General features: G+C 45.0%; 2 protein-coding genes across 5 annotated transcripts; both read left to right on the top strand.

Moving 5' to 3' along the window:
- The first annotated feature begins 8,337 nt into the window (after positions 1 to 8,337).
- HSPB8 (heat shock protein family B (small) member 8) lies at positions 8,338 to 21,972 on the top strand. Of its 2 annotated transcripts, XM_059713550.1 has the most exons (4): positions 8,338 to 8,355; positions 9,468 to 10,070; positions 15,456 to 15,519; positions 20,659 to 21,972. In XM_059713550.1, the coding sequence occupies exons 2-4, from the start codon at positions 9,686 to 9,688 to the stop codon at positions 20,816 to 20,818; spliced, it is 609 nt and encodes a 202-aa protein (XP_059569533.1). In that variant the 5' UTR covers positions 8,338 to 8,355; positions 9,468 to 9,685; the 3' UTR covers positions 20,819 to 21,972. The 2 variants fall into 2 exon arrangements, with proteins under 2 accessions (XP_059569533.1, XP_014449123.1); XM_014593637.3 differs by lacking the exon at positions 8,338 to 8,355 and having other exon boundaries at positions 9,039 to 10,070.
- A 76,219-nt stretch (positions 21,973 to 98,191) lies between these two features.
- On the top strand, positions 98,192 to 248,385 carry CCDC60 (coiled-coil domain containing 60). Of its 3 annotated transcripts, XM_014593638.3 has the most exons (17): positions 98,193 to 98,749; positions 161,119 to 161,190; positions 168,888 to 168,979; positions 201,501 to 201,680; positions 218,167 to 218,289; positions 220,764 to 220,868; positions 222,461 to 222,551; positions 224,490 to 224,748; positions 234,390 to 234,477; positions 236,650 to 236,742; positions 237,905 to 237,991; positions 238,453 to 238,542; positions 239,350 to 239,472; positions 240,900 to 241,031; positions 243,187 to 243,376; positions 246,415 to 246,510; positions 247,655 to 248,385. In XM_014593638.3, the coding sequence occupies exons 1-17, from the start codon at positions 98,444 to 98,446 to the stop codon at positions 247,784 to 247,786; spliced, it is 2,259 nt and encodes a 752-aa protein (XP_014449124.2). In that variant the 5' UTR covers positions 98,193 to 98,443; the 3' UTR covers positions 247,787 to 248,385. The 3 variants fall into 3 exon arrangements, with proteins under 3 accessions (XP_019349311.1, XP_014449124.2, XP_014449125.2); XM_019493766.2 differs by lacking the exon at positions 220,764 to 220,868 and having other exon boundaries at positions 98,192 to 98,749; XM_014593639.3 differs by lacking the exon at positions 246,415 to 246,510 and having other exon boundaries at positions 98,194 to 98,749.
- The last annotated feature ends 23,597 nt before the right edge of the window (positions 248,386 to 271,982 follow it).

The following is a 271,982-nucleotide window of genomic DNA, read 5'->3' as shown; positions in this document are numbered from 1 at the left end:
CCCCACTTTGCCTATACACCTCACTCCTCCTCCTATTCCTTGCTGGCAGGTCAGCAAATGAATCTCCTGACCAGAAATACACACAGTATTTCAAGAGTGGTTGCCATTCAGCTTGGCCCACGTTCTTTGGTTCTGACTTGCAACACAACTCAGCTTTGCCAATATAGTTATTTAATCAGGGAGCTGACTAGAAGCCCTCTGGAAGTCCCTTTCAGTCCTACCATTCTTTGATTCTCTGATTCTAATCCTGACACACTATTACCCTAAGGTCCCAGTAGCATCCTCCAAGTCCTGCCAAAGGGTTAGCGTTCCAGGATCTTGCAAGCACTCCCTGCCCACCTCTATCCATGCACATGCACCTTTCGATGGTATCACACCATTGAATAATACCTCCCCTCCATTCCACATCCAGAATCCATCGGTACACTTTGGGTAGAATACAGATGTCCGAAATGCTACCAGCACCAGCAATACAAACTATCAAAGAACAAAATGCTCTAAATAACCAAGTCTAATGTGAAATATTTGGCAGCCCTCCATGCCCCTTAGTGTTGCTGTGTCTAGGCGGATTATGGGGGAAATTATCATCACCCAGCACAATGGATTACACAGGCTACACCCATTAGCAATAATGGGAGTTACAAGTTTAATCTGCTGTGCTGTACAAGGAGCCAGAGTTGTAAGCCAGGGAGGGATATTTCCTCTCTTCTTATCCTGTTACAAAAACATGATTTATGCTTTAGAGAAGAGTGAGCCATTTTATGGATCTAAAAACAGCAGTCTGCCTGTCAGAGGTATTTACAAGGCATCTCTTCCCTTGCTGCTGTCTGGAGCCTTGCAATCCCACACATTTTATAGGAAAGGAATGTCTCCCAGTCAGAGGAATCCATTTTCCAAGCCAGGAACCTCCTACAGAACAGGTGGAATGGGCAGGGTTTGGGACTGTGTATAAGCTCCAGCCCTGGACAGGGTCTTCCTACGCACCCTTCTCCCCAAACCATCATTGCTACCATTATTCCAGGCCAGACTGACAACCCTGAGGGATGTCCTGCCAGTGGATGATTCTGATTTTCATGGCTTTGCTACATTCTGCAAGCAAAGCCATCCATTCTACAAGCCCTGCTGGCATGACAATTAGAGATAGCCCTGCATTTATTTGGACATCACCACACAGTGACATGTCAATAAAACTGTATGTCCATGCAGTACAGCTGAAAAATATTGTAGGGGCCTTCTGTCAGTGGCTCACATTATGCTGCAGTGAACTGAGGGCGCAAAGTCACTGTGCTGTGATGCAACCTTGGCCATTCATACATATATATCAGGATGTAGTCCACAATGGTCCGGGAAGATTATTCTCCAGCAAGAAAAATGCAATTGGACAATTGCCCTACAAGTGGCCATGGCTGGCTCTAGAACCAGTTAATACTGCCTCTCCAGGCAAATAATCTGCTGTCAGAGACAAGGCATTCTCCCTCCTCCCCACCAGTTTTGGAGATGTGTGTGCTGCCTCTGCAGTGTACCTCTTTTGCACCAACATATGGATTAAAAGCTCTTGAACAGGAAACAGAGCTGCCTGTCCTGGACAGGAGATGTGGGGCCTTGTGACTTGAACCTCAGAGTTGAGTCCTGTTCCCTGCTTTGCCTCCAACCTGGAACAGGACTGGGCTCCCCACAGTCTCCTTCCAGCTGAGTTAAGGCTGGCGCTCAAAGAAGTTTCCTTCCTGAAGCTGACTGGCAGGTACTGTCTTTCCCCTGCTGCCTGTGGACATGGTGCTTTCTGCCTGATGAGTTACATGGGACTGGGCAGTGCCTTTTATTGCCTGGTGCATGCCTGTCTCACGTTCATGCCCCACCAACTGCATGAGGCTCTGCAACCTCCACCCTGATACCTGCAGCTATCCCTCCCAGCAGCACTCACTAGCGTTGCACCCAGCTGGCAATAGTGGTGCCTACCCCTGATTTACACACACCTCATAAAAATGTCATTTTGGCAAAAACCAGGGGCTGCCAAGCCAAAGATAAGTGGCAGAAAGATACAGAGCAGAGATCCTCTGCTTTGAATTGCCAGTAACACAGAACTTAGTTACATATACTGGCTAGGGACTGAGACTGAAAGAGAATGGATTCCATCCCCCTTCCCTTTCCGGAGTTATATTAATAAGGGTCGAGTTCACTGGGATTAATGCTATTAGCCTGAATGAACTTCAGCTGAATTAAGCAATGATTAATGATTTAGAGCCTCCTTCTCTCCTCCCTGCAGATAGAAAACAGCCAGCACTGTATAGCCAAGTCAGGGATGGTTAAGATGAGAAGCCAAACCTAATGCTCTAAGAACCTGCCCAGTTGTGGAGTTCTGACCCCAATGAATAGGTTAGAAGGCAGTCAGCTATGCCAGCTGGCTGGGCACAGTGAAGGAGAACAGCACCCACCACTTGTGGGTGCAAAGGGGGCTGCTTTCCCACATGCCCATCAGTTCTGCACATGCTAAAGCAGTTTCCATATGAAACAACAGAGGTTTGCTAGATTCCCCCAGGATTCCCTTGGTCATTGGATAAATTCTTTTAGGTAATGAATGCCAAGTGCCAGAGGAAGTGAGCTCCAGGGTCAACACATAGAAAAAGCTCTAAAAAGACTGAAACTGTTTGAAGAGTTGAATGGGCAAATGATTCCTACCACTGGGACAGACACATCTGCACACAGAGCTGTCTCTGATTCTTCTAAGCTGGCATTGAGGTATGAGATAGCTGATTTTACAAGAACTCCATTGGGACTTGTCAGAATCCTACCCAGCTCATCTGACAAAATGTGTGAACAGGTGGCTGGGGAGATCAGTAAAGTGAGAGGTCATGCACTTTTGACATATTGCCATTAGGTAGCTGTTGATCACTGTTTACTTTAGATACAACTAACCCTTAACGCTAGAAGGGAAGGGGGAAAGGACAGAGATGGGTCCAAAACTAACCCAAAAGCTCCAAACCTCAGAGAAGTTGGGATATGGGCCTGTCTAGATCCAGATATCATTGCTGGACCGTAATGGACTGAGTGCAAAACTGCACTGAACTATGGGAAAAGCTGGAGAGCAATAGGTCCAGATCTGAACGCCGTAGGTGACCTATCTAGGAGTGAACAGACTTCTCCAAAGAGCCTAACTGGCTTATCAGGAAATGTTCAGTGGGGAAGACAGGGATGATACAACCCCACTCCCCAATGATTTCTTCTATAAACAAACCACAGGGACTAAGGTAAAAAAGGGCAGGACTAGCATTATGGGGATTGGGGCCACCTGGGCACAAAGGGCAAGGCAGGGGAGTTTTATTGTGAAGGCACCCAATCTCATTGGTTAGCAGGAAGGCAGCAATCTCATTGGTTAGCAGAGCACGGAGGGCAGGTATCATTAATTTGGTGTTGCAGTATCAATGATTTCATCCCTCCAGGTTGTTCTGGCAGGATCAGCTCCTGCTTCTCAGGAAGGGGGGTTAGGCAGCAATGCAAGGGCAGTTTAGCATTGTTACCCCAGAGACGCACACCACTCTCCCTCCTCCTACCTCCTGCTAGGGTTTCCCCAGCCAGCACCAGCCTCTGCAGGGAATGGACCCAAGTACATTTGATCTGGTCCTAGTCTGGAGCTGCAGCCTTTCCTAAAGACAAAGAAGCTGTTGGGATCCAGGCTATAGATGCAGGGCCATTACTAATACATCTGCAGAAGCTGTAACACAGAGCATGTGGTCTGTCAGCAGCAGCACATGGCCTCCCACATGGAAAATGCGGTGAGTCTTATGAATGGGTTTATGCCTCGGTGAGCGGAGGTAGCTATCTATTCATTCCCTGGGCCCAAAGAGCAGGAGGAAGCTTTAACATCTCCCTGAGCTCTCCGGCTCCCTGATATGTGAGGTGGAGCAAGCCTGGTGAACTGAAATGCAGCAGTTTGTGAGTGTGGAGCTAAGGGAGCTAAATCTAGGTACCACTGAAAAGCCAAGAGCCAGTGGGAGGGGAACTACAGATCAGTTCAGATAAGTAAAAGGAGCATTCCTGGCCTGGGAGGGTTAGGGAGATCTGGAGCAATGGCCTAAGGCTGAAGAAGGAAAATACTGAAGGGGGGGCATCCTGAACTCCTAACAAGGACAGCAATTGGTAGTAAAACAAATGAGTAAGGGAGGCAGAATTTGGAGAACAGGTTAAACAAAGCATTGAAGTATTCAAGAGTCCAAGAAAATCCTGATACCAGACACAATGACCTAAGCCTTGTAACTCATCGACCTTTTTCTTCCCCTCCCTATTGTCATGCATTTGTTATCTCCTTTTCACAATGCTCCTGAGCCATCTTTTCCTTTACCTCCTGATTTGTCTCTTTTTTTTGCCCTGATGATGCTAGCGCTGATCCAGCTGTATGGAAATAGTTCCCTAGTCTGGCTTAAGGCTTTCTTTAATAACGGCAAAGGGTCTTGGGGCTGATTCTTCTAAAGACCTTTGTTGTTTTCTTTGGGAGCTGTTGTAAGTTGACCTCTTTTGAAAATCTAGATGCGTGGCTAAAGGTTTTTTTCTGCAAGTAACAGACATCATAAGCTTTCTTGCTGCTTGCTAGCCATACTGTTTGAGGGGGCAAAAAGCCTGTGATGAACCCAGCAGACAGCTAGTGCAAAGGAAAGACAGGCTCCCTTCTGATGAGAGCCAAGAGGGCAAATCATGCCAAGTATTGTCTCAGAAAGAAAGAGCAGTCGTAACTGAGCAGTTTAGTCAAGAGCAGATAAATGGAAGTTGTCACAATTGTGGGTGTCTTGTTTTTCTCTTGCTGTCCCTTTCCCCTTTGGCCTGGGGCAGGCTACAGACATAATTCTATTCTCTCGCCAGACAGACAGATGTCTACTACAGGCACAGACTATGCTCTAGCACAATTATTTAATCTTCACTTCTCAGCCCTCACAGAGCACAAATCCTCAGCAAATACATGAGAGTAAGTGGACACTATCCACAAAGTCCAACAGAGTTTAGGCAGGCCACTTCCTGAGGCTGTTCTTCCAGGAGCAGAGAGAGGTAGTTGGTTAGCTGTGCTAGCCTGAACTCAGGCAGAAGGCAGGATAGAGTTGCACCTTAGACTAACTAAATCAGAGATGAATAAGCTTCCGTAAGCAGTGGCTGACTTCGTCAGATGCTATCATCTGAGTCATCTTCCTCAGAAGCATCAAGTGTTGCCCGTGGCCGGCAGCAGGATGCTTTGGTGCAACTCTGGGCCGTTTCCACCCAATCAGTTCCCTGGCTCTCCAGTTGTCTACTCCCTACTGTTCCTTCTGTGGCCTCAACACTTTAGCTTAGGCCTCCCCAGCAGACCTTATTCCAGGCTGTCAGCATCACAGAAGGTTGCTTTGCAACTTTCCCTCCCAAGTGCATTAAACCCAGCTTCCACATGTTGCAGAAAACCTTTCAGGATATAAATCAAAGCCCCCTCTAGGCAATGAAGAAACTTGGTGACTAGTACATGAAATAACTGTTCAACATGCCAATGGGATTGTGCTCACTTTCCCATTAATACCACATTAATTCATTATGATTAATGTTATTACGGTGACCACCAAATGAATTAATGATTGCCCTGCAGTACATTAAAATGTTACTGGTATAATTAATTCCATCAAGTCTATTAGAAAAATTGTAGATGTTGGGAGCAAGGAGCAGAGAGCACAGATACAAGGAGGATAAGGTATGGGAAGTGGTTCCATCATCTGTCAAAAGCATTAGCATCTGTCACAGGCTTCTGCAGGGCCTATGCCTGGGGCACTGAGCCAAGGAATGTACAGTTGAGCTTTACAGATATGGGGGCAGGTTCTCTCTGTCCAGCTTGAATTATGCTGCCCTGGGGGCTAAGGTGATGGTAAAGCCTGAGAATAGTGCATATTGACCCAGAAACCCTGATAAAACAGCATTTGCCCACAACATGTAGTGATAACAATGCCTTCCTCCAAATGCTTACCAAAAGAAATGATCTCGGCTCTTCCAGAATTAACTGGAGCAAGTTTGCTTGTGTTTTGGGTCAAACAAGCAGAAATCCCACATGCTCTCACTTGAGACCCCTCAGGGAAGATGAGCACTTGCCCATCACTAGCTTGGCAGAACTCTGAAATGCAGAAGTGAACAGGACGTCTCATCCACATGAGCACATGCCCCAAGTGAATCAACAAGACTTCCTTGCCAATGCTACTTACAACTGTGGAGGTCCCAAAGGGGCAGCTGGAACATCTTGCCCTTCACCCATAGCTAAAGTACATCCAAGTGAGGTTGTTAGCCATCTTAGTCTGAAGTCAAGCAGTGAGCTAGTTCTTGCTCATAAAAGTTAATGCATCTCTGACTTAATCTATAAGGTGCATCTCTACCCTGCCTTCTGCCTAAAGTACATAAGTTAATTCCATACCTAGACTGATCACAGGCTATGATGGACTAGGGAAATCCAAATGTGGTCTCCCCACCCCCCTCCCCCCAGCCTGTCACTACCTCAGTTATCATCCTGGTGACTGGGACCTTCGAGAGAAGCCAGCAGGGTTAATATATTGTGAGTGGTAACAGTACCTGTCTTCATTCACAAATGGTATAGGTTTGGCATAATGGCCTCACCACTGTCTGGCAGAGGGCCAAATTCTGATACCTGCCTGCATGTACAGTCCCACTGACTTTCCAGGGACCATATACAGGGCAAGCTACTACCCAGCAGGACCACATCTTTTGGAAGCCACCCAGAAAGCAAGTATTCATGGACCCAATCGCTAATGAATATGTGGGAAACAGAATCAGTGCAATCTTGCACCCCTGAGGAAAGAAAAGGTCGGGGATAAGACAGCCACAAAAGCCAAGGGGCAGAGGAACCGCTGAGCCCACATCCTCGCAGTGCTCCCATGGGAGGATGGTGGTGTGACCCCATTGAAATCCAAGGGCTTCCATCAGGCAGCATATGGATCATGTGAAGGAACTCAGGCCCTGTGATTATTTTTCCTTCCTGTTTTTATCAACGGCCTTCAACACAGGGTCTCTAGATGCTGCTGGGAATGGTTGATTGATCAAGTCTAAAAAGTAGCTCCTTGGACTAACTGTGAATTCATTATGAAGCTGGGAGCTACCCTGCCCTGAGCTTGTGCTGAGAAGAAGCGTCTGTGTGTGTCTTGCTCCATGTTTTATTGCTGGCTCCAAGCGTCTTCCCCTTTAATTAGTACCAAACCTTATGTACTATTAGAAGTGACTCCTAACATCACTGCCTCACCCCCTCAGATGTAGCTAGTAAAGGATGACTCCGGGGAGAAGGTGGAGAACAAAGCATCTGAGGGAGGGGAGCAGGTAGAGTAACGGGGTGAAGGGACATTGGTAAACTAAGATGGGACATCAGAAAGAGTTTTCTAGCAGTGTTGGTGATTCTCAACCTCGTTAGGCTCAGGGCACTCCTTGGAAAACGTCAGCTCTTAGTCTTCTCTTGTTTTTTGACTACAGAAAAATAATACAGCAATCCTTTGGTTGGAACGAACTCAAAAAGCCCACAACAATTAGTATGTTCTTAATCCAATGGATTCCCATTTGTAACCTCTGGGTTTATATTGTGAATTATGTTTGCACACCTAACAGTGCTAACATCATGTGGCACTGTGCAGCACCCTGGGAAGGCTTTCAAGGCACCCCAAGGTGCTGCGGCACCCTGTGTGAGACAGCTGGTCTAGAACAACCCAGCAGGGAAAGTGGAGGGAGCACAGCTTAGAAAACAGTAAGAGAATCCTTTGCTGGCAGGAGGAATGGACTGGGTAACCTAGCAGGAACTTCACATGGTTAATGCCTGCCTTTGTAAGGACTGCTCTGCCTTTTATAACTATGGGCTAATTCTGGATGAGCAGAAACACAAGGGCCACATAGGCCCCTCCTGCCCCTCTATAGTCACCTGCATGCATGCACGCGCGCGTCCCTGCCAGTGACGGGCCCTGTGTGGAGGTGGCTGTTGTTTTGGCAAGGCCTCGGCAGGGTCTGATGCATTCCAGGCGAGTTTCAACAGATTTTTCTTTCTGCTTAACACAACTCTCTATGGGCCCACACCCCAGTGCCACGGGGAGTCTTTCCATTGATTTCAAAGGGGAATTGATCAGACCCCAAATTAAAGCACTTGAGTCAGGAGAGAGATGGGAAGACACGCGGTGAACTGGTTGTTGCTCCCTTCTCACTTCAGGGAGGCAGGGAGGAGCCTGACATGTCAGGCCTCATCATGTGTGTAATTATAGAACGTATTTGCTGCCCCCGGAATTGCAGACGGCCCAAGCATTACAATCTCCTGCTGGGCCAGGCATCTCTAGGGAGAGCAGGGAAACGAGGAATGAAAAGCACCAGTACCAGGTAGGTTAATATTCCTGGATCAGGGCAGATGATCGCAGGGTATGCTACAGCCAAACTCCCCCTTTTCCTCTCTTTACGCCGACTTCAGCACTTTAGGCAATCCCAGTCACTTCACGCTGCTCCTGAGAACAGATCCTGGCTCCGTCCTGAACAGTCGCGCAGAATATCCCAGCAGCCTCAGCTGGTGCTAGCAGCAGAGACTGGATGAGCCCTGAACTAGGAGGAGCCTAAGAGATGTGTGCCCTGTGCGCTGGTACCTGCCACACTCCCGACAACTTCCCTAAGAGCGCTGGCATCTGTTACAGCATCCCCCCGATATGGCCACGAAACCACAGGGGAATAACAAGCAGGGGCGGTGACACATACTGTGTTGTACAGTGCATTTCTAAATCAGCTCCTCACACGTGTCCTGTACAGTGAAGGGAAGGCCTCTACAAGCTCCTGAGTGAGGGAGTGGGTATTTTCAAATGGTGACATTATGAAGGGAATAGTCAGGCCTGAGCCCCAGAGCTATTAATAGGGTGGCCTGTATTGCTGGCTGCAGGCTGCCTGTCCACTGGGTAGGAGCGTGGTGATAGAGAGGGAGGGTGGGAGCAGAGAGGGAGGAGGGGCAAGTGAGGAAGGCTGCCTAAACTTGGATGTCCCAAGTACGTAAGTATCCCGGTCCCGGAGGGGGAGGTCAGCTGTCGCAGCACAGATTCTCTGAGGGTGTTTCATCCCCTCTAAAATACTCAGCTGACAGGGCAAGGATTGCAAAACACAGCCCCCATCACTCCACTACCTATAAATAGAAGGCACTCAGCTGGTTGGAAAGTTAGAGAAGTTTCTCGGCTCTGAGCACGAACATTTATTTAGGCTCTTTCCTGAGACCCAAAAGGAAGGTTGGAGAGACGGAGAGGAAACAGGCTTTGTAACCTCAGAAGTTCTTTTTTTCCTCTGCTTCTGGAAAGTTTTTATTACCAAAGTTTTCTTTTCTCTCCTCTCCTTCCCTTGTGTGCAATTCAAACAAATAAGAAGCTGTTTTCTCTCCGCTGCCTCGCTGCCTGGAGACTTCTTTTGTCCCTCTGTTTTTAAACTTTTGAATGATAAAGCCCTGATTTTTGTTTTTTAAGCTTGTTTTTGGAGAGAGCCGAGATTCTGGTATAAGCAGCCAGAAGCTGAAATTCCAGTCCGCCCAGCTGCTGGTGAGTGGATTTACTGCATCACGTGAAAGTTTACAGCCAGGAACGTCAAGGCAAACATTGACATTTCAGAGGGGAACGTGCAGCCTAGAGCCAGAGAAAGTTGGAGGACTTCTGTTTTGCTCTTGGTTTTGACTTAGAAGAAAACTATGGCCGACGGCCAGATGCCCTTTTCCTGCCATTATCCCACCAGGCACCGAAGTGTCCGGGACCCATTCAGAGAGACTGGCTTGACCTCTCGCCTGCTGGACGATGACTTTGGCATGTCCCCATTCTCTGGGGATCTAACTGCAGACTGGCCAGACTGGGCACGACCACGACTGACCACGACATGGCCAGGCCCTTTGCGATCAGGAGTGACCCGAAGCAGTGGCATGTCCCCTCCTGGATACGGCACCAGATTCAGCAGCTACCCTGAGAGCCGGAGTCCTACTGCCTTCTCAAGGGAGCCCTGGAAGGTGTGTGTCAACGTGCACAGTTTTAAACCTGAGGAGCTGACAGTGAAGACCAAGGATGGCTATGTGGAAGTGTCAGGTGAGTGAAGGGTACGGGACAAGGGAAAGTAAGAGGGGAGGAAAGGAACCCAGGGGAAGGAAATTAAGGTAGGTCCTAGGATTTAAAAAAAAAAAAAAAAAAGCCTTCACAACAACTAAGTTTCAAAGCAAATACCTGAAATGCCAGTATAAATGTTGTTTGAAAAAAGACTGATTTCTGCAGAGTTTGCAACCCAAACAACAGAGCCGGGTGCCTCTTCCCAAGAACATGAACCTAGAACAAAAAGCAGTGTGACACTATTCATGCTGTGGGAGTTATTACTTGCTGACACCCATGCAAGTGAGTGGACACCCAAGGCCGGGAGGTTTCAGTGTTCTTCGTTTCACCAATCTAGGTGGCTGCTGAGAAAGGAAAGGTGTTTTCTTAAACTAGGCACAATTAAAGTCCAAACACAGGGCAAGAAGCAACTGGGTTTTCAAAGTTGCCTCAGGACTAGCAGCTGAGCTCCCAAATCACAGAGGGGAGCTTTGAATATCTCGGTTCACAGCACATAAAGTGAGCACCTGATCCTGCTTGCTGCTGTGACGAGGGCAGAGGAATCAGTCCCAAGCATAGGATAACAGATCATACCCACTTCTGCACTTTGCCTACAGCTGCACCAGTCTCACTGGATTGAACTGTATTGATTAGTCTCACCAGCCCCTGTGGGACCACCCTTAATAGCTAGAACTACACACAGAAGTCTGAGTTTGCAGGACCAGACCCCAATTGTATCCTGTTAATTATAGATCATTACAGAGACTTGGTAGCTAAGGGAGTTTCCCTTAAAGGGACAAAGTCCTCAGGAACTTACCGGAAGTCAGGAATGGTGCAATACTCTTTTGACCCTCCCCTAAACACTTGCAAACAAGGGGCAGAAAACCATGCCCATAAATGGTTAAGAAGAGGTTTTAAAATAAGGCAGGAATAACAACCCAGGAGGAAAACACATGCATGTGAGTGCAATTAAGTTAGATAAGGGTGATGGAAAAAGAACATAGAGCTGGGGAACAAAGGGAGAGGTTAGCAGAGTAGAAACAACAAAAGAAATAACCTGGGAGAAAAAAAACCCCACCTCTTTATATTGTGTCTAATTGTTAATTCATTTAGCAGCCCCTACAATAACATTAATGACAGAGCAAATTCAGCGGTGCTGAATAAGAAGGCCATAAGCACTTCCATAAAAATTCAATCGTGATTCCCCAACAATTAATGTAGCATTAAAAATAATGTGTTGCCAGGAAAATATAAAACAGACCGAAAACGAATAAAAAGGATGAGATTGCCTTTGTGCATCCTTGCTAACAAGCACCAGGGGAAGGAAGCCCTTTCTTCTCCTTGTGACAAGGTATTTAGTGCAATTTGCAGATTCATTGGAATCTGATGGGGCTGTGCTGGGGGTACTTTTGCTATGGCCTTGAGCTTGCAACCTCTGGGCTGTCAACTATGCACCTTAGCACCCCCCTTCCCCCCCAACCCCCCTCCAATGGGTTGAAGAGCCTAAAAAAAAGAGGAGGGAGAGATGTATGGGACCCAGGGCTAGAGCTTCAGCTGCCATAAATAAAGGGAGGTCCTGTGACTTCAGAAGAGCAGTGCCAGTCTACTGCAGCTGAGGGTGTGACTGTGCTGAGCTGTAAGTGCTGTAGCCAAGAGCAGGATCCCTGGGGGTGGAGGCTAGAGGAGGGTGATGGTGGGAAAGGAGTGGCTGGGCTGCCAGCATAGGATTCAGTCTGAACTTTGAGGCTGGTAGTGAAGAAAAACAACATGAAGGCTGGTAAGGAGCAGACTCACAGCGCCTGCCGGCAGTCACAGCACAGCGCAAGAGCCTAGGGAAGCAGGACACACCTGCTCCAGGCACAGGGCTCCCCAGAAGAATGCAGTGTAACTGCACTTAGCGTGGCACAGAGCCTGGGCCAGCTAGCGCACCTCACACAGAGGGCTCTTGGCATGTGCCCAGGGCCACACTAACATCCTCTGTTCTGTGTGCTACACGCCACGGCTTGCCATACTTCGCTGTATGCTCCTCAGTGCTGTCCTTTGATGGTGTGGACAAGCATAGGTGACACGTAGGGAGGGCACGGGGCGGGGGGGGCACATACCCCTCACCTAAAGTGCTGGTGCCCCCCCTGACAGCGAGCCTTCCTGCTGGTAGGGGGGCACAGAGAGCGCTATTGGCTCCCCTGAAATTGGCTCCACCAGCAGCTCCACCAACTGGCTGCCATGCCACCAGTTGGCCACTGGGGGACCCCCATGGTCATGCCCCACTGGTGCCCCCCAGACTTGGGAGGCACAAGTCACCCATGTGGACAAACCTGCAGATTTAGAGCAAGCAAAGCCTCAACACAGGAATGGATCAGTCTAACCTGGGGCTCTTCTAACTTGGACCTCTATGATCCAAAGAGGGAGGTTTAGGGACTCGACAAGAGTGACCATGACCAGGACAAATCTAGTGTTACCAGCTGCTTTCTCATAAATCCTTCCAGAGGAGCAGGGTAAACTAAGGGAAAGGGCCTTTCCCCTTCCAGGGAGTTCAGTGCAAGGAACTCTGCATTAGAGGGGGGATGAGCCTAGAATCAAAGTGAGACACTCTCCTCTAAAAAGCCACGTAATCTTGGGATAGATTTTAGTCAAAGGAAACGCCACTCTCCTCTCTCCCAATCCCTCCCCACCTTTGGACAGCAGGCTCTCCATGTGCTTGGTAGCTCAGCTTTTAATTCGCGGTTGACATTCCTGAGCTGCCGGCTGGTGACAGCCTGTCTCGTGGAACATGAGAGGGTGCCTGATACTTGCTCTTTGGGCTGCTCCAGCCTGGAATATAAAAGCTGTGTCTCCTACAATCTGAAGCCACTGGCACTTCCATTCATTTACACAAGAGCTGAATCTGCCTTGAACATGGAGCCCAGGAACAACACCTAAAAACCAGTTTCCTTTCTAACTTTTGCTGAAGTTCTTTCTCACCCCCATAAATAGAGCTGGGGCTGAATCCTGAGGCTGGGGTGACAGCAGTGAGAGACGTGGCTGGGTGCTGATTCTGGACATGCATCAGTATTGTACCAGTGTATGAGCACTTCTGATTCACACACACTGACTCATATAATTTTATTCCTTCCTCCAGACTGTAGCATTTTTATCATAAGAGATATACATCTCTACCTGGTAAGAGAGAATATCTAAGCACCTACTTTGATTTTAAACTTTCACCAGACAGAAGGCTTTCAGTTATTTTATTGCCTTATACACACACCCAGTGTTTAATTAGAGACCTTTCTCTGTGACAAGTAGTAATAACGCTTCACCTTTACCACCAGTCTCTGGCTCCCACAGTCTAATTAAGCCAGAGTCACCCGGAATGGAATTAACCCTGTGGCTGCCAAATGAATATTGTGCATTATGTAGGACTACATTCATTATGAATATTTAAGAACAAAAAGTATGCTGATTACAGACAAATAAGGGAATGAAGTCTCTGCCCTGTGTTAAATAAAGAGCAATCCAGTAAAGGGTCAAAGAGAGAACATTCCCACCTCTTAAAATTTTTATCACGAGTCTTGCAATATTTTGTGGGATTTTTTTAAAGCCCCAGGTCTAGGAGCCATGTGATTAAATAAGACTCTCATCTCAGCCTTCCTTTCAAAATAAAGTTAATTGTCCAAATATATTTGTGAAAGGAAGTCTGAAAATACCCTTCCAAAAGCTTAGAAGGCAAAGAGAACGAGCTTTTCTTCTTTACTATTTCAGCAGTTTTAAGCTGACATCATGACTTCTGCATCATGTTTTTTCAAACACTAGGTACAGACAAATCATGGTTATTAGCATGGTCATCCCATACCTTCACCACCCACAGTGCAGGTTTGTGCACTAAAAAAATAATTGTTCCTACTAGCTGAAAGAGACTGTTGAGAAGAACCAGGGCTTCATACAAAGAAACTGCCTGCTGTACAGTTTCTAAAATAACCTAGTTAAGGGAAACACAGTTAGTTCCATGTGTTGGGCTGTATACTGAATGATTCATTTAGCAGCCCCTGCAATAGCATTATGGAAGGTCACAGGGACTACAGTCAAAGGTTTTATGCAGAAAGTGACTTTAGGGAGGGATTTTAAATAGAACATGGAAACAGTGCAGGCACCAGAGGCACAGAATTCAGCCTACTGGTTCCAAAATCCTTCCACTTAATTTATAGCCACATTTCTTGAACTACAGCTACTTCCCTCACAGCAGCACTGTTCCTTTCGGGATCATTCTCTGTAAGGCACTGGGAAAGAACGCCTCTGCATGGTAATTTACCGGTCATCAATGGGGGCACAGGATGTGCTTTAAATTCTTCAGCTACATCCACTCTTAGATGCCATCAGATACTTCCCCAACTGCAGGTCTGGAACTTTTCCCAAGATATGACATTCTCTGCTCACTACAGACATATCAGGCAACCAGCAGTATCAGACAACTGGGATCTGCAAAGGCCCTTCCTGTCAACAGTTCTTACTTGCCTATGACTTCTAAATAGCTATTTTTAGCTATTTAATTGATCTGTCCTAACTGGAAGCAACAGCAAAGCTCTCATGGACTTTTACATCCTCAGGTAGCTTTGACTTCTTAGTTATCTCATTGCTGTTTTGGAACTTGAATATTGTATGGGGGAGGGGGGGTTGCCATTAGAAAAATAAGTTCTAGGTTGTGTGAAAATATGGTAATACTCAACATGAATGCTACTAATGTGGGTGGATGAAAGCAGGTTTTATATTTGGCCTATCTAGCGCCTGAATTGTCTTCATGCTGTCGATATTAATAAGCTTAGATCTTTAGCAAAGGTTGTCATGAAGTAGTGGTTCATGACCTCTTCCAAACCAGGAATTTTTCCTGAGCCCTCCTTTCCATATGATCAGGACCATCCTCCTTTTGGCAATATAGGAAGTGCAGACTCACCATGACTCCATGATCCCTACAGATGACTCTCTGGGAGTTGCATGTCTAAAGATGAGAATTGTTATCTTAAGTTTCTCTAGGTCTGATTTTCTTCCCAGACTGGCATAAATCAGAAGTAACTCCACTGAAGCTGTAAGGTATACTTGCGCTGAAGTATACCTACCTGGTCTAGGCAAGATATAACCCGAAGCAGAAGGCAGTGTTCCTTCTCTCGTGCTGCCTGTTTACTGCAAAATGCAAGGCTTAGTACTGCAGGTTCCTTTGCCATTATCTTTTCAGATTATTTCCCTCCTGGAAGAATTCTTGCTGGAAGACAAATGCAAACACTCTGCTGGGTTTACTTGTGAAGATGGATTTGAACTTGTGGGAAGATGGGAAAGCAAAATCCAAATAGAGCTATTTTTGTCTGCTTAAAAAAAATAGACTGTGCAATAATAATTGAATGTTCTCATCCCATCCAGGCAAACATGAAGAGCAACAGGAAGAAGGAGGGATTGTCTCCAAGAACTTCACCAAGAAAATCCAGTACGTACCATACTATATATGCAGCTATTACTTTGTGCTTTCTAATGGGGCTTCCTCGTTCAGAGAGATTCTCATGGGAGAGAACAGAGGTTAGAAATGACAGCAAGACTGTTCTTAAGAGCACACAATGATCCTCTTAACAAGCCATCAGGTCACCCTGCTGTCCTCTCTGTGCTCTCAACTCCCTAGGATCTGTGAAAGGATTAGCAATTCTTCTCCCAAACACACAGGGTCCCATTGACATAAATGGGATTAGCCTAAAACAGAATGTATCCCTAATGTACATCCTCCTGATATCCAAATAGAAGGGATATGGATGGCTAATGTACTATCACCGGCCTGTGCTCATAGGGAATCTGCTAACCTTGCTAGCTTGAAGTGGTGACTTGTAAGTGCATGTATGAAGCCAATTACAGAAGCTTCATAAAATTCCTTCCTAACAGAGAATTTAACCCTACGAGATGCCAGGTGCCAGCATCTGCATGGACTCAAGGTGAGGACCCTGGCACCTCACAGGAACAAAACAATAAATAGATAAGCTCAGAATTTTGAAACAGAATAAGTGATTTAGAGCTACAGTTTCCATTGAAATCGAAGGTGTGCATCTAAATCCTCCTAGCAGCTTTGAAAATCTCAACTATAAAGGCAGGTTCACTTGGGAAGATGGGCGGGAAATATTCATCAGGTAAGGTGTGTTTGAAGCACACTGGAGGACTCCCCGTCTGCAAACCACATTCCTTAAGGATTTATTATTATAAGCCTGAGTGTATGTTTATGCGATAGATTACAGGGGCCAAATATATCCCTGACAGACTCATAGTATTACTTCAGTAATATTACATCATGACTGACTCCACAATATATTTATGTGTATGTGAGTATTAAAAACTCATTTACGTCCTCAATATTTAGATTACACGAATGAGTGACACTGCAGAACCCTTGCCAATTGATATGAATCAGTGTGTCTTAGCCCAGTGCCTAGTGAGCGGGTATCTATATAAAAACAGGTCCCCTTTCTGTCAATCTTGAGAGAGGCCACTTGGTGAGAAACCCACGGAAAACAAATTCCCCCTTATTATTTTTTTTTTTTTTTTCAATTTCGTGTCTCTGGACAAATCAGCCAAATCAGTTCTGAACTCCCTCGACTGAGCAGAGCTCAATCATTCAAATCTGTGTGGCACTACCACCAGCAAGCATCCTCCCTCCCAGACTCTTCAGCCTGGGGCTTCAGATACTCCAAAACCCATGGCAGGCATCTTATGTGCAAGCCCGGAGCCTGGAGGCCTTGGAGTTCAGATGCCTCCTAGTCTCGCTTGCCCCTAGGAAAAAGGCTGAAGGAGCATGCTAGAGGGAAAGCCCAAGAGCAATCCTCCTGAATCACTATAAATTGTGTAGCCAAGATCCTCCCATCGGGATGCTATAGTAATATCTCATAGGGGTGCCCACCCACAATGCAAGGGACAGGTCTCCACTTTCAGTTACACCAAGACATTCAGGGCCAGGAAGAAGGGGATCTCCCCTGCCAGGTACAGTTAAACCACCTGTCCAACATCATCCTCATGGTATCTCTTCTGCCCTCTTAGTGTATAAAGTGATCTCTGATCTCTCCTCTAGCCCCAAACAGTCCGCAAATTCACAGCCAGCTTCTAAAAAACTGAGACAGGTTTCAGTTCAGAACCCAGATCCAAATTCCCCCCATTGGTGAATCAATAGAGGAAAATGTAATTACAATTCAGTTTGGATGGCAGGAGCCCTGGCTTCTATTCCCTGCTCTGTTATTGACTTGTGTCACTTAAGCACTCTATGCCTCAGTTTACCCACCTGTAGAACAAGAGTAATGCCACATGAAGCTTTGAAAAGCATTTTAAGGTCTATAGATGACTAGCTCTACAGAAGGACTAAGTATTAGAGATCAACAGGCATCAGACAATGCCAAGCTAAAGCTGACAACTCCACTATTTTAAAGTTTCTTTCCCACTGCAAAGAAACAGATCTTGGCTGGGTTGTCTGTGTTTAACTTCAATGCACATGCTTTGGCTTGATTGTGTACACGTGTGTATTACGTAGGCAGAGATAGCCCTGCACACTGCAGTTTGTTTTTCCGTTGGCAGGAAAGTGAATGCTGGATTTGGAGAAAAACAAGGCTGGGCAAGGCAGAGAGGGTACAGGTGGTGGGTGTTTTCATCTCACAGAAGGACTTGACAGATTTATTTCCTGTGATATTTCTGGCTATGGATGATCTAGTCCTGTGGTGGATCTGTAATGCACGGCAAATGCCTCATTGGCTCATGGTGCTTATAAATATTTCATGACTGGGGCAAAACAAAAGATTGTTTTGTAAGGTTTACCCAGCCATCATCCCAACTGCATTCATTGTGGCTACCATCTACAATCGGCTGGTACATTTATGTTGTGGGTGGGAATAAAGGAGAAGGGAAAATAAGCAAGGAAATCATGTCAAGGAATGGATTTATAAACTCCAGGGATTAACTGGCTGGGTGGAGCTAAAAGTAGTAGGAGAATGACTGTCAGACTCCAAAAAGAAGTTGCCAGTGAGATGTTTTGATAACTCTCAACAATTGCTCTCTCTTAGAGAGACAATGAAAAAAGGCCCTAAATAGAAATTAAAGTCCCAGGCCAGGAAAACACAGAAGGATGTTCATAACTGAGTGGATGAGTAGTCCTGTAGAGTCAATGGGACTACTCATGCGTTTTGTCATGCACATGATTTAATTCTTTGCTGAGCTGGGACTAAATCTCTAAATGCACCAGATATTTGCATTAATCTTCCAGTTGGGCCATGGTATTTTTTTAACCAAAGTGAGAAGCAGCAAGTATGCTGATTTTTTTTTTTACAGCCCCCAGTTTATCTCCTGGCAAAAATGTCTGATCAAAACTAGCCAAAGGAGGATTCTTTCAGGATAAAGCAAAAGAGTCAGGATGGCTTATGAATCTTAACTGAGCTGAAATCCACTAGAAAAGCCAAATACACCCATTCTCCAAAGTCAGAATCACCTCAATAAGCGTGTGCAGCTGTGATTGCACAGCCAGTCCTCCAGCCTGCCTGCCCTGAGGGCAGCTGTAATGGTGCAGCCCACTTCAGCATAGTCCCAAAGAAAGCACCTTGGGAGTGAAAGCACTGATGTCAGTGGAGTTTCATAGTTTCGTAGTTGGTAGGGTTGGAAGGGACCTGAGCAGATCATCAAGTCCGACCCCCTGCCATGGGCAGGAAAGAGTACTGCGGTCAAACAACCCCTGCAAGGTGTCTATCTAGCCTCCTTTTGAAGACCCCCAGGGTAGGAGTGAGCACCACTTCCCTTGGAAGTTGGTTCCAGATCCTAGCTGCCCTGACTGTGAAGTAGTGCCTCCTGATATCTAGCCTGAATCTACTCTCCGTCAACTTATGGCCATTATTCCTTGTTACTCCCGGTAGTGCTCAGGGGAACAGGGACTCTCCTATTGCCTGCTGGTCTCCCTTGGCAAGTTTATAGACAACCACCAGATCCCCTCTCAGCCTTACCTGAGATCCTGGGGGCCTTCTGGGGCAGCAGCAGCAGTAATCTAGGCACGCAGGACCTGGCCGGCAGCCAGAGCATGACTTTGGCTGGCCAGGTTCTGGTTTCTGACAGTGCACATTGCAGCCACATGCACCGCCTGCTTTTTTCTGCTGCAGCTTTTTAGATACTGGCATTTCCCAGTATCTAATTTTGTTGCCGTGCTGCAAATACGCAGCACAGCAAACATTCACAAGTGCTGCATGTGTTTTGCAGCACCTCAAAAGGTTTTGAGGTGCCGCAAACCTCACATTCCCCCTTGTAGGGACGCAGTCACAGAGTTCATAGTAAAACCCTACCAAACTTCCCACGGAGGCTTTTCTGTCCAAATATTAGCAGACTGATGTGTCTGGGTACAAACTGGCTGAGTGAGACTGGAGAGGCTGGTACCAAAACAGAGCCTGCAGAGATCTCACCTCCTTACCAATCCAGGGCAGCTATTTAATAACAAGGCAGAGAGGCTCCTTATATGGACATGGGTTTTTTGCCATGACGCATGCTGCCACATAAAAATGATTTAACTTGTGCTTTGCAGAAGCTCTGGCTGCAAAAGCTGTGAGTGACATCCAGTCAAACATATCTGCAGAGGAGATTAAACAGAGAGCCTTTCAGAGAATGGGGGACAAAGAAACCTCTTTAAAAATACACAGAACATCCACAGTCTTAAGCATAAGAGCAGCAGACTTTACTGATTTCCAGACAGGTAACCCGTGGGCAAACACAAGCCTGCATATTTGAGTTATATTAATTTAACATTAACAATTCTTTGCACTTTACAAATAGTGCCTTCCAGTCCCCTTAAAACACTACCAGCATGAATTAACTTGAGCCCACAACAGCCAATAAAGTAAGTACATATTATCATCATCGTTTTACACATGGGGGACGGAGACGGAGGACGGGGGACTGAGGGCAGGACAGATCTAATTGACTTGACTGAGGTCTCACAAGAAACATGAGGTAGAGGTGGGTAGGAAGTTCAGGATGCTTGAATGCCAGTCCCATGCTATAACTTGTCTTTGTAAACAGGGCGAGTCTTCATAAACTCATTTAGGGCAGCTCACAGAATATAGTGATCTGTAGGCTTCTGGGTGAACAATAAAAGGGTTGTTTGCCAAGAAAAAATATATAACTGAATAGCTGAAATGTAACCCTAAGCATTTCATGGAAGTTTATTAGGAAACGATAGAATGTCCCCTGGTGCTTCTTCATGTTGAATAAGGAAGCTATTTTCCTAGACATAGTGATCCATGCAGCTAAACAATTTATCTTCTGTTTATGCTTGGGCTGCTACCCTGAAAGATTTGTATCTGCTTTTCTTGTGGAACAGCTGTGTTATCTAGCATCTATTGTGGCCAGTCCCAGGTATGCTTTTTCAAGTATAAAGTACAAAGAATAGACAGGTAAGTAGTGTGTAGGAGCCATTATGGTGCTGTGCCAAATGTCCAACTTGGGAAATGTAACACAGGCAGCATCCGTTAGTGCCTGTATGCCAAGTGCAGGGCAAAATGGTTTGTACACACTGAGGAAAGAGTGGCCTGGAGAATATCAACACTATCTCATTTTCTGTTCCTCTTTTCAGACTCCCCTATGAGGTGGATCCTGTCACAGTTTTTGCATCCTTATCTCCAGAAGGGCTGCTGATCATCGAAGCGCCACAGATACCTCCGTACCAGCAGTACGGAGACAGCAGCTGTGGTAACGAGATACCAATGGACAACCAAGAAGCAACCTGTGCTTGATGCATCTTCCCTGCTTCCATTTTTCCCCCTCTCCCTTCTCAAAAAGATTTCTCTTTGATTCCAGCTGTAATTTCATTAGCTGAACAAACATGTACATTGGATCCTGTATATTCTCTTAAAGGGGCTCTGCTTCATCACATCCTACAGATGTATTCCCTTGTCCTACTCCTGTTCTAATCAGAGTAAGTTTGCACTTAGACAAGGTGGTTGACTGTAGGGCTCCAGTATCATCACTATGGTTGTTGTTACTTGTATTACAGTTGCACTTAGAGGGCCCAACAGAGGTGAAGGCCCCACTGTGCTAGAACTGTACTTATAGTAAGAGACAGTCCTTGCCCCAAAGAACTTACAGTCTAAAAAGACAAGATAAATAAAGGCTGAGGGGAGAAACAGTGGCTCAAGCAAGTGAAGTCACTTAGGAAATAATTTGCAGAGCCAGGTATAGTACCCAGGTCTCCTGGCTCCTAGGCCAATACATTATCCTCTACACAACACTTCCTCTTGTATTACTTGTCATTTTTTTCTCTACTGGCTGAAAACAACCAGGATATGGTAGAGAATTTATCATGGCAAGATCCAAAGAGTGGTTGAAATTCCCTAACAAGCTGCTTATGGGCTCTGCTGGCTCCAAACAAAATCAAATCACAGGGCCTGGGAGAGGTGACTCCGTAACTCCAGCTTCTCTTTGGCATTTCTCCCTTAGTAGTGTCCCAATATGGCCCACAGTTTCACCAAGGTTTTATTGAGGTCTTACATGCGCCAATATCGTTTATCTGTATATCGTACATAATAAAACAGATGTCTTGTTTGTTGTTGTTTTTTGCTATAAGTTAATAAGATGGAATATTTATGACACTCACAAAACTTTCTCCTCTTAAATTAAAGTGCAACTCTTAGAGTCATATTCTACATGTGTCTCTTTCTTTTCCATTTCATGAATGATTGCTCTTTAAACAGCCTCTTACCAGTGTCAAGATTAGTTTTTTGGTGATGGAAAGACTGGCAAGTATTGTTTTGTAGACAGACAACCTGAAAGACCAGACATTCAGAAATGTAACTTGTCTGCATGTTTTGACCCTCTTATTTTATTATCCAGAAAGGATTTGTGCTTTTATTTGACAAACATGATGAATAAAACTTAGTGGATGTTCTTAGCTTTTGTGTTTGCCTTTCTGGAATCAAATCGAGATCTGATAGGTTTGGTTTGTCACATAAAGCCTAGTTTCCCAAGTGGAAGGCTAGTGCATGCAGGGGGGAGGTACAGAATATGTCAGGGAGATGATAGTTAAATACAGCTGTTTGAGACTTTCACTGTGAATTTAATTTTAAATGAAAAATTAAGTGATTGAAAAATTGAAACTTTCCACTTGGAAACAAAACATTTATTTTGGGGTCAGTGTCACATTGACCTGCACCTGTGTAAACTGTCACAGGTCCTCATAGTAGCGGTAATTAATGTAGTCCATAAGGTGCCTCGTTCTTAATTTATTAGCTGGACTATATCTCCAGTTACACCCTCTTTTCCATTCTGGTCAAATCCATGGCTGCAGTGCATCATGGAAAATGCAGTCCAATCAAGGAAGATCCCCCATAGAGAAAAACAGGACTCTCGCACAATTGTCATGAAGTGGTACCTCAGCAGTTCAGGTAGAAAAAAAGTTTGGGTCGAATCAAGCTAAAACAAAGCATTTCAGTTTAGCCCAACAAACCCAAATGAAATATTTTGACATTCAGAGGCCTTCAGTTCTCTGGAGCATTTAGATATTTTGACTCCTTATCCTAATTTAGGATGGAAACGCATCTCAAAATATGAGAATTTCTTGCAGGATGGAAACAGATTTTCAACAAACTCTACTGCTGCGGTTTGTGAGTGGTCCCAGGATTTCCTTGTTTCATCCTACAGCCAAGCAAAAGAGGAGCATGCTTCTATTACTGTGACTATTACAGTAATTCCCAGGTCCCATAACAATTATGCTGAAGTCTCTGAGGACAGCGCATTCCCAGCAGTTAGTTGCATATGTTGTGCCTGCACACAAGATGATTAATAGGACTACAAACCACAGTGGCTAACTAGGTGCTGCCCTTACCAATAGTCCAGGCTGCAACATGTCCCTCTCCCTGTAGCCCAGACACAACCTAGGTTTGTGTATTTTGGCTAGATCTCCTGTGTTTCTGAATTCAGACCAGTCATTTGACCTTCCTCCCTGCTCCGTACACAACAAGAAAGCCCAGAGCTTAATGCCTTATTTGCTGCTGAAGCCCCTCTCTGTGCCTACATCCTACTCAAGCAGTGATTGGGTACAGAGCCAGGCCCATGAATGGTGAGGAAACAGTTAATCCCTGTTTCCAATGATGATAGGTAGGAATAGCTGTTCTTTTGCTTGTTTGTTGTTTTTGTGTGTGTATATATATGTAGCTTTCCGTGCCTATCTGCCCAAGTGTCGTGCCTCTGGGTCTCCTTTGAACCTTGCCATTGCCTTTCGGGCTGTACGGTCAGGCTACTGGGAGCGGCCTTGGGTCATCTCCCCCAGGGGTCTCTCCTGCCACGTCTTTGCTGGTAATTAGTCTTCTAGGAGGAAGGTGTTTGGTCCCGTCTCCCCTGGAACCTCCCCTCGGTCGTCCTCATGGCCTTTGCTTCTCAGGGCTCCACCTCCCCTACACCCTGCCTAACGCTAACCATGATGTTAACTGTCAGGGCTGGTGTTATGGCCCTCACTGACGCCCAGTTTCTCAAGGGCTATGGCTGTGGGCTACAGATCGCACTGGTGCTGAGCATCGACCGCCGCCCTTCAGTGCTCCCTGGTTCACGTGGGATCTGGCTGCACCCAGGCTTCGGGTCCCCTTGGCAGGTTCCTCCCTCCCCGGGTTCAGTACCTGTTGCCCATCGTCCGTGTCCAGGTTCTGGCTTTGTTGTCTCCGTAGGTGTCCCAGTCACTGCTACTGCCGGCCTCTGTCCATGCCGATCTTGTAGGTGACTCCTTGGGCCCTCGCTGGCCTGACTTGTCTTCCATGGCTCCGTCTCTGGGGTGCCACCACATCTCCTCCGCTGCAGGACCTTTGGTCCTCCCCAACCCCTCCGGGCTGGTTGAGGACGCCACTTCCTTTTCCTTTTCCTCTTCTGCTGCTTCTTCCTCTCTCCCCGGCTTCCTTCCTGCTGGGCTTTTTATCCCGACTCTAGGTGGCCACCTGGCTAATTGCCCTCGGCACGCTCTAACAAAGCACGGCCAAACAGATGCAGGAGCTGTTCCTGGCTCCTCCTGGCTCCATCACGGGTTTTCCCTTTGATCTTGAACCACGGCAGCTTCCACCACCACGGTTTCACTTCCGCTGTTGCCAGCTGCCAGCGCAGCATCCCGCTGCCTTTCTCCTGCCACAGGTAAGTTTTCTCTACAATATATATATATATGTGTGTGTGTATATATATATATAAGATTATATATATCTACACTCCCAAGTCTCACACCGCAAAAAGAAAATCCTTCACCCATTACAAAACTGCACCCGCGCACCTGTACAAAGGCCCACTGGCCACCCGAACCCATTACAATATCCGCATCACGGCAACACACACAAAACAAATAAGTCCTTCCTGGTCCCTCAGTCCAGGCAATGCTTCCTTTCCATCCCCACTCTGTTTGCGGGGTGACATACTCAGTTCAAGTGTCTTCATCATTGTCGTTCCAGCTCCTGCTGGAGAACCCGCTGCTGCTGCTGTCCTCTGTTCCACTTGTCCCTTCCTCTTCTTTGCTGCCTTCACCCCCCCTCTCCACTTAGGGGGGAGGGCAGGGGGGAGTTGTATGATCCTGTGCCACATGTCTCTGTGCCAGGTGACTTTGGCTGCCTCTTCCCCATCCTCCTCTACCAATTTCTGGTAGTAGGTCTGGAGTTCGCTCAGTGCCATTTTCACACAGCCCACTACCTCTACATCCATTTGCCTGTAAAACAGGAGGTTCCTGGCCTTCCACAAGGCACTCCTGATGCAGGATGCAAACTGGTCAAAATGGGGCACCAGGCTCCCCTGATGTTTGGCAAGGTGCCCATACAGCACCGCTTCTCTGGTTAGCTGGCTGATGCTGGTCACTGCTTTGCAGAGCCGCTTCACCCTTTTCCATGCCTCCTTGGCGCAGGTGCAGATCTAAAGGAGGTGCTTAATTGTCTCGGTGGCCCCATGGCAGTTGGGCCATGGGAAGCTGGGTCTCCCCAATTGCCCCTCTCTATTTTTCTGGGCCCTCACTGGTAGAGCTCAGGGGGCTATGAGCCAGTTCAGGTCCTTGTGATTTTTGCGCAGCTCCTTGTGGTGGATGAGCTCCCACACGGCCTGGCATGCGCTGCCCGGGAGCAGGTCTACGGGTGATGTGATGTCCCTTAGTCTCACCATCTCCTGGATCTCCCTGTGGCTTCTCATGGTCACTGGGCTCACGTTCTGCAGGCCATACACACTTTGGTGCTGGTTCAGGGTCTTATAGAACCACAGTGAACCCATGATCCACGGTCTATGGTTGGTCAGGGTGAATACCCCCCAGTGTCTTAGGATGTACCCTGCAAAGTACCTCACAAGGCAAGCGGTTTTGGCTTCTGCGTCCATTGCCAGCTTGCAGATCATGCTCGAATACTTGGCCCACAGGAACAGGAAGATGTCTGGCATGCCCCTGCCCCCAGCCCTCTTGTCCTTGTACAGGGTCTTCGGGGTGACTTTTTTCCATCTGGAGCCCCAGAAGAAAATGCACACAGCCCTCTGGATCCTGTGGGTGACACGCTCGGAAGGGGGGGAATACCAGTGCTGCGTACAGAAGCAGTAATAACAATACTGCCTTCACAAGCATGACACACTCCCACACGGAAAGGGAATGCATGTGCCACAGCCCCAGTTTCTGCTTTACCTTGGCCTCTGTCTTCTCCCATGCTGTCCTGCCGCTCAGATCCAGGTCGAAATCTATCCTCAGGATCCTGACCTCTTTGCAGGGGACCGAGACCCCCCCAGGAACTCCAGGTCCCTGCCCTTGCCCATGGCTAAGCAAGTGCTCTTGCTCACATTGAGCTCGGCCCCCGCTATCACCTCATACACCTGCGTGTGTGTCAGGGCTTCCTCTACCGAGCCTCTGTTCTGGCACAGGATGACCAAATCATCCATGTAGGCCAGGACCTTGGCCTCTCGGTTGCTGCTTCCTGGGATGTGGACTCTGCAGATCCCTGGGTCCTGCCTCATGCGCTGGGCCAGGGGCTTGATGGCGCAGATGACCAGGATCAGGGAGAGTGGGCAGCCCTGCTGGACTCACGACTCCACCGTGAACCTGGCACTCAGGAAACCATTGATCTGCACTTCACTGCTCACTTCTGTGTACAGGGCCCTGATCCATCCGACGCAGATCAAGGGGACTCCCATCCACTCCAGGGTCTGGAACAGGAGCCAATGGGACACTAGGACTACAGCTTTGCATCTTCATGCTAAAGACCCTCAGGAGAAGGTGGACACAGCTATGATGGAAGGCCTGCCTTCTATGCTCTCTATAAGCAGCCAGGAGGCTGGGGCGATTCAATTCTTTGCACGTTAGAGCAAAGAGCAAGACGTCTCCTTGGAAGGATGGGGTGTTTTGTTTACTCTCTTCTATAAACTAAGTTGAGACAAATGTTTTGTAATTCCAGATCTTCAGAGGACCAACACCCAGAAAGAAGCACTGGAAGGAGCGGTTCTTTATTATAGCTCTTTGAGGGTGTGGATGAGGTAAATTAGACTTTATTTGAATTTACAGGCTGGGTCTTTGAAAGTACAGGTCTTTGTTGAAACCTGCAGAGCAGGCTATCATAAGTAGCTTATCATTTTTTTTAGATGCTTACCTACAGGCTTCTTAGTTTGTTTTTAGATGGTGCTAAATATCTGCTCTCTGAAAAAAGAATTCTCTAATATCTCTTAGCTGGAGCAGAGTTGTGGCCTATACATTGTGTTAGCCCAACTCACTTAAAACTCTAGCAGAACCAGGGTCCTATAGTGGGGAAGAAGGAGGGGGCAGAACCCATATCCTGCCACACTACAGGGTTGTGGTATATTCACCTTGTGTGTCTCTAGTTATCCTTTCCCAGATATACTGCCTTAGAACAGGTGGTATTTGATAACTGCCCAGAGATTTTCTTTTCCCAGACTGCACCCTTATAAGCACGGCTGTGCAACGTCCCAATGTATACACTTGCTCACGTACATGTGTTGAAGATGTTTTGTGTGGACAAAGATCAGCTACGTGTGGCTGTCATCAAATCAGGCATAAGCTGCTAATGAACGCGCGTGCACATGAAGCTTTTGCAGCATCTATGTTTAAGCTTTTCCAGTGTGCGTGTGTGTTGGGGTGGGGGGGATGACAGCACCCTACACCCTCTTCAGTATTCGGTTCCACCAGGGGCTGTTGCTATTTTTTCCTAATCAGAACCAGTGAACTAGGCAGGATCTGGGAGCAACAGAACATCCTTTAAAATGAAGGGGCATGACCCACCCCCTGTCCTCCCTTGCAGCCTTTCTCTGAACTTGAGCCTCCCCTTGGGTCAGGGAGACTTTTCTTCCCTCAGTTTCCACAGGATAAAAGAACTTACTGCAACCAGCTAGTTGCTTATTAGAACAGTTATTATTTGACATGACCCTGGAGGCAAAACTTGCATTAATATTGCCATGGCAAATCACATGCTGCTTTGTTTCACCTCCAGAGTCTCTGGTCTCTCAATATAGCTACAGCATCGGTAGTGATCATGTCTGGAATCCAGCACCCTGAACCTACCCTGATGACACTTGCTAGTAGTATATGGTATGACACAAAGCTATGGGGAGATGTGGAGGTGCCGGAGGGCAGGGAACAGCTGCAGGCAGACCTGGACAGGTTGGACAAGTGGGCAGAAAACAACAGAATGCAGTTCAACAAGGAGAAATGCAAAGTGCTGCACCTAGGGAGGAAAAATGTCCAGCACACCTACTGCCTAGGGAATGACCTGCTGGGTGGCACAGAGGTGGAAAGGGATCTTGGAGTCCTAGTGGACTCCAAGATGAACATGAGTCGGCAGTGTGACGAAGCCATCAGAAAAGCCAATGGCACTTTATCATGCATCAGCAGATGAATGACGAATAGGTCCAAGGAGGTGATACTTCCCCTCTATCGGGCGCTGGTCAGACCGCAGTTGGAGTACTGCGTGCAATTCTGGGCGCCACACTTCAAGAGGGATGTGGATAACCTGGAGAGGGTCCAGAGAAGGGTCACTCGTATGGTTAAGAGCCTGCAGACCAAGCCCTACGAGGAGAGACTAGAGAAACTGGACCTTTTCAGCCTCCACAAGAGAAGGTTGAGAGGCGACCTTGTGGCTTCCTATAAGTTCATCACGGGGGCACAGAAGGGAATTGGTGAGTATTTATTCACCAAGGCGCCCCCGGGGGCTACAAGAAACAATGGCCACAAGCTAGCAGAGAGCAGATTTAGACTGGACATTAGGAAGAACTTCTTCACAGTTCGAGTGGCCAGGGTCTGGAACGGGCTCCCAAGGGAGGTGGTGCTCTCCCCTACCCTGGGGGTCTTCAAGAGGAGGTTAGATGAGTATCTAGCTGGGGTCATCTAGACCCAGCACTCTTTCCTGCCTATGCAGGGGGTCGGACTCGATGATCTATTGAGGTCCCTTCCGACCCTAACGTCTATGAATCTATGAATCTATGAATCTATGGTGCGCACAGTGTGGTCAGACTCCAGAGCAACTTTTCAAGGCATTTCCCCAAATGAAAACAGTTGACACAGTCTATGTGCAGGTTGATGACCCTTGCAGCATGCTACATGGCCTCATGTGAGTGCAAGTCCCACACTAGAGATCTAACCCAAAAGACTAGAATGCTGATTAAATAGGATCCCTCAAAAAAACAAGGGATGGCAAGAAGTTAGGGTGTGGACATACAACATGTTCACATCAAATTGATTTACAGCAGTTTGTATGCTGCTGCAAGTTACACTAGCTCTCTAAAGGTAGCTACATGCAGTAGATATTGCTATGGGACTTACTACAGGTAGCAGGGGAACTGATATGCGCCTGTTTGCAGTGAACAAATGACCACTCCAAGATGAGGCTGACTAGAGCTGTGAACACACAAGCTGGATATCAGTGCAATTTATGCTGGTCTATAGCTGCTCTAACTTTATCCTGGAGTAGAGCAGATCACAAAGGTGTAAAGCAGTATATCAGCTCTCTTCACACTTTGTTTGCATGGAGGCAGGCTACACTGATGTGAACGTGTCATGTGCCCACGCTCGCTGTCATGGAATGTCCTGAGTGACATCTGCATTGAGGGCTGGGGACAGGGTTGCTACAGCAAATGACTCCCTGAGATAAACAAAAGTGTATATCTAGGCCTCCTCTGCCCATAACATTACTGGAAAGAATTTGGAGAGGAGGGGTAAAAATATAGATGGGAGCAAGATCTTGCCAAACTTCCCCAAGTCATTTAATTTTTTCCTGACTGAGAGCCTACTCCAGCTCCCACTGCTGTCAATCAAAAGACTCTCTATTGACTTCAAAGGGGCTTGGAGAGGGCTTTAGGGCAAAAAGAGTCAGGTGTCAAATCATATTTCAGCAAAAGGATCTGATGAAGATCTATTGCAGCTGGTTGGTATTAGTATTGACCCTTTATATTGTGGCAGTGCCAGGAGACCTTGAGTAGACTAGGTTCTTTGCAAACCTGGAAAACAACAGTTCCTGCCCCCAAAAGCTTGCAGTCCAAAAGACAAGCCATGAGTTGGAAGAGGCAAATGAGCAGGTGGCTGTGGGGTGCCGGAGGAGGAGAACAGGGTAACAGATGTAACAGGATGTTTTAACATGGGCAAACTCAGTGCACTATTCAGAGCTGATCAGAAGCAGCAATTGTAACTCACTGCCTGCCAAGCAGCAAACAGATGGCGATTTTCTGTATGCGTTATGGAAGAGGTAATTTTAAGGAAAAAAACAGAAGGGGGAATGTGGTTCTTCTGCAGACAGTTAGAAGCCTTGCTCTTAGTGGAAAAGTGTCCTCAGAGCAAAAAAACCTCCACAAACCCTTCCTGGAGAGAACTGACTCCTTACTGGAAGTCTTGGCAAAGGAATGAAGTCTGGAAAGAACTAATCATAAACTGAGCTCCACACAACCAGGGAAAGTGCTTCATTCTAGTTTGGAGTCGAGGCACACACACAGCCCAACGTGGGAGAGAAAGTTTGTGACTCAAGCTGTTCACCCCTACCCCACCTGGGACATCAGTGCAGTAAGCCTATGCATTCCCCAGTCCCTAACCTGTAGATCACATTACCACTGTCTGAAAATGAGTCTCTTGACACTTTCCTCCACTCAGGAACAATACAAGCTCCTTTTTATTACTCTGGTACAGGTGCAAAATGATTCCCTACCCTGTGGTACAAAATCAGCTTCTGGACTGTGAATTGCAACAGCTTCCTGTAACCAGCAGGACAGCAAACCCTCTCAACTCCCATCTCTTCTTGCCCCATTGATAGCTCCTGTGGATGAAGCAATTGCCAGCTAATTATCTGGCTATAGTATTGACAAATGATTTATGCTGGAATCTTGAGCACCTCTATAAAAACCTCTGTGGAGGTGGAAGCAGTAGCTAAGATTTGTTAATAGTACTTTATGAGGAATTGGCACACTTCTCCCCCTGTTCATCTCCTTCTAGTGTGTGCTGCTTCTGTTTAGGAGCCTGCTGATTTTATTTTTAATTAAATTGGAGGACACTGAGAAGAAAGCAATTTGGTTTGTTACAGGTAAAGGACTGCTCGAAGAGAACCACTTCCTCCCATCAGCATGGATGTGAATTGGTGTCCTTGCCTTGAACTTCTCCAGACAGACTCATGGAATTAGGTTTCTTTCCTTGTAATCACTTAAAAGGTTTGTTGAAACCCACTTCTCAGCTAAAGTATTTTCTCACAAGACACATCACATGATCCTTTGCTTATTTAAATAATGCTATTTTTCCTTGTCCTGCCTATATTGAATGGAAGGATTTGTTGCCTGAGATTAGCAGCACTGGGATTGTTTTCACTGAGAAGCTGTTGAATCACTCTTCACTGAGCCAGATTGCCAGCTGATGTAAACTGCCTTATGTTCACTGATGTAAACTGAATTACACCAGCTGAGCATCTGCCTCATGGTTTTGCAGAGAGAGATCCTGGACTGAACTTTTTCTAGTCTTTGAAAAAGAGTAGATTTTTGAAGCAAACTGCTCCTTTGAGGTCCCTCTCTCTCAGCCTGAATCAAAACAGTTGAGAAGATGCCACCCCCACCCCCCAGCTGTCCCCCCCCCCCCCCCCCCCGAGCACAACTTCTCTGCAGCCGAGGGCTGCTCTTGCACCTCCCGCCCCGCTTCTGGCCTGAGCCGCTGCAGGCATGTGCCTGCATTTCCTGAATGTCTGTTCATTTGCAAATTGGTTCAATCTAGGCAGGATAAACTAACCTGCAAAGACTGAATCAATTCAAGCTCTGGCTTTTTTGAATGTCTGTCCCTAGCCCAAATAGTCCTTGCCAAATTTTGTGTGAGACCAGTGTAGGAAGGGGTGGGGGGGGGGGTGGGAGTTGAAGCCATGCTGCGCAGATACCTTTGCAGCAGAGCTGTGATTAATAAACATGATTTTTATGTATTTCTGTAGCCTACCTTTATGCTTCAGGTTAAGCTGCTTGCCCCCTCCCCCTCCAGGTAAGCTAGAGGACACTACCCTTTCCAAGCACAGAAGATCTGTCAAGCACAGAGCCTCTGTCCTTTGATAACTAATGGTAACTGCTTCTTGTCAAACAATGTGTAGCCATGATAATGAATAACAGAAGTGAGGCAGCATGGTCCAGTGGCTAGACCAGGGGCGGGCAATTATTTTGGGCGGAGGGGCGCTTACCAAGTTTTGGCAAGCTGTCGAGGGCTGCAGTGGTAGCCCCACCTCTTGACAGGTGCCCCACCCCCTGGTCGCCATCTTGTGACCAGAAGTCCCACCCCCTAACCCCTGACCTTTGTCACCAGAAGTCCTTCCCCATGCCCCCAGAAATTCTCCTTTCAGCAGGGGGTTTTGCAATCTCAGAACAAGAAAAATACCAACTTATATTCTAAAAATTGAACATGTACAACATTCATTAATTCAATTAAAAAATATATTTTTGTCCTGGTTTACATGTGTTTGTGTAGTGTACACAGAGGGGATTGCACAATAGCTTAAAATTAAGTCCTACTCTTGTATATTGTGGGGGGCTGTTAGTGTGTGGGTATGTGGAGGAGGATGTGGGGGTGAGTGTGGGGTGATGGAGCAAGTGGGTGTGTGTGTGGATATGTGGGGTATGGGTATGGGGTTTGTGGGGGGTTTTGTGTGGGGGGAGGGTGGCTGGGGTGTGTGAGGGGGTATGGGTGTGGGGGTCTGCATGTATGGCAGTGCGAGGGTGGTGTGGGTGCACATGTATGGTGGAGTGTGTGGGTGGGACTTGCCCTATTAACACACACATAGCCTCTGCCCCCTCACCCCACACACACACACACACACACACACACACACACAGCTTCTCCCTCCCTCATTGCTCTCTCTGTCTCTCTCTCCCCCTCCCTCATTGCAGGGACACACATGCACATACATGTGCGCATGTACCCGCACCCACACCGCCTCCCACTTCTGGCCCCAGAGTACCAGCAGGGTCCCATGCTCCTGTGGTCCGGCCACGCAGCCGGGGGCCATGTGGTGCTGGAAGCAGCCCATGTGCACAGGGAAGACAGAGACTTCTGGGTGGGGGTGTGGTAGTAGGGTGGGGCCCAGCTGGCTTTGTTAGTGAGTGCTGCTGGCTTCCCCTGGGTCCTACTGCCCCTGGTTTCTGTCATCTTTGACAGGCTGCCAGGAGCAGATAAATATACATTCTCTAAATTTTTTAGGGGCCCCGCAGCCTGGATAGAATGGCCTGGCGGGCTGGATTCGGCCTGCAGGCTGTATTTTGCCCACCCCTGGGCTAGACCCTCTGGGGACCTGAGTTTTAACCTAAGCCCTGCCACTGACCTGGTGTGTAACATTGAGCAGGCCACTTCACCTCTTTGCGCCTGTTTCCTTTCCCATTTCTCGTTGTCTTTTCTAGTTAAACTCTGGGCTTTTATTAGGGTATGCACAATACCTAGCCAAATGGATCCCAGTCTCTGAGATCTGTCGTTGCTTCTGTAATTCAAACAGCCAAAATAGAAGGGAAACCACTTGGCTCAGATTGGTATTGTTTGCTGTTTGCTAAGTCACTGAATTTGCAACCCAGTTCATTTCTGTCAGTGGTCAGTTCATTTTTAAAACTGTATTTCAGGGAGGGTAGCTGAACTCATCTCGTTACTCAGAAGCTCATCAAGCCTTGCCCTTCTCCCTGCTGCAAGCCCCTGCTTTGTATCTGCACAGGGCCTGGAGATACCTCCAGAGCCCTAGACCTTTGTCTAACCCCTTAGCTGGGTGGCTGGGATTAATGCTCAGGTTACTAATGCCATTGTTTATAACTTCTTCTCCTGTTAGTTCTCATGCTTGTCCTATCCTGTGGCAGCCACTCTTGGCATCCAATAGTCTGGCTCCACTTGTGCCAGGATCATAGTGGTCATGCAGCACAACATCCGCATTAGGTTACACTGGAGACACTGCAGCTCTTATTGTGGGAGGTAATGGTTAGAAACAGGCTCAGTGTTTCCTCAGTGTTCATCTGCCGGCTGTAAAGTCTGTGCTTTGCATCATCCTAATCTCCTTGGTTGTGATATTGCAACCAGTTGCTGTGGAGATGAGTGTGATGTCATATACACAAGGTGGAATATTCAGCTCAGTGGAAACAGGGCTCCTCTGATCTCCTCCTCCACCTTTTTTCACTACAGGGGCTCTCCCAGGTCTCTTCAGAGTGATTGCTTTGTTTCTTTCCACTTCCTTTCAGTCTGCCCCATGGGTTGGGAGTGGCAGCCTCCCCAGTGGCATCTGCTAATCATCACCTCCCCTCTCTCTTGCAGAAACCTCCTAAATACTTGCCCCGCCCCAGGCAGTGTTCTGATCCAAGGACCTCACCCCTTGGTGAGGTAATGCTGTATATAGTCTGTTATCTAATTATACTGTATGCCCATGAGGGTTTTTACTGCAACATATTTGGAGCAAGGATGCTGATTTTTCTGATTAGCAACACCTAACCTGATAGTGTTGTAAAGATAATCAGAGAGCCTTTCGTTCTGTTCAATATAGAACACATACGATAGAAGCCTGATTATGAGCTCCTACTACTTTCTTCAAATGTTTAAATCCTCCTCCTGAGGAAGGAGTCTTCTCTGTTCAGTGTCTCTGTTTCTACTACTTCTTAATGAAGTTCCCCTCTGTGCCCACAAATCTTGGGATTATCTGTGATGCACAACCTTATTTTCCCACTGACACTCACTGTGTCTTTAAGTTGCCTATTTGCTCTTCTGGAACAGTGCTGGCACTTGTCCTTTCCATGACCCTGCTGGGTGTCTTCACTATCCACTTTATTCTGGGTCTTAATCGCTTTTCTGTTCCGTGGGTGCAGTTTTTCCTTTTATGATCTGACCATTAATAGTCTTGTTTTGATGAACCTTGGCTCATGCTACGATGTTGCTTTGTAGTAGTTGACATAGACATTTGGAAAAACATTATCCTAATGTGATGTTTTCTTTCTCAGAAGTTTGAGCCTGGATGATTGTTTTTATAATGACCTAAAGAGTGCTCCTCTGTGAGCTCATTCAAATCCTGACTGCCAAAGAATAGCTATAGTGACCTAGAGCAGTGGTTCTCCACCTTTTTGGTACCGGGACCTATCTGTAAACACTGAAGGCCAGTCCTGACCCAGCGCCTCTCACTCATGACCCACAGCCCCCCTGCCCCCAGGTACCAACCCCCCAGTGTGCAGGGCAGCGGGTGGGTGAGGCAGGGGGAGCCCCAAGCAGCCCCTCGCAGGCTGGAAGTCTGACAGCCTGCAAGAGAAAAGCCAAGGTTTCCCACGTTTTTCTCCTTTAAAAGGAGAATCCATTTTTAAAGTTTGTTCACCTTTTAAAGTTTGTTGACCCTTTCCTATATTCTTGCGGCCCACTTTTGGGTTGCGAACCACGGGTTGAGAAACACTGACACTGAGATCTTCTCTGTGCCTTCATTCCCACATTTGTACACTGAGGATAATGCTTTACCTACCTAATTCCCAAAGAAGCTATGAGATTTTTCAATAGTAAATGTTCTGTGCTTCCCTGTTGCAAGAGCTAATTTACTGGCTTCCCTGAGTCCGTGTTGCCTACTGAATAGACTATGCTTTATCCAGGACTTGGGAAAAGACAGCTCTGTTCCTGGCCTGGTACGTGCCTCAGGTATCTTTTTTTAATGGATTTGTTTTCTTTCCTGTAAAATGGGGACGACAATATTGATTTCTTTTGCAAAACATTCTGAGTTGTACTGATTACAAGTGCCACCTAAGAGCATCGCTCATTTGTAGTCTCATGTAGCTGTGACACAATGCCTGATAAAACAGAGTTTTACTTTGAGATTTGGAGTTCGGTTAGTGTTACCATAAAGGGGCACAAGCTCTCTCACAGAAATTGAGTAAAATGATTGTGAAATGAAGCCAATGAGTCTAACATGCTAAGAGTGAAAATTCACCACTAGAGCAGTGGTAAGTGAGTTTTAATTGTTCAAAGCTTCTTTCAAGTTGTAATCCTGTTGTTATTAGTATTGCAGTAGCAACTGAGGCCTCCGCCCCATTGCACCAGGCACACTGTACAAGCTTCTCAATTACTAATTAGCTGTTGGTTACTGTAAGAGTACACTTAGTAGCGCTGTGTGAAGCAGCTAGTATTCGTTTCGGATTCAGATTTGGCGGATTCGAGGGACAGTGATTCAATTTGGGGATTCGAATCACTGTCCTGATTTGATTTGGGTGACCTGCCCAGGCCAGCTCCAGCCCTTTAAGAAAAAAAAAAAGAAAAAACCCTGAGACTCACCACTCCTGCCAACGGGGAACAATCCCTGCTGCCCCCCATTGCCCCACACCACATGGGGGGGCTCTGCACAAGCCCCCAAGGTGCTGCAGGAACGGTGAGTCCCAGGGTTTTTCTTGGCTTTGTTTTTTCTTAAAGGGCTGGAGCTGGCCCAACCCAGGCAGCCATGGGGGGGGCTGCAGGAGTGAAGGCAGGGTTGGGGGGCTCATGGAGAGCCCCGCATGCAGCATGAGGGAAGCAGCGGGGATCACCCCCCCTCCCCCCACCCAGCAGCACTCAGTGGCTTTTTATTAAAGTACCGAGCTGGGGTGGGTAGGGCAGCCATGGTGGGGGCTGGGGGAGCATGGGGGGGTCAGCAGGGTTGGCAGGGGTCCCCCCATGGTCCCCTCCCCCAGCCCTCCTCTCCCGCCCCTAGTACTTACCAGCTCAGAGTCAGCTGCAGCTCCCTGCTGCAGCCACCGGGAACTGTCCAAATCATCAAAACTCTCCAAATCATTTCTGAAGATTTGGAGAGCTTTGAATCGATTCGGACCTTTAAATTGGTCCCCTGATTTGATTCAGATTCGGCCACCAAATCAGGCCAAATCTCTTCCAAATCACATCACCGTCTGAAGCTCTGCACAGCCCTAATGTTTAGCCTTCTGGTTGTACTATCTGGTTGCCATTCAGAGAAAAGGTGTCCATGTGGTGCCTGATCCAAAGCTCACTGAAATCAAAATAGGAGCCTTCATTGACTTTAAGAAGCTTTGGGTCGGGTCCATAGTTTTTTTCACATCATCAGAAATTCTGAGTTAAAAATAAGCCTCATAAAATTTATGACATGGTTACCAACACTGAAAATTGTTTGCTGTAAATAAAGTCTTTAGCATCCGCTCTGCAAGACTTTCCTTGTGTTCTCCTTCATTTGAGTTGCCTAATTGAATTCAATGGGAGAATTCTGGTGAGTAACAGCTCACAGACCTTTAATTTTTATTCAATGGTTTATACAACTTTTAATCTTCATAAAAGTTTGGTCCTCCACTGCAGCGTGGATAATGCAGTTCATTTATAAAAATATGGGTTCTGAATGTGACATCACATCTTGTGTTAATATAGGATGTGACAGTATGACTTGGGAAGATATATTGTAACATCACAAGAAAGTACATCATACTGTGAAATGCATATGTGTAAAGCCTACTATGTATAGAGCGCTCTCATTTACAGGTGCATTTTTCTAATGCCAATATAAATCATTGTTGTCGGTTTATAAGCCTATGAGAAACAGGTTATGATTTCCTACTTGTGTACATATAATCTTTATTTATAAAAGCAAATAGCTTTAATATTACATTTCAATACAAAAAAAAAGAACTGAAAAGAAAGAAGGCAGGTTACATATGAGACGTTTCCTTTGGGATACTCCAGGTCATTCAGTCCCAGAGTTGACATCTATCCATCACAAACAAATCCATTTTTTCATCATATGAAAGTCAGAATTGTGGGATTTGTTTGTTGTTTTTTTTCTTAAATAAAACCCACCAGCAGCCTTCAGGATCCACAGTTCGGAGAAACTTATCTGAGTGACCAACAATGTTTTCATTGAGATGTCAGTAGGACAAAATCTACCTGCCACATTCAGCGGACTTAACTATCTGTCCAGAACTAAGAAGATGAGTAGGTCTGCAAGCCCATAGGAATACAGATTGAGCTTTGGTACAAGGAAACAGGGTTTAATTGGCAAGAATCAGAAGCAGCTATTAGCTCCCAGGCTGCAGTATATATAAGAAGGAGTAAGAAGCTGACTGATGGGAATTTGAGCATCTGTGCTGTGGAAAGTCAGACATTTGCAAAAGGAAGGGCTGCTACTCTTGGTATACCTGGGGTATTTGTTGTTTTCTTGTGTTTTTTGTTTTGTTTTGTTTGTTGTTTGTTTTTTTGGGGGGGGGGCAGGGTTGCTGAAGGACGGTACAAGCTAAGAGACCAGTTCCTAATCCACCCTTGTCTCCCATCACTATTATTTTATAATTCACTTTGCTTTGACCACCAGATGTCCCTCCTATCCATTACTTAGTACTTCCACATTTTTGGATCTCTGCCTTTTGGACTTCTCCCTTGACTTTGTTGTTCTTGACTTAATAACAGAGCTCAGCTTTGCTATGGTTACTGCCTTGTTGTTTTAGCCATGTCTAAGGATGCTGGCATGGTTCTTGTGTAATTCATGCTCATGTTGCAGACCAAGCGAGCCTGAGATTTCTTGCCTTTGGGAGGCGCTGATGCCAGTGGGAACTGGAGGTATTTGCAGTTGTGCAGAATTGTGCCCTTTGGTAACCAGCTCTAGCAAAAGAAGTACTTTGTAGCATCATGAAACACTGTAACAGCTGCTGCTGCTGTTTTTGTTAGTAAATTTTGCTGCAGTCAAATGATGGACTTGGTGATTTTAAACCTAGATTTAGGACCAAATTCTGCCTGCAAATATACACAAGTAGCTCTCCTAGAAGGTAATAAATGCTGTGAATTGAACATCTGCAGGCAGAGCATGACCCTTCCAATCCAGCAAATGTTCCTTATGAGATCTCAGTTTTGAAGCTGTCTAACTGCTGAGCCTGATCTGCAAGGCAGTGACTCTTGCAATATTTTTTTTATGATTACATATTTATGGGGGGGACTCTTTTTTTTTAATCAGCACTTCATGTCATCTTTGGTTTTACTGTCTGACAAATTCCTTAATGTATTATAAGGCATGTTGTAAAATGCATTAGCAATAATATCTTAACAGCTGATGGTAGCATTAGCAATTAGAAATAATAGCCTAGTATATAGGCATTGTGCACTGGCCTGTTCAGTGTGTGACTTTGTTTAGCATAGTATGGTATGGGATGTTATATGTTCAATAATAAAATATAAATGAAGCTTGTTTTTAACTGTTACCTAATTACTAAACAGATACACCTTCTTAAAATTCCCCTTGGTACAGCAACAAATGTACAAAGGTGTTTCAAACATAGTTACCTTCCTGATCAACATCCACCAGTCCCATCCACAGCCTTTCAACAAGATGTGGGTCCACAAAGCGACACAAGTCAGGTGTTCTGCATGACTTCAGCTCTGTCTTTTCCAATAGCAGAGAATATGAATTGTTTGTCCTCAACCATAGTGTAAGATAAGGGTTTCAAACAGTTCCAACCGTAACAAAGAAAGATAATAGCCGCTATGCCAATTACATTACATTTTATGGTTTTATAGCAATTACATTGCATTTTATGGTGTCATAACATATTACATTTTATGGCTTAATATCTGCTTTAATATGGAGATGCTGATGCACAGAATTTTAATGAGGGGAGCTTTTCATATTTGGAGAGGAATTTGGCTTTCCGCATGATGGGATTGTTAAAGATAGAGCTATAGTGGAAGGCAATCAAGAGAGAGTGATTTCTAGTGGCCTTGCCATCTTAAAGCCACAACTTCCAGGTAAATTCAGTTCATATTCCTTCCCCACATCCAAACCCAACAGGAGCCTCACACACACCAGAGGAAGCAAAGACTTGTATTGGCAGTTACATCACATATGGCACATCAGATGTAGAGACTCTTCTCTTTCAACCAGTTTAAATTATTCCAAGAGGTTAATAAATAAATAAACATTAGTCTGCCAAGCATCTATCTCCAATAGAGTTGTATTATATTTATCAGTATTCATATCCCAGAAAGCAAAATAATTTGTACTGCCAAAGGATGCTGAAAAGTGATCCTAATTAGGTCTTTCAAATCTTGCTTTATAATAATAGTCCCAGTAGTGCACATGCCATATCCTCTGTCAATATTGATATGTGGCTGCATCCTTTAAATCCAGCTATAGGAGAAAGACCAGATGTTTGGAAGGTTTTTTGTAAAAAGCCGGTGCTAGTGATATAACCAATCGCATCTAGAAAGAAACTGATGTAATTGAGCAATTTTTTGGATGCCGAATGATTTACATTATGCTCTTTGTTGCTACTGTTGGCAAGTGCATGCTTTGTTGCTACTGTTGTTTGTACCATCCATTGTATTGCTTGTAGAGCCTTTGTAGAGGGGAACCCCCGTGCCCATTTGTCTTAGTGCAGAGTTCTGAACTCAAAAGAGGAAGCACTTCCTGCAAGGTGCAAAATGTGATACTGCAACCTTGGCTTCATATATAGAAAGAGAACTTTCCTGTACAAGTGGGAGGAAACTTGGCTTCCTTGCTTATTTTTTTTGTTTTCAGTAAAAAATGTCAGACTTTCTTTCATTCCAGAAACCAGCTCTGAAGAGCAGTGTAGCACAGTGCCCTTGTAAGAGGGAATTTCTGACTCAGTATCTCTGACGCGCACAGTAAATGAGCCTGGAGGTGGCTGTTCAGTTACCAGACTTGTGTGGGTGCTGTTCTGGCTAAAGCTGCCAAAGAATGTGAATAGACCCAAGTGTACACATATTTCATGCTTGAACCCAGCAAATAAGGAAATTGTGTCTTAGAAACTGGTAATTAGTTAATCTACAAGCTATCTATTTTTATTATGTGAGGTAGTAGCAATGGGTTTGTTCACTTAGCCAATGGCATTTGGAGATGCATACAATTTCTTCTGTGACTCCAAGTACAGATGTTTTATACTCACTGACATCAGTGTGAGTTCTGCAAACAAAAAGAGGCGCAGAATGCCCTGGAGATGCATGTAGCAAATGGGAGAGGAGAAGCCAGTCTGAAAATCAGAATGGGACCAACTGGGAAGTTGGATCTGGATGGTGATCGTTTTCCAAACAAGTGCTTGTTTTCAGCAAGATAGGGCTTTGGCTACCAAAGTCTACCAGTCCACCCTGATTGTGGACTCCTGGAAAGACCAGCAATGAGATGGTCTCAGAGGATGAGAGCCACAGTTCCTGGGAATCATTTGACTTCAGGGTGAGGTTCTGCACAGTAGTGTAACTAGGGGTGGGTGAGAGGGGTACCTGCGATGGGTGCCAAATTAGGCGGGGCACTGGACTTGCCCCCTCCCCACTCAGTCCCACAGAATCTGCATTTCAGCAACATAGCCATGCTGAGAACACCAAAACAGTCCCTCCCCACTCTTCCTGGGACTACATGTTCCCCCCCTCTCACTCTGAACCCATGCACCCTCCCCCTACTCTTGGAACTGTGCGCCTCCCCTCCTCCCCCACCCTCCAGTCTCCCCCCAAGGTTCGCCCCAGGTGCCAGATCTGCTTATTACACCACTGGTTCTGAGCACGGGTCAGTAGCAAGCTAGGATTTAGACACTTAACATTTGTAGGGAATAACAATTGGGAGACATCAGTAAATGTTGACGTGACTTTACTCCATGCTCGTCAATATATGTTGAAATACATATGTTGGGAGACAAGGGAGAGAGGAAAAGAGAGATCACCAGGATGGGAGGAGACATCCAGAATGCTGGGCAGTGGAGCTTCAGAAACCATTATTTTTTTAAAGTGAGATCAGACCAGTAGTGCTCTATGGGTATAAGCAGAGATGGAAATGTTGTTTCTGCCTCCAGTGAACTGATGAATCTGATAGCAGCATAGCTAGGCACCAGCCATCATGCCTATCCAGACTGTTGCTTGCTGACTGTTGTGGTGGATATGCTGGAGAGTAATATCATGGGGGATGGGACTGCGTGGAAGTCTATATGGAGCTTGTGGAGAAAGGGCTTCTCCGTCACTTACTGGAGCCTTGACCTGGTTGATAACAGGAGATTCTGTGGTCTTAAAGACAGACCCTGCCTGTAGCCAGTAACATAACTAGGGGTGGGTGAGAGGGGCGCTTGCCCCAGAAACCAAAATCATGTTCCACACCCATAGAGTCCATGCCCCAGTAGTGCACCCATGCCAGGAACTCCAAAGAGTCCTCAGGTGTTGCTGCTTTAAGAAAAGCAGGCAGAGCATGTGCAACAGCTGCAGCAGCTCAGCCAGGGACTATTTAGGAGTTCCTAGCATAGGCAATACTGCTATTTTTTGCACACACCCCTTTACCCCCTCCTGCAATCATCATGCCCCCTCCACTCTCAGGTCCCCTCATCCCCTGCCCTTGGAATCTGTGTCCTCCCGGTCTGCCCTGGGCACTGTCTCTGCTTGTTATACCACCATAACCTAATGCTCAATTGCTTGAGCCCCTTCTAGCGCTCAGGGGCCTAACCTGAACAGAGAGAGCCTCTAAGCACAGCTTTCTATGGTAGCCTGAGGGCATGGCCAGATGTGCAGTTCCCTGGTCTAACTCATGGTGCTTCACAGAAAACACCATGAGTTAGACGAACTCAGCAGGTTGCCACCCAACAGGGGTTCCTTGTTAGGTCAGAGGGGAAGGTTCAACCTCCACTTTGGAGCTGATCCAGCTGAAGAGCTGCCTGCCTGAGGCCTGTCTCTCCTAGCCTGCCCTCTACCCCCACACCAGCTCAGATGCTGCCTGCAGGATGGGAGGGGGAAAAGGGAAATGGAGGAAGCTGCCAGCTGGAGTTTGCACAGCCTGAGCTGGAGCCAGGACAGGTAGCTTCAGTTCCCTCCCCTTCCCATCCTGCAGACAGCACTGGGGGCGGCGCTGAGCTGCATCAGGCCAGCCCTGCTCCTGTGCAGGGTCATACAGAAGTTAATGAAGGTGCTCCACTTTGAAGCACCTCTTTCTGAACCCTCATGTAAGGAGGGTTAATTTGTCACATGATGGGGCACTTTTAAAGCACTCCGCAGCCGTGCACTTCTGTCAGGGCATGGCTGTAGAGCGCTTTCAAGGAGCCAATCACGTGACAAATACTACTTCTGTCAGTGAGTGTCCTGAGGACCAGTCAGCCTAACAAATGGCTCCCTTGCAGGGCTGTTGGATTCCTGCATGTTCCAGAGGATTTGGCTTCAAAATGAAGGGAAACACTGTGCTGCTTTATTTCTGTTTTCATCTTAAAAGCTGAGGTTCCTGGCCCGTTCTCAGCTTCTCTTCCCCTGCCTGTTTCAGAGCAGCATGGATACTATACAAGATGTCTCTCTTCAGATTCTGCAGTGCTCCCTGAGTGTTAAGTCATCAGTGGCCAGTTTATTTTTGCAAAAGGAGCAAGTCTTGGTTTGGAGAGCAAATTGAAGGAATGCTGAACATGTGGACCAGTTACCTACTAGCAATGCTTAACAAATTGTGGAAAAATGCCTAGTGATTTCCCCCACCCCTTGCTGCTTTGTGTATGCACAACATATGAAGTAACCACTATGGGGTGCGCAGGCTGCTAAAAATTGCATATAATATATTAGAAACCGATGTTCAGATTCAGTACTTCACCAGCTGTCTAGTTTAAGGTGTCATGTTGTGTCATGTCAGTGTTATGCTCTAAGTCAGGATTAAGCTCTGAAACAATAGTCTGGAGTTTAGCTGAAAAAGAAATAAATTTAAATTGTGTAGCCCCCCACAGCCACATGTTAATAATAATGTCCTTCCAGTTAGTTAATATTTCATATTTTTAGCTGTAAATGTTTGACACAGGGCAGAGAAAGAGTTAATTGAGCTCATACCTGTTCTCATTGCTTAATAAATTCCCCCTCCTTTCCCTCCCTCCCCCCACATTGGCTTTTGAGATCTTGATGCACCTTTTAAGGAATGAGCTGACAATTTACTGGAGGGCTAGATAGTATGTGACCATACAGTATATCAACTACTCCACAGTAACTGCTGCTCACGTACATGCTCTTACACTACCCTAAGCGAGAGGTACTTATCCCATTTTCACTGAGAAGTAAGGTTCCTCATATTTCCTGTGGGCTAAGGATGTACGTAGTGTAGTGATCATAGGGTTCAGTAAACACAGGCTCACATGAATGAGAAGAACCATCCAATTTATTGTGCAACAGACAAGCCGCTGCAGTCCCTCTGTTCCTAACTAACTAAGGGAACATCTCCCAATTCCCAACTCTTCTAAATTAGGGAGCATCTCTAAATTATAATTTTACCACTACGCATAAGCAGTTACTCTGGGGTGGCTGACAGGACATGAACTCACAGTGGATCTTGTCCCATGGTGACATGCCTGTGTGAGAGGGGAGCGTCTCTGGGGTCAGCAGACTATGGAAGCAGAGTCTTCTGCATTAACATGAACATCCCTGTATTTTTTGCTGCCTCTTTGATGTGAAGACCTCTGTCAAACTCTGAAGAATAGCTTCTAGCACCCAGCCTTCCTTCATTCGCTCATGCCCTGTAGGATGTGTGGGGCAGGACCTACACCAATAGCTACAGCCCCCTGCTAGCCCACCCCTGTGGTGACCTCCCTGTCCCCATGCTCTGCAGAAGTCAAGCCTCCTTTGCCACTACCATATGTTTCTTAGGTCAGTCTATCCCTGGAGTGTGGGCATGTGGGATGTGGCCAAGCACAGAAAGTTTCCCCTCTCACTGCCATCTCTCAACTTCTTGCTCCTGCCTTTGGCACCCCACTTCCTGTATCTACTTCTTATAAGTGGAGCCAAGCACAGATGGCATGCACAGGTGCCTGCAAGTGGAAGAGCCCATCCTGGCAGGCAGGGAGCACACAGTGTGGCGGCTTCACTACAAGCCATAAAGTGAGATTCAGGTAGTGAGGGGCAGCTCATGTGACGTGAGTCAGGTTGGGGTAGACCCTAGGGGCAGCCCTGAACAATGGTGCAGGCAAGTCCTGGGGCTGTATCTTTTCATATCTGTGGATGCCTCTTGGCTGATACCTGCACCCAGAATCACTAAAGCTACTTGATTTCTTCCAGTTTGTGCTACTTCAGTTGTCCTGCTCCTTCCTGAAAGTCTGTGGCTGTATGTTGCCCTCAGCCATGTCATTTTCCTTGGCTTCTCCAGAAGGCTTATAAACCTCAATGGATTTATCATTTTCTTTACAATACCTTGGACCTTTTCTGGTTTTCTGTGACTCTTCCATAGCGTATGGCATCTTCACTGTCTTCTGTTTCCTTCTGGGGATCTTTGGGAGCACATGTTACCTCCCTTCTAGATGCACTCAGACACACACAAACACGTACACTGGTAGTTTTGAATGCTGGTTGGGGAGCAGTGTTGTTATTTCCTATAGACTTTTTTTTTTAGGATATCCGAGCATTCTTTGACTGTATAAGAGTATCCCTGTAACTTGGACAATCCTTTACCAGTTCTGATGGTCATTGCTGTTGCCTCTAGTTCTTAGAGGCTGAGTAAATAGAGTTTTCTGACATTGTACCCTTAGGGTCTCTTTTTCCTTTAGACAACTCCATCCTCTGGAACAGGGGTCAGTAACATACAGCCCAGAGCCACTGGATCTGGCCCACAGAGCCGCAGGGCTTTGCCTGTGCCCATGCCCACAATAAGGCTGAGCAGCAAGGAGTTGAGTCTGCACTGCTGCTGCTTCTCTCTGCTATTAAATCTTCTGGCTGAAGGATGGACTTTGACTCATACTGATCATGCTCTTGATCAAAAAAAAGTATTGAATAATCAGTTCCTGAAAACGCACTGGATCTGCAGCTCAGGGAGTTAGCATCTATCAGATCTGGGTTAAACTCTTTCATTCCTACAAGTGCCAATATCATGGAAATTCCTCACAGAAATGAAAGGCCTTATATAACCTCTCAGGAGGCACCAATTACCTAAAATATATTTAGTTATGTAGTTGTGTATGCCCATCTCTACCTTGGGGAAATAGAAGCAGTTAAAATGATCCAAACTGGTAACTAATGTTCAAGTTGTGGTTAAGGTCTAGAAAGTAACTAGGTACAAAGAGAGACTTCCTACTTGAAGATCTGTGTTTCTGTAAAGGTGAGAAAAGTATGTAGTATTGTCTCTTTATTTTTACAGAGGGGGAAATCATGGAACAGAGGCAAGTAACTTGCCTGGAAACTCAAGTTGATCTAAGAGAGTTTCTCTCCTTAGTCTCTGCCAATACATGTGAGCCTTCCCCTTGAAAACCCTGACAGCCTTTAAGAAGCTATTGCAGATTGGAGTAATTCCTCAAGTTGAATCAGCCCTTTGCTGAATTGGATCTGAGCAGTGCACATGTGTATTTAGCGTCTTTTCCACCACCTTCCTGGGCTTTTTCTCTCATGTGCTAGAATAGGCCTGTTCAACTGGCAGCCTGTGGGTCACCCACCCCTGATCCATGGGCTCCTGGTCCAGGTGCTGCTCTTCTTCTCATTTCTCTTACTATAGCCTCCCTTTCCCTTCTCCAGCTTCTGCTTCCTTCCCTTGGGGGCAGGGTGGCCCAAAGAGCCAAGGTAGCTTATGGCTGGGAGGGCTCAGGAGGACCTAGGAACATTGGCATGGCATGGGGGGGCACCATGCAGCGTGGAAGGGGTGCAAGGGGAGCATGACATAACGTGGACTGTGCCCCCCCACAGAAGTTAGACAGACCTGTGCTAGAACATTAACACCAACTTTCCTCTCTGCAAGGGAAAGAACTGCCTAGTAGCAAGGGCAAGATTTTTTTTCTGACCATCCAAAGACTGAATATAGTCTGTAAACTACATTTTCTGCTAATGAGCAGCCATTAAACTAAACCACGAAGACTGACAAGTGGCACCCACTTCCTCTGGGGTGAAATAAGTGGTGTATATGTTTCCTAGCTGTGATTGTGCTACTAAACTCCCCACTCACCAAAAGAGGTCCAGACAAACTCTGTAAGGCTGAAGCCCCTCAAAGAAAATAAGGAAAAGTCTTGATTTGCCTCTAATAGTCCAAAAACCTATTCTACCTTTTAAAAGAAGAAGGTTTCAGAAGTCTTTATTAAGAGACCTCCTTGAAGTGCATTATAACAGCTGAGAAGGATGGTTATGAAGCACATAAAGCCGGTAGAAGAGCTCATTAAAACAATAAATTATGGCTAATTGGAATAAATCAAACTAAATCATCTCCAGCATGAAGGTAAAATGAGGTGTGAGTGAGTGTTTTAATAAGGCTGGTGCTAAAGTGGAGCCTGAATGAGACAGCTAGTCCTAACCAGCACCCACTCAGATCATACTACCTGTAGTTTGTACCATGCTAGAATATAGACACATAGCAAGGTAACAGTAAATCAGAGATAATGGGTTTTTTAATTGTTTCCAAATCTGAGCTAGGTGTCTTTAATTGAAGTGGGTGTGAGGTTTACAATAGGTGGCAGACTGAGGTGTTGGGTTTTGCTGCTTTTTAATTTGCAATGCACAAGGTGAATTTTGGTCTGTGTCATGTTGCTTTATTATACACAGTGGAAGCAAAATGATTTCTGTGCATAATTAGCAGTGAGATCATTGCTTCTGAAATTGATTTGAAGCTTTCTCCCTCTCCTCCCAGAAAGTTTCAGTGTAAGGGGCAGAAGTCAGTGTAACAAACAGTTGAGTGTTGTATGTCCCCTCTGCGGCCAATTCCCCAGAGGATAAGCATCAAGTACAGACACAGCCACAGGCTAAAACTGTATCAGCTCATGCATTTAGCTCTGAAAGCACCCACTTACAGTTTCTAGTGTGAGGGCCAAGATGGTGTCTGGTGCACGTGTGCATGTTCTAAAGCTCAGTTTGGTCATAGGCCTAGCCACACGTATATTGGTTGGTGCCTTTTGCTCTCAGACCATTATAATGGCCCTCATCAAACTTCCACACTTGCTTCATCTCCAAGCTTTCCCTTTCCTATGCGCTTCCTCCCTACCTCAGTCTACTTGCTTCCCAGTCTCTGTCTTTTGCCATACAACTATACCATGTACATCTACCAGACAGACCCCTGCTACATCCCCTTAGGGGCATAGTTTGAAAGATGGTGAGTATTGTCAACTCTCAGGGTTTTCAGGAGGAATTAGAGGTGGTAGAGCACTGTGTTGGAACCTTATGCTCTGTCTTATACTTTGGTAGCTTGTGCCGTGGGAGGCTCTAGTCCAGGGGTCAGCAATGTTTTTGGGCAGGGTGCCAAAAAACACCCACAACCTTGACTTGTAAGATGTCGGCGTGCCAAGGGTGGACAGCGGAGAAGCCATGAGGGGCCTAATCCTTGTTGTGGCAGCATAGCCCTGGCTCCCTCCCCACCGTCCACCCCAAAGCAGGTGTGCCAAGCAAAATACCTTTGCATGCCACATTCTGGCACTCATGCTAAGGGTTGTCTACCCCTGCTTTAGTCCCTGTACACTGCCTCCCTTGCAGGCCATGACAAGCAAATGTATTCAGAGGTCAGGTTAGAGAAGCGTTACTTGTATGTGTTACTATGGCGATTCTGATCTGGTTACATTGCTTTCAAGAGGCTTTCAGGAGGCTGCTTATGAACTGGAGCTACCCCTAGCTGTGTTCTAACTTTTGGGGGCCACAACAGCCAGCCAAAAGTGAGCTAGGAAAAGCTAGAAAGCCCCATCTCCTGAGCTATGCCCCCTTATGCCAAGGATATGCCAAAGAACTAGACCCTATGGGTGCCTATACACGTGCTCCGATGCGTTGTGATTAGAGCAGGTCAGAGCAGACCCATTTACTTGAGTCTGCCGGAGTGATCTGCTTAGAGCTCTGCAGGGTGCTGCAGTCTTGTGTATTCAGAGTCCCACATTTCAAAGTGGTGGCAGGGGTGCCTTAACTAAAGCTTGGCAAATGAGCTTTAGTTAAAGTGCACCCACCGCCATTTTGAAACGTGGAACACTGAATACATGAGCTGCTGCAGCATTTTAATTACAGTGGCTCCTGAAAGACGCTATAGTTAAAAAGCTCCACCTCGTCACCCCGAAACATGTGTATAGGCACCCCAGAAGAATAGGCTATGGTATTTCAGGACTCTGCAAGGTGTATATTTTCACACAGTGGCTCCCCTCCCAGAGCTCTGGGGCTTTTGAAATGCCCCTTTCTGGGACTAGGCAATCTCCATGTAAAGTTACTCCCAGCTTTATAACTTTTATCTCTGCCAGAACCAAAGTCTGCCAAAGTTTTCTTGTGCTTCAGCATTAGAAAGGAGTTGGATGTCTGAAATGTTCAGGTTCATTTTTTGCTCCTTTCTTTCCCCTTTGCTGCTAGGGGCTTGTCACCAGAACTTGAAGATGGAGTTTCTTTGCATTATAGCTCAGATTTGTTTGTAAGAGTTAGAAAGCTTTTTCTTTTTGGGGGGAAATGATTTCTGCTCGCAATTCTTACTCTAAAATTCACATTAGATTGACAGCTCAGCCCATCCATTTGTGGTTAAAAGAAACAAGAAAACATATGATGGAGTGCAAGAAGGCTGAACTAGCACCACCTTCATGCAGAACAAAGCTCACAATTGATGGGTCATCAAGGGTAGAAATCTACCTTCCCCATACTACATTAAACACCAAAATATGACACACCTAATTCAAAGATGCTTCAAATTGTCACTGCAACTTGTTTCTCCCTGAGCAGAGAAAGCTGCTTCTGGGTTGTTTATTCTTGCCTATCCCTCCGTTGAAAGCACCTGCCAAGGTATCCAGCAGAGTATCTTTTTCATCATGCTTTCCGAAGAGCACATTGGACACAAACACTTTATGGCTGCCTGTTAGGATGCAATTGCAGAGAGTGTTCATCACATAGCAATGGATTTTACTGACTTGCTAATAGCCTTGTACACTGAGACAGATGTCTAATAGGTAGAACTGGGGACTGTTTTTGGAGGCCTGGATTCTGTTTGGAATTCTAAGGCTGACTTCTTAGGCAAGTTTCCTGTTTTATGCAATAGAGCTGTGTATAGAAGTGGCTTTTTTCATCATTAAAAGTGCTGTGACTTAACAAAAGTGCATGGCTTTACAGCACTTTAAAAATGGGGACAGCGCTTTAGCAACTTACAGCGCTTTAAATAACTTCTGTACGCTGTTCAGATTTCTGGCAATTTCACCAGTATCCCATGGGCTTTGTGAGCTGCTGCCAGTCCCCATGGCAGACGTGGGGTCTCAGTGAAAGGGACATGCTGAGGGTAAAAGGGAGGCACACACATGCACACTCTCATGCATGCCCGTGCATACACATGTGTGCACACACACACACGCACGCATGCCCACACATATGCACACCTATGCACACGTGCATGCACATGCACACACACTGAGATCCTGCATCGAGCCAAGCTGTCAGTGTGGATGAGAGCTGCCTTTTCCACTGACCTGCTGCTGTCCGCAATCTCCTGCAGCTCCAGGAGGCTGCAGAGCACCCCCTGCCTCCTAGCCTGGAAAGTGCAGCGAGGCTCAGAGCACTACCTAACCCACCCCCACACCCCGCTGCGCCCCCAAACACTACACTTCTGTCATGTTTAAGAGTGCTGTAACTGTATAGTACTATTAAAAAGTGCTCTAAATTACAACGCTGTAAAACATACACAGAGCACTTCTGTATGCACCTTAGTTTCCCTACCTGAAAAGCAAGAATACTTTTACTTTGAGATGACAGGTGCTACATACAGCAATAGAATAGTTTAATAAAAAGGGGAAGAACAGTACAAGGCAAGAAAATATATATTTCAATATGATATGATTGGAGGGCCTATGAAAAGAAAGAAATCAAAATGCTTCCTGTCTTCCTGTAGAATGTTTAGTATGAACTACATTTTACAAGTCAAGAGCTAGACCAAGGCAATGCGCTAAACCAGTGGTAGGGTGAGATGTAGCTTCTGAGCAGTACGTTGGGAGTGATACCACGACCTCTCACTAAGCAGAAATACTGTTTCGATATGCATTCAACAAAGAAAGGGTACCAGTAACTATTCCTTTTGAAATGTATTCATTTCATTAAGTTCAATAATGATACATAATTGGCTTGATTTTTATTATTCTCTTGTAAACAGTAATGTATATCATTAATAACTTTAAACCATCTTACTTGCATTGTTGCTAATCACATTCAAGCCTTCTTATGCTTAAGTCCAATTAGCAGCAAATAAAGGGAATCTACATCTGTGGAGAATCCTTTGTCTGTGCATTGGGAGGAAAAAGTTGTGCCTAGATCTCACAGGGGCTGTGACAGAATCTAGGAAGCACTGACTTACAGCTGACATCCACCTCCTAGCCTTGGCTTGTCTCTAGAAAAAGGAACCAGAAAATAGGCACAGCATCATGCAATAAGGGATGGGGAGGGGGAGAGGGTGCTTTAGGTATCCCTGGTGTAACTCTAGGGGCCAAATACATTACTTTGAATCTCAGTAAAAGGCTAAGCAAATAAGCTGCAAGGGTGCACCTGTATATTGCTCAATGCTGTAATTCTGAAATAGCATGAAAAATTGCTTTCCAGTATTAATTACCCAGATAAGGCCCTCCATCTCCTCGAAGGTTTTCTTCTATTGAATCATAGAATCATAGAAAATTATGGTTGGGAGGGACCTCAGGAGGTCATCTAGTCCAGCACCCTGCTCAAAGCAGGACCATCCCCAGCTAGATCATTCTAGCCAGGTCTTAAAAACCTCCGAGGATGACGATTCCACCACCTCTCTAGATAACCTGTTCCAGTGCTTCACCACCCTCCTAATGAGAGAGTTTTTTCTAATATACAATATCCAAGCTAAACCTCCCTTGCTGCAACTTGAGACCGTTGCTCCTTGTTGTGTCATCTGCCACCACTGAGAACAGTCTCACTCCTTGGAACCACCCTTCAGGTAGCTGAAGGCTGCTATCAGATCTCCTCTCAGGCTTCTCTTCTGCAGACTAAACAAACCCAGTTCCATCAGCCTCTCCTCAAAAGTCATGTGTCCCAGCCTCCAAACCATTATCCCTGCTCTCTACTGGACTCTCTCCAGCTTGTCCACATCCTTTTTATAGTGGGGGGCCCAAGACTGGAAACGGTACTCCAGATGTGACCTCACCAGTGCTGAATAGAGCAGAATAAATAATTCCCTCCATCTGCTGGCAGTGCTCCTACTAATGAAGCCCAGTATGCTGTTAGTCTTCTTTGCAACAAGGGCACACTGTTGACTCATACCCAGCTTATCGTCCACTGTAACCCCCAGATCCTTTTCTGCAGAGCTGCTGCTTAGCCAGTTGGTCCCAAGCTTGCAGCAGTCCATGGGATTCTTCCATCCTAAGTACAGGACTTTGTGCTTGTCCTTGTTGAACCTCATCAGATTTCTTTTGGTCCAATCCTCCAATTTGTCTAGGCCAGGGGTTTTCAACCTTTTTAAACAAGTGTATCCTTCTGCCTCAAGTGTCAGCTTATGTACCCCTTTATATTTTTCTCTTGTTTTTAAGTGGGGGAGGGCAGATTGAGGCCCCCGTGGTGAGGGAGGGAGTGGAGCTGGGGCTGGGGCAGGGGTAGGCACTGGACAGCTGGGGTGGAGTACGGGACAGAGCCACAAGAGCAGTTCATCCAGGGGAGTTGGTGGGGGGGCAGCTCCCATCACTGCACAAACCCCAGCAGAGGTCCAGGGGGCATGTGCCCCCCAGATCTGTGTGCAGGGTGGAGGCAGCTGCTGCTGCAGGCTGGACTCTGCACCGCACTGCTGCTGCCCCAAGAGCTGCGCAATGCCATGTGCCTATTGCTGCCGGGCAGGCAGGGGACACACACACACACACACACACAGATGCACACACACATGCAGATGCACACACACCCACACACACAGGTGCAGAAATACTGACAGACACCCCCCTCCAGAGGTTGGGGGGGGGTTGGGAGTGTGTCTCTGTGCCTGTTCCTAGGACCAAGCCCAGGGGACAAGAACAGCAATGCCCCTCTGTGGGCCGCACACACACCGCCCGGATGGCTAGACAGGGTAGGGCTCAACTGTGGCGCCTGCTACCACCACCATCACCGCCCCTGGCCACTTTCTCACTGTTGATCACCCATTCAGCTCCGTAGGCTGCTGACAGGCCTTGCACCCAGCCAACCACATGCCTCCTGTCACCAGCCCATAGAGCTGCACGTGCAACCTGCTGTGAGAAAGCGGTACAGGGCAGCGATGGCGGTGGCAGCAGCTGTCATGTTTGAGCCCCTCCCCTGCCCCCAGTCTGGCCACCTGGGCAGTGTGTGTGCAGCTCACAGAGGGGTACTACTGCCCTTGCCCCCTGGCCCTGCTCCTGGGAACAGGCACAGAGAATGAGCTGAAGTGGGGGGCAGGGAGGCACCAAGGTGTACTGTGTGGGGCCAGCAGTGCCCAGTGTGCCCCCCCACCCCACCCCACCCCCCTCCCCCAGGTAAGAAGCAAAGTATGAGAATGTGCTGGGGGAGATGCTGCCGCAGTGTCCCGGGGTGCGCTCCATCCCCACCTGTGCATACCCCTTACGGCCTTTCTAAGTACTCCCTGGTCTAGGTCACTCTGGGCATATTTACATGAGATGCTTTAAAGATTAGAGCTAATTACTGAGCAGTAAGTGTCACCATCTACGTGTGCAGATGCTTATTGCACATGAATTTGCTCTAATCTTGAGTAAATTTGCTACCTGTAAATACAAGTAGCAAATTTACTCTAGATTATCAGTAGCACATGTGTAGACAGCCAACTGGGAGCAAATGCTCCCAGGCAGCAGGGAGTGGGAGATTGCTCCCTGCTGCTGGGGCAGGCTTTGCCACCAGAGCCCAGGCAGGGATTATGTCCCCCTGCCCTGGAAGCAGGGAGCGCTCAGCCCCTGTTTCATGATTGGTGAGCAGGGGCTGGCAGATCCTTATCTCCCAGCCCTATGGATAACAATCAGCCCTTATAGATAAGAATCTCCCAGCCCCATGATCATGGGGCTCAGGCTGGGAAATAAGGATCTTCCAGCTCCGACCCCCGTGACTGGGGGGCTCAGGCTAGGAGATGAGGATCTCCCAGCCCTGGCCCTATGAACACAGAGCAGGGGCTGGGAGCTCCCTGCTGCCAGGGCAGGGGGACATTGTTCCTGCCTGGGTGCCAGTGGCAGACTCTGCCCTAGCAGCAGGCAGCTCCTGGAGGCAGGGAACAACGTCCCAGCCCCCAGCAGGAAACAGTTGACTTCTGATCCTGTGCTCCCTGCTAGCACCCAAGGTGAGCTGCTGCAGGAGCCAGGTGCAGGGCTACAGAGAGCAGAAGTAGCCTGCTGGTAGGAGCAGCAAATTTTCTCCTGCATCCCTGCACGTGTAGGCTCATGCCCCGGAGAGCTTACTCTAGAATACTTCAAAATAAACTGCTTTTGAATTATTTGCACATGTAGAAACATCCTGTGAATCCTAGCCCTACTCTCCAGCATATCTACTGCTCCTCCCAGCTTGGTAGGACCAACCCCTGGGGCACTCCACACGAGACCAGCTGCCATTGATCACTACCCATTGAGTCCAATGATCCAGCCAGTTTTCTATCCATCTTACAGTCCGTTCATCCAACTCATACTTCCTCAGCTTGCTTGCAAGAATTCTGTGGGAGACTGTACCAAAGGCCTTACTAAAATCAGGGTATATCATGTCCACTGGCTTTCCATGCATCCATAGAGTCAGTTATCTAATCATAGAAGACACTCAGGTTGGTCAATAGTCTGGATTGGATTACTTGTTTGGCAGCTGGGGACCATATCCACAGTTTGCATGCCATAGACTGACCCTCTTATTGAGATATTGCTGGTGCTTTGGTTCCAGATTCAGTTCCTTCCACTTCTGCTATGGCTGCACTGTAGTCCAGGGTGTGTGTATGTGTGCAAGTGAGAAATTTGTTTGCCCTCAAGCATATACTTATTTGCATTTTCAGCCTGTGCTTGTTTGCATGGTTCAGGGTATGGGATAAAGCCTCAGCTGTGTTTTTGCTTGGGGTGGAGCCTACCACTTTTCAGTGAGAGGACCCTCAAGATTATACGGCTGCTGATCATCCTTTAATGCCCTTCCAGGAAACCCTCTCCAACAAAATAAACAGCTCTATGCACATCTTGACAGGTTTATTCCCACCAAAGAAAGATGGGATACACCTCCAGTTACACATGGGTGACTGCAGAGCTGGTAAGGATAAAGTTACTCAGGAAAGGGTTTGCTGTAGAGATACTGGCATTTGAGCCAGGCTAACCTGAATTCTCAAACATGCACGTTAATAGCCTGAACTATGTAGTATAGACATAACCTCTGGATGACTACACAAATCACAGAAGACTGTGTTTTTTTCAAAAGAAATTGACTTCTATTTAATGATCAGATCTTGAAAAGAGTACATATCTGTATCCCCAAAAATAGAGTCTAAAGTGCAGTATTTAAGGCCAAGATTTTTAAGTGCTCAAATCTCTGTGCTTCATTAGTTCTAATGCAACACAGGGATGACACTGCTCCCTTATAATTGATTTACATTATAAACAAAAGGCAACAGATTGCAGTCCACAGAGTCTGAGATCCTATGGTGAGTGAGAAGTTATAGATGCATAGGAGTCAAAATGTATGGAGCATATAGGAACAAGACTGAACAGCTCCCAAGATCTGCGTTTCTGTCAGCACATATGAGGCACTAGGCCCTCTGGAATCTTGATCCACCTACAGACAGGACTGAATAAGCATTGGCAATAGTAAAAGGGTTAGAGGTGGGTATTATTTGCAGTTCAGAGCTGAGGAAAGATGAAGCATGTAGCAACTGCCCAAAGGTAAACGGAATTGAGCTGATACAATTGTACTATTGGCCTCATGGCTGAATGCTCTTTGCAAATGAATAACGTTTTTCCTTTCTTCACTTGGAATCATTCACATGCCTGGAGGTGCAAGTTAATGCTTTGCATCATGGGAGAACCAAATGACACAGCTCAGCCCATACAGAAGCTTTCCTACAATCCCAGCTTGGAAGCTAAATTCTCAGCAGCCTGAAAGACTTGCTCTCAAATAAAATTAAGTCCTGTAGAATTGTTTATGCAAACTATTTTCGGGAGTTAAATAAGCCTTGTACTAAGCCTTTGGATGACAAAGTTCCTCTTCCTTTAAACCTGCATCTCCATCTACTATTCTTAAGCTTTATTGGTTACTAACCTCCAGCACCCCTACCCCTCACTCTTCCAGCAGTTCTTTTTAAACACAAATTTTCCAGCAACTCCCCTTCTGTTTCTTTGCCTGTGGAGCCTAATAGCCTCCCTCTCCTGAACTATATCCCTTCAGGTAGGCTTGCACTGCAGTCAGTATTGTGACCAAGTAGTGGTAGACGTACCCAGACTGGCTTTAGTTTAGCAGGGGCATCAGTAATAGAGTACCAGCTACAAAACCAAGGAGCAGCCAGGCTGTGACTAACAGCCTGAGTGTCTATACCCTGCCTCTCACCACGGGCGGCAAAGCCCACCTGAGTTTTGCTGTGCCACAGAACAGTTGTGCTGCTAACAATGCCTGCCCTAGCCTGAAGCTGACTTGGGTAGATCAGTGTGAGCTGCAGTCACTGCAATGCTTTTTGTGTTAGCTTTAAGTGATACAAGGTAGACTTCGAGTACCGAGTGCCATTATTTCCCTTGATGTCAGCAGGAACTGGGAGTGCTTGGCTCTTGAGCAAGTGGCACTCATCACCTCCCTACACCAGGCCTTATGTTCACAAACGACCAGGGAGATGAATGGTTTCTATTAATAATCCTGGCTGTTTCTATTATTCAAATACTCAAGCTATCAATGGAAGAAGCCGGATGGGAAGGTCAATCTCTGGATGGATTTTACCGTTCTTTTCACCTAGGCCTGACATTTCCATCTGACTTTAAAGACAGAGTGAGCATAGGCACTGTCATTATAGACTATGGAACCTTTGCTTTTTAGAATGAAAGCAGAATGCTGGATGCAACCAGGCTGATTTGATTCTGAAAGCCCTTGCTTCTGTATGAAGAGTATTACTGGATGCCCTAGAAGATGGAGCTATTGCCTGCCCTGTCACTCCTTGCTCCCTATCAGCCAGGAAAGGAAAAAAATGAGGGGTCCAAAGCCCCCCTCTCTAAGCTATTCTTAAATGTTGATGTTGCCCTTAAAATTGGCTAAACTTCATTGCCTTTGTCTCATTCCTCCCAACCAACCCCTCCCTCTGTCCTTCTTGCTCTTGCAATTTGATTAATCCATTAGGATTAACCTCCCTTTAACTCCTTGATTAGCTGCATTTTAAAACTCCATTTGTTTTCCTTTTACATCAAGCCAGAGCCAAAAAAGAGACCAATTTAGAGCTATACTGATTTACTGCAATTTCTGAAAATCAGTGCAAACGCTGGGAAGGCGTGATCAGCATTTCAATTCCACCTTGGCAATCTGCAAAACTCTTGCTTGAGCAACAGACAGCTTTGGAAACTACCAAAAAAGCATAAGATAGGAAATGATAGCAAGAGAACTCTAGATGCTGTGGCAGCACGAATACCAACCACTGAGACTCATCCTGCATCCTTACTCATGCCAACAATAAAAATAACCAGCTTTTGTTAAAAGTCAGTCTCATTACCCTTATTTACAAGACAGTAAAACTGAGGCACAGAGGCTAAGTGATTTCCCCAGGGTAAAGCCAGAAGCAAGTCCCAGAGCCATACTGGATAAAGCTCCTAGCTCCCCTGAGTCCTAGGACAGTGCACTATCCACTAGGCCATGCCATTTCTTTCATGGTAGAGGTCTGTACTTGTTTGAACAGTGTCAGTGGCATTACGTGCAAGCCAGGCCTGCATAATCAGGGTGGTTTTGTTTATCTGATTTATACTGTTGAGGCCCAGTCCTGGCTCAGACCCTTTCATTCCTTGTTGCAGAACATTTAATTCTATTAGAAAGTTAGTTAATTTTAATAGCACATTGTTCTAATTCTGCCCAGAGAGCACTTACAACTGCTTTTGTTTTCCTCCACATGGATGCCATAAATGGTGAATGTGCCTATTAATATTTTAAAATAAGTTAACGTATGACCAGTGTGGGGCTTTTAGCAACCTGCTGTCCCTGTGAATTCTGCTCCCTAACCCTGGCCATGTGGTCTTTGGAAAAGAAACTGCATGGAGAAGTTGGCCAGAGTCAGAAGCTGGCTGTGCCATCACAGAAAGCAGTTCAAACAGCTTGTGTACTATACTAGGAGCTCTTTAGGGAAGGCTTTTTCTATGTGTAAACACAGAGCAATGGGTCCCTTTCTCAGTTGGCCCCTAAATGCCACCCTAATAAACATGATTGATAACAATTGTTTGTACTCTTGTTCCGTATTGCGCTCTGTCCAATAGTAGAGATGCTAAAAACCCACCTGAAGTGTGTGTGTACCACCTCCATGCCATGCCTGAGAGCACCATGATGAAACATGCCCTGCCCACTTGCTTCTGCTCTCAGAGCCAGCTCCCAAAAATGAGGCGAAACTGCTGCCTCCGAGAGATGCTGAACATTCACACAGCACCACACTTAGGCTCCTTTCGCAAGCATACTTACTGGCACATGCTCAGGGCCGTTCTAAGGCAGCGACGTTGCCTCATTTCTGGGAGCTGGCACATACAGGGCACGAGCAAGTGGGTGGGGTTTGCTTCACTAGTAAGCTGGTGTAGACATGCCCATACGAAAACAAAAATAAGGAACTGATGCGCAAACAACTACATGTTCTGTCAAACTGTCTGTGGGTGGTTTGAATAAAGTCCCTGTAACCAGAGGTTTTTGGCTTCTGTCAATAGTTTTATGAATTAACAACTGATGCAAACAATGACTTCTAAATCTCAATGTAGAAAGGCAGCAGATGGGAAATGGAGGCACAGGGGCTAATGATGACTGGCCTGAGGTTGCACAATGATTTGTCAGAACTTCAGGGGCTGGAAATTGGGTCTAATGACTCTGTCTTGCACACTTACAATTGGCCATGCTTGCTTTTCCTCTTCCCAACCTTTCCCCCTACCTAGATTTATTTTCTTTTTTTTTAAGCCATCAAGCTAACCCTGAAATATTAGGGAAACTTGTGGATTTCTAATGCCTTCCATCTTATGGCTGTTCAAACCCCCAAAATATTACTGAAGTAAAAGAAAACAATTAAAGTTTTCAAAGGCACTGAGCTCCTATAGCTCCAAATGAATCCAACAGGGCTTGTACCATTTCTAAAAGTTTCAAGGGAGACCTGGAAGCTTTTCTCTCTTCTAAGGTGTTCTGTTGTACCTGAGACCTCAAAGGTAGCCCCTGTTGTTTTTAATTGTAATGTATTTTGGTCTGAAAGTGCTCACCTCCAGTTTCATATCTCAGCTGCAGCATGCAGCTGCAGAGCTGCCTGTTTAAGGGTAGTTGCTTTCCCAGGAAGAGTCCAAGGGTTAAGCAGAGAGATCCAAGCCAAGTGGAAGCAGGTGGGCCCCTTGCACATTCCAGGGCTGGATAACTGGAGAAACCCCTGCCTGAAGAAACAGCCCCATGTGACTGGTTCACAAGTGGTTTTAGTCTCTGTCCCCTCTGGGGCACTGGTGGTAAAAAGAATCAATGCCTACCATGGCAGTGAAACAGTTAAACATGCAGCGGGCCAAGTCGCTGACAGCAGAACTGACAAGAACAGCAATTCCCTATTGATTTGGGGGTTGTTTTATTTAAACTGTGAAGCAGTTGATTATGGTTCGTTTCATCCGATTAGTAAGGTATAGATTATTGCCTTGCTAAACTGGCTGTTCCAGAGCTCGAGTCTCAGTTTATTTATGTAATCATTAAATTTTAAGCCAATTAATACTTAACACTGACTGGCAACAATAACTACTCAATTTATTCTATGGTCAGCTCCTTTGGAAGTAAGTTAATATTTCTAAGTTCCAGGGGCTTGCGGTAGCAATTTATACAGTGCACTCTGCCTGTTTAGCACTTATTGGGTGTTAATGACTGCCTCGTGATGACAAAGCTAAATAGGTAAGAAAATTGCTGGTAGTGTGGGAGATGTGCCATTGTTTAGCATTTTCAGACTGTGGATGTATTTAGAGACTGTGCAGGGATGTTAATTTTTTTTTTTAGTAGGTAAGATTCTGTGTGGCAAACACCAGCTTGTGCCAGCAGCCTGCCCCTGTTTCTGACAGGATTTGTAGCTGATTTCAGATCAGTCATCTCCTTCTCTTGCTCCAGAGATCCCAAATAAGAAACAGTAACTGAAGCTGGTTGGAAACATTTAGAGAACATTTTTGTTTTGTTTTGTTATAGTCAAGAAGTGTTGGCCTAACAAAACTGAAGCCTTTTGTGGGAATGTACATTCCAGTTTTCACACAGATGGACTTTCTGATCCATTCACCCATCTCAACATAGCCACTAGCCCAGTGCATAAAGCACTTTTCTGGGATGTGGGAGATAAGTCCCTCTGAACTATATGGAGCAAGGGCTTGAACTTGGGAGTATAATGTGCCCTGGCCACTGGGTTATTAGTTATGCTGCAGTAGATGAAGGTGTCACTCTCTCTCATTTCTTTTTTTCATTTTAGAAAGTCTTGGCGTCAAGTTGCTATGGAACAAGAACATATTCAAACTCTTTGTGGGACAGGAAAATGGTTTTCTGCTCAGCTTAATAATAACACTTGGCATTTCTGTCATTCCCCTTGCCAAAGGATCTCAAAGAGTTTTATACGTGACATTGATTTTTGTACTGTAGTATGGTTCAGGGCCTCATTACATTTGAACTGTAAAGACCACGAGTGAGAGCAGCAAAATGATTTGCCTAAGGTCGGGCAGCAGTACAATGGCCAAAAATAGAACACAAATTTCCCACATGCCCAGTCCAGTGAACGAGATTTTGTTGCTTCTCACTAAGTAAATTTCCCCATGCCTCTGTGATGCAGTCACATATTATCCATCCTACTTCAGGGACAGAGAAATTAAGGTACAGAGAAATGAAGGGAGTTACCCAATGTCAAAGGCCAAGGTTATGGTAAGGGCAGGGCATGCGCTTATTTCTTGATGCCCACTCCTGTGTAACCATAACATAATGTTTGAACAAACTGGGGAAGCAGCTTTACAACATCTACTGTTATAGAAAAGAGTAAAACAAATGTGGATGTTTTTTCCCTGATAACCCTGAAGTTGGAAATCGACAGGCTAGAAGGAAGCAAAATCACTTCTAAGCCACGTCAAAGGTTTTTGCTAACTGGGCAGCATCTCTAGCAGTGAGTCCTTTTACTTTTGGGGTGATATAAAAATAAAATGCAATAGGAGAAACCTCTCAAGAAATCTGTATGAATGAATTGTCCAAACATTTTTATAACCTGAAGTTTAAAAACCTTCCCACTGAGGCACAGTTTAGGAGGAAAAGTGACTTACAATTTCATAGCTATAGAGCAAGATTTTCTGAAATTGCCATGATATGAGAAAATGTCTTTTAAAGTGGCTCCCAGATGGTGGGGGGGAAATCATACTACTTGAATTCTGCTCAGATAAATTGAAGCTAAAGGGAGTTTAAACGTTTTATAGGTTCTCCTTCTCACCACCTGCTACTGAATTGACACAAGAGGAGTCATCAAAGACAGCTAGCATGATCCTTATAGTGTACTGCCTGAAAAGAGGTTTGGGAAAGAAGCTTATTTGAAACCGAGTATCAGAGAGCAATTAACACTGAAAAATCCCAATCCTTGGCCAGATAGAGTTTATATTCTATGTTTACTTGAAGGCAAAGGCTGCTGTGTCTTACTGAGGATGGAGAGCAGGTGCCAAGACTTCTTTAGCTGTGCCATGCTAAATACCCTAGTGGTGCTTTTTCTGAGTCTAGGGGCACTTGTACACATGGTGGTCATCATGATGAAAATGTAATTTGTGTGGCTTAATGGCATCACACATTATACATGCACCAGTTTGGGGAGTTTTAAATGACTTTGCATCATTACAAACTAAACTATATGTGGATGCAGGTTAGTTTGCAATGTTGCAAAATGTAACAATACAGCTTTCAGCTTGCTTCTCGGCCACAGGACAGGTGAGCAGGCTCTGCAGGAAGAATGAATCAAGCCCCTCATTGCTTCTGCCTTCAGCAGGCACCTGGCTGAAGGCAGAAGTGGTGAAGGGCCCAATCCTTTTTTTGCAGAGCCTGCCTGCCTCTCCACAGCCAGGGGGTGAGCTGCTGGCGTGACGAGCAGCCCCTGAACTGTGAGAGGCCCTGGTCCTTCCCTCCTCAGTGGTGGGACCACACAGGTAGGCTGCTAGTGGGCTGGGGGCTGCCCCAGCTTGGAGGCAGCACCCAGCTGGATCCAACTCTTCCTTGAGCCTGCCAGGGCTTCCAGCACCCTGTGCACTGTCCCCGCTGCCTTCCTACTGCCTGGGATCACCCAGGAAAGGGCTGGATTGCTCCTGGAGCAGCACAGGGAAGAAGCAGGAGAGTAGCTGGATGTGCTGGTGGCCGGAGAAGGTAGTGGGCATGCTGGAAGTCCAGGAAGGCTCAGGAAAGCTTGGGCTTGGTGGGCTTCCAGTGCCCCATTCACCACCCTTGTCACCTTCTCTGACTGCCAGCACACTCGGCCATATGCAGGCAAAAAAAAAAAGATCAGACTCTCACCACTTCTACCTTCAGCGTGGTACCTGCTGAAGGCAGCAAGGGGCCTGACCCTTTTTTTTTTCCAGCAGAGACATCCCACAGCCGGGGGGCAAATTGCTGGTGGGCTGAGTGGTCCCTGAACTGCAGGGGGCCCCAGTTCTTCCCTCTGCAGTGACAGCGCCCCCTAGGACTGCCTGAGTGGGTGGCTACTAGACCAGAAGCTGCCCCAGCTCAGAGGCAACACCTGGCCCAATACATATCTTCCCTGAGCCTGCCCGTTGTCGTAACATGATGGAAAAATTGAAAAGGTGGGTCTCAGTGGGTTTTTAATTGAGACCCACTGTTTCAATTTAGGGGGCATAAAATAAAACTTTAGGGATTATTAAACCCCCATCACATGCCCTGGCCCTGGCATAATAATTACAAAAGTAATATGAGTCTCTTGTCTTCACACCTATGGGGATTAAACATTTTGTCTTGGCATCCACTCTGAGAACCTCAGAAGACTACACTGTGAATCTGAACAAATAGTGGAAAGGGGGGTTCATTTGAATCTGCATTTTTATTCAGTCATGTCCTTTCTGTGTTTTTCATGAATACTTCAGGGTTCATATATATTGTTCAATATCAAATTCAATAATACAAAGCGTTCTGTACTAATTATACTTTTCAATTTCATGCTTAATTACAGCAGTGCTCTCTTTTAGACTGCCTGAAGCTGATGAAAAATTCTACCTGGGTTGTGCAAATATGAAGCAACCTCACCCCAGAATTAGAATCAGTCTTATCTTAGACATGAGACCTTCAACTTAGTAAATGTCTTGCAACAATGGTCCTAAGATTTGTATCTGTTCAGAGATGAATGTCATGGATGTCCAGAACTTCATTACCAACCTGTTCCCTTAGAGTTACTTAAACACTATGGCTAAACCCAAATAAAATATACAAATGTGACTTTACACTGAAGTATGTAGCATGGGCTAAATCTGAACATGGAATGCAGAAGGCTCAGCCTTTGGGGAGAATTCTGATGTGGATGCAAAGTTTGACCTTCCAGACATGAATATGAGGGTTCTGCTAAAGGTATTATGGCAAATCTATGTTTAAGAAAGATTGAAATAAGAAGTGGAGCTATGCGTGAAACATAGCTGCTCAGCTCCTCTACTTTTATAAGAGAAGGGAACATTATGTTTTCTCCCTACAGCCTTTGCTCCTCCTCACCTTCCCTCTGTGTTTCAGCTGAGTCTTGTATGGGGAGCTACCTTCACCGTAACTGCCAAGAGAATGGGCTCTTTCAGGGTGAGGCACCTTCTTTGAACTCACAGTTCATGTCCTTGGTCATTTTAGTTGTAACTAGTTTTCTTTTTTAATCTAGAGTTGTCCATGGATGAGGCACTGTTGCTCTTTGTTGCATGCAATGCATTATCCCCAAACAAAAGAATATTTATTTTGGGCCAGGTCTGCTAAGTTATGCTGACTTTCACCAGCTGAGGGAGTTGATAGACCTGTGTTGATTGAGAAAAGCTGGGGATCTGGCCCATTATCTTCAAGTCCACTCTAGAGACCGTTCAAAGTCTGTGTGTATGTGTAAATGGGCATGCTCACTCTGCAGGTTTGTTCTTGACATTTCCAAGTGAGATACACTTTTGTTCCATGGCTTTGTGCATCAGTTTGCATCTTGCAGCAGATGCCAATCTTTAAAATGTTGGCAACTTGCAAAAGCACTGAAATGAGAAATGCCAATGGTTGTAACTCTGTCCTTGCATAAAGAAGAAACAGTTTTTTGGTTAAGTTAGTACTTTTACTAGGCCTGTGCAAAGTGGCTAGTATTCACTTCAGATTTGACTGATTCGGGGGACAATGATTAGATTCAGTGATTCGAATCACTGTCCCAAATCAATTTGCCCGAATCTGATTTGGAGATCTGGCTGCTGCCAAATCTCAGAATCTCCGAATCAGCCAGGCCCATCCCCCCCCCCCCCCCCCCCACCCTGGCAATGGCTACGCCACCCACCCCAGCTCCCGGCAGTTGTTTAAAAAAAAGCCCTGATTTAGCAAGTGCTGCCGGGCAGGAGGGCAATCCCTGCTACCCCCCCACTACCACACACTTCGTGGGGGGCCCTGCCACAAGCCCCCTGCCCCCCCCATGCCAGCCCCTCCCTCTGGCTGCCCCACCTACTGCAGCTCTGGCCCTTTAAGAAAAAAACCCGAAAAACCCCCCCGCACTCAAAGTTCCTGCTGGCGGGGGGCAATCCCTGCTGCCCCCCACCATGTGGGGGTCTCTGCACAAGCCCCCCCAGAGCCCCGAGGCCACTGCAGGAGCAGTGAGTCCCAGGGCTTTTCTCCATGTTTTTTTTCTTAAGTGGCCAGAGCTGGCCTGGGTGGGGCACCCACAGGGGGGGCTGGGGGAGCGAGGGGAGGGGTCATGGAGCTCATACAGAGCCCCCCATGCAGCATGGGGCAGTGAGGAGCAGCAGAGATCGCCCCTGCCCAACAGCACCTGGTGAGTCAGGGATTTTTTTTAAATGCCAGGAGCTGGGGCAGGCATGGCAGCCATGGCGGGGCTGGGGGAGTGGGTGGGGGTTGGAGGAGGGCTGGGGGAGTAGGCACAGGCTGAAAGATAGCTGGGGTCCCCCCCATGGGCACCTCTCCTAGCCCCCCCTCCACCACCCCCTTACTTACCAGCTCGGAGTCAGCTGCAGCTCCCTGCTTTTCCGAAGATTTGGAGAGCTTTGAATTGATTTGGACCTTTTAATTGGTTCCCTGATTCAATTCGGATTCGGAGATTCGGCCACTGAATCAGGCCGAATCTCCTCCAAATCGAATCACCACCCGAAGCTTTGCACAGCTCTAGCATTTACCACACCATTTACTTAAGTAGCTGTTGGTGGCAAGGGGAATACTTATATTGGTGTTCCTCAAATGGTTCTTTCCCAGAGATTTGCTAGGTCTAAGGAAGGGTCAAGTATGCCCATGAAAAATGCCAAATATGATATTCATTGTTGTATCATTTCCTGTGACTTCTCAATAGAAGCAGGATTCTAAGATACCACATGCAGGGGATAGAGACTTTAGGGAAATGTTCTTTCAGGAGGCACCAATTTTGTAGTTGAACTGAGGGTGCAAAAAGACTCTCACCCTGTGACCAGGTTCAGACATGTTTGGGCTGGGATGTGTTAACACTAAGATAGCACTGTTACTACTGCTTGGCCTGCAGGTTGCACTCAGGAGTCCCACAACAGCATAGCTCCTCAACTCCACAAAACACCAAAACTCCATTCCAGTAATGTTGTGGTCTACTGTTGTTTTCCAGATTTCCTCTTTAAAATGCTTCCATCAAGAACCGCCCTTTCATTCTTGTGGAGTCCTAGGCCCCTGTCACACATTACATATATCATGCAATTAACTGGAAATCACACAATAAGTTAGCATGGCCACATATGCAAAGTAATTATTATGCCATAAAAATGACCATCCAGCTATAAAAAGCACAAAGTTAGTGCTTGAAAACATGTAACAAGGTTACAGCTAGTTTCTATCCAGCTTTAATTCAAATGTGTGGCAGGGCACCTATATGGAGTAATATGCCCCTTCCCATCCAAAGCAGTACCAAGTTGTTCCACTTCTCAACCAGGACACTTCCTGGTAGATCATTTTCTGGCTATTAACAAACTCCCTCCTTGTGTGGTGGGCCCCTTCCCCTCCTCAGTGGGCATGAAGAAAGATTTGACATGTGCTAGTTAAGCTCCCAGTCTTAAGTTTACATCGGGATCAATGCACTAAGTTAGCACTTTGACTTAATCCAGGGCAACATGTTTCTTGGTCACTATTAAGCAGTTTCCCAGAGGCCTATGGGGACATATTTCTTGCTTGTGCACATCACAATGAGTCTAAAGTAGATTTTCAAGGATTTATGTCTTGACTCAGACATAAAACTGAAGACCTGGCCATTGGTCGTTAAATACCATACAGAAAGTTTTGCAGGAGTTGGAAGATGAGATGCTGTCATAGCAAAATTCCAAATTGTACAATGACAATCTGCCCACTTTAACTCTGCTGTTATATCTGCCAGGGGGTATTCTTCACTTCCTGTACACTAGATGTCTCAGTGGCAATTTACCCCCCTAAGTCCCATTTTTCAAAAGAAATTTAGGCTCCTCAATCACTCTTGAATTATTGCACCATGTTGCCAAGCACATTTACACAACTGAGGAATGCAAACACCTTTTCATCCCCATCTCTCCTAATCAACTAGCTACATTGCAGATCCCTGTCTGCATTTAATTTGGAAAACACTTTGAAATGAAAGTTAGTACATCATGCAAACTGTTGTTTTGCAAGAGTAACAACCTTTCCTATGGGGACACTGATATGGGACTTGTGAAAGTATGATGCTGTTCTCCTTTAAATCTGCTACAGGCCTTATCTTTCTGCATCACTGTTTTCAGCAATGCTAAGCTAACTCTATCACTGTAATGTTCTGTGAGGCAATAGTTTTTTCATGTTATAGGTGTGCCTGATATACAGCTCTTGGGCAACAAAGTCACAAAGAGAAGAGGGACATCACTCTCTCCAAATCTGAGACACAGTAATAAAAGAAGATGAGTTCCAAAAGCCATATAAATATATTATCAAGCATTGGAATGCTTAATAACTTATTGTTGGCAAAAACATTTATTTCACCAAGAACAATAACAAAACACGTTACCCAATCTCATTCTTCCCTTCTAGCAGAGAGAGAATGAAGCAGCCAGTTTGACAACAATTGAAGCAAAGAACAATCCCAGAGTCCTCAGTGAGCATATATTGTTCATATGCATTGATATGCCTACGTGCTGGGAAATCCTAAAGAGACTTGGGAAGATAAGGCTAAATATCTTGGCAGGGCACTGCCTCATCCTGTTGTCTCTTACCACAGTTGTAAAATAGTTAGGTTAAAACTAGTGAAATACACAGCAGGTTAATGCATGAATGTTGCTGTAGGTAGGGAAGTGTGTGGGGGGGGGTGTAATGCACACACACAGTGAAAGAGATGGAAAAACATTTTTCTGGTTGAATTCCATGTCATCTAATATTATCACAGCTTGAAATATTCAGTGAATAATCAGAATCTTTCATTTTGAATGCCAAGATTTTTTAGCATTTCTTATCTATTCTACTTGTGAAAATAGATAATAATAGTAATATGATCTGGAGCAGAATTGTTAATGCAACAAGACTGTCACCTGTCACAGAAGAACATTATGTGTAGCTGTCTGTCAGAAGGAAAATCAAAACAGGCTTGGTGATGAAAGTACCAAGCAAATCTTTGTTGTTGCTGGGTTTCTGCAGGCTCCATAATGTTTCCAGTATAGCGAAGCCAGCTGAGGATGTTCTGTACTTCTCAGTTATGCTCATTTGGCTGGTGCAATCTGTGACATGTTTTGCACTGTTGGAAAGGTGGAAGAGAACAGCATTCCAACATTAGACACTGTAGTTGGTGAACTACCAGCACATCATGGCTGCAGGAAGCATTGAAATCCTGCTGCCCTAGTCTCCAGGTGTAGTATTCTTGCATCAAAGAATCTTCCAGTCTTTCTAATTTCAGACAAAATGCTCATGACTATTATTTAGGATTTAGTGGGCACTCCTACACAAGGCGTTTAATGCACATTAGACTAATTATAATGCTAATGTGCAGTAGATTTAGTCTCTGAGCATTAACGTCACAAAAAAGTGTTCATCTGCGCTAATGCTCAGTAGCGCCAATTATGCTGCATTGTTAGTACCTCTTATTACAGGTACTAAACTTAATGTGCTGTAATTACAGTGCATTAATGAATGTGTGGATGTGGAAACAGTGTCTGTAATCCCTCTGCATTTGTGGTCAGCAAACTTTTTCAGCCAGAGTGATCCAGTTTGGTAAAGGTGGGTGGAAAGGGGAAGCTAGGACCCAGCCACCACCACTGTCTTTTCCCATGGTGGCACATGGAGAATACCTATAGCCAGAAGTGCCAGCACATGGGGGCCCGAGGGCCCTGGCCCCGCTCAGGAAGAGCACTGTTACCTGAGATGCGTAAAACTTTCCACATGTCCATCATCTTAACTTCTCCCCACCCCAGCAAAAATAAAAGTTGGCGCCTATGCCTGCAGCTGAAGCCCTCCACTGCCAAAGCCTCATATCTACAGGCCAGATCAAATGGCTCCAGCCTGCAGGCCATAAATTGCTGACCACTGCTCTACATGGGTAGATAGTTATTTGGTCTATAGAATGATGAGACACTTTGTGCTACCCTCATAAAAAGAACAGACCTGAGTTTCAAGATGCATAGAGTTGAATAACACTGTATTATGCCTCTTTGGGTGCATCTACACATGCAATTAGTGCACCTGAATAAACTCTGGCACAGTTTACACTGGAGTCAGCTGTTCCTGGATGCAGCATCTTCACGTGCACCTAGGACCACAGCATGTTGAGCTGGGGTGGAACAGCCCTAGGTTGGCAGGTGACCTGAGGGGGTCAGCCCCAAGCCCCAGGTGGTAGTATCAGGTGGTGTTGGGGCTGGCTGGGGCATGAGAGTGCTACAGCATGGAGCTAGCCAGCAGGCAGCCCCCACACTGCAGCACCCTCATGCCCAAGACAGCCACAGTCACTGTCTACACATGCATTGTGGTGGTGTAAATTACCCCATCATAGGATAGTACTCCTCCTACACCATACTATCCTACAGTGGAGTTAATTAGTGTACTGCACCCTAATACGAGCACCCAGGTAACAGTGATGCTTTATTGCAGAGCTAATTCAACTCTGCAGTAAGCACACGTGTAAAAGAGTGGTGACATTGACGGTGTGTGCACTTATCAAATGGTATTCCATTCACAGGTATGAAAAGACATGGTTTATATAACACACATTCTTTGTCCATTGGTTAATGAGTGCTTTTTAAGGGTGCAGCTGCCTATTTTTCTAATAATACTGATATGCACAACCTGGCCACTGCTGCCTCACTCTTGCTACAGAATTGAAGATTCTTTTTTCTTCCACTTCAGGAAACCAAAATACAAGGAAAATAAGTTCAAACATGTTGTTAATGTGAAGATGCACAGTTATTTATCAATTTCTGGATTCTTGAATGAATAAATATTTAACATTATCACAGGGTTGCCTTAGGAATTCATCTTCAATTTATTTGGGCTATTATTTTATCACTATTTCCTATATGGTAGACAAGAAACATTGTCACTAGCTAAAAAAAAGTCTTTTTTAATAAGGAAACTTATATAGCAGCATATACTTTCTATAGACATTGCACATGCCATGACGGGTCTTTCATTCTCTCTTATGCATGCTCTCCATGTTCGGGGTTTGAGAGAAGCTTTTCAGCTCTCTGTTATATTTCCATATTCAGAGGTCACGTTTGAGTGCATGTCTGTGTATAATTGCACATGTACGTGTGTGTGTGTGTGTGTGTGTGTGTGTGTGTATCAACTAGACTTATATAAAAATAGTTTGTATGTGAAAAATAACTTTTTGCTCCTTCTGGAAGAATTTCTCCAAGTCTTGGAAGCAGCAGAGTTTTGGTGTTAATGTGATCTGACAAAACCTCAGCTTCTCCAGGCAAGAAATGGTGTTAATAAAAGAGATCTTAATGAGTTTCCCTCTACGTTTCAATTATTCTAACAAGCTGACATTGCAGCCAGGAATGCAGCTTCAATATTGCACTTGAGAAGATTTTTGACACGTTCTAGAGGAACTTCTTGCAAGCATGCAAAGAATTTATAATTGAGAGACTTTGAAACGTCTCCTCCTCCCCTTCCCCCACCCCCCGCCCCCCTCCACACCAATGTTGCAGATAGTGAAAGAAGTATCCTAGAAGTCTACAACTTAGGACTGATGGCACGGTGTAGTGTGTCATTTCCTAATGCAGTAGCTGGTGGCTTTTTGCATGGAAAACATTGGTAGTACATGTTTTTCCTCTCTTTGTTTTAATTATGCTGTCTCAGTTACCTGGGATCCATAGCTGTATTTGGATCTCAAGCTAGAGCAGCATCTGAAATTGAAGGCTAGTACAGCAATGTGCCTTAGTCCAAAATAAGTTTCTATATAGAATTTTTCCCAAAGTAGGACAGCAGCAGACATTTCTCTGAAACCCTGAGCTTTGCAAGCTCACATGGCAAGCTGAGGAAAGAAGTAAAAAGAAATCTTTTCTAGCAACTGTAAAATAGGAGTGCTTATATGATCCAGCGTAGCTAGCACAATGCTTTCTCCTTTCAGGGCCTGAATGCCCCAGCTTAGGATAATTTATTTTTATCACTTCTTTTTAAAACCAACAAAAGAAGGATTATGAAATAATACTTTGTTTGTGATGTATTGTGTGAAGCTGTGCAGCACAGTAGCGTGTAAGTGGGAAACAATGGGCATTGTGGGGGCATGCGCAGACCGATGAAGCATTTAGTGCACCCTGGTTGCAATTCTGTAATTCTTGCGTTGGGACTTCTTACACAAGGAAGCACCACTCGCTGGACTCAGTGTGATGAAAGTTTTAAAAATTAGGTCTGTAGTATCTGTGGCAGTCCAGGACCAGTGCTGCATATATGCATATGTCTCTGTATAATCTTTCCAGGATAGTTTGCTGATTCTGAAATTATCTCTGAGGTTAACCCTATTCAAAATCTCCTTTTACAGCACTTTGGTTAAGCATTGTTGCAGGGAATTTAACTGTTTTGTCTAATAATACTTTGAACACAGCTTATTCCCCTGAGGAACATCTGGGAGTTCATGCTGGCTAGTTGGTGCATATCGATGTTGTTAGTAAACTGAGTATCGTAATTTTGCAAAGTCACAACCTGTCTTTGCCTATTGAGAAGACTGTAAAAAACATAAGGAAATAAGACAAAAACCAGGCACAACTCCATAACTATTTGGTGGCTCTTCCTCTGCTCTATATTCTTTTTTTTTTCAATTGTAGCTTCTAGTAGATTCCTCGGTAGCTCAGGTACTTTATTTCTTAGCATTTCACCCTTTTGGGTGCTTCACATTTTCAGTTTTCTTCCTCAAGGACATGTAATAGTCAAAGCAAGTAAACACTGACTTTGAATATGCATTAAAAAAAATAAAATAGAAACTTCCTGTTTAGACAGCACAGGAAATAAACCTTTATTATTCTACAGGCATCTATCTGTTATGCAGAAGATGGGGCACATCAGACATACATGATGACCCACCTAAATGCCTTTGATGTGATTCTTTACATCAGTTTCTTCACCACTCTTGAATAGTTTGAGATTTGGTCAGTCCTCTCTCTTGAACTTGAGTCTTCCAGTATGCACTAATCTTTCCTTTTCTATTTGTGAGAGAGCTGCTTGGAACTGAATCCCTTCATGAACTTTCAGGCTCTTTTATTAAGTAACTATGAGTCGGCCTTGGACATCTCTCATAAGGTGATCAGTTGAGTGGATACTAGGTCCTCTGGGCAGACTAGCTACCACTGAGAAGAAGCAGGCCAGGCTAGCTGTATAGCAGCCTATCAAGGTCTAAAAAATCTCCAGTGTTAGTCCTGTGTCATTACTCCTGGGAATTCCAGTAAAGAGACAGAAAAAGGTGCAAGCCCATATTGTGCTGGTAATCAAAGTGGAATTTATGGTTTGATCCATACAGAGACTTAATTATACAAACAGATTTCTTAAGTTATTTTTAGCTCCCCAAATCACCTGTCTTCTTTTTTAAGGGTCTGTAGCTCTGTATAGGCTCCATAATCACAAATATACTTCTGGTCAATGCCTAAATACCCGGATATTCAGGAATTAAAATGATCTCAGTTGTGATTTTACTTGAATTGTACCTGAAACTTGTGAGACAGAAGTGGTCTGTCAGTCTGACCCTGAACCTCCTTTCCACCCAGATTCTAACTATTTCCAAAAAATTGTATTTTGTGGATAATCCACCTCATTCCAGCAATGTACTGAGAATCACAGTGCAGGAGTTTTAAAGCTCAGTCTATAAATCTTCTTGCCAATCTACCACTCCACTTGACAGTAAACTACATCACAGCTGTTGCATAATAAAAACATAGACACTAGGTTTTTTATGCTTACCATATTTTCAAAGAGTTCTAAACATATTTTTTATTGATCAAGTTATATTTCCCTTCTCCCAATATTTCAAATGAATTGCAACTTGCTGGAGGAAAGGGATAATTGCAGCAGTGACGACTAGTGAGGGCAAGAAGGAGCTCAATTCAGTTTAAGTCAGAGGCCCCATAGAAAATCAAAAGGTTCGACATTTGTGATGTTTCTTGATGCCCAGCTGTTATCAGGTTTTGGTGATGCTTGCAATCTCATGAATATCTTGACTCCTTCTTGGGTAGTTCATTAATAGAATGAACAAAAGTCTTGGCACCATAGTGTTAAAGGCCTCATTTTGGAAGCAGCCATTGTTATGTCCTGCTGCTTTCTTTCGTTCTGAAGAATCAAAGAAAGGTTGCCTCCCCCCCAATGCCCTCTTACTTCTTGCTGTTGCTTAGAAAGAAGAGTGACAGCAAGTAACGCATACACTGAAAACATAGGGGTCTGTTGGCATCTGTGTTTTGTTGGCATCTATGAGAAGAAGTCTCTGTTCAACAAAACACCAAAGCTCTGAAGGCCAGGAGGCAGATGTGGCAAGAAATAGAGAGCTTCTGAAGGCTGCTGTCATCAGCAGTCCCTCAATTTGAGGATGATCTCTACCACAGCTCCTTGATGGGTCTTGAGGTGATTTAAGAGTCCAGTCTTTGAGCCACATATCTGTCTGCAGAAGTTGCAGGTCTTTCTTCAGGGGAGAGCAGACTGCAGGCTGGGATTCCTGTCCTTTTCCTTCCTCTGCTCTCTCATCTCGGCTTCAAGGGCAAGATTTCATAGATTTCATAGACATTAGGGCTGGAAGGGACCTCGCAAGATCATCAGGTACAGCCCCCTGCCCAAGGAGCAGGAAGTCTGCTGGGGTCAAATGATCCCAGCAAGATAGGTATCCAAGTGTGTCTTAAAGGTGTTCAGAGTAGGTGCTTGCACCACTTCTGGGAGGAGTCTATTCTAGACTCTGGGGATTCAGATGGTAAAACTTTTTCTTATGTCCAGCCTAAAACAGCCTTCCTGGAGTTTGTGACCATGAGCCATTGTCTTCCCTTAGGGTGCTCTGGTGAACAGATGTTCTCCCAGTTCCTGGTACACACCCCTTATATACTTATAGGCTGCCACCAAGTCCCCCCGAGCCTTTGCTTTTCCAGGCTGAAGAGTCCCATGCTGGCTATCCTTCAGAATGTTGCATTCTGTTAGCCTGTTGTTAATGATTTCTTTGATGATTTTTTCCAAAATCTTTCCAGGGATTGAGGTCAAACTGATTGGCCTGTAGTTCCCTGGATTTTCCTCCCTCCCTTTCTTGAAGCTAGGCACAACATTGGCCCTCTTCTAATCCTCAGGAACCTCACCCAAGCACCATGAGTTCTCAGATATCCTTGCCAATGACCAAGCTATAATGTTAGCCAGTTCTTTTAGCACTCTTGGGTGCATTGAGTCTGGGCCAGCTGATTTGTGGGTGTCCAGCCTCTCAAGGCATCCCCTCATGAGAACTTTGCCAGTGATGGGCATATGTTCTCCCTGGCAATCCTGCTTCTTGTTTGGCAGGGTGATCCCCTTGGGCTGGTGGAAGACCAATGCAAAGTAATCATTAAGGAGATTAGCTTTTTCCTGGGTGCCAGTTGTCAGCTGCCCCATTTGGTGTAGCAAGGGTCAATTGTTGCCCTTGTTTTTTCTTCTGACTACCTACGTATCTGAAGAAGGACTTTTTGTTGTTCTTGGCTCCCGTAGCCAATTTGAGTTCAGTTTTGGCCTTGGCTTTCCTAGTTTTCTCCCTACAGGTGCGGGCCAGTGCTAAATAATCCTCCTTGGTGATGTTACCTGACTCCCAACCCTTGTAGGCTTCTCTTTTCAGATACAGGAGGTTATTAAGCCCCCTGTTTAGCTACAGGGGTTACCCAGCCCTTTTGCTACCTTCCCTATGGGCTGGGATGAACTTCCCTTGTGCTTCAAGGATTGTGTCCTTAAGGAGTGACCATTCCTTGTGGAATCCCCTCTCTGTTAGATCCTGGTTTCTCAGGGCCTCGGCAACCAGCCTCCTAAGCTTATGAAAGTTGGCTTTCCTAATATCAAGGATTTCTGCATTGCTGACTAATTTGCCAGCTTTGTGATGGAAAGAGAAAGTGATCAACTCATGATCACTGTCTCCCAGCTTCCCTTTGATTCTCAGGTCACTCACTAGATCATCCCCTTTGGCCAGTACCAGTTCAAGGCAAGCCTTACCTCTTATAGATTCATAGAAGTTAGGGTCGGAAGGAACCTCAGTAGGTCATCAAGTCTGTCACCCTTCCCTGGGCAGGAAAAAGCACTGGAGTCAAATGACCTAGCAAGGTGCTTGTCCAGTCTCCTCTTGGAGACCCCCAAGGTAGGGGAGAGCACCACCTCCCTTGGAAACCCATTCCAGATTCTGGCAACCCTTACTGTGAAGAAATTCTTTCTAATGTCCAACCTCTTGTTGGCCCATAGACTTCTTGAGACAAGTAGTGGTTGTCAATGTAGGTGAGAAAGCTATGTGACTGATCAGATGTGTCAGAGTGCTCCTCCACTGAGATATCAGGGTAGTTGAAGTCACCCATGACAACCATGCAATGAGAGTGTGCAGCCTCGCCAGTTCCCTTGCGAATGTGTGGTCAAGATCTTCCTCTTGGTTTGGAGGGCTGTAGTAGACTCCTACCAACATATCCCCTTCACCATGCTCCCCTCATAATCTGACCCAATGCTTTACCTTGAAATGGACTGCTACTTGGTTGAGTTTGGAGCACCATTGGGGTCGGTTGGTAAACTGGGTGTAGAGCACTTGTTTTGAGAGTTGAGAGTCCAGCATCCACACACAATGTTCAACATACCAAAGCAGTTTCCCAAAGAAGGCACTTGCACACCAGATCCTGTGCTGGACCTCCTCATCAATGTTCACTCTCTGAGAGAAGTGGCTACCAAGGTAAGGGAAGTGCTCAACTACCTCCAAGGTCTTTCCCTCAATGGTGATTTGGGAAGGAGGGTCACATTCATGGCCTGGAGCAGGCTGATAGAGAACTTTCATTTTCTTGATGTTGAGAAAGAGGCCCAAAGTTCAGCTGGCTTCTCCGAAGAGATCCAGCATGGTCTGGAGGTTTTCTTCAGTGTGCACAAGGATGGCACAGTCATCAGCATACTGAAGGTCAAGGATGATTGTTCTGAGTACTCTGGTCTGGAAAGAAAATTGTCTTTAATGAGAACCAGGAAGACTGTCAAAAATAGAGAATGGAGTTGGGACAATGATGCAGCCTTGCTTGACCCCAATTTGGATGTCAAATAGATCTGTCTCTGATTCGCTACATAGAACTGTTGCAGTCATCTGGTCATGGAGAAGCCTCAGAACCTTAATGTACTTTTCAAGACATCCAAATCTGGCCAGTACTTTCCACAAGGCTTTTTGACTGATGGAATCAAAGGCCTTAGTAAAGACAACAAAGGATATATACAGGTCCTGATGTTGTTCCTGACACTTTTCTTGGATCTCGTAGGCAACAAAGATCATATCAGTTGACCCAGAAGATGATCTGAAACCACACTGATATTCTAGAAGGACTTCCTCAGGAAGAAGTAGTAGATGGTTTGGGAGGATGCAGGAGAGGATTTTCCCTTCTGTGGAAGGAGGGCAATACCTCAATAATTCCCACACATAGTTATCTCCTTTCTTGAAGATAGCCATGAGGTTGGCATTCTTCAGGTGTCCAGGGAACTTTTCATTGTTCCAAATTCAGATAATAAATTTGTGGAGTCTCAGAATCAGTTCCTTGCCACCTGCAGGTATGCCATCTGGTCCAGTAGTCTTGTTGTTCTTGGTTTCCTTGATGGCACACAAGACTTCTTCTAGGATGAGGAGTGGAGAGGGATCTCCTTTCAGGGTGTTAGGGGATGGGCTGGATGGTGGTATCCACCACAGTCCACTCACAGTGCAGGAGTGCCTCAAAGTGCTCTTTCCATTTAGCTTGGATAGATTCATTGTTGTTGAGGAGTGTCGAGCCATCCTGCAATTGCAGGAAGGTAGGACCATAGGAAGTCAGGCTGCTGATGGCTTCCATTGCCTGGAAAAAACTATGCATGTCATGTTTGACAGCATACAGCTGGATCTCCTTGGCTTTATTTTGCCACCACTGATTTTTGATTTCCTGGATTCTAATTTGACCTTTAGGTTTAAGGAGGTGATGCATCTCATTCCTCTGCTATGATGAGGTGTCATCTTGCCAAGCAGAATGAGCCTTTCTCTTCAAGTCATGGAGTGCTTGGATCTTAGTGTAACTCTCATAAAACCAGTCTTAGTGTTGACAGGTGGTTGACCTGTGGTTTTAAACCCTTCCCAGAGTTCCTCAATTCTGCTTTGATTTGTGGACAGGGTAGAGAGCTTTTTATGGAGAGACTGCTAGAGATGCTTACAGACTTTGGGTCTTGAGAAGATTTGATGGTGAAATACCTCTGCATTGCCTTTAGCTGTTTTCAGTGTTTTGGAACAAGCCAAATATTCATAATGGATCTGACAAAATGGTGGTTCATAGGGCTGTGCAAAATTTTGCCAGCTGTTTCATTTCGACGATGTTTCAACCCATTTCGAGCTTGAAACAATGAAATCTAAATGAAACAAAGGGCTTAGAAACAGCCTTACAATGAAATGAGGGCAGTCGACACGTTTCAAAAGTTTTGAAACATTTCACATTTCAAAGCTGAAGCTGGGCTTGCCTGCAGGGAAACAAAGTAAGGAGAAGGAGGGGGAAGACAGGGGAAGGACTGCTCTGATATTGACTGTGTAGCTGGCAAGTGACTGTCATCCTTCCCTGAGGTCCCTTCCAATCCCAGTGTTCTGGGACAGGGTTGGAAAAACAGCATAAAAAGCAGCATTGTTTGAACTGAGCTGCTTTCTGCCTTGGGGTCAGTTACTGAGCTGTCTTCCAGCAGCTCAGCAGTGTCAGATAGCAAAGGCTACCATTCATTTCCTACTTGTTAGCCTAGCAAGTGGAATTCACTGATACCTTTTGCTTTCTATACCCTTTTATTTATTATATTCACTGATTCCTTTCAATTTATTCCTCCCCCAAAATCCTCTTTTTATTTTTGTTATTTTGATTCTTTTCAAATCTGTGCTTTCTCTCACAGTGTGCATTCCATTCACTGTGCAGGGAAGCACAGCATAATTATATTGTATATTATAATATAGAAAGTATATAGGAACACATGCATACATTTATATATTTTATTTTATTTATTACATAAATACATATATACATTACATAAATACACATACATACAATTATCTTATCTACATATATTACATAAATCAGGTAGATAACATTACAGAAAAAGAGACAGATTTTCCAGCACACCAAGGCAAAGACAAGACACTATGAAACACACCATGAAGCATGCTGTAAAGGCAGCTGGCAAGCCTTCAGGGAAGGGTGGAAGAGGGGGTACAGGTAGAGCTGTAAGTCCATGTTCCCCTCCCCCCCCAAACTGAGATGCAGCCTCTTTGCTACAACAACCAGGCATGAGGCTTCCACTAGTACAGGCAGCAAGGAGAGGAGAGCAGTGCCAGTGCTGCTGCCTGTGCCTGAAACTGCATCTGCTCCAACAGCACCAGCCATACCCACCCGCCCCACTACCACCATGACAACAAGCAGCAGCACCAGCACGACAGTCTCCTCCACTCCCATTTCACTTCCCATGCTGAGTCTTCCAGTGCCAGAGGAAGAGCTGAAGCTGGATCTGAGTGCCCTAGCAAAAGAAATTCTGGGGAAGAAGGGGAAATCATCTGAGTTTGTGCTCCACAGCCCTCAAGTTTCCCCTAGAGCCAGGTCTCCTTTCCCAGAAGGCAGGTGAGGTTGAGGTAGAGGTTGTGGAAGCAATTGACTCAGCTGAGTCTGTTCCTCCTGTTGCTGTGGCTCTGCCTGCTGAGGAGGGGGAAAGTGCAGCATCCACACATGCACCCGCACCCCAGAAGCGAGTGGGTAGTGATGATCACACATATGCTATCTGCCTGCACTGCTGAACCAAAACTAGCCAGGACAAGGGAACAAAACACATGAGCACCATGGGGATGCTGATACATCTCCACAGGCACCACCCCCTTGCTCTTGCTCCTCCTCAGCCTGGCACCAGCAGGAACATGGCCAAAGGGAGGTCCCCCTCTCACTCCAAAGTCCCCGTCCCCCCTAAGCAGAGGCAGGCCACCCTGGGGCTGGCAGGGAGAGTTATCTGGCAGCTGCTGGAGAAAAACCTCCTGCAGGAGAGGAAAGAAAAGCTCTGTAACAGTTTGGCTGCCTGAGATGCTGCTAGTACTACTGTGCTACTTACTAAGTTATTATCTGTTGTTATTTAAAGTGGTGGACTGAGCTGAGGCTATGGCAGATGAGGAGGCCTCATTGGGGCACACTACTATGTCGTGTAGAGGCCCCAGTGCCAGTACAGGTGCACCTTAACACACACACAGTCACACATATCATGAGTTTTGCTTGTCGGCAGCTTGAGGTGCAGTTTCCCAGAAACCCCTGCACCTATCTCCTTGAAACCTGCCAGGCTTCATACCGTCAGAAGGGGCTACTATCCCTGCTGTTGTCATCTAAATCTGCCAAAAATTGACAAAGTTATAGGCAGTTTTGTGATTCCCCATTATAGTCTATGGGCAAAACATAGAAACAGTGAAACAGTTTCAATGAAACAAAACGGAACAGTGCTTTGAAACTAAACAAAACTCAAAATGAAACAGTGCCCCACTGAAACAACAAAACGGAAGTCGAAATGAAACAGTACTGTTTCACGCAGCCCTAGTGATTTGTCCGGCAGGAATCAGTATCTCGCATGGCTTGTGTGATATGGACATCCATTAGATTGCAGGCTGTAACAGTAACATAGTCAAGGAAGTGCCATTGTTGAGAGTGAGGGTGTCTCTAGGTGGTCTTATATTTGTCACTGTCTGAAGTTGATGTTTGTGATGACGAGATGGTGCTCCACACATTTGCTCAGGAGAATGATGCCATTGGAGTTGGCTTTCCCTACTCCTTCCTTCCCAATGGTGCCACTCCAGAGTTTCAAGTCACATCTAACTCTGGCACTGAAGTCACCAAGGAGAATTATCTTGTCCTCCTTGTGAGTATTAGTCAGAACATGGTCTAGGTTGAAGTGGAACGGCTCTTTGACATCATCTGTTCAGTGGCAACGTTTAGGAGATGCACAGGGGTGCATGTGCACATCCTGAGAGACCTGGTGCACCCCTGACAGGCCATGCTCCCCGCTTAGGTGACAGGCGGGGGGGAGGGGGGCTAGCAGGAGTGCCAGTGCCCCCCTGCGAGTGCCGGCCAGGGAGTGGGAGTGCCACAGTCATTTCTGGGAGCACCGCGGTCACTTCTGGAAGTGTTGCAGCCACTTCTGGAAACCGGTGAGTGAGATTGGCTGTGGGAGGACCCCTCCCCAGTCGGTGAGATTGACTGCAGGGGAACTCCCCTCCCAGTTGGCGAGATCAGCTTTGGGGGGATCCCTTCCCCCCCAGTCACTAAGTAAGGTGGCACCAGTCGCCCATGCATGTGTAGCATCTGCAGCATCAAGCATTGGGGCATACACAGTGATGACAGTAGCATGCTGGTTGTTGCTGAGCTTAACACTGAGTATTATAAGACATTTGTTGATGTCCCCAGTGAGCTTTGTAATTTGACTGATGAGCTGATCCTTGATGGTGAAGGCAACGCCATGACCATGTCTGTCCTGGGCTGGTTTCCCTTTTTCCAGAAGAAGGTGTAGCCTCCACCTTCTTCCTTTCAGCTGGCTTTCATCCACTTGTCTTGTCTCGCTCAGAGCTGTAACTTCAATGTTGTATCTCAGCAGTTCCCTGGTGACATCTTCTTTCTGGTCATTCATTGTCTTGGTTATCCATCAAGATGCAAATATTCCACATTGCAGAAAACATGTCGTCTTATGAGCTTTTCAACTGCAGAGAGAATGATCCCATCAGATTCTGCTATCCAGCCAGAAGCAGCTATGACAGCCTAGGTTTAGGAAACCTTTTCTAGCCCCTTTCTAGCAGAGGAGATTCTAAATAGGACTGCTCAGTCACAGTAGCAGCTACCAAATTGTACCCTTATCTCAAACCAAGTACAAGACAATCACCAGGCTATCACCACCTGCACACAGATGTGTGGCTGGAGACTGCTAGATTCCCTAGTCCTGTCTCCATCACCACTGGTCCATTGCCACAGGACTTTTGGAGGTTGGTATAGCGTGTTGTTTCCTATGTTAGAAGTCTGAACATGACTTTGTTTAATGTGAGGAAGCTGCTGTGTGGAGACAGCAACCACACAGTTTTGGCAAAGTGGAGGTCTGGGCCCTAGTGGCAAGGGAGAACCCTAGATGACAGGAGACTTCCATCCTACTACAGCCTTCTTCCATCTTTACAGCCATTGAGATACTGACATCTCCTTATGCCTTCCCCACTGTTGAGGATTTGGGGTTGGACTGTGGTTTATCTGAAACCTCCCTTCAAGCCTGTTTGCCATGGGTGACCCTACCAGGAGTGTGAGACTCTGGGCAACTTAGCTCTGAGGATCACTGAGACATGCAAGCCTCTCCATCTTGTGAAGATCTTAGTCTTGTGAAGGCTGCAGAGGAGGAAAAAGGAGTAACTTGCACCCTGGGATTATGAGATACAAGTGCTAGCAAGAGCTGCTCAAGGCTATGCTCAAAGCTTGAATGCTCAATAGGGTCAGGGCAGGCCACCCCTAAGTCTGAAAATGCTTTTGATTTTGGTGCTTATTCTGCTGTTTTCTGCATGTGGGTCGTTTGCTAGGGAGTGCTTGTCAAGGGGCAGACCATACTGCCACCAATTTCAGTCTGGCATCCTCTAATTAGCCTTTGTGAAGCTATTCTTCTGAAATGGCATAAATATAGCATCATGTAAAATGAATTGCAATTCGCCTGACATTATGATGCATTGCACTTTAACCAGCATTGCACCTCTCTGTACTTTGGGTACACATTTACTCCTTATGTTAAATTATGTGGCTGCTCTCCAAGTCAAGCCAATTAAGAACTGCTTGTTACCTGATTACATCAGAATAATCCAAGTTGCTTGCATTTCAGTTCCAATGTCATGCTCTCTTCTCTTCAGTTGTTTGAGCTAGTCTCTTTGTCCTGTGGGGATGACAAGTCAGAAGGCACTGTAGGCAATGGAAATTCAATCCCTGTAGCTTTTTGCAGGAAACATTTTCAAAAACTACAGGCTGAAATCCTAACTTCACTGAAACCAAAGGCAGTTGACTTCAGTAGATGTAGGATTTCACTTGCAACATTTTCTGCCCCTTGGGCATTTTTTCATGCAGCATCACAGCTAATGATCTTACTAGACATTTTTTTAATGACCTAGATGTGCCTGCCCAGCATATACAGGATATTTATTAACTAATGATGGCCTGACTATCCTCTGAGATCTGCTTTATGTCAGGCTAGTGGAGTTACTCCTAATTTACACTGGTGTGAACCAGAGAAAACAAGTATGTTGTTATTAGCAGGGATCTATTTTGTAGCCATATTCGTCTGAGAAAAAGAGATACACAAAGCTCTTGCATCAGAGGCAATATCGTCTATTAGACAAACTAAATAGTAGCAAAAAAATCCCTCTCTCTCCGCAAGCTTTTGGGCACATACACCCTTCTTCAGGCTGAGGAAAATTTAAAGATTGTAAAAGTCCTCCTAGGTAGAAAAGAAACTCAATTTTGCACAGGGGAGGTAGAGGGTAGAAGTTCATTCCCCTGGATATCTGAGAGTATTTTTGTGAGAGTATTGTTCTATGATGTGCAGATTAGACTGTCTTCTTGCCTGGAGTTATCCAATGTCAGAGGCAGACAGGGAGGTGAAAAATCCTTGTTTCTTGGGTAGCGATGAAGTTTATTTTTCCAGATGGCTAAAATATTATATCTTCCATGTTTCAGGGATCTAATTGTTATTAGCAGAGACTCAGGTCTTGGTTTTCAGGTCCCAGTGTTTTTGTGGAGGTAATACATTTGACTAAGGGTCCAAGCATGACTAATTCCTCTGGTATGAGCTGTTAGAACATTAATCTTGATGATCTCATTGAGCATTAATGTGATTTCATAAGCCATCATAGGCAAAGAAAAGCAATGAGAAGAGTCAACTACTCTAACCTCTGTGTGTAAAAGCAAAGGCAAGTCTTAGAAATCCTCCTTCCCCACATTTGAGAGCCTAGAGTATTGTGAGCCTGACAGCTTTGTAGCTGTGGGCCATATCCTCCCTTCAGAAATATGTGAGATGGTCAAAGGGTAATTCTTAGCTTAACATATACTTCCTCCCACTCACAGTAGCATAAATTAGATCATGCAGCAAATATCCTGTACGTGCACCCATACCTTTAGGGAGGTTTGCTGTATTAGAATCTGGCCTTTATTGTGCTTTTTCAGCTCTTTCTGTGTGCAGCTGCAAGTGTGTTAGCAATAATGGCCATTGCTTACACCTGTTGAGTCCTTTTCTGTACAGGACCTGAGTTGTCATATCTCACTTGTTTTAAGAAACAGGATATATGAAGTAAACAAGTCAGCAGTGCAGCTGAGGGGGTTTGGGTGCCATTTCTCAAAGATGTGTTCTGTTGCACATAAAGTTCAAGAAACGTTTTGAGATTAGCCAGTGAGGTCCAGGGCAAACAGGTCTTAAATGAAAGGAAGTACCAAGGGTGCAGAGAAGACAAAGAAATTAGGGGTATGTCAGACTATTTTTAATTACCTTTTGCTTCCTAAAACCAACTCTCAGGAATTGTGACTGACTCATTCTAGTGGAGTCAGGGTGGAGAGCAGCCTTCACCAATTCTCAGGTATGAAGCAAACATTGCTCTGGAGAAGGTTTTAAAAAAGGGGTAATCCTCAGTGATGTGGGCTTTGCCATTCACATAGGAAGGGTGATCCTTTGCCATTCACATAGGAAGGCAATGGCCTGATTCTCATCTGGGGTACAATAGGGTGCTGCACAGCATTACACTGTTAGGTGTACAAATATCTGCACATGATTCACAAGGTAAACCCAGACATTTCAAATAGAAATCCATAGTGCCAAAGGCACTGTGAACTTTCTAGGTTTTTTGCAATGAATTAATTGCTCTGTTATTTTTCTGTAGTTAAAAAATGAGTGAAACCTAAGAGTTGGCATTTTCAAAGGGGTACCTTGAGTCTAAATAAGTTCAGAACCACTGGCCTGAGATTTGCAGGATCTGTGTTCAGCTCCAGGCCCTTAAGATTCCCTAACATTTTGATTTAGTGGTCTTCTACATCCAATTTACAAATAACAATACAAATGGACGTATGGAATTTTACCTGTGAGTGATCTTGAACAAGCTGTTTAATTCATGGTGCCTGTGTTTCCTGGCTGTTAAATTTAAACAAGAGTGCCTAGCTGGCCAGAAAATGTCTTTCTCATGAAAAATCAAACATTTTATTTAAAAAAACAAAATCCTGAAAACTGCCCTTTTAAAAAAATTGATAACTAGATCCCTAAAATTTTTGGTAAAAAAAAACTAGTGTAGACTGATGAGGTATTAGATTATTCAATTAAAAGTTATAATCTTCTGGTGGGGGAGGGGAAACAGATGTGGAAGGCAGGGGAAAAGTTTCAGGGAAGGATGTACATCTGAAACATTTCCTGATCAGTTCAGATCTGACTCTTCATATATTTTATCTGGGAAATGGAGAAATTGAGAAATATAATACATATAACACAAAGATTATAAATTCTCAGGGGGGTAATGTCACACACATCTTTTTTTAGCTGAAAAAGCCCCATCAAATATGGTTTTGATGCCAAATGTTTTGCCATCCTAATAATGCATTCTTGGGATGCTTTGAAGATACTAACTTGTAAAAGTACATCAGGTGCTCCAGTCCTGTGGTCATGAGTGCCATGAGAAAGCCTATAAAACAAACCAGCTCTCTAACCACCAGCAATACTAATAGCATTCTGAGTGGAGCTTACATGGTTTCTCCCCCGCGCCCTACCCCCCACCCAGGCCTGTACAGAGCAGAGGTAATATGAAGACTGTATGTAGGCAATGAAAAATTTATAGTAGGGTCAAAAGGTTTTAACGAAACCAGAGATCTGGAGGAAAGTGCATTGTGCTCAGACTGTCAAGACCTAGCACTTAGAACAGCCACACACACCATCTCAAGTCTGAGGAAAACACTGATAGAATATTTAACAGTGTCAGTGTGTGAGTACCTCCTACAAACTCAAGGTCTGCACCATCAAATCCTTGCTATACTTCAGATATATTGATGACATCTTCATTATTTGGACTTAAAACCTGCAGTCCATGATTGAATTCCATCAGAAATTCAACAATTATCACCCCTTCATCAGACTATCTCTTGAATACTCCAGCACCAGCATTTTCTTTTTAAACACTATGATCACTAACCACAATGGTAAAATACAGACCACCATATACAAAAACCAATATACATATCTGCACAGAACCAGCAATCACCCTAAACACACCAAGAAAGTTGTAATATACGGCCAAGCTCTCCGATACCACAGAATTTGCATAGAGGAGAACACCTGTGGGGGCACATTTCTTAGAAGGAAACTGCTCTCTCTCAAATCTCTCAGTTTTAATCCTCAATGGGAATTTACAAAACACCTTTCCCAGATGTGCCTGTGAACTTCACTTCATCAGCCTACTGGATACAAAAAATCATGGACTAAATATAGACATTGGAATTATGGCACATTATAACCTGCCTAATGTCTGACACCCCAGGTAACATCTCTGCTATTTACCAGCTATATTCTTATTCATAGATTTCATAGACATTAGGCCTGAAAGAGACCTCGTAAAATCATCTTGTCCAGCACCCTCCTCAAGGGGCAGGAAGTCAGCTGTGATCAAAGGATCCCAGCAGGATAAGCATCCAAACGTTTCTTTAAAGTGTCCGGAGTAGGTGCTTGCATCACCTCTGGGGGGAGTCTGTTCCAGGCCTTGGGGGTTGCCCAATTTTTCTATGAAGACATCATGGGACACCAGGTCAAAGCCTTTTTTGAAGTCCAAATATATGATATCAACTAGGGCTGTGCGAAACAGCACCGTTCCGATTTGACTTCCATTTCAACGATTCAATGGAACAGTGTTTCGTTTTGAGTTTTGTTTTGCTTTGAAAGCACTGTTCCATTTAATTTCATCAAGACTGTTTTGCTGTTTCAATACTGTTTTGTTGTTTCACCCATAGGTTATAATGGGGAAACATAAAATGCAGCAGGCAGGCAGATTGGCAGCTTGCCCACTCCCCCAGGAGGGCTGTGGGGGCTGTGGGCCCCTGATCTGCCTGCCAGATGACAAACTGGTGCTGGGTGCAGCCTGTACCCAGCGCCAGGAAGATCACTGCTGCTGCTTACCCCAGGCGGCAGCACACGGCTCCTGTCATCCCATTCGCAGATTGGGGGCATGCACCCCCGGGAGGTCTCCGGTACAGCCCCCACAGCCCTCCTGGCATATATTCACCCTCACCCTGGTCATCCCGCATCATGTTAGACAAGGTGGTCCCTTTGGGCTGGTGAAAAACCGACACAAAGTAATCATTAAGCAGATTGTGTTTTTCCTGGGTATCGGTAGTCAGGTGTCCCAGCTGGTTTAGCAGGGGTCCAATGTTGCCCATGTTTTTCTTTTGACTCCCCACATATTTGAAGAAGGACTGTTTATTGTCCCTGATTTGTATAGCCAGTTGGAGTTCAGTGGCAGCCTTGGCTTTTCTAGTCTGCTCCCTGCAGGTGCAGACCAGTGAAGAATATTCCTCCTTAGTGGTGTTTCCTGTCTTCCTTAAGCCTCTCTTTTTAGACATACGAGGTCCATGCGTTCCCTGTTGAGCCAAGGGGGTTGTTGAGTCCTTTTACCATCTTTCCTATGAATTGGGATGGACTCCCCCTGTGCTTCTAGGATCGCTTCCTTAAGGAGCAACCACTCATCATGAACTCCCCTCCCTGTGAGATCATGGCCTCTCAGGGTCTCAAGAACAAGCCTCCTGAGCTTATGAAAGTCAGCTTTCCTAAAGCCAGGGACTACTGCATTGCTGACTGACTTGCCAGCTTTGCGATGCACAGTGAAAGTGATCAACTCGTGGTCACTGTCACCCAACTTCCCTTCAATTCTTAGGTCACTGATTAGATCATCCCCTTATTACCAGGCCTACATTCCCCTTTCCCTCCCCCCGCCCCACCCATTGACTACCTCAATTTGCATTTTCACTGATTGACTTTCTCCCATGCATATTGGCCTCTGATTTCTTTTCTATTGCATCCAGGAAGAGCACAGGTCGACTGCAGATGTTTCCTCAGCCTGACAAAGGGTGTTTGTACCTGCAAGCTTGCAAAGAAGAATTTTTCCAACTATTTTGTTGGTCTGATAAAAGATATCAGATTTACCCAAAAAACTTTGTCCTCCTACAAACTAGAGAACTTCACTGAAACCTTGGTTCAATTTGCTCTTAACCCTGGATTTTGCATCTTGAAAAGACTCACTGCTGCTCTCTGCTGGAGATCCAGGCAAAGCTGCCACTGGATTTTGGAATGCATCCCCTCACATTTTTTTGCTACTTGGACACAGCTAAAAGCATGATTTTCTTGCCACAGATGAAAATGAGCGACTAAAGGATATCACTTTCAAGGGCCTAGTGTGAGGCTCTTCCAAAATGAAGCTTCTTTTCCCTCCTGGCTTCATTATGCCTCCCAGTTTAGCTCGAAAGAACTGTTATTTGTGAAGTCGGCAGCATCTAGCATATAAGCATTTTCCTGATGAAATGAAGTAAACTGCAGGACCGGGCATAACTAATTAGAACCTCCATAAAATAACATCTATTTCCACAGATGGGAAGCTGCTTCCCCTTTTTATTGCTGCTTCAGTTAATTAGTTATCTCAGAGGTTGCATTTACATTACTGGCATTGTGAAATACCCTTTTGTTAACTACTTTTCATATACTTTTATGAAGTCGGCCACTGAAATGTGCTCATTTATCTTTACGGTGACAGGCTTAGAGGCTTGCTGAGAGCTGGATGCCAGATGCCGGGATTATAAAATAATGTTTGGCTTGTCTAGTGCTTGGAAGGAAGACAGAAGGTGAACGGATGCAATAGGATAGTCCCAAGCTACAGTACTTGGGGACTCAATCTTGACAACTTCTGCAGAGATTTCCAATCTGTTTGCTTCATGCTGGGCGAAAAATATCTGTTCCTTTATCAGTTTCCCACATAAGCACCTCTGCTCTGTCTGTGCTACAGCGTAAGAATGGAATGGCCACCCAGAACTCCTCAAAACCCTACTCTGCAGTGCTTCAAGAAACCTGTCAGTTAAAGAAAGCCAGGGTAGCAAGCAGAGGAGAGGGGTTGTTATTTACTTGACTTGTGCATTTCAACAATGTTAAATGTGAGCTTCCAGTATGTTAATGAAGTCATCCTGCAGCAGGGGACTCAAACTGAACTTGTAGCTAGGGGCTTTGTTTTGCCTTCCCTGACTGATATATTTTCCCACTGGTTACAGTATATAAAGATGGCATGCTTGAGTTGCACCATTCTGCGTATGTCTACATGTGCACCGGACTGTGCGGTTGTTACCAGTGTTCCTGCACAGTCCCATCACCGCACAGTTATTTTTAACTGCTACTGCACAGTAGCATCACCATCATGGTTTATGCCTGGTGATGCTACATTGCTGTAGCAACAATATACAGCAGTGTAGCATCTCGTGTAGACGCACCCTATTTCTCCATCCTATGTCTTAGAATAGGCGGGGAACATCTATGTGGGTCTATGCATTGTCTGGCTCTCTTCTCCCCACATTACTTTTCTTACAAATATTTTTGTCTTGAATGCCCCAATAAGATGTCCTTTTTCAGGGGGAAATTTTCATGGAATTTCTTGATTCCAGTTATGGAGAACAGGTGGGAAAAATCAGAAATGACGACCAAGGCAACAGCTTTTTGGTTGAATATTCGCAAGCCATCTGCAAAACACTTCTTACCAGTGAGGACGCTGAGAAATTGGAAGTTATTTAAGATTTCTACAGGTAAGCAAGCATTTCACCTTTGACTGGGAGGCGAGTTTTGTCACTGACATCCATGAGGTCAGGATTTCACCAAATCTTTAATGAGCAAAGAGGATGCCACAACATGCAGGAAAAGAGGAGGAATAATAGTATGAAGAGCAGCCAGTTGCATTTTTCTGGGGCTGTCAGTTGACTTTAGGAAGAATCTAAGCTTTACCTTAAGATTTGAAATCATTTCTAATTTCCCTCAAGTATTTTCCCTTTTCCTTTTTCTCCTTGGATTTGTTGCAGTAGGCTCAGATTCTTGTGTATCTCTTTAGTTCTGAGCACATGCACTTATAAATGTGCTAGCTATAATAGTCTTCAGTAGCACAGATTCTGTTGTGTACAGAGTCATAGCCATTTCCTCCTACTGCCAATCATTGATCCCTTGATCCCTCACTCTTAATGACTGCTGAAGTACTTAGTTTTGATATAGTCTTGGAAGGACATGAGTTTTATTTATTTCTGAAATAGCCAATAGCACTCAAACCAGTTATTCCTTTATGTTTCCACCCAGGAATTATATGAATTCTCCAAGCTGTTGTTCCCAAACCAATGCTTTCCATGTAGCAGCATGAGGTTTTTACTAGGTTTTTACTGCCCAGCATTTAGACTCAACAAGGCCATGGGTGTCATCAAGAATAATTGAACATTTTCATTATTGCATGGCAATATTTACAAAATCAATGTTCCATTTGAATTCTGAGACAGAGATTGTTTGGGTTTTTTTTAAATACTATTGTAGGGCACATGTCTCCTGTAAGCAAGTACATAAAACATTGGAAGAAGAGAAAATAGCCATCTGGTGCAACATACTTCCCTATTTTTTATTTATTTGAATTTCGTTCCAGCTTTCTTTTTCTTGAGACTTCTCAAACTCCTTCTTCCTGAACTAATTTGAGATATCTTGTTTGAACACCATACATCAATTGCTTTCCTTGGTAGTTTAATTCTGTATTTGTTTATATAAGCCTCATTATATAAGGCATTATTATTAATCATGTTTGTTTTGGTAGGGCATGACTGAGACTCTAGTGCATACTCTACAAACAGGGGAGCAGGTATTAATTTGCCCTGCTTCCCACATACAACAAATTAGGTTTTGTCGATGTAAAGCAGTTTGTGGGGTCTGGGCCTTATTCACTATTGCCAGTGCTCATGACTTTTTTTGTTTTTAAATTATGAGTCTGGTGATTGTTTCGGTGTGTTTCTCAAAGCATAGCCTATGGAATTGAGAGACTGCAGGAGAAATTTCTCTCTGTTTGCAGAGGGGGGGGTTTGTTTTATTTTATTTTTTGTTGTCTATCCTTAAGTAAGTTTCTAGTCCTTGGGGTTATGGAGAAAAAATTGAAACCATTAGCAAGTTAGTGCACCTTAAAAGTTCAGAAATCAGAAGACCACAAATAAGACTGTAACATTCATTATTTTGAGAACATAAGATTCAAAAAAACAAATAATCTTTGAATGCTTGAGGTTTAGCAACACTGCTTATTGCCCAAATTATTTTTGTGACAATGTCTTGGTCTGCAGTAAATTATCATTATTAAATATATGATTAAAGTGAGACATACTGCTATATGTTGAAATTTTAGCCTCTCAGAAACCAAAGAAGCTGACTGAGGTTTTATCCATTGGTCTTGATCTTCACACTTGTTCCTTTTTATATTTTTTAATCAACAAGCCTTTAATTGGATGTAACTATAACATATTTACCTCTTAAATTTCTTTACCTTACTTGAGGGCTATAAAGTTTGTGGCTTTCCTATGAATAAATATAAGGTCAGAGTTCTAACTACATTTTTGTTGCCTGATTGAAGACCCAGTTTGGAGCTCCTTGAAGTCACATGGGGTTTTCCCTTGATGTCATTGAAGTCTGAGCTTGTTCCTGAGTGTGTTTAACTTTTATGTGATAATTGGGTCTGCGGTGTGACTGCATGCAATTGTAAATTAAAACATTTTGCCTTTTACAAATATCTGGCCATATTTTAGATGTCCTCTTCTTACAGCGAATCCTGCCCATTCAGTCTTCTGGATGAAATGAAATGGGACAGAAGAGGGAATGTAGTTAAACAAAATGTAAATGGTGATTGAAATGTTTTCTTGTGTTCAACCAATTCAGTCGATTAACACACAGTTGACTCAAATGCCTGAAGATAATCACTTGGGAGAAATGCTGGATTGAGTTGACTGATTGGGCCAGCTTCCATAGTTGCTACCTTCTGACTTTAAATGAGACAAACAATGAAAATACTCCATTTACTGTAGACTGATAGAGAATTTGTGCGGACGCTAGTATTTCCCATCCTGGCAGCATACTCAGTCTAGCTGAGTAATTTTACCAGTATTTGGGGGAGAGGAAGTTTTCCTGGCCAAAAAGAAAAGAAGAAAGAGCAAAGAAAAATCTCATCATGGTTCTAAAATAAAACTCAGAAATTACAGAATGCAGCACAATTGTTTGGGGGAGAATAAAGCCCAAATATGCAAATTTTTTGATTTTCTGCACCAGTGAGTTTCTATTGGCCCTGTGGTTGATGCTTGATAAAAGTATACATTGGAATGCAACTATTATACATTCAAAATGTCACATTCGGAGACATTACTTTGAAAGACAAAGGGTAATTTATTGAGAAAAGGGTGTCATTTAGGTGGAAGGAATTGAAGAGAGAGAGAGGCAGTTTCTGCAAAACTGCCAAAAGAAGAGACTATACTGGATCATGTGATAGTCAGTAAACAGCTTAAAATTTCCGAGGCTGCCCTTGAGGGATAAGAAAGCAGAAGCAAAGGACAAAAAAGGAGATAGAGAAGTTTTCCTTAAATGCAGGGACAATAGAGAACTGAAAAAGTATGGTAAAAAAATGTGTCTTTCTACTCAATGATGATAACCAAGAAAAGATAAAAACGTAATTTGTAAAAAGCTGTTAAATTGCCACCAAAATTGTAAGTGAGATGGAGAAATTACAGGGGAAAAAAATCTTACCTGTCTTTCTCATAGCAACCCTTGAAAATGTGACTAGACAATGAACAGAGCAGAAGAGAAATTTATCTGAGACAGTAAAAACAAGGAGTAAGAGAATCTGATGTTGTTTGTATAACAGGTGCCGATCAAGTCAGAAAGCTTTACCCAGGATTCTTCACATCCTGCAGAATAAAAATGTTTGTGAACATTTTATCTCCAAAAAATGTAAATCTGCAAATCCATATCTTTTATTTTTTTTGTTTGATTCTGAATAATATATACATAGCAGTCTGTGGAAAAAGTGGCATTTCCATATAAATAGACTAACCTGCGCCATGCTTGGAAGTGGGCAAGGGGCTTGAGCATCAGGCAGTTCAATTGTTATTCATTGTCAGCCCTTTCAGAGGCAACTTTCTGCAACTTTTAAGGCAGGCAGAGTATTGAGCGACTAACTTCAGAGCAAGTAGAGTATGCAAGCTAGAGAAAGAATACCTTTTTAATAATTTCTACCAGAGACAGTTTAAAGCTGTAGTATCTCCTAATGCAGGGAAAACTGTAGTCAACAGCTTTGACTGCATGTGAAGCAAGCTGTGCTACTTGAAAATACCATATGTAAGTCTTTAAATGACCACAGTACCCTGGTTACAGCTCACGTCAGTCAGTAACACATGCAAGTGATAGGAGAAGCAAAAGAAAGATCAGTAGGAGACCCAGGCAGTGCAAGTGGTGCTAAAGGAAAAACTGAGGCACGAAAAGGTGTTCAGAAAGAGAGACTGGATGCAGTACTAGCAGCTGTATAATAAAGGCTTTGCCCTCACTGACATAAAGGTGCACTTGTTTTTTAACAGAGAAAGCAGACTTGCCCCAGGTATCTTGCTGTAAACTTCTAAGTAGAGCCAAGGCACCTGCAGTGTTTGCCTTGGGATAGCTAGGCAAGATCAGCATCATACCCCCTGCCAATGGTTGACCTTGCCTGGTTCACCTACCTCACAGTAAAGTGCCTTGTCTTTCCTATGTGTCTACTGTGAAACAGTTAATGTATGTTATATTTATCTCACAGCTACAACGCACCTTTTTTGTTAATAAATATATAACAAAAAGACATGTCTAGGCAGCACAATGCAATGCCATGCAGAGAGAGCAGAGCTAGCTCAGTTACTGGGAGCAGTAGAGCCAAATCAGTGTGGTGCTTTCCCTAGGCCAGCATACTCTACTTCCATGGGACTAATTAGCCCAGCCAGAGTATAGTGCTAATCTGGATGTGCTGATTCTGATACCCAAGGCAGTAGGGAATACAGACAAAACTCCTAATAGTGAAAGTCCTGTGCTGAGCAAAAACCTTAGGGAAGGCACTCACTAGGTCCAACCCCCAGGATGCTGCACCTGCTTTCTAACCCACTTTTCTGGCTTTGCTTTCAAGTTTGAGCTTCTCACTGGCAAGGTCCTGAACAACTTGAGTCAAGCCTCCTTCCTTGACTCCTATGCCATCCTGGTTTGTATATATATCTATATCTCCTGATTTATGTTTTGTATTCCACTTCTGGCTTCATACCTTTTTCCATGCTGTCCCTTCTGTCCAAAGGGTGCTGCTCTCAAGCCCCACCTTAATATCCAAACTGCTTACTGCTCTGCTGCGAGTGTCAACTGTATTCTCTTTGAATTAGGTTGGAAGTCTCTTGTCTTGTGAATATGCTTGTACAGGTTGTGTAAACTGATGTTACTCAATAAGTTATGTATTTACAATTTGATTTTACAATATCTACAGTGTGCCTATCATTACTAAACAGCTCAAGCGACACATTGCTAAGCACCCCACCTGCTTTCAGACTGTTTGGGCCTCAACCATCTCCTTCAGCAAAGACTTAGTATCGTCATATCCCATTTCTTGGACAGTCTTTTCAGTGATGGGGTTGCAGATGTGAAACAGAATAAAGAGGCCTTTTAATGTTGCATGATGGCAACTGTATTGTTACAGTACTTGGATATTTAGTCTAGATTACTGCAATATGTTTGGGGTTATGCATGAAGGCCATCCAGAAATTGCAGCTGGTTCAGGTGGCTAGTTGCCCATTTGCTCAGTGAAGCATGTAGTGCAGCACATTTTTTCATTGCTTCCCATTTGTTTATAAATACAGTGCTATGAGACTTGGCTCCCTGGAAGAATGCCTCTCTCCTCTTGCAATAGCTAAGAGGCTTGAGCTGATATGATTTGAATGTGGGGAGATCTGGCAGGGAGCTTTCTTATTAAGGGGCCCCAAATCTTGAACTCATTTCTCCTTTGATTTAGCAGGTTCCAACTTATTAGCAACTGTAATATGTCCTAATAGTCATCCCTAGAGCCAGCCTTTTGGGAAGAGAATGGATGGAGTACAACTAAGGGGAATCCCTCTTCTACATAAATACCTGGGAAAGTAGAAGTTCATGATGCAGATGTAAGCAGACAAGGTTCCTTGGGTGAATCTAATATCTTTTATTAGACCAACCCAAATAGTTGGAGAATAGTTATTAAGCAAGCTTTCGGGTTCAAAAACCCTTCGTCAGGCTAAGGAAGTTTCAGCAGCTGGTGTGTGCTCTTCCCAGATGGAATGAAAAGTAAAGAAGCTAGGGGCTGGGCTGGGCTGGGGAGTCAGTTGTCAGGCATATTATAATGTGTCATAAATCCAATGTCTATATTTAGTCCATGATTTTTAGTATCCAGGAGGTTGATGAAGTGGAGTTCATAGGCTCGTCTCTGGGAAGTGTTGTGTAAGTTTCCTTTGAGGATCAGGACTGGGAGATTGGAGAGAGAGCAGTTTTCTTGTGAGAAATGTGCCCCCACTGGTAACTGGGTATTTCTGTCTTTGATAGATTTCCGGTGTGCGTTCATTCTGGTGCGCACTTGTTGTTTGGTCTCTACTACGTATTTTCCATCAGGGCATTTGGTGCATTGGATGAGGTATATTACATTTCTGGAGGTGCAGCTGTAAGATCCTGGGATGCTGATGGCTCTGTTGTGGGGTGTAGTAATAGTGGGGGTGGTGGAGATGTGTTGGCAGGTTTTGCATTTCTTGTCATGGCGCGGTCTGGATCCATTCAATGTGTTCTGGGCTTGAGGAAGTTTGCTTCTGGTGATGAGGTTAGCGAGGTTCGGTGCTTGTCTGAAGGCTAGGATGCGTGGCTCTGGGAAGATCTTTTTAAGAATAGGGTCTCTTTCTAGTATGGGTTGCAATTGTTTGAGGATTTTTCGTACAGGTTCAAAGGAGGGGTGATACGTCATAACCATCGAGGTGCGATTTGTGAGGGGGTTTCTTCTGTACTGCAGCAGTTCTTCACGTGGTATCCAGGTGGCTCTTTCAAACGTGCGATCTCTCTCTCTGGAGGAGTGTCCTTGCTGGGTGAAAGCCTTTTTAAGATTGGTGAGGTGGCAATCCCGGGTGTTCTCATTCAGTGCAAATGCGGTGGTATCTGAGGGCTTGGCTGTATATCACAGCTTTTTTGCTGTGTTTAGGGTGATTGCTGGTTCTGTGCAGATATGTATGTTTGTCTGTGGATTTCTTGTATAACGTGGTCTGTATTTTATCATTCTGGATACTGATTATCATGTCTAAAAAGGAGATGCTGGTGCTGGAGTATTCTAGAGAAAGTTGGATGGAGGGATGGTGATTGTTGAATTTCTGATGGAACTCAATCAGAGATTGTAGGTTTTCAGTCCAAATGATGATGTCATCGATGTATCGTAAGTACAGCAAGGGTTTGATGGTGCAGTTCTTGAGGAAGTCTTCTTCCAGGTGGCTCATAAAAAGGTTGGCATACTGTGGGGCCATTTTAGTGCCCATAGCTGTTCCCACCATCTGGAGGAAGTGTTGATTATTAAAAGTGAAATTGTTGTGTGTGAGGATGAAGTGTATAAGGTCAGTAATATCTTTGGGTATGTATTCTGAGTTGTAATCTTGTTCCTGTAGATATGTAAGGCAGGCTTAGATGCCATCGTGGTGTGGGATGTTGGTATATAGGCTGGTGACGTCCATGGTGGCTAGGAGTGTGTTGCTGAGAAGGTGGTATATGTTTTTAAGTTTCTGTAGAAAGTCTGATGCAGATGTATACGTTGTACCACAAAATACATATTCAGAGCACTGGATGGGTAGACTTCCTGTTGAAGTCAAAATAAATCCTTTGGTCAATGGTACATTAGCAGTGTTAATTAAAAAAATTAAAATAACAAGTAAATAATAGATGTTTAAGTGCTATTTGAAATGCACATAACATACTCCCTCAGCTACTAGAGAAAACATTGCCAGAGCTAGATGTTGAACTCTGGAATATTTCCTTGCTTCACTGTTCAGATTTATGAAATATGAGATTTGTTCTAATGCAAACAAATCACTAAGACCAATCAAGCTTCAATTTCTCAAGGACAGGGATCATTGTATTTATGTAAAATCAAATTTTTAGACATTAAGGCTGCTCTAAAAATCCAATTTTTTTGCATGACGCTGGTTGATCAGGCATTTCTGTCAAATCCCCAGAATAAAAGTCTTCTGGTAAATGAGATGTTGCAATTTGTATTAAGAAAATCATGGAAATGAGCTATTTCATAGAGATTTTTAGTATGGGACATGCTTCATATACACATGCACGCATCTCAAGAAACAAATTCTGACTGCATTATCATGGTTTACCAAATTCTGACAATCCATGCTGTTGGCTAATATATTGCAAGGTAAAGGATATTCCTCTTTGGATGAGTGAGTCTGTTTTTAAGCTCTATGTAATTAAATTGGTAGGGAAAAATATTTCCGATACTTCTGTTCCATATTTTATATAAAGTAGATCAAGTTTTAGAAAACCCTCTCACCCTCTTACTAATGCAGAATAGTAAGCTTTTTTTCTTGAAAATATGGGAGTTTAAGCTGTCAATTTTGGCAGCATTCAACCTTTCTTTAAAGAAACAAAAACAAAGAAAAAGGGGGAAAAACTTTCTGGATGTAAATGTACACTTCCATCAGCAAACCAAGCATCCTCAGTGCTGGTTCATCTTAAAGAACCCTGCAGACTGACAGCTCGAATGTGTAGCCTGCTGTTACAGCTCTGCAAACAGCAACCCAATGAAATTAACAAGTCTCCCACTTTTCAGAATCATTTAGGAAGCGGCAAAGCTTGGAAGTCGGTTTCATACTGCTTCTAGTTCTTAGCCTTAGATTTGACTCGTAGGTCTGCTACTGGCAAGGACATTTTAATTTATATTTGTGCCAGTGTAGAACCAAATATATTAGAGCAAGTGACAATTGGGAATACAACAATCAAAGAAAATGAAAAAGGAAAAACCAGAAATGCGGCACAGTCATCTACAACCAAACAAGCAGAATGCAAAGCAATGCCTTTAGATGCTCACAGTTGAATTTAAATGCCATTGGGAAAATAAATCCACACCTGGAAAAGTAGGACAACTGCTGTTCCTTTCCAGACCTCTAGGCTTCAGGCCTGAATAGCTTGTAAACAGTCCCTTGCTTGCTGTGCGTTAGAAAAGGTCAGGTCCCAGAAATATTGTTACAGAAAGAGGCAGCAATTTTGGGATGCAGTCTGGGTGATGGGGGAAGAATATGGAAGAGTTTGTTTTTGTATTTATCTACTTCTGTTTTATAGATTTAGATCTCTAGCAAGGAAAGTTTGGTAAATGATTTAAAGCTGTACTAGGGAAGATCACTGCATCTTGGCCTTTGGCAAAATAGTTTTGTATCCTAGCTACTGAATCTTTTTTTTTTTTCCTGACAGAACATTTAAATGAAAAGACAATAAATGGGAGTGCTGTATTTTTTCAATATTTGAGGCTGGGTTTGGAAAATGAATGATGTACTTATTAATAAAATCCTTTAAGAGGTTTTCTTTTTTCTTAAGAGAATGTAAATGTTTTGGAGCATTTTTGATGAGATACAACTTTCTTGGTGGAAGCCATATACTTCAGATACCCAGGTCTTCCTGCTGGTATTGCTTGTATTGTAGAGCAGAAAAGATACAGCAGGGCATTCATTTTGAATTTTTGTTTGCCGACATTTATACCCTGTTTGCCATGATCTGAGTGATGTTTGAAATGTTTTACTGGAAATGTAGTGAGGGCACCAAGCTGTTTATCAAGGCATTGTCTAGTGCAGCGGTTCCCAAAGTCTGACAGATTGCGCACCACCAATTTAAAATGATACAACCTTAAATACCACCCGCAAATTTTTGTCATATACAGTTATTATAATAGATCTGTTAACCCGTACCACTGACAGGTTGCCTGCGTACCACTGGTGGTACCTGTACCCAAAGCCGACCCTAGTGGGTTTTGGGGTCCAGGGCAAATCAGCCTGTGCGGGGCCCCCTTAACACCGGGCAGGGCCTGTGGGACCCCCCTCAAAAGCAGGGCATGGTCTGGGGTCTCCCCCGCGCCCGAGGAGGGGGAGTCTCCGTGCTTCTCCCGAGAAACAGGGGGAGCCACCAGCACCAGACCCTGCGGCCGCTCCACCCAGCTCCACGGGCCCGGGGCAGTCGCCCCGATTCGCCGTGCCCTGGGGACGGCCCTGCCCGTACCACAGATGGGGAACCGCTGGCATAGCGGTTGAAGCAGAGCTTGGGAGGCAAGAGACTCGAGTAATAATCTTGCTCTGCTGGCAATTGTAGCCGGGCCTTACGCTAGCAAAATCAAGAGGCTTCCTGTCTTCAGCGGGAGCAAGATCAGGCCTGGTGTCACTTCCAGCAAGCGGCTCCACCTGCCTGGGCCTCAGCTTTCCCGTCTGTAAAACGGGAGCCGACGGGCGCAGAAGCAACCCGACAAACACCGCTCTGCACCGGTCCCTCCGCCTTTCCCCCCGTCCTGGGGAGATGAACAGATCATCGCCCCAAGGGCCCAAGTCAAGCTCTCTCAAACGCGGCGGCTTGGACGTGTCCCGCGGGCCTGCGGCTGGGGCCCAGCAACCTCCCCGGCCGGCCCGCGGGCAGCCGCCGCCGCCGCCGCCGCCGCCCCACACCACTCGGGCGCGGCGCGGGGCGGGGCGGGGCGGGGCGGGGCGGGTTGCCGGGCAACGCAGGACGCGGCGGCGGCGGGAGGGGAGGGGAGCGGAGCGGCCCGGCCCGGCGCGGCCCCCCTGCCCAGGCCTGTACACATGCAGGCGCGAGCTGGTGCAGGCCCGTGCCAGGGGCACCCTGGGCCGCACAGCCTGGTCCAGGCCTGACCCGTGCCCTTGGCAGTGCTGCGCAGAGGCAGGCTCCTGTGTTGGGTTCAGCCCAGGGGCCAGGCCGCAGCCCCCTGTTGTGGCGCTGAGGGGCCCCGACCCGCCTGCAGCGTTAGGGAGAGGGCGAGGAGCCGATGAGCAGCAGGGGCAGGATGCCTGGGAACACGAAGACGCTGGACCCTCGCTATTTCGTGCTCATCAAGCCGCTGCCCAATCCCACGCAGAAAGGCGTAAAGGTGCGGGCCAGGAGCAGCACCGCGTACCGGCGCTGGGAGCCCAGGCGGGAGGACGTGTTCTGGGAGAACTACCACCGACGGCACCAGCAGCTCACTCGGCAAGGCTACTGGACCCCCAGCTGGAAACCCTACCAGGAGCTCGGGGAAATGCTCTACCTAGAACCAAAGAAACTCACCCTCTACTACTTGGGACAGCTCCCTCAGGTAGGCTTTCCTCTCCCGCTCTGTTTTCCGTTATTTCCCATTTTTGGTTTTCAGTAGACGCGAGAAGAGCATCGTACTGTAATTAAATTGCGGAGATGCATTCCCATAGAAAAGAACAGTCAATTTCTGTTTAAGGAACAAGAAGGGAGTCTGCAGCAAGGCGCCGCGCTGGCCGATGAATCGATAATTCCGATGTGATAGAATGAATAATGGCAGCGCGGAACATCTGTACAAACGAAGCCAAACGTAGCGCTCTGACCTTTTGTGTTGCAGATTGAGAACCGAGAAGAGAGGTATTTAGAGTTGAAAGTTTTAGTACTTACTGTTTTAACAGAGCGGAGGAATTAGACAAATGAGAGTGAAACTTAGAGAAGGGGGAATGCACTCTTTTGTGGGATGGGTAATCAGATCACCCCTGAAAAAGGAAGGAAAGGAAACAAACAGAAGAGGCAATATATAAGAGTGAGAAAAAAGTGGTTGCACAGAGAACAGGAGTCATCAAAGAAATGATGGGTTTATAGTGTCAGACTCACTCTGCCCATCCTTTGGGCTGGATCTGGGCTGCAGTCCATACATTTGATACCCCTGATCTATAGAATAGGCAGTGGGTTAGGAACTGAGTGTAAAAGGGACATCTCAGAATTGGAAACAAGGTGATGGGTCAAAGAGTGAAAAACATTATCAAAGAGGGTGGTGTGAAAGCCCTTGTATCAGTTAAAGTTATTTCATGTTATGAACTGTAAGTGTATTGGAGTTCACAAAGTCAACTATTGTTAACTGGATCTGCTGTTACATTTAATACCCATTTAAGTATTACTTCATCATAGTCCCCTTGCTGTTAGATATTGTGTAAGTGGGTAGAGCTCTACCATGGGTCTTCATTACTGTCTGATTTAATGACAAAAAAATTAGTTTGCTTGGTTGCACCTGAGATGAAATTATAAAATCCTGTTTGTTAGCTTTAGGATTGCTGCCTCATGCCAGAAAATTTGTCTCCCTTATGTTCATGCTCTCATCCAAGGGAAGTAACTCCACCTGTTGTGTGAATAAGCCTGAATACTCTTCTACTTCTGCACCCCAGTAACTGTAATGCGGGCCTTGATTTCAACTGAGCTGTACTTTCTAAAGTGGTACCCAGGAGGCAGTTGTTTGCATCTGCCATGGAAATCAGTAGTGGTGTGGTAGAAGGGAGGAAAACAGAGGAGAGACTAATCACCCACTGCAGAGGAGATTCTGACTATTCGCTGCTTAATTCTCTGCAGTGAATGTATGTTGGATGAACTTTCAGAGATATAAAGACTTCCATTCACTGTTTAAAGCTTTCAAACAGGCACTGGTTCCCATGCATTATTTTTCTAACTTTCTGACATGTGATCATCTTCCCCTATTAGGTCAAAGGTATGGTTCTATGGGTACATGGGTGTACTACCAATATAGCCATCATCTTTGACCTCTGAAAACCCTTTCTTCTGAACCTACAAATACCTTTAAAGGTTGATCTTTCCATTACAATGTGGAAGTCAGTGGAAATTTTGCACAGGATATGGGCATTATAAAGGGAGATATTGAAATTGAGTTTGAATACTGGTATTTGAGATTTAAGTCAAATTAGCAGGTTAAAAATGTATACTTTCTGCAAAAATGAGCTTGATCTGGGTCAGGTCTGTATTAAAAATACAGTGTATGACTGTAACTTAAGTTGGAGATTTTCTAAGCTCATGGGGGAATTAACTGCCCAACTCTTTTATTATTGTGGGATTTGTGTGGCTAAACCCCCTAGTCAGCTTTGTAAATCTCAACCAAATTTATGTAATAAAATATGATTTTACTTTAAAAGACCAAACCTACCTTACCATAGCACTACGCTGGAATATTTTTATGATTCACTATATATTCAGAGTACTATACCTTACCATTTCAACCACTGGGTGAGTAAACTGTAGAATTCTAGAAGTGAAAAATATAATCTTTTTGACTACATTTGCAATACGGGCCTTCCAAAAGTTAGCCTTTGATTAGCCTATGAAGAATAGCAATACTGAGTAATAGTGAAGTCTAAACAGAATAGTCAGAAGATTAGAGCCCTCTGTGAGTTGAATTAGACCTGGGCTGGAGTTCTTCTGTAAATTAGCATCTGTTGACAAACACTCTTTCTTAAATGGAAAATCTCCCAAAAAGAACTAAAAAATGATTGAGAACCTATTAGGACATGATTACATAGGAAGATGTGAACATGAGTATAATGATCATTAGCTAATTACACATTTAGAGTATTATTTAAGTGCCTGGTGATAATAAGCATATGATATTAGCCAACAAATAGGCCCCCCAAAAGCTGTATCTTTATTGCTTATTTCTGTGTTGTTATTAAGTAAATCTGTTATCACTGGAAATTAACAATCAGTATTTGAATGCCTGACTGTTGTATTTTGGAAGATCTGCTGTGGTGATGTAAGTAATTGGAACACAGCATCTATCTTGCAATGAGAACAGAAAGCAATGCCAGCCGGTCAGACAAAGGAATTCCATCCCACTGCAATCCTTTGAAACCAACACTTCTGTGCTGCAACCAGTAACAGTGACAGAAGAGGTTCAAAATGTTTCGTATTTGTGTGAGAGGCAAGGATTTTTTTTCATGATATCTTTTTATTCAATTAATTGTATTGTTGGAAGAGTTGTTGGACAAGGTGTCAGGCATCAACTGTACTTCCTCAGGTCACTTTTATTTGTGATAAGATGACCTGAGGAAGCCTGCTTTTCCTCAGGCCAATAAAGTGTCTATTATCTGAGGACAGTTGGGTGGCTCACTTTGCAATGGTGTTTCTATCTGCAGAAGTTGAAATTTCCTAGTATGTCAGTACGCTCCTCTTCTCATCCTTCAACCAGCGCCATCAGTGTCTTCAACAGTGTTTACTACACTGATTTTTTTTTTTTTTACTTTTGTTCTCAGTTTTTTGCCCCTGTCCACTCTAGCAATATCTTGATGCAGCTAAGCAGGCCATTCATGCCATACAAAACAGCAGGATTGAGTTGCTTCTCTCCTACCTGGTGCCCTAGCTTTTTAAAATTCTTTGCATGACTCCCCTTGGCATGTACCATCCTGCATTTTACCCACAGTGAGTCTGTACCTAAATGCTAAAAGTCAACCCTTTAAGCATCCATTACATATAATTGAAAGTTACTTGATTTGGGTTGAGTTTCTTTTTTTTTTCTCTCTCTCAAAGGTCGGGCACACACTATGCAGACGACACTGATTCATTGTAAGTCAAAGAATGTTACTTTGCAGACCGCGTTTTTGATTTCCTAAGTGTTCAGAGCAGTGTGTTAAAGGTCTTTTTCTGATTCCTTGGTGTAACAGTGCATGGTGATATTAGTCACCTTTATCATGTTCATATAGTTTCTTTTTCCATAATTGCTGTGACAAATTCATTTGCAAAACCTCTGGGGTGGCTTGTTGACTTTTTACATAAAAGCAGGTGGCCTTTTTGACCAAGCCCTAAACAATCCAATTCTACAAAATGCTCTGTATCATTAATGTCCCAGTTGCTCTGTACTTGTGATAAGAGTCTGTTCTGTAATTGTGTGCTTTTAGGTAAATAGGTCACTAGATAAGATTGATAACAGCATCAGCAATGAAATGTTTTAAACTAAAACTGGAGAAGAAAACAGCAATTGTGTTGGCTAGAAATTACCCTGGCATTATTCACATCGCTGTAGTTAAAGATCTGTCAAGGTTTTCAATATGAATCCTCATTTTTAGAGAACTAAAAAGGACTAAAACTTCTATTGCAAAAATATTCTATTCCAGACTGAAGTTTAAGGACAAATTACAGCCGTTCCAGCATAGATAGGCTAAGGCAAAGAGGTAACGCAAGGAGCTTTTTCCTTTTAGTCCACACTTTCAAAGGGCAATCATAATTCAACTACCCTGCTGAAGAGAGCTGTTGAGGCAAGGCAAGTGGCTCTTATTCTTCCAGTTAGCACTAGTAGATCCAGCACGCTTGGGGAGAACACTTACTAATGCCACGAGCTGATCACCTTCACCATCCGCTGAAAAGCTGGCAAGTCAGTCAGCAACACGGAAGTCATTGACTTCAGGAAAGCCAACTTTGACAAGCTCAGGAGGCTTGTCAGTGAGGCCCTAAGGGACCATGACCGCAGGGAGAGGGGAGCTCAAGAAGAGTGGTTGCTCCTCAAGGGAGCGATCCTCAATGCACAAACTAAGTCTATTCCATCTCGGAGGAAAGGCAGCAAGAGGGCACAGCAGCCCCCCTGGCTCGCCAGGGACCTAGCAGACCTCCTGAGGCTAAAAAGAAAGACCTACAAAGGATGGAGGATGGGAGTCACCTCCAAAGAGGATTATTCAGCACTGGTCCGGTCCTGTAAGAAGCATACTAGGAAAGCCAAGGCTGCAACTGAACTCCAACTAGCTTTGAGTATCAAGGACAATAAAAAGTCCTTTTTCAGATGTGTGGGGAGCCGGAGGAAAAGCAGGGGCAACTTTGGACCCCTGCTGAACCACATGGGGCAACTGACAACTGACGCCCAGGAAAACGCCAACCTATTAAATAGGTACTTTGCGTCGGTCTTTCATCAGTCCCATGGGACGCCCATGCCCGCTACGGGACAGGGAAGTCCAGGTGAGGGTGATCCCCTGCCCTCCATTAATGTTGACTTCGTGAAGGAACATCTTGAGAAGCTGGATACCTTCAAGTCAGCCGGCCCTGACAATCTTCACCCCAGGGTAGCCCAGCCTCTAGCACGGATCTTTGAAAATTCTTGGCGCTCTGGTGCAGTGCCTGAAGACTGGAAGAAGGCCAATGTGGTGCCTATCTTCAAGAAAGGGAGGAAAGTGGATCCGGCTAACTATAGGCCCATTAGCTTGACTTCTATCCCAGGGAAGATCTTAGAAAAGTTTATTAAAGAGGCCATCCTTAATGGACTGGCCGACGCCAACATCTTAAGGGATAGCCAGCATGGGTTTGTTGCGGGTAGGTATTGCTCGACCAATCTCATTTCCTTCTATGACCAGGTGACCTATCACCTGGACAAGGGAGAGGAGATTGATGCCATATATCTTGACTTCAAAAAAGCCTTTGATCTGGTTTCCCATGATCACCTCTTGGAGAAACTGGCCAATTGTCGCCTTGGGTCCTCCACGATACACTGGCTGGAAAATTGGCTCCGTGGTCGGACCCAGAGGGTAGTAATTGATGGAAGTCACTCATCATGGTGTCCTGTGACCAGTGGGGTCCCCCAAGGCTCTGTCCTTGGACCCATACTGTTCAACATCTTCATTAATGATGTGGACACTGGAGTCAGAAGCGGACTGGCCAAGTTCGCCGATGACACCAAACTTTGGGGCAAAGCATCCACACCAGAAGACAGGCGGGTGATCCAGGCTGACCTGGACAGGCTCAGCAACTGGGCGGAAGAGAATCTGATGGTGTTCAATGCCAATAAATGCAAGGTTCTCCACCTTGGGAAGAAAAACCCGTAGCATCCTTATAGGCTCGGCAGTGCTATGTTGGCTAGCACTATGGAAGAAAGAGACTTGGGGGTCATCACTGACCACAAGATGAACATGAGCCTGCAATGCGATGCTGCGGCTAGTAAAGCAACCAAAACGCTGGCTTGCATCCATAGATGCTTCTCAAGCAAATCCCGGGACGTCATTCTCCCCTTGTACTCGGCCTTAGTGAGGCCGCAGCTGGAGTACTGCGTCCAGTTTTGGGCTCCACAATTCAAAAAGGATGTGGAGAAGCTTGAGAGAGTCCAGAGAAGAGCCACGCGCATGATCAGAGGTCAGGGAAGCAGACCCTACAATGACAGGCTGAGAGCCCTGGGGCTCTTTAGCCTGGAAAAGCACAGGCTCAGGGGTGATCTGATGGCCACCTATAAGTTTATCAGGGGTGACCACTAGTATCTGGGGGAACGTTTGTTCACCAGAGCGCCCCAAGGGATGACGACTAGGTTGAATGGTCATAAACTACTACAAGACCGTTTCAGGCTGGACATAAGGAAGAATTTCTTTACTGTCCGAGCCCCCAAGGTCTGGAACAGCCTGCCACCGGAGGTGGTTCAAGCGCCTACATTGAACACCTTCAAGAGCAAACTGGATGCTTATCTTGCTGGGATCCTATGACCCCAGCTGATGTCCTGCCCTTTGGGAGGGGGGCTGGACTCGATGATCTTCCGAGGTCCCTTCCAGCCCTAATGTCTATGAAATCTATGAAATCAAGCACTTTGTGAAATAAGTAGTCAAACGAAGTACCTCGCCACACCTCTGTCCAATACCTAGAAGGTATTATGGCCTAGCCCAGTGGTTCTGAACCTGTTTAGACTCAAAGCATCCCTTGTTCAGTCTAGGGCACCCCTCAGGAGTCTTGAGGCACCTGTTAGAAAATGCCAGCTGTAAGTTTTCACTCATTTTTTTTACTATAGATAAATAATAGAGCAATTCTTCTGTTGCAAAGAGCTTGGAAAGACCACAAAAGGTCAGAAAGCTTTTAACAGTATGGATTCCTGTTTAAAATCTCTTGGTTTATCTTGTGAATCATGTTTCCACACCTAAGAGTGCTGACATTCGATGGCATCTCACAGAACCTTTGAAAGAATCTCAAGGCACCCCAGGATGCCATGGCACCCTGGTTAAATTGTTCAGTTGTACTGTTTAGATACAAACTCATAATTTTAAAAATCTATATTTTTACAGATGGGTTTAAAAAATGGATTTTTAAAAATAGGTTAATAAATCAAAGGAAAAGAATTGGCCCATGTGTCTACTTATATTAAGATCCAAATGCAAAACACAGCACTCACTCCAGTGAATGAAGCTTCAGACAGATTCTTCTTTACTCTCCTGTCTCTCATGCAGCACTTTATAACATAGGTGACCTACCTGCAATGTGCTGAGGTCTCCTATTAATGGTAAGCACCTATAACTGACTGAAAGCTATAGGAATTGATGGCATTCGTGGTGTTAAGTACAGGTGGTTGAAATGTCATATTGACTGAAATTCTCCAACAAAAATGAAGGAAGATAAATATGTTTTTCTTACCATCTTCCAAAATTATTAATAAGGCAGCTGGCTTTATGGGTGAAAACCTACAATATACCAATAAAGTATTCCTAAATATTTTCTGAAACATGTTTCTATAATGTAAATATATTAACACATGGGAACATGACCTCTATATAGGATAGAGAGAGAGAAAAGGAAATGCATAATGATACAAGTTTTGGAAACCACTGCTCACAAGTAGCAAAGTATTGATGGAAAGGGTAATTGAAATCATTCTGAATGCTTGGCCGTGTATTTGAGCAGATTATTAGCTGGAAAAATGGGCCCTCCTCAGCATCCAGACAGGGCCTGGCAGGAGTGGACAAGAGTGTTTGCAGGTTAACATGACATGAGAGTAAGAACTTTAAGAATGAATGTATTAACAGAAGCATTTTTTTCTGTAAGGATTAATTCAACATATGCTTGAGAAGCTTCATTTGGCTCATGCTTCTTCATGTAGTACTACTCTAGATCCACAGTTATAAGATGAATAATTTGTGGAGTACAGTACTCCTGTGAATGGCTGCTCCAGAGTTACTTTGCTGTACGCACCTTTAACTTTTTTCTTTACCCAATATTGCTCCTGTATGCCCTTGGGTGTTTTGAAGGAACAATTGCCTAAGAATCGAGATGCTGTAACATTATTCAGATACCTCAAAATGCCTACAGAGTTGAAACTGCATTGTATGCACCATATACAGACTGGAGTCAAATCCAAAGGCCATTTACATGAGAAAAGGGTGATTTCTGTTTATATAATGCAAAAGCTCCCATTGCTAGACCTGATGGGGCTTAAACCTGACACTGGTACAGAACTAATAACAATCACTTTGGCCTTATACAGACATTCAGTTTCTTGTGGGAGAGTTGCTGCTTTCCAAGAGAATCCACAAGTGTACAGATATTCAGACATTTCTTCTAGGGTAAAAATGGCTACTCCAGGAAAAAAAACAACCTGGGAACAACAGGGATTAAATCAGTCCCAGGAGAGTTTCTCCTGGAAAAGTGAATGGATTTTTTAAAATAGATTAATAAATCAAAGGAAAAGAATTGGCCCATGCGTCTACTTATATTAAGATCCAAATGCAAAGCATGGCACTCACTCCAGTGAATGCGGCGGCTTGACTCAGAAGAGAACATAGACCTTTAGCATCCCCCTCTCCCCATACTTATATACCCATTTTAATTATATGGAAATCTCCGCAAAGGAAGCAGTGTGCACTGAAGGTATTAAAGTATTTCAAACATTTCTTGATGTATATCCAGCAGGTCTCTCAGGGGCAGGTCTCTCAGGGGCAGGCCTCCCCCCAAGGAAGACAGTGTGTTGCTCGCTGGACTCTGTTGCTCTAGCACATGCCCCCTTAGCAATCCCCACATTGTGCTGTACGGAAACCTAGGCTGATCATGGGCAGTCTGGGTCAGCCAGTCAGGGCTGCCCTACTGTGCACTGCTGCCGTCTGTTGCCAGGCAGACTAAGGAAGCCTGCAGAGCATGCTGAGGTATGTATACAAGTGCCTCCCCCTGTCAGCAATGTAAACTCTCCACTCTCCAGGACCTCATCATTTAAATATCTGTACATATGGCTCTGGGTAAGTCACTCTACCAGGAGAACAAACCTGGGAGAATTCTCCCACATTATTTGAATGTGTATGTACACAGTCTTTGACTACAAGGTAACTTTTAAGGGAAATTTCTAAGGAAAGTAGAAATGATTTCTGTGGTGTATAGTTTTATGGTGATTTTTGCTTTCTAAAATGACAGCTGCTTACAGGAACTCAGAAATTTGGAATGTTAGGACTCCTCCAGAATAGGTGAGAAAAGTAGAAGATACAGAAAAGACTATCAGTGGATTGATAAGTGCACTTGATCACCTAACTATCACCAAAACATATGAGAGATTAGTTGCACATAATGTAAAACAAAAGAGCAGTTGCAAGCACAATTACACTATGATTACAATTTTAGAGTTCATAGTGTCACGTCATAAGAGAGATTTTACTGCTTACAATGTAAATGAAAGGGTACATCATCTTATGCCCCTGAGAGACCTGCTGGATATACATCAAGAAATGTTTGAAATACTTTAATACCTTCAGTGCACACGGCTTCCTTTGCAGAGCTTTCCATATAATTAAAATGGGTATATAAGTATGCCCAACTTGGGTTTCCATGGAGACTTCTGTGCTTAATTAACATAGCAGGATTTTTCAGATAGTTTGTCTTTGCTCTGGCTAACCTCTGCTTGTTCCCTTTTTATTTTTGGTGTGTAAAATTTAAACTGTTCAATTTTTTTCTTTTGGCATTAATCAGATAAATGTTATATTTTCTCTAAAAGAACATAGAAAAATAACTCGTCTGTTCAGTGATGGAAGAACATAACTGTGGCAGTTAGTCCAATAACTTTTCCTACAAGCTTCATAACCTCCACTGATAACTTTTATGAGTGAACCCTTGACATGATAATCAGCAGAGAAGACAAAATCCATGCACGCTCCTCATCTGAGGTGACATTGTAGGTTTGCTTTTAATCATGAAAGCTAGTGTGCCCCATTAACACTTCCTCTATTTACCAAGATCACATACAGCAGCAAGGAATTAAGAATTTTTACTAACTATTGTATATGAATGGCACTGACCTCTATGGATGGAGTCTGACTTGCTGAAATATTTGTGCTTTTGTTGCTGTGTTGTATTACCATAAAGCAGGCATGTCAGTCATATGGCTTGTGGGCTGAAGCCAGCCCATGGAGCCACTCTACCTAGTCTAGCAGGACAGTTGAAGTTGCTGAGCGTGGCCTGCCATTGGGCCCTTTGGCCCTGTGGGCTATGGCCAATGGTGGTGAAAAGCTCACTGGTGCCACCACCCCCAGAACGCTTCCATGGACCCTCTGGTGGACCCTCATTTCCAGACCCATTGCTACTGCTGGATTCCCAGCACTGCCAGACCTACTGCTGCAGTGACCATGGCAGCTGCCCCCTCCCCTCCCCCCCTGCCCCTGGGATGGATTGGACCTTCAAGGAGCCTCACAATCTGGATCCCACCCCGGGCTCCAAATGAGTTCAACACCACTTCCATAAATTGTACTCACAATTCTTCTCAAAGTTAAAACTGCATGTGTTCAAAAGCCACTGTGTAGCCCAGTGGTCTCCAAGCTTTTCAGGTCAGAGATCACTTTGGTAATTTAAAAAGGAACCAAACATCTATGCCCCCCACCCCTCCCCCCCAAGCAGGTAAGTCTGTGGCTAGGGGAATGGGGAGAGCAGAGGGGAAATGGCTGTGGGGGGGAACAGGGCAGATCAAGGCCCCAACCCTAGCCCCACTCCCTCCCTCACCACTGGGGCCTCAATCTGCACCCCCTGAATGGCGGGGAGGTAGGGAACAGGGCAGAGGCAGGCCCTGAACACCCAGAGTGCAGCTTGGGATGGAGCTGTAAGCAGCTCATCGGGGAGGGGGGCGTGGGGAGGGGGAGCACGCAGCCCTGGAAGGCATGGAGGGGTGCGTGCCCCCGGATCTGCTAGCAGGGCAAGGTGGCACTGGCTCTTCCTGGCCAGGCTGCAGCAGTGACACTGACAGTGAGGCCGGGGGGTATAGCCCCCCCTCCCAACTGCCCCTCCCAGCACCAGCATGGGCCAGGCCCTGTGAGAACAGCCCAGTGCAGTCTGCTCCCCTCCTCCCCACCCCCCCCGCCCACAAGGACCTGGGGGTTGATGGGCATGGGGGAGGGTGGGCTGCAGCTGCAAGCTGGAAGACTGTGCCAAGCTGTTCTCAGCAAGCCTGACCCGTGCTTGTGCTTGGGGTGGGCGGTGCTGGCACTGGACGTGGTTGGCACCCATGTGCTCACTCCCAGCACCACCACTGCAGCCTGGCCAAGAAGGGCCAGCACCATCCCGGCTCCAGCTGGCAACCCGCCTCGCCCCCACCCTGTCAGCAGATCCAGAGGAACGCTTTCCCCAGTGCCCTCCCGAGTTGTGTGTCCCCCCTCCCCACGTCCCACACCTTGCGCTGGCTGTGCAGGGCCTGCCCCTACCTCTGCCTCACTCCCTACCTCAGAGCTGCTGCAGCTGCTGGTACTGCCCCACTTTTGAGGGGGGCATGTGTCCCCCTGATCTGTATGCAGCAGAGCCAGCTGCCACTGTGAGCTGGGCTTTGTGCCCCGAGCCTGACTGCACGTGCCCCCCGGGCCGCTGCCCCTTCCCTCCCCCACCTGCTGGGCTGGGGGAGGTGAGCATGCATGCACACATGTGCTCAGCCCCCCCCAGCCTAGGATCGACTTCAAGAGGCTCCAGGATCCACTGGTCAATCAAGATCGACCTGTTGGTGACCATTGATGTGGCCAATGAAAATGACATAATGACATTTTATCTGACCAAAAACTGACAAGCACAAACATTACAATGCTTGAAAATGGATTGTTAGTGTGATTCAACTGTGTGTCCAATGCCAAATACAATCCTTCATCACCATCATCCACCCATTTTACACACCCTACTTAAGCTTAACTTTGTTTATTACTGTAGTGGTGCTAAGTTGTTGTATGTAAGGTGTTGCTATTCATTAAATGTTTAATAAAAGTGTGGAGGCATATCTTCTCCAGGTATGTAATGGAAGTGGTAGAAAGGAAGACTGTGAATAATTTGATTGTAGAGCTTGAGAGAGGGACACAGATTTTGGAGATTTTGGAGTGAAGGGCTAGAAAGGAGTCAAAAGGAATATTAAGACTGTGTTTAGGTGATAGAAAAGATAGTGATATTGTCAGCAATGACAGGATGGGACGAGAGTATTTGACTTCATGGGTAAAAATAAGTAGAAGGCCAGGTAGATTTATACCTTTAAAACTGGCCAAAATTTGTGCTATATATTAGGAGTGTGCAAAGCGGGCAGTATTTGGTTCGGATTTGGATTCGGCCCAATTTGGGGACAGTGACTTGATTCTCTGATTCAGTTCACTGTCCCAATTTGATTCGGTTGAATCTGAATCTGAAGATTCAATTCTGATTCAGAGAATCAACAATTTGGCCATAGACACAGCTTTATGTCTTTATATGTACCTCAAGGTACCAGGCACAGCTTCTGAACGCTGAGATGTTGGGGCAGATGGAGTGTCCCATGTGAAATACTTCCGGTTCACTTCCAGGTCTGCCACCGAGCGCATGGGGGACCCCCTACACTCCTGTAGCTCAGCGATCAGCCACAGGGGAACCCTGGGTGCCCCCCCAGACCCAGGAGACACCAGTTGCCAAGTCGGGGGGGGGGAGGGGTTCCCTGTGCACTCCACAGCAGACCTGGAAGTGGACCAGAAATGCTCGGTCTACCTCCAAGCATGCAGGTACTCCCCACGTGCTCCTATGGGACGCTCCATCTGCCCCACCCCCTCAGCATTCACAAGCCACGCCTGGTACCTTGAGGTATGTAGAAAAAACATACAATGCTGTGTCTCTGGCCGAATCATCGAATCTCTCCAAATTGATTTGGAGGCTTCTGATTTGATTCGGAGAAATTAATGGGTCTCCAGATTCAATTCAGATTCGGAGATTTGGCTGAATCTCCTCCAAATCGAATCAGCAACCAGAGCTTCACACAGCCCTACTATATATGTATCTATTTTGGTTAGTCTATAAGGTTGGAAATCTGTGCTACCTTCCATTTGATTTCAGACTAACATAGCTAATTATGTCTCTGCTCGTGGGAAAAATAAGTTCAGTTTAAATGTAATTTTTTTAATTTACAGATGAGACTACATTGTAACATCTCTTTCTGGCACCCTCAACATATATACTACATCAGATCAGATTCTCTAAACTTTTTTAAAACTGTATTACTGTTTGGATTTACTGATTTAGATGCATCCCCCCTTATTACATATAAAGTCTATATTAAATTACATGTATTTACATTTTAAAGTCAAACAACTGAAGATTAAGAAATGCAAGAGTTAGGTTCCCTGCTTGTCTTAATTTAGTTCCTCATGCATCCAGCTTGTGCACTATATAGGAAGAGGTCTTGGAAAGAAATACCATGCTTACTCACATTCTACAATCACCTTTTCCCCAAAAATTAACATTCCAAAATTGGAGGACATGTCTTAGGTGGGGAAGTTGATTTTCTGACCAGAATAAAAGCTCAGAGATGCTGTAAGATGCAAGAAGCTTCTGCTTCTTTTCCTTCTCTTCCATTCAGCAGCCATATGGAAGGAAGAGCAGATTGGGCAGGGAAGCCGGGTGAAGGTGCAGGGGTATAGTTATACCCTGCTTTGATTCCTGCTTAAACTTTCCCAAAGTTTAAAACCAGCTGCCTAGCAACAGCAGTGGCATTTCTACGCATGCAGTGCTAATGGAGTCAACTGACTTCATAACTTAATATTATATCTATCTGAGTTTCTGTTAATTGCACTTCACTCCACAGGTGCTAATGACCGTGTCCCTTTTTTAATGGTCTTTATGTTCCACTAATCATGCTAGCCTTTCTTCACCAATTTTGCTAGCTATTAGCTATTTTTGGTCTCTCTTCTCCTGTTTCACAACTCTGAAGACTCTTGCTCTTTTCAACATCGAGTCATAAGGCAGACCTGATGATCTGTTCAGGTCCCTCTTGACCCTAGCTACTATGAAACTATGAGTCCAGCCTTCAGCAGAAGTTAAAGTTCTAGCTTTTGGTTGAGCAACCAAGAGCTGCTGACAGTTTAGCTGTGAAAGGGTTAAACCTCTAGCTTTTTCCTGAGCAGGAAATGGAGGGTGAAAGAGATGAAGTTTAGGCTCTGTCTCTGCCTTCCACAAAAAAGGTGTATGTCTTGTTTGAGGAATGTGGTATGCGAGAAAATATAGCAATGCATAATCATATAATTAAAGAGTGTATTGTAATATCCGTGCACAAAGGAACAGAATTAAACTTGTGAACGTATTCATAAACCTGGCATTTCCTGATTGCTGAGTGCTTGATTAGGTAACCTAAATAATTTTCTGCTAACATCCTTTATTTGTACGTATCTTCTACATTGTTTTTAAAGGACAAAAGGTAAAGTCAGTTTTTGTTATGTACAAGTGTCACAACAACCTTAAAAGAGAATAACAACACTGACATTAAATGGATTATTTAGCTCAAAAGATGGAGACCTGTACTTTTGAAATGAGGTTTGAGTTTTATTTTTCATTCTATGTAAGTTTGATTAATCTTGCAACTGTGGTGTGCATTGTTCATGTGCATGTACGCAATATAAATTCTTAGTAGTCATCCTCTGCAGTCATTCTAGAAGAGGAGTATCAACCTCTTAATGGTGAAGTAGCTGGCTTTATTATTAATCGTGACACTTAATACTTTCCCTATTCACATTGCTCAGCATCAATTAATTCATACAATCTAGGGAAATAGGTGAGAAAATGTTATCACCAGTTTACATAGGGAGAAACTGAATAAAAAAGTGATGCATCTTTCCCATAGCAAACTAGAGTTATAATTTAGGATTTCCCAGTTTCCCAACTCTCATTTATTTCTCCAGATGAAATGGATTTGTCTTTTAGATGTAAACCTTCAAAGAGGTTATCTAACAGTTAAAAAGTTTAAATGTTAAACCGGGGTATAGACAGAACAGAAGCAAGTAGTGTGCTCAGAAATTATGTTGTTATAACAAAGTGCAATCTTTCTTTAAGAATGGTTGATTGACTTTTGAATATAAATACTAGATTTTAGGTGGTCCATCTACTTGAGCTTAACTTGAGAATAAGAGATGCTCCATAAAAATAAAGGGTTTATGATCAGCAAATTGTTTGACATATCTCTGGAACACCAGCTAACCAGTAGGGTCCACACAATCTCCATGCTATTAAATTCAAAACAATCTAATCAGTTTCAAAAGTTCAATTTCTATTCCTAAAGGCTGCTTCCATAATGAATTAAGGGAAGCATATCAAATGTAATAATACATTGTTATTAAAGTCTTAGTAAACTTGCCAAATGTCAGACTGCTGGTACGGTCATGGTGCATTACACTTGTGTGATTACAGCTTGAATTGTCATTATAGCGAATTGCATTGCTCACCTAGGTTTGGGAATTGATCTGGAATATCGTGCCTGAGGCAGGAAAGAAGTGCATTACAAAGGTGACACTTTGCGGTGAATTTTCAAAACATTAGATTTTTAACAGATTTAGTGTTTCTCCTAAGCAGAGCATAAAACAACGCTTCAGGATACGTGGCAAGAACAGCCTGTTCTGTGTTTTACCAGAACTACCTCCTCTGCTGGCCAGCCATTGGCTGCTAGAGTGACATTTGCTTCCAGAGTTGGAAGAATTAAGTCCTATAACTTATAGGAAAGAATAGGAACTATGGGGAAATAACTGGTGTTCATACCCGTTCTTTGATGTTTCTAGCATATATAAGGAAAGCATTTTCTTAATCAAAGCAAGTCTCTGAACCTGGACTGTTTAATAAGTTTACATCAATACCAAATAGCACAAAATTTGCCTGGGGTTTATGTTTTACTTTAAATTTAAAGCTCAAAACATGATCATCACAGAGGTTGTGCAGAGCACCTTTAGTGCGCTCTGCGCCGGCTTAATTTCTTTGTATCAAATCATGTTAAGTTTCACATGGTTTTCCAATGAAATGAGATGAAACTCTGCTGCTTCATCTGACTCCCAGGAAAGATTATAGATTCAAAATTGAAACTAAAAGGAAAACTCAGGGGTGAAAGAACCTGAAGAACTGTTTCAAAGAAATGAGAAGCAAGGACTTTTGTAGGTGATCTGTTATTGGCCCTACTTCATGGTTGGTCCAATAAGATATCACCCACAAAAACCCTTGTCTCTTGTAATTTGTGGACCATCACAGCTGCAACATCACTTCAACACTATCTCAAAGAAAATCACTGCACAAAAATGTTTTCATGCTTTCTGTAAACAGCTGAGTTTCACCCAGTCGTACTTGACCCACAATACCAGCAGGCTGTTTCTTATGATTCTCTTAATTGTATCACCGTGTTTCATTAAGTCATGTCCACTACAAATTCAGTTAATAGGGACTGGAGAAGAGATTGTTTTATATCACTCCTGTTATCCAACCTATAATTGATTTGTACAAGTTACTTACCATATTTACTCAAATATAGGACAAATTTCCCCCACAGTTGGCATGGGGAAAAAAGCCCCTTGGCTTATGATTGCATACAGGAAAATCTCAAAAAGCAGGCCAGCCAAGCCAAATCTCAAGCAAGCCAAAAGCAGCATGTGCTTAGCAGTGGGAACCAGCTATGAAATTGATTAAATGGAGCCAACACTGAGCATGACTATAAAACACATGGCCCATGACCCACATTGGGCAAATATTATTTTACTAAATATCTTACTCAAAGCCAAATCAGTTTTGAATTCTATTGGGTGAAGCCCAATATGTCAAGTTCTAAAATTTGACTTAGCAGAGCTATGTTCCCTGTTATCAGTCTAGGGCTTAAGATACTCTCAAAAATCCATGGCAGGCATCCTACATGCAAGCCCGAGGCTTAGAAGCATTGGAACTCAAGGATGCCCACAGTCTTGCTTGGTCTTAACCAAATGACCAAGAAGGTAGGCTAGTTAGTATAACCCATCTGAACAATACATATACAAGTGCCGATTAAATGCAGTCGTCTTCACTGATGACTTTTTTTCAAGTCACGGTAAGCCACAACATTGCATACAGTTCACTCAGAATCCCTCTGCCATGCCCTCTCTTGGCCTGGCATTTATAATTAGTGTGACTCCACCTTCCATGAGGCGAAACTGGACCAGATTGCCCTGCACCTCATCTGCATATATATTTTTGGAGTATTCCAGGATTTGTGACAAGAACTCCCAGTTCCAGTCATGAGTGGTAGCTAATTAGCATATGGATCCTTTGTGGGAGCTTTGTGGTTTATACACCCATACTGAGCAGTGCTGAGTTGTGGGGTCAACGTGGAGAGCGGGGCCACACTGATCATAGTTTCATACATGTTAGGTGTCTGTACTTAGTAATTAAAAATGCCTCGACACAGCAGAATTCTTAGCACGATGCAAGTACTCGGTGCAAGGGATTCCTCGCTACGGCGGGAAAAGCCTTGGTGCAGTGATCAGCTCCCGCCAAAACTAGCAGCTGCACTGTTTGGATGCATGCTACCGATTCGCTCATTGTAAATTATTCATACCCGGTGGCTAGCAATTGGCTCACTAGCCATATAAAAGCTTGGGTAGTTTCCGCCCAAGTCGGAGAACTCCGTGTGGACGTTGGGAACGAGTTCCTCGTGTACCTTGGAGCAAAATTGGAGGCCTGATCAACCACCAACCACTCCCCGTGGCCGACCATCCCGACGTACCCCGCACCCTGCATGCTTGGAAAACATCGGTGTGCCACCCGGTTTCTTTCTTTTGTTTGTAACCTGTACGGAGCGTGCCTACACTGTGTGCATTGACGCAAGTCCCTGTACGCCAGTTTGTAAGTAATGTTCTTTTCAATTCAACCAGTACGCGTTTGTGCCTAATTCCACTCCATTGGTGCGGCCCCATTCCGGCTATACTCGGCCCCCATGTTAGGGTCAGAAGGAACCTCAATAGATCATTGAGTCCAACCCCTTGTCTTGGGTAGGAAAGAGCACTGGGGTCATATGACCCCAGCCAGGTGCTTGTCCAATCTCCTCTTGAAGACCCCAATGTAGGGGAGAGCACCACCTCCCTTGGAAGCCCATTCCAGATTCTGGCAGCCCTTGCCATAAAGATAAACATATGCTCCAGGCTGAGAGAAGGTGACAGAGGGATTCTGGGTGAACTGCATGCAATGTTGTGACTCACCATGGCTTGAAATGCTGTTGACTCTGGTGGGGTCCAGCCCAGGGAACAGTATGGGAAATCATAAACCCTTTGGGTTTTGAGCTAATGTGATACATAGTCTATACTTTTGTTCCTGGTTCTATAAGGTAAATAATTTTAAAGCTATTGCATCAGAAAAAAATGTACCCTTTATTTATATATTTCTGTGCATGTGGAGTCCAGTGCTGCTAAAGTCTCAGTATAATCATTTTAATTTATTAATAAGCAAATGAGAATGAACAGTTTCAGTAGTTAAATAGCTGACGTGTTAGTGCTATTTCTACAATTCTTGTTTGTCTAAATAAAAAATTGCCCAAATTTTTCTTATTGTGTACTGCCTTCCAGGTTTACCAGCTGCCTGCATACCTCTAACAGCATACGTTTTATATTTTAACACATTAAGTGCCAATTATTATTATAATTAAAATTAAATCTGCCATTACATAATTTCTTTCACGTACCCCCAAGATATGTCTTGGGTACCCCCAAAGGTACATGTACCACAGTTTGGGGACCCCTGGTCTAAATCACACAACGTTTATGAGCAACTAATGTTGAATTTCATGTAATGTGTGTTTTAAAACACTCTTGCTATGTCATGGGTAGAGGATGTTGATGAGGCAACATTTTGAAAATGAGGGAATTTAGCATATAGCCTGTGTAGATTGCGGGGAAGGAGGGAGCAAAGGGCTATCTGGCCTCCCAGATTTATTTCCCTGATGTAGAAGTGGGAGGGGACAAATTCAAGGCAAACCTCCAATAATTAAATTCTATATGTGGAAAGTTATAACAAATGTATATATTTTCCATATATAGAGTTTAATTATTGGGGGGGTTGTCTTATAATCGGGATCATCTTCTAGTCAAATAAATATGACATTTATTAATACTCAGAGTTGGTAGTGGCAAATAATATCAGTAGCACAGAAGATAATGCAGTACTAGAATGGTAGATTTTTTGTTAAAGATATATTAAATTATTTTCTTTTGTGTTCCTCACCATAATATGTTGGCAGCTCCAGCTTCCAAAGGAACAAGATAAATTGACTTACTGATGTACTTCATTTCTAGAGTAATACTTTTGAATGTAAGATGCTTCTATGCAAAGCTTCTCTCAGGCATCTGCTGGATACCATAGGTCCTCTGAAAGCAGAGGTTGGAAGTAAACCATCTCAATTTTGGCTCCTCGCTATGCTGTAGGGAGAGACTGTTTGTCTAGCTGTATGTGACACATTCAAGCTTGAGATGGAGAAGCAGTGTGGCCTCACTGACAGAGCATGGGATTGAGACCTGAGCAACCTCTGTTTTACTCCTGGACCTCCACTGACCACCAAGTTGCATGTGGGCATGTCACTCACTGCTCTGTGCCTTACCCCACTGTGACAGGAACCCTGTATGGTAGAACAAAGGGATTGTATGGTTGACCTAACTAAGCAACTGAGGATCCATGGTGTTACAGTGTTTAATGAAATTACCCAAGGGAGGGATACAAAGATACAAAAATGTTGAGAGAACACATCAGGTTTAATAAATGATGTCTCCCAATATTGAATTTAATCAAAGGCTGTGTAGCAGGGCACTAAGATGTTCCTTTAAGGGCTGAAGCAGCCTGGCCGGGGAGCCCTGCAGGCTAGGCAAAGCTCCACAGCTAAAGGTTGCCTGAGCAACAGCCTAATGGGGTAATTGGACAGCACCTGCAGGTGGTCAGATGAGTGGAAGGAGGCAGGGCCCTGGGGACATATAAGCTCAGTATGACAGAGTACCTTTGTTGCCAGTCACTTTAAGGGCTATGAGTGACAGCAGGGCAGCCCTGATGAGGCGGTCACATGACCCAGTAAGGGCCATGTGATTGGAGGAGAGAGCTGAGCAGACTCCATTTAGTTCAGGCACTCAGGGCTGAGCCAGCAGTCTGCTGCTGGCAATCGGGAAGGCATCACCCAGCTGAGTGGCTACTCAGGAATACCTTGGAGGTAATGGCAGGAGCTATGGGGATGGTGGGAAGCTCCTGGTCCTGGGTATGACTTGAAACTGCACTGTGCTGGGGAAGGATGGCTTGGTGGGGCTGCCTGTGGTGGGGCAGCTCTCCAGAAATGTCAGGTCAATTGCCTCCCCTGTGAAAGGTGGGTAGGGGCACCTTATAACCCCAGCCCCACTACCCAGTGGTTATAGAATGAACAATGGGGCTAGGCACACCTGAGGCCTGTGTCCCTGGGGTTGTAAGACCCCAATCCCCAAAAAGCGGGGCATAAAGTTAACCCCAGTGAGGGGACAGAGAGTAGTCCCAAGAAGGGGGCAGAAAGAGCCTAGTGCCTGGTGAGGGGTTGGTGGCTAGAGTTGGCCTAGTGTTAGGCACAAGGACTGTCACCCATAGAGTAGGCTGCAGGAGGCACCTGAAGGACTGCAAGGGGATTGCCCAGAGTGAAAGTAGGCAAGCCTGATGGCCTGAAGGGGCCGCTCAAGAGAAGCAGGGCTGATTAGGAGTGGCCCAGTGAGGGGCAGAGGAAATGAGGCCCTGTGAGAGGGGGCGAAGTGTATGTGTAGTGTGTGACAGGCCCAGCAAGGGGCAGAGTTTGACCCAGCTTCTGACCGGAGCAACTAATAATTTGGATGCCATCTACAAGGCATGGGACATGGTAAAGAAAGGTCAGAGCCATGTGTAAACCCCTTGGCATCGGGACATTAAAAAAGGCAGCCTCCTGCTTATTACAACATGTACATCCCAAGGAGTCATGGCAGGCGAGACTGGGCAGACTGCCCTAGACAGAGGGGCAGCCAGTATGGTGACTGACCACAAGTAGGTTCCTTCATCACACTCAGGGCTGAAGCTAGCAGCATTCACTTGCCCTCTGGAGAATGCCAAGGTAAGGAGCCCAGCCTTAGACAGCTACCCAGAGATGTTTGGTTGCCTGCTTTACTGCCTACAAGGACTAAGGCTCCAGAAGTCTACAAGGTACCCAGGACTAGGAGACACACTATCCTAGGGTGGAAGTTTTGCCTTCTAAAAGGGGCATGTAGTAGTTGCATTTGCAGTGCCTCCCACTTTAAGGGCTGAGTCAAGCAGCCAGCAGGTGCTTGATTGTGGCAACCATTTTAAAACACTGGCTGCCTATATAAACACAGCAGTTTGCTGCTGGCAGCCAGGCAGAAACAGTGCCTGGCTGAAAGACTGTATGAAACATCTTGGAGGTAAGGTCAGGAGCTTATGGGGATGGTTTGGAGGCTCCTGGTCCTGGGCATGACCTAAAACTGCACCCTGCTGAGGATGGGTAGCCTAGTGGGGCTCCTGGTGATGTGGGAGTCCCCATGAAATGCCAGGCCAGTTACCTCTCTGGTGAAAGTAACCTGTTCAAATTTGCTGATGATACCAACATTTGGGGTGAGGTGGGCACGCTAGTAGGGAGGGAAAGACTGCAGCAGGACCTGGATAGGTTGCAAGGGTGGGCTAACAAAAACAGGATGCGTTTCAATACGGACAAGTGCAGGGTGCTGCACTTGGGCAGTAGTAACCAGCAACACGCTTATAAGATGGGAAACTCCCTTCTTGAGAGTACGGAGGCAGAAAGGGATCTTGGAGTCATCATTGACATCAAGATGAACATGGGCCGACAACGCAAGGTCACGGTCGGCAGGACTAACCGGACCCTATCGTGCATCCACAGGTGCATCTCAAGTAGGGCCAAGGAGGTGATCCTCCCCCTCTACGCAACACTGGTCAGGCCACAGCTGGAGTACTGTATCCAGTTCTGGGCACCCCACTTCAAGAGGGATGTGGACAACATTGAGAGGGTCCAGAGGAGGGCCACCCACATGATCCGGGTAAAGCAGGGGAGACCCTACAATGAGAGGCTACAGGATCTGAACCTGTTCAGCCTTCACAAGAGAAGGCTGAGGAGGGACCTTGTGACCGTCTATAAACTCACTAGGGGGGACCAGAAGGGTTTGGGGGAGACCTTGTTTCCTCTAGTGCCCCCCGGGATAACAAGGAATAACGGCCACAAGTTGTTGGAGAGTAGGTTCAGATTAGACATCTGTAGGAACTACTTCACAGTCAGGGCAGCTAGGATCTGGAACCAACTTCCAAGGGAGGTGGTGCTGGCTCCTACCCTGGGGGTCTTTAAGAAGCAGCTCGATGCCTACCTGGCTGGGGTCACTTGAGCCCAGTTTCCCTCCTGCCCAGGCAGGGGGTTGGACTAGAAGATCTACAAGGTCCCTTCCGACCCTACTTCTATGATTCTATGAAAGGTGGGTAGGGGCACCTTAACCACAGCCCCTATATCCTAGTGGGTAACCCAGCAAGGAGGTCAGCAGGACCAAGGGGTCCAGGGTGGGGCAAAGAGCCCAAAGCAAGTGAAGGGCAAGGAGCCTAGAGTTTGGAAAGGGCATGGAGTCTAGTGAAAGGCTACGAGCCCAGAGTGTGTGAGGGGTGTGGAGCCTAGTGAGAGGCAAGGAGCCTCAACTGTATGTGTGGGGCAAGGAGGCCCAGTATAAGTGACGGGCACTAAGCCCAATGAGTGTGGTTGAAGTTAGGGGCTGGGATATGTGTATAACTTGGATGCCATCTACGAGGGATCTTGGAGTCCCAGTGGACTCCAAGATGAACATGAGTCGGCAGTGTGACGAAGCCATCAGAAAAGCCAATGGCACTTTATCATGCATCAGCAGATGCATGACGAATAGATCCAAGGAGGTGATACTTCCCCTCTATCGGGAGCTGGTCAGACCACAGTTGGAGTACTGCGTGCAATTCTGGGCACTGCACTTCAGGAGGGATGCGGATAACCTGGAGAGGGTCCAGAGAAGGGCCACTCGTATGGTTAAGGGCCTGCAGACCAAGCCCTAGGGGGGAGAGACTAGAGAACCTGGACCTTTTCAGCCTCCGCAAGAGAAGGTTGAGAGGCGACCTTGTGGCTGCCTATAAGTTCATCACGGGGGCACAGAAGGGAATTGGTGAGTTTTTATTCACCAAGGCGCCCCCGGGGGTTACAAGAAATAATGGCCACAAGCTAGCAGAGAGCAGATTTAGACTGGACATTAGGAAGAATTTCTTCACAGTTCGAGTGGCCAAGGTCTGGAACGGGCTCCCAAGGGAGGTGGTGCTCTCCCCTACCCTGGGCGTCTTCAAGAGGAGGTTAGATGATCTAGCTGGGGTCGTCTAGACCCAGCACTCTTTCCTGCCTATGCAGGGGGTCGGACTCGATGATCTATTGAGGTCCCTTCCGACCCTAGCATCTATGAATCTATGAGGCATGGAGTGCAGTGTAGGGGAGGTTCACAGCTGCAGATAGCACCCTCTGGCATCAGGGCATGTAATGGATAGTCTCCTGCATTTTCCACCAGTTTATGGGAACAGCAAAGTCATGGCAGGTGAGACTGGGCAGACTGCCCTATAGAGACAGGTGGGTGGACTGGCATGAGACCCAGCCCCGAGCTTGCCCCTGTCACAAGGCATAGCACAGTCTCCCTTGTTATTGTTGTGTTGTAGCCCAGGGGCTTATGCTTGTGTTATTGTTTATACTGGTGGTTTTGAGATGAGGCTGTAAGGGGAGGTGGAGGCCTCATTAGTGTCCAGCGGTCAGGGCACCCAATTATGTAGGGCCTGGCACCAGAGGGGCATGGAGACACAGGGGCCAGAGAGCCCAGCACCAGAGTGGTGCACAGTGGTGACAATAATAGTATAACACCTGCAAGGCATGGGACATGGTAAAGGGGTAGGTTGGAACCATGTATTATGTCCTTGGTATTAGGGCATTAAAGGGATAGCCTCCCACCTATAAACAACTTGTTAATTACAACAAAGATGCAGCAGGCGAGTCAGGTGGGCAGACTGCCCTAGACAGGTGGGTGGGCTGAAGTTGTGACCAGCCTTGAAACAACCCCTTGTCACAGGCTGCAAAAAAAAATATTTAAATGGGAGTAGAAAAACATAAATATGGTGTTTTAGGTAATCCAGACAAAACAGAGGAGGTAGAAATTCAGTTACCATGGTTCTGCAGAGTGTTTGCTTTTTGTTATCTATGACTTATCCAAAACGCTGGCTTGTATCCATAGATGCTTCTCAAGCAAATCCCGGGACGTCATTCTCCCCCTGTACTCGGCCTTAGTGAGGCCGCAGCTGGAGTACTGCGTCCAGTTTTGGGCTCCACAATTCAAAAAGGATGTGGAGAAGCTTGAGAGAGTCCAGAGAAGAGCCACGCGCATGATCAGAGGTCAGGGAAGCAGACCCTACGATGACAGGCTGAGAGCCCTGGGGCTCTTTAGCCTGGAAAAGCGCAGGCTCAGGGGTGATCTGATGGCCACCTACAAGTTTATCAGGGGTGACCACCAGTATCTAGGGGAACGTTTGTTCACCAGAGCGCCCCAAGGGATGACGAGGACGAATGGTCACAAACTACTACAAGATCGTTTCAGGCTGGACATAAGGAAGAATTTCTTTACTGTCCGAGCCCCCAAGGTCTGGAACAGCCTGCCACCAGAGGTTGTTCAAGCGCCTTCATTGAACGCCTTCAAGATGAAACTGGATGCTTATCTTGCTGGGATCCTATGACCCCAGCTGATGTTCTGCCCTTTGGGAGGGGGGCTGGACTCGATGATCTTCCGAGGTCCCTTCCAGCCCTAATGTCTATGAAATCTATGACTTGGGATTTGTTCATTTCTTTTTGGAATAAGATCATACTGTATTTATACATTACTTTTCACCTGAAAAAGGCCCATATGCTTTACAAAGTAGAGGGAGAGATCACATCAGCCACCACCTCTGGTTACCAGGGCATGGAAACATTACTTGACACTTAGGAAAGAAAGTGATGATGATGACAAATAATGCAGCCAGTTAAAAGGGAAGAGGCAATCTAAGTGGGAAGAACATCATTATGCAAGTTGAATTTTAGCCAGGACACCATTATCATTATACTTGCAAAAAAATAACAAATTTAAGATAAGCTGGTTTGAATCCTAAAAACTTGAACTTAAATTGGAATATTGCATGATACAGGCTAAGTAAATGAAGGTGTCTAATAGTGGGGGGGAAATCATTATTTGAAGCTAGGTTTGACATACAGAAGAACATATCTGTGAAATCAGGTAGGTGTTCTTTCACTTTTCTTGAGACTATAGAATGATGTGTGTTAAATTCTGAACAATAGAAAGCAGTATTTTTATGGCTTCTCATTATTCATGAAATGCCTCTAGAAAAAGCATTGAATGCACAAATATGATGGGGGGGTGCATAAAAGCAGGGGAAGAAGGACATAATAGAATGTCACTACATTCCTTGTAGTATAATGTGACCTTTCCATTAAATTAATGTTATGCTATTTGCACTGAAGGAGAGCTAAGATAGAGGTTATTTTTAGCAGACAATAGTCAAGTTAATTAGGCAGCTATATGAGTGCCACACTTTACATTAAGAGCTCCGAAGTGGGGTATGGGGAATAGAGGTAGTAGCTATAATGTTACTATGAAATGTATTCATTTGGGGAAAATAGTTGCGGGTTTTAAGCTTTCAGTATGTTATGTGCAATTGGTACCTGACACTTTAAATGGCATTTTAACATTATTAGTAATTGTTTTCTAATCCGTTAAGAAAATATTTTTGCCTAATTCTTCAATGACTTATTGTTAAAGTGTTTAGGTTTTCTCTCTCTGACCTAAATAGTTTTTATGAAAGAGATTAATTCTGAAACCTTTATTCATGTTAAGCAGTAGCCCCCAATCTGTCCCCATCTCAGCAGGCCTGCTGGCACCCCCTTGCCCTGATCCTTCCCACCTCTCCCCCAGGTTACTAGCACTGGGCTCCTTGCATGACTCCTGGGAGTAGCAAATGGCTGCACACACTGTGGTGACCTACTGCATGTACCTGCTTCCAATCTAGGTGTAGGTGGCTTAAAGGAAGCTAATTATACCCAAACCGGGCGCAGCAAACACTTGTTAACACCCTGTGTGAGTAGGTACCAGAATCAGGCCTCAAATGGTTTGACTTCATTTTCTGTGTGTATGTGTGTATGTGCATGCCAGCACATGTTTACATATATTGTGTGCACAGGGCCATCCCTAGGGAGGGCGAATTGGGGTGACTGCCCCAGGCCCCACGCTTTGGGGGGCGCCACAGAGCCTAGTGGAGTGGCCATGGCGACTCCGTGCTGCCACTGGCTTCACATCTGGCTGCATGGAACCCGTGCCCCGCCACCGAATCTGCCACTGGCTTCCTTGCATCTGGGGGCGGGGTCCTGCACAGGCCGATTTGCCCTAGGCCACACACCCTGCTCGGATTGTCTCTGTGTGTGTATGTGTGTGTCATTTCAGAGAGAATCCAGAGAAGCTGCTGAATATGTTCAGGTGGTGGTGATCTGATTCAAGCCAATTTTTTTTCATATGCTTTATTATTAGTGTAAATCTAGAACAGGTTTCTAGAAGCACAGAGCACACTTATTTCATTTTATGTGTCCCAGTGGCCGTTACCCAACCTTATAGCTGTTACTTTTGACATGCAAAGTTGCAAGAATCCACATGGCTGTTGAGCATGCACAGTAGAGTGAACTCTGCATGGGCAGGTATGCTGCACCATATGGGCAGAAGTCCTGAAATTCTTGCCCAACATAAATGAGGAAAAAGTGTTTTAGCCTAGTAGTTGGGGCACTCACTAAGGAAGCAGGAGACCCTCCTCACCCAGAAGGTGTTTGAGCCTTTATCTGTGGTGCTTCCCAGTATGGTGCTCTAACCACAGGCCATAGGTTAGTATTAGCCAGTTCCCATCTTGAAACTGAGTCACTGCACTTTGTATTTACTATTTAGTTGGGAAGCTTCTGCTCTATTGGGAAGCAAGGATTCACATTAGAAACCAGCAACACCATCCTCCCACCATTCCTGTCACTCAAAGCAGCAAGTACATCACTGAGCCACAAGCTCTCTAGGCTCGTATTCTTTCTCTTAGTCCTATGTATTTCCTTCATGGGTTTCCAGGGTACCTGCTTTAAAAGGGGGGCTAGATAATGACTACAGGTTTCCCTTGATTTATGTGGGTTCTGTATATGTGAATTCGTTCTTATACAATGACCCTTTTTATACCCAAAATTTGTTATATGCGAGGTAAATTCACTCTTATGTGATCAGCATAGGCACTCCGCCCCAAAGCAGGGAAGTCTGTAGGGAGAGGGGAAAGGGCCATGGGGCCGGGACCCCACTCACCCCAGCCCCTGCTGCAGCTGCTCTGGGAGCGGCCAACGCTAGCTGCCAGCAGCCACTGGGCTGCATCATTTCCCAAACCCCCGGGGGCTCCACTTGTCTCCACTCACCCCAGCTCCTGTGCTGTGCCATGCCATGGTGCAGGCAGGTGGTGTTGGCTGCTCCCCGGTGTGCTGCATCAGGAGCTGGGGTGAATGGAGACAAGCAGAACCCCGGGGGGTTAGGGGCACTGTGCAGCCCAGTGGCTGCAGGCAGCTGGCATTGGCTGCTCCCAGGGCCACTGTGACAGGGGCTGGAGTGAGTGGGGACAAGCTGTGCCGTGCCTTGGGGCTTTGCTTCTCCCCACTCACCCCAGCCCCTGCTGCAGCAGACCCAGAAGCAGTCGACACCACCTGCCTGCACCACAGCACGGCGCAGCCCAGGGACTGGGGTGAGTGGAGACAAGCGGAGCCCTAGGGAGTTCAGGACACAGTGCAGCCCAGCAGCTGCAGGCAGCTGGTGTTGGCTACTCCTGGGGCTGCTGCAGCAGGGGCTGAGGTAAGTGGGGAGAAGCAGAGGTCCAGGGCTGCAGCAGGGAGCAAAGCAGAAGGAACTGTAAGTGGGTGCAGGGCAAAGGATAGGGGGGTGCAGCTCTTGCTGCTACATGCACCCCAGGAGGGCTGGGGCTGCATTGGGCTCTTCTTGGGGGGAGTGTGCCCCCAGATCTGAACACGGGATGAGAGCAGGCTGTTGCTGCAGGCTAGGGCCAGTGGCAGTACCAGGCTCTTCCTGGCACTTGGTGGCGGTGCTGGAAGGGCAGATTGGGAGGGGCTACGGCGTATTTTGGGGTGGCAGCAGCCCCCTTCCCAGTGCTGCTGCCCACCCTGAGGGCCCGGAAGAGCTCGATGTTCAGCCCAGAAGAGCTGGGGCCAGCAGCAACTACCCGCTCTCATCCCGCAAGCCAATGGCTTTCTGCCTGGTCTTTCAAGTGATGTTGGAAGCTACTGTTTTCTACTTGGCAAGAGTCCCTATTGCAGTGGTTCTTGACACTGTTAGACTCAAGACACCCCTCAGAAAATGCCAGGTCTTAGATTTGGACACTATGGACTCCTATTTGAAATCTCTGAGTTTATCTTATGAATCATCTATAGGTGTTTGCACACCCAATAGTGCTAGTGTTGTGCAGTACCCTTTGGCACCTCTAAAAGGATCTTGCAGCACCCTAATTGAGAATCTCTGCCATATTGAATTACAACAATATAGGTATATAAGAAACATAGCAATAGCCCAATATAACTATACAGCATGGTTCACTGACTCTGTGTATCTTATTCTCAAAATTATTACACAGTTCCGTCACATAGTCCCCTTACAGCTACCTCAAATTTTTTTTAATTTTCCAAACTTAGACGTTGTGAAAGCGCAACATAAAACAGCAAAAAAGTGCATGCAAAAGACAGAAGTTAGCTAAATTCTCCTAACAGGCATCCACGCGATGACTAAAATTCACTGACTGTGATTAGAAGCTCTAATGCTGTCGAGTATTGGGAAAGCATCTGAACTGCAGCAAATGTGTTGCAGATGGACAAGTTTATCTGGCCATGAGGAATTCAGCTTTTGCTGCTGGATCATACAGTGTTAAAATGGACTCCACATAATCACTTGAGGCAATACCTGATAGCAGAGTTAGCTGAGCCATGGGACCAGCTGTTTGCTTAGGGCCATATCCTCTCCTTTCTGAATAAAAATACCTGGAATCGGAACCATTTACACTGAATGCTCTACAGCTTTTTATTCAGAGCAGATCCTCTGCATACCAAATTTTGTAGAAACAGTGGTGGTATAGAAATAGGTAACAGGATAGAGTATGAATTGCAAAGTCCAGGGAACTAGAGAAAAAACAGATATACATAAATTGTATATACATGCCATGTGCTGTTCTCTAGGGATAAAATTTGTACCTGTGCTGTGGACCAAAACAAGACCTGTGCCTACTTAAATCCTCCAAAACCTCTATAAGTACTAGCAACCTGACTGTCACTCTTCATCTCCTGATCCTTTCTTAGAAGCCATGTACATCTGACCTCTGTGGGCTACAGAAGAGTGTTTGCTTTAGATTTTATTCTGTTATAATGCTTCCTAGAAGAAACCTACCATGTATAATAATGGAAATTCCCCAACTGCTTAAGCTTTGCTGGCCAGACTCGTTTCCTCAAGAGTGTCTCTCTTTTTCATACATGGTTTGTTAAGGGTCAATGCTATGATTTTTGTGGGTATCTACCTTCCATTATGTTTGCCAAGCTGCATTTCAGAGAAAGTTGTATCTTTTTTTCCTTCTCTCTCTTAAAATAGGGACACATGTGCCTCTTCATTTTGATCCAGAATGCTAGCTGCAGAGAACTGAATATCTAACAGACTCTTACAAAGGTGTATTTATTTTTGTTGCTAGAATAGATCTTCTTTGGTACTGTATCATTTCATTACATTTGATTTTGTAGAACTACAGGAAAAGTGGAATATGAATATCCATGCCATTTAGCTTCCCTATTTTACCTCAAACAATTAGGTATTTTTAAGGAGGAACATAGAAATGGCATGAGGTATGGGACAAAAATCTCAGAGAGAGACATCTGGTAATTGGTAAATTAGTAGCAACAGTTTTGAAAAATGACCGTTGAATGACACACAGTAGGAACAATAGTTTCTAGTAGGTATGAACAAAGTGGCAGGTTAGCTGGCAGACATATTTTGCAAAGAATGATGTACTCATCACCAATCCCTGCTTGCCAAATATGGCAAAGCCCAATCCACCAGCATGATGGCAGCACAGCAGTGAAGAAAACTTTGCTCAGTAGTAGTCTGAAACAGGAATAAGTGGATACTGAACATGAGTTATCTGCAGAAGTGACCATTTAATAGGAGAATAGAAATTAAGCAGTATTTAATTTCAGTTCATAAATATATTAGAGGTGATGCTTATTGGTCTATTTAATCAGTGTGGATCAGCTATGGCATGGCTATAAATACTCATAATTCTTAGACTATACACTTATTGCATGACAAAGTAATTGAAAATCCATAATAATTTGCTTGTAGTTAATTTTTTAAAAAACACTGAGATAACATTTTCTAGCCCAGTAATTTTCAAGGGTCTTAAAAGTTTGAGACTACTCTCACTGCAGTCCTGAACAACTTATTCTGAAAGGCTAGGGACAGAAGTTACACATAAACCGGTGTAAGTGGTCAGAAACTGGTTTAAACCTGTAACAGAACAGAATTTCAGTGTACATAAACCAGTTTCAAAGTGGCTGAAACCAGTTTAAGATCACTGGTTGAATGTAGTATCAGACTTAACTGATTTGGGTCAAACCGGTTTATGAAACTTCTGTCCCAGACCCCTTCCTGGTTCAAGTTAAATCACAGTCCCCCAGCATCCCAGCGTGCTTTGCAGCCCTAGGCTGGGCTATGCTAAGGGCCTCTACCCCTCTGCTCCCTAGGTGGAGCAGTGAGGGCTGGCTGACAGCTTGGGGTGCAGCCCAGTCTGCAGTGGGGAGGGGCAGGGGGCTGCCCTCCTCCCAGGCAAAGTTGGGCTGGGGTCTGGGGCCGGGGGGGAGAGGTTAAACACCCATTCCCCAGCTTACACTTAGTGCTAGTTACACATCCCAGAGGCACCTGGAAGCAAGAAGAGGAAGTGATAAGCAGCCCTGCAGAGTCATATTGCCCTGATTTTGGCACTGCAAATCCCACAGATCTCGAGGGCAGCAGGAAGAGCTAGCGAACACACAGTCCATGCTGGCTATGTGCCAGAGGGCCATACTGTAGCACCCCTGCTTCTGGCCTGAGCCGCTGCAGGCATGTGGCTACATTTCCTGAATCAGAGGTAAATGTCTGTTCAGTTTTGTTCCATTTTTAATCTCTGCAGTTTAGACTAACCTGCAAAGACTAAATAAATTCAGCCTCAGGCTTTTTGACTATCTGTACTTAGGCAAAAGGTCTCAATCTAAGTCAGTAGGATTCATAATAAACTGTAGTAGAATTTCATTTTGATGCCTCTGCACCCAAGTAAATAAGTACTGCACAGGGCCTATCACCCGGGGGGGGGGGGGGGGGGGGGTCAGGAGGGCCATTTGGCCCAGGCCTCTCGTTCACAGAGGGCCTCAAATTTAGACTTTTGACATTATCTCCAAATGAAGTTATACATACAGACACAGAGATACACTGACAGGATTGAAAGAAGAAGAAAAAAGCTAGAAAAGCACTTGTTAAATAAAAATGGAACATTTATTACAAATTATTGAATTGTATTTTGAGCCTCAAAAAATGGAAGTGGCCTCTCAACCTCTGAGAGGGCCTGGTACTGCATGTAAAGGCTCCAGTTCTTATGATGGAGTGAGGAAGTCTCTATGCAAGTGTCTTGCTAAGGATGGTAGAGTCTTAAGTCATCTGATGTTTGCATCCTCCTGCAGGTTGGATGCTATGTTGTTTATATGGCTCCACTTTGCTTTGGTGTTTGGATTTGTTTAGATTCTCATTACTTGTTTGTTTATTTTTTTGATTTACATTTTCAGTCACAAAAAACACAATAAACTGGGTAAATAGTAGTTAGGAGAGATGCTCAACTGTCTTAGCATAAAGAATTTGGTGCTTCACAGCTTAGGCTACACATTTCTGTTTCCAAAGGGCCTGTGTGAGCTGAGAGAGGCGTGTTAACTTTTTATGGTAACAGAACAGGTTGATAGGTTTCAGTATCTACCTCATGCTACTTCATTTTTGTCTTTGGTCTACTGAAACGTAAGAAATTAATGCTTGGAGTCAGTGTCAACTAAACTGACAGTGGATCAAGACTGTGAGACAAATTGCTCATTACAGTTCAGGGAGCTGAATCCTCCATGCAGACGGCTGTGTCAGTGCCGGAGCATTCTCAAGCACTTCAGCCATGAGCTCTGTGTGAGCAAATGCTGCCATTGCTTGCTGCTGAAGTTTTTAGAGGTGGATTTCTGGAAAATTAGCTCACTTTAAAATCATCAGAGACATTTCTATGTTTTTCTGTCATCTTATATAACACTTGTGTCACTGGGTAGCAGCCAAGGTTGTAAGCAAAGATGGCAATACGTGTAAAATGAGAAATTAAACTTTGGCAAGACTCTAATGATCCTTATCCAAGTTCATCAAATGAGAGTCTGGGATTTGGGTTTTTTTCCCTGGCCTTTTCAGAGGGTTCACTAGTGCTGGATTCATACAGCTTTGCTGCCTGACAGAAATCACTCTTACTTGACAGTGCTTCCACTTCATCCACTAGTAGAAAGCAGATAAAAACCACCCTTTTGCAAGCAGCCCTCTCACCATTCCAACCACTCACCATTCTAATCAGAAAAGGTTCAATATTGCACATTCAATAGAAGGAGTTTTCAGTAAAATATGTTGTCTGCAATTTTTTTTCTTTTGGACAGTTTTCGGGTATCTGTTCTCTTGAATTTAACGTTAGTTTGTATCGCCTGCACGAGACATTTCCGTTTTGAAATAGTACAAAGCATTAGTTTGCAAGACAGAGTAATTTAGCTATTGGAGACATTGTTCTGGTACAATAAAGATGCATGCCTTTGGAACAAGGCTTTCAAGCACCATTGGGTGTAATGGCAAATTGCATGAATACAAGTGTGAGAAACTTTGTAATGTTTTTCTGTGAGGTTAGCTAAAAATGACACTGTCAGTTCAAAACTGATTTAATGGCTGTGTGACATGAAGCCTTAAGACTAATGGAATACAACCTAGAAATCAAAACAGAGGGTGTTTGAGGCAAGTGGACCGCTATTATAATACATTTCATGCATATGGCTATTTTTACTTTCATAAAATGTCACTGGTGATGGTTATCCATTGGAAGGTCAAATATCAATGATCTAGATGCGTATATAGAGAGAATAAAACATAGTGGGTGTATCTTCACATGCACATTACTGCAGAGTTAACTAATTAGCTTTACCATAAAGCATCACTGTCTACACATGCGCCCATATTACAGCACAGTGAATAAATTAACTCCACTGTAGCATAGTACTGTCCAGGACAAGTACTGTCCTAAAGCGGAGTAATTACATGTGCCTAGACACATGTGTAGACTGTGACTGGGGCTGCCTGACACCTAGACCCACACTGTAGCACTGTCATGCCCCAGACAGCCCCTTTGCTATCTGATGCTGCTACCCAGAGTCTGGGGATGACCCCCTGTGCCTCCTCAGCTCAAATTGCTGCAGTCCTGGATACCTGTGAAGACAAGCACATGTAGCTGTGTGCAGTTCATAGTAAGTACTGTTTAGGGCTGATTTTTTTTATTAAGAGTTTCTGATAACAGTGGAATCCTTAAGTATAAAGCTTAAATGGTTTATATATGTAGTATAACTCACGTTTTATGACATAATGTTGCATGGTCAAATCCTCAAATTATATAAATTGATGCTTATTCATTGTAATTCAGTGATGGTATGCTGAGTAGCACCAGCTGAGGATCTGCCTTGTAAAGTGTACTGTTCATGTTTTTGTTCTAAGCATGAACTGGTACTATAGAGTCAATACAATATTTGTAGGATTTTTACTCAAGAATTCACATTACTTCCTGGTTTTTATTAGTAATTTGATTGTATCAACAAAATTCATTTCTTGGCATTGAGTAGTTTGTTCATGAAAGTAAATAGCATTTTGTTACACAAACAATGGATGGTTCAACAGTGGGTCAGAATTTGTCCTTATTTTTGTTTATAAAATGCATATTTTCAATACTGGAGCATCATGGGTATTATGTATCTAGTTTGTTCCCTACCATTGGCAACTGTTGTTAACACTGTTTGTTCATTGTATCTAAAAGATTTTTGCAAGGATAGTGTAAAAGCTTCAAAGATTTCCTTCCTTTTTTTAATGACCTTTGTGTGAAACTATACCCAAAATGTGTTGTTTGTGTTAGGAAACAAAGAGGGATGGTTGTCTAAATAAAAATTGAAATTAAACATTGGGTCCAATGTTGTGAGGTGCAGGTGGCAAAAAGCAAATTCCTTGTGGGTTGGCAGATGCACACAATTCATTTTACAGGTCATTAAATATCTAGTGATACAAACTCAATGATGTGAGTTTGTTAAAATGTGATTTGGATTACTCCAAAAGATTAGAGTGGTAGGACAAAAATGTGTCGAAGCATGTTTGGAAGAAAAAAAATATTTTTATATATAGCATAGAACAATTTGATTATAAAACTGAACTAATGTTTTCCTTGTAGTACATTTACATTAATGGTTTGAATTTTTATGGGTGCATCCACACGTGCGCTTGCAAAAGCTCAAATAGAAGCAGTGCAAATTTGAGCTGGGGCTCTTTGCCTCAATGCACATGCCCAGACATGCACTTTGGTGTGGGGCAAATTCTGCCACTTGGGGCAAAATAAGCCTGCTTGGCTCCTCCTGGATCTGCAGCCAGGGGGAGCTAGAGCCTGGCCCCATCAGTGCAAAAAGCTTCCCTATCCAGTAGCTCAGGGCTACTTGTTCTCAGAAGCTTCTGGGGCCTAGCCAATTGGTGCCTGGGGACACTACCCCTTGTGCCAGCTGGACTGCTGAAACAGCCCTGAGAGTTCTGGCAGTGGGGGCTGCTGCCTGGCTGTGACCTGCTGCGCACCTGCCAGACCCGGATAGGGGCTGCACAGCCGGTAGAGACTTCTGCCTCTCCGGGCCAGCTGCCAGTGGGCTGTGGCTGCAGAGTTGGCCTTTGTGCAGCACTACTGCCATGTGTACCCCCTGCCCAGCCATGTGGGCAGCTATCACCCGGAAGATGTTCTCAGATGTTCCCAGTTCCCAGTAGCTCTGCAGTGTGGTGGCCTGCTTTGACCTGTCAAAGCATGTCCTCCTGGCCCCAATTGGCCAGGAGGTCATCCACCTCCAGCTGGGTCCAAGGTGCTAGCTCTTGGTTCTGCCACTTGCCTCCCTAGCAGGAATTCTGGTGTTCCCTATTTGAAAACTGAAAAATCTGTGATAAAAAAATCCCAAAATCACTCTGTAAAATACTCCAAAATCCACAATTAAACCAAAAGACCACTATATATAGAGAGAGACAGAGAGACAGCGATCAGTTGGGCAATGTTTTATAGATTTATCTACAGTATTAAAGCAGTTTGGAACCCTACCAGTGTCTCTATCATCATAATAAAATGAATTCTAAATATCTATATGTTTTGCTGTTTGCCTTTGGTTTTCTTACCATAGAGCAGTTGGAGCTCCTTGTGACCCCTTCACTAACCAGGATGTGGGGACATCTGTCCCTGCAGCCACAGCTCCTACCAGCAGGTCTCGTCCTGTCTGGCAGCTGGGCACACAGGATGTGTGCTGGGGGGGGGGGTTCAGTGGGGGGGGGAAAGAGGGTGGGGGGATGTGGGTGGTTGTGGAGGGATGTGGGGTGTATGGGTAGGTGTGGGTGGATTCTGGGAGGACTGTGTGGGGGTCTGCTCAGGAGGGGTGGGTCCCCTGCCCCTGCAGGGCCCCCCTGCACAGCTCATGGACTGTCCCCTACAGGGCTACAGCCACCCCCCCCAAGGGCCAATGCTCAGGATCTCAATATCGTGCTGTTAGATGGGAGGGTGTGACACAATTGCACGTATACAAACACACAAATCAATTAGGTGTATACACTCACACTACCAACTCAGGCACATACATATCCAAGATTACCAGCCTAGGCACATGCATACCTATCACCAATTCAAGCACATTCACGCTCTAATGATAATGACATGAAATCATACACAATACACACATACATACACATAAACACACAGGTTAAACACTGACTCAGGTGACTGTGTGTGTGTGTGTATGTTGGTGCCTGTGGTACCTATGCTTAGGGTGCTTGGTAACTAAAGAGCAAGTGGCAGAGATCGGGGAAAAGGCAGTGGAGATAAGGTAACAGCAGTGGCAGAGATCAGGGGGAAAGGCAGTGGGGATAAGGCAATAGTAAAGAAACAGGGGTTTGCAGGCAGAGAGGGGCTCAGGATGGCTAGTGCCACAGGAGCATGGGACAGGTGTTGGAAGTGGCAGTGAGCCAGAAGCAAGAGAGGGAGAAATGAGACAGAAGTTAGAGGGACGAGGAGCAGAGATTGAAGCAGGGCCGGAACTGTAGTAAAGCAAAACCCAACTCAGGGTTCCAAATAACAATTTTATTAAATGAACACTGTACTGTACAGCTTGGTTCCTACACACACACATACACTCACTCCCACACACATTCACACAATGGTAGCAGGAGAAAGAGACTCAGGGGAAGGGTTGGAGTCCAGGTAGGGAAGAGAAACAGAGTCCAAGTCCTTGGTTGAAGAGAGGATGTGGGTGATAGCTACCTATCCAGGCTGGGAGGGGGTCCTCGATGGCCAGTCGGGGTCTTTCTCCAGCAGGTGTTGTCCAGAGGGGGTCGCTGGCAGAGCCTCTGGGTTGATAGGCAGTGTGACGTGAAGCAGGTCTGGTTCAGGTGAAGATGGCATCCCAAGGAATCAATCTTCACTACCTCTTTTTATGGGGCAGACTACCTATGATCTGCTATGGGGAGGGCATGTCCAGGCAATGTCAGTACTGTCCCAGAGGGTTCCAGGTGTTCATACTAAGCATGTGCAGCCTTGGCACAATGGTGGATTACCTCATCTTTTGTTTCTTGAATGCTGAGGCTGGTTCCAATGGCTGGGTCATTGGTCCAGGTATTGGTTTTGATGGTGGGGTGATTTTGGTAGGGGGTCCTGCTATCATCGTGTTTCACTCATCCATTTGCTCTTTTGTTTCAGGCATTCAAGGAAAACCAATTTACATGGGAGAGGTTACAGAATTGCAACATACTTACCCAACAGGGCATGGGGATAAGATGGGAATGGATACTTGACATCACTTTATAGACACAGGCCTAAAGCATACAATATTAATATGAAACAATAAAAATCAATGTACAAATGATAGGAATACAATATAATACAATATAAAACAGTAAATATCAATACAAACATAACAGAATACTATTTACAATATATTAAAAAAGGGGCTTATTACAATAATAGTATACAAGAATTTAGCTTACCTAGTCCTACTTGTAATCACTTATAAGGGGCAGAGAGAAAGTCAGAAATGGTTAGGGAAGGGGAGGGAATGCATTTTACAAAAAAAAAACAGAACAAAAAAACAAAAATGGGGGGTTTTGCTACAGGGCCACAGCCCGCACAGGGGTTACAACCCCCCCAACAGGGGTTACAACCCCCCCAACAGGGGCCACATGGCCCCCGCAGGGGCTACCCCTTGCAGGGCCCACGTGCCCCACCCCTGCTTGCTTCCTCAGCCCCCTGGATTTCTGCCCCGCCTGGCCCCATCCCCTGCCAGCTCCTGCAGCCCCACCCCCGATGGCTGCCCCGCCCCACCCCCTGCTTGCACCCCCCCCAGCCCCTCTCCCCCCGACGGCTGCCCCCTCCCAGCCCCAGCCTCCGGGCACTTAAAAAAAAAAGCCTCCCACTCACCAGCAATAGCAGGGGCTCTGGGGCCTTGTGGCAAAGCCCCCCCACACAGCATGCGGCAGCGGTGCTCCCATATCATCACCCCGCTACCCGGGCCCAGCAGTCCAGGACCAAAAAAAAAAATGCCCCACACTCACCAGCAGTAGCAGCTGTCATGGGGGTCATTGGGGCCTCGTGGCAGAGCCCCCCCCCTCGGCATCAGAGGGCAGTGAGCCCCGGCCGCCTGGCACCCACACTGCCACTGCCCCATTGAGTGGGTGCAGCCAGGGTCGGCAGGGCTCTGTGCAGCTCCGCACGCTGTCGGGCAGCTGGGGCTGCTGGGGCTGTCACCCGGGCCCCGCACTGCATGGGGGAACTCTGCCACGAGGCCCCAGTGACCCCCACAGCAGCTGCTACTGTCAGCGAGTGTGGAGCCTTTTTTTTTTAATTGCCGGGATGTTGGGGGCAGGTGGGGCAGCGACTGGGGGGGGGGGGGGCAGGCGGGGCATGGGATTGGGCAGGGCAGCAATCAGGGGGGTTGGGGGCAGGCAGGGGATGGGGCTTAAGGGGCAGGTGGGGGATGGGACCAGGCAGAGCATCCATCGGGAGGGATGGGGGAGTGGGTGGGGGATGGGGCCAGGCAGGGTAGTGATCCGGGGGGCTGAGGGAGCGGGCAGGGCTGGCAGGGGTCCCCCCATGGTCCCCTCCCTCCTCCTCCAGCCCCTGCCACCCCCTACTTACCAGCAGGAGCCTGGGTCCAGTTTGCTACAACTGGCACACTGCCTGCTCTGCACAGGCAGGCAGCGTGCTTCAGCACTGGGGTGACGGCCAGCCATAGAGATGCTCTGGCTGGCTACCAGAGCATCTCCATGGAGGACCAAGCCTCTGGTTGTCCTGATCTGCTTTTTTCCCCGTGGTTTTTCTTTTACCCCTGGGGGGTCTAATTTTGCCCCTGTGCTACAAATTTGCAGTGCGGGGAATGTTTTTTTTGTTCCCGCACATGCCTCTTACAGTGTCTCAAAGGGCTCTGAGACACTCCAAGATGCACGTTCGCGCTCATGCGGATGCGCCCTATAGGGCCAAATTTGGATCACAGTTATAGGTTTGTGGAATAACACTAATCAAAAAGCCAGATTTATCAGTCCACCTTTAGTGCACTCTGTTCTTTTGTTCCTCTCTGCCTGTTTTCCTTAGAGGAGAGAGAGCCTAAGAGTAATTTGTAAATCAAAATGTTGTTGTTCTTGAATTGGTTAGGAGATGCAGAGTTCAACCCTTTAAAACAATGTTTTAAAATATGCATTTGATCTACTGTGACAGAGAAAGAGAAATATTGTTAATAAGCTTCTCTCCAACAAACCTGAAATTACCCATTTAGTTGTCACTGGAAAATCTTTTCTCCGACTGTATTAGCTATATTGTTGGCCTATTGAAAGCTCAAAGGTTACAGAAGTCCAAAGTGACTCTGGTTTCTAAAATTAGTAGTTGATAGCCATTTGGCATGATCAAAAACTCATTAAGATTTTTTTACTTAAAAGGTATTCTATTTACATAAAAGAACCTTAGTAATGCCACAGTGGTTCAAGCACAGCAGCTTCTTGTTATTAAAAAAGCAGTGTAGCTCAACTTAATGTTAATCTTCACAGACTTTATGACTGCCTATACACGTGCTTAGAGTTGAGGGGTGTGGGTTTAATTAGAGCAGTCCCAGGCAGGCTTTCTAATTAAATGCAGCAGCACCACATGTATAAGCCCCGTCATTTGACAAGGTTTAGCAAAAGTTCCCCGCAGCCATTTTTAAATGCATGGGAGCTTAATACACATGTCACTGCGGCAATGCTGCAGCGTTCATTAGAACACCAATGAGCACATGTATAGGCAGCCTGTATTTCTTTTCCAAACCCAAGTCCTCTGTTTGGCCTTTCCAATGTCTTCAGGTTGCTGTCATGTGACGGGTTAAGTACAGACATTCAAAAAGCCCAAGGAGAAATCAGTCTAATTCCTGCAGTTTTCTGTAACTGGCCTAGGTTAGATCAGTAGCGAACACTACACATGTTCGTCCTTTTGAGGGAAGAGGGGGAGGCATGGCATGCAGGCTGCCTTCACTAGCTAAGACCAGCAGGTTCGGGGTGCTCCTGCACACTTCCCAGCATGCCCCATGGGCCCCAGGCTACTGGAGACGGAGTGCCAGGCCACCTCTGATTGGTTGCCAGGCACAGGCAAGTGCACCTCCAACACCCTGCCATGTCACTGAAGACCCTCCCCTGTGCCCAGCCCTAGGCTTCCAGAAGAGCCCCAGAGTGAGTGCTCTCCATTGTGAGTTGCATGGGCCTCTGTGTCCCAGCCTGCCTGCACCCTGCCATGGTGTCAAATCACCCACACACAAGTACAGAGACCTGGGAGTTGCGGCGTGTCCTGCACAACTCTTGCTGGAGGCTGTGGGACATCACACAGGCCCAGCTAGACATAACTCAGCAACTGATCACCATGACATGCATGTGCCTCAGAGGCAGCAGCTGGACATCCCGTGCAGGGCCACCAATGGCACCCTGCACTTGCCAAGCATCCTGGACTCAGCCACTGACTTTCACACGGCCATTGAGGGCAAGGCCACCCAGAACTCCATGGATGCTGGGGTGCTTTGGCATCACCTCCAGACCATCAAGTGCTGGTTCTGGGTCCACGCCACCGGCACCAACTGGTGGGAGTGGATTGTCCTGAGCACTTGGGATGACTAACAGTAGGTCCAGACTTTCTGCATGTGCTGGACCACCTTCATGGACATTGTCCCCCAGCTGGTTCCTCACATTGCATGCTAGGACATCAGCATGCAGCCATCCCTCACTCCAGAAAAGTGAGTGGTCATTGCCATTATGAAGCTGGCTACCCCCAGCAGTTACCACTACTAACCAGCAAGACCATGACCAGAGAGACCCTCTGGGAGGTGTGCCTGGTCATCCAGGACACCCTGGCCAACTGCACCATCTGCTTCATCAGCCCATAGGAGGTAGTTACCAGCTTCTGCCACATGGGCTTGCCCAACCGGATGAGGGCTATGGATGGCACCCACATCCCCATCCTCTGCCTGGTCCAGGCTGCCCAGGTGTTCACCAACCACAAATAGCCCTGGAAGGCCAGGCTGAGGAGGAAAGGAGTCCAGGAGAGCTGGCTGTATTTTAAACAAACCTTTCTGAGAGCTCAGGAACAAACCATCCTGATGTGCAGGAAGAATAGCAAATGTGGCAAGCGACCAGCTTGGCTTAGCAGAGAACTCTTCAGAGAACTTAAACACAAAAAGGAAGCTTACAAGAAGTGGAAACTTGGACAAACAACTTGGGAGGAGTATAACAATATTGCTCAGGCATGCAGGGATGAAGTCAGGAAGGCCAAAGGTCAGTTGGAGTTGCAGCTAGCAAGGGACATGAAAGGCAACAAGAAGGGTTTTTACAAGTACGTTAGCAACAAGAGGAAGGCCAGGGAAAGTGTGGGTCGCTTACTGAATGGGGGAGGCAACCTAGTGACTGGATGAGCATAAGGTACTCAATGCCTTTTTTACCTTGGTCTTCACAGGCAAGGTCAGCTCCCAGACTACTGCACCAGGTAGCACAGTTTGAAGAGAAGGTGAGCAGCCCTCAGTGGTGAAAGAACAGATTAAGGGCTATTTAGAAAAGCTGGATATGTACAAGTCCATGGGGGCAGATGTAATGCATCCAGGAGTGCTGAGGGAATTGGCTGATGTGATTGCAGAGCCACTGGCCATTATCTTTTGAAACTTGTGGTGATTAGGAGAGGTCCCGAATGATGGAAAATGGCAAATATAGTTCCTATCTTTAAGAAAGGGAAGGAGGAAGATCCGGGGAACTACAGACCAGTCCGCCTCTCCTCAGTCCCCAGAAAAATCATGGAGCAGGTCCTCAAAGAATCTATGTCTAAGCACTTGGAGGAGAATAAGGTGATTAGGAACAGTCAGCATGGATTCACCAAGAACAAGTCATGCCTGACCAACCTGATTGCCTTCTATGATGAGATGACTGGCTCTGTGGATGCAGGGAAAGCAGTGGACATGATGTACCTTGACTTAAGCAAGGCTTTTGATGCCATTTCCCACAGCATTCTTGCAAGCAAGATGAGGAAGTATGGGTTGGATGAATGGACTGTAAGGTGAATAGAAAGCTGGCTGGATTGTTGGGCTCAACAGGTTTGGACTGTTGGGTTCATCAATGGCTCAATGTCTAGCTGGCAGCCAGTATCAAGTGGAGTGCCCCAGGGGTTGGTCCTGGGGCTGTTTTTGTTCAATATCTTCATCAATAATCTGGAAGATGGGATGGATTGCACCTTCAGCAAGTTTTTGGATGAGACTAAGCTGGGGGCTGTAGTAGACACGCTGGAGAGTAGGGCTAGGATTCAGAGAGACCTTGACAAACTGGAGAATTGGGCCAAAAGAAATCTCATGAGGTTCAACAAGGACAAGTACAAAGTCCTGCATGTAGGATGGAAGAACCCCCGTGCACCAGTATAGGCTGGGGGCTGACTGGCTAAGCAGCAGCTCTGCTAAAAAGGACCTGGGGGTTACAGTGGGCAGTAAGATGGATATGAGTCAGCAGTGTGCCCTTGTTGCCAAGTAGGCTAATAGCATACTGGGCTGCATTAGTAGGAGTGTTGCCAGCAGATCAGGGGAAGTGATTATTCCCCTCTATTTTGCACTGGTCAGGGCACATCTGGAATACTGTGTCCAATTCCCCCCCCCCCCCCCCACTATAGAAAGGATGTGGACAAGTTGGGGAGAATCCAGCGGAGGGTAATGAAAATGGTTTGGAGGCTGGAGCACATGACTTATGAGGAGAGGCTGATGGAACTGGGTTTGTTTAGTCTGCAGAAGAGAAGACTGAGAGAAGAGCTGATAGCAGCCTTTAACTACCTGAAGGGTGGTTCCAAGGAGGATGGAGCGAGACTGTTCTCAGTGGTGGCAGATGACAGAACAAGGAACAATGGTCTCATGTTGCATCAAGGGAAGTTTAGGTTGGAGATTAGGAAAAATGTTCTCACTAGGATGGTGGTGAAGCACTAGAACAGATTACCTAGAGCGGTGTTGGGATCTCCATCCTTGGAGGTTTTTAGGGCCAAGCTCAACAAAGCCCTGGCTAGAATGATCTAGTTGGAGATGGTACTGCTTTGAGCAGGGGGTTGGACTGGATGACCTCCTGAAGTCCCTTCCAACCTTAATTTTCTTCTATGATTCTATAACACGTGCAAGCCTCTCCAAGTGCACAATTTGGGAGTTACCCTGGTAGCGGGATCGGAGTGGCTGGAATAACGGTTCCCATGCAGGACTCCTGCCATCCAATCAGGGCCTTTCTTGAACGGAGAGGGAGGGAGTGGAGTTGTTTAGCAAGGAGGATTTTTTTTCATTCCTACTATACTGCAACTTTAGTGGTTCTCATAGATAGCTACATGTTATTTCTTGTCCTTCACGTTGTCCTCTTTGCCATCCAGGCCCATGACACTGCCAACTGGGGTGGTGTGCTGAGCACTTACATTTGTACCTGGTTTTTACACAGCTTCTGCAGATTTAAACAATCCTTTTTAGTGCCTTTCCATGAGTGTGGGGGTAGGGGTGCTTTTTCAGCACCAGTGCTCTGGCCAGCTGGGATAAGGCTCCACTTCTCCCAGGAGTTGAGCATTGCCCTGAGAGAGAGGGCAGCGAGGTGTGACTAAGGCAGATTTATGTTTGCGTAGAATGGGAGGTGGGCTGCTAACGACCCAAAGCCAAGTGGAAGGGGGCCTGGCACCTCAGCTGCAGTCCAGGATGCGAGGAGCGGGAAAAGGAAGAGGGGGACTGGTCTGCCCAGTGCTGAAGAATAGAAACCTCAAGAGCACTTAGTGGCCTGAGGCACTATGCTGTGAGCAGTCAGGATGGGGTAATTCACCCTCCCCCCACATCCCTCCATCCCTGCACTGCCCCTCCAATCCCTTCTGGACTTCTCAACACCAACAGCCTATGGGAGGGCCACAGAATGGCCTGTAGCAGCTGCGTGTCCCCTTCTCCTCCTTCCTTCCACCCCTGCTTCCCCCCAGAGGCCCTGCATTATCCCCAGGGCCTGGGTCCCCATCATGGCTGTATGGAGCGGGGGTGAACAGTACCTTCCTGGGCTGCATGATTTGTCAGCAGAAATGAGGGAAGGGCTGACCATGGGTCCTGCAGGTCATGGTTCAGCAGTAGCCACTGATGTGCTGGTAGCAGGGAGCCTGGAGGGCACTCTTTGTGTCTGAAAGTGGAGCAGCAAGGGTCAGAGAAGTGGGTCCAGAACACCCATAGCAGCAGTGTGGGGAATGGTGTCCTGGGACTTGCATGCTCAGCCATGGTCTGTGGGGTCAAAGACGGGGGTGGGGGTGGGGGGGGAGTCCTGTGAGGTGGAGGGTGTGGCAGAAATGCCACCGTCTGTGTCTCTCTCCAGAAATCTGTCCCGGTCAGCTTGGGACACTGGGGTCGAATTCCTAAGGGAGAAGGGATTTTCCTCCCTACCTACATGACAAAAGCCTGGTGCCTAGGGTGTGGTCCCTCTGGTCACCTGAGTAGGGGGAGGGAAAAGCCCCTGCTCATCTGCCCAGGTGACCAGTGATACTTTTTAAATTGGTTGGCTAGTTGCCAACACTACTGGCTTCTATTGGGCTGGGCTGCTGAGGTCAGAAAGGCTATATAAGGGCCTAGTCCAAGAAAAAGAGGGAGAGAAGCCATTTTACCAGCATGGCCCAAACACCAGGACACAGGGAGAGAGTCTCATCCAACTGAAACGCACTCTCTCTGGAAATCTCCGAGCCAGATCTCTACCATCTTCTGGATGATACTTGTAAGTGTTTCTAGAGAGTTAGTCAGCTCACGGTGATGCATTTGCGTATCAAACGGCTACCTCAACCAGACTGTTTTTCTCAATGGTAATCCCTTGATAGTGCTCTACCTCTTACCCTATTCTAACCCTACCCTCTGTAACCAATAAAATTCTCCTTTGTGACTGGTATAGGAGACTTATTGAGGGGTGGGTTTAATTATGCCTAGGAGGCCCCTTAGGTCTGCGGACTAAGGGAGACTATCCTTTTTGGCCCCCAACTTGGGGAGGAGCCCCAAGTGCTTGTATTGGGTCGAGTACCCATAGGACTATTAGGCCTGTGTTTCCCCAAGGACACAGAACCTAGAAAGTCCCCTCTCGGGGTGGTGGCAGCACATTATCCCGGGACTCTGCGGTGGGGCTCGAAAGGGGGTCTGCCAGGGCTTAGGCACCTCTGGAGAGATGCGTGGAGTCTGGAAGATTGACAGGCATAGTGAGGTGGAAGGCTCAACACAGGAGCTCCCCCTACTGACCCGCCACAGAGGGCATGGGCTCAGGGTCCATGTCTGGGTCATGATGTGCGTGGCATTGGAGCTCTCCCCCCGCCCCACCACATCCCATCCTCCTCCACTAACCAACCCTAGTCACTGCAACTGGGACTACAGGAAGATGTGCTTGAAGACATCCCTGTTTTGGTGCCCTTTCTGGAGCTGGTGCTGGGTCTCTTCCTCTCCCCAGTTGGCAATGAGATCCCTTATCTCCCTGTAGTTCCAGTTGTAGTGACTAGGGTTGGTTAGTGGAGGAGGATGGGATGTGGTCATTCATGGTCTGGGCCCTGGCAGTGCCCATGGGGTCTCAGTGTCCATGGGTGGGTAAGGGCCTTGTGGCGAGGGTGCCGATGGTAGGGTGGATGAATGGAAGGAGTGGTGGAGGCATGTAGGAGTGTGTCCTGACGTGTGGCTCTCACTCTCGCTGCAACTGGGTGTGGCCCCTACTCCTGAGTGACTGGGGACACCCATACAAACTCAAACTTTCCAGGGGATTCCAGCAGACACACCATGATTCTGGCAATGCCCTTGCCCTGGCCTGGAAATTTCCAGTGTCCTCTACCTATAATATGGAGGCAGCTGGCCATGCCCCACCTGCTTCTGAAGTTTCCAGAGGTATCTGCCCACTTGCCCCTTGGATGCTCAGTGCTATCCCCTCCCCCAGCCTTAGTACTCTGGGACCCTGTAGCTGCAGGCCAAAAAAGCCTTGCAGCACGCCAGGTACACATGGCCCAGGTACTTGCTGGCAATGGCTAAGTGATGAAGGTCATAGGGTTTCTTCCATGCAGGCCCAGTCCCAATGTTCTGCCCCCTGCCATCATGACCCACCAGAGGTGAGCCACCCAGCCACCCACACTGGCTCCTGCTCTGGGGTGGAGGACGGGGCTTACAATGGGGTCCGAGTTCCTGGCTCTGGCCTCAGAGATCTGGTATGTGGGAGCCAAGGTTGCAGGGGTTCTCCTGGGCTCAGGGTCAGGTCTGTGTTACATCATGAGGTGCTTCATGATGGGGTGTAGGGGCATGGCCCAGGGACTCAGGTGCCCAAGTCCCGGGGCTTGTTCAGGGGGGACAGATGCCTCCCTTCCCCCTGCTGCCTGCTTGTGGCTGACAGATAGCTGTGGTCAGGAAGTGGGGCTGGGGAGAGGGGCTGTGCTGGCTCAGCTTTGGGAGAGCTTGGGGACAGGGCCTGCTGGGCACACAGCTGGAGCAAGGATGGGCTGAGTCTTAGCATGCCTCTCTGACAGGGGAGTAGTGGGGAGGCTGCAAAGGAGCCGGGGATGCTGGAGAACAGTGATCTGACTTGAATTGAAGGGGATCTGGTACAGAAGTATGATACGCTGGTATAACCTAAATTGATCCAATTTAAGACCACAATGAACCAGGTCTATCTTAGACTGGGTTCCACCATTTTTAGACTGGTTTATGTGTGTCAAACTTCTGTACAGTTATGGGTTTAGATTGATTTCGGGTCACGTAGACCAGTCTAATTGTTAGACCCTGACTCCATGTGGTACCCAATGACTAGGGAGATGTAGGTCCAATTACCCATGGATCCTGTTACTCATTAGCCAGAGCAGAGCAGGGAGCAAACACCAGCACACATTGCTCGCAACAGCTTTATTCAGAAAGGAGACAGCTTCCGGCCAGGTCCCTCACCGATAGAATATGGGGAGCCACAACGAACAATAGTTTTTTCCCATATTTATACGCTTTGGTTAATACTCATTAACATTCATTCTACCTCCATCCTGCCTTCTGTTTCACCCATTTCTCCTCCCATCTCAAGCTCTGCCTCTGTTTACTGTTTGCTTCATTAGCATGGAATTGCCTATGCATTTCATTCTTTTACATGACTTCTTGCTATGAGCGCATGTCTAAGATGTTGACTCCTTTTCTTCGGTCAATGGGTGGACGTTGACCAAAATCTGGAAGTTTCTGGAGGCTTCTTCACCAATCACCATTCATCTTTTTGCATATGTTCATCTTGGATTCTGATACCAATTACATGTTGTTTTTCACATTCCAGTCTGTTTTTCTGTCTTACATTGTACCATCTTCCACCTTTTTTGGGCCCCTGTATCTTATCTCGTTCCTAACTGTAGCTGGTTCACAGACTCACACAGATTCACTTGCTGCTTTTTCCTCAGAAAAATGATTGACACAGTTAAGATAGTTTCTTAGCATAAGCAAATGGATGGCTTAGCATAAGCATTCATAAGCAAAATCTGGTTGCCTAAGCATCTTGCAATATATTTTTAATATATCATTCTGCCTTGTGGTTAGCAGCTCTGCTAGGCCACAGGTCATGCCTTGTATTCAGCTGCAAATCCAGTGCTCTCTAAGATCCAGGTATTGTTACCCTAACACTAATGTGTAATGTCTGTACCTGATCTGGACACCTGACCCAACCACTCTCTAGATTCTTGGAATAGAGCACAGGAACATACTATGCGTGTGCTCCAAGACCTGAACACTATATTTACACACCACAAAATACATTAGGCACTCAGCTAACTTGATAACATCCTTTCTACATGTTTACAAACTAGGCTTCTATTTATTCACCAGAAATTTCTTCCTGAACTTGTATGATTTCCCCAGCCCTGCAACAAAGTTAAAAGTGACTTTTGAGCTGATTAGGGCCAACTGCAGGGCTTTACTATTTCACAACAAATGAGGTATGCAGAACAAAGGCACTTGTCCCCTGCAACTGGGCCTTGGCGATTTTTTTTTTTCTGCTCACATAACTGAATTCTCTGGGAGCACTTTCCAGGAAAGTTTGTATCAGCTACAGCAGAATAAAATATATAATTAGCTCTGGCCATGCCTTTTACTAACCTGTTACATTTATATTAACCTGATTTTGTTGACAGTCTTTTCAGGACTTCATAGTTCCACCATAGTCCTTTAGGCTGCAAACAGACATCACATTTATCCCAGGATAAACCATTTTGTCCCCAGGCAAAGTGAAGTTGTACAAATGTCCATGCCCCTAGTCCTGGGTTAAATCCAAAAAAACGTTCTGTGGATAAGAGCTGTAGTAACAGTTTATCCCAAGATACTGCAAAGTACATCTGTACAGTTATCCTGGACTTGTGGGACTGCATCAAAGGCAGAAAAGTAATGCTTCATTCAGCCACTCACTAAACCCTAATTAGAAGGGTGATGTCATGCCAATCTCAGGATATTTTTGTCTACAAAAACAAGCACAATTTATCCAGGAACAACTGCAACATGCCTTATTATGTTAAAGCCTCTAAAATACATTGTAGCATAGTCCATATTAGTTTTATTTCATGCTATCACCATTTGGTGGGAAAAATCCAGGATGATGACTCAGTAATGTAGGAAAAATGAAACAACATTTCAGAAATCAATACACTGGGAGAAAATCTCTTTCATTAATAGGTCTCAATGTGGAATATAATGTACCATTGACTACATACAAACTTTGGCTTCAGAAAAACTAACCAGGTTCCTCATAGAACCAAATCTCAATGTCCAGCATAAGAAATCTTGTTCAAAATGTTTGCTTAATACTAGAAAACATAGCCAATGTGCAAATCTTTAGGGGAATAATTACTCAAATTTGGTTCTTGAAGGCTACTGATTTTCATTAAAAATTGAGCTCTAAATAATAGAGAAGATGAGTGACAATCACATTTTGAAATGTCTAACAAGTTGTCCACCCTAATTTATGCTAAATTAAAATTGCAACAAGAAAAATATCTAAAAGAATGCTGTGGATTATGGAGGCCAGGGCAAGATTACTTTATTAGTTGTTCAGTTAGCCCTTACATTTCCTTATTGCAATTTGCAAGGACTGAGAGTGTAATCAGAATCAGATATGACACTTCTGAATAGTCCATCACTGACAGTCTTATTTTAATTCTGCAAATGGAAGACCCCAAAATGGTTCTTTCTTGCATAATCCTAAATAGAGCAAGCTATTGTTAATAAGCCTTTTTTCTTATGCAGTAAACTTTTCTCATTTTTGCTGCACAATTTGTTTACAAATGTCCGTATTCTTTGTGTACATACATATGTTTGGAGAGCTTAGGAAGAGGTTAGATTGCATTAAAAATAGCCACCCAATATAATTTAGTTCACCTGAGTATGGACCTTACACTTAGACCCCAAGGTAGGTGGATCTAAATGCAAATTCTACAGAAGTTCAGGACAGTTAATCAGTCTAAAAATGGCCAACCTGATCTAAGTTAAGTGTATCTCTGAGTTAGCCTAAGTTAGTATGAGTCCTGTGAGACCAATATAAGTGAACTTCTGTACAGTTCCCAGTGCGGCCCTGGGACTGGGAAATCCCAGCTGCTGGTCCTAGCCCAGGACTGTTCTTTCCTAACCCACCCCCAGCACCAGGGTATTTTTAGGCCCCCAGCCCCTCCCCCAGATGGAGAACCCTGTTCCCCTTGCAGCCCCATAGACCAGCCAGCTTCCCCAAGCCTGCCAAACTCCTATCCTACAAGCTGCTGCCAGTGTCAGGAGCCAAGGAAGAATGTCAGGGTAGGGGGAAGGGAGGGGAGGGTGGAATGGAGCAGGGTGGGTTTTCAGGGTGGGAGGTGTTGTTCATCTGGGAGTAGGGTGGTGTCCTGGTCCCAAGAGGTGGGGGAGAGAGCTTCCTCCCCACCACCCCCTCCCCCCTGTGGAACCCACTAGTCAACCTTGATCCTGTTAAACCCTGCTGGACCCCACCAAGCCCACACAGACTCCAACTTGTCCACCTGATCACCCCCTTGCAGCCAAGCTTGTCCCCCCAACCCCCTACTCATCCCCCTATCTCTACTTACTTTAGATCAAGTGGCTATTTTAACTCCATCCACCCCCCACCCCCCCACCAGCCTCCTCGAATGTTTGTGCATACCCTTTAATAGATCAAGAAACAAAGCCAAGCTTAAGGATAGATACAAAGATTCTGCTCAAGTTCCCTTCTGGGCACCTATACATGTGCTAATCTGTTGCTAATTAGCATGTGTTGGAGCTGACTTGATTAATCAAGTCTGCTGGAATGTGTTAATTAATGTGCTCCAGCAGCCTGTGCATCACATCTATTCAGCATCCCCACACTTCAAAAAGGTGGTGGGGGCACTTTAACTAAAGCTTGTCCAACCAAGCTCCCTCACCACTATTTTGAAGTATGGGATGCCAAATTTACATAAAGCTTCAGGTGCTTTAATTAGAGAAGTTCTTGGAGTTGCTAAAGCATATCCGCCCCTCCACCCTGGAACACATTTATAGATGCCCTCTGAGTCAAAAAAAAATACTAATAAAATTCATCCCAGAATAGCTTGCTTCTAGAAGGAAGAAGTTAATATTTCCAAAGAATGGTGGAAAATATGGTAAAAGGACATACATTGTCAAATGAAAACAGTATGCAGAGTTTTCAGGTGCTAGGGATAGAAGCAATTGCATCTTTTCATTTGACCCACACAAGCTGCATGATGCCTGCTGCAGGAATATGAATGTAACCTACTTTCTGTCACATCTAGGGCCAGATTTTGCATGAAAACAGACACTTGTCTCACACTGAAGTTCTTGAGCTTCACTAGAAGCTATCCACAAACAACATAGTTCACCTAACTGAATAATAGCAAGTAGCCTTCAGATCACTCAACTCTTCTCAGGCACAACTTGGTCCCTCCCCCATCCTTATTTCAGTGCTACTTGCATCTCTGTAAGGTGCCCAATGATTGTTCATATTAAATATCCCCACAACTTGAATCAGATTGCCTTAGGATTTGTTCACATGAGCACCCTCAGGAAGTTAAAGTGAATCAAGAAGGGTGTGGAGCTGGGTATACAAGCATTAAAATGCACTAGTGTCCCCAAAGGCTATTTTGCTCCTGAATAGCAGTATCTGTAGGGGGGTCTAATATATTTTATCCTATACACATTGACTTCACACCTTTTAAGTTCATTTATACTTTCCCTGAGAGTCCCCATTGAGACACCCCTTTATATTAGTACTGGCTCTACTGGGAAACTGAAAAAATAAAAGAACATAAATAAAAGAATATAATAATTAAAAAAAGAATTGCCTGCATCTCATCAGATATTACAAAATCAGTACTAAGTAGCGATAAAGCTGTCTCATATAATCAGAAACCATACATCCTGCAATTTGAGTCAAATAAATTTTCATTGAATTATTTTCAAACATTCTCAGGTGGAGGCAATAGATTTTAATCAGTCTTCTGGTGTCCAGAGATACCAGTGAAAGTGGTCTATACAAAAACTGTTGAAACCACTGTAAAGGTTATGCTTTTTTCAGCTTGTCTTATGTAAAGGGGCTTTTATATAGCTATGAAAGTAATCACAGAGCTTCAGTTATAAGCTTTAGAGACTGATCCATACTAAGCTGTGTTTACAAAGCAAAGCAAGATTTGCTTATGTATCCATAATTCCTTCCAAAGGCAGTGTCTGAGTTCCACCCTAATTAGCTATTGAATCTACCCATATTTCCACTCCTTCCCTATATCCTTTTGCCTACTTAAAAAGACTTTCTTACTTAAGATCAAGGGACTTTTAAGAACTGGCTTATTTGAAATAAAGTCCTTTAGAAAGTACAGCCAACTCTTTCGTTCTGTGCAACTAGAATATTGGACCAGCTGCTGTGTGAGAAAATTACAGCAAGAAGCTTGTCATGTTGCATTTTTTTTAATGTGTTGTTCTTTGTTGTTGTAACTTAAAATGAATTTAGATCTTATGAAAGATATCAGTTTAACGGTCTTACTGACTGAAGCACTCCATTTATCCACAGAACAAACAGCAACAGTAAAAGTTTGCCCCTACTATCTCCCTGAAAACGTATCTCAACATGAAGGATACGAATTGATTGCCTTTTAAGTTGATGACTTTGATCCAGAATATGTTCACTCACTAAGGTCTGGACCATGGCAACTTACATGGAGTGAAAGTCTTAAAAGTCAGTTTGTTCCATCTAAAGCTATACAGTCTGCAGCATATTCCATTGCTGTTGTCTGGCCTGGATTGCCATTTGAAGCTTTACTCCATTATAGGTGAAAGAATATAACTTCCATTTTTTCCCCAAGATTTTTCTGGGTCATCTGATGGTATTACCCTATGGAGGAATTATTATTTTTAGAATAACTGCATGTTAAATAGAGCTGGTTTAACATACAAACAAATGTTCATGGACCAATTTGGAAAACAATTGTTGCAATTTTAAACTTTTTGAAAAAAAATGGTCAATTTGGAACATTCAAAAGTTTTCATCTAGCTAACATGACTGTTATTTGTTCAGAAAGAAGGCCAAGTGTGTTTTATCTGCCAGCCTCTGTTTTCACATTGTCTTGTGCATTGTTGATATTTGATTCAATTATCTCTTTGTGAGGGCATGGGCTGGTTGTTAAGAGTACCTCATTCTCTCCTGTTTCCTCTACTGGGTAACCCCGACTTCAAAGCAGGCTACAATTCCCCTACCTGCTTGCTACAAACTTCCTAATACCTATGCTTTTAAAAACAAACAAAAATCCCTTCTCAGCCCTAATTTCATTGTTCATGAATGCAACGTCATTATTTTTGCCTCTTTTTACAGCACAGGACCACATCTGGAGTGCTAAGTACTCTTGATACCTACTCAACTCTACGGTGTTGAGCAGACATGCCACTGTAGATCACTACCACAGCAGTTGGTGACTACTGACCTTCATACCTGCTGGAGACAACCCATTGGAGCAAAAAATAAGCAGACAACACCAGTTGCTACCTAGAAAAATAACTACAGCAACAGTAGATTTAGTGTAATGTGCACATGGCTGTTTAACATAAGTCAAAAGCAAACAGGACTATATCAATACAAGTTCTGTGGTTAATAACTTTTTATCAGCCATGATCTATCTCACTGCTAGTGAGGTTTCTGATCTGCTCTGCATCACAACAACTTGACTCATACTACACAGTCAGTGTTGGTTCACATCAGGATTCTCAGATCCAGGGAATATGAAGCTGGAGCTGGAATAGCTTTTTCATTCTCTTTGAGCCTGAAATGCAAGAAGGGGTCACACAAGAATTAAACTTCTTTGGGTGTGTTCTCTTAATTAATGAGTCTACGGACAAGAATAATCAGATCATCTTGCTAATATTTAAATGTCAAGACAGCACACACTTTACAGAGGAGCTAATTCAGATGCTGTCTGATCCAGGGATGGAGTGCACAAGATACATTATCTCAGGAGTTTTCAGGACCCATGGGGAAACTGATGAGATAAAGCAGGCTGAAATCTCAATAGTATGTGTGTGGTAGCCACTGAATGTAAAGAGGACTTTCAGATGTCTCAGTGTCTAGGCAAAATTTCAAAATTACATGAAGAACTGTGGAAATCTGAATCTAGACAACACTGAGACATTGCTGTCAAGGGAGAAGCAGTCCAGAGAACTGCTTATCTCCTTTTAATCTTTTCCATTGTTTGTGGTATCTCTTCTAAAATTAACTCACCCTACAGGAGATGTCCCAGTGGCTAGTATGCAAGTCTGTGGCTTGAGAGACCAAGTTTCAGGTTTTTTGTTTTGCCCCAGACTTCGGTGATCCTAGGAAAATCAGTCTTGTGCCCCAATTCTCCATGTATAAAATGGGGATAATAGCACTTTACTACCTCCTAGCAGTGTAGTGAATATAAATACATTAAAGATTGCGAACTGCCGAACAACTATGTGGACAGAGTTATAGAGAGAAAGAGCCCTGGGGTCCTTTTGGAATCTCCATTTCTATTGGATGCAGCAAAAAATACTCCTTCATCTATGATTAACCAGCAAAATGTGTGCCACCCCATCAAGCACAGAGGTAGCTGTGCTGATGTACACTTTGGTAAACTCCAGGCTTGACTATTGCTACTCATATGTGGGAATGGTGCCACAGGAGAGGTGGCATCTTGCCCTGCCTCTCTAATACATTTACAAGGATAGCTGCCATGCTATATTAAACTTACAATCAGAATATTATTCTCTCTTTTCCTTCCCAGCCACAGAATAGGTATGGAAGAAATTTTAAAGATCAGTAGGAAAAAATAAATAACCTTGGCTTGTTTATTTTTCCCCCAAGGCTGACAAAATAGTCAAATAGTATATAATTTTTCTTTCATATACAAATACTGCAGCATACACTCAACAGTTTTCAATACAGAGCAGCGGTCAGAAATAACCATTAACTTGTTCCATGTGTTGACTGTTTATTCTCCTAGTACCTTTGTACTCGGTTAGAGAAATGAGCTTTGATTCTTCCCAGAATGTCTCTTGTTTAGTTTTGTGGTCATCTTCAACTTTGCTGTGCTTTGTCCTCTTTCATGTGGCTGTCGTGGTACTTCTTTATTCTGCATTTTTTATTGATTTGGTCAAAAGTAATTAAAGAGATCATTCTTTCTCAATTACGTTTCCTTGAATTTTCTGAGGCTGGTAACTCTTCTCCCACCCCTTCTCAAATTAGCTTTGTTCTCACTATGAAATTAAACAGAATAGCCTGTTCTTTTTTATTCTTTCTGTTGTTGTTTTTCACTTGAATAGAGACTCTGTGCTCTAGAAGATATTGATCTAATAATTTTATTAGGAATTCCTGCCTTGGTTCATGAACTCTAGTTCTGTATGGGGGGGGAGGGGAGAGGGAGGGGTATTATTCCTCTATCACCCTGGGGGGGGAAAATGTCAGTTTTGAAAACTGTTTGCATATCCTTGAGTGGAGCTCTTCAACTATTTCCTAGACTACCTTATAGTACAGCAAGAACCAGAAGAATAATTCTTCAATAATGTGACTCTGAAAGGAAGACCTGTTTTCCTTATCAACAAGAATTACATTAATTTCTATTAGAATTATAGGCAATGTGTAGGGGAGGCACAGGGGGCACATGCCCCTCTCCCCCGAAATTGGCCCTCGCCAGCCAGGGAGTGGGGGTGCCCGCCCCCCAGAAGTGCCGACATCACTGCCAGTTTGCCGCCAGCGCTTCCAGGGTCGGTGATCAGCTGCTGGGGGACCCCCCCCCTCCCCATCGGCAATCAGCTGGTGTTGCCACCCCAGAACCAGGAGGCACCAGTTGCCCATGATTAGAATGTACTAATGGATAACCAAAATGTCTTCATTTAAAATGACAAAAGATGAGGGGGAGTATATTTGTGATGTTTACTTCAACAGAGGAGAGTATCTAAAAATACTAACCAAGCATGGATACATTTTCGTTGATCACACATATTTCCAAATAATGAATAGAAGATATCTGGAGTTGCATAAAGCTAAAATTTCTGGTAGGTGGCCCAATGAAAATGAAACAAAAACAAAACACAGGGATATAAAATGCATAAATAGAGGTGTGTGTGTGTATATATATGTGTGTGTGTGTGTATATATATATATATATATATATATATATATATATATATATATAATATATATATGTATTATATATATACACACACATACACACACACATATATATAATATATATGTGTGTATGAAGTATGCAGTATATAGAAATGTGCATGCATTTTATGTCACTTTATGAAAATATTTAATAGGAAAGTTAACCATGAGGGCCAAAGACAAGCTTGCAGCAATTCCATTGAAGTTAATGGAGTTACATCAAGAATTAATTTGACCCAAATATTTAACTATTCAAAAAACTGTAACAAAATTAGGTCAGTAGTCAATGGAGACAAGGAAATAAAAAGAACTTGATGAGGAATATAATAAGCAGAGGAAAATCAAGTTTATAAACAATAGCAGGCTATTTGAGCTTGTTTAAATACAAAAACACCAAGATTGTGGCTGCTATCTTTCTACACATGTGGCCTCCCTCACCATTGCATCAAAATGTTTCATAAAAAGTAACAAATTTATTTTTAAAAACTCCTGTGCAGATGAAGTGTAAACAGAGAAGTATTATTTCCATTTTACAGTTGGAGAGTAGAGGCACAGAGATGTTAAGCAATGGAAGAACTCCCATTAACTCTGTGAGATTTGGATTAGATCCTAAATGATTTGCTTAGAATCACAGAGGAAGTCTGTGTCTAAGCTAGAAACTGAGCCTGCATATCCTGAATTTTATTTTTATGCCCCACCCACAAGACCAATCTTTCTCTTGCTCTGTGTTCTTCTTTTGGTTCCTTGGTCCCTTTGCAGCCACAGATGGGGAATCATGGAACAGTAGCTGTTGCAACAGCTGCACAATACTCAAGGATTCCCCTTGGCAAAGGGAATCCTCAAGTGGCCAATTTACAATGCCATGCATCACCAGAGCGGTGCAAGATAGCTTTAATGAATCACAGTATTTGGCCAATATCTGAGAGTTTTTTTGTTTTTGTAGAGTTTTTGTTTGTTTAAAGTTACAGCATTTTATTAATGCTTCTTTAAGCATACGGTTAATATTACAGTACTCACATTCTTAATGAAGCCTTTTGACTGGGAATCTTTGTGTTTAATTGAAAATTCTCCTTCAGTCTTCATGTCTGTTTCATATTTCCTTGTTCTAATGAAAGAGAAAAGGCCAGTACTAAGCACTTGCTGTAAAAAAGTGAAATAAAATAAAAGCTCTTGAGTACCACACTGGGACTCCACTTGAATACTGCCTATAAAACACAAGAGTCAGAATTCAGTCCAGAGGATAGCTTTAGGCAACCCAAACCCAACTAACCACCTGAACACCAAGAGTGTCACAAGACCTAATTACAATTATTTATATGATTAAGAGTTATTTCACCAGGTTGATACTGTATTTGCTTCTGGCTTACCAACTCAGTCATATGGCTAAGGGGTGTTCTGTGATGGAGGTAGCATAAATTCAAAAGTTATTCCAAAAAAAGAAAAATACCTAGGACATGTTAAGAATGAAGTCAGAGCATCTGCCACAACACTGGGGAGCTGGAGGAACATGTGAAAGGGCTACTCGAAATAATATATCCATTTCCTCACAAAGGAAAACTGATGGGATTTAATGATACAGCAGACATGCATAGAATGCCCCAGGACAGACCTGGGTGGTACAGCCTTATTTGCAAGGCTTGTAAGCTTTCAGATTTAGGTTTGCAAGAAAAGAACTATAGCCAATCAGGTAGCATCTAGCTCCCCCTACTGTAGCTTTTCTGTAGTTCTTTTATATCCAGAGCTGCTAGGATGTAACACAAATGACAAACCTTAATCATCCTCCTGGAAATGGTTTGGATGATTTCCCATGCAATCTCACTTTGGTTCATGTTTCATATAATAATGTATGAAGTTTGATATTTGTAAATATACCAGTGCTTGAAACATACCCAGCTGTGTGATATCGTGTCTTGCTGTTCCTGTAATACTGAAAATCAGAAATGCTCACTAGAACTGCCCCTTTGGCTTTTAAAAGGATGAAAAATCCCATTGATTCAGAAACATTAAACACAAACCTCTCATGAATCTTGCATGTAATGTTATAAAAATGATTTGGATCATTTCAATAAGATTCTGTTGAGTTTAGTGGATACAACAGACCAGTATTGTTTTCCTTCATTTTTTCTAATATCTAGCACTGCAAATTAAAACAATTGTGTTGATATATGATGGAGTTGTAGCTATATTTGCCCTGTTTTAAGGCCTGATTGTGTTCTAGTCCGATATTGTCTGACAAGCAAGTAGAACATAAGAACAAACCCCATCTTTACTCTGTTACCATTACACTAAATACCATATTTACTTGATTAGAAGACAAGGTTTTTCCCCCTATTTAACATGGGGGGAAAAGCCCCTTGCCTTAGTGTCAAGCATGAGGCGGGGGGGGGGGGGGGGGAGGAGGAGAGGGGCAGCAGCTGCTGAGGCTCTGGCCCAAACCCAGAGTTTGGACTGAAGCTGGAGCCAGAGCCAGAGCCATAGCTGTCACCCAGTTGCCTCTGCATGCCCTGCCATTCCTCCCTAATAGCCCCCAGTATTTTCTCCTGGCCACACCACTCCTCCATCTCTCTCCCCCTCTGCCGCACTCCTCCTTACCTTTGCTCCAAACCATCAAGTTCTGCCCCTGCAGCAGGCCGGGGCATGGAGCATGGCTCCAGCCTGGCCCTATAGCAGTGGCACAAAGCTGACACTGCTGTTCCAGCCCAGCCCCATAGCATCAGTGCTAACACCCTGCCACTGCTGCTACAGGGTTGGGCTGAAACAGCAGTGCCAGCTCCATATCACTGCTATGGGGTAGACTGAAGCTATGCTCCATGTCCTGGGCTGGAGCAGGGATAGAGCTTGCCCATGCAAAGCAAAGGCCAGGTGTGAGGGGGGAGATGGAAGAAAGGGGGGCAGGGACCTAAGGCTGCAAGTGGCAGAAGCAGCATGGAGAGGGGAGGAGCAGGGAACAGGAGGAAGGGGACTAGGGGTAACCTGAGTCTGTGGGGGAGCAGGCACAATGGGGGCTAAGTGTGGTTGGTGGGGAGACAGGCAGCAGGGGGCAAGTTCAAGCTGCCTGCCTCTCACTGCCTGCCCCCTACCACCTGCCTCCCATTGCCTACCCCATTACTGCCCGCCCCACTCCTGCCCTACCACATGCCCCCTTACTGCTTCCCCCAGTGTCTGTGCCCTACCTCCTACCCCATTACTACCTCCCTCATTACATCTTTCCCTACCGTTACAGCAGTTGGGAGAGGGGGAGGGACAAATTTAAGATGATCCGCAAATAATTAGATGCCATACATGGAAAATTTTAATTTATATTATAAATTATAATCTTATATTATAATTATTATAATCTTATTTTATATTCAGGGTCATCATGTATGTGAGTGATTACAGTAGTTGTGTTGTGCTGCTCATCACGAGTATTTGAGAGAGAGAGCGAAAGCGAGAACATGGCTTTTAGCATCACTGCAACTTGTCCTGGGAAATATCTAGTGGTAGGAGCAAGGCAAGAATGGACTCAGATACTCTGATGGTAAAAATAGTATAAAAAAACTTAATAAAAAGGAACTAAGATCCTGAGAAGGGAAGGAAATCACAGTGAAAGAGTAAGACAAATAGAAGAGATATCAGAAGGTGAGGGAAAGAGAACTGGAGGATGAACATTAAAGTAACTCAAATTTTTTTTGAGTGGACTCTTCTCACCTTATTCTTGAAACATCATGTGTACACAAATTGGATTCTTCTCCATAATATGCAACTCTGCTGCATTCCTGACTTCAGTCTCTATTCTCTTGAAGAACAAGCATAAACCTTGTGGCAGAATGCCATCTCAATATGGCCTGGCAGCCCCATCCCCATGTGCTTCAGGTAACCCTGGAGTATAACCTGAGCTGGATATATTCCTGAGGGAGGGGGAAACCTGTTCCTGTGGATGTGAGAAGCTACAGGTATCAGGCTGGGAGGGGAGGTGAATGCCCCTGTCACTCTGCCCGGTAACCAGTGATGCATTTCAAAGGTTGGCTGGCAGCCAATATCTGCTGGCCTTTATTGGATCCGGTAAATGAGGTCAGAAGGTCTATATAAGCCAAGACTGCTGGGGGCAGGCAGCCCTGATGAAGACCCAGAGCAGCTGAACGTGTGCAGCTCTCCCTCTCTCTCTCTGTCTCTCGAAATATATGGACACACTATGAACTGCCTGCCTCCAGAGGAAAGCTCTATCAGCCTCTGGATAATGCTTGTGAGAAAGCTACTTGAAACCTGCAAACCTGACTAGATGCAGGCAGTCCTCGACTTACAATGTTTTGAGTTACAATGTTTCGCACTTACAACGTTTGTAAATTGACACCGTGTTTCAACTTTATGACATCAGTTTTGACTTACAACGTTTGATCCGATGCGACGTCATGCCAGCGAACAAGTTCGCTGTGTTGCTCATCTCCCTGGAGAACATCTGTCCAAACTTGCTTGGACACTTTCTTTAAGAAAGCAGACACAACTGCTGAAAAACTTTCAGCCAAGTCTCCTGAGAAGACTCCAGCCAAGAACCCTTCAAAAAAAACAACCAAGAGCCCTTCAAAAAGTCCAGCAAAGTCACCTCAAAGAAGTCCTTCCAAATCAATATGATTGCTATTTATGATATAAATACATTAATGTAGCTATATTACTCATCTGTAATTGATTGAGTACAAAATTCTGAGGTATTTGTGGTGAAAATAGGGTATCAGGCTTTGGTTCAGGAATCAATCCCCCATTTATAACATTGTTTCTTATGAGAAAACTGGTTCCGAATTACATTTCAATTTAAGATGCAGTTTTCAGGAACCAATTGTGTTGTTGAGTCCAAGGACTGCCTGTATATATCTTGCAGTAACTCAGATGTATGATCAAAGTCTACCCAGCCACACAGTTTGCTCTAAGGTATTTCTCCGATTTTGCTGTACCCTATTCCAAGCCTACTCCTTGTAATCAAGAAAACTCTCCACTGTACCTAGCATGGGAGACGTATTAGGAGAGGTTCTAGATTATGCCTTGGGGTCCCCTTGGTCCAGCTGACTAAGGGAGACCACTATTTGTGCTTCAGACTAAGGGAAGCACCCCAAGTTCTTGCAGTGGGTTGAGTACCCTTCCGATCTATAAAGCCTGTGTACCTCAAGAAGCACAGAGCCACTAACAAACTGAGACTCTCGAGTGGTGGCAGCGTTACTCCCAGGATTGTGGATGAGCTCCAGGAAGAGGGTCAGCCAGACATAAGGCACCCCCAGGGAGACACTCAGAGCTCGGTAGGTGCAGTGAGTTGGGTAGCTCAGCACAGGAGCACCCCCTACTGGGCTGCCACAAACCTTAATCTGAGTTCCCTTCTTAATGGCAATTTCTAGGGTTCCCCCTACCAGCTTTCCTAGCTTAATTCTCTACTCACTCAGAGCCACTCTACACTTTATCTTTGTAAATGGGAACTAAAAGGTCCTAGCTTGTCTGGTAGAATGACACAACAGAATACTTATTTGTATCTAACATACCCTAAAGCACATATATACAGGATTGTACATGTAGATGTTCAGGCTTACAGTTATAATTTTACCAGCCTAGATGCATTAGAAACTGAAAAAATTAGGTTGAATTTGGATAGGCAATGCTTTGTCCTACAGGTTTTGATTGCAAAATCAAAACCCAGCAAGGACTGGATCAAAATTAATTTCCAAAATCATGACACTTTTGAAAACCCATTTTGTAGACATCAGTATAATTGTATAGATTATTTAGTATTCATATATCTACTTTTTAAAAATAAACACATTTAGAAAGCAATCACCTCATCGGCAACCAGGAGAAACTTTCCAAAGCAAATAATATTTTATTGTTTATTTAATTACATTAATTTATTAATAAATTTGTTAAATTAATAATTGGACACTACTCTTCAGACTGTGGGGGATGGGAGCAAGGTGGGCTGTCAAGGGACACTGGCGGAGCAGGGCAGGCAACAGACATACAAAGGTTAAGCAGAACTCACCCACTGCTACTGCTGTTACCATTGTCCCCCGCTGACCTGGGGGTGGTGGGAGCCCCAGATCTGCTCCTAGCTCACTGCAGCCAGGGGCTGTGGAGACCAGCCACTCAGGGTGCCAGGGTCACCTGGGGACAATGGCAGTGGTGTGTAGATTCCCCTTTTTGGCACCTGTTCCCTGTCTGCCGCTCCCCCACAGGTGTTCCTTGCTGCTTGGAAGTATGTGCTAGGATGCTGTCCCTGCCCAAGTCAACTCCTTGTGCAACATGGCCCCCCAGCTGGAGTGGGGCAGGAGTGGCTCCAGGGTTTCTCTCATGCCTGCAAAAGCTGGAGACAGAGATGGCAGCAGGCAGGTTCCCCCTTCCAGCATTTGCTCCTATCTAGCAGGGGACTTGGAGGGGTGGGGGCAGCCGGGAGCAGGTGCAGGAAATGGAAATATGTCCTCCATTGCTGCTATCCCCTGCTGAGCCTGACACCACGCAGCTGCAGCTGGAGTGGGGCAGGAGCAGCTCTGGGACTCCCCTGTACCCAACTCCGCCAGAAACTGTGGCAGCAGCATCTGGTAGAACTTAGAAATAAACTGGTGTTTGGAGACTGGAACATCTGCCTATATTCCACTTCAGGGTTGGCATGAGTCTATATTGGTTGTGTGCAAAAAACACATACCCAAGAATAATGATCTGTCACAATGTATATCTTCAGAAAAGAACAGTTACAAGTAAGTACATTCCTGGTCCAAGTTTTAGAAACTGGCTTTTTCTTTTAGGTTAAATGCAGTTGGATCAGCTAACAACTTTCCATGAGAAAGCTTATTCTTTAAATACTTTAAGCACTCAAGCGTAGTAATTTAAATGCGCTTGCCTTCTGAATGGTGTTTGTAGATGACACAAATAATATGTTTATGTATGCTGAAATTATTCAACTGGATTGTCTTTCTCCATATGAAAATTAGCTATCATTTATGCTTATTATGAATATTTATAAATTTAGCACAAGAAAACTGACTTGCACAAGTGTATTATAGCTGTTGTCCTTTACTACCCTGATATTTACGACCTGCAGCATAATATGATTACATGCTTTTGACTCGCTTTCTAGGAACCAGCAAAAGAAGATGTCCATGTTCCTCAGGAAGAGATGACTACTACAAAGGATTCCCCCAAGCCAAAGGTGAGTTTAAATTACTCACTAAAACAATTAATCTAACAAGACACTTAAGCAAATGGTTAGCTTTAAACAGAAGGACTTCTCTCACTTGTTTAGATACTTGCATATATGAATCAGGGCTTGACTGTCTACTGTACAGCATGGTATTATGTTGATGCTTTCGATTTTATTGAAACTAATTTGAAAGTGTGTTAAGAAACCATTTTTTTTGCTGCCTGATAAACATTCCAAACCCCAGTTCTCCTGTTCTTAAACTCACTGAAGTCAGCAGAAAGATCGCCTAAGAAATGACTACAGAATCAAGTCCTACTTTGCTAAGAGAACTGTTGCAAGCTTAGCAATATTAGTGTTATTCCATTGTGTTAATTTAAATGTACATGTTTCAAAAGGCAGACACTTAAGCTATATTAAACTCAGCTCAGAAAGGGATAACCCATTAAAATTATGCTTTTCATTTCTTTAAATTGATTTATATTGATTTTAGAGCACCTGTAAGCACCATTCATTCAGAAATCTCTAGAGCCAGATTTTTTTACTGGTGCATTTTGGTGTTGCTCCTCTAAGGTCAGTAGAGATACACAGATTTACACCTGCTGAATATCTAGCCTATAGACAGCTTTTTTTCAGCCTTTACCCAAAGTGACCCAAATCCATTATTTTAAATATTGAAGGTCTTAGAAATATTTAACTCAAATGCCTCCTCCTGCTAAGCACAGAACAATTACTGTGGCAAGTCTGCTGCTGTAATTCATCCAAGATCACCCAAGCATATGTTCTAGTTGATATGTACTTAGTCCTGTCATATAAGTGTGCAGAATTACAGTATAGTTTGTGACTATCTACACAGAAGCAGTTCCAGCGCTATCAATTTAAAGAAAACCTTGGAAGCTGGTTACTGCATTGACCATTCTAATGTACATTTCACTTTCCACATTTGGATTTTACAATCCATCAATAAGCTCCTTTTTTCAGTGTGTGTTAACCTTTTCCTTGGTTTAAATCTGCTAAATCTCCCTTCTGTTTAGCACAAAACTGAATGTGCTATGGAGGATGGAGAATGGAGGATGATTTGATCATGATTTTGCCTCAGTGTAAACGTAACAAAGAGAAAGCAAAATAGAAAGTGTTGTGTGCAGGGGCAGATCTGATGGGGAGAAGGGTGCACTAATGCACTTGCACCTTCCTTTGATTCCTGGTCCACTCAAAATTTAAAACCAGCTGCTTGACAGGGGCAGCTGCATTTCTAATCAGGCAGTGCTAAGGAGCTCGATTGACTTCATGGCTCACTATTAGGGACCTACCCAAATCAAGGAGGCAGACAGCCAATTTTGCAGGCAGATCATGGAGCTGACCGCCATTTTTGTGGGCCCCACCACGCCTACTGCCGGCCCCACCCCTACTGCTGATTAACCAAGACGGTCATCTATGGTACAGCCCTGCCCATTCACCGTGCAGAGAAGCATAGCATAATTCTATATTATTATTATCCATAATTATATATTATAATATTGCATATTATAATATAGAATGTATATAGGAGCACATACATACATTTATATATTTTTATTTTATTTATTACATAAATACATACATAGATTACATAAATACACATATATACAATTATCTTATCTATATATATTACATAAATCAGATAACATTACAGAAGAAGACACAGATTTTCCAGCACACCAAGGCAAAGAAACACTATGAAACACACGCTATGAAACACACCATTAAGCATGCTGGAAAGGCAGCTGGCAAGCCTTCAGGGAGGAGCAGAAAAGGGGGTACAGGGAGAGCTGTATGTCCCCATTCCCCCCCCCCCCAAACTGAGATGCAGCCTCTTTGCTACAACAACCATGCATGAGGCTTCCACTAGTTCTGCAGGCAGCAAGGAGAGGGGAGCAGTGCCAGTGCCACTGCCTGTGCCTGAGTCTGCATCCCTTCCAAGAGCACCAGCCATAACCTCCCCCACCCTACTACCACCATGACAACAAGCACCAGCACCAGCATGACAGTCTCCTCCACCCCCATTTCACTTCCCATGCTGAGCCTTCCAGTGCCAGAGGAAGAGCTGGATCTAGATCTGGATCTGAGTGCCCTAGCAAGGGAAATTCTGGGAAAGGACGGGGAATCATCTGAGTTTGTGCTCCATACCCCACAAGTTCCCCTAAAGCCAGGATTCAGGTGGTGCATGCGGGCACTTGGTATGATGGGATCATGAGCACCATGAGCCGCCTGAACCCTGGCCACTCAACTAAGGAGAAGGGCTGTCCATTGACAGCAAGCATCTCCCCAGTGATCAAGGTGACTTCGCTCGCCTTGGGAACATGCCCCCCTTTCTGTTCACCTTTCCCCCACTGTTCCAGGGTGGCCTGCCTCTGCTTTGGGGACACGGGGGCTTTGGAGCAAGAGGGAGACTTCCGTTTGGGCATGCTCCTGTTGGTGCCAGGCTATGGAAGAGCAAGAGAAAAGGGGTGGTGCTTGCAAAGATGCATCGGCATCCCCGTGGTTCTCGTTTGTTTTTTGTTCCCTTGCTCCGGCTGGTTTTGGCTTGGCAGTGCAGGCAGATAGCATATGCAGGATTATCTGCCAGCTCAAAATGATCCCAGACCACACTACCCACTCACTTCTGGGGTGCAGGTACATGTGTGATGAAGGAGCTGCACAAGGCAGGTCCGCAGGTGGCCTCACACTTCACCTCTGACATCTGGAGCAGCCGGGGTGGAGATCACAGGGCACTGGTGCAACCAGTCAGGCTGTCGATGGGCTTTCCTTCAAGATGAGGTGATGGATGAGTCCCACACGGCAACAGAGATCATGAGGGCCATGAATCACTTGGTGCAGGAGTGGCTCATTGGGCAGGGTGAGCTCACCCACTGGTTCATGGTCACCAACAATGGGGCCAATATGGTCAAGGCGGTCTGTGATGCCAACTTCGTTGGCGTCCACTGTGTGGCACACAAGTGCAGTTCATAAGCTCATCTGTGAAAAGTGGTTTGTAAATTCCCTTTTGAAGATCAGGCCTGCGAGATTGGAGACAGGTGGCATTCTGTTCTTGTCTTTGGTAGATGTTTGGTGTGTGCTCATTCTGATGCCCAGTTGTTCCTTGGTGTCTCCATGTAATTTCCATTAGGGCACCAAGTGCCCTGATAGAGATATGTATTGTATTATGAAAATATCTCCACACTGGAAATATTGTTGGCAAGTTTTGCATGTCTTGTCATAGCATAGCCTTGATCCATTCGGTGTGTTTTGGGCTGTAGGAAGTTGGCTTCTGGTGGTGAGGTTAGCGAGGTTCAATGCTTGTTTGAATTTACAAACCACTTTTCACAGACGAGCCTCTGAACTGCACGTCATCAACATCCTAGGTACAGAAACTCACGGACTCAGTATAGACATTGGAATTCTGACACACTACAACCTGCCGGACATCTGTCTCCCCAGGTACCTCTCCACTTTTCCCTGTGCTGCTACACCCCCCTTCCTCCCCACCCCAGCCTGTCCCTCACCCCTTGATGCCTCCATTTCCATTTTTACTGACTGACTTTCTTGCCTGCAGTGCATGTGAGCCTCTGGCTTCTTTACTATTCCTTCCATTCAGGAGCAGCACACACACAAACTGCAGGTGCTTCCTCAGCCTGACAAAGGGTTTTTCAATCCAAAACCTTGCTAAGATATATTTCTCTAACTGTTCAGTTGGTCTACTAAAAGATACCAGATTGAGCCAAAGAACCTTGTCTGCCAGTGCCATGTCCTTAGCCCAACACCCCTAGCACCTGTCCCCAGTCAGCTGACCGGAAGGACGCAGGGCCCGGGGCACATCTAAGCCCTAGGGCTGGGGCTGGCAGGGAGAGTTCTCTGGCAACTGCTGGAGAAGAAGCTTCTGCAGGAGAGGAAAGAAAGGCTCTGACAGTTTGGCTGCCTGAGATGTTGCTAGTGCTACTGTGCTGCTTACTAAGTTATTACCTGTTGTTATTTAAAGTGGTGGACCAGTCTGAGTCTGTAGGGGAGGAGGAAGCCTCATTGGGGCACACTACCATGTTGTGTAGGGGCCCCAGCGCCAGTGAGGGTGCACCTTAACACACACAAAGTCACACATCACGAGTTTTGCTTGTCAGCAGCTTGAGGTGCAGTTTTTCGGAAGTCCCTGCATGTATCTCTTTGAAACCTGGCAGGCTTCATGGCTTCAGAAGGGGCTACCATCTCTGCTGTTTTCATCCAAATCTGCCAAAAAATGACAACGTTATAGGCAGTTTCATGATTCCCTATTATTGCCTATGGGCAAAACATCAAAATAGCATTGATACAGAGAAACAGTTTTGACGAAACGAAACGGAACAGAACAGTGCTTTGACATGAAATGAAACTCAAAACAAAACACTGTCCTGTCAAAACGAAACGGTGCTGTTTCACACAGCCCTAATGGGCATCCCCTATCTGTGGCTTTTGGCATACTGGGGACTTGAAGATGGAGGTTCCTGGCTAACAGGTCTTGCTTCTCTGTTTGTGGTCAAACTAGTTACCATATTTGGGGTCAGGAAGGAGTTTTGTCCCATGGCCAGATTGGTATAAACTCTGGGGATTTTTGAAGTGGCAGATAAGGCAGGGTGCAGAAAGCAGAGCAGCAGACCAGGTAGGGGAAAGGGATCAGTGACACTCAGGTAGTTCATACAGCTAATTTGTAGCATACCTGCTAAAAAGGTTAGCCCCTACTGTTTAAAACAAACAACAAATAAGATTCCAAAAAGCATATCTTTGAAATTATAAAGGTTTTATGAGAGTGTCAGATGTCTAGTTTAGAATCACTTCGATTACAAATGCTGCTGTTCATAAAAAGCATTGGCTGGCCTCTCTGTACTGATGCAATGCGTTTTGTTTGGTACAGAGAGACTGAGACAGGAGCTAAAACCTTCCTCTTAAATTATGCATTACTTTTTTTTCCCTGCAAACCTTTAATGTGTGCAAAGAAGAAAATCTCCTACTGCATACTTTCTAAGGAGCATAGTAAAGAAACCCCTTTTGCTCCTATGGATTTTAGGCAATCAACCCTAGAATAATCTCTCTCCTGCGCACCTCTGCAGGACTTTAGGAGATGCATAGGTCTGCAACCAATTCCCATGTATACTTTGGGTATTTCTGCATAACACAATGTAGTGCCATGCAGAGATCTGAGCCAGCTTGTGTACAAGAAACTGTATCTGCAAGGCACTACATTGTACTATGTAGACATACCATTTGTCTCTGTCCAGGGACACCCACATTATACGTTGCAGTGAACAACAAATTTACTCATGCGTTCATGCACAGTTAGCCCTGCTTTCATTACATGAATTACAAGGTTAACAAAAAATATGCAAAAAGTAATGCATGTGCATGTGCATAGCATGCAGTTTTAAAAGGATGATAACAGTGAAATAAAAATAGATTTTCTCTGGAACGCTCAAAGATACTACTTTTAAGTGAGAGTTAGTTCCATGACACGTATGAACTTTTTATCTTCTATATCAGAGGTTGGTAATTATTTCAACTGAAAGGCCACTTAACGAGTTTTGGTGAACTGTCAAGGGCTGTGTGGCAGGGCACTGTTGGTGCCTGCCACTTAAAGATCAGACCCAAGCAGCCAGCAGGTGCTTGATTGTGGCAGCCATTTTAGATCCCTGGCTGCCTATATAAATAGATCAGTTCCCTGCTGGCAGGCCAAGCAGCAACATCATCTAGCTGCAAGGCTGCTGGTATTGTCTTGGAGGTAAGGGAGGAGCTGTAGGGGATGGCTTGGAGACTCCTAGTCCTGGGCATGACCTAAAACTGCACCCTGCCAGGAGTGGGTGGCCTGGTGGGGCTCTCAGTGGTGTGGGAGCCCCCAGGAAATGCCAGGCCAGTTACCACCCCAGTGAAAAGTGGGTCAGGGTGCCTTAACCCCAGCTCCCACAACTGGGTGGGTCACCTGCTACTAGGGCCCAGAGAGCAGACCCCAGAGGAGAGAGTGGGGCTAGAGACTCAGACCTGATAGAGAGAGTACCCTTGGCTGGTCAATGCTGGGGCCAGGACCAGAACGGTCAAAAGGGCCAGGGGCCCACTGCGAGGGATGCCCGGAAGCTAAGAAGGCCTGGGGTTTCTGACTGGCCTTGGAGGTGAGGCCAGGGCCTGTACGGCCAAAGGTCCCAGGGGGATGCCACCTGAGAGGAGAAAATTGTTTCAGGGAGCTAGATAGCCTGAATGAAGGCAGGATAGGCTGCCAGAATGGAGGGATCTCAGAGGGGTCCTGATTAGAGAAGTCTGGGGCCCAGTGTGGGGCTGGCAAGATTAACATCAACAGATGCCATCTGCGAGGCATGGGCTGCAGTGTAGGGGAGGTACAGAGCCGCAGATAGCGCCCCCTGACTCAGGGCAAGAAATGGGCAGCCTCCCACCTAATTAAGATCATTAACCAATTAACAGCAAGGCATGACAGGAGAGAAGGCAGGCAGTTGGCCCAGAAACAGGTGGGTGGGCCAAAGGCGAATCAGCACTGAGAAGAACCCCCCTGTTACAGGCTGCAAGGATTTATGTGCGTTTGTTAGAGGTGTTAGCAGTGATTGTATAATAGCTCAAAATACAGTCTTACTCTTGTATATTGCGTGGCGGGGGTAAGGGGGTGTTTGTGGGGGATGTTGGGAAGTGGGTAAGTGTGTGTGGGGGGGTATGGGTGTGGTCAGTGGGGTGTGGGAGGGAGGGTTAGGGTGGGTGTTGTATGGTGGAGGGTGGGAGTGTGTGTGGGGGATATGGGGGTCTGTGGGTGTGTAGGGGATTATGGGGGGGGCTGTGGGAGAGTGTGGATGTGCTTGAGGTTATGGTGAGGGTGGGGTATGTGGGTGTGTGTATGTGGGCCGCAGGGAGGTCCTCGGAGTCTGTGGAGTGTGCGAGTCCCTGGAGCTGCATGTGGTGGCATAACTCACAGCTGCTGCACTCCCATCCCAGTCCCCGGCTGCACGTGGTGGCAGCGTGACCAGCCCAACCCAGCCCCATAGCATGCAGCTCCTGCATTCTTGCAGCATGGGGGGCCAGCCCAACTTAGCCCCATAGCACATGGTTCTACACACTCCCACCCCCTTTTCCCCAGTGGGAGGCCCTGGCCCTGGCCCTGGCCCTGGCCCTGGCCTGATGGGGCAGTTACCTGAATGTCCATGCTCGCTGGCAGGGAGGCTGGGAACAGCCATGGGCTGTCTCTAACACCCCTTAGCTCAGGGCTGGGGTGGGTCAGGCAAGGCTGGGGTGGGGGTTGGTTGTTTAGCAACCAGAGCTGTATGTCCTGTACAGAGTCACTGGCTTGCAGAGGGGCACCTCATGGCCAGGGTTTACAGAGGGGCCCCGCAGGCCAGATGGAATTGTCTGGCAGGCTGGATCTGGACCACAGGCTGTGTTTTGCCCGCCTCTGATCTATAACTTTTTAACTGTAGAGTTAGTCAAAAATGTTGTGAGAACTTTTTTTTTTGCCTTGTAATGGGGAAAACATATATTTTATGTACACTTTAAGAATATGACAGACAGAAATGTAGCCTGTCAGATGTCAGGTAAGGATTTCAAAAAGTATTAGTAATTAAAAGCAGAAGGTTAGAATGGAAACTAGCATGCACCCTCAACATTGGATGCCACTTCTGTCCCAGTCGTAATGAAATATTTTCACTAACATAATTTCTTTTCCTTTTCATTATCTCCAGTCTGCTCCACAGGAAAGTCTGAAGAAACCTGCTCAATTCAAGCAACTAGAAAAGAATCTGAGGACTCTCAGTAAAGATCTTACTCATACAAGGTAAAAATGTGACAGAAAGTGGCCATTTCAGAGCCACAGGTAGAAAGAAGAGGGATTTATTGAGCAGCAGTAGCAGCAATAAGGTTAAGAGTGTAATAGGCAGCTATCCCAAGAGTTCAGAAGAAGGAATATATTACTCTGTTTGTATAACATTGACACTTACTTCTAATGTTATTGTCTTAACATAAGGTTAACAAACAAAACATTAGGAATGTGTCAAGAATGGAATAGAAAACAATAGAGAAATTATTATAATGCCACTGTAGGAATGAATATATGCATTCATTTAGAATAATGTGTTTCATTCCCATCTCAAACATAGAGGTGTAACAACTTTCTACTTCTGGCTGAGTCCTGCTAGTGTATTATCACTAAACTATTATAACGAGAGTTCCTGGTTTTCTCTGATTTAAAAAAATCCCCAATCTTTAGCTTAAAAAAAAATTCCCAAATCCACATTTTTCTATGATCAAAATGAAACGCCATATATATCTATGTATTAGTAGCATTTCATTTTAATCACAGAAGAATGTGGATTTTGGGTTACTTTTTTAACCCAAAAACTGGTTGGGTGTTTTGTTTTGGTTTTTTTTTTTTTTTTATCCATGGAAACCAGGATCCCTGGTTGTAACCAAACACAACTTTTGGATCCTGTGTGCTTTTTAGAGAGTAGAGTCTGGACAAGACCGAATTGCATGCTTTATCTTTGCCTCCAATGTCAGCTTCCAGTATGTAGACTCCCTCTCTGATCCATGCTGTGAGATGTGAGATTGCAGTCCAGTTGTCCAGAAACCAGGACAACTCTCAAGCTTCCTCAGTCACTTATGTGTGCTTCCCAAGAGCTCTGCCTTCATGGGCACTCTGGGTTCTAGTTTCTCTCTCTCTGGAGATGTAGTAAACAGATCAACAAGATTGATCAAGATTGGGAGGCAAGGAGAAAGGGATTTGGTGGTAGGGGTCTGCTACAGACCCCCACATCAAGGGGAAGAAAGAGATTCAGGGCTCCTGAGGCAACTCTCGGAGACCATAAAAGCTAAAGAGGCGGTAGTCATGGGGGACCTAAACTACCCGGACATCTGCTGGGAGTCACAGACAGCAAAGTCCCACCGCTCACAAAGGTTTCTAACCTGTATACAGGACCTCCACCTGACACAGGAGGTACACGGTCCCACTAGGGGGAATGCCATACTGGATCTGGTATTGGCAACAGGGGATGACATGGTAGGGGACCTCCAGATCGGTAGCCATCTGGGGGACAGTGATCACCTAATAATAGAATTCACCATAAGACGTCGAGTGGGTAAGGTAACTAGTAGAGTGAAAGTGCTAGACTTTAGGAAAGCTGATCTCAATGAACTCAGGCGATTAGTCAAGGACGCACTGCAAAGTAGGAGTTTTGATGGGATGGGTGCCCAAGAAGGGTGGCTGTGCCTTAAGGAAATGATCCTTTGGGCACAAAGCAAGATGATCCCCGAGCGAGGCAAAAGAGGGAAAGGGGTGAGGAGGCTTCCCTGGCTGACCACAGAAATCCAGGGCAGCCTAAGGGCCAAAAGGGGAGCACATAAAAAGTGGAAACAGGGAGAGATCACCAAAGACGAATATACCTCCTCTGCTTGTGCTTGTAGGGAGGCGGTTAGACGGGCCAAAGCTACCATGGAGCTGAGGATGGCAACCCAAGTAAAAGACAACAAGAAATTGTTTTTTAGATATATAGGGAGTAAAAGGAAGACCCAGGGAGGAATAGGACCCCTGCTAAATGGGCAGAAACAATTGGTGACGGACAGGGGGGACAAGGCTAAACTCCTCAACGAGTTCTTTGCCTCAGTGTTCCTAAGCGAGGGGCACGACAAGTCTCTCACTGGGGTTGTAGAGAGGCAGCAGCAGGGCACCAGACTTCCATGCGTAGACCCTGAGATGGTGCAGAGTCACTTGGAAGAACTGGATGCCTAAGTCGGCAGGCCCGGATGAGCTCCATCCGAGGGTGCTGAAGGCACTGGCCGACATCATTGCAGAGCCACTGGCGGGAATATTCGAGCACTCGTGGCACACGGGCCAAGTCCTGGAGGACTGGAAGAGGGCCAACGTGGTCCCCATTTTCAAAAAGAGGAGCAAGGAGGACCCGGGCAACTATAGGCCAGTCAGTCTCGCCTCCATCCTTGGCAAAGTCTTTGAAAACATTATCAAGGCTCACATTTGTGAGAGCCCGGCAGGACAAATTATGCTGAGGGGAAACCAGCACGGGTTTGTGGCAGGCAGATCATGCCTGACCAATCTAGTCTCTTTTTATGACCAGGTTACGAAACGCCTGGACACAGGAGGAGGGGTGGATGTCATATACTTAAACTTCAGGAAGGCCTTCAGTACGGTATCCCACCCCATACTAGTGAACAAGTTAAGAGGCTGTGACTTGGATGACTACACAGTCCGGTGGGTGGCGAATTGGCTAGAGGGTCGCACCCAGAGAGTCGTGGTAGATGGGTTGGTTTCGACCTGGAAGGGTGTGGGCAGTGGGGTCCCGCAGGGCTCGGTCCTTGGACCGATACTCTTTAACGTCTTCATCAGTGACTTGGACGAGGGAATGAAATGTACTCTGTCCAAGTTTGCAGATGACACAAAGCTATGGGGAGATGTGGACACGCCAGAGGGCAGGGAACAGCTGCAAGCAGACCTGGACAGGTTGGACAAGTGGGCAGAAAACAACAGGATGCAATTCAACAAGGAGAAATGCAAAGTGCTGCACCTAGGGAGGAAAAAAGTCCAGCACACCTACAGCCTAGGGAATGACCTGCTGGGTGGCACAGAGGTGGAAAGGGATCTTGGAGTCCTAGTGGACTCCAAGATGAACATGAGTCAGCGGTGTGACGAAGCCATCAAAAAAGCCAATGGCACTTTATCGTGCATCAGCAGATGCATGACGAATAGGTCCAAGGAGGTGATACTTCCCCTCTATCAGGCGCTGGTCAGACTGCAGTTGGAGTACTGCGTGCAATTCTGGGCGCCACACTTCAAGAAGGATGCGGATAACCTGGAGAGGGTCCAGAGAAGGGCCACTCGTACGGTTAAGGGCTTGCAGACCAAGCCCTACAAGGAGAGACTAGAGAAACTGGACCTTTTCAGCCTCCACAAGAGAAGGCTGAGAGGCAACCTTGTGGCTGCCTATAAATTCATCACGGGGGCACAGAAGGGAATTGGTGAGTATTTATTCACCAAGGCGCCCCCGGGGGTTACAAGAAACAATGGCCACAAGCTAGCAGAGAGCAGATTTAGACTGGACATTGTGAAGAACTTCTTCACAGTTCGAGTGGCCAAGGTCTGGAATGGGCTCCCAAGGGAGGTGGTGCTCTCCCCTACCCTGGGGGTCTTCAAGAGGAGGTTAGATAGGCATCTAGCTGGGGTCATCTAAACCCAGCACTTTTTCCTGCCTATGCAGGGGGTCGGACTCAATGATCTATTGAGGTCCCTTCCGACCCTAACATCTATGAATCTATGAACCTCCTTGATGCATACCACAAGTGTTTCGATCTCACCTCCTGATTGCAAAGCAGACGTACCCCCAGGTACCATTCATTATATTTGTTCAGTAATAACTTAAGTAGTTATTAAACTGCATTTGTAGAGTCTTTTAAAATGTTTTCCTGGAAACTTCTAACTTTCTAAATGTGAATGTTAATGTTAACTTAGAAAAAAAAATTAACAGCTTTTGCAACTAAAACAACAAGCAGTTGTATAAAAAAGATGATTTACTCCTGACAGGGCTTAGTTATAACCTGCTGCAAATAAACACTGACAAATTACCACTGGCAATCCCAGCAGCATACAGATTACACAAGTGTTTACAACAAGGTCTGTAGACTTAGTCTCTGAAAGCATTTTCTACACAACAATTGCCAAATTAAAGCAAGGAGCAATAAGGAAGACAGATCATTAGTCCAAGGAACAGATAATTTCTTAGGTTAAACCTGGAAAATTTGGGGGGTTTTTTTTTTATTGCTGAAAGGCTTTATTAACAATATATATTAAAAACAAAGATTTTATGACCTGCAACATTAGCATAAATTTATAATAAGTTTATAATTGCACAAAAGTTTACTTCTCGAAGTAAATGTAACTATCCTCTTGGAACACATGTTATAGTGCAACTAGAACACTAAAGCTAGGTACAGATGTTATACTTAATGTGTGTTAAGTGCTTTAAAGTCATAACAGAACAGACGTTCATGGCATTTAAAGATTTTTAGAGCAGGATCTGCCATTTTTAAGTTAACCCTCGATGGATGTGGTATTAGATTAAAGCACTTGAGGTTGGAGCACTTTTTTTGAACATCTGTACCATATCCATTGTACTTCAGCATGTAATTTTGCTGTCATCCCAGGGGCCCCTCACTGGGTGGCTTGCTAGCCTCAGCTAGTGCTCATCTGCTTCAGAGCACTTCAGGGGACAGGGAGGAAATGGAGCCTCTCTGCCATGTGGACCCAGCTCAAACCCCACCAACCCCTGTGCCCACAAGCTTGGAGGGCATCTCTCAGCTGCAGCCAGGCTGTGCCACTTTTATCGCACTGGAAACAGAGAGGCTCCATTTTCCCCCCCCACCCCACCCCCCCGGCCCAGTTCCTGGCGTAGCAAAAAGCCAAGCCAGGCAGCCCTGTGCTGGAGTTTCTAGCTGCCATTGTCAGGAGGCTTAGGGGACGGGGGCAGGGAAAGGAGCCCCCCACCGCAAAGGCCACCTCACAGCTTGCTGGCTGGCGTCTCGGTGGGGGGAAGATCTGGGCTGTGTCCACATGGCAGGGAACTCCCATCGCAGCCACTCGACAGCTGCAGCCAAGAGTTGCAGCGGAGGACTGCCCGATCCAGCCCAGTTTATCATCCTTGCCAAAAACTGGGGCCAGCAGGGGGAGGAAGGGAGTCCCCTTACAGTACAGATCCACCCCCACCACCCAAGACCCCAGCCAAAAACTGTGGTGGGGGTGCTCCCTTTCCTCACCCACCTACCCAAGCCTCCTGACAGCAGCAGCCAGAAGCCGCAGCACGGGGCTGCTCAGCCCAGCTTTTCACCACGCTGGGAACTGGGGCCAGGTGAGGAAAAGACTCCCCCTGCCATGAGAGGGCACCCCCCCCCCCTACATACAGTTTGCTGGCTGGAGTCTCAGGGTGGGGCCAGTCCAGGTCCATATGCAGGGGTCATCCGTTCCCCCCTGCCCCCTCCTCCATGACCCAGTTCCTGGCCTGGTGAAGAGCCAGGCTGGGCAGCCCTGGACTACAGCTCCTGGCTGCAGCTGTCAAGAGGCTGGGGTGAGGGGGTTGGGGAAAGGGAGCCATCCTGCTGCATGGACCTGGCCTTCCCCCCCCCCTGCAGCTCCCCAGCCAGCAAGCTTGGGGGGGAGGGATCTTGTGGTGGGGGAGCTAGCTAGTGGGGAGGGGCTGGGGAGAAGGGCCTGCACTGAGCTGCCCCCCCCCCCTTTCATTGCCCCCTGTCTTCCCTGCCCTATTATCATGGTTAAATCCTTATGACATTTAGCATCATAAACTTGGTAACAAAATATTTGTTAAAACCAAACAGCAATAAATGCAATGTCTATCATCAAAGTTGGAAAGACCAGTTTGATAAGACATGACTCATTTGCCTGAAATGTGTTGTTAGCTCTGTTAGATTGGCTGTCTGCATTCATTATTCGCAGTTAAATTTCAGTGTGATTGTCACCTGGAGGTCAAATTACAGGGTTTTTTGATGGTAAACCCCCTCAGCTTAGTTTTGGTTATTGAGTTTTGGGATACATCTACATTGAACTAGTCTTGTTCCAAATTGCTGTTTAGTTTTGAACATTCTGCAACGCACAAATGACCATCAGGGGACTGGATCTGATGATCTCATGAGGTCCCTTCCAGCCCTAAATTTCTGTGACTCTGTGAATCGCATGACATCATTCTTAGAAGTCTCGGTAGAGAGAGGTCCATGATTGATTGGGCGTGGAGAGTGAAAACTACCTCCTTTTCCCACAGACAAAGTTTAACAAACTAGGATGAGTCTTACTCTAAGGTAGGATTGAAAAGCATGCCTTTCCTAAATTATGTCAGTTTTGTAGATCAGGTTAGAATTGTGTCTTCCGGGGCTCTCAATTTTACATTTTTAAATTGCTGAAAATTAAAATGAGTATATCAGAGCTAAAGATTCTCTGAACTTTACAGAGGATCTGAACCTAGTAAAACCCATGTGATTGGATTTATATGCCCATATGCCTGAGAATTGGAGAAGGGGCTAGTGCAGGTACTAGACAACCCAAAGTGCTCTGGGTGGATCTGATTGCAGCTGTTATAAAAGACATTTTGCTGAGGAGAAGTCTTTTTCTAGGGAAGCCTCAAAGAGGAATCTCTGAAATAAGCCAGTTCTATATAGAAGGTTGCATAATATGTGCTTCAAGACTGACATTCTAGTTCATTTCATACAAAAAATCTGAACCTGGGTACATAAAAACTGACCCAGAGGGGGCTTGGCTGAAACAAGAGGACCCAGTGATTTTTATTACTATTTACAACAGGGCTAAACAAAAGATGCTTATAATAAGTGACTTAAGGTTGTAGAATGTTTGGACTTGGCCAGCCTAGAAGTATTATGATTTGAATTAGCTTTTCTTTGGGAATACTGTCAGCAAAGTTCAAAAGTTTCTCTCAGATATAGTGGATATTTTAATAGCGGTTTGTAGATCCATCATTTTAGAGAGCCCTCAAGTGCAAATTTGTACTTATAAAAGCACTAGAGTGTTGGTCCTGGAGAGTAGTATGTAACTTTTTTATACAGAACTGGCAGGCATCTGTTAGAAGCCCCATCATTATACTACAGATCTCACCCAGAGAGAGTAACTGAGGGATTTCAGCAGCAGAAAAAAAACTCAAAGGCCAGGCTTGCATGTTTTTGTTTTTCATAATGGTTTACCATGTAAAAATAAATATTAATGCAGTTTGGTGTATTTAGGCCAGACTATATGGGAGAAAAAACAAAAGTGTACAATTTTGCTTTTGCCCCCAGCGTGCTCCAGGTAGTATGACAGTAGTGTATTAGGGATGCTTGATGATCTAATGGTACGGGCAAAGGAGTATGAATCAAGAGGATGGTGATTCTAAGACTTGGCTGAGCCACTAACTCTTTTTATGACCTTGTGCAAATCATTTGACCTCTTTTCACCTCTGTCAAGAGCACTGTAAATTGATACTGGAAACTAAATGATGTATCTGAACTGAGCTCTCCTGTATAAATATATATCTTTTTAAATTGGCATGGACAGCACAATGTGTATGAGGATGTCATGTCCGTTGTGACTGAAAGCCAAAAATATTTTGTTGTGGTGGAGTTTCTTCCACCATCTTCAGTAAAACCTATAAGTTTTATTAAGTTAAATGTAACTGAATTAAATAATATTGCTATTCATATTTTTATTGATTTTTCTTTTCCTACTCTCTTAAAATGTGGATATATTTAACTGAGAAATCTAATAATACTTATCACTTGTATATGTGTACATATGAAATATAATTAGTTCATCTTCATAACGCCCCAGAAGGGAGACAGATGAGTAGGCAAGTATTAGTAACCCCATCGGTAAACTGGGAAAACTGAATAGGAAGATTAGATGAATAACAAGATTATTTTAAAATGTCAAGATTGCAACCAAGGTGTTGGAAATTAAAGTGCTTTGCTTATTTCTCACTGGTGTTTCTATTTCTCTGACTTTTTTTTCTTTAAAGCAGCCTACTAAATGTAAAGATTTCAGGAAAAAGGATTTTTTAGATGGTCTTCTAGCACATCCAAGGGAACGAGCGCAGGATTTGTTTCCTACAAAATGGGTGCATCTTCACAAGGTGCTAACTGCACAGGATCCATATAATAGTGTACAGTAGCACGTTACAGCACCAACAGTGCTAATACACTATTGCACAGTATTATTAGGCAGTAGCATGTCATATAGATGTGCCCAATATTGAACATTTTGCTTACTCTTATTTTAACTGAAGACATTTCTCAGTTTCTCATATTACTTTGAAATGATTAGAATTGTATTATAATCATTTAATCATATCATGTGCCATAAAAATATATTCAACACAAAATCGGCATAAGTGCAATTAATTTACTTTCACTTCTACTCACTTCCACTGTACTCTTCTGTATATCATATAAGCATTGAAATGTTTTGATTCCCACTATATGCATTTTGGAACAATATGCCAACCACTTATCTTGATTACTTGAATGATGTTGTTTTATCTAAATCCACCATGCAGAGAAATAACAATGGCAAAAGAGGAGTAATGACCCAATAGCCCTACTGAAAACAAATATTTGAGATAGGAACCTGTGGACTGGTGCAAACTCTGGTTTAGATAATTGCATCACTAATCAGGATCCTAAATGTGTAGGAATACATCTGGATAATAACTGCAGCATGCGGGAAAGGAGATAGCTGAGAAAAGAAAAAGCAGGGGAAAAAGAAATGTTTTGAACATGAGCCACTAGCAGCCATGAGGCACCTTTGCTGCTGCCTTTCCTTCTTATGACAGAAAATAAATATTTGCTAAAAGTTACGGGCTAGGGACAGGCACTCAATTCCCGCAGTGTTGGACATTTCCCAGAAATTTTCCAGAAGTCTGAAGTGTTGGAAAATATGGTGAGAAGGAGGAGCTCATATGCGTTTCAGCCTCTTGGCTGGAGAGCAACAGAGTTGCCGCAAGTTCTCCAGCCAGAGGGCAATAGGGAGCTACTTCTTTGCTTTTAAGGTCTGCTTAAGATATGAAAAAACATAATTAAAATAATGATAACCTGTAATTTTAACATCACACCCACTTAAAACCACATTCTTTCAAACATGCACAATATTTTTCCTTCAATACCCTCAGTGACACGAAAAAGGACATAGTAGGCAGAGCAGCTGTTCATCTTAGTCATCCATTGTCAATCTTCAGTCCTTCCCTTTTTCTTTCTCCCCGATGCACTTAAAGTACTGTTTGTGCTCCCTGTTGATTGTTGCACTCATGGCTTTACAACTCATTGGTTGTGTTAGGTCACTTTAGACAGAACTCTGTCAGCTAAAAAACATCAGATGCCTGTGTCAAAATGCAATTAGGAGTTTACTTGTCTGTGTGCAGGCAGAAAAAGATAAACCAACTGAAGAATCTGTAGCTGATGATCTGTTCTCTTTCTTTGTAAGTCAGAGCTTCTCAACTTCTTTAAGTGAGGACTGAATCTGAGTTCCTATAAAGAAGTTCTGATTGACATAACCAAGTATTTGTCAGTGTAAGGTTCAATGGATAGAGCACATTACAGTAGTAGAGACAAAGCCTTTGTCCTTCAGCATTCAAATACCTTTCTAACTTTGAGCAAAGCGTTACGTTTTCAGTTCTGCAGCAGAACATCTTCTTTGCTATTTTTACTAAAACTAACCAAACTCAAGCACAGAGACTTTGAAATGACATCCAGCTCTAAGAGAGATCCTTCCTTACTGCTCTGCTCCTATGACATCTCTAAATGTGATCTAAAAATAATGTTCAGTAATCCACAGTTGGGAAAGGAGTTACTGTTTGAGAAACAAAAGAGCAGAAGTCTTTATAACTAATCATAAATTATTGAAAGATATAGGAACACATATCAAAAAAGGTTACTTAAGCATTCAAGGTCTGCACCTCTGAATCCAGAAAGACACGAATGATAAATCACACATGATGCTCAGCTCACCCAGAAAGAGTGTACAAGAGCACTAGAAACACTGTCACAGCTATACAAAAAAAGTAGTTAGAAAGGAGTAGGCTTACTTAAATGAGCCCAACTGAAAATATTGTCTTGCCAGGAAAGGTGACATGGGAAGATGACAAGAGTAGCAGTGGTAGAAGCTGGAAAAGAATCTCAGAGATTGTCATAATGGCCACCATATCAAATTTCAAATATCTTTAAGAAGGCAAAAATATTTATTTGCCTCCACCACCCATCAGGTTGTTCTGATCAGTGACCTTTCTGGTTAATACTAGCAGTCTTCATTTGGTGCCAAACACAAGTAATTCCTTTTGGGAAGAAATGTCAGATCACTTTATGGTGAAAATGAAGTGCTTTTGAACTGACCAGTCTTTATTTCCATTTAAAAAAAAAAAAAAAAAAGAGCAATTTTTTTGAGGTGGTAAGTCTTTTTCCGTATCTAGACCGAGAAGCTCACTAAGCAGCTATTGCCAGAAGTACTGAGTATACTTTGCAGTACAACCTGTATTTTGGGGCAGGGGGTGTATCTGGCTGGGAAAGACCAATGGGGGAAAACAAATGTTTATTATATTAAAATTATCTACGTCATGTTTTACATGGACAAATTCCTGGCATCTCTGAGGGAAGCTAATGTATGGCCATTGCTCAAGAACTGCTATTGAACTTGAAGTGTCCAGAAGTCCACAACCTAAGAGCTTATTGTTGGTTAAGATTACTACAAAAGTTGTTGCAATACAATTTTGTGTTGAGAGTGCTTGGATATTGTCAGCCATAGGTGCCAACTATTACTTTTGCTGAGGGGGCAGGGCTAAGATGATGGACATGTGGAAAGTTGTATGCATTTCAGGTGGCAGCCCTCTTCCCAAGGGGGGCCAGGGCCCTCGGGCCCCCACATACTCAGGACCTATGGTCAGCAGCCTGCCTGTGGACCTGAATATAGCAAAGGGATTGCACTGGTGACTTTGGTAGATAATGGCACATACCAAACAGTACTGCCGGGTTCATTTCACTATCCTTCCTTTCCCTTTTGTGTCCCTGTGACAAAGTATTTAGCAGAATTTGCAGATTCATTAGACTCTGACAGGGCTGTGCCGTGAGCGCCTCTGCTGCAACCTCTAGGCTATCAACCCTGTGCCTTAGTGCCCATGCTACCCCAGCTCCCTCATTTGATTATTAAGTTAACAAGGTGCATCTTGGTTTAAATGGACAAATGATAAAAGGGTTAGATCGAAGTAATCCCATAAAAATGTTCATAATTATCCAAGTTGTCTTTGCTCATGATTTAACTTGATATAACTTTCAAATGATAAACCAGAGTCCTTTGTCATTTGAAGATTCAGAAAATAAATAATTCTGGGATGTACATTCATTTTAATTATATCAATTCTGGCCATTCAGGATAGGAGACAAAGCTGCCATTTTACAGTGTCACTGGGTATTTGTTTCAGTTGTAAGTAAAGCTTGTGTGGATGACATTGGAAAGGATAAGAAATATTCTGAGATACTGACTGAAGTTTATTTGCAGCTTTGAAATGGGAGACAAGAGAGGTGTGAGTGCCTCTCTTTGGGAATGCTCCATTCTGCGAAACTTTAATTGTTTCGATACCTGCTATTTCTCTGGACAAATACGGAGGAATTGAGGCAGAGGGAGTTCTGAAAGGATTGATATTGACAAAATAATATAATCTGCATACAAACTTATCTTGTGCTCATCTCTCTTCATTTGTATCTCTTCCCTTCTGGACGATTTCTTATGGGTTGCCAGGCATTCAAGGGATAAATTAAAAGGACAAAGGAGGCGTAATCCTGCCTCATTACTTTTTTTCCAGCCGAAAGCCCTGTGACAGAATTCTGTTTGTCAGTACAGATACAAGAGGAAAACTTTAAGGGTCTGCAAAGCAATTAGGAAAAATTTGAACCAAAATCAAGTATTTTTTACTATTATTCATAAGAAATGGCTGTTCTACCCTTCAGCTAAAGGGATTTAAACTAATTACGCCAGAAGTTAATTGAATGAGGTGCATATTACATTTTCATTTCACTTACCTCCCTTGAGTCCCTCTTTGTTTCTAAATCCTTATACTACCCTTTGCACTGGAGGTGATTCTGGCACTCTGCTTTCCCTTTTGCTTGTATGTAAAGTTGATCAAAATTCATCAAAAGATTTCTAGGAAAAATATCTAGAAAACGTTTGTGTATTGTTTCCCATGTTCTGACCAGGTGCAGTTCTAAATGACTGTCTTATCTGTTTCTTTTAGAAACAGCTTCCATTGGTCCTGAAAAGTTATTGTCCTAAATGTGAAAAAGGCCAACTGTATGAGCAATAGCATGGATTTGTGGCAGGTGGTGCCAAAGCTAAATGGGAAGCAGTGGATCACATTTGTGTTGGTGAAACAAAGACAAAGAGAACTGCCTCTGCAGAGGGTCCCAGGACATCATCTAAGCAGATGAACCAGCATAAAGCTGACAAGATATTGTCATGTCTGATCACTGCCATCAGGGCTTTGACAGCTTTAAGCTACGTGTTCAAAAGGAAACGATCTGTGCTGCTTTATGAGCCACTCAAACCTTTATTTGCAAAAATGGCATATTAAACCTCTGTAGACTTATTGCATTTTGAAATATGAAGAAAGTGGCCCCTTGTGCATCTATTTCACTGTGTTGCGTTAGTTGAACAAACATAAGTGTCAAACTGCTGGCAATTTAATCTTTAACAGTATTCCACTGTTTGCCTTTTATGCTCTAAATAAGAATCTGAATGTTTCTTCTTTAAGATCTTTAAAGATTCCTGAAAGAAGAAACATATAAGTCAGACTGTGCTCAAATAGCTCTGGCTAAAGCACTTTTTATGTCAGAAATGACAGCACACTAAGGATAGGTTTTTCCTGTTCTTTTAGTTCCGGTGGGCAAGAGAAGCAGTCTTTGGGGGGGAGGGGGGGTAATATGTATATGTATATATAATTTTCTTTTTTCTTTTTTTTTTTTTTTTAAGTACAAAACTGACTACCTTTGTGCTTGGAATGGCAGCAACTTCTAGAAAGATTTCAAATGGCCAGAATTTCTTAGGCTAGGGGGTTTTTGTTCTGACTTTCACTGAGCTTATCCTATGAGAATGTATACTAAGCCTGTTCTAATGTATATAGACAGTAAAGACTTCAATATTCAGGGATATTGTTAAGTTGGTATTCATTAGCGCAAGTATTTACTATAAGATTTAGTGGAATGGAGGCAAAAAAGGCAGAGTGGGGTTAAGGAGAATGGAAGGAAAGAGGAGGAAAAAATTGGGCAATACTAACTGTACAGGGAAATGTTTATCTACTAATATTAGTTTTTTCTATAGTTAATACTTCATAATGTCAGTTACTTGGAAACCAGTGTTCTGTGGTCTTTTGCAGCTTGGCAGAAATCACTCTAATTGGCATGTTTCTAGCACTGTCATTGCTGGCAGTTTGCAGAATTTTTTTAGGAAAGAAAGTCTTTTTACATGAATGATGGCTCACATTAATTAGACAGCAGTCATGGGCAAAGACATCTATTTAAGTGCATGGATGTATGAATCATTATCTCTAGCATCAATCACTGGAAAAATGGCTATTTTAGGTTCTCATCAACATTTGACTTTCCAGGTTGCTCTGCTGAGTCTCAGTTTCCATTTTTTCATGGAAGACTCTGTGCATGTATTTGAAATTTCATAAACAGAAGTAGTTTGTTTATCAGAAATTACTATATCTGTATTAGACACAGCGTAATTTCAAGTATCTTAACACAGTCATGCATGTATTTCTTCTCAGGGTGTGCTTGAGCAACTCTTTGCACTAACAATAGGTTTTCTGTTGCTGGCTAGTACAGTGGTACCCAACCTACTGGCCCCGTGCACCAGATGAGTGGTGCAGAGTCAGTCTGCAGGCCAGAGCCACATGGGGCACGTCCACACGTGCAAGCACGTGCACTTGCAGCAGCTCAAATAGAAGCAGTGCAAATTTGAGCCAGGGCTTTTTGCGTCAGCACACGTGCTCAGACATGTACTTTGTTGTGGAGCAAATTGTGCTACTTGGGGCAAAATAACCCTGCCTGGCTCCTCCCGGATCTGCAGCCAGTGGGAGCTAGAGCCTGGGGCCAGAACCTGTGTTGTCCCCAGCAGTATAAAAAGCTGCCCTGTCCTGGCCCCAGCAGTATAAAAAGCTGCCCTGGCTACTGCTCAAGGCTACTAGCTCTCAGAAGCTTCTGGGGCCCAGCCAGTTGGTACTTGGGGACACTACCCCTTGTGCCAGCTGGACTGCTGAAGCAGCCCTGAGAGTTCCCTGCACCCTCTACCCACTGCAGCAGTCTGGCAGTGGGGGCTGCTGCCTGGCTGTGACCTGCTGTGCACCTGCCAGACTCGGATGGGGACTGCACAGCCGGTAGAGGTATCTGCCCTCTGGGCCAGCTACCAGTGGACTGTGGTTGCAGGGTTGGCCTCTGTGTGGCACTACAGCCACATGTGCCCCCTGCCTGGCTATCTGGGCAGCTATCCCCCGGAAGATGTTCTGGGTGTGGTGGCCTGCTTTCAACTGTCAAAGCATGTCCATCTGGCCAGGAGGTCAGCCACAGCCAGCTGGGTCCAAGGTGCCAGCTCTGAGCAGGCAGGGTCCTGCCACTGGCCTCCCTAGCATGAATTCTGGTGTTCCCTATTGGAAAACTGAAAAACCCCTGATTAAAAATAATCCCAAAATCACTCTGTAAAATAACCCCAAATCCATGTTCCTCCACAATTAAAACAAAAGACCACTATAAAGGGAGTGATACAGAGACAGTAGTCAGTTGGACAATGTTTTATTGATATATCTACAGTGTTAAAGCAAGTCTCTTATCATAATAAAGTGAACTCTAAATAAATGTTTCATGAATATATATTTTGCTGCTCTCCCACAGGGGGTTCGGCCCCCCAGCAGGAGCCAAATGGCCCCTGCAGGGGCTACAACCCCCCCCCCCCCCCGCAGGGTAGAGGTTGGGGGCCTTAGGGGGACTGGCTGGGGTTGGGGCTGGGCAATGCAGGGGGTGAGGTTGGGGAGGGCAGGGGTCAGGGGGGGGGAAGTGGGCAGGGCCAGCAGCATCCCCCCTCCCCCCCCGACCCCTTACTCTCTGGCACTGGAGCCCTGGTGCTGAAACACGCGGCCTGGGTGGCCGTGTGTTTCAGCACCAAGGCAAGGGGCCAACCACAGGTGTTGTGGCAACCAGAGTGTTTCAGTGGAGGACCCAGCCTCTGGTTGCCTCAGGGCACGGTCTGGGGCTGTGTCCTGCTCCGCTTTTTTAAACTTCAATTTTATTTTTTTTTTTATTTTATTTTTTTTTTTTTTTTTTTTTTTTTGACCCCTGGATATCCAGGGGTCTAATTTTCTCCACACGCTACAAACTTGCAATACGGAGAACATTTTTTTTTTTGTTCTTGTACATGCCTGTTGCCCCGCCTCAAAGGGGTTTGAGATGGGGCAAGAGGCACATGCGCGCTTGTCTGGACGTACACATGGGGCCAGTCATCATGTGTAATCCAGCCACACATTGGCCTGACCCCATGCACTGGATCCAGTCACATACTGAATGTTTCTGTATGTCCTGACTCTGTGTGCCCAAATCTGGCCACGGAGCGACCCCACATGTCATCCCAATCTAGAGTATAGGGCCATGTTATCCAGGGCTACCCACAGGTCCAGAAATTTGGCAGCAGCAAAGCACCAATTGATGTTGCCATCACCCCACTGCTGCCAAATATCTGGATCTGTAAGGATCCCCATGGGCCAGATGGCATGGCTCCACTGGGCCAAGCATCACTGAACTAGGAGAGTGTCACTTTCCATACCTGCTTGATTTTTTTGGATAATGAGGAACTGCTTTTATATCAGCATTTCCAACTGTTTTATAGACATTAACTACATATATCTCAGAACAGCCTGGCACATAGTTATGAGACATAAAGGAATTAGTTCAATCATTAAAATGCAGCAACTTCTCAGAGCTCATGTTTTACGTGTGTATTATTCTATAGGAGCACCACGTAACTTTAGAAATAGGAAGTGAAAAAGAATACTATATCCAAATGAAGTTGCAACAACAAAGGCAAAATTTAATTATTGCACTTCAATCTGGCATTAACATTTCTACTCCTTTTAATAATTGCCAGGAGCTCTTACATAATTACAGGTTGTCAGTATTTCAGTTTCATTATAGATCCAAAAGTAGCCACACTCTGAAACCATTCAATGTCAGATGTACTTTGCAGTGCTTCCTTTAGCTAGATATTACTTTAAATTCTCTTGAGATCCAAGTGGTAATCTGCTCTGTCTCTCCTTAGTTTAAGTGATCTAAGTGGCTGGATTGCAGGTAATTTTAAATGTTTATTTAGAATGCTTCTGTTGATTTCTGTTTTTAATCCATAGATATAACAGTCTGAAACATTCAGATTGTACTACTTTGGTTACATTTATTGTGGTTATGAAGTATTGCCTTATATTTAATGCAGAGATGTACTATTGTTACATGGCTTTATTATTACAGAGAATCTTGGTCAAAAGAAAGCTGAGTGGCAATGTGAATAATTGCTCTTGCTTTTCATAGAAACATAGAAAATCATTTTCACCACAGAAGATCTGGATTCATACACAGTGGGTGCATCTACACATGCAGTTCATTTGAAGCAAAAAACTTTGGAGCAGTCTGAGCCAGAGTAGACTTCACTCCTGGGTGCAGCATCTATACATTAGCTTGGGACAGCAGCAATGTGAGTCGGGGTTGATCAGTTTATGCCAGGACCAGGGATCAGCCCCAGGCTGCCAGTGGTGGTGTTGGGTGGTAGAGGGGCTGGCTGGGCCAGGAGGGCACCTAGAATGTAGACCCATTTGGCTAGGCATTAGACAGGATTCTGGCCACGGGCTGGCTGGGCTGACCAGGTGCAATTTACACCCATGGTCAGTGTCTACACATGCATTTAATAACAGTTAATTTACCCCACCATAAAATAGTCCTGTCGGAGACAGTACTATCTTATGGCAGTGTGAATTAGTTTACTGTAGCCTAATAGCATCACACGTGTAGACAGTGAAGCTTTACTCCACAGTTAATTAGTCTACTCCACAGTTAAATGCACATGTAGACATGGCTAGTTTGTCACAAAAGCAATACAACTGGCAGTGTCCATGTCATATTTACATCAGAAAATTCCCTGTGCAATTTGGCAGGATGTCTAACGAGAGCTTTTTCCCTGGATTAAAAGAGAATTGCTGCAGATAAGGATTGAAGTGCTTTTGAGAAAATGTACAAAACTGCATTTAGAAATTCTGTGCTGTTCACAGCATTCAAAGCAATGCTATATGTTTTATTTATTTGCAAATTGGCCATAAGTCACAGCAAGGGTGTAAATTCTTACTTTATGGGTGCATCTACACAAGACATATTATGTACCTTAGCCTAGTTTACTGCACAGTAAGGGCACACATCTACATGTGTGCACCCTTACTGTGCAGTAAAAATGGCAAATCACAACTGAATTTGACACCTGCAAATGCAGGTGTCAGATTTAGTTGTGAGTACTTAATGCACAGCAATGCACTTGTAGATGCAACCCTGCACGAAGTTTATTGCCGGGTCTGCCTTGCCATTAGGGGCCCAGCCCCAGGGCTCCTGGCTGGGAGCCTCTCCTGCCCTAGGGCTGAACTGCTCTCTGGCAATCCCTAGCTGCAGGCTATTAAAGCCTGCAGCCATTTTGTACCTTGGGGCACACCACACAGAAGCCTGGTGGCTCCTATGCAATCCCCTGGACCACTGCAGGCCTCATGTGCCCCCCTGGGCAGAACACAGGCTGCCTCTGTCTGGTCTGTCCCCTCTCCAGAGCTACTACATGGCCACAGGTAAGTGTTGCAAAGGGCTGCAGCTTGCTGCACCCCTTGTCCAGCCATGAGATACCCCCAGGGCTGCTGGCTGGCTGTCTCTGGCAGCAAGGCCAGCGCCTGCTCCCTGCTACTGCTCACCCCCAGCAGTGTCTTCTGTCATGTGGTGAAGTGACTCTGCAGAGTGGCTCCCAGTCCCTGGCTGTGCCCCTGCACTGGGCACTGCTAGTGGCTGTCCTTGGCTGGCATCACAGAGACAGCTGCGCAAGGGCCCAGAGAGTTGGCGCAGGACATCATGTCCTCACTATCCTCCCCATTGAGCTCTGGCCCTGCCCACATGCACATGCCCATGCTGATTGCCTGAGTTCCCAACGGGACCTGGAAGGAGGTTGGTGACCTTGTGGCACTCTGGGGAAGTGCCAAGGTGCTGAAGCAGCTCAAGTGGGGTGGGCGCTCGAATGCCTATATTTATGAGGCTCTGTTGGGCAGCATGCAGGAGCAAGAGCACTGCTTGTTGGTGCGGCAGAGCCGCATTAAAGGCCAACACCTTGCAGGCACAGTGGATGGCTGTGACCGACAACAACAATTGTCAGTCTGGTCATGTCCTTGAGACCATGGCATTTATGCAGAAGCTGACCTGGATTTTGGTCCTCCGGGTCCCTGCAAGTGTCACCAGATGGGGTGACCTGCCCAAGCCTTTGCTCCATTCTGACCCCTCTGGCGAGATGTCACTGAAGGAAGGGACCTTGGGCCTTCAGTGCCCGCCCCACCCTCCTCCCTAAATGCTGCATCTTCTGGCAGCTTGGGGAGTTCTGGCCAGCAGCTGCCTCACCCTTTGTGCGGCTCCAGGCCCTGCCACAAGGAGCGGGTAGCAATGTCACTGCTGGCCACCAGCAGTGCCAGCTCCTCCCCAGGGAGGACCCCTGGCCAGGCACTGGCCCGCCACACAATGCAGGCCATGGACACCAGGCACAGCCAGTCGCCTTTGCCGATGGGGAGGCCCAGGCTGAGCTGCCAGCCTCACCAAGTGGTAAGTCCCAAACTGGAGGAGAATCCTCCCAGTCCCAGACCCTGTGCCCACCCACACTTCCCTGGTCCTGGGTTCCATCCCCTACAGCATGAAGAGAGGCAGAACACAGTTCAGAACTTTATTCAGCAGCCTGTGTCTGCACAGCTGGGTGGGCACAGCCTCTCACACCCTGAGGCAGGTGTCAATGCCAGCAGCAATGTCCTCTTCAGCAGTGGAGGGTAGGGACACGTAGTGCAGCCACAGGTAGCCCTCCAAGCAGTGGCAGAGGTTGTGGGGCAGCCTGGGCTTGCCTCCCATGCTGTTGTAGCTCAGGGTCCTAAACGAGGAGCACAGGTGTCCCCAGGGCACCAGGGGGATCAGCAACAGCAGGGCATAGTGGTTTGGGCACCCCTTAGCCAGCACAAACAGCTCATCGTGCACTGCGTGAGGAACACACAGCAGGGGCATGCTCAGGGAGTAGCGATGGCATAAAGGGGAGCCACCCCCGGGGCACCTCCCTGGAGGGGCCCCCAGCAGGGATGGTGGGGGTGCAGTCAGACCTTCGACCCAGGTGCCATGGTCTAGATGGAAGCTCAGCAGAGTGGGTGGCCTGCAGGGGCAGAGGAGGGGAGCGGGGTCTGGAGCCATGGCAGCAGGTGCTGCAAGCAACCTGGCCTGTCCTGCCCTGGGAGGCAGGCAGGGTAGGCAGGCTGCCTGTGGCCAGCACCCAGTGGACCACCAGTACCAGAAGAACAAGCAGGGAAGGGGGGCTTGGCTAGCAGCCACCTGGACCCAAGTCTGCCTGGTCGACTTACCATGGTCCCTGGGCACCCATGCATAGCCAACACCTGATCTGAGGCCAGGCAGTGTATGGCTTCTGGTGCAAACCATGTTATCTCTAAAATGTTGCAAACTTGCACAAAAGACTTCTGTCTCTCACCTCTGTAGGGTCAGCATCTGAATACAGGGGAGAGCCCACCAGCCCCAGCAGGGATGCATGCTTCAGGTCACTGCTACCCAGCGCTGGAGCCAGCTGACTGTGCCAGCAGTGCACAATGGTTAGGACTGTCCTGCTTCAGCGGCTGGTGGTGGTGGCAGAGGAGTGGGAGGTGTGGGCACATGCCTGGTGGGCAGAGGATATCACCAAGGAAACCACCCAGGAGGAGGTGTGGGACTGGATGCAGCAGGAGCACTGGTCATGGGTGGAGGCCCTGGAACCCAGTGAACTGCTCTGGCAGCAGGTGACCTTCCAGCCCTGGGCAGGAGGCTGAAGACACTGACTGCCAGACCTTGAACACCATCCTGGGCCTGGCAGTTGCATCCATCCCCCCTACTGCCCAACCGCATCAATGGCCCAGCAGGGCCCCTGGGTCTCACCCACTGCCTCACAGCAGGCTCTCACCGGTGCCTGGGAGGAGGTACTTCAGTGTCTGCTGCCTGCAGGAGCCCCTGGCCTGGCCCTATCCTAGAACAGCTGCTGCCCACCTGGGGCCAGCCCCACAGCCCTCCCCTGTGCCACATGGCCAAGGACCCAGACATGCCTCATAGGTACACTGGCCCTGCACTGGGGTAGCCAGATGGGGAGCTGCCCACCCTCAGGGAGTGCCATCTCAGGTGGCTGCAACATGGCTGCCACCTGCTGGGGTCGTCATGGCCCCTGGACCCATGGGGGAACAGCCTAAGGCTGGGGTATTAGGCACCTGCCTCTAGGCTATGCCTCCAAGGCCCCCCACCCCACGGTCCCCCACTCTGGGACAGAAAAACACAGACATCGTAAATAGTTTTTATTTTGTAAAGTGGGTTTTTTATTGGTGGGTGGAGGGGAGGGTTTGGTGGGGAGGAATGGGAAGGGGCTGTATGTGTGGAGGGGGGAGGGATGGGGGTGGGTGTTGTGAGGGGAATAAAGCTTTTTTGTTTCAAACATATGCCTGGCCTCAGAGTGCTGCTGGGGGTGGGCAGCAGGGCAGGTGGGTTGGAAGAGGGAGTTTAGGAGGAGGGGATTGGCCAGGGCCTCCTGCACCTGGTGCCCTGGCCCCTGCTGGCAAATGTGTGGCTTTCCTGGGGCCGGGGGGGGGGAGGGAGGGCTGCTGGGGCCAGCAGGGTGAACACCATGGCTACTGGTAGTCACTGCCAGGGGCAGGGCTGGAGCAGTAGGGCACTGGGCCTCACTGGCAGGGGCAGAGGCTGGAGTAATCATGGCACAGGGATGCAGGGTGGGCAAGGAGGGACCTGCTGCATGCTGGCTGTGCTGGGCATATGGCTTCTGGGCAGGGATGGAGCTGGCCAAGGATCCAAGGGCATGGTTGTGTTTCCAAGATGGCTGCAAAATGCTGGCAGCAGGTTTTGGCTTCTAAAAATGACTATTAAGTGTTGACAGCTAGGGCCCCACCCTGGAGCTCCCCCTGGTGACCACAGGAGTACATGGCAGGGCTGGAGGGGGATGGCACTAAATTTAGTGCAGGAGTAGGCAACATTTTTTGGCCAAAGTGCCAAAAAAACCCATAATGTCTACCTTGGAAGGTGCCTGAATGCCAACATGCCGGACCCTGGAGCAGTTGCCTGCAGCTGGCCCACAGAGCCCAGTCTCCTTGCAGCAGGGCTTGCAGCATCCCAGCTGCCTGCTGGGAGCAGCCTGGGATCCGTGGCTGGCAGCAGCTGCTGAGAGCCCAGGCTGGCAGTGTTGTGCCAAGCAAAATGGCCTTGCGTGCCATGTTCAGCACACATGCTGGGGGTTCCTGATCCCTGATTTAGTGCCAAGTCCCTGCACGGTGTAGACACCTGCCAAAAATTTAATCACGACTAATTGCATGTGTAGATATGCCCTATAGTGCCTAGTGTAGGAAATACTTTATCAGTAGTTCCACTCATAGGAAGCTCATATACCAAGAAATTCTTTGTAAATAAGCCTAGCTTTGGAATAAGAGCTGACACCTTACATAAATTAAGTGAATGTACATGACTAAATGATATGCACATGGCCAAATATTGGCAGGGGAGGGGGTGGCAGGTTTATGGTTTATAATTTGGAGTCATCAGGATCCTATGAAAGTACTAGTCCTAGAGGGATAGACCCTTAGCTGGTGTATATAGTTTCATAGTTGGTAGGGTTGGAAGGGACCTGAGCAGATCATCAAGTCCGACCCCCTGCCATGGGCAGGAAAGAATGCTGGGGTCAGACTACCCCAGCAAGGTGATTATGTAGCCTCTTTTTGAAGACCCCCAGGGTAGGAGTAAGTACCACTTCCCTTGGAAGTTGGTTCCAAATCCCAGACACCCCGACTGTGAAGTAGTGCTTCCTGATGTCCAGCCTGAACCTACTCTCAGTCAACTTATGGCCATTATTCCTAGTTACTCCTGGTAGTGCTCAGGGGAACAGGGACTCTCCCGTTCCCCACTGGTCCCCCTTGGTAAGTTTATAGATGGCCACCAGATCCCCTCTCAGCCCTCTCTTGTGCAGGCTGAACAGGTTCAGGTCCCATAGCCTCTCATAGAGCCTGCCCTGCTGCCCCCTGATCATGCGAGTGGCCCTCCTTTGGACCCTCTCAGTGCTGCCCACATCCCTCCTGAAGTGCAGCATCCAGAACTGGACACAGTACTCCAACTGCAGCCTGACCAGTGTCGCATAGAGGCGGAGGATCACCTCCTTCGATCTGCTTGTAATGCATCTGTGGATGCAAGACAAGGTGCAGTTAGCCTTCCTGACTGCGTCCCCACATTAGCGGCCCATGTTCATCTTGGAATCAATATTGACTCCAAGATCCTTTTCTGCCTCTGTGCTGACAAGAAGGGAGTTCCCCAGTCTGTAGGTATGCTGCTGGTTCCTCCTCTCCAGGTGCAGTACCTTGCACTAGTCAGTATTGAAACCCATCCTATTCCCATCCACCCACCCCTGTAACCTGTCCAGATCTAGTTGTAGCCTGTCCCTCCCTTAACTTGCCCACTTCTCCCCACATCTTAGTGTCATCTGTGAACTTGAACAAGGTGCTTTTCACCCCCTCGTCCAAGTCGCTGATGAAGATGTTGAACAGTGCGGGCCCGAGGACCAAGCCCTGGGGAACCCCACTGCCCACATCCCTCCAGGTTGAAAATGACCCATCCACCACCACTCTGTGGGTGCGGCCCTCCAGCCAATTTGCAACTCATCTGACTGTGTAGGCATCGACACCACAGTCGCCGAATTTTTTAATGAGAATGGGGTGAGAGACAGTGTCAAAGGCCTTCCTAAAGTCCAGAAAGACTACATTCACCACAACACCTGTCTCCAAGGATTTTGTGACCTGGTCATAGAACACAACCAGGTTGGTCTGACAGGACCTGCCTCTAATGAACCCATGTTGGTTGCCCCTAAGCATAATCTGCTGGTCCCTCGCAGATGTGCTCCTGGATAATTTTTTCAGAGAGCTTTCCCAGGACTGATGTAAGACTAACGGACCTATAGTTTCCGGGTCCTCCTTTCTTCCTTTTTGAAAATGGGGACCACATTGGCCCTTTTCCAATCCTCCTGCACCTTGCCAGAGCACCACAATTGCTCAGAGAGCTGTGCCAGGGCTCCTGCAATGGCCTCTGCCAATTCCCTCAGCACCCTTGGGTGCAGATCGTCTGGACCTGATGATTTAAACACATCCAGTCCCTCCAGAAGTTCCCTGACTAGGTCTTCTCTGACCCCAGGCCCGGCTGTGCCTTTCCTGAATTCATCTGGGATCCCGGTGGGGGGGATGTCCCGGTCCCCACTCAGAAATATAGAGACAAAGAGGTCAGCTTTATCATCTGGTACAACCACCAGATTGCCAAGCATGGCCTGCAAGGGCCCCATGTTACCCAGTGCCTTCTTTTTACTCCCTATGTATTTAAAAAAGGACTTGTTGTTGTCTTTGATCTGGGTCGCTAGTCCCAGTTCCGTCTCCACCTTAGCCTTCCTGACAGCCCCACTACAGTCTCGAGCAATGGAGGTATAATTCTCCTTGGTGATGGCCCCTCTCTTCCATCGGGTGCACGCCTCCTTTTTAGCTTTCAGATGTTCCTGAATGCCTTTGGTGAGCCAAGGGGGCTTTTAAACACTCTTGCCCCCTTTGATTCTCATTGGGACTGTCACCCTTTGGGCTCAGAGGATCATCTCCTTAAGGAACGACCGCTCATCTTGGACTCCTGACTCCTCTCCTCTACGGGTCTTCAGTGCCTCCCCGACTAATCTTAACTCATTGAAATCGGCCCTCGTGAAGTCAAGGGCTGCTGCCTTGCTGCAGGCCTTTGACACCCTGTGCTGGATCGTGAATTCCAGTAGGCAATGATCACTATTGCCCAGGTGGTTGAGAACCCGCAGTCCAGTCACCAGGTCGTCGCCTGTGGCCAGGACGACGTCCAGCAAGGCATTTTCCCTGGTAGGACCGTGCACCTCCTGGGTTACATGGAGGTCCTGTACCTCAGCTAGGAACCTACATGAGCGTTCAGACCTGGCTGACTGCTCCTCCCAGCAGATGTCCAGGTAGTTTAGGTCACCCATGATGACCACATCCCTTGACTTAACTGCCTCTGGAAGCTGACCTGAGAATTCCTGGTTCAGCTCTTCCCCCTGGTTGGGTGGTCTGTAGTAGACACCCACCGTTAAGTCCCTTTCCCCCCAACCCCTTGTATTCTAACCCTGAGCACTTCAGTCTGCCTCCTCTGACCCAGTGCTGTTTGTTGAGGATGTGTATTGCTCTTTGACGTGGAGCACCACACCCCCACCTTTCCTCCCCATTCTGTCCCACCTGAACAGTCTGTAGCCCTTGATGTTTACCACCAAGTCATGGGCTGAATCCCACCACATTTCATTGAGCCCCACTATGTCTGGGTTTGTATTAGCTAGCAGGAAGGCAAGTTACTCCTGCTTGCTCCCCATACTATGAGCGTTATTGTAGAGGCATTTAAGGCCTCCTGTGGGTGTATGCACGACCCCCCCAATCCCAGGACTATCCAGACCCCTGCCACTTACCTGGGTACTTCTTGTGCTCATCACCTGTCTTGCCTGGGAAGTCTTGTCATTTCCCCCTGTGGCCCCATTCCCTGGCAAACCTAGTTTAAAGCACGCCGTATGAGATCAACCAACCTGGAAGAAAAGACACGCTTGCCTTTAGGGGAGAGGTGAAGCCCATCCCACCCAAGCATGCCCCCTGTGCGAAAATGTGGGTCGTTGTCAAGGAACCCGAGGCCTTCCTGGTAGCACCAACTCTGAAGCCACCAGTTGACCACTCCAATGCAGGCCTCATGGTGACGTCCATGTCTACTTACTGGGAAAATAGAGGAAAATACCACCTACGCCCCTCGTCTCCTTGAGCTTGGCTCCCAGGGCCTTGTAGTCCTTCATGATGCAGTATGGACTGCTCCCTGCCACAACATTTGTTCCCACATGGATTAGGACCATAGGGTGCTGGTCCGAGGGGCGAATGAGTTTCGGGATCATGCCTGTAACATCCTGAATCTGAGCACCAGGTAGACAGCAGACCTCGCACACCATGGGGTCAGATTGGTAGATGGGACCCTCCATTCCCCTCAGGATGGAGTCTCCGATGACAAGGACTTGGCATTTCTTTCTCATAGTGTTCTGTCTGTATTTGGACTGTGCTGTGTGTAGAGTGGCACCGTCCCCCCCAGAGGCATCTCCTTTGACCTTCTCCTCTAAGGCTGCCAAGGCCTTGAATCTGTTCCCCAGGTGTACCTGGGGAGCCATCTCCATGCTAGCCCGAGCAGCCCTGGTTCTGGTGGTCACCTTCTTCCATTCCTCAGCTGTGCGTCTCTCCCAGCAGGTCTGTCTGTTGGATAGGATAGCTCCTTTGCAGTCGAGAGCTACAACAGTTTCACCACCTGAGTGAGGATCTGGCCACTCAAGTGCAGTTGGCACACCTTGTTTCTTTGGTAAATTATTCATAATGGATTATGTTTACATACTGTAGATGTTCAGGTGTCAGTGAACTTGGTAAAATTTGATTTATGGGGTCAAATACCTCACTGATATCATTCCTTTGAAGTTAAGTGGCCTAATATATTTAAATTAAATGTAAATATGTTGGTAAATATGTGGTTTGGCTTGACAGTGATAACAAAGTTTCCACTGTTATTGTGACGGGTTCATAATGTCATCCCAAAACCTGATTTATGATCAAGATAAACAGATTAATGGATATCTTCTATTTTGTGTGAGTCACTCCTAATGCAAAGAAATGCATCAGGAATCTTTAATCTTGGAGTTAAGCTCAACTCAGCAATACTTTTATGGAGCTGCATTACAATTAACTGATGACCCAGAGTCCATAAAGGATTTAAAGAGTAATTTAATAAGAATGAAGTTGTACTAAGCACTGAAAATATGCTCACAATCAATTTGCTATATGTGCAGTATGCTACTAGGCTATTCTTTTGTGTATGAGGTTGACCTTTATCTATAATAATATATTCCTATAGAGAAACCTGAAGCATTCCATTGCAAATTATTAGAACTCAGAAAACTATTTTAATTTTCTTGCTGACAAAGATATTAGCTTTCAAAAAATAAGACACATCTTTTCGTCTAAAAGGCAGTTGAAAAAGTGTGTTGTGACTACAGTTGACTGAAGCTCAATTACTGTAATAAATGTATTTGAAATTTCATCTCGATTGCATTTGCATTTTAATGAATGATTCTTACCTACTTGTCAATTTGGCAGCCAGGCTAAATTTATTAAGTTATTGTATAAATTGGGCATTCTGATGCCAGAATTTAAATGCAGAAGTATTTGTTGTACCATTGCAGCAATGTATTTTGAAGAACGTTTCTGTATTGTGGGTGTTAATTACCTGTATACTCCAGGTTAGAGTTTATTATGCTTTTCCCCCAGCCACAGCAAAATCAGTATATGTTTAAGCTTGTTCCTGACCAGCACAAAAATTAACATCGCTGGTATTATGACTGTTCAATGGTTAATTGGGCAGCTGTTGTAGTTTATATATGCTGTTGTGATTTTTTGGGGGGGTATTTTATTTCTGTAGTAGAATTTGGAAGTTACAGAGAACTCCATTTTTGAGATTGGGACTTCCCCTAAGTCCCACAATAAAGAGTGTGTAGCTGCTCCTGTAGCTTAGTTCAAATGATCGTGGATTTTGGCATACAAAATAAAAGCTAATTAATAAGCTTGGTAAATGGTAAAATATTATACTAAATCCCTACCACTTCAGTATTTCTTTCCCTAATGTCATTGAGTATGGAAGCTCTTTTTGTGTGTAACAGAATCTTCCTATTTTTTAATGATCTCTCTTTATCAGTTTGCATTAATTCATTTAATAATCTCACTGTCTGCCATTATGGGTTTGTAAACCATGACAAAGCCTTTCATTTCAAAGGGTTTTCAAACAAATCCTTACAAAGAGTGGGAGAAACAGTATGAAGGGGGGGGAAGCATATATTTACATACAAATATCTTGATAATTGGTGGTGATAAAAGAAAACTATGGGAAAAGCACGTGAGAATGAAACAGAAGTTTGTTATTAAACATTTTATATGTCAAGAGTGAACTCTAATGCAAAATCCTGAAGAACAATTAACAAGTCTGATTTTGTTCCAAAATCCTTGTGATTTCCTTAAACACAGTGTTTCTTAATAGGGTCATGACTTTTTTACAGCAGCACTTTTATTTTTTTCCTGAAACAGTACTGAAAGGTCTACCAAAGAAGCGTCTATCTGTAGAGTGACTTGTGTTTGCATTTGCTGGACTAAAAAAAAGGCAAAAGTTAACATCCACAAGTAGTTTATCAAAATGACAGGCAGGTAAGGAGGGAATGATTCTCCTTGAGAACTAGTGAATTAACACCTGCTATTCGGTACCTATATGACCTTCATATACTTTAATGCATCTCTGATAAGAAAAGATGGTTATTGCTTCCCAGTAAAATAAACCTGGCCTAGTTTCAGCATAAATCTGCACTGAAATAATCAATATAGCTTGATGACAATCCAAAACTCAGCAACACATTAACTTAAGAGAATATGCCCCATGCCAGGGGGCGGTTGCTCTTGTCTGACTTGGATCAGCTGCCGCTTACTAGTCAACATTTTAATCAAAGGCTGTAGAATAATCTTATGCCATATTCATTTCACTGCCACAGTGCACCTTCTCTTTTCTGTCTTTGTCGTCATCCTACAGGGAGTACATTATGACTTCCTCTCTTTTTCTTCTTACTGTAATGCCCTTGTCTGTTGTCTCGCAGTCACTGACAGGCTTCATTGACAACCTTCCTGTTACTGACAATGAAGCCCAGTGACAGAAAGCGGAATTTAGCAGCTACCAGGTGGCTTCAGGGCAGTAGTTGTCAGCTTATGACAATCAAGTTAAGATAGTAAGTGGCCTAGTGGCCAATAAGATGCTGTAAGGTATAATAAAGCAAGAGATAACTTTACCTGAGGAGCAGGCAAAGCCATGCTGAGTTCAACATATTTAATATTAAATAATGTTGATCTGACTGTGAGACACCAGGAATGACTAATGGCATAAATCTCTCTCAGTTCTTAATGTTGGGTGTTAGTGCTTTATTATCACATGGCAGAAGAACATACTAATTGTGCTAATGATCAGTAAGTTTCCATGACCTTGTGTGAATGGAAAGGAATTTGTAACTTTCTGTTGAAATTTACATCCTGAGACTATAGGTAACTAGTTTTCCTGTATCAAATGACAATTTCAGTTGCCTCCATAGTATGCTGGACAACTTTACCACTTGTGCAGGGCAAATCCTGTTTTAGAAGAGGTCCCTCTTGTAAGAATTATGAATTTCTCCAGTATTTTTTAAACTAGATAACCACTGTATGCAACTGAAGGATCTGATTCTTCACTCTTTGATGCCAGTAAGACTCCACTGATCTTAAAAGTAACACATGGTGGAGAATCAGGCTCAGTATATCTACAGTATATCCTGGCTAGCTAAAGGCTCAACCAAAAAGAAGACATAGGCATTGTCTTAATTATGTAGTTTAGCAACTTACATTTCTTACCCAAAAGTGTAAAAATCAGATGCAGAGTTTCAACAGCTAACTTTCTCTGTGAGTCCTGAGGATGTATTTTCAAGGCAGTTATTACAATAGGTCAGCCTAGCTGTCTGTAATAATCTCCTTTTATAGGTCCTTTTTCAGTCCATTTAACAGTTTTCATTTATTCCCTAGATTTCACATCATCTTTCAGTCAGACATGCTGTCAGATCAGTTTCACTTTCCTCTTTAGTCCCCTTCCTCCATCTTAGATGCACACACATTTGGAGACACGTTCATTTAATGATCTACTAGGAAATGTTACTTGGTTTCCTCAGTTTACCCACAACACTCGGTATTTTAGTGGAAGAGAAAACGCGGTATCTTAGTTTTCACACTAAAAAAAATCACATACATTTCAGCTGACATTTTGTACTATTGTAACAAGAGCCTAGGGCTCCTGTTACCTTAAGAGAGGGGAACAACTGGAAGAGCCTCAGATAGGGGAAGGCTATTCATTAGGAGCTTCAAAGAAGCAGGCCTCAGGGGCCTTTAAGCTGTGAGTTGCAGAGGTAACTGCTCTGCAATGTACAGCTGGAGAGCTGTGCATGGGAAACTAGATACTGCTATAGCAGCCAGGCAAGAGCAGTAAGCTGCCACGGGTGAAGCCAGCAAGCCCAATTAAAAAACACCTGTAGCCAATTCAGGGAAGTCACCTGACCAGAAAGGGACAGAGCCTGGGAGATGGATAAACCAGAGCCTGACCCAGGGCAAGTAGTCTAGCCCTGGAACCTGAAAGGAAAAGAGCTCTGCTGAGAGATGGCTTTTGCTGGTGCTACAGGAAGTTGGTCGAAGATAATGGGCAAGAGATGGTGAATATCATGTGGAAGAGAGGGGACTGGCATAAACTGTTCAGAGGTTAGCCCTCCAAAGAGAGCAACGATGAGATACCAGGGCCCAGAATGGGCAGCCTCCAGCCTAATTAAGATTGTAATTACTTAACAGCAAGGTGTGGCAGACAAGATAGGCAGGTGATGTGCCCAGAGGCAGAGAGAGATCAGCACTGGCTGGCTGGGGAGTTCCCACCTTTGCCACAGTGATGGTCTCCCACTGCCTCTGGGCACGTTGCCCTCCTATCTCGTCTGCCACACCTTGCTGTTAAGTAATTACAATCTTAATTAGGTGGGAAGCTACCCATTCTGGGCCCTGGTGTCTAGGGCCTTTTAGTACACACTCCTACCTTCCCTTACGTGTGCCATGCCTCGCAGATGTTTCTAACAACTGTGTAAAGCTCCAGCCTAAGGCCAGGCCCAACTCATTGCAGTATTAGTCCTCTCACAACCTGCCCTGTTATGGGCCACACACATACCGCCTCCCTCTCACTGAGGCCTCGCACACTTCACTGTCTCTCTCACAGTCTCTCTCATACTGCCCTTGCTGGGCTTCATTTGTACCGCCCCTCCTTTTGCCCAGGGCCACACACACCCTACCCTCACCCGGAGGGTCCTTGGGCTTGATTCCCTTCACTCCCCAGCCAGCAAGCACAAGGCCTTTTGGGCATCTCCTGATAACCTCATTCAAGCAAACACTGGACAGTTTGCAAAATACTGCACAGACTCTGCCCCTGTCTCATAGCCAGGTAACTCCCCCTCCTGCTCGCCATACAGGGCTGCTGATTCGTCCCCTTATTTCTCCACGGCTTCTCCTCTGCTGCCCTCCAATTGACCTCAGGCCCACCTGTGGCCTCAGGCACCCGAAGGCTTACCTGGACCAAATTCAGCCCCTCAAGTTAACAGGACCTCAGCTTGAGCCCCCTTTCTCACAGGGCCTCAACTCAATACTCCGCTCCCTTCTCTGGGGCCCAGAGCAGAACACCCCACAGGCTCAGGTAGGTGCCCCTTGACAGCATGCCTGGCCCACAACTCTCCTTCTGCCCCAGGGTTTTATACCTTAAAGGTCTCAGGTGCCACCCATGGGCATGCCTGCTCCCCATCTCCCTCTTACCGGGGTCTTGCACCCCAAACGGCCTCAGGTGCCCCACATGGGCGTGCCTGGCCCCACTACCCACTTTGGGCCTTGTGCCCCATCAGGCTCAGGTGTCCTACATAGACATACCTGGTCCTAACTCCCTCAGATGTTACTAGTCACCCACCAGATGGTGGGGGCAGGGGTTATTAAGGCACCCCAACCTTTCAAATGCCAGCACTTCTGGTCCACTTTCTGGTCCACATGGGAGCATGCAAGGGGGTGCCCCCATGTCCCTGTGGCTCAGCGACTGGTGCCTTCTGGGTCTGGGGAGGGGCACCCAGGCTCCCCCTGCGGCTGATCGCTGGGTCAGAGGGGTACGGTGGGGGCTCCCAGCATGCTCCCTGGCAGACTCGGAAGTGGACCAGAAGTACTCACGATCCACATCTGGGTTAGCTGCCGCTCATGCTGGAAAGCCTCCCACACTGCTGTGGGACGCTCCATGCACCCCAGCACTCCAGCGATCGTGAGCTGCGCCTGCTACCTCAAGGTATGTAGAAAAAATGTTTAAAGCTGTTGTACCCGCCTCCGTTTGACTAGGAGTTTGCGCGCTGCTTTCGCCCGGACTTGAGATCTTGCACCCCCGAGCTTCGTTGGTATGCCCCAGGGTTTACCCCGGCTGGTATTAAGGGGGACCCCAGAACTCGCCTGCCACAACTTTGATGACTCTCTCAGTGGGGGGTCTTCCCTTGGGGTATCCCCTGGTGCCGGCACGCCTCTTCGCAGGTACTCTCGGGGCTCCGTCCTCCCCTACACCCTGGCCATACGCCACCTCAGGTCTTCCTGTCCTGGCCTCTAACCCGTCCTCGTCTCGTCCTCTCTCGGCTCGGTCACCCTAGCCACTACCGGCGGTCTTCGGACCGGGTATGCCCCTCCCAGCGGGGGGTGCTGCCCTGATCCCTCCTTCCTTGGGATGCAGACGTCCTCTCTGCTTCCCCAATAGTCCCGGCCGCAGTTACCCACGCCGTCGGCTCCGTAATACAGGCTACAGCTGGCCCCACTCTCGGGATAGCTGTTACGCCTCCTGCTGCCTCGGGTGTCGGGTTCCCCGCTGGCTGCTGCCCCACCTCTGGGGCTGACTTCTCCCCTTGTCTCCTCACTTCTGGGTGCTCCGCTGCGCTGCTCGCAGCCTGCTCCGCCTCTACCCAGCAGCGTCCCGCACTCTGCAGGTGGCGGCTGATCCCCTGCTCGCTGGGGCTCCGCGCTCCAGCTCTCTCCCTTCAGCCGCCCCGCTGCTTCGGCGGGGCCACCTTTTGTTCCTCCCGGCCAGCGTGCCCCGCCCCCGCCGCTCAGCCGCAGCCGGATAAACGTCTAGCTGATGGCCCGCGCCAGCAGCGCCGGCGCGTGGAGTTTCTTCGGGTCTTCCGGCCCTGCGGGAGGTAAGCAGACCCCTTGGCCGCCGCAGGGGTCTCCCAGTGCCCCCGCTCCCCTGGGATAGCTGTGCCTGTGTCCAAATCAAATCAGGGCCAGTGATCCGAATCAACAGATCAAATCGCTGTCCCTGATTTGGGCCAAATCCGAATCGAGTAGGACCCATTTCACATACCCCATACCATTTGGCCACCAGGGGATGTCACAGTCACCTCTGGGGCCCTGTCCTGTCACAACCACCCCAAAGCTTTGTTTGTTTGCTTGCTTTACACAATTTACCAATATTTAGAGATGAGACTACCTAGTCATTGCTGTAGGGTATTAATTTTTAACTATGGGATAGATTTTCAATCCTTTCTGTTTGGTTGTCAAACACAGAGAAATGTAATCTCTCAATGCACCCACATAACTCCTAGGAATAAGTAAAGAAAGCAAAATGTCTCTCGGAGTGAAAATAGACCTTAGCACAACACTAGTTTACATTTAGCATTTGTACAGTTTGTGGGGTTTGATTTTCTTTGAAGTTCTTCTGTTTGTAATTTTTGGCAGGCATTTGATAAATTCTGTGAAGCAGGGTCGGGGGTACTTCTACTTGCTTCACAAAGAATCACTGGAAAGGAAGAATGCGCTAAAAGCAGCACAGGAGGAGCAACAGGCAAGATGGGCAACTGAATGCCAGCCACCCGGATGTTCATCTGATGAGGAACACTCAGATGAAGAGAGAAATGAGTAAGTAGGCATTCTGGCATTTTGGTGACTTCAGGATCAATGTTTTCTTAAGGAGCAGTTTTATCGTTTAACCCACGGTCACTGTCATCAACATCTGGGAAGGTGATTATCCTTTAAAATATTAAATTATCCTCATATATGATCTTTGACAGTGTGCACACATGCACACACACACTGGAATTTGAATGTCTAAAACTGGTATTTGGCCACTTGCATTCAGACATCAGTACAAAATAAGGACTTAGTAGCTTTAACAGGGGTGCCTGAGGTTGAATATTACCTTTCATATGAAAAAGAAACTTGATATGGTTAATGTAAGATTTGCTTTTAAATCCAGTTATTAAAATAGAAACTAAATTTATGAACAATGGAATAAAAATATTTGAGAAACAGTTTGGAAGGAAGAAGACCATTAGAATGAGTAGGGATGGCATACAAATTATATGGCCTTTGGAAGTTGCTTAATTTGGCCCTGTCTTCCAATCTCATGCTCCACCTCCTTTTGTTTATTTCAGTAGATAGATCTAGAACTCATGCAATTGCAAATGTGCTTTCACAACCCTAATGGAGCTCCCCATGGATGATATTCACCAGGCTAGTGTGTTCAAACCCATGCATATAGGCCTGTATTCGTTTAAGCTTTCCTTGGTCACTGGGTAGGCTTCAGCACTGTCCCTGACATTATGTCCAGTAACATTAATTTGAGCCTTGTGCCAGGTATTAATTCCAAGACCAGGAGACAGTTACTTCTTAACCAATAACACATTTATTAAGCCTCCAGTCATCACAGGTTTAGTGCTACAGTAAGTCAAAAGCAATACAACATGCTCACCACCCCAAAGTACAACTAACTCAATGACACTGAGTGATCAATCCATGAAGTCTCATTCGGGGGCTCTCGGCTCCTGCATCTGGTTTCTGCACAGGGTAGAATCTTCTTGGATTGCTGTCAGGATCTCTTTGGGAGGGGCTCTGAAATGCAAGGTCTTGTTTTCTTCTATACTTTATTGTTACTGCATTTTTTATCATATAATTAGCTTAAGCCTTCCTTACAATGCATATTAATAAGCCCAGTTCTGCTTGTCATAGCTGATTGATTTTGACTGGAATTTTCCAGCTTTAGGTACTCTACTTATTCTTAGGTGGAAGTCAGTTTCACTGGTGATTGTTCCTCTTTTCCCAAGGCAAATTTCCTTATTTTTGTTGACCAACTTTTTATTTTCATTTTGGTCATCTTGACTATCTTGACTTACTTTTCTTTGCCAAAAACAACTCATGGTCAAAGTGACCCCCATGTAAGATGCAATTGCTAAGTTGTAGCTGATTAAAGCCAAGGTTACATCTTCAGCAAAGCATGCTCAGACTCATGCTTAATGCGAGAGTTAAAAACCCAATCCCAAACACTTCTGGGTCCCAACAAGTCCCCACTTTGGTAACCCCTCCATGGAAGGGTTATCACATCAGTGTACAAAAAAAACCGGGGCTCACTGGTTTCTGCCTGGCAGGGGGTGATCCCTGCTGCCCCAAGCTGTCCCACACCATGTGGGAGGCTCTGCACAAGCCCCCCAAAGCCCCGAGGCTGCTGCAGCAGCTGGTGAGTTTGTGGGGGTTTGGGGGGGTTTTTCTTAAAGGGCTAGAGCTGGGAGAGGCAGGGCAGCCATGGGGGGCTGGGGGAGTGGGGGGGACCAGGGGGGTTCATGGCAGAGCCCTCCACACAGTGGGGGGCAGTGGGGATCACTCCCCTGTCTGGCAGCACCTGGTGAATAGGGGCTTTTTTTTAAAGGGCCGGGAGCTGGGTCGGGCAGGGCAGCCATGGGGGGGCTAGGGGAGCAGGCAGGGGTCAGGGGAGCTAAGGGAGCAGACAGGGAATGGGGACTGGCAGGTCACCCCATGGTCCCCTCCCCCCTCCTCCAGCCTCCCCTCCCACACCCCCTACTTACCAGCTCGAAGTCCAGCTCCAGCTCCCTGCTGCATTAGGCAGGGACTGCCCAAATCGTCAAAGTTCTCCAAATCTTTTCCGAATCGATTTGGAGAGCTTCGAATCGATTCGGACCTTTTTATTGGTCCCCTGATTTGATCTGGATTCAGAGATTCAGCCACCGAATTGCCTCCAAATCGAATCAGCACCCAAAGCTTCGCACAGTCCTAGAAGAGAATCCTTCAGGGTTCAATTTGACTGTTCAACCTGTCCCAAGAATTGAAGATGACCAGCAATATGAAATTTTTGTTTAGTTCCCAAGATTTTACAGAGTTCTTGTATAACCTTTCCTGTAAAATGAGAACCTTGATCTGAATCAGTTTGTTTGGGGAGTCCGCACTGGGAAAAGACTATATTAAACAATTGAACAGCAGTAACTTGTGCAGTCTCAGTTTTGGTTGGAATAGCTTCTGTCCATTTGTGAATGGATCACTAACAATGAGACAATACTTGTTTCTCCTAGCCATCATGGGTAAGGGCACAATATCATCCATTTGAATCCTAGCCCAGGGCCCCTCAATTCATTGATGCATGACAGGACCCTTTTGAATTTGGGAATCTGCATTTACCAAAGCACATGGCAAACAGTTATTACACCAATTTTGCACTTTCTTACTGAGCCACCACACCATTTCTTTAATTTTGTTTAAGGTATTTTTGTATCCCAAATTACCTTGTTCATGAGCGCAAATTGAATTGAATTTGTTTTAACAGTTTTTGTCACTACCCACTTTCTTTCTGTTTTCCTTATGCTGCACCCAAATTACTCCCTCTTGTTCACATATTATACATTTTCCTCTTTTATCCTGCCCTAAATCCCTTAGGTTTTGAATCTCTTCCTCCCCCTCCTGGATTGTTGCCAAATCAAGGGTTAAATTAGGTTCCTTTGCTCATGTCAGAATAATGATTACATTAACCTTTTCTTGTTAAGGCTATCTGCTTAGCCAAGCCATCAGCCTTATTGTTCCAACAGCTTTCTGGAGATTCCCCGCTTTGATGGCCTTTTGTATGAGTGATCCAGGTTTACCCAGTTCCTTGTTTTACAAAGCCATATATTTCCTGCCACCTGTGGCATGGGCGACCAGCAGTACAAAAATCCCCTGCTGCCCAAATAGGCAGCTAGGTTACCATAGCTCTAGTAACCCAGTCAGAATCAGTAAAAATAGCTACTACATTTTACTCTAACCCTTCTTGTTGAAAAACCAGTGAAATGGCAGCTATTTTAGCTGCTTGTGCTGAATGAAGACGAATGGCTTCAGCAGTGTCCTGGCCATTGTTTACTCAGACAGCTCCAAAACCTGGTTTCACTTTTCTCTTCTTATAGTGGCTCTACAAACCGCACTTGTGTTTTCCCTAAATCTACTTTTTGAAAAAGTCTGCCCTCTTTTACTCACCATTCAATATGTTGGTATTTTGGCAACAGACACTCGGGTCCTCTCCATTGACTATTAGGCCATAAGGAGTTGGGGCTAACCATTTGTCCTTTTGGAATGTAATGACTTTATTCATCAATGCCGCAGTCCACTGAGTCAACCTAGAACTTGAGACTGTCCCATCCTGAAGTTTTCCAGATGCGGTGTACTTCAGGGGCGAGTGAGTAGTCTGAACTACAGTCTGACTACTTCCAGTGATATACTCCCAATGTTCCATGATCCAAGTTAATGCTAGACATTTCTTCGCACAGAGGATGAAATTTTGCTTAGGACAACTTAAAGTCTTAGATGCATAAACAGTTACACTTAATGTTCCATCTTGTTTTTGTAATAGAGTAGCCCCCATAGCTGCCTCTCTGGTAGCTAACTGAATAAGAAAAGGAATTCCCATTTCAGGATACACCAAGGTGGGAGCTTTAGCCAAATTCTCCTTAAGGATTTTTAGGGCTTCTGCTTGTTCTGGGCCCCATTCCCACCGATGATTTTTCTTCAGTAATTTGCATAAAGGCCGTGACTTCTCAACAAACATCTTAATAAAGTCCTGAGAGAAATTTAGGTTACCCAAAAGAGCTCTTAACGAATGGGTATCAGTAGGGGCTGGCAGTTTTCCAATTTATTCTACCCGCTGTGCATCTGGAGTTTGCCCGTGTTGTCACAAAACAATTTCCAAATACTTTACTTCTGGTTGACCTAACTGGGCTTTTTGCCTGCTAACTTTAAAACCCGTGTTTTGAATAATTTGTAGTACTGCCCTAGTGACTTCATGAATAAATTCCTGCGTGGGCCCATGAATCAGGATGTCATCCCCTTAAGAAATTACCATGGATTGGTATTGATCAGGTAATTGGTCCCACATGTGCATTACATGAGCGTAGCAAATGGCAGAAGCATTATGGAAGCCTTGAAGCATGTGAGTAAAACAATACTGTTGTCCCTTAAAACTAAAAGCAAATTTATACCATGAATCTGGGTGTAAGGGAATTGCCAGAATGTGTTATCTAAATCAATTACAGAAAACCAGGTCCCCACAGCAGCCCAATTAACAGGTCTTCCCCAAGGGTCAAAACATGACTTAGATATAAATTTAGGAGACCCCTGGGGACTGGGGCATCCCTATTGTTCTGTTGGGGCTGGACTGGAGCTACTGGCTGTGGTGCCACCCCAGAAGCCAATTACCTTGTTCTCTGGATTTCCACCCAACCTTTAAGCAATTCACTAGCGGGCCAACCATGCTATTTTTCTTGTGGTTCCCCTGCTGCCAGTAATCTTTTCCAAATTTCATTTTGAATGAGACTTTTACCTTCCACCTTGTTGGGTTCCCATAAAGGCCGATAACCATGTCTTATTCCTCCCCCTCGATTTCCCCAATTTGCCCTATTTCCTCTGCCTCTGCCAGCCCATAGCCCACCATTCCAATTAGGCCTGTAATTACCAAATGTAATGGACTGAACTGGTTCCATCTGCCTCCATCCCCCTTCCATGTTTCCTTTTTAGATTGGTATTGAGCATCCCTCACCATCTTTCCAGCTGAAATGATAGCTTCCCTAAGCTGCAGGTATGGGGTAACAGCAGCATCAAGTAACCTTAATGTTGTTTTAATTAGGGCATTAAGACCATCAAATAATGCATTTTTAAACCCACAGTCCTCATAATCAGGTAGTTGGGTTGTTGCACTTATATGTAGTACTAGTGAATTGCCCATCAAGAATGACAGGGACGGGGGCGGAGCACCACCACCCACCACCCCACGTCGCCGCTGCCTCTCAGAAGTAAGGCGGGGGAGCTCACCCTGCCATCCCCTCCACCGCCACTACCTCTCCCCCCACCCCTGGGCTCTGCTCCTTGGAGGCCTGTGGTGGTGCAGCGCTGGCCTCACCCCCCTCCCCATCCCCCCCACTCCATCCCTGCCATCATTCTTGATGGGCAATTTGCTAAATGATAGCAGGGATGGAGGGGACATGTTGGGGGGGGCGAGGCCAGCGCTGCACCATCACCACCCTGCGCTGCCACCACCTTCAAGGAACAGAGTTGGGGAAGGGGGCAACGCCAGCATTGCTGGCCTCACCCCACCCCCCCTCCATCCCCTCCACCCCCACTGTCATAGCAGCACTCTGCCATGTGTGTCTGTTTGTGCGGAGCACTCTGATTGGTTGTTTCAATAAGCACTGTAATTGGCTGCCAAGATAACCAATCAGAGCATGGGCGACTGGTACTGCCTTAGGCGAGGTTGGGGGCGGGCTGATTGCAAGATGGCCGATCGCCACAACCGCTTTCGGGAGTGGCTGTGGCTGCTTCTGGGAGCGCAACGGTGCACCACTCCCTGGCCAGTGCTTGCAGGGGGAGCACCAGGGCTCCTGCCTGCCCCCCCATGATGTGATGGGGTCCCTGCTTGGGTTGCTATTTTTTCGCTGGGCACAGCTGCTGTGTCACCGTTATGTTCTGTTTTTCCATGCTGCTGGGATTCCTGTTGTAATTCTGTGCTTTTACTTTGTATTAGAAGAAGAGTATAAGCTACCCTGTGTTGGTATTTATTGCATTGATTATTTTATGTAGGTGTGTTCTATTTGATGTAACCTCATTATACATGTTTATATATTGCCCTATCATTGCCAGGTATTTCCTGTCATTGGTTTATAATGGTTATCTTTAGGTATGTATGTTTATTTGATGTAACCTTGTTGCATATGTTTAATTATTGACCCATCACTGCCTGGTTGCAGACTAATCAGAAGGCCAGAGGATAGGCCTATGCTTGAGTTTGGGGTTAATTAGAGCCTTTTTGTTTGTGTGAATTTATATCTGTTAATAGCATTTATATGTATATATATTCTTGTACCGTATTTTCATACATATATCCCACAGGGTATACGCAATTTTACCAAAAAAATGAATGGGTGCGGGCTATACGGGGGTGCAGGCTATCGGCGGGCTTTTTTCCCCGCAGGGGGCCAGGGCCGGGGCCGGGCTGCATAGCCTCCCCATTGGCCCCGGGCAGGCCGGGCTGTGCCGCCGCTGCTGGGGCGGGCCGGGCTGCACCGCCTCCCCATGTATACACCGCCACAGGGAATACACGGGTGCGGCGTATACACGGATTTATTTACAAAAATACAATTTTCTGCAGGTTATACGTGGGTGCGGCTTATACCCGTGGGCAGGGTATATGCGCGAAAATACGGTATATAGCTTTATGGCTGTACATTATTAATTAGCGTGTAATATTAAATGTATACATAGCTAAGAGTCACTGTGACTCCTAGTGTGCTCTGCTCTGGAAGTAAGCTGGCCTATAACTAGACAGCCATGCTCCCCACAGCATACACTCCCACTAACATCCCTTCCATTTGAAGAGGGGGTACCTCCCGCATATCACCAGGGTTACAGATGGTTATCTTCCTGTTCAATTTGGAGAGAGCGAGCTGCTCTGAGCTAAGCTGGCTTTTTATGGACTTCTAGTCTCTTTGTCCAGTGACTGCCTGGTCAGCCTCAAAATCATCTACCTATCAAATGATCATTTGACTGGATTAGTGCATCTAGTCAGACAGGTTCATCTAGGAAATAGCCAGCTTATCGACCTGTGAAACCTGCATTGGAAAAGAAGCCTGTTAGGATTTAACAACCCTCCTTTGTTAACCCTGTCGTGCCAGCCCTCTGAATTTCAGCCTAAGATGGATGTCAAAAGACAGTAAGAAGAGCCTATAATCAAATGCAGTTTGTGTTTTGATTCAGATACGTACATAAAGTTGATAATAAGAAACAGAATTCATACACTGTACTTAGATTCCCCAAATGGTCACCTTTAGAATTATATTGCTGCTATTAGCTAAGGTTGTAGCTGGTAATAACTATGTTTCGCTGCTGGGGTTTGCTGCTGCTCCTGTTGCTTCCAGTTAATAGTTTCCTTACATTTACTCTTCTTGTGTGAATTGACTCTCATCTCAGAGCCTGCAACCTCCAGTATCCCTGAGATTTTATAATTCTTAGCTCCAAAATTTAGAAAATTAATATTTATCTGCCGCCAGCTACCTGTCATGTGGCCCTCGATGGCTTGCCAAAACTCAGTAAGTGGCCCTCCACCCAAAATAATTGCCTGCCCCCACCATAGCATCTCATGTAGACATGCCCACTGTGTGTGTAACCTTGCGTAAATTACTAGGGGAAGATTTAAAAGTAGTTAGGTGCTTCAAAATTACCTAGACACCCACTGGAGTTAGGCACCTCTGTGCTTTTCAAAATCTCACTAAACACTCTTAAATATCTGGTTCTTACTTTCTCTGTGCTTCAGTCCCTCATCTGTAAAATAGTTATACTTGGAATTGTAAGACTAAAAATATTAAAGATTGTGAGGTGTTCAGATACCACGGTATTGGAGGCCGTATGAACACTTGTCTCCAGGTGTTTTGTAACCTGTTTAATTTCCAGCAGGTTACCAAGTGAAGGACGAGCTGTACAGCTGTTTGTTGTGGCTTTTACTTCAAAGGGCATTGCTTCTCCTCTCAGCTGGAACTCACCAGTGGTCCTGAGCAGCTGATTGGAGAAATGGAACCTCTGACAGTCAGAGCAATTAGCTTGAGCACCTCAGTGGTCCTGCACAGTTGTTAACTATGGCTGTGTCTGAATCCTAGTTGATTCACAAACCCTGACCTTCATGAACTATCTGGCTTCTACTGTATGAAACAAACAGAAATGTTATTGAATAAATCAGAACATTTTTTCATACAAACCTTTTAGTTCAATGCTGGCCACTATTTTCATACCAGTGCAACTGTTCTATCACATATAGAAGTCATAAGATAGAATATATTGCATAGTAGCCTACAAATAGATGTGTATGTATTTATTCAGTTTCCTAACTATACCTTATTTTTAAACATCCAGATTATACCAAAGTTTATTCTGTCCTCTGGTTTGAACTAGATGCAAATATTTGGGATGCGCTGATGAAGTGACTGAATAGTCTTTCCTTTAAGAAAGGATAGCAATACTGGCAAAACTCTCTTAATGGAGACAGAACTTATACCAGCAAAAAATGAATTTGCCAGTATACACTGTATCATTTCTGTGAGCAAAAAGCTATACAAGCAAAAACTCTTTTACAAAAGTTGTAAATGCACCTAAGCAAGAGATTTGGCCCACACAGAAATACTGCCCCAAAATAGTATTGTTCTGTTGGCCAAAGTTTCTAGTGCAGACCTGACCAAAGACAGTAAAGTTGACATGAATGAATATTCACTGTTTTGTTTGCCTCACCCTCCATCTGATACTAAAGAAGTTTAATGCATTTTTAGGTATGTTTTCCTCCCAAAAAAACAAAAATCTCTAGGCTTAGGGTGCCTCAAACTACTTCCTGATTGGCAACTATTTCCTGATTAATCCGCCCACCTCCAATATATGTGGGATAGGATAAGAGAACACACTGAAACTAATGAAAGAAATGTGCTCTGTTGGCAGACCTTTGTTTATTCATTCAAACTGTCCAATGTGATTTATGCAGAGATTGGGTCCCTGCCAGTGGGTGTTAGTTTCAAGCTTGTCATGTTACCCATGTCTGCTTGTATGCAGCAGTAGGTGAGTTTAAAAAACTATTTTCAGTCTATGTGGGAAATAGCGATCATTATCTGTTATGGATATTTGCATCACTCCTGGCTATCAGAAGGCTAATATTATAAACTGAGTTATCAAAAGGCTAATATTATAAACTGGGAACCTGAAGGGTGGAGGGGGTAAAAAAGTCTCTAAAGCAGCTCAGTGACTGCTTTGGAGAAGGTCACGGCAGATAGAATCTAACTTCAGGGTTTCTTTTAAGGATTTGTATATACGGTGTTAAACACAGAAAGCATTGTGCTATAGATACTATCATGGACAAATGGTTTAGATAAGACAGCTAAAACTACTGAATGTAAAGTTGTTTTTTTTTTCATTTTTATTACTTGATTATCTTGTGTGTAGAAGAAGCATGCTATTGCTCAAACAGACCTTGAAGCAGACGCTTTTAAGTGCAATTTTAGCCAGAAAAAGGCTGTAAAAGATATCATGAGATTCCAAACATCCTCTGAATTACTTTCATCCATGATTGTCTCCATTTACAAGTCAAAAAATGATTTTGCTAGCTCCTAGCACCACAAGCTCTGCACGTTGTAGGAAAATCAAACTGTGCTCTTTCTGCCTCTGACATCATAACCAAAAATGAATGTTCTGCAGGATTTTCCTGATAGTTTTCTAGCTAGTATATGAGGTATAATAAAATCCAATTCTCTCTTGCATAGATGTAATCATTTTATGGTTCAAAGATGTATACAAGCATTCTTTCCCCTCATGTAAGGCTCAGAGGTACACTGGAGTAGATATATTGAGCCTGTTGTTCCTTCTTATTATATTGGTTTTATGTCATTGTAGTTCCACTGAAACCAAGGAGTTACACAAGTATAAAGAGTACAATCAGGAACACGTATAAAGAGTATTGTCAGGAACACTGAGTAAGATGCCTATTTATTTAAGTATTTATTGGTATAATCTCTTTTCTTATTACACAACTAGGGCAAAGTATAGACAGTCAAAAAGTCCAATGCTAAATTGATTCCATCTTTGTCGGTTAGTCTAAACTGCAGAGTTTGAACTGATAAGCAAATGAACAGACATTCACTTTTGATTCAGAAAATGCAGTCACATGCCTGCAGTGGCTCAAGCCAGAAGCTGGGGGGGCACTACAGCATGGCTAGCAGCCACTGCCAAAGGGGAGGGAAGAGAGACGCCCTCCAAGGCTTCCCCCCTCCCTGATGGAGCAGGGGTGGCATGGCCAGGCCCCAGTCTGGCTCTGCCTGGCGGGGGAGGGAGTAGTAGCATTGATTTCATAAAAGTTTGAACAAGAATAGTTCTTTCTCTGAAAAATTATAAACTATAAACACAACCTAGAAGGTGTATTCACTTACTCTTCCTGCTGCCCCCAAAGTCTCTGGGATTTGCAACCCAGAATCACAGCAGCAGGACTCCACAGGATTGCTTGTCACTTCGTCTTCCTGCTTCCAGGTGCCTCTGGGATTTGTAGTCCACAGTTGCAGCCAGCACAAAGTTTGGCAGGGCAGGGCAGGGCAACTCCATACTTGAGAGAAGGTGAGTTTAACCCCCCTCCCTTTCCCCAGACCCCAGCTGGGGTTTGCCTAGGGGGTGGGGGCAGTGAGCCAGCTGCCATTGCTCCAGCTAGGGAGCAGAGGGGTGGGGCCAGCCCTGCTCTCTGGAGCAGACAGCCCAGGTCAGCCCAGGGCTGAAAAGCATGCTGGGGGACTCTGATTTAACTTGAACAAGGTAGGAGTCTGGGATAGAAGTTTCATAAACCAGTTTGACCCAAATCAGTTAATTCTGATACTACATTCAACCAGGTTTATCTTAAACTAGTTTCAGCCATTTTGAAACTAGTTTATGTGCACTGAAGGTTTAAACCAGTTTTTGATCACTTAAACCTGTTTATGTGTAACTTCTGTCCCTAGCCTAGGAGTCTTTATATTGATTTAAATTGACAATGGATCAGGACATATTGGCATACTTTAAGCGTGTCTGACTGTTGATAATGGATGGGTATATTAAATTTAACCTTGTGAGGTTTATGACTAACAAATACAAATTACAGTTGCTTATTCTCAATGGGTTATACTCCTTAACCTCATGAATATTATGGGTTAATAAATAGCATAGATTAGTGCCTAACCATGAAGTAATAAATAAATCCTACCCAGTACCTTAAAAGACATTTATATTAGTGTCCCATGGTAGCAGTTATGGAAAACAGTAAGAATGAAATTAATTTCAAACTTGAACCAAATTATGACTCATTGCAATACAAATGGTTATGCCCAAGAAAAATTAAAGTAAGTATTCCACCCAGAAAGGACCAAAGATATGTTAACAAATGGTAAATAGCAGATATGTAAATAATTGTTAGTATTCCTTGAGCCCATGAAATTCATCATAAAACCACATCACAAAGGACCTATTAGAAATTAGACTATCTAATCTACCTGTCTCTCAGTGCAGGAGTGTTTCTTATAAAAATATATATATATATATATAAAATCCAGTGCAGTAGATAATCTAATTTTCAGTTACCCCCTTGGCAGTAATTTAGTTTAAATCATTCTTCAGTATATTGATAATCAGTGCTGATTTTGGGTCCCTGTAATATTTTCTTGATAAACTGTTCTGAGAAACTATTTGCAGGTGTTTCCCAAATGATTTGTTACACCTAAGCCTTCTGACCACATGGGTGTACTGTCTTTGTTTTACCTCTGCAGATTCAGATGAAATTGTGGCGTAGTGATGGATGCTATTTTGTTGTTTTCTATTTAGAAAGAGCAAGTGGTGTGTTACTAAAAAGATGTATGAAGTTAGTCATATATATTTGATATTATTATAAATCAACAGTACTGACTTCAGGCTAACGCAGCTAACTACCTCTCTGCTGTGTTGATGGGACAGTGTCATTATTGTTTTACATGTAATTGTGTTATCAGCTCTTTTACCATATCAGTATTTTGTAATACACAACAAGCTTTCTGCCAGAAATAAGAAAAGAGAAGAGAAACACTTTTCCTCTGATTAAAGTAGAAGTGTTGGACATATGAATAACTCCACAGTATGATTGCTATAGTTTCTACTTTGATACTCAAACTTTCATTAGGACTGATGAAGAAGAGATTCAAGGAAAAGTCTGGTTTGGGGAAACACAAAGCTCATGTTTTTGCACGGTGGAAAACAGCACAAATTTCCTTTGTAGAATTCACCTATAATCTTTATCTGAAAGAGTCTACTCCCAAAGGTCTGGTATATGACAGGCTCTATCTATATATTTCATCGGAAGATTGTGAATGCGTCTACACAAAACATCTTGCTGCACATTAAACTAATCTAATGCCCATTAAAGCATCACCATCTACATTTGTTCAACAATTATTGTGCAGTATATTAGCCTAATGCACCAAAGCAGCAAGCAGCCAGGGGGCAGGGAGAGCTGTCCCAGCTCAGCAGGACCAGCCTGCCAGCCCCATGGAGATGGAGACAGGTCCCTATCTCCACATGGCTGGGAGGCAGCTGCCCAGCAGCTTGGACAGCTCACCCTGCCCAGTGGACATCAGGACAGGTCCTGATCTCCACATGGCTGGGAGGCAGCTGTCTGGCATCTGGGACAGCAATCCCAGCCATGTAGGGATTGGGATCCATCCCAGTCTCCATGGGCAGGCAGCTGCCCCGCAGCCAGGACAGCTCTCCCTCACCTTGTAGAGGTCAGGACCAGCCCTCATGCCCCCTGCCAGCCTAGGGCTGGCACCCAGGGGACCCTGGAGATCCCCCTGGCTGCTGCAGGGGGGCAGAGCAGGGCAGGAGCAGCCCTAGACAACTGCTCCCATCAGGAGCAAATTTGTAACCATGATCCCTTTTCCAGTGTCTCCCCTTATTAGGCAGAACCAACTAGGCACGAGTTTCTCCATTACTGAATCAGCTAAAGAAAACCAAAGAATTTGATGGCACATTTGTATAACACAGGGTATCTAGGCAGGATATGATTCCCTGAACCCAATGTTGAGATGCATTTCCCTGTACTAGTGCATGTACCATAACAGTGACTGCTTTTTCAATTGAATAAATGTGACAGTTGAATGTCAGGGGCACACTTTTTTTTTTCCTTTTTATCCCAACTACACAAGAGCTTATAATTGGCCGTAGGATGCTGACCCCAAAACTCTGTTTCGTATTCATGAAAAGAATCTTATTCCAGAACTGTATTCAGTCTTCAAGAAAGGTGCTGTTCATAAAATTCTGCATAAGAAGTTTAATTTTGACCTTACCTGCCAGCTATACTGATGGGGCCAGTATCATTTCAGATTTACACCAATTTATCATGCTACTGATGGCAGCACAACATTTTGTCTTTTTTTTTTTTTTTTTGTGGGCCCACTATGCTTTTTAGTATAGCTGTGTCCTTGGAGTACTCTGCTAAGTAGCCCAGAGAGAAAGCAAATTAGTATTATGGGCTTCTGCACCTGAAACATTTCCTTGCTCCTGGTCTTTCTTTTTTCTCCTCTTCCACTATCATGCTGTTTTTAATGCAGCAATGAACACCGGGCATACTTCTTCACACAGCTGTCTTAAATGTCAGTTTTGAAAGCTTGCTTCACCTGTTCTAAGTCTAACGTGGCAAACGCCTTGACAGTCAGTAGGCTACAGAGCTTTATGTTTATTTTTCATGCTATATCCTTGGAATACTATCCAAGAAGTAATGTGTTCCTGACCCAGAAATGTGCTAAGCTACCCAAGGAATTCCTCGCTAAGTTGATCTGCCTCTTCTCCCTGTCATCTCTGTAGATACATTTTCCTTGGAGTGTCCTATTTTACAATAAGAGGTGACCCTGGGCACATCTACATGTGTATTAATGTGCCTCTTTTAATGTTCATTAAATTTAGTACCTCCAATGTGAGGTACTAAATTAATGCTCATGAGGCTTCCCTAATGTGCAGTAGTGCATTTGTATGGTTATTCAGTGATACTTAATGCATAGTAGACTATCTTACCGCACATTAGCGTAATGTCATGGTTTTTATGTGACATTTAAATGTGCAGTAAAATAATCTACTGCACATTAAAGCACACATGTAGACATGCCCACTAAATATGTATATATTATCAAACCCCAAAAAATCACAATTCAAAAGCAACTACTAGCATTAGGCACTGATCCAGAAGCCAAAAGGAGTATATTGCAAAAGTAAAACTAAAACCTCCAACTTTTAACAAGTCATGGTGCTCAGAACAAAGGTACCACTGAACTTCATATACTGCACTCTGTCACTTTGTACCTGAAGCCTTCCGGTGATGTAGCAAGTAATATTTTTGGTATTTGTCAAATAGGATGTTATCTCTACTTCTCTCTTCTTCCCAGAGGAAAACCCATTTATATATGGGCTCTTCGGTTGTCATGAAGTGCTATAGCCTGTTATTTGTGAAGGCAAGGTTGCAGAAGGGTGCTTATGGTGCCTATACATGTGCTCCGACATTCTAATTAGAATACATGGTGGCAGCAGGGATGCTTTAACTAAAACTCATCAAACAAGCTTTGGTTATGTCCTTAGACCAACATGGCTACAACCTAAACCCCTGCAAGCTTTAGTTAATGCGCCCCTGTGGCCATTTTGAAATGCAGGATGCTGAATACACATGACGCTGTGGTGTCCAGGAGCCACTCTAATTAAAAGGCCCACCCCTTCACCCCCCACTCCAGAGCACGTGTATAGATGCTCTTAAATTGGAAAGTGGTGAAGTTTGAAATGGGTTTTGTTTCTTGTGGGAGCAAGTTCTGCACTCTTGCCCCTATCCCTGAGAAACCTCTCTTGTTGCACCGATGAACTTTACTGTTGAGTGAACAAACAGTCCTGATATGCCAGACAAGTGTCGTAGTTTGAATCTCTTAATTATTCCTGACTTAAAGCTTGAAGAGCCTTAAAGATGGGAATCAAGAGCTTAAGTTTGTCATGCTGTTGCATAAGCTGCCAGCATAACAAGCAGAGGACATATCAGGGAGCGCAGGCAGGTCATCGGGCAGAGGAGAAACTCCTGTGAGTGCCCACAGTCACTTGGCTGGAGGGGATGGGGTGTAGGAGACTCTTAAAGCCTTTGCCTAAGAACAAACAGGCAGTCTGACCCTGGCAGCCAGAGAGTGAAGAGCTCCTACCCTGGAGAGCTGCAGTGGGAGACTCTGCTGACCCCTGGAGTGCCTGCCCATGTATCAGTACGACATTGAAAGCTTGCTGTAGTGCAGATAGAAGCCAAGACAAGGGGAAGCTGGGCAGACAGTGGGTTGGCTTAGAGTGCTGTTAGAGACAGAGGGCTTATATGCTTTTGTTTGAGTTACTCTGGTGGTTTGGGTGGGTCTGTGAAGGGTCCCATTATCACGTAAGGGGCTTGGGGCCAGAGGGCCCAGAGCTTAGGGTCCAGAGCAAGCCCAGTGCACAGGAAAGACAGAACTTGGGGGCCAGAGTGGGCCCGGCACCCAAGAAGGACAGACCTGGGGGGCCAGAGCCATGATAGAGGCTGGAGCCCAGAAGCTAGGTCCAGCACAGATGGACCTGAGATAAGAGACCCAGCAAGAGTCAAGGGGCAGAAGCTGAAAAGACCAAGACCCCTACAGGCATTGGGTGCCCTGGGAGCACATATGGGGAAGGGGGGCCCATCCTGCATGAGGAGAGGATTTGAGGCTAGCAAGATTCAGAGAAGGAATCCAGTGGCAGACTGTAGGACTGGGATTGGCTCTAGGACCTTTGGGCAGCTTCCCTTTAAAAACCCAATCAATTACATCAAGGCATGGCAGGAGAACATTAAGGCTAAGGACAGAAGTTACACATAAACCAGTTTAAATGATCAGAAACTGGTTTAAACCTGTAACAGAACAGCAGCTCAGTGCACATAAACCAGTTTCAAAATGACTGAAACTGGTTTAAGATAAACCTGGTTGAATGTAGTATCAGACATAACTGATTTGGGTCAAACCGGTTTATGAAACTTCTGTCCCAGACCCCTTCCTGGAGGCATGTGGCTGCTTTTCCTGTATCAATGATAAATGTATGCTCACTTCTGTTTCAGTTTAATCTGTGCAGCTTAAATTAAACTGGAAAGACTGAATCAATTCAGCCTTGGGCTTTTTGACTGTCTGTACCTAGCCTAAAGGGAGGGTGCCTTAGAGCCAGAGCTGGGTGGGTGCCATTTGGCCACCAGGGGGCATGACAGGAGTTCGGTTACATGGAATCCTGTTACATGGAATATGGAATCAGTCTCAAAGTCTTTTCACTACATAATTTCAAAAAAATCTCACTATCTTAGATGCCCAAAGGATATTAATTTACATGCCTAACTAAAGTTTTCAGTAATAGCCCAATCAGATGCATCACAAATTATGCTACATGAAAGGAAAGTCTTCTAAAAAGAAGGAAAGAAGAAAGGTGGACAAGGGTTAACATAAATGAAGTTAGGCCATCTCATTGGTTCTGTACATACTAAATCTTTCACTTCTAATGGTTTTCTTTATCTCTCTTCCCATAGTTTCTTTTTAACAGATGGTCCCTTGCTGAGGAAGGCAGTGAAGAAGAAAATGAAGACGGTTGTACGACCTTTCACACCTGTCCATAACAGCCTCTTGGTTCCAAACACCTCTGAAGCAGCCATGTATGTTTTAGAGAAATTTATTATCCACCCAATCTGAAAATGGAGTTTCAAGTAAAATGAGTCTGCTAATACATGAGCTGCCAGCATATGACTTGTGAAATAGCCAACATATTTCTGTGCCAAGTATGTCTTTATGAGATGTACCTTAATGCATTTTGGAGGTGGATTAAGCTAAACTACTCAAAGAAACTCAGTGCAGAATAGAAGCATCCATGCAGGGAGATAGCATGGACTATTGTCCTTTAAATTTACACCAAAGCTTATTTTGCAGTAGCTTCTCCATACCAGTGCATTTGACAACTTGCTTAGATTCCAATTGCACAAGGTGTTGAATGTCAAATGGCCACTATTTCTATTAATAGGAATTGAAAGCATTAAGCACTTTATAAGATCAGGTTTATAGAAATGTTTGACACGCACATGACATGATACACTGATGGGTCAGGGTTGATGGGTCAGGGTTGCAACATTGCAGAAGTGTTGAGAATAGTCTAGGATGCGTGGGCTACTGAAAAATGTATACACCCCAGAATTGTTTTGTGCCAACATCTAAGGATCAGCTTTTGGCCTCCAATACATTCATTCAGATCCCACTGGATTCAGTGGGGATTATGCAGACAGATGTGGCTGCTTTTCACTACCTTGAAAAAACACTTTTAAACATCTTTTAGTTATTTTTTGTCTACCTTTCAGGTCCCATGAGAAAACCATCAAACCCCATCCAGTATTTTCTGCTGCCAAAACATTTTCCTATGTTTCCCCCAAATCTTTTACTTTATCATGTTTATTGGAACAGTTCTGAGAGACCAACTAAAGACAGGGTTCCTTGGGCTAGGCACTGTATAAACACAGAAAAAGTGACAGTATTGTATAATATGAATAGGCAAGACAGACAAAGGTGTGGGGGGAAGAAAGGGATGTGTACTGACTTGGGAATGATACTGGCTTGGGAAGGATAGTTCCTCTTCACAACTTCAGAAAATATGAAATTTGGCTTCATTTCACACTGGAATGGAAACAAAACCATTTTTGAAGGAGTTTCATGAAACACTATTCAGTTTCAGTCTTTCTCTGGAAGTGACCAGAAAGACTACCCTGAACCTCAAAAACTTTCTTATTGAAAATGTCCTTGGAATCACTAAGTTTCTGGAAAGCATGCTTGATGTAAATGAAACAATATTTTTCACTGAAAATCATTTCACTGAAAATGTTCCAGTAGCTCGAAGTATGACATGCAAACTGAGTGAACAGAGAGATGGTGGCAAATATCACACTAGTTCTTTATTTTCCATTTGGTTTTGCTATTTGATTTCTTTCAAGTGATGTTATTAGGTAGATGGAAAGACAAAGAAAGATAGGGTTGGAACAAGAAACCAGTCAGCCCAGGGGAGAGAAAGTATAGTGTGTGAACTGCAGAACATGCATATCAGTGCCTGTGGGGCCTTGCTTGAACTGCTTTCTGAAGCAGCAGTCAGGTTGAGGCTCCAGCTGGCTCCTCTCTGTAATTTTTTTCCCACAGGTAACAAGGCAGGGAAGAAGTAGATCTGAAGGACTTTGGGATCTTCCATTGCACAGTTCTCAGTCTTGGGCTTCTAGGGAACAGAGGTGGCTTCAACATATAACCCTCTTCCCTAGTCCAGTAGTGTGTATTTGGATTCATGATTGTGCAGCTGTGCCTGCCTCTGTCTCCTAAGTCATCTGTTAATATTCTCCAGTACACTCAGCCCTGTTGCCCAGTTCACCTTCCACTGTCATCATTAGAAACATGGGGATGTGAGTAATAGAGACAATCTAGAATTATATCAGTGCAGGAAAAAGAAGTTTTCATTTTTTTAGGGAGTATTCACAGAAGATAGACCTTCCAGGACTCTTGCATCCCAGTGCTCACAAGTATAAAGTAAAATAGGGAGGGTAAAAGGAAATGCAGAGAATGTACAAAAGAGGGGAGATTCTATTAAAGCTTAAATGCTGTCTTGAACTGTTTAATCATAGGAGAGTAGGGAAAAATCCTCCAAAGCATATGAGATCTGACAGCTTCTGCTAATAACGTCCATTACTTACCTTCCTCTTTTTCTCTAGTTGGGTCATTTCCCTACAGATTCAGTCATAAGGAAGTGATAGCTTGCACTTACGTCATTGTGTATTTGCACACCAACATTACAAATTGCTTTAATGCACAAGATGGGGAAACATGTTCTGGAAACTGAGCAAGGATTCCTAACTCAGTCATAGAAAGGTAGAAGAATCCAGGAGCATTGATCAGTTTAAGATGCTGTCTTCACAGAATACAGGTGTATTTGGTCTTTCTTCCCAATAGCAACTGTGATCCATGCTATTAATTTATTCCGTATTTATTCCCAAGATCATTGTTGTTATTTCTTGTCTGGCAGAAATTTACTTTGTATGAAATTATCTAAGTATTCCTTCTCTCAACTTTGCAGTACAGCATGTTTGTTTTTTCTTCATTTTCACAGTGAACCCCTTTTTCGACAACTATGTGCTTTACACTGGCTTTTGGAAGCTTTGACTCTTGAACCTAACTGCTCTATAAAATCTGTGTTAACCTGCTGGAATCCAAAGTATGTGTGCATTGCATGAAGTTTTTGATGGGATGAGACTTTTTTCATTTGAAATGTTATTATTTCTCTCTCTTCTGTTATGTAAAAATTGAGTGACATTATTACTACTTCTGGGCCACACATCCCTGCCAAATTTTGCACAGAATTTCCTGTTTGAATCAGTGGGGAGATGTAAGAATCAGTGACACAGCATGGCTCTCCATTATTATACCCTGCAGCATTAACTAAAGTACCTTGTGTTTTCCAAACCAAATGTACTTTTTTTTAGATTATGCAAATTAATATATGTAATAATGACATGACTGCAGCTTTCCTTGCATAGCTGTCCCAATGAAAGGAAAAGGAATTTCACATGTACTGTGTTTATAATACAATGCCAGTTATCTATTTATTAGCTATTTTTTATCAGCTGTTTATGACAACAATAGTATTTTTAAACAAAGAAATTACGTCAGAATCTTTATATTGTTGTGTAATCAGTAGTAGATACTGTTTTAATTTTTTACAGTTTCAACCTATAGGTGTAACAATGTTGAATGTAAATGTGTTTGCATTATTCAAGATGTTTTGCTAACTGTATACCTGAACATCAAACAGAACAATAAACATGAATTAAATTATATTCTCTGATTCCACAGAGCAGCCTCTTCAAGGCTGTTCTGTTTTTTCTCCCTGCATGAGCAGAAATCCCATTGAGACAAATAAGTACTCTGCTTATATACAGTAGAGATAACAGAATAGCCTTGAAGACAGTTAGGTAGGTGGGTTGTAAAGGGAAGATTCATCCAAAATGTTCACCCATGGAGTGTAGACCAGGCAAGAGACCAAGGGGTGGAGTTGCACATATTTATAAGCAGGCTTTACAAACAGGAAAGGAATATAGGGATTCAGGACTCTTGGGATCAATTCCAGTTCTGTTTCCTGTATCCCAAAAGTATCTGCCCCCTTCTGCTTGTATCTGATGTGGCTCCTTTCCTATCCTCCTCTTCTCCTATGCAACTCCCTCTGGATCCTGTCCCCTCTGCCCATATGTATCTTCACCACTTTTGGCTTCTGTATTGCTTTGACTCTTTTTTTTTTAAATTGATCTGAAGCAAATACATTGCAAGGAATAGTTCAGCCCAAAGAATTAATGTTTGGCAAAGTTATAGGCAACTGAGTCTTATAAGGGGATAGTTTTGGGTGACCTTAAATATTGGTACCAGTGTAAGCTCCACCTGTCTTAAACCAAATTTGCCATCAGTTGCATCCATGAAGTTAAATCATTTTAGGCCATTTTCTGCACTGCCTTAAAACATCTGGAAATGGGAATGCATGGACATAGCTGAGAATGTAATATGGCCTAATGCATCTGTGGTATGTTTGTAGTACATGCGTTCAGCTTTCTTAATATTTTTCTTCATTTTTGACTATCAGTCACTCAGAGCTATAACACTTGTGAGTTATCACTCCCCTCCTTACAAGTGAAGATAAATGTCATAGCAGAGATCAGCCACCATTTATTCTCTATTTATTGCATTTCTAAAAAGAACGTGTTGTAATAAAAGCAAGATTCTGGAAATGGAAAACTCATTAAATTGTTTTTCACTTAGGGACCCTGGTGGCAGTAAAAGTACATTAAAAAAAATCAATAAGGAAAAGACAGCAAGGTACAGATGGGAGCACTTTATCGTGGACACAAAGGTAACTTCATTGCTAATTTCTGCTTTATAACCGAGTCTAACTATCAAAGTATTTGTTTTCTCTGTTTTGTTCCCTAATGTTACTCCCTGATTTGATATTTTATGTTCTGGAACTTGTGACGTCTTGATACTTGGCTACCTGGATTTTAAAGAAAAAGTATTTTGACAATAGATAACAGGAAGACCAATATTTAGCTATCTATAGGACTGAAACTGTGGCATCAACTTACGAAGTAGTGATGTTGTTGGGGGAAAACATGTTGTTAAAAAATACTTGTGGGTACCTGAAAATATTAGCCTCTTTCTTGTATTTGCTCCATATCTTACTACCAGGAGACTCAACCCAACTAATCCAACCCTAATGATTAGTCCTTACCCCAGTAGGCACTGAAGTGGGTTTGAGAGTTACTCGGTGAAGTGAGATTTTGACCATCGAGTTGTAGTTTGTTCATTTTAGGAGTGTCATCCTGGCATCTTCCTGGAGTTGCCTGGCTCTTTTTTTCCCCTTAATTAAAACTTAATAATTACCTTGGAAAATAAAATCCAGGTGCCAAAGCCAGTACAAGAAGTAGAAATCCAGGGGAAAGCAAAGGGAAAGAGAAAATAGAGCCATTTAGCTGAAGGGTTTTGTAAACAAAGAAAAATTAAATCATTAACTGAGGAGAAATGAAACTATAAAAGACAACTTCAAATTAACTAAAGGCAGCATACTGGAAACCTTTGGTACTGTTCTGCTGAGATAACCCATATTTCTTGAGGCAATGCTAAGTATTCTCTCACTTTTTTTAATTGCAAGCGTATTTGCATTAAAACAAAGGGAGTTAGAGTTGGCTAGGGATTAGACAACAGGACATTTAGTCTGTTCCTGGTTTTTTATTGGCCATATAGTGTGTTCTTCAACAAATTACTTAACTTTCCTATTCCTTACCTTGCCCCAAAAGAATACCTTCAAGATATAATTCACAACTCAGAACGAAAGTTTCTTTAGTATCTGAAATATCATCCCATGGGCTTCATCTGCTCCTATTCCACACCTGAAAGTTTGTCTTGTGTGACATCACAGCTAGTTAATATGATCTGATAAGCAGAGGAATATGATTTCAGTGAAGGAGTGAATACAAAGTATTCCTGAACATCTAAAAAGACAAAGTTCACGTTTTCATGCAAATATCCTTTATGGTAAGAGAAAAGAGAGGGGAGACATCACTCGGTAAGTCTTATAATAGTTGGAGATTTTTCTAAATAGAAGGATTTCCAGTCTATTTTTTTAAAGTTAGGTTTCAAATCATCAAAAGCCAGAAAATCCAAAGTGATGCTGAAACTGATGTGCCTTCATGCAGTCAAGTTGCTGTGTGTGTTATTTTTCTTCCCACCTGAATTAATGACAGAATTTCCTTGCTGTTGTCATTTACTTGAACATTATTTAAACATGGTGTTTCATATTTGATATGAAGCCTTTGATCGAGATCTGGATCCCTGCAGGGGTATTTGCCATGTGAGACATACTGTTCTGATTATCAAGCCTACAGATTTCAGTCTGCTGAGGTTTCATATTTCTGACACAGGAAATTCATTTCTCAGGATATGTGGTAGGGAGGAGGAGGAGGAGGCTTGAACATTTATCACCACAGCGTTGACCTTTTTTCTCCTTAGAGGTGAAAAAGTTAAGGTTTTCTTTTATATCAAACCTCTGTGAAGATTCAGTGCTACTTGTTTACAAATTATATTAGTTCATTAATGTCAAAGCCATAGCCAGGGAAGGAGACTTCTCAGTGAGTAGCTTGACCAGCTATTTGAATTCACTGCTGGCAATTGTGGGGTACAAAAAACCCTGGAGGACTCCAATATTAAAATGAGATATGGAAATACAGTGTACCATCCCTATCAGACATTGTCACAGAAATCCCCTCCTTTCTTTTCCTTCTTCCTTCTGTGCAAGAAATCCAGCCAGAAAGCACCACGTATTCAGCTTAGCAGGAAGACAAACAAGAGAACATCTGTCATAAGCATCTCTCGGCTTAGTGGTCCGTCATCTTCCCACAGTCGAACACCTCCTGGCAGCACACCTTCCCTTGTCCCCAGCTCTGAAGACTATGCCAATGTGAACACAGCTCCCTCTGATGGTACCAGAGAATTTGAAGATAGTGAGTCGATGCAGAGTAAGCAAACCAGAGAAGATGAAGAGCCTGTTAACTATTGTAAGTTGCCCTTTTTGGCTGCAAATAACAATTGATTTGTTTCAACAGTTACTTAGGTTCGTAGCTTAAATACTATCCTGGCTATAGCACACATTTGTGTTACTTTGGCTAGGTTACTTAACCTCTCTCTTCCTTATTCTTTCTGTCTGCACAGTGGAAGAACTGAAATGCAGCTTACTCACAGGCATTAAGAACCATAATTGTTAAGGTTTGTGTAATGTTTTCAGATCTCTAGATGGGTAGTACTATAAAAATGCAAAGTGTTTATTATATTGACCAGCAGATCACAGTTTTCCAATGAATTACTTCTATTTGCAATCAAAATTTCATTCACTGAATGCTCAGCAAGTCACTAGAGATCAGTAAAGTGTCATTTCCATTGAGCAATATTTACCCAATGAGCAAATAGGGTCAGCACTTCTTTCATGGGAAAACATCAAAGTTGCAAGTTAGACTTCACTCACCTTCACATAGGAGCACAAATTGGATTTGTCCGCCTCAGTGGATATGGTCTTCAACAATAGTGTTCTGGGGGCTGCATTATAAGTTAAGCTCATCTCCATCTTAAGTTCAGTTACATGCCAAGAGCACTCTCCATGCAGGTGCTTGCTTTTGTGATGAGGTACTATAGGAGAAAATTATTTACTAACAATTCAGCTTGTTGTATTCTCCGTATTCCGCCTACTTCCTCCTTGGAGATTAATTTTTAGTGGAATTGAGTTTTATTTGTTAGATCACATCAGACTCTCACTACAAGCAAATATTATGTGTCAGTAGATTAGCACATTCTATTATTAAGCACTAATACAGAAAGAAAACCTGACTGGCAGACTCCGAAGTTTAACCTCCCCTGTCGTACTAAAAATTAAAAAGTTTTGCCTAGAGTAGCCAGTAATGGAACGAATCGTTCAGAAGCTCATTCTGTATTTTCATTTCAGCAATTCTTCCTATGCAGAAGCATTCTGAACCCATTATGGACAAGTTACTAATAGATATGCCAATGTTCAGTAAATCAGACTATTCAACTGGCATATGACCCACAATTCTGTGATTGTCAATAAAAGATGACAAAATTAAAATTTTGTTCCCTAATTCTTCAGAAATCAATTGATCCACTAAAATTCTACAATGAAAATACTGATGTATTTAATTTGGAGTTTATAAAACTGTACATGTTACTTGTGAATTATTATTGCTGCTGTTAATAGCATATTTTGTTTTATTAATACAGAAATATTTCTTCTAAAATGGCCTGTGTCTAAAATATAAGTAAAAGCAGTACACAAAAGAAAGGAGGAATAAAAAGAGTAATTGTAGTCAATAATCCAATGTAATTATTAAATAATTGCAATAAAATAAATACAGTGCAGAGATTACAGTGAAAAAGGCTGTGAATGCCACAAGACACACAAGATGGAATCTGACTTCCCAATCTTAAATAATCTGTGACATACAGTCAGCCATTTTAGAACCTGTTGGGAGTCATAGCTCATTGTCAGCTTGTTTTAAACTAAAATTACAAAATTTGCAAAACAAACTAAATGGGAATAGGGTAGCAGGAAGGAAGTATATGGTTAATGAAGCTTGTGTGAGGAAATTGAGACTATTAAAATCAAAACTTTCTAAATTAAGAAAAAATGTAAAGGATTCAGCAGACCAAAGCATGGGTTCCCACAAATAGGGAAGTGTCAGTGATTTTCTAATTGGACAATTAAGTTCTGGCCTTCCTGTACATCAGGAAGTGATTTGTGTAAAAGCTGGTGAGGTGGCACATGCAGCTGGCATAGTACATTCACAATTTAATTCAAGTTTGGATTGGGTGCAGAGGTTTATGAAGTGGCAAGGCTTCTCATTACACAGGCAAACCTCCATATGTCAGAAGCCTCCTAAACAATTTAAAGACAAACTTTTATAGTTTAAGTGTTTTATTATTTATATATTGTCATCTAACAGTACCAGCCTGGACATATCCAAAAATGCTGACCACGCTTCCATATTTTTCAACGTGCTGAGCAATACCATAGTTCACAAAATGGGAGAAAAACAGGTATGAGGGCTCACAAAAGGAAATGAAAAGCAGCAGATAACTGTAATGCTCTCTGTGACAGCAGACAGCCATAAACAACCTTTGTATGTTATCTTTGAGCACAAAAGCTGGCCAAGGGAAAATTTCCCAAAAGGAACTTTTGTTCAAATACAGGTAAAAGAATGGATGACAGAGGAGCTTATATTAGATTGGATTCAAAAAGTATTGTTTCAGCAGTCTGGTTCCCTGGTAAAACTGAATGCTATGCTTGTGATGGATGCTTACGAACGACACACAACTGATGTATTTAATGACCACAAAACAGACCTGCCTATTATCCCAGGTATAATGACATCACAACTTCAGCTATTGTACATCTGTGCAAATAAGCCTTTTAAAGATATCACTTAAAAATCTTAATCACAAAAGACTTGTGAATGGCAAAAACCAGCTGATGGCAACTGGACAAATGCTCCTTGTACCTCTTCCAATCCTGGGTGAATGGATTTTTAAGGCATGGAATTCACTGACAACATAGCCTGAGAAGTGTTCCTTTAGAAAATGTTGCATCTCCAGCTCCATGAAATAGAAAATGATGTTGTTTGAGAAATAACAAGTGATAAAGAAGACTCCTCAGTCTTAGAGGATAAACAGGAGAGATTTGCCCTGTTACATATACAGGTACTCCTCACTTAACGACCTACCTGTTTAACAACCGCGCGGACTTACGACCAGCTCTCCGAGCAGTTGGTATTGTACGAAACATATTGTGGAAACGGCAGCGCGGCGTCTCAAGCCAAGGCACGCAGTATCAAGGGGCAGCTCCTCGCTTATCGACCAATTCGCTTAACGACCTAGTCGCAGGAACGGAACTCGGTCGTTAAGTGAGGAGTGCCTGTATAGCATTTCACTACAAAGTGCCGTGTTTTACATACTGCAGCTCTTAAATGTAAATATGCAGTTTTTTATGCTTTTTTAAATTTGTTTGCTTTTTCTTTATTTGTTTGTTCTTAAATTGAGAGCCACAGAATCATCACAAAAAAAAAGAAAAGAAAAGAGGGGTCTGGAAGGGACTTCATGAGGTCATGTAGTCCAACCCCCTGTTCAAGGCAAGATCATGCCTGTCTAAACCACCTCATCCACATGTTTTTCTAACTTGTTCTTAAATGCTTCAAAGAATGGGGAGTCCACAAACTCTCAAAGTAATCTGTTCCATCACTTAAGCATCATCCTCATTAGAAAATTCTTCCTAATATCTAACCTAAATTTCCCTTGCTGCAATTTAAGACTTTTATTTCATGTCCTGTTCTCCCTGGCAGCCACAGAGTCTATCACCATCCTCTTTATAACCACCCTTTATATATATGAAGTTTGTTATCAAATCCCTCCATCAGTCTGCTTTTCTCCAGATTAAATAATCCCAGTTTTTCCAACCTTTCTTTGTGAGTCATGTTTCCTAGGCCACTAATCATTTTTGTTACTCTCTGCTGAACTCTTCCCAGTTTGTCTATATCTTTCTTGAAGTGTAATGCCCAAAACTGGATTGAGTACTCAAGGTGAGGCCTCACCAGCACTGAGTAGAGTGGATGAATGACTCTATTGAGAAAATATATGTTCATTCTTAAATTTGAGGGTTATGTGTGTTCAGAAGAATGCAGCATCTATTTGTAATACAGTGGGTACACCTACACATGCACTTTACTGCGGAGCTAATTAATTAGCTCTGCAGTAAAATGTCACCAGCTACATGTGTGCCTGTATTAGGGCACAGTGAATTAATTAGATCCAGCAATAGTACTGTCCAATGGTAAGTACTATCCTACAGTGAAGCAGTTACATGTGCCAAAACAAACATATAGATGGTAACCAGGACTGGCTAGGGCACAACGGTGCTACAATGAGGGGGCTACCGGCTGGCTAGCCCCACACTGTAACACCCTCATGCCCCAGCCAGCTCCTCTGCAGCATGTTGAACTGGAGCACAATAGCCCCAGGCTGGCAGGCTAACTCCTCCGGATCCGTACCAGCTGGGGCTGCCCCTCCCTAGTTCAATGTGCTGCAGTCCCAGGCTGACATGTAAACGCTGTGCCTGAGAGCAATAAACTCCGGTGTGCACTGCACTAGAGTTTATTGCTATGTGCTAATTGTTCATGTGTATGGACCCAGTACCATCCAAAGAATACTAAGGCTTCAGTATGCTAGATTCTGTACAAACCTATAGTAAGAAACAGTCCTACAAAGTGCTTACATTGTTAACAGACAAGGCAGAAAGGGAAACAGAGAAGTGACTTCCTCCCCACGCATGAGAATACCACACACAACTGTCTTGACTCCCATTCTAGTGCCCTACCCAATGGACCATCCTGCTTATGGAAAGCAAGGTAACTAGACAAGACTCTTCTGTGAATTATAGACACGACATGCATATACTCTGCACAAAAATACTCCTAATCTCTGCAGCACTCAGGGTGTATCTACACATTTGGGTGTATCTACGTGCATTAGATCCAGCAGCAGTTTACTCATAAGTAAACTACTTGCAAGTAAATGCTCCTGGGCAAGTATTTACACATGCTGAGAAACAGGAGCGGATTTGCTGCTAATGCAGAAAACAGCTCCCACTTCCTGTGGCCCTGCAATGGGCCCCTGCCACCATCAGGTGGAGCTCTAGACTCCCCCTGGGTGCTAGCCCAGAGGCTGGCAGGGAGCACTGAGCCAGGAGACAGCTATATCCTGGCCAGAGCTGGCACATTGCCTCCTGCCCCCAGGGACTGCCTGCTGCTGGGGTAGGGACAATATCCCCCTGCCCCAGCAGCAGGGAGCTCCTGGCCCTGGCCTCCTGATCAGGGGCAGGGGACTTGGAAAGAGCTGCAAGGGTGGGGCAGATCCCAGCCCCCCGCCCCAATCCGCCAGTGGGGCAGCTAGCATCTAGCTTGCTGCTAGCTGCCCCACCAGCAGATTCGGACAGGGGGCTAGGACCTGCCCCAGCCCTGCAGCTCTTTCCAAGCCCCACACCTTGATCAACCAATCAGGGCACAGGGCTGGGACCTGCCCCTGACCCGGACAGTTCCTAGCCCCCACTCCACAGTCACAGGGCAGAGGCTGGGGAGCCTGTTTCCTGCTCAGCTCCATAATCATGGAGCTGGGTGGGAAACAGGCTTCCCAGCCCTCACCAGCAGAAAGCTCCCAGCACCAGCTCTGCAACCATGGGGCTGGCACTGGGAGATCCTTATCTCCCAACGTGAGCTCCACAATCGCATGGCTTGGACTGTCAGATCCTTATCTCCCAGCACGAGATCTGTGATCTCAGAGTTGGGGGCTTGGAGCTCCCTGCTGCTGGGGCATGGGAACAGAGTCCCCACCTTGGTTCCACTGGAGGAGCCCACCCTGGCAGCAGGCAGCTCCCAGGGACAGGGAGCAATCTCCTGCCCCCTGGTGACTGGCTGGCTGGGAGCAGATTTGTTCCCAGTCAGGCACCTACACAAGCGCTATTGCATAGTAACTAATCACAAGTAAATTTGCTACTTGCATTTGCAAGGTTTACTGAGCAGTAAGCATGTGCACATTTAGACACACATGCTTACTGCACAATAAACTATGCTACTGCGCAGTAAAGCGTCTCATGTAGCCGCACCCTTAGGAACTGTATTCTGAAAGTAAACAGAAATTTTCCAGCAGCTCTAAGGACATATTAAAATGCACTGGGTATTTAGTTTTTGTTTTCTTTATTTTTTTTACAACATTAGTTCTGAAAATCTATGGTCCGTTTATTATAGTTGCTCATATGAACTATTCTAACATTACATGCCATTACCTTTATGCTCTTGGGGAGTGGGAGATAGACTTGTTGACAACCAAGCTTAAAAATGCTGGTGCTTTCTCCACCAAAGAAGACTTGTGAGCTGGTATGGAATTTTAGTATTCATATAGTAGGTGAAGCTTTTGGCACTGAAGAAGAATTGAATCTGTATATACTCTCTTTCTTGTGACCAACAGTGGAGGTGATTTGAAAATTCAAGGGGTTTTAATTTCCTAGTTTATTTACCCTTGACATTATTCAGTCAACCACTTGACTTCTGCACTATTTCTCACCCAGCCTTAATGTGTAAGAATAGGACCATCCTAGTTCTGCAAAAACAATCATTTAAACTGACGTTTATATTGTCACCATTGGGCTTTGGGGATAATGGCCCACTGGGATGAATAGGAGGAATTGCCACTTCAGAACAGTTGTTTCAGGCTGCCTGTTTTCAGGAACAAGAGGACACTGTAAACCTTTGAGACAGAAAATGAATACATCACGGCTATAATAGCTGAGAACTTTCTTTGAGAAAAATAAAAGCTTCATTGTTGGGGGTCATCTATACAGCAGGACTTGGAGTCTGTGGTGAATTCTGTGGCTACGGCATCATGTTTAACACAGGGTCATGACTGTAGGATGCTTCGTGGGCAGATTAGGAACTAGATTAAAACAGCTCAGTCACCCTGTAGCCTTGTGTTCAAATAGATTATGAGGCTTTCTATCATCCATACAGATTTACCTTTGAGACAATACAATCACTTAAAAATATATGGGAAACACCGTGTGGTAAAGTAGGCAACTTAGCAGAAAAAATTGTGCATATTCCTTACAGAGGGTTTTTATTTCACTTTAGAAGCGAGTCTGTAATTGAATATGAAGTCATTTACCCAGTCTTAATTTAGTTTCTATTGTAGTGTACCTGCTGCCATATAGAACTTACTTCCACAAGTTTGATTTTCAGCACTGCTGGGAGGGTGAGCACTACACTTGTCGAGAGCTTCTGTAAGTCACATCATGCTAACACATTATACATGGAAGCTGCCATCCTCAGGCACAGAGTCTCGTGGTTGTCTAAATTATTATTCAGTCTCCATCTAATCAGGCAAAGGTTTTATAAAAGTAGATTAGTGTTCCAAGCGTTCTTTCTTTGCCACATCTAAAAAATTCTTTTAATGTGTACAGACTGTGTGATCCCTGCTCTGAATAACAAAGTGCTAAATGTAAGCCTGATTTTTCATGGTTGCTGCATAATGAAGTATTTGTATGTGCAAATCATTTCAAATGACAGACGTTTTCTTCACCCTCAGAAAAAATATGCAGGAATATTTAGAGGAATTAAATACTAACAGGATTGCATCTGCCAAAGCTTTTTAACTGACAGTTTAGGCTCTCAGTTTCCACATGTAAAAGTGGGGTTTTTATATATTTATACAAGGGACCTTCATTTTAATGCTCATATTTTAATTTTGAGCTTTTCCATGGAGTTCACCACTCTAGAATCTGAATCCCTCACATTTGTTAATAGATGTATCCACCATAGATCCCTGTGAAGTAGATAAGTAGTAGTACCCCCCCATTTTACAGATATTCAAGTGAAGCACAAAGATTAAGGGGCTTTTCCAAGTGTATGGGAGTGTGTTGCAGATATGTGATCAGACTCAGATCTCTGGAGTCATAATCCAGCACCTTAACTGCAAGGCCATCTGCCTTTGCAGTTTTGTCTTTTCTAGTAATACTAAGCTAATACAAAATGATGCTGTAAGGATTATTATTTCCACAGTATTTGAAATTGTGTAAATTACTGGTCTTCAGATAGGGAATTGAGGTAGAGAAATTGCATAGAGGTGCACACACTTACTGACTTGAGTAAAGCCCCATCTATACTTCACATTTAAGACATGATTAACCAGTTAATCACATCTTTAAGTGGTCACGGAGCCACATGTTCAATCAGTTAATGGTGTGATAAAAAGAGGAATAAGCTACAAAGTTATTCCACAGAATGTGAGTAATAACTTTGTAGCTGCTTCCTATCATACCATTAATTGAACGGGTAACCAGGGCCCCTGTGGCTGAGAGCCCCAGCAGGTAACAGGGCTCCCAGCCACAGCTGATGCAGTGTCCCAGGTATGGGGGTGCTCCAGGCACCCCCAGGCTAGGACACCACATCAGTTGCAGTCTCCCAGCTGTGGCAGCTGTGGTCTCCCAGCTGTGGGTGTTCCTGGAGCACCCCTGCAGCTGGGACAGTGCATCAGTTGTGGTCGCCCCCTTGGCTGGAAGCCCAGGTCAGGTTCTTCCCAGTCCAGGGGGAGCCTAGGATTGGGCTCCCGTTGCACTGGTAATATGGCATAAATGGGATCTGATTCACAATCCCATAATTGCATCTCTTGCTATATACTTGTGGCATGGCAGGAGGCACAATTGCATGGATCATGCATCAGATCCCATTGCACCTTTACCTGCATGTGTAGAGGAGCCCTAAGTCATGGAACCCAGTTTTCTTGCAGGATCAGAGTCACATAGTGAGGAGTACTAGTTCAAACTGCAAGTCACTATTAGAAACTGTCTGGATTTAAGCTCCAGAGTTTCTGACCAAGGGCTTGTAACTCTTGAAAATCAAGCCACTTCATTTAGATGCCTATATCTGAATATAAGAACATAACTATTGGCACTTATTTCTTGTAATCTTGTCTTGTTCGATGTTGTCTGACAGCATGTTAAGTCCATGTATGCACTCTATAAACCTCCCATGCAATATTTGAATTATGCATGGTGTTTCACAGAGAAGGAAAAGTCCCTATGCTGAGGAATGTACTGTTGCATTCATTGACTTGCAAATTCAACATGGTAGGACATATTCAGCACCTTGCGGGAGCAACTCCAAATTCTATAAATAGCACAAGTACTGATGACAACAGATGACAGAAGGTGTGGCATTAGGGAATGAGAAGTGGGGATAGTGCTAAAATGACAAAATAGGGTTGATCATCTTACTGTATTTCTTGGATGGGTGTGTTCAGTATTTGGTCATCAAGGCTATAATGGTCTAATGGTGGAAAGCTTGTAAAAAGACATGTTTGAGAGGGATTTTGAAGAACAATGACTTCATTAAGGACCTTGGAGGAGAGAGAGAGAGGCTGTTCAAGAGAGATGGGGAAACACAGGGGAATTAAGTCACAAGAAGGAGAAATGGACAAAGGGAGCATTAATGAAAGAGATCATCTGAAAGAAATGGGAAAGATAGCATGATAGTCGGACAGGAAAGGTAGAACCAAAGAAGCATTTTTTGAGGGTGAATTATTTAAATATATCGTGAAAATGAGAGATAGATATGGAATTTAACATCTGATAGGCTATATTTTCTTAAAGAAGAAAGATATAGTGACAAAGTCAACTAAGTATGACATGTATTGATACATCTTTGGAATGAAAGTAGGGATCTGAATTTCAACTGATACAGTTTATTTGAAGTTGCCCACTTTTCTTATACACAATAAGTATTGATTAATGTTAACAGGGTTGAATATTTTCTTATTTGTTACTTATTCCAGAACTAAAAGAACAAAGACCTAACTTCAACAGGTGGCTAATGATTTTAGGTTCTGTTTTGGGTGCTCAGCATGAAACATCCTAAAGGAACCTGGCTATTCAGAAGTACTGAATATAAAACCTTTTTAAAGGTGCTTCAGGTTGGGCTCTACTCTCCTCTGAGCATATTTAGAAATTGAGGCCAGTGTATACAGAAGTCCTTGCAAAGGAAGGAAGGATTGCAATATCTAGTTGGCAGATTTTATTAATATATTTTTTCATCAGACTTACAGAAGTTACTTCAGATAATCCATGAAGATGTGGCAAAACAATTTGATGCAGAAGATTTGTCTAAGAAGACTAGACTGCAGAGGTATGTTACCTGATTGGCTTCCACAAAACTGCAAGAGGAAGCCTATCATGATGGAGTTAACACAGCACTATTTTTCCAGGAGAGTGTCTGCTTAAATTCAGCATTGTGTGACATGGACATTCCACTGTATGGGTGACAGAATAGCTCATTTGACTGTATTTTGCAGATGGGCCTGTCATGAATTTTTTCCTTACAACAAGAAAACAACGCATACAACACCTGTAAAAATCATGTACAGAAGCTTTACAGAGAAATAGGCCATTTTATACTCAGTTTCTTAATATTTTTTTATGGAGCCACCATTACATTTTCTGTAGTCCCTCTGTAACATTTCCAGCAGACCTTCTATTATTTTCTCTCTAAAATTATCCCCACGTTTTAGAAGTGTTCAAGAGTAAATGGTGAGTAAAGGCGGATGTCATTCATAATCATAATGTTATTGAAGTTCTAGGGCCACTTCAATTAACCTCAAACTGAACATTTTCCAAAAATGTGAGCCATGTTCCGCCGCCACAATTACAGGCGTGCAATGCCACTTCAATCAATGGGAGGCCCCCAGGTTGCCAGCCAAATAAGCAAAGAGAGAAGCACAACAGCAAAGACTGCAATTCAATTCTTTTCTAGTCTTAGGAGGTCTATGTTCAGGTACTGTGATTTTTGTGGCATAGACTTTCCTAGCCTTTATGTGCATGTGGATTATTTCTCCGATTACAGTTTAAGTGTTTCTGTCGAGCACCGTGTGGATTCGTCTACATGTGCACTTTACTGCAGAGTTGACTAATTAGTTCCTCAGTAAAGCATCTCTGTCTGCACGTGTGCTGGTATTATAGCACAGTAAATTAATTAACTCTGCCATAGGATAATACTGTCAGGGACAGCACTATCATAAGGTGGAGTAATAAAGTGGAACAAAGTGCACATATAGATGGTGACAGGCTGGCTGGGGCATGAGAGTGCTAAAGTGTGGGGCTGCCTGCCACACAACTCTGCACTTTAGCACTCTTGCACCCCAGCCAGGCCCTCCATCACCCTACGCTGCCACCCAGAGCCTGTGTCTGCCCCCCCGAGTCTGCTGCCATCTTGGGGCTGCTCTGCCCCGGCTCAAACTGTTGCTGTCCTGGGCATACATGTAGACTCTGAACCTGGGAGCAGCTGACTCCAGCTCGAACTGCTCCAGAGTTTATTGCATTGCATTCATTTCATGTGTAGATGCACCCTGTGTGTACATACAGATGGGCCACTTCCTCTGCTGATGTAATTTGGCATAGTTCCACTGAAGCTAGTGGAGCTCCACCATTTTACAAAATCTGGGGATCTGACCCACACATGAGTGGATCAAGGATTTTGAAAAGGGGGATGCAGATAATGAGGTGGCTCGTCATCACATACAATATGACACATTTTTCTCCAGTTAAAAAGAAACTAGAAGCTTTACTAATAAGCTACGGGACCTAGTTCAGTATTATTCAGTTTTAGATCTAAGCAAAGCAAGTGCAACTTTATGGGAATGTTCATGAATTGTCTAGATTTTGTATTAAGTTTTAAAAACACAACACCCTAGGCAAAAATGGTCAAAAAAGTCCAAATATATTGTTTCATTCTTCCTGTAGTCATTATAGTTTAATGTACACCTCTCATTCAAATTTGTAAAACAAAATCTAGTCTTTTTTACAGTGCCACTAATACTTCACCTGAGCTAATTTTATTGTTACCCCTGATTTTTAGCTTGAATTAAAAACAGTTGGCAGGGCAATAAAATAAAAGTGAGACATTACCAGGAAGTGGCTAACAGCCAGCAATGGCGAAAAGATAAGTTTGAATAGTGGGACATTAAGACAGTTAACAAGGAGAGAGGATCATTACCACCTGTGGAATGAAAATAGATTACCAAGAACCAGGTAGATTATAATAAGCCATGGAGTCAATTGACTCTCTCAGCACCACCTGAATAGAAATGCTGATGAGGTTTGGGGGTAGAGTAGATGCAGCTGTACCACGGCACCCTCTACCCCTAGACCTACACATCTTTTAGTTAAACCACTCTTCCACTCAGCCAGAAACTATGTAAATTCCTCCATTCAGGACTCGGAAGCAGCACCACCAGCATTGTTCATATGCTGGAAAAAAGATGTATTCTGTACAATTTCAAGGACACGCTGTCTTGCTTTGCAGTGCACAACCAGCCTATCAAAGGAATGAAAGAGTTAGCATAAGTGGATTGAAGGACCAAGAGAACATAGCATTTCTGGAACAGAGGCATAAGAGGTAAGAATACTTAAAGAAGAATGAGTGTGGCACATGCTATGTGGCAGGCAGTAATCTTCACATGAGGCATATGGCATACAATGACACGTGCATACACAACACACGAGTATTTGTCCTGCTGAAAGAAAGGTGGGATCAGTGAAGTTTTGTTATGTATCAGGTTACTAGTTGTACATTTTTAATACGGCATATTGAGTTTTGTCTTAGTTCTCCCACTATTATTAAGGAAAGCTATGCAGCTGAATCACCATCATTAAAAATCTACCCTTATGTATTTATATTCACTAATAAATTAAAGGAAATGCTGGGGCAAAAGTACCTAAAACTGTGTGGAGTCAAAAAGGTATCAGAGGTTGTTTTTCACAATTGGCAACAACTGGCTGTGTGATTCCAAGGATTTCTGAAGAAGAAATGCTACTCAGGAATAGCACTGATCTCTTCTCAATGACTCAAATACATGTGGTGGTAAGAATTATTCCTAACACATAATATTCAATAATTATTATGTTGAACTTTCCACTAAACTTGAAAAGCAGTAGCCAGGACTTTTCTGAACCTGTGGTGGTTCAGACGTATCCATAATAATTGCACTTGTAAAAAGATTGCTGAAGGGGGGTTTTTAGAGACGAGAAATTCCGGGAGTTTATGTGAAGGTAAAAAGGGGAGGAATCCTACTAGAAGAGAGCAGCCCTGCTAGGCTGCAAAGGTCAGCGCACTGGATCTAATCTCATTTATGTGGGACTTATTCAAGCCCAGTCTAAGTTATTGGATTCAATCCCTATTAGCTCTCTAACTCGCGTTCTGCCGTCATTCTGGACCTCTCCACTCACACAGCATCTCTGTACACGTTTTGACTTAGGTTCTGATGGACTCTATGAAGATAACTTAAGAATTTCTCAGTGAGAAGAGGACCAAGAACTGTCCCAGATACTGTAGCCTGTCCCTAGCATAGTGAGGATTTCCACAACAGATAATTATTGTAATTAGACATGTGCAGTGATATATTCCCCTCTGGTTGATTTGAAATGTAATATTAAGTACAAAGCTGGATGGTTCTGATTAAGTCTGTCAAATCAGGAGTGATTCATCAGCACCAGTAGGATATCTCATGCTGGAGAAGGCATACTGTGTATAATTTTTAAAACCTTGTTTTGTCTTGCAGTTCCCTGTATGGGGCTCAGAAGGATGACAAAGTAAACGCAACAGCAGACCAAGACAGCATAACAGCAGGGGACCAGAGGCCTAGAAGGTAGAAATAAAATCTAAGCAGGTACCATATAGTCAGCTTCATATGCTGCATCCAGTCAGCTTCTTGTGTGAAAAACATATGGCATGCAAATGCCAGATAGCATCTTGTTGTCATAATAGTCAATAAAGCTCTGCCTTCTGTCAGTTGTTTAATTGCTGGATGTTCTAAAACCTATGTTATATTTGCAAGATAGTGCATGAGGATTTTACCTTGGGTTCCCCACTAATATGACTAACAACCAAAGATCTAACTTTTTGTGATCACCTTAAAGGGTTTAGCCTTCTTTGATTACATCTAAGACAAGATGAAAGCTAATTTTAAAGTTTTCAGTTTCAAGCCAGCTGAATCTGGTTGGCATCATAGCTGTTTATTATCTACAGAATTGCCTATTCCTCTTTGCAGTGCCTTGGATTGCAAGGCATACTGTATTATTTTAAGAGATTTGGGTTTTTCTCTTGCAGTTCACTCTCTGTGACTGTGAGAGAAGACAAAACAACCACAGCAACCTTTAAAGAAGAAGAGAGCACAAAGCACATAAAGAGGACCAAAAGGTAAGCACACTATAGAGCATGCTGCATATCATCTTTTTCATGATATCAGTACAGGTGGATTACAAGCTGTGCTGCTGTAGGGGTGCACAGCGAGCCAGCAAAATGCCATTACGCTACATATGCTGCCTGATACACTGTATGTGGACTTTGTCACAATATTCCTACTAACAGTAATATGAATTGTAAAGCCAAATTTCTGTATTCTCTCTTAAATATTTGCCCTTCTATGTTTAAATCCACTACTGGGTCAAAAAGGAGGCCTAGTTAAACCTTACCAGTTGAAGGTTAGAGAAAACATTATAAGGTCTTAAACATTTATGAATAAGGAAGCTGTCTGGCCCTGTTCAGTGTCTGGTATTATTTGCAATTCACAATCTGTTCTTTATTTATATTTCATGCAGTTTGTTTCTGTTGCTGATTTGGATGGTTGACATAACTAACCAGAACAGCATAGCCTGTGGATTTTACAAATGAATATGCAACTTGAAATTGCCAATAAATCTCAAACCTGGTATATGTTCCAGGAGATGAATGCAAAAAGGTTAGGGATATGGTTGAGAGAAAAATGTGCTTTTTGAATCACATGAATATTTGCAAGCAGTTCTTTCTAGCATCTGATCAGCTTTAAACCAAGCTCTCTGCTCCTTAATTTGCATGTTTACAGTAAATGGGAATCTGTCAGCTTTCAAGTGTCCGAGAGCTGAGGTTTTCATTTCACATCACTTTAAAAGATTCTACATTCAGAGTAGTCCAGCACTGTGCCCCACAGATGCATAACTCCAGGTTTATGTATTTTTCCACCTGCAGCCGCCATGCCAGCTATTTCATTGAAAGCAAATGTAATTTGCATGCTGAGATGAGACAGAAGTTCTCAGCCATAGCTGAAGAAGCAGCACTTTGTTTACATGACAACCTGGAGATACTTGAAAGGTAAGAACTGGAATACCTTCTATATTTTGTCAAAATATGCAATGCCTCACTATACATATTAGTGAGGACTTGCTTCCAAACCTTTTAAAGATGAATCTGCTCTCTGAAATGGCGTGGCAACAGACTAATGACAAATGGCATGTCGATCTGGATAGTCTTGTGCCTACCCATGCACAGGATGTACACTGCAGGCTGACTATTCAAGTGAACGTACTAGGTTTTCTCTGAATGATTTCTATGGACATTACATTGGATATTTACTTTTACATGTGCCTTTTATGGACACTAAGATAAAATTCCCCCAGCTTCATAGAGCTTATTGCCTCCTTTATCCTCTAGCCAGTTGACTCTCAATTGCATCAGTTATGTTCAGAAATATTCAATTAACATTTTCCAGACTGAAGACAGTCTTTTTGTTTATCATATAAATCTCAAAACCAGCTGTTGCATTTCAAATTGTAGTCTGACTCTTAGTCTGAGAATCTCAGTCCCTCTAGCTCCACACATTGAGACCACTGTCCTGTTAATAGTGCAGGTTTTATTTACTTTTGAGGCCATTACCTCTTTTCCACAAAAGAGTGACTACTAAGTCATCCTCACTTAAGGCCAATCCACACACACTCTTTAACATCATTCCTGGGCTTTCAGAATTCTCTCTCACCCAGAGGACAAGTGAGCAGCCTTCTCCTAGGCCAGCATTAATTCTGGTCTATCGGTCAGCCAGTGTTTGTGATCCTTTCTTCTAGAACAGAAGTCTTACCCATAACATTTGTAAATTTTACTGGCTCAGAGAGAAAAAGACCTGAGATCTCCTCATATGTAATTATTGTAAATCTCACAAGCACACCCAGGTTGATCAGTGTTTGTGGGAAAGACCTCTGAGAAGCATTGACGTGCGGCAGGAAATAACATTGCTAATTCAATACGTGGCATTCTGTTCACTAAGTTTACATTGAAATAAGGTCCTACAGCCTTACCTGACTACTTGCATTCAATCTAATGTAATAGAGTTTTTCATATGATTACAGATATTAGTTTGGTTTCCCAGATAAAATTCCAACTCAGATAAATATGCTCAACCTATTCTCCACTAGGTTTCAAACAAGCATGGCTGTTTTTTTCTTTTTTTCCTAATTACCTTTAAACAATTGTTTAGAGCCCTGAGGTGGTTGTATTGTCTTGTTGCATCATTTGATCTCTAAGTGTGTTCTTTATCTCACAGATTAATTATGGTTTGTAAATTGTTTGAAGAGATTTAAATGTGGAAATCACAACTAAAACACAAAATTTTAGTATCTGCAGACTGAACATAATTTACTTTTTCATCCATCAGTCTTCTGCCATCTTTGTTATGTTCCCAGTTAACTCTCAGCAAGAACATTCATTTTTAAAATATCCCATTCTAATTTTTTCAAGTTTTATTGCAGGCGGCGGGAAGAGAAATGTTCACAGAAATACCAAGCTTTAAAAAGTATCAAGTGTTTTGAGAGAGACCTAGAAAGAATGAGACAATCTGGAACAAGAGCTGAAAGAGAACATGATGAAGATGAATGCAACTGGTGAGAGAGCGCAGATACTTAGTTTGACTCCCTCCCCGTGCCCCAAAAGCCTTTCCTGTAAAACCAAAGCTCTTCTTTGTTTCAAAAGTCTGCCAAAAGCAAAATAAAATGTCTAATTAGAAACCAACAAGGAGCAGATCCAAAGGGCATGCAGTAGTGCAGTCACACATTGCTTTGATTCCTGGTCCACCCAAAATTTAAAACCAACTGCCTGACAGTGGCAGCAGCCAGGCAGCAAGGAGGGAGTCACTTGACTTCATGGTTTATCCTTTCTCCATTTTTTAATAGTCTTGATGTTCCAGTAACTAAGCTATCCTTTCTTCTGCTGTTCTGCTGGCTGTTAGCTGCTCCTCTTAATGCTGCTCCTATTTCACATCCCTGCAGATTATTTTTAATTCTAAAAATATTATCTCAGGTAAACATCAACTCGGGTGTGGAAATAATTTTCAGTGAACATTAGATGCACTGTCCAGATGCTCAAGAAGGCTAGATTTTGTTTTATGAATCTGAAAGAGATATACATTTAATTTTAATGACATTTTAATGACAACAGGACTAAAGAAACAATATCTTTTGATTGTTTTTTTTGCCTAGTTGGTTGGGGTTTTTATATACATCATATGATATAGCAAATTAATGCACATTCCAATAAAATTGTATTTGTTTTTGCTTCCATCTTAAACTGAATAACATGGCATTGCCCTTGACCCCTAGCATATTAGTAAAAAGAAATTAGAAGTTTTACCTGGATAAAAATGTGTGTTGTGTTATATGTGATGATGCACCTTACTATCTACACCCCCCTTTTCAAAATCCTAGGATCCCGTCCCGCCATGGAAGCCAATAGACTACCTGGATTCTGAGCTCCCAAGGCTTGAGTCCAATGTTACAGTGTATTTGTTCCACCTGTTCGTCAGTTGTAAGATCTGGCCTTGGCTAGGTGGCACGTGCAGTAAGCTCTCTGAGCTCATCAACTCATCAGCATAGCTGCTGCTGGAACCTACATCAGCCTGGCTCTGGTATTCAGTGGGTGAATGCTGCTGCTGATTGCCTTCCTCCCCCGCACCTCACACTCCACACTCCTTTGCCTGCTACCAAAATTGGCAGCAAGGGAAAAGAGGAGGGGAATAAGTGGCAGCAGCATTCACCCTCTGCACTTGAGCATGGCATCAGTGCAGGCTCTAGCAGCAACTGCACTGATGAGCTGGTAAGCTCAGAGAGCTCCCTGCACATGCTACACAGCTAAAGGGGGATGCAGCTGCACCCCCAGCATACCCCTTGGGTCTGCCCCCTGTTTGCTAGTGTAGCCATACAAGCAATGGACTCCTGGTATAGACAAGGACTAACTTGCCTCCTGCCTTAATGGTTAGGGAAGACCCTCCTCTTGCTGCTGACATGCATGTATTTGTCTTCTGCTAGAGAGAGGTGGCACTTTGTGCTAAAGATTAGCTGATATGCCAGTGTATTCAGGACTCTGATAGAATTAGAGAGACACCATTGCCATCCCTCACATGTATATGGTCTGGAAGGGTCAGAGACATCCATCTCTGGGATTGTCAAAGCAGCACTACAAAATTTACACAGAAAGTCGAGAGAAAATGGGAGTCTTTTCACAAGAGCTTTATTTTTATTGTAGTGTGTAATTCTTTTCTTGAGTCTCCATATTCAGAGTGAAATGGCAAAGACTGAGTGTTACAGTGCATTCACATCAGTGAGATTTATGTCAACCTGCACAGGGGAAAAATATGATGACAGCAACAGGAAAAGGGACAGTAAAGAAAATCAGACACTGTGTCAGATCAGGCACCGATTGCTTCAGAAAATCTACAGAGACAAAACAAAATAGAGAGGCAAAAGATGAAAAGGGCAAATCAGAAGTAAAATGGAAACATTTGTCAATATTTTATTGTTTGCTTCCACACCACAGGTTTTCACCTAGAATTTAAATGAACAATTAAGGAGTCTTTTTAATGCCATGCAAGAGGAATTGGGTGCAGAGGTCTGAGAAGAATAAAAACAAGCCTTTTTTCCATCATTTCCTAGAAACTGCACCGAGCAAAAGTATCAGGAAGGTCTGAGGTACCCAGCTGGGTAAACATCAGTTTCAAAGGCATCTATTTATTTAGTCTCTGCTCTTTTCTTCTTGCTGTTAAAGGTTTCTGAGTTTGATATCCAGACTCCCCAGTGCTGTGAAGAATGACAGTCGCACACAGAAAATCTTAAAGAAACTGGAAAAATTTGGCAAGAACCCAGACTTGAGAATCCGTCCCAGCACCTTTCTGAAGGTGCTGAGTGATCTACGTGTATGGGAGTTGTGTTCTCCAGACATCTCTGCAGCTGTGGAGGTGAGCTGAAACATTCTAGCCAAGGGGAGATGGGGGACACAAGAAAGGCCAGACACCTTCTGGTGTGATTACCCAATTGAAAACTACAATGATATATAATTGGAGACCATGTCTGTGCAAGATGTAGCACTGCTCACTTTGTAGAGTGCTTTGAGCTCCTTGCAAAGTACTGTTAATGATTACTGTTTTATTCCTATTTTATTACCTATTAATTTGCTGCTGGAGTGAAAATGACACTGTAATAGCTAGAATACATAGAAAAGAATATTCAGTCACATAGCTGTGACAGTGCCAAAAAGACTTCTAATTCATGGCTGTGATGTCTGCCAACCACTATAGGAAAAGTATCACAATAGTGAACTATGAAAAGTGCACGTTTGTTTGATGAGCCTTCAGCCATTTACAGATAGAAGCTGCTCCAGCTATGTTTAAAGAGCCTCTCGAGTGGCTCAAATAAGGTGTCTTCAGAAACAATTTGCAGAAGAGAGAAGGGTAAGGGAAAGAAAAAGGAAAGAAAGCATGGAAAAGAAAGAGAAGAGATTATATTAATCTACATTGCATAGTCCAGATAAGTAATTTATAGACAAGGCAATGATGCCACCTTGTGTTTTTGGTTGTCAGCTCAGTCCATTCCTTCTTTGATCTACAGTATCTGCAGAAACCTCTTGATGGCAGCCACTTAGGTAAATGCACATCTTGCATGGTGGGTACTGAGGTACAAAGGCAAAGATCAAGGGTCAGTTCCTGATTGACCTTGCAGGTTCCTAAATAGGACTTGAACAAAATTTAGGCACCTAAGTCACAAAGGGCTCTTAGGAGAAGCAAAACACTGCCCACTCACTCCCAATATATGTGTCAAACCTTGAAATAAGGCTGCCCTGAGGACATCTCTCCAAAACAAGTCTCAAGATCACTGGTCTCTGACTTGCTTAAGAGTGGTAATGGGGGTGTCCATAGCTGACTTTACCTCGTTTTGGGTTTGGCACATACAGAGCAGAAATGGGTGATGCTTCTCACCAGTGCTTTCACAAATGGCATGGAAGCAATATGTGCATGCCCAAAGGGTGATCCTCCAGCAGCACCTGCAAAACTACTTGGGCTCCTAGAATCATTAAGCTCTTGCACTTTGCCCTGAAAACCTATGTAGGTACCTAAACTTGGCCTATTGAATAAGCTCAGAAGTGATACAACTTGGATATTTACACATTTAACTCCTGCCTAAGGGCCTTGCTACACCTTACACTGTGAGCTGTACAAATGTTAATTGATGTTACTTCTCGCTTGGAGTTTGGAGCAGTCACACCCTTCTCTGACTGTCCCCTATCTGCATAGCTGTGACTTGCCAATAACAGGCCTGGTGAGCAGGGACAGGACTAGGAGCTGTAGCTGTGAGTTGCCAGTAGACCGCTGGTGAGCCAGGACAGGCTTCTATCCATGTTCTACAGGCAGGGACTCCTGGGATACCAGAGGACTCCAATTTGGTAGGGCTGTGCAAAACAGGCCCTATTCGATTCAGATTTGGATTCGGCCTGAATCAGGGACAATGATGTGATCCGTTGAGTTGGATCACTGTCCCTGATTCAATTTGACCGAAACCGAATCTGATGATTCGATGCTGATTCAGCAAATCAGCGATTCAGACACAGGCACAGCTTTAAAAGTTTTTTCTACATACCTTGAGGTAGCTCGTGATCGTTGCAGTGCTGGGGTGGATGGAGCATCCCACAGCACGGGAGGCTCTCCAGCGTGCTCAGCAGTGAACCCAGAAGTGGACCAGAAGTACTTCCAGTCCACTTCCGGGTCTGCCGGGGAGCATGCTGGGGGCCCCTCCATGCCCAGCAATCATCTGTAGGGGGACCCCAGGTGCTCCCCCAGACCAGGAGGCACCAGTTGTCGAGCCAGGGGGTGCAAGGGGGCCCCCCTCAGCACGCTCCCTGGTGGACTCGGAAGTGCTTCTGGTCCACTTCTGGGTCTGCTGCCGAGCGTGCTGGGGAGCCCCCCCCCCCCCCCCCCCCCGTGCTTCTGTGGGACGCTGCATCTGCCCCAGCACCACAGCGTGCAGAACCCCTGCTACCTAGAGGTATGTAGAAAAAACATTTAAAGCAGGTCTACGTCTGAAACACTGAATCTGTCTGAATCTCTCCAAATCAATTCAGAGGGTTCCGAATTGATTCGGAGAGATTAAAGGGTCCTCTGATTTGATTCGGATTCAGAGATTCGGCCACCAAATCGGGCTAAATCTCCACCATATCAAATTGGGGACCACAGCTTCACACAGCCCTACAATTTGGGCAGCACATCTGTAGGCAGTGGCCACACCTTAATGGAATAGGAGCTCGGTAGTGCAGATCAGAGATAATCCTGCCATGCAGTGGCATAACTTTGAGCCATATAACAAATGTTTAATGCCACATTAAGCTGTTAATGTGCAGACAATCCAGGGGTTAAGAGCTCCAGAAGCTAGCCAAAATTACCATGTAACAAGGCCCGAAATTTCCTGCAGTCCAAATCAGTGTTGGGAAGTAACTTAACTCAGCCTCAGTCCCCAGTTCTTTAGGTGAAGAACAGGCCACACTGGTTGACTGCTGCTGAGAGTGCACACATAGCAAAAAGGAGCACCTACTCACCTTTTGCCCAATAGCTTAGTGGCCTGGGAAGTACAGGATTTGGGTTCTAGGCCTACGTCAGATAGGTTCAAACCTTCTCTATCTCAGCTATTTTCAGGAAAGTGCCCTGACCATTTGGCCAATGACTATCCACTGGGGTGCCATGAGATCTTTTGTGGAGTGCCACAGCACCCAGTCCGTAAAGCACTCTCCTTCCCCCATCCAGCTCCCCACACCCGCTGCAGCATCTCAGCAGCATGGCAAGCTGCTCCTCTGGGGACCTGACACTGCTGCCCTTCCCCACCCTCTGGCATGCTTGTGCTGCCCACCCCCACACTCTGAGCACTGTACTCTGCTGCAAGCAGGTTGATGCATGTTCTGAGCCATGCTTTTTAGCCCAGCTCATCCCTGTGGCTTCTCCCACACTTCCAGAGCCAGCAGGAGGAGCCATGGCAGCAGATGGCTCTGGTTGCCAACACAACCCCAGGGGAGAAGCTTTGGCCACAGGAACCGCTCTTACCCCCTCAGGTATGGACCAGGGATAGGGAGGGGGGCCAGGCAGTGAAAAGAGTGGAGCACAGTAGAGTGAGGTCTGGCATCTACCGCCGCCCTCCCCTGGTACCATTTAGGTTAGTATTTCTCAGCCTTTTTAGCCTTAAGGCAGCCCTCCATCACTTCTCTGAATTTAGATTTTAGCTCAGTAAATCTCAGCCAGAATCTGAGGTGCTGCTAAATTCAGAAAAGTGATGGGGTGCCTTGAGGCTAATAAGGTTGAGAACAATTGCACTAGGCTACCAGCTGAGAGCATTCTCTACCCCTCCTGTTTATGCTGCACTTACTTGGTCTCTTATGAACACTAGCCATTCCTTCTTGACCCCCAACATCTGTTTATATCAGATATTTCCAGAGTCAGAGCATTTGTTAGCTATTGTGGCTCCCCTTTCAAAATCCATAGTGTCCTTATAAAGCCTTGTATTCTCTGCTGCTGCAATTTATTTTTATAGCTGTCTGTCTTTGATTCTTGTTTCAATTTGGTTTCCTCTGTATTTTGTTCCTTTGCTCTACTGCCAGTAGGGGTTGCTAAAACAAAGAGATATTAATGAGGCTGAGCTCTTTTTCCTACCTCTTATATTTTCTTCACAAATATACACAGAGGAGGGATGGCTGTGGTGTTCCTTCTGGCTGGAATTGATAAAGGCAGCTGTAATATTTCAGGAACAGGAAAAACATCACTGAGTGTAAGCTGGCTGGTTTTGACAAAAGAGCTGAGGCTAATGTTTTTATTCAACTTTAAGCCAATTTAACATAACACAAGCTCAAGGTAAAAGCAAAGCTTTACATTAAAATGGCTTTGACAGTTTGAGGATATAAATAACATGGATGATCCCATAGTTTTCAATTTTTATTCATTTTAATTAACCTTCACTATTGATTAAATTTAACTTAAAATACTTCTTTCCCTTTTCATCCTTGTCAAACCAAGCTAACACAGATTGATGTACTAAAGTTTGCAGCCTCAGGAATGGGTGTTCCAAAATCAGATTGGTCTCTGGTAGCCAGTCAAGCTGTTATACAGTGCAGTTGTTTGGTGTATTACTCTATCTCAATATCTTTTATATATATGCCGATATATAATATCAAGTGTTAAGGAAAGTTCCTTATTGTATTTCAGTTTGTGCGTGAAAATATTGTTCAGATCCAAGAAGAAGTTTACAAAGGATGGCTGCAGACTCAAGTCAAAATCCCTAAAAGAATGCAAAGTGCTCCACCTTTTATTGAATGGTCAAAGAAGATGGTTTCCTAGCTACAAGAAGACAGTCTTGTTGCTTCAAGTGGGGATCTGTTTGTAGTTGAAGTATGCGCCAGTGAAATTTGGAAGAAAGGCAACTTTGAAAAACATGCTGATTGTGTATGCCACTTACACACTGAAATGTGATTTCACAGAGCTGATTTTTACTATCAGGCTAGATTTATGCAGTGACCGACACAGAACAGAAACTAAAAATAGCTGCTCCCTTTCAGATGACATCATGGATCACCAAAACTTCGGTCTCAAGGTTCTATTTAGAGTGAAAACAGAAACACTCATCAGATAGCAATGGAGAACTGAGTGGCAATAACACTTTCCCATCTTTTTCCCGTTGTCTATAATACCACCTCCTGTTTTTGGTTTTCTGTCTGCTTATTTGTTGTACTGCTCTGTCTTCCACAGTTTTGCTCCGTTACTTCTGCTTTCAATAATCCCCAGCAGGTCTGTTTGAAGCTTTAAACGGGATGCTTTTTGTATCAGATTTTGAGTCTTAATTGCTAAAATGTTTGATTTTTACATTGTTTGTTCCAGTTTTTTTTCCTGAATATGGCTAAAGTTTTGCCTTATTAAAACTGTTATTCAAATCTTCTGTATTCCTAGGTGCTTGTTTTTAATTGTTCATTTTCCAGTAGTGGCTCCACAGATTTACAAAAGTAGGTAGCTGTTCTCACCATTTTCCCCAGCACACATTTGCCATTGGTCTGCTGACTCAAAAGTGATAAGGACTTCTAACCAGTAGCAGGCATGAAATGAAAGCTGAGCATCTTTGAAAACTTTGAAAAAAGGCATTGGGCTTGGAATAAAATAATTAGTTTGCAAGCCTGTCGCAACACCCAGAGGAGCATCTTATTGTGCAGAACCGTGGAGTTTGATTCATCTTTTAGCTACATGCTAAAGAAAAACAGTGATGAAATGTAGATGCAGGTCAGTACAATGATCCCTGCAGGGTCCCTGATACTGCACTACAGTATATTAATGAAGTCTGATAATAGCTTTGTCATTTTACCTTCTTATTTCATGCTCTTTTAGTTTGGAACCAATGCTTTCTCTGAAAGGAGCCAAGAAAGAGATGTTTTTAGATTATGGCCCATTTCTTCCTGATCATGAGTATAAGCCTTTTAAGCTCTGCTATGTTCCCACTTTCTTATATCAGCATGGTAATATTACTTAGCTCTTCTACAGGTGGGATAAATTCACCTTCATCTTCTCTCTCACTTTCCCTACCTTTCTATTCATCTCTGAACCCAGAGATTCATAGATGGTAGGATCAGAAGGGACCTCAACAGATTATCGAGTCTGACCCCCCTGCCTAGGCAGGAAACAGTGCTGGGGTCAGATGACCCCAGCCAGATGCCTATCCAGCCTTCTCTTAAAGACCCCCAAGGTAGGGGAGAGCACCACCTCCCTTGGAAGCCCATTCCATATTTTGGCCACCCTTACCGTGAAGAAGTTTTTCCTGATACCTAGCCTAAATCTGCTTTCTATCAGTTTGTGACCCTTGTTCCTTGTCCCTGGTGAACAGAGCATCTCTGATCCCTTGCTGCATCCCCCTAATGAATTTGTAGGTGGCCACAAGATCACCTCTCAGCCTTCTCTTGCGGAGGCTGAAGAGGTCCAGGTCCCTCAGTCTCTCCTCAGAGGGTTTGTCCTGTAAGCCCCTGACCATACGAGTGGCCCTCCTCTGGACCCTATGTCTACTATGACTCCGAGATCCCTTTCCACTTCTGTGTTGCTGAGAGGGTCACTTCCCAGCCAGGTGTGCTGGATATTTTTGCACCCTAGGTGCTGCACTCTGCACTTGTTAGCTTTTCTGATGATTTTGTCACACTGATGACTCCTTTCCCTCTTTTCCCTCGTATTGGGATCGTCTCCCTCTGTGCCCGAAGGATCGCTTCCTTTAGGAATGACCACCCTTCCTGGACTCCCATCTCACCAATACTGTTCTCCTGCAGTGCATGGTTGACTAGAGTCCTAAGCACACTGATGTTAGCCTTCCTAAAGTCAAGCACTTCCACCCTACTAGTTATCTTACCCACCCTACACCGTAAGGTGAATTCGATTGATTGGTGGTCACTGTCCCCAAGGTGACCACGAATCTGCAGCTCCCCTACCAGGTCCTCCCCCATAGCTAACACCAAGTCCAGTAAGGCATTCCCCCTAGTGGGACCGTATACCTCCTACGTTGGGTGAAGGTCCTGCAAGCAGGTTAAGAACCTACGTGAATGGTTGGATTTGGCAGACTGCTCCTCCCAGCAGATGTCAGGGTAGTTTAGGTCCCCCATGACAACCACGTCCCTAGACTATATGGCCTCTGAGAGCTGCCTCAAGATTTCCAAGTCTAGCTCTTCCTCTTGGTGTGGTTGTCTGTAGCAGACCCTCATCACCAAGTCCCTTTCCCCTCGACCTCCATGTATCCTAACCCACAATGCCTCAACTTTCTCCTCTGATCCCATTTTGATGAGGGTAGATGTATAATGCTCCTTTACATAGAGAGCAACCCCACCCTCTTTCCTCCCTACTCTGACCCTTCTGTACAACCTGTAGCCCTCAATGTGTACTGCCCAGTCATGGGTAGGGTCCCACCAGGTTTCCGCTAGCCCCACTAAATCGAAGTTATTATCTGCAAACAGAAGTATGAGTTCTTCCTGTGCAAATTCTTCCTGGGCCAATTCTAAGCCCTTCCCACTCCAAAACTCTGGGAACTGCTCCAGTACCCACTGATGTCCATGCAAAAGAGTCTCATCAAATAAAGACAGGATGAGGGTTCCAGAGCTCATTTCTCTCTACTTCTCCGGCTTCACATCCACCCATTCCCCACCCTGCTCACTTTCCTCCTTCAGTCTTTATCCTCTTTCTGTTTCCTTTCTCTCCCTCTGAGTCATTCCTCTCTACAAATCTCACATTAAATCCTCATGTTTCACTTCTTGTAATTCATTTCGCAATGGTTGCTACTCAAGCATCTCTACTAAAATGAGTTGTGTTAACTATGTCCTTTCATCCGCCATGCAAGTCATGCTCTATTACCTGGCCTGGGATGACATCTTGTGGTAGCAGCTGATATTACATGCAAGCTGAGATCGATCAAGATTTAGCTGTCTGTGAGCTCATGCTTGAGCTGTCATTACATAGGCTGACAGTTATTTTTCTCTCAGTCTGAATCCATAGGTGTGGAATCCTGTACAGAACTGAGGATGTCATTCTTAGCAAAACAGCAGACTACAGCTTTTCTGAGACAGATAAGAAATGGAAACACAACTAGCCAGATCCAGATCCATCTTATACAAATCTGTATATCTCCATTGAAATCAGTCAAGCTACATTCATTTGAGCCAGTTGAGAATCTGACCTAATGTAGCTATCCACAGGTACCATTAGATATTTCTGTCAAATATAATTAGCTAACATCTGTGCAGTGTTTAAAACATATAAAGCATCATATCAGTGATGAACATGATAATTCATTGATGCAGTGTTTCAAGGAGTGAGAGGTCATCCTCTGCACATCTCAGTTGGAAATAAATAGCTCTTCAGTCTCTCTTTTCTTCTTTCTTGCCAAAGAGGAGGCATTCACCCAAAAAAACTGCAACTTTCCTCTCTTCCTCTTGTCCAGGTGATGACAATCTGGATCTGAAGCTTGCCTTCCTCTAATTCTGAGAACAAAGTCCCTGGTTAGACATAGCAGCTTCCTACTTGCTGATGGACCTATAAATACTTTAGTGCTGAGTAAGAACATCACCCCCAATCCAGTCCTTTTATGCCAGATAAAAGGCTGGAAGGATGTAAAAAGACCCTGAAAGCCCTAGAGAATAGCCCAGGTATAGGATAGGAGCAAGATTGCCATAAGATTGCCTTCACAGGACCCTCCCTGCCCCCCTTACAAGCAAAAAGTTTGGGCAGGCAGTATATGTCAGGGTGAGATTGTAAAACGCAGCACTGTGGGGATTCTGGGCAGTATCAGACATGCCGTTTAAGCTATACTGGGGGCTGCAAAGCATTAGACTTTATCATAGTGATCTACCCGTCCTTGAGTTTTCTGTAGAACCCATCACTGCATTTCCTAAGGACTTTCATCCAGATCAGTAATTGATAGCAGCCACTCTCCTCTGTTCAAACACAGCTATATGGTGTCAGCACCTCCCTATTGGTCATGCTTACTGTAGTGCCTAAAGACCAACCAGGAATGGTTGTGCTGAGCACAGTACAAACACAGTAGCAGAGGGTTTACAATTTAAATAAGTTTAATATACAGGCAGAAGGAAGGGGTATAGCACCACCTATGGCAGCAGCATGCTGACAACAAAAGTCAAATTGGTGTCATGGTATTTGGGACAGCCTGATGTTGGGAGAGGATCAGATAAATGGAAAGAAAAGTAAATGAGGTTGGGGAGAGACTACACACAGAGATGAGGGTTAGAGGTAGGCCTGTGCGAGTAGGCAGCTATTCGATCCGGCTTCGGATCTGGCCACTTTGGATGCCAGCGATTCGATCCAGAGCTCCAGACCGGGTTTCTGCTTCGATCTGGATGAAGCGGCTCCAAAGCTTCAGAGCTGCCTCTGAGATCCAGCCATAGGGTAGAATGGGGAATCAATGAAATGTGTATAACTTTGTTGTTTTTTGTCTGATTTGGATTAAACTTGCAGGGGTGGCAGCCTGTGCTGAGAGCATGACGCATACCATGTTTCAAGAAGATCAGTGCAGGGGTTTGGGGGAACTGCACCTCAAGCTGCTGATAGGCAAAACTTGTGACACAGATGACCCTGTGTGCGCTAAGGCGCAGCGGGTTGAAAACTGCAGAGGTGGTGGCCCCTACTCAGGCCATGAAGCCTGCCAAGTTTCAAGGACATAGGTGCAAGGGTTTGGGGGGAACTCCACCTCAAGCAGCAGAAAAGCAAAACTTGTGACATGGGTGGCACTGTGTGTGTTAAGGCGCAGCAGGGTGAAAGCTGCAGGGATGATAGCCTCTTCTGCAGCCATAAAGCCTGCCAGCTGTCGAGGAGATGAGTGCAGGGCTTCTGGGTTCTGGGGCCCTGCACCTCTGGCTGCTGACAGGCAAAACTCGAGTCATGGGTGCTTGTGCAACTGTGTCCGTCTTGGAGCCGGAGCCGGGGGTGGGGGGGTACTACTGCAGGCCCGGCTGCTAAGCTGCTGTGTTACCAGTTACCAATCAATCATGATACAGTCAGGGACCAGCTCAATACATAGTAGCTAGCTAATGTAGCCAGTTAATTAGCAACAATTAACAACTACAAAACCACAAACTAAGGAGAGGAAATAATCAATACCGACAATCAACTGCCCCAAGACAGAGGCAGTCAGTTGCACAAGCACCCATGTCACGAGTTTTGCCTGCCAGCAGCTAGGGGTGCAGGGCCCCAGAACCCGGAAGCCCTGCACCTATCTCCTCGACAGCTGGCAGGCTTCGTGGCCGCAGGAAGAGCCACCATCCCTGCAGTTTTCAGCTCGCTGCACCTTAGCACACACAGGGTCATCTGTGTCACAAGTTTTGCCTGTCAGCAGCTTGAGGTGTACTTCCCCCCAAGTCCCTGCACCGATCTTCTTGAAACTTGGCATGGTTTGTGGCCTCACCAGGGGCTACTACCCCTGCAGTTTTCACCCCCCTGTGGTGTAACGCATACATGTGACATGAGTTTTGCTTTCAAGAATTTGGGGTGCAGTTCCCCCTGATCCCCTGCACTGATCATCTTGAAGCTTGGCAGGCTTTGTGGCCTCAGCAGAGGCTGCTACACCTGCAAGTTTCATCCAAATCAGATAAAAAACAACGTTATACATATTTCATTGATTCCCCATTATACTCTATGGCCGAATCGGCTCCAAATCTTTTCTGGAGCGATTCAGAAGCTCTGAATCAATTCAGAAAGCCTAAAGCTTCCAGTGATTCAATTCAGATTAATAGATTCAGCTTCTGAATCATCTGAATCATCGCTGAATCATGATCCGAAGCTTTGCACAGCCCTAGTAAGAGGGTCAGGTGGAGAGAGAAACTGAGGTGAAGAGATTGGGAAGGGAGGGAAAGAGAGGAGGGGAGAGGGTTGGAGCAAGCAGCACTAGGCAGAGAAAATCCAGTCCAAGCTGCTGGAATTTGTATGAATGACGACTTCTGTAGCTGTCTCCAGTGGCTGGCTGGCTTCTCTCTGCAGCTAAGGCCCCATCACAGAGGGACAGGTGGAAAGAGAAGGGAGGTACTGCTGCCCATCTGACTTTGCCCAAGTGGGGAACAAGATATTTCTTGGCAGCTTGGAGACACTCACTTCACTTTGATAAGCTTGAACTTTTTAATATAAATTACTTATATCATTTTAATTTAAGAGAGCAGTTCTTGATCAGTGTATGGATGCAATGATCTTAATTATTGATCTTTAACTGATTGCCATAAATGCACTGGTTTTGCCTCTTGGTAACACTCCACTGCTTATGATTGTTCAGTATATAGTTAAAAGTGGTTATTAAAGCAAATTCCCTGTGAAAATAAGGGTATGAAAACTATACCACAAGCATAGTATTCCACAAACGCTGTGTTTGGAAGTTGCCAGAACTGCCTGTGCTGAATGTTTTTTTGAGGAATTTGTTGCTAGCACAGTTCAGGTTGTAGGGCTAGCAGAACTTGTGATCTTGTACACGCCAGGAAAAGTACAGCCATGTGAGCTCCAGCCATTTTTTACTTCACGTGATTTTTAAGGCACTTTCACTAGTTGGTGGACTCATCTACACGAGACATTTACTGCCTGGCTCCCTAATTAGCTCTGCTGTAAGGCCTCCACATCTACACGTGCTGCCTTATTAGGACACAGTAAACTAATAAACACTGCTGTACGTTAGTACTTGTAAATACAAGCACTATCCTGCAGAGGTATTATTTACTGCGCCTCAACACACATGTAGACACTGATAGGATTAGCTGGGGCACGAGGGTGCTTCAGTTTGGGGGATGCCTGCCAGCTAACCCTACAATGAAGCACTGTCATGCCCCAGCCAGCTCCTCCCCCACCCCCAGCACATTGAGCCACATCTGACCAGCTCCAAGATGGTAGGCTGACCCTCTGGGCCCTCTGCCAGCCGGGGCTGCTTTGATCCAGCTCAACATGCTGCAGTCCTGGGCACACATGGAAGATGCAGCACTAGGGAGCAATAAACTCTAGCGCAATATGCACTGGAGTTTATTGCTTCATGCTAATAGCATGTGTAGATGCACCCAGTATGACCATGCCTATCCTGGCAAACTTTGTAGCTGAGACACATCATACTGTAGCAACTACCATGATGCTGGGGCTTTCTCTGCAGTTTGGACCCATAAACTTGCTTGTATTTCTCCCACTGATATATATTATTCCCTGGTTTGCCAAAAAAAATCAGCTCTTTTCATTTTATGTAATTATATAGAGAAGTAGTTGGGTATGTTCCTTAGTACTTGTAAATTTTTTTATCTCGTGTGGGAGATGCTGCATTACCTTTTTTCATACATCCAAAAAGCTGTATGAACTATAACTGCTCCTTGTTTGAATAAGCCTTAGCTACCTACTGGGCACATCTACATGTGCATTAATGTGCTTTAGTTATGTGCATTAAATCTAGTACCTCCATTGTGAGGTACTAGAACAATGTGCATTAGTCTGTCTTAATGCACATTAACTAAAGAGCATGGGGCACTTTTACATGTGCTCCAGGGGTGGGCGCTTTAATTAGAGCGGCTTTGAGAGCCACTGTAATTGAAGCGCCGCAGTATCTTGTGTATTAGCATCTCCACACTTCAAAATGGTGGAGGGGATGTTTGAACTAAAGCTTGTTCAGCAAGCTTTAGTTCAAACATCCCCGCCATCATTTCGAAGAGCAGGGACGCTAATACACAGACTCGATCAAATGAGCCAACTCCGACATGTTGTAATTATAGCATGTCAGAGCAGCCTCACAGCATGTCTATTGCAGGGTCAGGCAATTATTTCAGCTGGAGGGCTGCTTCACAAGTTTTGGCAAGCTGTCGAGGGCTGCTAGGGTAGCTCTGCCCCTTGCCAGATGCCTTACCCCCTGGTCACCATCTTGGTATTGGAAGTTCCACATCCTAACCCCTGACCTTTGAAACCAGAAGTCCCTGCCCTTGCCCTGGAAGTATTCCTTTTGGGAAGGAGGTTTGGAACCAGGAAAAAACCCCAACAAATAATATACCAAGAATCTAACATCTACAGTAACATTTTAATTTTATTTTTAAAATAATTTTTGTCCTGATTTGTGTGTTTGCATTGTGTATATAGAGGTGATTGCATAATAGCTCAAAATGAAGTCTTATTCTTGTATATTACAGGGGGGTGGGGGGATGGAGGGAGGTATGGGTGGGTGGGTGGGGGGCATGGGGTTTGTGGGGTGTGTGGTAGGGTGTATACAGGTAGTAGTGACCAGGGCTTCCCCCAGAGACCTGTGGGTGTGTGTGGGAGGGGTGTGGTGTTTGTGGGGTGTGTGATTGTGTGTGGGGAAGAATGTGGTTGTGGGGGTTTGTGGAGGAGGGTTTGTCAGTATAGTGGGGCATGCATGGGAGCCCCCCGCACGGCCCCCTCAGCCAGTCAGGACCCGCCCCTGCCCCGCAATAGCCCAGAGCCCACGCACCCTGCAGCACCTCCCTGCCACTGCCAGCAGAGCACAGCCCCAGCCTGCCCCGCACCCACTCCAGACTGACCCTGGCACAAGCAGATCAACTAGATGCACACAGTCCTGATCTGGTCCCCACGCCTGCTCCACACCACCCACCCAGGGTGTATCCTGCCACCCCCTGGGCATGCAGCAAGGCTGCGGCAGCTCCACACTGGACTGCCTTTTTAGGCAGCTGCTGGCTCCAGCCCTGCAGTACTGGTGGGGACCCACACGCAGTCCCACCCCTCCCCACCCCATGGGTGCTGCAGACTCGCCTGCTCACTCTGAACAGCTATAGCAAGAGCAGCGCCAGTGGGGCAGAAGTGTGCTCAGTGCAGGGTTTTCCAGGTAGCCCACATGCAGCCATGACAGTGCAGGGCAGCCCAGCTCAGCACAGGCTCCACACAGCTGCTGCAGGAAGCGCTGGGCAGCGCCAAAGGAGAGGGTCTGCTTCTTCCTCACGCCGAGCACACTTCTGCCCCAGTGGTGCTGCTCTTGCTGCAGCTATTCCGAGCGAGCAGGCGAATCCGCAGCAGGTGTGGGGCAGGGTGGAGCTGCGCATGGGTCCTCACCAGTACCACAGGGCTGGGGTCAGCAGCTGGCTAAAAAGGCAGTCCAGCGTAGAGCTGCTGCAGCCCTGCTGCATGCCCAGGAGGCAGCAGGACATGCTACTGTGGGGTGATGGCTGAGCCAGGCAGGATTGCAGGATCCACTGCAGGCTAGACAAAGCCCCTCTGTTGGCCAGATCTGGCCTACAGGCCGTATTTTGCCCACCCCTGGTCTACAGGCACCCATGGTTTTTAGTGACACTTAATGCACATTAGCCTATTTTAATGATCATTAACTAAATAGCACTTTTTTTAGTAATGCTTTAATGTGCTTCTTAGACATTTGTTTCCTGTATATATTATCTATGGTATTCACAATTCACTGTACAATTTTTTATGCGTTTATTTTCTCACAGCACCCTGGCAAGGAAGGGTAGCATAGCAGCTCCCTATTACAATGCAGTATTGTTTGCAGGGTCTCCTATATATCCTCTGCTTTGTAAGCATCACGCCCCCTCCCTCCCTCCCTCCCCTTTCCCCTCCCAGCCCCACCCCAGGCTTAGTTGGCTGCATATTTCATATGTAACTTAGTTGTGTTCCTACCCTTACCCCCATCCTCTACTACGTAGCCCCCTGCTTGGGTCTTTCTGTATTTCCTTGTGCTTTGAACTTTAACATTTTCCCTATTTTACAGATGAGGAATGGAAGATACACACACAGGCTAAGCAACATGCCCAAGGTGTTTGGACCTCAGTTTTCACTTCTGCTCTTATCCCAGCGTTACATTTTCATGCCTCACAAGTTGGAAGGCTAAATTCCTCATTACTTGTGAACTGCCTTAATATTAGGCTGATGAGTACCTTAAAAGGTCATAAAGTAATAAATAATGCTTATTTCCATCACTTAGTCTTCCCTTCTGCTTATTAGCTGTTTTGAGATAAATATCTCTAGGTTGTTCACAGAGGAACTATTTTACTATACAAGAAAGGGAGCAAACCATTCTATTGTGTCAGAAACAATACTCCTCCTCTGTTTTATTGTAGGCATAACCAGCAGCCTCTTATAAATGGAGATTATAAAATAAATACCTCTATTCTTCTTGAAGATATGGTGCTTTATTGTAAATAAATGTCACTATCATTCTTGTTATATTCTGAAATAGAGGTATATCTGTTTAATTGGAATTTCAGCAGCATGTGTCACCACTCTGTTCTGCTGTCTTATAAATTAATGGCACAGTGCTGGTGTCTAAAAGAGATATAGCTATATTTGGCTTTAGACATAAATAACAGCAATTCTTTTTGCTAAGACTTGTTAATAAATATCAGAGCTCTAGCATTCCAGAAGATAAAAGCACACAGTAGCAAGCCCCAGGGCATTAGGGACCTGATCCAGTTCCTATTAAAGTCAATGGAAAGACTCTCTCTGAGTATAATGGGCATTGGATCACAGTCCTTGGTCATTGAAACCAAAATAGGTTGTTGCAACAAGGCCAAAGGCCAACCTGGTCTTGTATCCAACAGATCAATTATAGTCTGTTATTTGGAGTAAGAGTTGAGAAATCAATATCACCATGCTGGGAGCTCTGCAAGAATCCTACACAAGGCAAACTGAAAAATAAACTTACCCAGCAGTAATTTTTTTCTAACCATCAAAAGAAACTGAACAAAAAAAGAAGAAAGGGCAAAAATAGAAGAAATGTCATTAATCAGGATGCAACTTGGAGGAGTTTTTAACCACCCAGCTTCTGCTTCCTGAGTCTAACAAGGTATCTATCTTCTCACAACTACTAGGGAACACCAACAGTTCGGGATGTAAGGAGAGAGAGACAAAGGGTCAGGTTACACTGAATTTTTAAGGTCTTTTTCTTTTTTACTCCTGATAAAAAGATTTATCTTATTCTTCAGGACTCTGTTGAGTTGTTTGGTGACAAAGCAGTTTTATACTTGGACTAGACATTTTGCTAAGTGCTTTCTTTTAGAAGTAACTATAGGAAATTCACTTCCCATTGCAAGCATGTAAAAGGAGGGGAGATCCCTCAGGGAGTGATTCCTCTGTATTTCTTAGAAATTATTTCTCCTTTATTGGAGCAGGTTCTCCAGTAAGAATTCCCTCAAGCAACTGACAGCAAAAAGCTGTCACTTGCCAGTTCATGTGCTTTACCTGCACACCCTCTCACCATAGTGTGTCCAGTCGCTGGAGCAAGTGGTGATTCCAAGAAACTCCATTTTTGTGGAGGAAGGTTTCTATAGCATTACAAGCAAATTCCTCAGACTTGGGATTCTTCCATGGGTCTTAGAGCCAGAATGATGCATAGGGCAAAGAAAAGAGGTATGATACCAGTGCAGTTCAGGTGGGCAAAATGGTGGATCTGGCCAGCAGCCAGACTCCATTTCCCAGCACCCCCCACCTGCATAGGTTGATTTCCATGGAGACCCCAGCAGTGGCAGTGCTGTGAAAGCACAGGGCCAGGGTTTCCATGAAGACCAGCACCAGCAGCACTGGCAGGGCACACGGCTGGGTGGGGAGCTGCTCCGCAGCCAGGGCTGGGATCTTGCAGTGATGAGTGTGGTCTGGAACCAGGGCAGAGCCGCGATCCGCTGCCTGCACGCCCCTGCCTGGATCGTAGCTCTGCCCCAGTTCTAGACCACACTGTCACCACCGCAACATCCCAGCCCCGGAGCAGCTCCCTGCCTGACTGCGGGCCCTGCCAGCGCTGCTGGGGCTGGTCTCCATGGAAGCCTTGGCCCCGCGCTGTCACAGCCCCACTGCTGCTGGGGTCTCCATGGAAACCAGCTGCAGCAACATAGGCAGGGGTTGCTGGGAAACGGAGTCTGCCACAGGCCCAATCTGGCCCATGGGCTGGTCTTTCCCACCCCTGCAGTATAGTATGGAAGAAGGCATGATGTGTCCAAATTAATGCTCCCCTGCTGCATCTTTAGAGAACAACAGCCCTTTACCCAGAAGCTGGAGGGCAAAGAGAAGAAGTAAAGTTGGAGCAATCCTCTCTGTGGAGCTGCAAAGCTAATGAGCTCATCTTCTGTGAGGGCCACAATGCTGGCTGACATACCAGCGATAGAATCAGAAACCAACCTGTGCACATGCACACAAATTTCTCTTAGGAAGACAGATTATGGCTACCTTTGCTGCAGGGTTGATGGGGAGATGGGTCTCCCTTAACTCTTTTTTTACACTCATAAATGATCATCCATATATTGGCTTCCATTCAGACAAAAAAAGCTCATGACAAAACTCTCATTGCATTCAGTCGGAAGCAGATCTGGCTCATAATCCGGAGGAGCAGTAGAAGAATGTCAGGAGCGCTCTGACAATGGATTCAAGTATACTCCTGCCCTGATACAATGCATAGTTGGTGCTAAGAATTAATGTAATCCCACAATGGAATTACATATTTTATGTATTTTATGATCTTGGAATAAACATATTTTATACTAAATTTCCAGCCCTCTATTGGGAGGGATGCTTAGCAATGAACAAAATATTGTTCTCCGCTATAAATAAGCGTTGGCTGTAATGGAATCCAACAAACTTGGAAAGGGATGGTAGAGTTGAGATGGACTTGATAGATTCCTAGTAGATGCATCCAGCATCACTGTGGTCAGTGTGATACACATTGATCTTTCCACTATCCAGTCAAAGTGCAGCAGTAGCCAAAGTGGCTGTTCATTCAAGAGATTCTCAAACAATGGGAATCTGCTCAGCCATAGAGCTGTCCTTTGCTGCCAGGCCAGAAATATATGTTAATATGGGGATCCACCCAAAGAAGTCAACTGCAGAGCCCCATGTTTGGATGGAGCCCTATGTAGCTGCTCTTAGCTTCAGTACACACAACTAGATCCAAAATGAATGGACAAATTTGTGCTAACGAATGTCATGATTTCAGAAAGAAAAAGTGGATTCTAGTTAATAATATACTTGAGAACAAAGGTGACAGAGAACCTGCTCCATAAGAAGGTGAACAAATCTGCTTTTGCACAATCAAGCACATAGTAAGAACTACCTCTCTGCCTACCATAACCATGCCCATACATGGAAGCCAACTAATTGCTTCTACTCAAATGTTCTGCATACTCTGGGCTAAAGCCCACTCAGACCAATGCAATTCCGTGCTCATCAGTAGAGTTACTCCTGATTAATACAAGCATGAGTGAGGGGAAAAACAGGCCTTTTATGTTAGATAGCAGGAGAGTAACCAACCGACCTTCACTTAAGAAATTAGGAGTTTCATCATTGATTTCAATGGAGTTGGATTGGTCCCTGGGTCCACTGATTATCTAAATAACCTTCAAGCCCATGACACACTTTACATTTAAGATGTGATTAACAAGTTAATCACACCCTAAAGAGTAACCTGGTCACACGTTCAAGCAATTTAAATGTGATAATACACTAAACAAGCCACAGTTATTCCACATATAACATTTAACAACTTTGTGACTTATTTGTATCATGCCTTAAATTGAATGTGTGGCCAGTTGGGCCCATGCCAGATCCCTATGTTTAGCTGAGTGTTAGGATCCAGTATGGGGCAGCCCCAGGGTCTGGGACAGAGCTGGGGGCATGTGGGAGTGCAGTAAGCACGATGTCAGGGAACATCTTCCTAATCTTGGGCTCACTCAGGGCCGGATTATGACATACTGAGGCCCTAAACTATGTCAAGTTTAAGAGCCCCATAACATTACCAAAAATAATCCGGCACTTCCCCCACTGCTTCGGGACCGGCTGCCTCTTCCCCCCCGCCAGCCTGGAAATGGCGGGGGAAGCTTGCATACAGCTGCTGCCGCCTCCATTAAGCACCCCACGCCACTGCTCTGTGTGTGGCTGGTGCTCTGGGGCTGGCTGCTGCTACCCCCTCACCCCTCCCCAGCTCCATGACCAGCTGCAGTGCCAGTTTCAAATACCAGCATTTTCAAATTTCCGGCACGTGCTCAGGACCGAGCACACTAGATTTGTGAGGTTTTACTATATATTGTTTTCGTATTTAGAGGCCCCTCATAATGTGAGGCCCCAAGCTGTAGCTTACTTAGTTTGTGCCTAGATCTGGCACTGGGCTCGCTGCACCCCAGGCCTTTAAAAATCATGTTTCAGCTAGGCTGCAGGCGCAGTTTTCTGTCATCCCTGGTGCCCAGGAAGTCCTGGATCAAGGAGCCTTTCCCTTATCCCAAGGTCTCTATGCACTGGGGATATCAGAAAACTGTGTGTGCAGCCAGCCCAGCTGTGCACACAGTTCTTAAAGGTCCCACTATAACAGGACCCCAGGATCAGAGACAGGTTCCTTGATCCTGGGGTCCCCAGGTACCAAGGATGTCAGAAAACATCCCAGCACTCAGTTGGGTAGGACACACAATACTGCAGGTTCTGGCCAGCTGGGGTCTTGGCAATCAGCTGCTTGTCAGCTGGTGATGTGGACCAGACTGGGGCCAGTTCCAGACCCTGGTTCAATCCCAGGCCCCAGCTGACAATCAGCTGATTGTGGGCACCTGGCTTTCAAATTGCTGGTGCAAGAGGAGCCCAGGATCAAGATTTTAGGTTCCCCCTGCACTGGTAAGGCAAGCACAATTGGAATCTAATCCCTGATTACAAAATCACATGTCCTACCATGCAGGTGTGGCACAGCAGGAGGCAAGATCATTGGGATTGTGGAGCAGATCCCACCACACCTTAAAGTGAACATCTGTCAATGGCTTCAGTGAAGATAAGCTTACTTTTTATTGTTGATCTTCCCTTCGTTTCAGGCACAGAAGAGTTATTTGTTTGTTTCCTATGTGATTTACTGGTCAGTTGACAATATTTGACCAGTCAATTGACTGGCTTGGCAACCCTTTATATTAGAGACTTTCCAAGAATATTCTAACCAACATCTTCCTGTTCCTTTAAGAGATTTATTTGCTACTGATACTTTCTTCAGACCCAATATTGCAAAAGTCAGAATTGGTAGCCAACAAAGACAAAGTTGGAAATTGAAGAAAATGCAATAGAAACTGTGGAAGGTTTGGAAGGGAAGATTAAATTGTTCTGCTGTTAGCTGGAAGAGAAGATGGGACCAGAACACAATCATTTATGACCCAAATAATCTGAGTAATTGAGATAAGAAACCCAGAAAGCCCACACAGTACTTAAGAATAGACATGATTATTGCAGACTTGCCAGAATACAGTACTGATGTGTCCTGATACAAAAGAATTGGAGTTATAGGCATGAAATAAACGTTTGATATCTTTTTCTCAAAAGCCCGCTCTAAGTTCCATGAGAGGACCACCACATTTTCTGGGCCAAGAAACTTAATAGGAAAACTTTATCATTAAACTGAGCAGTCACATAAGCTGCAAACAGTGCTTTCAGGAGATAAAAGGCCCATTTTAGAAATGGCAGACAGTCTTTTAAGGGTAAAATTGCAGCTGTATTTTTATCCTTAGAATGAAATTTCTGTTCCAAACCAGGGATCTTTGCACCTAAGCACCTGATTGCTAGGACAAATCAAGTTGATGGATGTACAAATACCCTGATATGGAACTGCAGCCCCCTTTAGGGGCACAAAAATGCTGGTACCAAACATGTATTTCTGACTAGGCTATTAGAAATTATCTTAAAATGTGACACGCAAGTTCAAGGAAATCAAGTCCAATTATTTCTACCCTTGAGTCATGCCTGCATTGTGTCCTTGCTGCTCTCAGAGAGGGACACTCTTGAGGGCATACACCCATCTGCTTCTCTTTTGCACACACCAAACCTGGCAATGTGGCCATCAAGCCATTCTGGAGGTGCCCCCGTGCCTCCTTGAGACATCTGCTTCTGGTGACCTGGAGAACAGAGTGGCTTCATGGCCATATTCCTGGGTTTGGCATGCACAAGTGAAACAGGTGGGTGGGTTGTATTCAAGAACATCCCTGCTTAACAGTCCCAGGGGATGCAGTATTGGCATACAGTGTTGTTCTCATCATCTCACAGGAACTGCATTCCCCTTGTACTTTTTCTCTCAGTAAAAGTTCTCTTAATGGAGTAATTAGATTAGTTGCCATCTAAGGAAATTTTGGGGCCTGATTCACCATTATGTTGCTTCAGTTTTAGGCTGTTTTAATTCCATTGAGGTAAAGCTGAAGTAATGCAGTAGTGAATCAGATCCAAATTTGACAATGGATCTAATTGCTGTATTGCAAAGCCTTAATGAGAAAAGTGACCTTGTGTTGGGGAGGAGAGTGGGTGAAAGTTCCCATGGGATAACACACACTGGAAGAGTGTTAACGTTATAAATTATTTACAGAATAATTAGTATTCTGCCTAACCCACAAGATTCAGATGTGAATCCACATCCAGAGTTCCCCAGTGCCTGGGTTCAGCCTGTTAGTTCAGGCAGGCACTAATCATACTTAGCATAACTAATACAGACATACAAAGCCCAGCCATAGGAAAATATACACAGGACCAAATATGAAAGTTACATAAACTGTGTCAAATCCTGCCCTCACTTACTAGAAGACAAATTTGGAATCCAGGGAAGCCAAATGAAAGATTTTAGACTGACACTAGGATAAGAAATAGCTGAATTTGATCCACCATGTATTTGAAAACTTTGATAACCATAATGAATGAAGATATTATTATAAGAATCCTAAGTAATCCTAAAAAACACTCCAATGAAAACCCACATGAATGGTTCCAATGTATTTTTCCAGTGCTCCCCAGTATAAAATAGGAAACAAATAAACATGACTGTGTTCCAGAATAGCAGTGTTACCTCTGTTGTTGAAATTGCTGCAACTCTTTAACTACAAAAGCTAATGCCAATGTTTTTTTCAGCAAAAAACTGCTAGAAAATAAAAAATATATTAAGAACTTCTCATTTAAACAAATAGAAAAGGATTCATATGTGTTTACCCAAGTCTAAATCACTGCACAGTGTTGCAGTCATATCTGAAATGAATTCTAATTGGAGTAAATGCCTGGAAAATTAGCTGCACAGCTTAGAAAAAGAAGCTATAATTGAGAAAGTGTCTGATCTTAAACCCCTGGTAATGATTGTTCTCAGAAAGAAACAGGTAGCATTCAATTTAATGTGTAATTGAAACATCCAAGCAAGTGCTACAAAGAGGAGTATGCTTTGTTAATTATGAACTCTAACTACATCTGATATTGGTGTAGTTTTGTCAAACTAGATTTAAACAAATGTGCTGTCCACTAGAAACTAGCATTGGAATCACAATGCGTGACTGTGCTACTGAAGTTTTAAGAGCGTATAAAACACTTAGCATTTGCTCAATTACAGAAAGGTTTGAAACCTAAGCAGAGTAATTCATATAATCATAGAAAGTTAAAGTTGGAAGGGACCACAGGAGGTCATTTAGTTCAACCCCCTGCACAAAGCAGAACCATCCCTAGCTAGATCAGCCCAATCAAAGCTCTGTCTAGCTGGATTTTGAAAGCCTCCAAGGATGGAGCTTCCATCACCTCTCTGGGTAACCTGTTCCAGTGTTTTACTATCCTCCTAGGGAGAAAATTCTTTCTAATACCAACCTAAGCTTCCCTTGCTGCAACTTGAGACCATTGCTCCTTGTTCTGTTATCTGCCACCACTGAGAACAGTCTAGCTCCATCCTCTTTCCTTGGTGAAGGCTGCTATTAAGTCCCCTCTCAGTGTCCTCTTCTCTAGACTAAATAAGCCCAGTTCCCTCAGTCTTTCCTTATAAGTCATGTCCCCCAGTCCCTTCACCATTTGTGTTGCACTCCCTTGGACTCTCTCCAATTTGTCCACATCCTTTCCCTCGGCCTATTAGCAACACACCTACCAACGCAGCCCAGTATGCTATTAGCCTTCTTGGCAACAAGGGCACACTGCTGGCTCATATTCAGCTTATTGTTCACTGAAACCCTTCAGTCCTTTTCTGCAGAGCTGCTGCCAAGCCAGTTAGCCCCCAGCCTATAGTGGTTCATGGGATTGTTCTGTCCTAAATGCAGGACTTTGCACTTGTCCTTGTTGAACCTCATGAGATTCCTTTTGGCCCAATCCTCCAATTTATCTAGGTCACTCTGAATCCTAGCCCTCCAGTTCTTCCTCCTTGTTTCCCAGGCTCCGTGCATTTGTGGTAACTGATTGTCCTGATTTCTCAGGAAGTATGAGAGTGCCTCACCTGTTGCCCCCTCCTGCTTGCTTTTCCTCCAGGTCTCCCACTTCTCCACTTACCTCAGGGCTTTGGTCTCCATCCCCCAGCGAACCTAGTTTAATTCAACACATGCCAAATGAATTTATCTAAAGTGGTAATACTTGAGTCCTTGGCAAAACTCAAGCAAAACAAGATCAAGTTTACACGGTAATATCTGAGAGTTTTAACAACTAGTAATTCAATAAGTAGGAAATCCAGTGAATTCAATCAGGGAATAATTGAATTGCGAGAGCAGCGGGTTGTTTGTTTTTTGTTTTTGGCCCCCACCCATCATCCCAAACCTTATAAAAGGAAAAGCTGATAAGAGTGCTGCCATTGCACAGCATATGAAGGACCTTACTAGCAGCAGTCAATTTTTGTGCATATTACACACAAGATTTTTACAAGGTATCATGTGAGCACCCTTGAGAATTCAGAATATTATATTTCAATGATCAAAGCACATGTGGCAATTCAAGCAAAAAAATACTGTAGGCATCAGCATCACAATGATATATTTTGATTTTTGCCTAATTGAGACATGGCAGATGCCAATCAAGATGCTTTAACTCAGCACAAATGCGATGATAGCCCACAAATAGTAATGTTGTATTTTAATAATTCACAGTGGTGTAGAATGGTTCAGCCAGAGGAACAACCTCTCCATGTGCTATGGGAGACAGAAGAGAAGGGTGTCTGGTAGGGTATTTTCAGGGCAACAAGGATGATCAGGGGTATGGGTAGGGTTTCTATATGAGGAGAGCCTAAATAGGCTAGGACTTCTCAGCTCAGAAAAGAGATAATCAAGGGGACAGGACAAAGTTTTACATAATATAATAAATGGTGCACAGAAAGTAAGTAGGGACTTATTATTTACTTCTCTTACAATATTAGAACTAAGAGACATGAAATCATTAGGCAGTAGGTTCAAAACAAACAAAAAGAAGTTCTTTTTCATACAACATGTAATTCATTTGTGGAACTCACTGCCTCAAGATGCTATGTAAACTGATAGTTTAACCCAGTTCAAAATAATTAAACTTCTGAAGGGAAAGTCTCTCAGCAGTAGGGGTGCAGTGGGAGAGGGAGTAGAATATGCTGGACATGCCCCATTTAACCTTCCTTCTCAGCATCCACTCTCTGACTGTGTGAAACAGGATACTAGGCTAGATGGACCCAACAAACAGGAGTTCTTATGTTCTGCAAGGGTGCTTAGACTCTTCAACTAGTTCTCCAGCCATATAAATCTAAAAAAGTAAATAAATATTTATATAAATAAATATTGTCAGTCTAATAACATCCAAAGTTTTTGATATTTTAGGCATACAACAGAAGGTGTCGGCTTAATAGAGAAAGGACAGAGAGAGTTTCTTAGAATGCTGTGAGAATGGAAAGGCACTTAGTGTAGGCCAGGGGTGGGCAAAATACGGCCTGCAAGCCAAATCCAGCCCATGAGGCCATTCTATCTGGCCTGTGGGGCCCCTAAAAAATTTAGAAAATTAATATTTATCTGTCTTTGGTTTCAGTCAAAAATGACAGGAACCAGGGGCAGTAGGACCCAGGTGAAGTCCTGCAGGCTCCTACAACAGCAGGACTCGCTCAGCAGGGGCTTCTGGTCTGGGACCATGTCGCTGCCTCAGAGCCATAAGGGACGGGGGAAGGGTGGGGAAGGACCGCAGGCAGGGAAGGAGCCCAGGGGAAAGCAGCCTGGGGAAAAGCAACCCCTCGCCTGCCCTGTGGCCGGCGTTTCCTGCTGCAGCTGCTCGCAGCCCGTGCGGGGCTGCCCTGAGCAGGCACAGGCAGCTCCATGTGGGCTGCGAGCAGCTGGCGATGGGGCAGGGGTGCAGCCACTTTTCCTGAGCTCAGCACCAGCTTGTAACCCGCCCCCACTGCCAGCATGGGCCCCGTACCGGCTCTGGGCTTGCCCATTGGGGCTGCGCCATAGCGGCAGCAGCTGCAGCCCCGCTGCTTGCCGTGCTGGGCAGTGTTTGTTGCTGCTGCTGCCCGCCTAGAGTTTGTGCGCTGGGCAGCCCAGAGGCGGTGGTGGCAAACACTGCCCAGCACGGCAAGCAGGGGGGCCACAGCTGCTGCCGCCATGCACAGCCCAAACAAGGAGCCCGGAGTGGCACAGGGCCCAGGCTGGCAGCAGATGCAGGTTACAAGCTGGTGCTAAGCACAGGGAAAAGCAGCTCTTCCCCCACCTTGTGGCTGATGCCCCATGCTGCGGCCTCTCACAGCCCACCTAGGGCTGCCTGTGCCTTCTCAGGACGGTCCTGCGCAGGCTGCGAGTGGCTGCAGCAGCGAACGCTGGCCACAGGGTGGGCAAGTGGCCACTTTTCCCCGCACTCAGCACCAGTTTGTTCCCTGCCAGGGATCAGGGGGTCAGGGCTGCGCACTGCCCCCCACCTGTACCACAGGGCTGGGGAGCACTGGGAGTGAGTGGGTGCACGGGACTCACACCGGTGTCCCAGGGACAGCGCCAGCAGGGTGCCAGGAGTACAGGGTCCCAGCCAGCAGGGGCTCTATGGAGCTGGGCCAGCTCCCCTCTGTCCCTGCTGGTGCAGCCCAGCCCAGATCCACAGACCCCTGCCAGCCTGCACCCCTCTCTGTGCCTCACCAGTGCTGGCCCTGAGACATTGGTCCCAAGACATTGGGACATTGGTCCCACAATGGTGACCAGGGGGCAGGACAGCTGTCAAGGGGTGGGGCTACCCATGCAGCCCTCGACAGCTTGCCAAAACTGGGTAAGCAGCCCCCTGCCCAAAATAATTGCCCGTCCCGATGTATGCAATGTACCAGTAGTAGCAATTTCAAGCTGGATAATTATTTTATTGGTGTTGGAGTCTGGGCATCTTAGGCCTTGTTATAGGCATTTTATTTATTTATTTACTTCAATTTAAATAACAGTATGTAAAGTTTAACGGTGAATAAAGAGATGCGGTCAGCCAGAAAGGAATCATTTGTTGTCACAAGGGAACTTCCTTACTCCCAAATTTGTCGCTGGTGAAAAAAATTACCAAAGTAACTAGCATCTCACCAGGAACCTCTGACAGTGTCTGGGAAGCAAGAGCATAATGAGTGGTAGGCCCACTTGCACCCACACAAAACAAGCGCAACTGTCATTGCCAATGACCAGCCACCAGACCTACCACAAGCAGCCCAGCCACTGCTGCCCAGCAGGTACAGACCTCTGCTGTTATACCTATGCTGGGAACCTCAGCCCCAGATTCCAACTCACAAGCAAAGATAGTGTGTAGAGGTACAGAAGGATGACTGCAAAACTGCGTGTAAAATAAGAGAAGGTAATACAGCCATTTCTCCCTCTAGATCAGTGGTTCTCAACCTTGTTTGGACTAGGGCCCATTTGTAAACATCGATGACCAGTCCTGACCCAGTGCCCCTCACTCCTGACCTGCTGCCCCAAGGCCCCCAGTTTGTGGGGCAGGGTGCATGCATGGGGCAGGTGGGTACGGGGCATGGGGGACCCCAAGCAGCCCCTTGCAGGCTGGAACTCTGCCAGCCTGCAGGGGAAAAGCCACGGTTTCCCACATTTTTCTCCTTTAAAGGAGAATCCATTTTTAAAGTTTGTTCACAACCCTTTCACATATTCTTGTGACCCACTTTTGGGTTGTGACCCACAGGTAGAGAAACGTTGCTCTAGATAGTGCTTAAAGCTTCAGCATGAACTAGCCTCAGTAATACAAAAATACATGCATTTATTTCATAATGTCACTGTTGGTTGTTTATTTTATTTACACCCTGGGGAATTATGAAATTATGTGCCTGCACAATTTTGCTCATAAAAGGCATGGCCATTCATAATTGCATAATTTTGCATATTTTAACCCCAGAGGGCTCTGTGCTTCCACCTCTGCCAGGCTCCCAGCACTCCACTTGGGAGCCCCATGTGGAGGCACAGAGCCATGCGACTGAACAGCTGTGTAGTGGGGAGGGAAGCTCCTGCCCACAGGACGGGGGTGGATGTGGGGTTTGTGGGTGGGTGTGGGGGCATGTGTGGGTGGGTGGGGGACGCACACCATCAGCCCAGGCCAGCCAGCTCTGTGCCTCCATGTGGCACTTACAGTGCTCTAGCAAGAAGGCACATGTCAAGGCAAGGAGCTCACCCAGCCCAATGGTGCATGACTCTGTGCCTCCATGTGGGGCTTCCCGCTGGAGTGCTGGAAGCCCCATGTGGAGGCACAGAACCCACCCAGCCTGATGGCGCATGCACCTGCAGCGCCATGAGCCACACATGCTGGCACAGAGTTAGCCTGATCTGATCTGAAGGCTTGCGCCAGCAGGCCAGGTTGGCTTCGTGCCAGCATGTGCAGGCCCTGGGACTCAACCAGAAGTATGCACCACCAGGGGCTCTGCCTGCTGCAGCCATGAACAGCCTTAGGGCCCACTGCCTGCTGCTGCTGAGCTGCTGGTGGCAGGGGCCGTGCACCATGCGGGTTGGGAGGAGGGAATTTGTAGCAGGGAGGCCCACACCCACCCACAAACGCCACACACACTCCTGCAAACCCCACACACACTTCCACAAAGCCCACACATTCCCATACACCCACCTCACAAACCCCACACCCCCCTACAACCGCCCACAAATCCCCCACACACACACTCAAACACCTCACACCTCTTCACAACCCCCACACAAACTGTACTACAAAATATGTTATATAGTTGTATAAATACAAAGTACCTGCATATATTTCTAAAGAAGATTCAAATAGTGTTATATTTAATTTGTAAAAAAAATAAAAGTAATTAAGTTAGCATAATTCTGAATTTTTCTGTGCATAATTTTGAATTTTTCTGCACATAATTCCTGGGGGTGTATTTATTAAATATACATGTCATACTTCCCAACAAAAACTCAGGCTAACTTACAGAAAGAGGGAATAATAACTTACAAAAACTGGTAGAGTATTAAAATAATGACTGGTTAGTGGTAAAAATAACAACACAGATACTAAGACGCACAAAACCAATCACAGAATACATTAATCCAACTGTTAAAACAGAGCCAAATGCAGTATGTTCAAAATAGCCCCCCAAAACCTAAGTAGTCAGATCACCCACTGTTGAAGTCAGTGGGAATTCTGCCTCTGAATCCAGTGAGCTTATGGAAAACCTTCCTCCACGGCCATGGAAAGGACAGCTGAAGAGTAACCAAGGCAGCAAGGCACATTGAATAAATTCCTTGCATCGCATTCTGTCAATTGGCCCTACCTATTCTTTGTGGACCCAAGAGGAAATAATTTTGATATGGCAAATGGCCAACTCTATCTAGCTTTTTGTAAGGCTACTCACCATGATAGGGTTAGGAAAAAACAAATTAACAAAAAAAAAAACATGGATCACCTTTGGTACAGTATTCAATTAAGTATTACTATGTCTGAGGACTAAGTATAACTAATGTCAATATTTCAACTGTAACAAATCAGAGAACTGTATGTGCTTAATTCATTCTCATAATAACACTTTAGTATCCTTAACTCCCAATGAAGTCAGCGGGGATATGAGGGCACTCAGTGATGTCCAGGACAAAGATAAATGTTAAAAAGCACTTCTTTGTTTCCAGTGCTACCTGTATGATATTTATTTATCTTTTCAGACATCAGCATCATAGACCAATTCCAAAAACTTTACTTCAGATATAGGAAACATTACCTTTACAATAGCGTATAGTGCAACCTGTATTTTCTTAATATGAAAGGAAAGGTTCAATGCATCTTTTCATTCAGAATCACCAAATGATAGCCACAGCAAGTTAGCCAAGGATAGTCTCACAAGGGCCATCTCTCCTCTCTACTTCTTTTAACGCACAGAACTAAATGGGAATGT

This window comes from Alligator mississippiensis, chromosome 10 (assembly GCF_030867095.1).
Source record: "Alligator mississippiensis isolate rAllMis1 chromosome 10, rAllMis1, whole genome shotgun sequence".
In the NCBI taxonomy this organism is placed as follows: Eukaryota; Metazoa; Chordata; order Crocodylia; family Alligatoridae; genus Alligator; species Alligator mississippiensis.
This window is presented reverse-complemented; position numbering and strand designations above follow the sequence as displayed.

Coding starts and splice junctions, on each gene's coding strand:
- CCDC60 (XM_014593638.3), top strand. CDS start 98,444: ATGAGCAGCAGGGGCAGGATGCCTGGGAACACGAAGACGCTGGACCCT. Junction 220,869..222,460: donor TTAACCTGCTGGAATCCAAA/GTATGTGTGCAT, acceptor TTTTTCACTTAG/GGACCCTGGTGGCAGTAAAA. Junction 222,552..224,489: donor ACTTTATCGTGGACACAAAG/GTAACTTCATTG, acceptor CTTCTGTGCAAG/AAATCCAGCCAGAAAGCACC.
- HSPB8 (XM_059713550.1), top strand. CDS start 9,686: ATGGCCGACGGCCAGATGCCCTTTTCCTGCCATTATCCCACCAGGCAC. Junction 10,071..15,455: donor TGGCTATGTGGAAGTGTCAG/GTGAGTGAAGGG, acceptor CATCCCATCCAG/GCAAACATGAAGAGCAACAG. Junction 15,520..20,658: donor AACTTCACCAAGAAAATCCA/GTACGTACCATA, acceptor TCCTCTTTTCAG/ACTCCCCTATGAGGTGGATC.